At 41.3% G+C, this 284,014-nt stretch overlaps 2 protein-coding genes across 2 annotated transcripts; one reads left to right on the top strand and one right to left on the bottom strand.

The window, feature by feature from the left end:
* Positions 1 to 108,226: 108,226 nt before the first annotated feature.
* Positions 108,227 to 114,592, bottom strand: LOC311044038 (uncharacterized protein). The gene is made up of 6 exons (XM_084055460.1): positions 114,472 to 114,592; positions 112,151 to 112,394; positions 111,269 to 112,015; positions 110,715 to 110,777; positions 109,173 to 109,295; positions 108,227 to 108,516 (listed from the first exon to the last, which is right to left on the bottom strand). The coding sequence occupies exons 1-6, from the start codon at positions 114,472 to 114,474 to the stop codon at positions 108,233 to 108,235; spliced, it is 1,464 nt and encodes a 487-aa protein (XP_083911586.1). The 5' UTR covers positions 114,475 to 114,592; the 3' UTR covers positions 108,227 to 108,232.
* Positions 114,593 to 134,231: 19,639 nt separating this feature from the next.
* On the top strand, positions 134,232 to 243,297 carry tox3 (TOX high mobility group box family member 3). Its single transcript, XM_084053228.1, has 7 exons — positions 134,232 to 135,280; positions 198,412 to 198,480; positions 222,044 to 222,313; positions 235,930 to 236,193; positions 238,638 to 238,868; positions 239,589 to 239,669; positions 240,664 to 243,297. Exons 1-7 carry the CDS (start codon positions 135,176 to 135,178, stop codon positions 241,552 to 241,554), a joined length of 1,911 nt encoding a protein of 636 aa, XP_083909354.1. The 5' UTR covers positions 134,232 to 135,175; the 3' UTR covers positions 241,555 to 243,297.
* Positions 243,298 to 284,014: the final 40,717 nt, after the last annotated feature.

Genomic DNA, 284,014 nt, shown 5'->3' with positions numbered 1-284,014 from the left:
AGTGGACGTGGGCCTTAACAGTCAATTAGATTTTAGTTTGTGTCTGTTTGATAAGTGAAGTTGGAACAATAGTTTCATTAATATACTGTTGTATATCATTGCTAAAGATCTGCTACTGTCTGTTTAATGAAGATAGAACACATTATTTTGCATACAAATAATAAAGTGTATAAACAAGAAAGCCCAAACTTTCCCAATTGAATCGACTCAGGTGTTTCTCTGCTGAAGGCTTACATGGTTGGGAGTGATCCAGCTTTAATTTAATGGCACACACACAGTGACTATAAAGTGATGTTTACATACATTAGAGGGCAAAAAGTCTGCTTTCATCATATACTGTATAAACAATGTTTATGTTTATGTTTTATTATGTTTTCTGCATTCTGTTTCGCATTAGCCTGATTATCGCATGCTTTACCTAATGCTTACATCGTTAGAGAGATGGGAAACATAGGGAAAGGCGATGTACCACAGGGGCTGCTGTTCTGCAGAGATTACTTACTGTAGACTCTCTTTACTGGTGTGTGTTGTGTTGTTTACATTACTTGACGGTTGTAATGTAGTGAATGTGTGGGGTCAGCAAACCTACATGTGTATATATATATATAAGATCTGTCTGAAAATGGAGACTCTAGAACAGGGGTCTTCAACAGCGTGTCCTCAGAGTTACTGCAGGGGGCCGCCAAATCTTTGTGTGATAGGATATCTTTTTTTTACATGAACAACTTGCAACCCTAGCATCCCTATTCTGAGGGCCACAAATAGCAGATCTACAAGCTCACAACGCCTCGCGCTGCGAGGCGTTGTGAGCTTGTAGATCTGCTATTTTTGGGAAAGAGGTTTGGTGTAGAGGGCAAAAAAGTAGACTAAGTGCAGAGTGAAAGGTCAAGTTTACTAAGTATCGATGGTTTAAGTGGTTAAATGTCTGGAAATACACATTAACATGAATCCAACTCGACAGTGATGTCAAACAAGTCTATGAAGCTATCTACGGTGTATAATCTATAAAAAAAAGTTTAATCTGCGACACAATTTTATACAATATTACGTAGTGCTTCATCTCTCTCTCAGCTAAGGGGTCCTTGGCCTGAAAAACATTGAAGACCCATGATCTAGAACAATTCCTATAACACAATTAGAATGACTGTAATCATATCTGATATGTTATTTCTGTGTAGGTGGCAGCACAGAAAACCACACGGCGGTCCAGACTCCAGACAGGGTGACCTCGATCGGCCAGGACCCTCTGGTAAGCTACAGCTCAGCCCCTCCATTAGAGCCAACAACACTTCTCAGTACTCTGCTGAATCAAAATTGAATTTTCTCCACTCTAGTACTCTCCATATCAATGCATTAACCCCGCAAAGTCAACCAGGTCATGTACGGTAGCTCCAGCCTTACATCGATTCACGTCACAGTACCTCTGCGTTTGGCCGCGGTGATGGCTGACCACGCAGCCTGCTAAAGGCTAAGCATTAAATGCTATTAAACCCTTGTTAGTGGTAGATTTCTGCTTGTCCATCAGTATTTTCTTGACTTATTGGCTGGAGTATTTTGCTGAACGTGCGTTTTTTTGCTCCGCTAAACGGAACATTCAGACACTTATCGCTGTAGGACGTTTTGCACACATTACCACCGCCGCCTAATGCTTTTATGAAAGGTGCTATACTGTAGTTAGTTATAGCGTCTTCTCCTTTGCTCTGAGTAAAGGAAAATACAATTATTTCCCTCTCGAGTAGGTACATTGTGTTCGAACAAAGTAGTTTGCAGACTGCTGAACTGATTACGTGGCTTTATGAGTGTTGATTTTCCAACGAGGAGAGATCAATATCTGATGAGAAATGTAAAACCGTGAACTTACATTACCTTGTAATGGCTCTGAAAAAGTGGCATTGATTATGCAGTTGTGCTGTATATAATACTGACTATATTAACCACTGCAGTTTACAGTTTTTGTTTTGTTACTGTTTTAAGGATTTACATTTTAATCCATTAAGACCGGGAAGGCATCGGAGTCATCTTTAGATTTCTTTGGCTATTCAAAAATAGCAGATATACAAGCTCATAGCGCGGCACTCGGTGCCGCGCTATGGGCTTGTAGATGTGCTATTTTTGAAAAATCATGAATAATTTTGTAAATCTTTCAATATAAATATATTATCAAGCAAATATTTGTAACTCAAATCTTTGCTTCTGTGGGGGTCCCTGGAACAAAACATTTTTAGATGGGGGTCCGCGGCCAAATACATATCTAAAAGGTTTTTCTAAATCCTAACAGTATGTTGCAGTATGTATCAGTGGTACTCCAACTCCTCCATATCAAGGACCCCCAAAATTATATGTATTTGGTGGCGGACCCCCATCTCAAAATATGTTGTTCCAGGGACCCCCAGAAGCAAAGATCGCAGTTAAAATATTCGCTTTTAAACATTTATATATTCAACGATTTGCACACATTTTCCATGATTTTTCAAATAAAAATAGCAGCTCATAGCGCAGCACTCGGTGCCGTGCTATGAGCTTGTATATCTGTTATTTTTGAATAGCCCAAACACGGATGCGTTCCCGGTCTTAATGGATTAAGGATTTACATTTTAATGATCCACTTTATCAAATACAGTACAGTTTGTTTCAGTGTCACAGCACACAGTATAGTCTCTCTAGGTCGTCCTCAGACGAGCCCTCCATCGTCGACCTCCAGTCATCCCGGTTCTCTCTATACATCTGGCCAGCTCGTCGGTACTTTGCGCTCCTGTATCTTTCTTGAGTACACGTATGTTAATGTGGGACGTCCTCGCGACCGGAGCCCGTCGTGTGTTGGTTCCCACAGCGCCAATTGGCTGGCTGGCAGTTCTTGATGTCTTTGGCAGTGTCCTGCTAATAGTCTCATTCTCCTGGCTGCTATTTTCTCGCTCACCCTTGCTTGGTATTCCCTCATACCAGTGGTGTAAAGTAACTAAGTACATGTACTCAAGTACTGTGCTTAAGTCAAATTTTGAGGTATTTTTTACTTTACTGGAGTATTTCCAATCAGTACTTTTACTTCTACTCCACTACATCTCAGAGGCAAATATTGTTATTTTACACTACAATTATTATTATTTTTTCTAACAAATCTCTTTTATTGATTTTTTAAGCAGATACAAAGACAAAGTCCGAATAATACCACTACAATTATTTGAACACTTTAGTGTTGAACTGATACATTGTATTATATTCCCTCGAGGGAATAAAGTTTACTATGGAAAAGAAAACTGTGTGTATAGGGGCACAAACACAGTCCCACGCTTTCATTGTTGTGGGAGAGTTGCAAGCTTCATATTTGCAAACATAACATAATTTTTCAGTGTTTTTTTTGTGGCTTCAGCAGAGAGATGCCCATGCTGTGTGTATCGATTAGACTGCCCTTGGCCATAGAGATAGAGAACACATTCTTCCATTGAGTTTGTTTTGCCATTTAATCATTTAAGAGTTATACACAGTAGCAAAAAAAGCATCATATCTGCCACCTCTTCTGCTGTGTACAAAGTGCTTTTTATTTATCTTTTGCATTTATTTATTCATTTGTGGCTTGTTTTTTACACAACAATGATGATGCTTTCATTCCATATAATGTTTAATTTGATGTTGAGTAATTGCATTATTGTACGAGATCACTGCTAATTAAATAATAACAAACAAACAGAATGATAAATGGCGGTGCAATGGATTCCCTTGTGTGTGTGTGTGTGTGTGTGTGTGTGTGTGTGTGTGTGTGTGTGTGTGTGTGTGTGTGTGAGAGGTGGTGGTAATGGCAGTGGGAGGGGGGGGTCCTTTTCATGCTTGACCATGTGTTGACTGCGTGTCTTTAATTAGGGGAGGGTGGACTTCAACGATAATGGCCATGAGAGAGAGAGAGAGAGGGGGGGGGGGGGACATTGGTGTCATTAGGATAATCAGGGCCTCTAAATGAGCTTTTGATGCAGTGTGTCCGACAGGTGTAGTGGCAAGATAGGGAGGGAGGGGGGGGGGGGGAGAGGGGGGGTAACGGTTCCTCCAGCTAGCTCCAGCTGTGTTTACGCTCTTTGTTTGGAACAAAGGGGGGCCTTGTCATATCCGCCATGATTGATGCCGCCCGCAGAAGAATAGTTAGAAGCATATTTACATGAATCCCTGGTGGGAAGGGCCCGACCCCCCGAGCAGGCCCTGTCCCTGTCGGCGCTGCCCTACAGTGCCAGTGGTTCTCAACCTGTGGGTCGGGACCCCCAGAGGGGGGGGTCGCCACATGATTTTTGAGGGGCTCCCCAGATGACTGAGAAAAATGTAAAAATAAAAAAAATGTGTACCTAAAAAAAAAAAAAAGTTAAGAAGTGAAAAAAGACCAGAAAGAGGCAAACATTGTGAAAATAGCCGATCTACAAGCTCACAACGCCTCTCGCGAGGCGTTGTGAGCTTGTAGATCAGCTATTTTCACAATATTTATCTGTGGAACCGTGTTAGACTAAATGTAATGCCTCAACTCCAACAATTCCAAGTGCTTGTCAGGGTGGGGGGTCCCCAGTTAAAATATGATTATTTTTGGGGGCCGCGGCCTGAAACGGTTGAGAACCACTGACCCACCTGTATAGTGCACAGTCCAAGGCAAAAACGGCTTGTCAAGTGGGCAAGTTCCTGCATTTATTTACAATTAGGCCTGTGTCGGTAGCGGCGTTCCACTATTTCCTATTATGTACTTATTGCTTTTACATTATGTATACCTGATACTATATAGCCCAAGCGCAGAGGGCCAAGTCGTCTTTTACAGCGCTATCCTATTATAATTCATGCTACTCTATACTACTTATTCTGAACTTATTCTCTCTACCCGTACCTGTTTGATCCTTAGTGCGGCGCTGTTGTGACAGCTGATTTCCCCTTGGGATCATTAACTGTCTGTCTGTCTGTCTGTCTGTCTGTCTGTCTGTCTGTCTGTCTCTCCATCTCTCTTTTCATGTATTTTCCCTTTAAACTTGCATCAGTGCTGTACAGTGGTGCTGTCATGGTAAAATTACCATATCATATCTTCCGTAATTAAGGAGGAGTTCACCCAAAAATTATTTTCTATCAATTACACACCCCATGAAGCCTTGATTTCATGGATTTATTTTTGTTTTTGTGGCATTCCTAAGACAATAATTTGATGACCGTGTGTATTTCCGGTAGGAGACACAAATAATCTACTTTGTGTCTCCTACTGGATACATTAGTCGGTAGGAGACGGGAATCAAATTATTAGTTTAGGAATGCGACAAAAACAAAAAATAATCCATGGATTCAAGGCTTCATAGGGTGTGCAATTGATAGAAAATAAGTCCTTTTTTGGGTGAACTCCTCCTTTAATGGGCAGAAACCTACTGTAAACCAGTTACTTTACAGGAAATGGAAGGAAAAAAAAGAATGTAGCAAATATTATATAAAAGTGAAATAAGTATAAAATAGGGCATTAATTTGTTGACACTAAACAAAACATAAGAAGATCGAATGGAGATACAAGGCTTCTACCGGAAACTACTACCTAACTCTGTATATGCTTTCCCCTTCCTGCATTAGTAATAATATGTCATACTTTCTGAAAGGTAGGCTAAGTGATATTTTTTGGTTAAAACACAAATTCTCTATCCTGATTGGATACAATTGGTATCCCGACCTGAAAATGTTTAATAAAGAGCTGGAGAGACATGGAGACTCATGTTACTGAACAAACACTCTATATCAATGAGTACTATCAAAATATAGAGCTATTTAACACTTATTTTAACCAAAGAAAATCACTTACCCTACACCTTGAATTATCTGTCAACCACCTGTAAATCAGTCTCCTTGCTAAACTCGTTCCTCTTGGGACTGGAGCCGAGGTACAGCAGCAGTTTAGTAAATAGAAGTACTTTTACTTGAGTATGTCCATGTTTGGATACTTACTTGATGGATACTATACTTCTAGTTAGTTTTCAGATTTAGATTATTATTACAAAACATACATTAACCACTTCAGCCCTTTTTTATACAGCGTCTAGTTTCAAAAGATTTAGCAAATTCAGATTACTTTTACTTTGGTACTCCACGTATCTGTTGATGCCAATTCTTTTGTACTTTTACTCAAGTCAAGTTTTGAATACAGGCCCTTTACTTTTATATTGGGGTATTGCTACTTTGAAAAAAAAAGAGTACTTCTTCCACCACTGGTAAACATGCAGTAAAACGTGGGACGTCCACAATCACTCTGTGTGTGTGTGTTCTAGTGTGATGAAATCAGTTTACTTTTCTAGCAATGATTCACAGCGTGAATCATTAGCCTCTGCCTCAGAGTGAAGGAAATCACACATCAGTTCACATCGTTACAGTAAAACATGTCTCCCCTTTTATGCATACTACTCTCTCTGTCTCTCTCATCTGCTGTCATTTTGAATTGCTAATAACATTAAACCTTCTAAAGAGAAGATCATAATCAAACCTACTTGAGGATGAAGAGTACAAAGGGGGGGGGGGGGAGAAGGAGAGAGAGAGAGCAATAATGCACTCTCCACTGAGCATTTTTTAGATTCATTGATGGCACTGTTAAAGCGTGCTTTTAGAGGCAGGCTGTACTGACGACTGTGGAAGGAGAGCCTCATGCAGCCCGTTGTAAGGCTTGATTTGAAGAACAATGGGGCTGGATGTCGTCGGTGCTGTCGAGGCCGGAGGAAACCTCATATTATGTCCAAAACCATTTGACTTTTTCAGGAAAACGGAAACCAAAATATAGTTCAGAAATAGTGAAAATAGCAGATCTACAAGCTCACAACGCGTCGCATCGCGACGCGTTGTGAGCTTGAAGATCGGCTATTTTCACTACTTTTTGTGTGACACTCTTCTATGATGAAGTAGGGCATTAAATTACAAACAAATATGAAAAGTTGAAATATGGAGACATAAGGTTTCTTCCCGACAGCGTCGATGTGCTGTTCTATAGACAGAATAATGAGGTTGTGTGCTTCAGAGAGCAACCCTTTCCCTCCTCCTCCTCCTCCTCCTCACTCTCTCACAAAGATACCATCCCCCAATCCCTCCTCTTCATCTTTGATTCAGATGATGTATATACACTGTTTCCCAACGTCTGGTCCGAGGGCCCACCAGGGCTCCATATGGACCCTTAAAGGGTCTGTAACTCAGAGAGAGTTACAAATGGAACCATTTTTTATTATGATTTTTTATTTTTTTAATCTTTGGGACCCCCAATCTACATTGTAAAATCCTCAGTGTTTATTTACCCGTACGGATCCATTTGGTTCCATTCGTACACCCTTCAGAGTTACAGACTCGAGAGGGTCCATTTTGGACCACAGGTGGTCCCCGAAACCTGATGTTGAGAAACGGTGGCATAAGCCAGTGGTTCTCAACCTTTACAGGCTGCAGACCCCCAAAATAATCATATCTGAACTGGGGACCCCCCAAAATAATCATATCTGAACTGGGGACCCCCCAAAATAATCAAATCTGAACTGGGGACCCCCCAAAATAATCATATCTGAACTGGGGACCCCCCCCTCCCCCACCCTGACAAGCACTTGGAATTGTAGGAGTTGAGGCATTACAATACATTTTGTTTGACTATAGGTTCCACAGATACATATTGTCAAAATAGCACAACGCCTCGATTTGCAAGCTTGTAGATCTGCAATTTTGCCTCTTTCTCATATTATTTGACAATTTGGCCAATGTTTGACCAGTTTTTATTGTATCGTTTGTTGATTACTTTTAATGCAGTAATGGTGTTTTTTTCTTTTCTTATATAGGTATTAAGAAGGTCTTAAAAGTCCTTAAATTGTCACTTCACTGTCATCTGGTGGACCCCCCCCCCAAAAAAAAAAAACCCATCATGTCGGGGTTGAGAACCACACTTTCATGGCGTGCCAACACAGTATGACTGTGATTGATGTGTGTCCCTGTCTATGACTGATGATTACATTTACACCGTGTTATATCACCTGTTCTATCATGTTATTTCCACATGAAGTGGTGACAGCTTGCCTTTAATTCCTGGGGGATTCTGCCGCATAGATTCTAATAACTGCATTAACAAATGTGCACGTTTGTTAACCCATTAAAGGACGACTTCACCCATTTTCAACCTGTTTTCATATAATTGGTCCTCACTAATGCTCATGATAACATGGTACCATTTTTTCTACTTAGTCTGTGTCTCAGAGGAGGGCTGTGGACAGTTCAGAAACCCGTCTACCAGTGACGTCATTGATGGGGAACCCAAGATAATAGAAACTGCAGGCTTTCTATTCCTGGAAAGTTAGCATGCTATAATGGAGGCCACTGTTCTCGTGTTAATAAACACATTTATTGCCTAGATCGAGTTAACTCGTTTTTAGCAACAAAAAAAATAATTTTGACCCAAAGACCAAGGAGATAAGATTTTTCGAAGATCTAGACTCCTATCCACTTCCTTGTTAACTTAAAACTTAAAAATTCTGTATCTCGGCTCCTTAGTACTTTTTTTTTTTCAATGAAAAATCTCTTGGCATAAAACTGCAAAATAAATTGTACCATTTTATCATGAAAAATGAAGATGGGTTGAAAATGGGTGAAGTCGTCCTTTAAGACCTGAGGCCGATAAAAAAAATGACGAAATGATGAAAAACGTATGTATCAGTGGTGCTCAAACATTTTCATGTCAACGACCCCCAAAATTATATGTATTTGGTCGCAGACCCCATCTCAAAAATATTTTGCTCCAGGGACTCCCAGATTCAAGTAAAAAAAAAATGCTTTAAAAAAAGATATATATTCAAAGATTTGCACAAATTTTCACGATTTTTCAAAAAATAGCCTAAGTATAAAATAAAATCTAAAATGACACAGATGCTTTCCCGGTTTTAATGGGTTAACACAATGTTGTACTTATTTTGTATAATATCAGTATCACGTTCTGAATTTTACCATGTTTTTAGCGGTGCCAACCGCTCTAAGCTTGACTTTGTCCGTCCGTATGTCCGTCTGTCCGTTTGAGCACGGGCTTTAAACAGCTATAACTCCAGTTCGCAGCATGCCAGCAAGTCCAAATTTGGTATGTGGACTTAGACCACCAATAGGGACGAGCATTGACTGCTGAAGCCCCGCCCCGCCCTATTATAGCGCCACCAGGAGGCCACTGGCTTTAAACAGCTATAACTCCAGTTTGCAGCATGCCACCAAGTCCAAATTTGGTATGTGGACTTACACCACCAATAGGGACGAGCATTAATTGCTTAAGCCCCGCCCCGCCCTATTATAGCGCCACCAGGAGGCCACTCATCAAAGGCACCGCTTCCTTCACACAGGGTGTGATTTTAGATTGTATGTAGTGAATATTTTATGGACCCCACCCATGGAAGATGAACTGTCGCCTACAGTAGGCATCAGCTAATGGGGATCCATTTTATAAACAAATAAACTCATTTGTTTTCCCCTTAGTCCTAATTTTATGTACAGTACTGGCAGATAAAATATGTGAAAACGTAGAGTGCCTGATCACTTGACGGATGCAAAAAAAGCAATCCTTCACCTTTCTAGTACAACTATAGAGGTGCTCTAGCCTATGGCATCTTACTAGGAAAAGGGCATTCTCTCTCTGTTTTAATGGCTGCCAAGCCACACAGGGAATATGATTCATGTAGAGCAAAGAATAGTTAAAACAGAATGCAGTCTTCTCTTCTGCCCTGAAATACCATGGCCTTGACTAGATTCCCATGGCTATAATTAGATGTGGTGGTTCTGAACCCAAGGTGAATCAATGTCTTAACCCATTCAGTCTGGGAACGCATACATACCGTGTCATTTTAGATTTTTTAGCGGTAACCATAATTTTATACTTTGGGCTATTCAAAAATAGCAGATACGAGCTTGTAGATCTGCTATTTTTGAATAATCGTGAAAATTTGTGCAGATCTTTGAATATATATATAGTTTTTTAAGGTGAATATTTTTAACTCAAATCTTTGCTTGTGATGATTCTACAAATGTCTTCTTAATCCTAACAGTTTTAGGTTTTTTTAAAAACGTATGTTGCTGTAATATCAGTGGTTCTCAAACTTTTTCATGTCAAGGACCACCCAAAATTATATGTATTTGGCCGCGGACCCCCATCTCAAAATATGTTGTTCCAGGGACCCTCTCAGAAGCAAAGATTTGAGTAAAAAATTTTCGCTTGAAAAATATATTATACATTCAAAGTTTTGCACAAACTTTTTCAGAAATAGCAGATCTACAAGCTCATAGCGCGGCACTCGGTGGCACACTATTAGCTTGTAGATCTGCTATTTTCGAATAGCCAAAGTATAAAATAATGGTTAAAGTGGTTACACAGATGCGTTCCCGGTCTCAATGGGTTAAACAGCTTGCTCTCCTGTTGAATACCAAAAGGTTTCATTCTCTTTTTTTTCTCGTATTCCTTCTCTTCATTTTGCTCTGGATCAAAATGAGCAGCATTGTAGTCATGCTGTGTTGCTGTTGTACAGCTGTCTGAGGCTCGGGGTGGATGAATATTTTGCGGTCTTTATACTTGTCAGACCACATTGGGTTCACATCAGGCTCAAAAAATGTTCCTTTGTGATGGTGAGCTGGGGGAGCGAGCATCTCTTTGGCCTCTTAATCAAGCTAATGGCCGGGCCAATAATAATGAGGACTGTTTTTTTGTGCAAATCTATTTGTGCCAGTATCAATAAACTAGTGGACTTGTGTTGAACCGCGGCCAAATGTTCATTGTACAGTATTTGCCATTTTAATGTGCTTAGAAAGCGAGGTCAATGTCAAAGCCTCATTGCACACAAATGAGAACACCGTCATGCGTTCATGCTCTGCTGCTTATGAATAACATAAATAAGCAAAATGAATGTAAACAGAAATGCCTTTAATGGCCTTTGTGTTGATTTTGTCTTTAGCATGTGCACATTGTGTGTGTGTGTGTGTGTGTGTGTGTGTGTGTGTGTGTGTGTGTGTGTGTGTGTGTGTGTGTGTGTGTGTGTGTGTGTGTGTGTGTGTGTGTGTTTTTTGCATGCTACAGCTAAAAATGTTATAGTGCTGTCTGTTAAGGTGAATAATTCATATTCCAATAGCTTTCTATTGTAAATATTATACACTGCAGTGCACTATTAATCTTGACTGTATCAATGATCAGGGGAATAGCACCATTGTGTGGGAGAGAACAAGAGCATGCATTGTATATGAATAGCATAAGCCTACTTATTCAAGTGCTTGGAGATTGTAATAGGGGGTTATCATTTTGGTTTCTCTCCAGAGATGAAAATTGCTCCATTTTAAACAACACTCGGGTCAAACCTACAGAGGTAGGCATGCCTATAGTGTTGATCGGCTTTTAAGGTGCAGTTTATGGAGGCTTAAGATTCTTTAATTGACACTGTCTCCGCAGTCAAACAGCGGGGTCTCTCCAGAGTAATCAATATGCATTAAATCTCATCTGTCTTTGTTGAATATTAGCTTTGCAATGAAAGGCGCCACGCACATACAGACACGTTGTTCCCAGTTCCCACATCACAATTACTGTGATTAAAAACAGAAAATTGAAACAAGGGCCGCTCTATTTTCTTTTTCTATTCTCTTTTTTTTTTGCTGCTGCCACATTTACTTATGTTATGGCAAATAGCTATTGACTTCATACGCTCTGATTAATCCATATACTTCAGATTCTCTGACACGTCCAGTGTGCGTCTTCTTCACCAACAGGAAATATCATCCATAAATTAAACATTGCAGTTAGCCTAGCCAATTTCTTTTTTTTTCTCTTCTCTCTTCTTCGTCCTCCTTGTGTGCACATGAATACTGTATGAGTGAGTTTTACTTGAAGAGCGCATAGAGAACGAATCTGTGATTAATAGAAGAATAATGGAAGTGTAATAGAAATTACATTTTGAACATTCATAATCTGCTTCCTTCTCTTTGTTCAAATACAAATGCTCCAGGCTCCAATTTTCATTTTCACTTTGAATAATGAGACGGTAAATTGAAGTGCGGGGCAGGCAGAAAGAGCTGTGGGTGGGGGTGGGGGGGTGTTCAAGATCAGCTGAAATATATCCTGACCTTGTTTTTTTCCCCTCTCTCTCTCTCTCTCTCTCTCTCTCCTCCCATTTTCAACCGAAAATTCATCTGATGCAATCATAGATTGATTCAAATGTAAATCAGCATCACTGGTAAGATCAAAGCTAAATCTGACTGTTATAAAAGCCGTTGCGCCTCTTGTCGCTGAGGAAGGCGATGTAGGCCTACACGGTGCACACTGCAAGATAACACAAAATATGCACGATCCATCATCCTGCACACATAATAATCAGGTGTTCAGTGTTGACGCGGAGATAGAGGATGACTTTGAGGTGCATCTTCAAGAGGACAATTTCCATCCCATGGCTTTGTATGTCATTCATTAGATGGCGGAACAGCATGTCACTCATGGCTCGTAGTGTGTGTGTGCGTGTGCGTGTGTGTGTGTGTGTGTGTGTGTGTGTGTGTGTGTGTGTGTGTGTGTGTGTGTGCGTGCGTGCGTGTGCGTGTGTGTGTGTGTGTTACATCAATCAATGCTCTTTATCAAGGTTAACCCATTCAATCCAGGAACGCATCTACAAATGTCTTCTAAATCCTAATCCATATGTTGCAATAATCAGGGGTGCACATAACTGGTGCGCAGGTGCGCATGCGCACCCAAAATAAAAAATGCGCACCACATCAGGCGACGCGAGGCGCTTTTGCGCACCAACAGCTGGGACAGGAATTTCCAAGCTTTTATTTTTTAGCAAAACTAAAAAATAAAAGCCTGGAGATCGAGGCTAGGAATTTACTTCCTGAAGCCACACTAACACAATCACTCTAAAGCACCCGTCGGCCCCATGTACAGCCATTAGGCACAGGGGTAGAGATATGACTCGCGATCGCCTTGCATCGCCTCGCATTGCCTCGCTGTGTGCACGCAGCCAGCAGCGGCTGTTAGAGGCACTCGTCACCGATGATGAACGCACCGTAATGGTGCAAAATATGCCGTGAACGTCCCAATCTGCGTGAGAAAAAAAACGGCGAAAATCGGCGGAATGTAGAAGCAGAGGAGCGTCCTTTTTTTTCCTCGCCTCGCCCCCCCCCCCCCCCCCCCGTTGACAAAACTGTCCGGTGGGCACCGTGCTGAACCCCCCCCCCCCCCCCCGTTGACAAAACTGTCCGGGCTGAACCGCCCCCCCCCCCCCGTTGACAAAACGGGACGGGCGCCATGCGCACCAAGTCACATGTCCAGGTGCTCTTCTGCGTACCAGACCTAAAAAGTTATGTGCACCCCTGGCAATAATATCAGTGGTTCTCAAACTTTTTCATGTCAAGGACCCCCAATATTATTATGTATTTGACCACCGACCCCCATCCCAATATGTCGCATTGCGACGCATTGTGAGCTTGTTAGATCTGCTATTTTCATACATTTGAAAAATGGGACATTCTGCATAATAAGTACTTTCTACTTTTGGTACTTTAAGTACATTTTGATACCAATACTTTTGTACTTTTAATTTTGAATTCCGGACTTTTACTTTTAGAGTATTTCTACATTGCAGTATTGATACTTTTGAAGGTTTTCTTTTTACTTTTAAGTAAAACATACAGTATGGGTACTTTTCCCACCACTGGCTACATGTGGAGTGGTTCCTAAGCTGCACATAATTATAAGTCCCCTTTTTAAACTCATGAAAACAAAATGCATTTAATTCTACTCCACACACTATCCTACACTGCTTGATTAATATACAGTAGGCCTAATGTAGGTATAGTTTGCTTTGCTAGCTAACAATTTAGCCTTGTTTAGCCCTGTGGTTCTCAGAGTGGGGTCCGGGGATCCCCAGGGGTCCTTGAGGGGGTTCCTGGGGTTCCCCACTCAGCAAAATGAGTTAATACATCATCAAAATCAGTTTAACCACTTTAACCCTATTTTTTTTACTTCGGCTATTCGTTAATAGTAGATCTACGCTTTAGATCTACTATTTTCTTGTGAGAATTGTGAAACTCCAAAGATTTGTTTTTACAATACATCTTCTCTTACGGGGGTCCCTGACACAAGATCTTATTAGATGGGGGTCCGCGGCCAGTGGTGCAGTGGTCATTGCACGGGGTACAGGGACGTGCTGGCCACTGGGAAATTTGGGACAATTCCCGAATGGCCGCTCCATTCCAGGCAGAACTGGCCGTTTAAAGTAAATAAAGTAAATATAACTCATGTAATTGGCCCACTGGCTCGTCTCTCATCTGAAATGGCCAATCCTTGAGTAGCACCGTCCCACATTACCTCCAGTATTTTATCATTATTGTACATTTTTCATTGTATATTTTTATTGTAAATAAATGTGTATATTTTTGTTATAAATAAACGCGTTTTGCATCACTCTGCGCGTTTGTGCGTGGCATACGCACACAAACACACTCGCGCACGCACACAGTAACAGCCATACGTACAGTGCAGTAGCAGTGATACTAAAGTGGTGATGTGCATTGTCAACAGTATACATATGCTAGAGTCAGTAATCAGTAATCAATAGTGGACACGACAGTGTGGGTCTTAAGTCTTAGCCTTAGGTCAAGCTTCGCTGGTGGAGCTTGATGTCTGCTGGCACAAAGCATTGTCTCAAGAGATATACACGGAGACATAGAGACAGACGGAGACAGAGACGTAGAGACTTAGATTGAGTGGCTGATCGATTGATTTTGGCTTATTGGTTGCTGGTAATGTTGGGGCTTAAGTCTATAGTGGACAGCCACTTCAAGTTGCTGTGGACACAAGCACGTCAGCTGACTGCATAAAAGTTTAATGCAATATAAATGCCTGCCACACTTTTCATTGGGTCCCATCGCACATAATGTCTTTCAAGCCGCATTGCAGCACAGCTGCACAGCGACTGTATTTTAAACTCTCTTGATAATCAGTACTTTGCTATGCTGTCAAAACAAAGTCCTCTGAAACACCCAACGGTACCAGCCATACATGGTCAGCAATAATGTTTCAACACACTTTATTTGAGCAGTGAAATGTTATCATCTTCTTGTAGGTGTTACATAAGACGTACTGTAATCTAACAATGTTACAGGTTTTTCTCTATGTTTGTACTCTGTAGCCCTGGGCTGTATTCTAGCACCCCCCCCCCCCCACAGAACAGTATATATTCCCCACCAGTCCTTTTTCTTTTATTACTTTTCTGATGTACATTGTTTCTGCTGACATATTCATACCTTATTGTAAAATGTGTTTTTCAGATAAACTGAAACAAGCAACAAAAAAGGAGCCTTTCAGCCACCACCACACACTGGATTTAGTGGTCGGGTAATAGGACCCATAAATTCTGACTTCCATGTAGCAGTGACAAATGGTACATCAGATATGAAATTTCCTCTGGGACTTTTCATCCGTTTCCTGGAATGGTGTCTGCATGAAACAAATATCCACTCCGCTAAGTGAATAGCCAGGTGATGGTGAAAGATTAAAGACGCTGCGCTCTTTTATATATATAAAAAAGGCCATATTAACCCATTTAGACCGGGAACGCATCTGCGTATTTTTTTCAATTTCCCCCCCCCCCCCCCCCCCCCCCCCCCCCCATATTGAATATATGTTTTTTTAAAGCAAACATTTGTAACTCAAATCTTTGCTTCTGGGGATTCTACAAATGTCTTCTAATTTTCTTTTTGAAAAAAAAAATGTTCCTATAATATCAGTGGCTCTCAAACTTTTTTATGTCAAGGACCCCCCAAAATGATATGTATTTGGCCTCGGACCCTCATCTCAAAATATTTTGTTCCAGAGACCCCCAGAAGCAAAGATTTGAGTTAAAAAGGTTCGCTTTAAAAAATATGTATATTCAAAGATTTGCACAAATCTTCACGATTTTTCAAAAATAACAGATCTACAAGCTCATAGCGCGGCACTTGGTGCCGCGCTACGAGCTTGTAGATCTGCTATTTTTGAATAGGCCAAAGAAATCTAAAAATGACACTGATTCTTTCCCGGTCTAAATGGGTTAATAGAATCACAGGTGTGATTTTGGGTGGTGTTTGTAACCGGATACTAAAATCACACCGGAGGAGACGGGTAGCTGTCTGTGGTCTTTGAACGCAACCACGAAGCCAACTCTGTTCAGCTTGGCACTGCATGAAACGAAATGAATTAATTTGTTGCATTTACATTTTTTTGCTTCAAGCTTGATTCGTACGTTTGTCGCACAACGCCGGTGTCACATGCCGAAAATAGCGTATCTGCCATGAGGTTGTGAGCTTGTAGGTCTGCTATCTTCGGTGCACAACAACAACATACGGGGGGATGCATAAATTAGGCTCTAGTCTAGACATTTGCATTTCACATTTGGAGCATTTACTGTCGTTGTCTTATACGGTTCTAATGAGTGAGCAGGCTTTGGGATTCATTGTCTTGTTGGAGGAACGTGGCTGCTAGCAGGGAGTGACTCAGTGAACTTTCAGTATATTTACTAGACCACATAACGGCAAACTCATTTGATTAGTTATTGCAAACAGATGCTCCCTGTCATCGTAATTGCAGTGCTATTATGCTTACAGTATATATACCGTACAATCACAGCCACAACCATATCTATCTTTTTGTTCACTTGCGTGACTGTGTTTAGCCCACACAAACTCTGATCATTCTGGAGTTGCTTTGTCACTCTTATATGAGCCTGGGTGTGGGTATATCCATTTCAGCTTTTCTTCATTTGGTAAACCGACACAGTTGGCACTATAGTGTCTGCAGGCATGCAGCCTGCTCATATTGCTGTTACACTGCACTGATGAAATGGTGAGTGCAGCTCCGCATCTGTCACAGATACTGGGCTGTAACCCTCTACCAAGCCTTAACCTTACCCTAACGCAAACCGTAACCACCACTTAAACCCTACATACTTATACTTGTCTATTGCAGTCATACAGTAGGCTATACAAGGCAACATCAGGTTAACACAGAAATATACATCTATGAACATGAGAACACACAGCGAAAACCCCCAAAGTACTAGTTTGAGTCTTCATAGTCTGTGCAGTGCCGACGTTTGCCAATACTTACACCAAAACTAATATAGGCTTTTTAAAACGGGGTACATCCCGTGCCACCGTTCTTACCGTTTACGCTGAAATGTTTAGAGCTGTAGAAGCCTCGACGAGGACCCGGATGTAAACAAAAGGTGTGTGCGCGATGGTCGAGGGTCCCGACTAATGCCTGGAACAATAACATTACTAACGCGATCCGCCATTGCAGAGTGATCGCCCATCGAAAATGGCTCGTTTTCACCACGGTAAAAAGATATGGAGATAGGGACCTTTTTCTCAAGATCCTATCATTGGAGTGGACGGGAGGTACGTTTTTTGGACTGGATTCCCATCCGTCCATTCCATTTTACAGGGTCCGCGGATCATTCCTAAGTTGCTTTAGAGCGCCCCATGTGGAAGGAAAAAAAGTCTGTCTGTGTGCATCTGTGATTTTTGCATTGGCTATTCAAAGATAGCAGATACAAGCTTGTACATCTGCTATTTTTGAATGTGTGAGAACTACTGATTTAGAAGGCATTTGTAGAATCGGCCTCAGTCTTAACTCTTTCACTGCCAAGGACGACTTTTACAACTTTTTTCCCCAAAGGCTCAGACTGCCAAAGACAACTTTTTTTCCCGCTTTCACACGAGTGACCATTTTCATCCTCAAGTCACACAGATCCAGGAGATCACGTGATCGAAATATCTCCACCACCATTGACTTCCTGCTTAGCGTATTTGGGGAAAAGGCTTCTTTTTTTTTTGTCACCCTGCATTTGTGACGAGACAAGCTATATTCAACGGCTTGTAACAAGGGACCGGGGGGTGGCGTTGAATTTTTTCTTTTCTGTGCGGAAGCACAGTGAAACTTTCCGTGTTTAGCAACTGTCAGGGGATCGATCATACTCGAAATAAATATTCAGTTGAAAAGTTATGGAAAACCAAAAATCGTGAGAGTTAATGGGTTGATTTAGAGGCGTGTGCCCTGTTATCCAGGTATCTTTGGTGTCCAATAGTGACGGCGAGAACCGATTCCCACCCCACTGTATTTGATTGTAGAACTGGGACGGCAGCCTGCTCCTGCAGCATCTTGGCCACCTGTAATTGGGGACACACTGAGGAAGAAAACAAGGTTACCTTTGTACCAACACAACCTTTCAAGGGTACATGCATGGCCATCTGGTGAAAATGTGTCTCATGTGTCAGTTATGAGAGGAGACCGCTCTGTCATTCTTTATTTAGCAGAAGTGTTTCCATGATTGCACTTAACCCATTCAAACCGGGAACGCATGTCTGTCATTTGTAGATTTCTTTGGGCTATTAAAAAATAGCAGATATACAAGCCAATAGCACGGCACTATGAGCTTGTAGATCTGCTATTTTTGAAAAAGGTTCAATCTTTGAATACATATAAGATATGCTTTAAAAATATTATTTTTAAAGCGAACATTTGTAACTCAAATCTTTGCTTCTGGGTGGTCCCTGGAACAAAATATTTTGAGATGGGGGGTCCGTGGCCAAATACATATCATTTTGGGGGTCCTTGACATGGAAAAGTTGGATCACTACTGAGCAACAAACTGTTAGAAAACATTTTTAGATATGTATTTGGCCGCGGACCCCCATCCCAAAATATGTTGTTCCAGGGACCGCCAGAAGCATAGATCCAAGTTAAAAAATGTTTGCTTTAAAACATACAGTATATATATTCAAAGATTTGCACAAATTTTCCACGATTTTTCAAAACATAGCAGATCTACAACCTCATAGCGCGGCACTCTGCACCGTGCTATGAGCTTGTAGATCTGCTATTTTTGAATAGCCAAATAAATCTTAAAATGACACAGATGCGTTCCCGGTCTTAATGGGTTAATTACATATTTTGATCATGAAACTCTATCACCGACAATTTGATTTATTTATTTCAATACAAAAAATGCCATTTCAGAAATTCACCAACACGGTGAGACAATTCGATCTCACCCTAAACTGAGAGTGTTTGTGTGAGTTTTTAAAAGTCTATGTTTGGCTCCAAACACTCCAGGCGAACGCAGGGAAATACATTAATCAACATGCTCTCTATGGCATCGCCTTCTCCTCATAATGTTATTCCACATATATATATATTTTTATGAGATTGTTGACCTGGACATGGACTTTAGAGGAGAATGTGAAGCCTCCGGGGTGAGATCGCCTTGCATAAGCACGTTTCCCATTAGAACAGCACTGAAGGGCGACTGTGGCAATCTGAACGACTCCTCCTGTTTCACACACAACACATGTGTGTGTGCTTCTATTGAAGTCAAATGGAGGCTCGCAAACACAGGCATGGAGGTACCAATTACAATCCCCTCTACACCAGTGGTTCTCAAACCTTTTCCGGTCAAGGACCCCCAAATTGATATGTATTTGGCCGAGGACCCCCCCCCATCTGAACATTTTTTTGTGCCAGGGACCACCAGAAGAGAAGATTTGTGTAAAATAAAATGCAAAATGATTGCAAATTCCCCAAACATTTTCGATATTTTTGGAAAGTTTTCAAAAATAGCAGATGTACAAGCTTGTAGATCTGCTGTTTTTGAATAGCTAAGATATAAATGGATAAAGTGGTTAAAATGATTGTGATGCTATATTAACTACTTTTGCTGGGGACCCCACCAAGGACCCCTGGGGGTCCCCGGGCTTTGAGAACCAATGCAAGTCTACACCAAATCACTTCACTGAAAATAGCAGATCGACAAGGTCAGAACATGTCGCTTTGTGATGCCTTATGAGCGTGTCGATCTGCTATTTCCGGTGAAAGGTTGCTTATATTTTCACAGAATGTTCGGCTATTATGACATTCCTTAGAATAGGGACGCTACAGGGTTCATGTGGTTAATTCATATTGTAGCCTGCCCTACATATATAATAGTAAACAGGGGAAAATCCAGTATAGATACAGTACTTGCATCTGTCCATAGCAAAAGGAGCCAGGCAGGCTGCTGGCAGTCCAGGCGCCGGTGACAACGCGTCGTGGGTTCGAGTCCCGATCCCGACAGCCTTTGCTGCATGTCACCCCACCATCTCTGTCCCCATATCCTGTCAGCCTCCTATCCTATCCTATCAATAAAGGCATGAAAGCCAAAACATAAATCTTTTAAAAAGAAAAGGAGACAGACAATTGATAATTGTAACATACATTATTGCATGTGTCTGCGTTGGCTGTATAGAAATGGATAACAAATGAATGAAGTTGTTCTTAACCCCCCCCCACTCACACCCAACACCCCCCACGCCCCTTCCTTTCTCTCTCTTTATCTTACTCTCTATTTCTCTCCCTCTCTTTTCCATCCATTCCCTCATGCTTAATTGAACAGAATAGTTTAGTGTGCAATTAATTATGATGTGCTGAGATGATGTATGGACCTGACAGGGTATTGTGGGGTAATAATAGGAGAGATTTATTTACTGGCTGTGTGTAGGCTCCTCTCACCCTCTGCAAAATTAATACATTTTCTCAGATTCAAATTATGGAGGAAAATGGGGAGGAAATTGTGTCAGCCGCGAACATAATACACATGAGAACCCACACACCCACATAAATGCACACAGATATACACACACACGTACAAACCGGCTCACACACAGACACGCAAAAGCAAACAAAATGCACGCACACATGCACGTATGCACGCACACACGCATGCACACACACACGCGCGCGCGTGCACACACACACGCGCACACACTCGGAAAGGCAAACAAATACAAGCACGCACATACACGCAGGAAATCAATGTTGTTCTTGTAGGGAAATTGTAAATGTAAAACGCCAGAGATGAATCACGCTAATGGCATGGCTGACAGTTGTGTTCAATATTATGATTTCAAATCCCCAAAAGATTGATTACATAACCTGCTCTTTATTTATACGCAGTGGAGGAAAATATATTGCCCTGTGGCGTTCTGTTACTAATATAAAGTTAGGAAAAATAACAGTTCGGAAAAGAGCAGACTTGGTTTACTTAAACGCTGCTGCACACAGTGTTGGTGGGAAGACAATTACTTGCATATAATCATAATTAAAGTATTTTAGACTAAATTGCATCACATTTTCTAAGTGTGATGTGTAGGGATTGTGGTATATTTCTGTGTGTACCTACTGTGGCGTCTCTGGGGAGTATTAGGGTCGTGTGAAGGGGCCCCCAAACAAAGACGCTGTTCATATAAAATACATGTTTGTCATGACAATGATGTTATTGTTTGTTTGCAGTTGTCTTTGTTTTATAGGACCATGCTGGCTTCAATGCATGTCATGTTCAAAGATATCAGCCCTATATAAACATAGACTTTTCTTGTTAATGCCATTTTCTCCAAAGTCATTAAAACGTTACTGACCTTTCCTGAATAATAGAGTCAATGTTGGCTAAACATAATTGCGCAGTGGTGTAAAGTAACTAAGTACATTTACTCAAGTATTGTACTTAAGTACACTTTTGAGGATTTTTTACTCTACTGGAGTATATCCCATTTGCTGTACTTTTACTTCTACTCCACTACATCTCAGAGGCAAATATAATACTTTTACTCCCCTACAATTATTTGAAAACTTACTAGTTACTTTTAAGATATAAATTATAATGGTAAACAAATATACATTAACCACTTTAGCCCTATTTTATACATAGGCTATTTGAAACTAGCCGATCTACAAGCTCACAACACGTCGATTTGCGATGCGTTGTGAGCTTGTAGATCTGCTATTTTCAAACATTTTAGTACTTTTACTTTTGGTACTTTAAAGGGCAAGACCACTTTGGTAGAGGTTTGGGTTGTGTAGTTACCTTGCCATGATGTAACTCCAAAGGTGGGCAAGAAATAAAAAATAATTGCTCCATTGATTAGAAATTGATAATTCAAAATATGCTCCTCATTGACTTACATTGTACGGTAAAACAGCTCTCAAAGTCACTCTTTTAGCACATAAACGAACGCAAACAAAGTTGATTCAGACAATATAGAACATCACCAAACCCAGTACTGTTTTTTTTTTAAATAAAAATGTCAACTTCCTGTTGATTTTGCAATTTTTGATAAGTAGAAAACCTGGACTGGATCCGCGGATCCGGATCCAGATCTTCAAATAGTAAAATCAACAGGAAGTTAACATTTGTATTTAAAAAAAAAACAGTACTGGGTTTGGTGATGCTCTATATTGTCTGAATCAGCTATGTTTGGGTTCATTTATGTGCTAAAAGAGTGACTTTGAGAGCTGTTTTACCGTACAATGTAAGTCAATGAGGAGCATATTTTGAATTATCAATTTCTAATCAATGGAGCAATTATTTTTGATTTCTTGCCCACCTTTGGAGTTACATCATGGCAAGGTAACTACACAACCCAAACCTCTACCAAAGTGGTCTTACCCTTTAAGTACATTTTGATACCAATATTTTTGTACTTTTACTCAAGTAAATTTTGAATTCTGGACTTTTACTTGTAACAGAGTATTTCTATATTGCAGTATTGGTACTTTTACAGTAAATAATTTGAGTACTTTTTCCACCACTGTAATTAAGGAGTTAAGGAGTTATGGACATTTGAATTTAGTTTGTAAGGCAATCTCTTTTTTTTCTGCTAGAAGTTTTAAATCAATCAGTGTTTGTAGCTACTATATCCTTCCTTGTTGACTTTCTCGTGTTGGACTGCCAAAACACATGTAGCTTTGGAAAATGGTCTGCAGTAAAGTAATGTATACCGTGAGTCATAGTACATTTTAGTCAAATACATTTCAGATCCTCTTATCCTTTTTGATTTTAGTACTTTTACTTTTGGTAAGTACATTTTGATACCAATACTTTTGCACTTTTACTCAAGTAAATTTAGGATGACTTTTACTTGTAACAGAGTCTCATCTGCATTGCAGTATTGATACTTTTACTTAACCCATTGAGACCTGAGGCGATTCTACATGTCTCCTAAATCACAACAGTATTCTGAAAAACGTATGTTTCTATGTCAGTGGTGCTCAATCTTTTTCATGTCAAGGACCCCCAAAATTATATGTATTTGGCCGCGGACCCCCATCAAAATATCTTGTTCCAGGGACCCCCAGAAGCAAAGATTTGAGGTAAAAATGTTCGCTTTAAAAATATATATATTCAAAGATTTGCACACATTTTCACGATTTTTCAAAAATAGCAGATCTACAAGCTCGTAGCGCGGCACTCGGTGCCGCGCTATGAGCTTGTAGATCTGCTATTTTTGAATGGCCCAAAGTGTAAAATAATGCTTTTAGCTCAAATCTAAAAATGACACAGTTCCAGGTTAATTAATGGGTTAAGTAAAACATTTGAGTACTTTTTCCACCATTGCTGTTACATGAGAAACCTTCTTGAGGAACGTAATAATAATAATAATAATCCTGCATGATGACAACATGTTGTCAATTAGCCCAGTAACAGTATTTTTCCAGTTAAAGTTCAATTCAGTTCTTTCCCACAGCATAAGAATCAGCAGATTCTTTCACCAGTAATGATGGTCCATCGATGCAAGGGTGATCATTAAGATCATTAACGTCGAGAATTGTGAGTGATGACAGAATGTTGTTCCAGCAAGCCTGAAAATTGGAGAAAACTGTTTTCCTGACATTTCCATCAGAGGTTGTGGGTATAGTCCTTATATGGCAACAAAGGCATGCATTTTCGTGATATGTTTGCGACATACTTTAGCTAATGATAACAAGAGTGATTATTAAGCGTCACAAACGCAGACTATTTTGAATTTTGCCAGAATGCTGTTTCAACAAGCCTGATCGGTTGAAAATGAAGACTTCCAGATATTTGCATCTGAGGGTTTAGGTTATGAATGAATCGCTTAAAAACTATTAAATTGTGAAAATAGCCGATCGGTAAGATCACATTAGGTCGCGATGCGACGCAGCGCTATTTTCACTTTGACATTTTTTATGGATTTATTTTAAAATATCTGTTTGGGGAATATGTGTATATCTACTGTATATATTTGTAAATATTTTTTATAATTTTCAATAATAATGAATAAAATAATTGTAACGTAGTAACGTCTAGAGCCATTTAGGGTCATCAACCGATAAAAATGGTTCTGCGACCCAAAAATGGGTTCCGACCCAGTGTTTGGGAACCACTGATCTAGGTACTCATACTGTATGGAGACAAAGGCATGTACTGTAGTTTTAATGCGGTTTGATGTAGAGCAACATACCTTGGCTAATGCTAATGCTTTTGATCAATAGCCTTTTACTGTAGTGCTGACTGCCATTGCATTGCCCTGCATTAATATCATACAAGCTTGATTTACTTTTATTGTCTAAGCCAGGCTAAAGGCCGGAGACAGAGATTATGTTTTCACCCCTGTGTGTGCGTGTGCGTGTTCGTATCCAGAGATAATCTCGCAAGCCGTTGAACCAATCAGTGTCATACGTTTTGTGCACACTGCAAGAAGACACTCACAACAAAACTTTTGAAATCGGCCTCATGGTGGTGCTATACCAGCCTGCTTTACATGTTGGCCTATAACTGTTGAACCGTAGTTTGTGCGATAAAAACATATTTTGTGCTGGATTCCTTGGATCATGGCAACTCGACCATAGGCCGCCCTCATTTCTGCATAAATCCTCCAGATATTGACTTATGTATAGCCCTGGGTAGGCCACCCAGTCTGGCATAGATAAAGTACTGTATGCACTGCACGAAAACAGTTTGTTGTGCAAGTACTCTGTCAGTGAGGAGCTGTGTGGGTAACAGCTGCAAATACATAGAAAAGGCATTGGATTGCTATCCATTCTGCCCCAGGATTCTTCTTTGGTTAAAATATGTGTTAACTAGAAAATTTGCTCTTCGGAGCACAGGTCTCTGGCAGGTCAGGTAGGTTATTGTGGCCTCCTGGTGGTGCTATAATAGGGCAATGTGAAAAGGATGCCATTTCTTCTTAGGCCTTTCACAGCAAATGGACACTGCATTCATGATTTGAGGCATTTTGTTCCAATAATGTGTTTTGCTTAATTAGACCAGCTGGTGGCGCTATAACAGGCCAATGGGAAAAGGGGGGCATTTCTTTCTCGGCCTAGTGGGAATGTGCGTGCAAAATTTCACGGAAATTGCACACTGCGTTCATGATTTGAGGCATTTTGTTCAAAACGGACCTGTCCTGCAAAAGTTTGAAGCCAATGTTAGCCAATTAGGATGGAATATGAAATATGGGACGCATCCATCTTGATCACTTGGCTATAGAGATACTTTGTACCGATTTGCGTGATCTTTGGACAGAATCTGAAGGACTAATAGCATTGTTTTACAAAAGTCAGCCTCCTGGTGGCGCTCTACAAGGCAGAAGTGAAAAATGCAGGGCAAAGGTTTTTCCTTGGCCTCTAGGGAGTGTGCATTTTCAGGTCAGGATACCAATGTTATCCAATCAGGATAGAGAACTCAGTCACTCAGGATACAGATTAAACAAGTGATGACTCAAAGAAATGAGCAACCAAAATTGGAACTGGAACACTGCAAAAATGAAGCTGATAAATGGGTACTCGTTCCTGATTGGCTGAATTTTTGTCACCTACCTGAAAATGTATTTTCTGTTTATTAAAGAGCTGGAGAGACAGGGAGACCCCTGTGACTGAACAAACACTCAGTAATGATTACTAAAACAATATAGTGCTTTAAAGGTAGGGTAAGTGATTTTCTTTGGTTAAAATAAGTGTTAAATAGCTCTATTTTCTGATAGTACTCATTGCTATAGAGTGTTTGTTCAGTAAAATGAGTCTCCTTGTCTCTCCAGCTCTTTATTAAACACAAAATGCACTTTCGTTTCAGTTTCAGTTTCATTTCCAATTTTATCCAATAAGGATAGAGAACTCAATCAGGATATAGATTAAACAAGTGAAATTGGAAGTGATGACACAAAGAAATGAGCAGGCAAAATTGGAACTGGAACACTATAAAAATTAAGCTTAAAAATGGGTACTTTCTCCTGATTGGCTGAGATTTTGACACCTACCGGAAAATGTATTTTTTGTTTATTAAAGAGCTGGAGAGACAGGGAGACTCCTGTTACTGAATAAACACTCTATAGCAATGATTACTATCAGAATATAGTGCTTTAACCTTTTAACAAAATATTTTTTGTTTTAACCCAAAAATATCACTTACCCTACCTTTAACCCTTAAAAAAATATCACTTACCCTACCTTTTACCCTTAAAAAAATATCACTTACCCTACCTTTAAGTCCTAAATTATACTTTGTCGTAAGATTGTATTGCATACTGACAATAGCCAATCTAAAAGCTCCCAACATACTTTAGCTAATGATAACAAGAGTGATTATTAAGCATCATAAACGAAGAACACGTCAACAATCATGACACACTGGTATGATGGAGCATGAATTAAGCATTCCTCACATGCAAGCTGGTCTCTGGGTGCACCTTGCTGTTTGGCGTGGATGTTCCATTTAGCAACATGCCGGCACGCCGCCAGCTGCTTTCATTGTTACATAAATGAAAACAAATCCCCGCTGTGTTGGAAAATGATGTGGACATGGAAAAGGATGATATTACTTCTCCACCAGGAGTTGGTCCAAATACCAGGAAGCTCGTAAAGAGGCGGACGTTTGTTTGGAACCGTATGGAGGAGCTGTTCTCCAAGAGTGCCGGGGTGGAGGGAGGAAATTAAATCTAGTCGCCACTGGAGCCTAATAACAAGCTTCCTAATTTCTCACAATGGGAACTAGGCGGCAAAAGGATTATATAATTCTAATGCAACAGTAAACAACAGTTTATGAGAACAGTTTGCAGCAGTTTGCCATGGGGATTTTGTCAGTGACACAGTCCAAACCGGGCGCTATGTGTAAACAGATGTGGCTGAAATTGAAAACGCTTGGCTGACAAGTGTTTTTTGCTCCACTCCAGTGATTGAGGTCATTGTTAATATATTTTTTAAAAGGCTGTAGTGTTTATACCAGAGTATTACCTCACACAATTATATTTCACTTCATTGAAATGAGATTAGCATTGGGCTAGTGGCTGAACATGCTCACAACCTGTAAAATAATGTGTGTGTGTGTGTGTGTGTGTGTGTGTGTGTGTGTGTGTGTGTGTATGTGTATTTGTGTGTTCTCATGCTTGCACGTGGCTGTGTGCCTTTGTCTGTGTCAGTGGGTGCATGTGTGCACGAATATGAAATTGGTATATGTTTCTTCATTTCCGAGGTATGTCAACTGAGTAGGAAATAGATTACATTCTAAATGAGACCAGTGAACATGATGAGTGTTGCTGTCTGCCTTTTAATGCATAAAACATCTGCCGATTGATTGGCCCATGACGGGTGTATTGTATGTGGAGTGCGTTAGATTGGGGTGAGACTCTGGCCTGTCTTTAAGTAAGCTCATTTTGAAGCATACTCATTTCAGAGTATGAGATATGGTGTGTACTAGGAGCACTTTCCTTGCCATAGGCACCTCTGTATCAGCCCTCAATTAAGTGCGTGTGAAGAATCCAGTGAAGGGTAGTGAGAGCTAGCAGCGAAAATAGCTGACAATCACACTGGCTGTTTACTCATTTTAAAGTGAGTTTTGAATAATCCATTTGAAGTGCTGACATATTCGTCACATTTGGTTCCGGGTGAATGCAAGGCTGTGCATTAAATGTGTCTTTCTAACTTCCATTGTGTTGACTTTAGGCAAGTGGTTACACGTGGCAACCTTTTGGGGAACTTTTGGGCAACAATTCCGTAGGAAAATCCCGAAAACATTTTAATAGATTTTTTATCTCTCAAAAAGGAGACTGGGCAGCTTCTCCTCTTTCTATTTATTTATTTTCATAACCACTTAAAGGACGACTTGACCCATTTTCAGCCTATCTTCATAATTGGTCCTCACTAATGCTGATGATTATGGTAAAAAAAATCTACTCACTCTGTGTCTCATAGGAGGCCTGTGGGCAGTTCAGAAACCCACTTACAGTACCAGTGACATCATCATTAGGCAGTTTTTTTCCAATTACATTTTTATTTTTTATTTTTTATTAACGCGAGAACAATGGCTTCCATTATAGCATGCTAACTTTCCAGGAATAGAAAGTCTGCAGCTTCTATTAGCTTGGGTTTGCGATCGATGATGTCACTGGTAGCCGGGATTCTGAACTGCCCACAGCCCTCCACTGAGGCACAGACAGAGTAGACAGAAATGGTGCCATATTATCACCAATTATATGAAGATAAGTTGAAAATGGGTGAAGTCGTCCTTTAAGCCCGATATACTGTACTTGTCTGTATACTGTACATGTCACAATGCTGCACGTTGGGAGCAGCTGTTTTTGCGACTTAAATTTCTGAATTTATTTGAAAGAGTTTAGATGTTTCTGAAAATATTTGAAAATGTTTGGCCTATAATGACATGCCCAAACTAGGGATCATGGCATGGTTCATGTGGTTAATTGAGGAGAAGGAATGCTTAGAGGAAGATGATGTCAAACAAGAGAATGTCGCTGAGGAGATTGGATCCGAGGCCAGCAGGAGTTAGTGACAGTGTAGTTCCAAAAGTGTCTTAACCCTAACTAATGGGCGCTTGCAGCAAAGACTTGATTCTGTGTCTCACTCTCACCTCTTCTCCATTTACGCATGGCATTTGTCCACCCTGCACTTCAAGGGTATCAGCATCCTTAGTTGTGTAGTTGTTGCCAACCTGAGGGCAATAACGTTTGGCTTTTGGAGCCATTGTCCCTAGAAACAGTAGCCTGTGATGCAGTAGGAGCCAACTCCTCCATCAGATCGTCAGACTTTGAATAAGGCAGTGAATGACTCAATCATTGAGCAAAATATTAATGTAACTCTCCCTGCTTATGTTCATACAGTACGTCACGTTCAAGATCTTTTATTGTTACATCTTATAAAATAAAGTACATAAGAAGCAATAACAAATCAATAATAATAATGATAAAGAATAGCAGCAATAATAAACAATAACAAAGAAATAATAAAGTATAGCAGCAATAATTAGCAGTAAAAAATAAATGGCGGTACAGAATAGCTGCAATGGTGAGAAAGAGAATAACACAGTATGGGCTCTATCTTGGGCGGCGTCTTACCCCTTAGCACTACCCGCTACCCGTGAATTACGCACAAGGCAGCTGGCACTGTCCCTAAACGGTATCTTACGGCCGCACTACTCGCTGCACATTATGCCAACTCTGTTATTTGCACCTGGAGGTGTGGCCGTGGGCGTGTTGTTGCATTATCCCTAAAACTGCTATCTTGTCCACACACATTTGGGAAAGCGCATAGCGGATTCTAAAACCACCCGCTATGCCAAATCCGTTGGGTACAGCGCGCTTGCAATGGACATTCCTTGTGTCAATTGTGTTTATATAAGATGATAGTATATTCAAAGAAGACAATGATTTGTGTTGCGTATGGTGCACGATGCCATTCGCTCCGTTCAGTTTCATTAATCCATTACGCAGGAAATAAAGAACGAATGCATTCTCTATAATCAATAACATGTGGGTGATAATTTTGTTGATCAAATATGGTTTTATTCAAAGGCAATCAAAGGCTAGAGCTTATGAAGCAAACGTCGGGTGTATAGTGTCCAACGCTATTGGTGCCTCAGTGCGGCTGCAGAGTGAGTGGACACGGACGCACCGGCACTTCTGAATTAAGTGATTGTGAATGTGATTGGCATTGCAATTGTACTTTAATCCACACAAATGTGACTGTTAATTCCTTGTTTCAATAAATTGTGTTTTTATCAGCAGTTGCCAGTTAAGCTTATCAAAGACTAATACAATGTCGTTTGATCTGCGTTTACTATAACCACACCAGACCATTTTGTTTAATTCATCAAGAACACAATATTGCTGTAATTTAAAGTTCTCTATAATCAGCAATGTGTGTCTTCCATGGGCAGAGATGGAGAGACGTTAAGATTGCATTGGGGATAATGGCTTTACTTGCACAGTCTTCTCTTAAAGGCAATGGCATCTGGCACAGTGATTGGTTTTATTATTGTAACGCCCAAACCACACCTATGCATAATGTAACGGGTAGCGCTGGTGTTTTAGGGATAAGGCCGGTGTCCGAAGATAGCTAACTTTTGCACGGGAACACCCTTTTTCCCAATGCTAAATCCCCAAATAGTGGGTTTAGCCACTTCGGCCCAAGATAGAGCCCCATGTACATCGGCCATAGCACACTTTGAGCTGCTTGAAGCTGCTGTGTGCATGGTTCCTACTGCACACTGTGTATAAACACCTATTTACATGTATCTCTATTTCTATCTGCACATTTACATTGTGTTCCTAGGTTTGTGTGTGCAGCGTTGATATTCACAGTGTCATGTACCAGTGTGCATGGTGCATTTTTAAAACACATAGGGGGAATTGGGGTTTTCAGAGCTTGTTAGGAACTTTTAGGAAGTACAGTGAAGGCCAACAGCATTTTTAGGTCTTGATCCTGAACTCCATTTTTCCTTCAGTTTCATGGAAAATTAACGAGCTGCAGCCTTTGTGTGGCCAGCAGATATAGCCCTCCGCAATGGAATTTCACAACTAATCACAAAACATAAAAGGCGACTCATAGCCCTGTCATCGGGCGGAATTGATATACTCTCACGCCGGACTTTCCATTTCCGACTGATACAGATTAGGCTAATTGTGAATCAAGCCCGAAATGATTAACTCAAACACATTCTATAAGGTTCGGAGGCATTTCAATTAAGACGCAGGATGCCACTGAATGGACAGAGTTTTAATGAGATCCAATTGTACTGTTTGCCAAAGAAATATCATTAGTTGATTTATGTGTATTGATGATAAAGGTTTTATTCTTATTAAATGTGTCCGTCTCATTATTAATCACATGCAAATGGAAAACTGATACAGCACAGCGGTTAATGAAGCTGCTTATTAAACCAGTTCCTTGCCTTTTAACAATCACAGGATACAATTTAATTAACGTTTTCAGTTTTTTTCTCCCCCTCTTCCTTTCTTTTTGCGCCCTCACTCCAATTATATTTGATATTTTTCATCTTGAACACTTTTTGATGGCTATCTAATCTTAAAGGCACATAGCTGTGTCTTTCATTATGCCTTTGGAGATCAAAAAGAGCCATGTGCATGAGAATAGTTCACTCGTACGAGACAGAAAGATCAAAGGTAGAAGTGGAAGAACACTGTGATCACGATGCTCTGTTTTCACTGCAGTTTCTCTCTCTCTGGCTGGGCTGGGGCTTCAGTTCACATTATACCGCACCGTACACACCGAAATCCTCAGTGTTCATTTAACTCTGAGAGTATGTGTACAAATGTAACCAAATGGACCCGTAAAGGGTCCATTTGGTTACATTCTCTACACACACTCTCTGAGTTACAACTGGATTAATGAACACTGCGGTTTTGTACCGTGTATAAGACTAATGATCAACAGGATTGGAGAGGGCACCTTATGAATTCAGCCACGCTCGCCTGGCTGCATGTACATGTGCACATGTGTAGTCACGGCACGCAAGCCTTTGAATGCAAATGCACTGACACACACACGCGCACGCGCACGCGCACACACACACACACACACACACACACACACACACACACACACACACACACACACACACACACACACACACACACACACACACACACACACACACACACACACTCTGGACTGAGTTCCGATAAGCAGCCTTCCTCGTCATTGTTTTCCACATATTTTCCTGTGGACTTGACATTAGTTTGCCTCCTCAAGCCACAGCTAAACAGAAACCACCACTGTCTGTTAAAACCCTGCTGAACCTCATTATGTTGGTTTTTGTAATGTATTCCTTGTATCGTTTTTTATCACTTTTTCTTTCTTTTTTTACTTGTGTGACATGTATCATGTTACATGGTGTTTTATTGGACTAGTGGAACGGGTTATAAGCCCATCATTTCAACAACACATAATAATAATAATAATAATAAACAGGGTACCATAACTCCTTGTTTTTCTAGGTTACTCAGCTTTCATCTCACAATAACCTTAATGGTCCATTTGACCTAGAGTACAGTGTGTTTCTATTGACACTGATGAGCCCTCATCATGTCGTAAAAATACCAACTTTGTCAATCCTGAAAGGTCTTCTGCAATAACCACCAGAATGTCCTTTAACGACTCCATTATGACGTGTGTGTGATTGCAGTAGTAATTGGGCAGTGAAGCGCGAAAAGACAACAACACTGCGATGGTTTCCACCACCACCACCACACACACACACACACACACACACACACACACACACACACACACACGCACAAGGAACGACCACCACAAAAATGATGATGGAAGTACTGGGAATGATTTAGCTGCAGTTGTCACAGGTACAGCTGCTGGTCCTAATCACATTGCCCTTGTATTGTCGTTCTGATGGGCCCTGATGAGCTGCCATGAGCTTAGCCAAATTGTCATTAGATCCCCCTATTGTGATAAATGTTATTTATTGCTGTCAACCTGCATTAATGTTTAATTCAGTGGTGGAAAATGGGCATGGAGTCGATCGGGGACGGGACAGAATGGCTCCATTCATGTTCATCGTGTGACAAAGGAGGAGGGGGTGGGCGAGGGGGGGGGGTTTAAACACTAGCCAGATGAACTTCATTGCCCAGTGAGAATACAAAAAAAAAGGGGGGGTTGGTGTTACCAGGGAGGATAATGGCTCTAATTTGCATGTGTTTTAAAAGGGTAATGAAGTAATATGATGTTTATCTTTTCTGAAGAGTTTAATTTGTGCTGGCAGAGACCCAGAGCGCACCGTGACACTATATAATGAACGGCAACGTGAATGTGGGCCAGCGTGTGTAATGGTAGCAGATGTGCAGAGGTCCAAAGGGTAGGGAGATGGAGGGGGATTGCTTGTTGTGGTGAAAGTGTGTGCGTGTGTGCGCATGTGTGCACGCGCATGTGTGCACGCGTGTGTGTGTGTGTGTGTGTGTGTGTGTGTGTGTGTGTGCGTGTGCGTGTGCGTGTGCGTACGCACGGGTGTGTGTGTGTGCATGCATGCGTGTGTGAGTATGGGTGTACGTACACAGGTACATACATGTTGTGTGAGTGTGTATTTCTGTGTGCGTGCCTACAATACCGTATGTGTATCTTTGTTGCTGGTGTGTGTGGAAAAATGGGATGGGGTGGGGGGAAGGGGGGGCATGCTCAATGATTTATTCATTAAGTTCACTAACCAGAAGCCTACCTCTATTTGTGTGTTGACCCTCGATGTTAAACTGGTGAGACATTTACAATCTCCCCAGATCAATCCATCAAGGCCTTCTCTCCATTATCTCTCCAACAGAATTGATTTGGTTGGCTGCCAGCTTGATTTCAATTTTGTTCAAGAAGTACCTATACCTATCTACAGCCATGTACATAAACATAAATCTAATACATAGACAGCTAAAGAGATGCATGGCTGGCCTAATAGATACATGCTAGGCTGATAGATGGACGGACGGATAGATTGTTTTAACCAATTAAACCCTATATACTTAGTTGACCGGGGTCCCCCAGGGCTCTACAGTAAGCCCGCTCCTTCTTTCCCTCTACAACAAATGTCTTTGCCAAATATAACCGAACTACAAGCTCTCAACTTGTGCAGTATGAATGTTTTGAATGAATGTTTGCCACAGAATAGGGACACTATAGTTCATGTGGTTAAAGCTGTGATCCGTAACTTTTATGTCCTACCCAGGATTACAGCTGGGCTCCCACGCGAGCGCCAACATGTCTACTGTTGAGCTAATATAGCGTTTGGGCAGGCAATATGTTCTGCTTTTGCACTTCATGCAATACCTCCTGTCAACCAGTAGTGGTTGGTTCTACCCGGTCACAGGATATACATGTCTCAATAGAAGAGCTGATAGACCAACTGCGACCACCACAGTTGTGTTAGTTATATTGTATTAACATACTGTACTACAATATGTACTATGCAGATTGGTTAAAATAACAGTTTTATTCACTAAAACAAGTTATGGCTTACAGCTTTCTCTGGAAATCATCTAAGCACAATACACTCTGTGAAACACATTGTAATCATGTGAATCATAACTTTGAAACATCTTTGCTGACTGTGTACTACAGGGATGGCAAACTCATTTTAGCTCAGGGGCCACATGGAGGAGGGCCAGAGGGCCAGAGGGCCGGACCAGTACCGGACCGGTAAAATCATGGCATAATAACTAATAATAACAATAACAACAACTTCAGATAGTTTTCTTTGTTTACTTTACTTAGTCTTAGTTAGTACAAGCACATTCTGAAAATGTAAACTTCACAAATAGGGATGGCCAAATGGAGACATTTTATTAACCGTTTACCGTTAGGCCTTACCGATTAATTAATCGATTACCGTTAAGAAAAAATGTGTTTATAAAATACATTTTATTTCAAAGGGCCAAGTCTACACGGTTTGTTTTGTGTCTCTAGCAGAGTTTCTAGTGTCTATCTCTCTCTGGAAGAGGTTGCACATGAACTCTGCAGCCGCACTGAGGCGCTCCAACACAGACAATATCAATACAAAGACGAGGAAGAAGAAGAGGAAAGTGCAAGTTACGTGTGGTTGCAGGTGTAGACTTGGCCAAAAAGCAATTAAAGCAGTTTTGGCAAAAAAAAAAAAAAAAAAAAAAAAAATGTTTTTAATGCTTTGCAAAATCATCTCGCGGGACTAGTTAGCGGGCCTGATCCGGCCCGCGGGCCGTATGTTTGAAATCCCTGGTGTACTATAATTACATTTCTAATTTCTATTACTCTTTTTTTAAATGTCATTATGAAATGAATTAACCACTTAAACCCTAGCCTACAGTATACTTCTTTGACTGAGGTCCTCAGGACTCTACTTGGTCCCCTCCTTTTCCCCTCTAAACCAAATATCTTGGCAAAAATAGACAATTGTTTGCTGAATGTTTTCCCCCAGAATAGAGAGGGACGCTATGGTTCATGTGGTTAATTATAACATATGTAAGTATGTGCTTTGTTAAATGAACTACATTTCCCATATGCCTAAGCTTGAGTATTCTTAAAGTGAAGGCTGGCAAAAAAAAGAAAAGAAAAGAAAGAAATTGCTTTGCCCAAGAGGTTCTTGTTCCTGAAATAAGATGATGATGTAAAAAGGGGTCAGCTGCTAATCTTTATTCCCTCAGCAAAGCCCTCATTCATTATGTAACAGTTTGCATTTGTATTCAGGCCATGGGACCCTGGTGCAGAAACATTCACAGATCCACTCATAAAAAAACATCCATTTATTTTTATTTCTCTACAGTTCCCTCTTTTCTCCGCCTCTCTAATCTAATGAAAAAGAGAGAGGGGGGGGGGGGACAATAGAGGGGAAGCAGTCTTTATTACATATCCTTTACAAAGAAATGCAGAAATGAAAAAGATTGTCAAAATTGGATTATAACAATAATAAAATGCCTTTGTTCCCGGCGACCATCAAATATTTGCTTTGATAATGAACCGGGGATTCTTTACTTGCCTCAGTGTGCAAAGGATCTTTTTCTTCACTGTTGAAAGTAATTTCAATTTGAAATCCAATCTGGGGTGTAATTGTTAGAAGAATGCTGCCCTTAAGAAAGCCATTATAGAAAATCTTTCTTGGGCTGAAACTGACCTCAAAATTGTGTCTCCGGTGCAGCGTATGTCAGAACAGACTAGTTATTATGTCCAGTACCCACAACAAATTAAACTGTAATTTTTAAAAGTGCAATTTGCATTTGAATTGACCATCTGTGTATTTTGCTTACCTTCTTTAAAAGGACAAGTGTTGTTGTTTAACTTGTGTTCACATATGTTGATTGAAACCACAATCTTTACATCTTTGAGATCTATGCACGCAAAACTCCTCTTTAATTGTTGTTGTGTGTCAAAATCACAAACAATAATACACTGGAGAGGAGATTAAGCAAAGAAGTCAACAGATCACTATGTAAACAAAGAGGGGTGACAGAGGCCACATTTACACAGATCCCACAATAGTGCCATCAAGAAGATCCATCATCAACGACTGCTTCGTGTTTTTAGAACACAGAACAAAACTAAATGTGTGTGATTTTACATGGCATGCCGTCATTCCAGAGCCTGCGACGTGACGTGCAACATAACAGTGTCACGCGTCTGGTGTTACACACAACGCTGTTGTGACAGCAGTTGTCAGTAGATTCTGTACATGTTCAACTATAACCTACGCATTTATTTAATAAAATACACCAAAATGTAGCTGACTGCCAGAAAATGTCACAGGAGCTCCAGTTGCCTATTGAAGTGATTCTCCTTCACTGAGTGACATAAAGGCTGTTTTTTCTAAAGTTGTGTCACCCACTCAGTTGTTGTCGAAAAGATCATTCTAAAGTTACAACACTCACATGATTTCACTTTCTCTCCCTTTGTTTCAATCACTCAGTTGCTTGATTGTTTCGATGAACGTGTTTTGTGAACATAGAAATTAATATTGCCTCCAATCCGTGGTGGACAGTAACTAAGTGCATTTAGTTAGTATTTTTTACTTTACCGGAGTATTTCCATTTTTCAGTTCTTTTACTTCTACTCCACTACACCTCAGAGGCAAATATTGTACTTTTACTATTTGAATACTTTAGTCACTAGTTACTTTGTAGATTTTGATTATTACAAAACATACATTACCCACTTCAGCCCTATATGCATTTCGGCCATTTGAAAATAGCCGATCTACAAGCTCACAATGCGTCGATGCGACGCATTGTGAGCTTGTAGATCTGCTATTTTCAAAAGATAGTTATACATTTTATTTGAAAACTTGTGAAATGGGACATTCTGCATAATGACTGCTTTTACTTTTGGTACTGCAAGTACATTTTGATACCAATACTTTTGTAGTTTTGATCAAGTCAATGTTACATTGCAGTATTGATGATTTTACTTAAGTAAGAACTGTGAGTACTTTTTCCACCACTGCCTCCAATGAAGAGAAGCAGGGAAGCGGTTCAACTCTCGGCAGAAAGGCTCTCAGACATGTAGACGTCACAGCCCTGTCATGATGCCCCATGCCGGCTGTGCCTTTCATACAGAAATCCATTCAGCTCTGTGACTATACTTCGGTTGCAGGCTCAAAAGCGGCACAACAATGCCCCCCCCCCTCAATTTTGTGTCCATACCTTTTATACAGCGAGGCGTAAAAAAAACACAAATGTTGAATAATTTTATTCAGCATTTTCCAATACTTTCAAGATATTTCTTTTCCCCCGCCAAAATAGCAGATGTACAAGCTCGCTGTGTGGCACGAAGTGATGCGCTTTGAGCTTGTATATCTGCTATTTTTGATACTTTTGTACTTTCACTCAAGTAACACCAGGCTTTCACTTGAAACAGAGTACTTCTACATTGCAGTATTGATACTTTTACTTAAGTAAAAAAAATTTAGTACTTTTTTCCGCCACCACCATCCTCCCATATAGTGTATTTTCATCCCTGGATTGATAAAGGTGCCTGACATCATCTAAACAGCAGAGAGACAATTTGTAACCAGGTTACCAGCTTATCTCTCATCTGTAATTGAGAGCATGCAGCCGGAGTCAGAAGTGTATCAACAATATAAAATGTTGTTAGCCTTCCATCAAGCAGGCCTCAGAAGGGAATTAATAGCTATCATCTGAGTGGAAAAGAGGGCCGAGACGGACTGGAATGGAGGCTGCGGTGACAGTGAACGATGTTCCCCCGGAGTTATTGTTATTACGCTGCGAGGGAGAGGGGGAACAGACAGGGAGGGGGGAGAGAGGGAGGAAGGAAGGGGGGAGAGAGAGAGAGAGAGAGAGAGAGAGAGCGTGGATTAAAGTTCTCAGTTGCCACGACTGGTTTCAGTCATTGTGGATGCCATAGAGTCAACATGTCTTCAACAGGCGGTTGACCCCTAGGGCATTGGTTCTCAAAGTGGGGTCCGGGGACCCCCAGGGGTCCTTGGGGAGGTTCAAGGGGGTCCCCAGCAAAATGTGTTAATCTAGCATCACAATCATTTCATCCACTTTAACCTTTTATATTTTGGCTATTAAAAAATAGCAGATCTACAAGCTCACAGCGTGGCACGATCTGCTATTTTTCTAAAATCTTGAACACATTTTTTTAAGCAAACATTTACACAAATCTTTGCTTTTGGGGGTCCCTGGCACAACATATTTTCAGATGGGGGTCTGCGGCCAAATATATATCAATTTGGGGGTCCCTGACACGAAAAAGTTTGAGAAGCACTGCCCTAGGGGGTCCTCAGAGTAACTACAGGGGGTCCGCCAAATCTGTGTGATGGGGAACATTAGCCGAAAATAGCCGATCGAGGCGTTGTGAGCTTGTAGATCGGCTGTTTTCTGAGAGTTTGGTGTAGAGGGAAAAAGAGCAGACCAAGTACAGTACATATACGTATATGTATTGAAAGATTTGCACAAATGTTCTGGATTTTTCAAAAAATAGCAGATCTAGAGCGGCACTCGGCACAATTTTTTTAATAGCCAAAGAAATCTGTTGTTCAATCAGCTGTTAATTCATGTGCATGCATTAGGTTTGAAAATGCCTGTTTCGTTCCTTGAACAAACCATTACAACCACTCTGGTCAGTCAGTGATCAGAAACACACGTCACATGATGACCGCATGAAAGGAATGTTGAACGACAGCCAAGCAACATGAAGCTCTGCTCATAAAGCAGGGAATCGTTCACAGCTTTTTCATCACTGTTTTCTTTTACCATGATGACACCTTCTCCAACTCCCACTGCAGCGTGACACAAACATACCCGGGATGACCTCGGACGGCGATTCCATGATGTGTATTTGGCATGTGAGAGTAGATACGTAACGTACGTGATAGACACACATCTTCCCAGCTTGTCAGACCATTTGCTCCCCGTGCCCCCTGCCCCTGTCCGGTCCCTCGTACTCCAGATGGAGTGTGGGATTATAGTAGAGCGTTAGAGGTGAGAGAGCCTGTGACTCTGGTATAATTAAATCTCCTCCGAAGACTGTCTGAGTTGCTCACCCAGCGCATGGGCCGAAATCACCCCTTCTTCCGGGTTGGAAATGTGATGTGATGTGGTGCGCAAGCTCGTTCGCAAGCTCGTGAGTCGAGCCCTTTGGTCGAAAGTAACCGTTTTCGCTCGTTCATGTACCGTGGCCCCAGCTGCAGTTCCTATGAATGGCCACTATGTCCAATGCGCTTCAATGCAAACACTGGGTTCTGGGGGCTTGAATAAAGACCACATGCTTAGCTGTGGCACTTCCTTTTCCCGATTTGTAATTGACAGTTTACATTGTGATCTGTGTGTTTGGGTGAGTGTTGTGACTCTTGGGGAACACATAAAATATATATATAAACCCCACATATCTTGAGAACTGTCTGACCGATCGACTTCAAGTTTGCCGTGTGTATAGTCAAGGACCAGAGGGAGTGCAGTGCTGAGTGAGAAGTCCGATGGGCGGTTGTCCAAAAAAATCTCTCTGTGTCCCTTTTATGGCCACATATCTACAAGCTTGGGTTCATGTGCTCAAAGGCCCTGACACACCAAGTGGACGTGCAAGAACTGACGGCGACTAATGGTAATCATCTCCGTCAGGCCGAAAGGCATGGCGAGAGAGTATGTTTTGCACCCTGTCCGTCCGTCCGTGTGTCCGTCAGTCCGTGTGTCAGTCCGTGTGTCCTGTCCGTCAGTTAGCAGCTACTCTGCGGCACCGTTGGCCCGGTCGCTGCAAAACTGTGCACACACACTCCCTGGATGCCAATTCAGAACCTCTGCCCCAAATTATTCACATGGGCCTGTTATAGCGCCACCAGAAGGCCGATTTGTGCAAAACCATTTTTTAATATTACTCCTACAGATTTTATCCAAACGTCATGCAAACGCACATTATACATTATAGCGCCACCAGGAGGCCACAATAACCGACCTGACCTGGCGGAGACCTGTGCTCCGAGGAACACTTTATCTAGTTGATCATATTATGGCTTTGTGTCCCCTCACGCAGGAACACACACCGCCGAGACTATAGCTGACGGTCAGCTGATGGCTGTCTTGTTGTTTCGCCTATAATGACATGTCCCCACAACATCAGGCAATTACATTAAAGCTAAACAAAATGGATTAGAACAGTGGTTCACAATTATTTTAACCCCTTTATCCATATTTTATACGTTGGCTATTCAGAAATAGCAGATATACAAGCTTGTACATACACATACAAGCTTGTACATCTGCTATTCTTGAGCGTTTTTGAAAAACCTTGCAAGTGTATGGAAAATGTTGAATAATTTTGTATTTTCAAACACAAACCCTCTACTGGGGGTCCTTGGCACAAAACATTTTCAGATGGGGGTCCGTGGCCAAGTACATATCAATTTTGGGGGTCCTTGACATGAAATGGTTTCAGAACCAACCAGTGGATTAGAATGTATAAGGAAAGGTTTCACATTGAGCAGGCAGTGAGCGCATCACGTGTTGCCGGGAGGCATTCAGCAGTTTGATATAATAGGAATTTCAGTCTTGTCTTGTTTGCCTTGGAGCTGAACGACTCCAGTGCTCTGCTTGTGTGTGCTCTAATTACAGACAAGATTAGAGCGGGCAAATTAACCCACTCGATCCGGGAACGTGTCTGTGTCATTTTAAGAGTTCTTCGGCTGTTCTAAAATAGCAGATCTACAAGCTCGTAGATCTGCTATTTTTGAAAAATCGTGAAAATGTGTGCAAATCTTTAGATATATATATATGTTTAAAGCGAACATTTGTAACTCAAATCTTTGCTTTTGGAGCTCCCTGGAACAAAATATTTTACAAATGTTCGCTTTAAAAATATATATTCAAAAATAGCAGATCTACAAGCTCATAAAAAAATAGCGGCACTCGCTATGAGCTTGTATATCTGCTATTTTTGAATAGCCCAAAGAAATCTTAAAATGACACAGACCCGTTCCCGTATTTAATGTGTTAAACCGCTACCAGGCACTGTTTGTAATTGCTACAAGCAAATGTTTGTAATTATGAACAGATTGCTTTACTGTCAATAATTAAAATAACAACACAACTTATTTAATGACTGTCTGGAGATGGGGTTGAAAAAATGGACAAAGCAAAACTGCAGAAAATGATTTTGTACGCTGCATTATCTATGCCATTTGTACTCTGTCTCATGCCTCTTTTTTCAGTGATTTTCAATTGGAGATGGATTTAGGCAATTTTGCAAAATTGTGGCTGCTCTGTCTCTCAAGTCTTAGATTGCAGCCCATCACGTCCTGAGGAATCTGTGAAAAATGGCATTTCTCTGAGTTACGGTTGAGCTTTTCACATTTGTGATTCAGATTTATGGTCAACTGGACAATGCACTCATGATTTATGGCATTGTTTTGTAAAGTAGGCCCATCCCACAAAGATGATATTGAATATCAAATAGCGGTTTGATCATTTGTATTGCGTGACTCCAGAGACCATGTGTACCAAATTGTGTTCCGTTTGGACAAATCATGTAAGAGGAATAGCCAAAAGTGGGATTTGAAGACATTTTTAAAAAGGCAGAAAATGTAGTTAGGTGGAAATGGGTATGTAGAGGTACTGGTAGACGTATCATTAACTAAGGAATACAAGCAACATTACATTTTCATTTGAAGGGTTATGGTTCAAAACTTAACAGTGAAAATGTAAAGTGGGCTGTATACAACCAATTGGTGTAATCATGTTTTATGAATTAATTGATTGATTAATTAATTGATAATGAATTACCATACCATTACCAACAGTGGCTCAGGAGGTACAGCAGCCGCTTGGGAATCATATGGTTCCTGGTTCAAATCCCGGCTCCTCCCGGCTCTGTGTCTAAGTGTCCGTGAGCAAGGCACTTAACCCCCGGTGAGCAGGTTTGTGCCTGGCATGGTTGCCTCCACCGTCGGTATGAGAAAAGATTGATGAATGTACTTCACATTGTGAAGAGTTTTGGATAAAGGCGCTATATAAATGCACCATTTACCATACATTCTATTTACCAGAAAATATATCATTTACAAAGATACAAGCGCACAACTCCAGATGAACACGCTTAATGTGACATACTGTATTACACGTCTGTGTGGTGTGAAAACTGTGTGAGAAGTGGCCTGTCAAAATATGGGAGATTATAATATGACGTGTACTCTCACTGTATACTGTCGTTGGCTATCAGGCAATCCGTATCTATTTGAATAAAAGCATTACCTGAAGTTGATCATTCAATAACTCTGTAACACATAGGATTAATTTGGTTGATTGCATTACTCTATACTGTCTGGATGTGGATCTGATTATGGAATATCATTATCAAAAGCTTAAGATAGGATTTTCTCAGATTTGAACAACATCAGCTAAAGTCTATGTCGTTAACGTTAACTGTGGTCTTCTCAGTACTTAAAGCACTATTCCTCCCTTTGGCTGCGATTGTCCATTATGGGTGGGAAAATTGATACCCTGCGGCGCTTGGTATTATTAGTGGTGGAGCCAGGATCATAATCCCCCACCTGTTGTCAGCTATTTAGATACAGACATGTGATATCCACTGAAAGAGACTGCCTCTGTCACTCTGCTGTCTAATGATGAGGGAGACCGTACCCTGCAAGCTAAATACCGTAGCTTTTAATAATCAGGACCAGCTTAATACTACATTACTGTTAATAACTAACGTACAGTATGTGTTCATCTACATCGTTGTTCATGTCACAAAGTGTTCTTGAGCAAGACACTGAACACCTACAGTACCTCACTCACTGTAATTCTCTATAATTTTAATAGTAATCATATTTTAATCACAATCAAGTGATCACCAGTGGTGGAAAAAGTACTTTTTTAAATTAAGTAAAAGTATCAATACTGCGATATAGAAATACTCTGTTACAAGTAAAAGTCCTGTATTCAAAATGTACTTGAGTAAAAGTACAAAAGTATTGGTATCACAATGTATTTGAAGTACCAAAATCAGAAAGTACCCATTATGCAGAATGTCCCATTTCACATTTTCAAATGTATGTATCTTTTGAAAATAGCAGATCTACTGTACAAGTGATGTGACGCATTGTGAGCTTGTAGATCGGCTATTTTCAAATGGCCGAAATGTATATAGGGTTGAAGTGGTTAATGTATGTCAAAATCTACAGAGTAACTATAGTTTTCAAATAATTGTAGTGGAGTAAAAGTACAATATTTGCCTCTGAGATGTAGTGGAGTAGTAGTAAGTAGTAGTAAGTACAGTACTTGAGTACATGTACTTAGTTACTTTCCAACACAGGTGATCACTCATTATCAAGGTACTGTAGTAGATGTCACTTTCACAACGCAACTATTACAAACTAGAGTTATTGAATGATCAACTTCAGGTAATGCTTTTATTCAAATAGATACGGGTTGCCTGAAAGCCAAAGACAGTATGGTGAGAGTACACGTTATATTATAATCTCCCATATTTTGACAGGCCACTTCTCACACAGTTTTCGCACCACGCAGACGGGTAATACTGTATGTCAAATTGAGTGGGTTCATCTGGAATTGTGTGCTTGTATCTTTGTAAAGGATATATTTTCTGGTGAATAGAATAAATGGCAAATGGTGCATTTATATATAGGGCCTTTATTCAAAACTCTTAACAACGTGAAGTACACCTAAGTTGCAGTGCGTCGGTGGCTTTGTCAGAGTACCCGTTGTACACCTCTGTCTGTGTCACTTCTGTGCCCATATATGGAGACACCTGATGTCATTAGTATATGCCCATACCCTCTATAGTGGCATGCCCATATATGGACATATCGGTCGGATGGGCGGTTCGCAAATCTGAATGACTCGGCGGCGGGCACCGCACTCCCTCGAGTCCTTGCCGATGCGCAAGCCGAGTTTGAAGTCGGTCGGTCCAATGAATGCACATGACCATATAAGGGCATAGCGGTTGGATCCGTGGCTCTGGATAACCGGATCTCCTTATATGCCTATATATGGGCGTATCGGGTTTGTTTATGGTTATGTCTGAGTCATCATTATTAATTATTAAGGATTATGCTTAAAGGAATAATTTGTAGTTGTGGCCGTAGCTCAGTGGGTAGAGAGGCCGCCGGGTTATCAGAAGGTCACCAGTTCACCTCCCGAACTCTGTAGGCTGTGCGTCGAAAGTGTCCCTGAGCAAGTCATTGAACCCCTAACCCCCCCCCCCCCCCCCCTCAGCACTCCTAAATCTGATTAGCCATCAGATGGGTCCTGGGTGAAGCTGGAACTGAATCCCCCCCCACCACAGGATTATCATAAAAGAAATCCAAATAATAATGGGTGTGTTAGATCAGGGTGTGCCCCCCCAGAGCCATGGGTGTGTGTGCCATTGTGCAAACAATAGACAGCTGCCATTAGTAATCGTCAATGCACACTGATTTGACACACCAAAATTAATTAACACCCCTAATTCATTTGATTACGATGTCAGTATCTTATGTTAGCCTGCGATGTTTTTCCCTGCTGTAGTTTTTAACCTGAACCGGAAAACAAACGATGAAATCACCCAAGAGTTTCATTGCCCTTTAAAGGGATAGTTCACCCCATGTGTTGATTTTGACAGCAAATTTTGATTTCGTTTTAGTCATAGTCTATTGAATAAAATTCCATTTAGTTTTAGTCATATTTTAGTCATCTGAAATGTTTTAGTTTTTAGTTTTTAAATATCATAAGATTATATAGTCGACTAAATCTACAGTTGATTTAGTCAACAAAAATGTATTTTGCCGGGCCTTGATGCCGTCGTAATGGCTGATTTTACACTTTGTTGCATGCTGAAAATAGCCGATCTACAAGCTCACAGCACGTCGCGTTGCGACGCGTTGTGAGCTTGTAGATCTGCTATTTTCAGAGCGCAACACCCGAGCGCAACCAAGCATAAAACTACTTGTCTTAGTTCTAACTAACACACACTAACTAACATCACTAACATTTTAGTCTGGCTTTTATTTGTTGACGAAATTGTCAATATATTTAGTGTTCGTTTTAGTCACCATAGCTTAGTTTCTATTTAGTTTTCGTCAGTGAGAAAAGGTAGTCAACGAACATTTTTCGTCAATTTTTTTTTCCTATCGGTTAGTCACCCAATAGAGACTTGAATGAATGGATATTTTTTAGTTTTTGTCGCATTCCTACCCCAATAATTAGGCAGCGGAGACTCTTTGTGTCTCCTACCGGAACCACTGCCGGTCATTGAATTATCGGCTTAGGAATGCGACGAAAACTAGAAAAGATCCATAGTCTCCATGGGGTGACTAATCGATAGTAAAAAATGTCATTTTGGGGGTGAACTATCCCTTTAAATGAAGCTCTGTCGTACGGCGAACCATTAATAAGGCTTCAGTTGAACTGAACAGTAAATTCCCTGTGTGTGTGTGTGTTTGTGTGTGTGTGTGTGCGTGTCCCTCCACCATATGTGCTGTTATGTACTCTCTCTCAGTGCGTCAGCTGTCCATCTCTCTGCACCAATGCCGCCACAACAAATTCCATGTATTCCATGTATTCCATGTACTGTGCTCGGGCAAATCAAGTGACTCTGATTGTGATTTTGTGTACAGGAGGTACTGTAGGAAGGGATTGTATTTCACCTCTCAGTCCCGGCCGCCGCAGCATGCACTGATCGCATTCCATTACCTCTTGTATTCATTATCCTCGTTCACATACCCGGGGTGCGCGTTTGATTTTTCTAATAAGCTCTGTCTTGATGTGATAACAGATGGCGCTTCATTTTGCCAGGGCCGCCCCACAGCAGAAGTGCCAGGGAGTTTGTGTGTGATGTGTTTGATTTTATTAGAGATGAGATTTAACACATACATGCTACATTACTGCAACAGAACTCCCATTTCTCATCTGCAGGAGAAAATGAAACCGTGATGAAATGTAATATAGTCCCCCTCAGGCAGAACTGGAGGGACTGGGAATTGCAGCACAATAAATCTAATGGATATTACTGCACTCATCTCTCTCTCTCTCTCTCTCTCTCTCTCTCTCTCTCTCTCTCTCTCTCTCACCCTCTTTCACTCCTTCTTCCCTCTTCCAAAATGCTCTGTCTCTTCCCCCTTCCGTCACACTCGCGCACGCACGCACGCACGCACGCACGCACGCACGCACGCACGCACGCACGCACGCACGCACGCACGCACGCACACACACACACACACACACACACACACACTTGTATTATAACACTTGTGAGGACATCGACATTTTCAATTTCCCGAATGCCATTTTCCTTATTTTTGCCATTTATTCTGACCTTAACCGTAAAAGCCTCAAGTATATTTAGGTGCACGCCGGTGGTGTTGCGCACCAAAAATGCCAGATCTACAAGCTGACAGTGCGTCGCTGCCTGCTCACGTTGTGAGTTTGTAGATCTGTTATGTCTGGTGCCCAACACTGGAGCGCAACTAAGACGTATATAAATCAGGCATAACTGAAATCCCAACCCCTAAACATGACCTCTAAACGCCTAATCCTGACATCAACCCCAACCTGAATCTTATCCTACTTGTAAACCTAAATCTAAAAATATGTTTTTAACCATAAAACAACCTTGTAGATCGGCTATTTTCAGCATGCAACCAAGTGTAAAATCAGCCATGACGACGCCTTCAAGGCCCACCAAAATACATTTTATGTACTTGTGCTTGTAAATGTACTTTTGCTTGAAGAAGCTGATCCGCTTCCTAGAAATTGACTTATATTTACCATCAGGTATATTTCAGATCTTCCTAATGGATTTCAATTACCAGCTCTCAACCTGAAAGCTAATGAAGTAGATGTTTCTCTCTGCCCCCTCCCCCCTGTCACCGTCTAAAAAGCATGACAATTCACAGCAGAGAAGATGATATGGAAAAGCTAATTAAATAACAACTAAACACCAACAGCATAGCATACACACATGATTAATTAGACCTAGATTTTCACATCTTTGTTTGCATGCCATTTATTATTCCCGGTATATTAAAGACCTTTTCTGTTACTACAACATATCACACAATGTCAAAATCCCATCAAACCACTGCTGACTGTGTGTTTTTTTAATTATTATTTTGGTGGCATGTAGGATAAACTACAAAAGCGCGCTTCTCGGAGCGCAGATCTCTGCCAGGCCTGGTTGGCCTATCCAGGGCTCTGGATAGGTCTCCCCACCCCCCCTCTCCCAATATCCAAGGTATCACAACAGGTAGTTTGATAGACAATTTAGATCGATTACATCATTGGTTCTGGGGACCCCCAGGGGTCCTTGGGGAGGTACCAGGGGGTCTTTAGCGAAATCAGTTAATATAGCGTCAAAATCATTTTTAACCGCTTCACCTTCAACCATATTTTATACTTTGGCTATTCAAAAATAGCAGATCTACAAGCTCATAGCGCGACACTCGGTGCCGCGCTATGAGCTTGTAGATCTGCTATTTTTGAAAAATCCCGGCACAAAATATTTTTGAGATGGGGGGTCCACAGCCAAATACATATCATTTTTGGGGGTCCTTGACATGGAAAAGTTTGAGAACCGCTGGATTACAGTATGTCATGTCACATGTACTGTATTTAAGTCACGTTTCTCTTTTGTCTCACGATTCTTCTCCTCATATCCTGATCTCAACATTAACCGTCCTCTGAAATGCACATACATTGTTATACAGTAGGTAAAATTCATTTTGATGCAGTCTTAGCATCTTTGTACACTGTGAATGCATTGAATTTGATGACTATTATTATACACTATTGAGTGTTTTTTTTTGTATTATTGCTGCACGCCTGGCTCATACTCCAGATATACTGTACGTGTTAATCGTATTTCAGGTCAAAAGTGTGTTTTTTTTGTCATGTTTCAATCAAAGAGTTAGAGGAGAAGATTAAGTGTACACTGTGTACTTTATGGCGTTTAACTTCTCCTTTCATGAATAGAAACCTAGCAGAAGGTGGGTTCTGTGTGTTCCGTTCACAGATGGCGGAACACCTACGCCGCAGTCATCAATTGCGCTTTTGTTCTCTTGAGTATTTATAGCTTTGCTCATCCAACCTCACCGGCTCCCTGCTGCCATGTACAGAAAAAAACAGAACTCTAGAGAAAACTACAGTCGGGTTAAACTGCTAACTAATTGAGAAATACAGCCAAGGACAACAACAGCGAACAGAAGTCATGAAGTGTTATTTGCAGCAATTTGCAGTGCTTTCTATTTCCTAAAAGGTAGTGATGTGTCTTATAACGTGGTCAAATTGTAACTTGACATTCTAACGCATTGAAGTTGTCCATTGTATAATCAGGATAACACACCGCTAAACTACTAGTGCCGTACATGTGTCTGTTTCATGAATAAAAACCTAAAGTTACCTGTGAAAATAATGTTTTTGTTTAAAATTGTGGGTGAATATTTTTTTGGCTAATTGGTGGCAAATGGCAACCATGCAGTACTCGAGGCTGTGACAAATATACCAGAGATTGAACGTTTGGTCACCGGCTGCGATAGTTTTCACCTTGTGAAGTGTTTATATGTCCATGGACAGATGTAAGATTTTGTGACCACGAGATCAGGGGTGGATTAACCCTTTGTGGTGCCCGGTGCCCCCCCCCCCCAGATTGGTGCCCTGTGCTGCAGCACCTAAAGCCCTTCCGTTAAGCTTGCACTGCACGAGATCATAAGAATCGTGCAAGTTTCAATAAAAAAACTGCACAGCTGTATAGTTCAGATCATAATGAAGGCCAGTTTTAAGATGGATTCGGACCGAGCAAGAGCGCTGGAACATGGAGGGCCAATAGATACTGGCTATCTGATACCATTTGTTTCCATTAGAAACATGTTACAACATGCTACACATGGATTAAAGTTCTCTGTCACTATGACTGATTTCCGTCATTTAGATTCCATGCAAGGCAGCATATGGCACCGAAAATAGCCCGATGTTGTGAGCTTGTAGGTCCGTTATTTTCGGTTATTTGTTATTCTAAGATTGAAGACTTTTCAAAGTGGTCATACCAGCAATAGAATAGATCGTTTCTAAGAGTGTTTGAATCGATCACACTAGCAATTACCTGTGTCAGAGGCATCTTTAAATAAAACCCTAGCATAGGTTTAGAACGATAATACCTAAACATCATAATTCAACATATTGTCCTAATTATGGTGTGTGTGTGGGGGGGTGGTCTCCTTTCACGCTGTTTCACAAATCACAGATTAGGACCCACGATTTGGACCAAATCCAAGATTTGCTCTGGCATTGCATTAGCTAGTGCATGAAATTGGCTAACCAATCTATCATTTAATTCCTATTCCTAAGTGATAGATTGGAAATGTAACCGCTCAACTTTATGTGGGTGTACATTTGCACAATTTAAACATATGTTGCTTTTGCCAGTTTTCAGTCTAGGGAAAGAATTCCAAGTACTGTAATTAGCCTACATTATTAATCCATTAAAACCGGGAACGCATCTGTGTAGCAGATACGGCACTAGCTTGTAGATTTTTTTAATAGTGTAAAAAATATCATTTTTAACTCCGATCTGTAATTCTGGGGGTCCCTGGAACAACATATTTTGAGATGGGGGGTCCGCGGCCAAATACATATAATTTTGGAGGGTCCTTGACATGGAAAAGTTGGAGCACCACTGATATAGCAACATACTGTTAGGATTTAGAAATTATTAGATTATGTATTTGGCTGCGGAACCCCATCTCAAAATGTGTTGTTCCAGGGACCCCCCAGAAGCAAAGATTTGAGTTACAATTTATAAATGTTCGAAGATTTGCACAAAATGTTCAAGATTTTATTTTAAATAGCAGATCTACAAGCTCATAGCGCTGCACTTGGTGCCACGCTATGAGCTTGTAGATCTGCTATTTTTGAATCGCCAAAGAAATCTTAAAATGACACAGATGCGTTCCCGGATTGAATGGTTTAATGGAGTGAAGTGACACCTGTTATATAATATAATACAATAAAAAATAGATGCAGTGTTGCATAACTATTGTAGCTGTGAATCTCTGAGCTGGTCTCAAAAATGCTTCTTTTGAAGGCGGGTCGTGTGGCAGAGACAAAAAAGGCTCTAATTGATGCATCTCACTTATGGAATTGTTCACAACAAGTGGAATTGAATCACAGAGAGAGATTACTAATGGTGTTCGAGAAGATCAAGGTCTGCCCCGTTTTGGACAAGCAAAAAAAAAAAAAGAGTGGAAAATGGGGCTCTAATAATGGCACTGTCTGGCTGTAAATATGTCAGTCTAGCAGCTGTTTCAGATGACACAGTAAAATGGAGCTTTCACTGATAATGGTGCCTAAAGTACATACAGTGTGTTGCAGACTTTACCACTTAAACCCCAGCATCTGTATTGTGGGGAAGACTTCAGCAGAAAATAGCAGAACAACAAGCTTGTCCATCAACTATTTTCAGCCAAACTTTCCCCACAATAACAAAGAACAGTAAGGACACTAGTAGAGCCACGAGGGACTCCGCTCAACCATATAGGGTTTAAGTGGTCAAGTATAAAGCCATATTCATACTTCTTTGTATGACAGTGTACTGTAGAGCGGCGAAAATGCAGACCTAAAGCTCACAACGCGTTGTGGATGCAACGCTGTGTGAGCTTGTAGGTCTGCTATTTTGCGACATGCGACTCCCATCGCCTGAGTCTTTTAATTCATTGGATATCGTTGCCGTCGGGCAGAAACCTCCTATGTCCATATATTCTAACTCTTTGTGTTTTTTTGTAAATTAATGCCCTACTTGATCATACTACAACATCACACTAAAGTAGCAAAAGTAGAAAATCTACACTACAAGCTTCTTTTGCCATTTTTGAATTTGAATCCTGAAAAATTAACAGTTTTGGACATATGAGGTTTCCACCCGACAGAGACCATACGTATATGAAGGTAATACTTTTATTTCTAAAACAGCCATGTCAGTCTCACTGTGCCATACTTATTAGTTATGTAAAGCAGCTACGTATGTCATTTGAACCCTTGCTGTTCCCAGTGGTATTGTGTTAGTGAGCGTTTAGGTCATGTTAGTCTTTACATTTTAATCACTGAGCAGTATTTAATATCACATGGAAGGGAAGTAACCCACCCCATGACTTCACATTTGACATGATAAATGTGTATAAACCAAATAAAACAGGTTATATATAGTTTTTGTGACAACGTGAGATCACTAAATCTACATTATTCTTTAGTTAGTAATATATCTATCTTTGGTGACATGACCAAAATTGAGCTTTTTTATATATACACACTGAAGGAGCTGCAACATTAAGCTGCCGACAGGGAAAGGTGGAGGCACCTTTTTCCCAAGGCATTGAGGATTTTGCAACAGGCAAGAGCGGCATCAATCCAAGACGAGAGAGACCGCAGGAAACGTGGACCTCTCTCACCTCAACACACAGACAACACTCCCTGCAGTATCTGCGGAAGACTGTGTGTCCCAGGGGCAGTGTTACCAGATTCTGTGAGAGAAACAAGCAACCAGGTCTAGGAAAACCAGCCCAAAAGAAGCCACTATGGGCCACATGAGCACTTTAACATATACATCAGCTATTTGAAAATAGCAGATCTACAAGCTCACAACGCGTCGCGATGCGACGCGTTGTGAGCTTGTAGATCGGCTATTTTCAAATAAAATATTGGGATAGGGCTACGCTCCCACATGAGGAGCCTCGCTAAGAGGAAATAACTGCCTGTGTCTACTCATCCGTCGGATTGACCACCATATATATATATGTTTGATTGAGGAAGGACATGGTACAAAAGTGCCAATGTAAGCTATTGTACAATTAGAGCATGATTGTACTTCCATTTTTATTCCCCCCCCTATTTCCAGCATACCCACCTCCCCCTCACCGATCGCAGAATCCTTAAGACGTTGGTTCTTGAGCACCTTTGGTAAGGAATGCCTCTTCCAGACTGTGGTCGAATGTACATCCCACTCCTAAAAATGGTCACGTCTCTACTGTCCTCATCATCAGCAATATGTAACATCTGAAAAGGCATCATTTTCCATTATTGCACAGTTAGAACATGGCATTTAGAAACCCAAGAGTGCTTGCAGTACTGTACATAATACGTAATTTGCCATACACATGCATGAGCACCGTTCTTGTTTAGCATTGGAGCTGGCGTTTCCATAGCAACAGTGTTTGACAGCCCCCTGTCCAAAAAATAAATAAATAAAATCACAAGTGTTCAATATTTTCCTCTGTGTTGAAGGGCCTGGAGCTTTGATCGCTGAGCACACAAGGTCAATAGTTTATTCTAATGAGACCGAAAGAAAATGTTTCAACTAGAAAAAAAAAAACCTCTCCAGTAAATGTGTTGGCTTGAACAATGGCTCTCCATCCTACTGGGTGTTTTCCTCCTCTTAGCTGTCTTATTAACCACTTGAACCCCAGCATGGCCATTCTGTGGGGAACATAAGCGAAAATCAGCCGATCTACAAGCTCAAAACGTGTTGCAACATTTTTGGCAAAGAGATTTGGTGTAGCCGTAAAGAAGCGGCCCAAGTACTGTTGTAACTTCCATTTCACTGAGACTCAACTGTTTAAGTGGTTAAAAAAAACGAAATAAAAAAGATTCCATGTGAACATTGGTGGAAAAAGTACTCAAATGTGATGCTTAATTAAATGTATCAATACTGCGATGTAGAAATACTCTGTTACAAGTAAAAGTTCGGAATTCAATCTCTGCGAATGTCCCATTTAGCAGAATGTCCCATTTCACAAGTTTTCAAATATATAAAACTAGAGTTTCGGGGGGCTACGCCCCCCTCAACCCCAGCCGCGCACGGGGCCCAGCGTGGCCGCGTGTATATTGGGGGACCCAAATCGCCGGAGTAAAACTGTGGAAAAGTTTTTTTGAAAAAGGAAAAAATTAGAAGAAATAATATTTTTTATGTTTCAGGGGGTCCACAGGGGGTCCGCGGACCCCCTGCTGGTCCACTGACCCCCTGTGGAGTGTTGGGACGCGCGGGGACACCCCTGGAACATTGCGGACCCCTACGGTTTTGTTTTTTTTTGTCATGAAGGTGGTTGCTTGTTTCTGGCGCTTGTTTTTAGAGAACCTGGCATGCCTGGCAACCCGACTGACATCACTGACGTATCCTTGGTATTTGTACTTCCGGGTTGCATAATGATGACATCACTGTCGAGTCCTTTGGTGTCATGAACCTAGAACGGTTTGTTTACCACATTAGCCTGGGCAACGTGCTGTGCTGTGGCCGTCGCTGTTTGTTTGTGTGTTTGGGGTGAACATGGCACGTGAAGGACGGACATATTGTGATCGAGACATGAGTGAAGTGAAAGTAACGGCCTGGGTGGAACAAAGGAGGTACGTAAGAAGGGGGGGGGGGGTTGAAGCAAAGGAGCTGCGTGTGTGGTGTTGTGGAGGAGATGGGCAGAGTGCAATGGCGGCCGCTCGTGTTGTTTCGGCGAAACCTGTCGGCGTTCGGTGTCGGTGGTGTGCACGGTAAACGGTACGAAAGTGATTCACCTTCCGTTTTGTCCGACATTTGGTGAGTAGAATTAATTATGTTGCGCGGTGGAACAGGTGTAGTGAGCAATGAGATGTCCCCTACGCGACGCGTAAATTCAGCGCGGCCGCCGTGGCGAGTCAGTTGGCGACATGTGGTCTGGCGGTGCGTTGTTTATTCGATAACAGAGCTGTGGGGTGTCCTCACCGAGGGTGCGGAAGTCGGTCGCCATTTATATAGTTAGATCGGCTATTTTCAAATGACCGAAATGTATATAGCGCTGAAGTGGTTAATGTATGTTTTGTAATAATAATCTAAATCTACAAAGTAACTAGTAACTAACGTTTTCAAATAATTGTAGTGGAGTAAAAGTACAATATTTGCCTCTGAGATGTAGTGGAGTAGAAGTAAAAGTATGGGAAATTGGAAATACTCAAGTAAAGTACAAATACCTCAAAATTGTACTTAAGTGCAGTACTTGAGTAAATGTAATTAGTTACTTTACACCACTGCATGTGAACTTACTGTCATGCCACTGACTGCACTCATTTACATTGAACCACTTAAAACCCTGTATATATATACTTGGTTGATCAGGGCCCCACAGGGGTCTGTCTATACATGGTCCCACAAACCCCATGGCCCCTTGGCCGCCCTCTACAAGCCTCTATGAATGATAATGGCAGATCTACAAGCTCACAACGCCTCTTGTGAGCTTGTTTAGATCTGCTATTTTCGCCAAATGTCTGTCCCAAAACAGGGACTCTAGGGTTCATGTGGGTCTTAACAAGAGATCAAGCGCAAGTGGCAAGTACCTAATCTAATATCGCAACCATGTAATACATGGAATTGCTATATTTACACTATAATATGAGATTATCTATGATCACTGATACTACCTCATATATTAGAGCACATTTCATTCCACATAATCAGTGAATGATTTGATTATTGATCTGTGTAATGAATGTGCATTTAGAGGGGGAATAACTTTAAGTCGCTGCCTGATGAATTGCCTTTTCCAGCTGTTAACTTTAGAGGCCTTTTCAATCAAAGTCTAATGTGTTTTGTGGCATGATGAGGCAGTGTCTGGAAGGCAGTTTGGATCGATATGGAATGAGGAAAAGCCAAATAAAATAACATGTCATTTGGCAGATGCCTTTACCCAAAGCGCCTTGCTGTGACATGAGGACAATTAGTCCACATGTCTTAAGTAGTGTCACTGTCACCGATGGGAGACGAACGCCTAAACTGTGCCTGTTGAGCCGTGCAAGCGGAAGTTGCCTCCAACTCAAGTACGTGCAAACATCGAGTGGGTTAAAAAATGAATTTCAATAATAGTTGTTAAGTTATTTAGAGATTTGATTAAATAAGCGCTGATCCACATTAAGTCAACACCAGTTTGTCCAGTACAGAGGGAAAAAAACAATTAAATCAACATTTTACGGGTGGTGAAAAAGTTTAACAAATCTGAAAGTTGTTTTTTAAAGGCACTTAATCTAGCTAATCTATTTTTAATTACGTACAATATAACAACCTGTGTTTGGGGGGTTGGGGGGGTAGAAATGAAAATTAACCCTCAATAACAGAGGATCAGCACCATGGACAGCACACCATCTTCTATGTGTGAATAAAAAGCAATAGATCACAATACATAACGTTACCATATGTGCAGAAACCTACTATATCCGTGTTTCAACTTTTATTTTTTTCCCGTAAATGAATGCAATACTTCGTCATACGGCAGTGTCGCACAAAATTTGCAAAAACAGTTGATCTACAAGCTGACAACGTTGTGACCTTGTAGTATAGCGACTATTTTCGCTATTCTTGAATAAAAAAAAAAGTTAAAGTGGTTAAGTGCATCTGTGGCTTTTATTAATAGTTGACCAATGAAAAGTAAATGATAACTAGATTGGATCCATTGGAATGCAGGTTATTTTTTTTTACATTTCCTGAAAAGTAACGGTTTTGGACATACAAGGTTTCTACCGGACAGCGACGATGAATATATCGATCTGATCAATCTGCAGCTAATCTCTCAAGAACAGATTCTGAGCTGCGCTTGAATCTGTCGGGAGCCGTGTTGAGAACCTATGCACATTGGCTACAAGTGGGCTGGCCTTCAGATCAGGAAGCAGGCCGCGCTTTACCCAATCAAATGTGGTAGGCGGGATTTACATCTGTGCTCTCGCTTCCCACTGGAAACAAACCGAAAATCATTTAACATTAGCGTCCGCGGAGCCGACGAAACCACGGAAAGATATTCACATTTTAACTTGTTCTTTCATCATGGAAACAAGTGGGCTTATAACCAAAACCATCCATGTTCTTTGGGAGAAATGGTGTTAGTGTTCCGTGGAGAAATATTGTTAGTGGGAATTAAAACATAGGCGCACCACCGGAAGTGGAGGGCTGAAGGCATGTCCAAACCCCGGTTTCCAGTGAGCATGCGTCTAGTTAACTCCTCCCCCCCCCCAGAGCCAAATGCAAAAGTGAAAAACAGCAGAGGGCGCTGTTTTTCCTTTTTATTTGACGATTTGTTCCCAGATTGATCTGCAGCTAATGATCCAGGAAGACGCCATCCTCAATCATTCACTCAGATTTCAAATGATCTGCCTCACTTCAGCATAATACACCGCCAGCAATGAAATCAATCAAATTCTTATTATTTAATAGGCCTATTATACTGGTGTGCCCAGTGTTGCCCAATAAGACATGCATAAATTGGCAATGTTAAAGGGATACGTTTGCTTAATACAGACGGCTGCACAAATGTGCACCGGTGACATGTAGACTGGATTCATTAGAAGGGTGTGCCTGTTCCCATTCGCAGTCAATCATCATTGTGAAAGAAATAATTGCAGTATACACACTACAGTATATCAAACACCTGTACTAATATTCAGACTGAAAATATCTCTATTAGTTTTTAGTCCGTTTTTTTCCCAGGTGCCTCTGTCTGCTCCTCTAACTCACAGGTCATTTTGTAACTGCTTATTAGCCATTAATATTCATTAGCTGACTGTTGATTGGCTAAGTAGGAGAAAGCCTGGAAACTAGGTTAATCCACAATCCATGTACAATATAGAAATGAACCCTGAAGCTAACGTTGATAGATGATAGCTGTATGTCACTTCTTGCCTGTTCCCATTAACGCGTTACAAAAGTAACATGTTAGAGTAAGTAAGATAACACATAGGATTTCAGTAATGTGTTACACTTAATATGTCAAGTAAGCCATTATCTCCGCCAGGCCGGAACGGCCAGGGGGGCCGGGGATTATATTTTTGCTCCGTCTCTCTGTCTGTCTGTCCGTCCGTCACAGGCTGCTTCACGTTTTGGCCTATAAATCGTTAACCCTATAGGTCATAATCTAATCTATCCCTGGATTCCTTGGATCGTGATGCAGCTCAGGCCATGGCCCTTTCCGCCTGACGTAATTTTCCACCATTTTGCGTTTGAAAGAATGCCACAAATCATGGACACAGCATCAGATCTGGGCCAAATTTGAATTGCATATTGAGGGGGCTCTAAACAACACAGGGCCAACAAGCGATTTTACTTCCACCCATAGGAGATGCCACAAATGCTACAAATGTCAAGGTTTGTTGCAGAAACATGATGTTTTTCACCAAATTAGGTACAAAAGTGAGGGATGTGACAATGACCCTCAAACAGGGTTTTCATATTCTATACAATTTGCCTCAAAACTTCACAACGTTGTGGCCTATTTATACAATGAACACAACCAATTATACCCAAATTGGAATCACATGTTGAGGGGCCTCTTCAGAGCAAACCTCCAAAGCTACTGTACTTTCACTTCTGCCCATAAGCGGTGCCACAAATGTGAACAGTTTCACCGTTTGTCGCGCAAACTATATTTACCCCTGTATCCTGACGTATCCCCGCTCGTGTCCTGACGGCTGCATCCCACGACTGATGCAGCCCTATGGGTAGGCAGCCAGGCCTGGCGGAGATCTGCACCCTGAGGAGCGCACTTATCTAGTTATGATCTGCTTTAGCACTTACCACCCACAAATTCAGTAAAACAACATTGGCATGTACTGTACCTTCGTTACGGAGTTGAAGTTGGCTCTGGCCGGCTCAAAAAACAGCTCTGTCTTTCCCACACAAGTTCCTATTTAGCCAAAAATGGGCTTGTACCTGTTACTGTGGCTGCAAACGTTCAAGTAAAACGGTTACTTATGTGATTCCAGTTACTTAGTGTTTGCTGCAGGGTCCCGGATTGATGCTATTGATCCTTTTTTTAATAAATTAGTTTTGACTCATCTCCAGCATTGTATGCAATTTGATGTGAAATGTGCTGTGCAGTGTTGACCACGTGGATTTAGGAGAAAATGAGTAAAATTACCAAAAAAAGACATCTATTTATAATAGCCTTTTCTTTTGAGAGGCTGTGCAGTGTCCGGTTGGCAGCCAGGAACAATACATTGTATACAATGTAATATACTGCAGACAAAGTGCAGTCAAATGAATGTAGCCTACTCCAAGCTTTCTTCAACACTGAACTCACTATACTGTTGCTTCTATTTTACCTTCAACTTCAACTGAGTTCTAACTTGCTCTGGGCACACCTATACCACAATTCTATTAACCTTGTTCCTGGGGAGTTTTTTTTTGTGCAGCTGAACTGGGAAAAATAAGTTAGATATTTCACATTTTCACAGTGTTAAAGCACCCAGTCTGAGTGAAAAAAATATGTAAAAATACATTTTGATAATATGACACCTTTAATCTGTGATTGTGCACAGAGCACATTATCTACTGTAGCAGGCTACTGCCAGTAGGAGCAACTCTGCAAAGACATTTTTTCCTTTCTCCTTCCCTTCTCGGATTCAGGTAACAATCTGCAGATTCTAATAACCACACCATGGTGTGAGGATTTATACTGTACTTAGTTGCGCGCCAGTGTCACAGACCGAAATTGGCAGATCTCGAAGCTCAGAATGCAGATGTGTTGTGAGCATCGTGAGCATCCATGTATAAATCAGGCTTTTACACTGGAGTAAGAGCCTGAAAATAGTGGCCATTATCTATTCCAGTTAGTAGTACTGAGATATCATGCTTGTTAACGTTTTAGCCTGGTTCTGTAAACCATACAGAACGTACGTGATATTTGTGTCAATGTTTGTCTGTTACTCGCTGTTTCATTAAAAGCCGCCTTCAAGCTAAAATTCAAGTTTGAAATGCAGCACATGTAAGGAACTACAGTGTTGTTCCAGGTGTATATGCCAATGCATTCATTCGAATCGTTTGTATCGGAGTAATGTAGTAATTTTAGATCAAATAGTGATTATATAGCATCTTTAAAAAAGAGTAAAGTAGGCTACCTAGCAACTTTAAAGTCTCTTAGAGTGTTTACACATTTCAACATGCATGGAAGTGAATTACGTCTAGAAATATAGCCAGAGATCTACTATTAGTATACTTGTATACATGGCATACAACTTGCATACACAAAAACATTTTGTAAATCTTCTTGCTAATGGCAAGAAGTCCTAATTAGACCAGTTGTATCGTCCTTTAAACACAGATCTGTCAGCCAGAGATAGATCATCTGATCCGGGGAGATAAGAGCAGCTCCTCTTCCTATTTGGATGGAACCTCATTTTGATTCTATTGCTGCATTGTTAGATATTCTGAGTCACACCACACTCCACACGTACAACGCCAGAACAGAATACAAATCTTCAAATTGGATTTTGTTGGATTATTATTGGCTACAGTACATCTGCCATTTCCTTGTTGTATTCTAAGCATGTGATACCTAATTTTCTAGTTCTTATCTTCTAGTTTAAATGGAAAAACTAAAATGGAAAAATGTTCAGTGATACACCACTTACTGCGTTCACTCAAGTAATAAATACAATTTCTGTCGCATGCGACAAATAAGAAAGAGTAAGGACAGTGTATAGCATGAAACTATGGGCCTAATAATCTTTATAGAACATTATGTACCTGCAACAGCTGTTGAAATAAAGTGGAGGCACAGACCAGATGTACATGCATAAAACATTTAGATGTATACATTTTTAGGCAGCGGTTAGTGCACAGACCATGTGCTCATTATTGTCAAAGACTCTTAAGGCCAGTCTTTATGGTTTCATAAGAGTTTTAACCCAACTTAACAACTGCTCTCGACTCACTAGTGACACATTTATATTTACAGTATATTAAAACTGCCTTAAGGGAGGACGGGCGGACCACGTCGTCACGCTCATGACACCATGACTCAGCCATAATCATCATTTCCCAAGGCAGCTACGTATGGTAAATGGTGCATTTATATTGCACCTTTATCCAAAGCGCTGTACAATGTGCAATACAGTATATATTTCAGCCATTTGAAAATAGCTGATCTACAAGCTCACAATGCATCGCGATGCGACGCATTGTGAGCTTGTAGATCGTCTATTTTCAAAAGATTTCTATACATTTGAAAACTTGACATGTGACATTCTGCATGATGAGTACTTTTACTTTTGGTGATACATTTTGATGCCATTGCTACTTACTTTTACTCAAGGACATTTTGAATTCCGGACTTCTAACAGAGTATTTCTATATTGCAGTATTGATACTTTTACTTAAGTAATAAATGTGAGTACTTTCTCCACCACTGACATTACCATTCACAAAAACCATGCAAGGCATATACTTTGACAATAACTCTAGGAGAGCCAGTGGCTTGCTTACAATTGACTCCTGCTGTAAAGAGCATTATTTAAAAAAACTAAACGATCTTTATAATGCCCCAGCTTTCTTTTAGAGGACAGAATCTTTAAAACCCCAGCACCCACTCCCTTTTCCGATAGGTAAAGTATAAAGCCCCCCCTTTTTAAAGCACAATGCAGATCTGCTGTTTAAGGCGAATTTTCCCCCCGGAAAATAAGGATGCTAGGGTTGAAGCGGTTCAGAGCTACCACTGTGAGAGCCTTCCACTCAAATACATGCAAAATAATGCATATACACAGCTATGTACATGAGCAAATATATGCACATATGATTTATAAATGGCCATCCTTCACAACACATAATGTATGTACACAAATGCACACGCACGCACACACACACACACACACACACACACACACACACACACACACACACACACACACACACACACACACACACAGCACTCATGTAAATACACGTACCGTAGGCCACGGTGTTACACGTTATCTATCTTGTGCGAGGTCATTTCTTTTGTCCTCGTTTCATATCTAATTTGCGCCTTATTTTCCACAACACTTGAGATGTTGGTTTTTGAGGGCAGGTTTGGATCCTTTCAAGCAGGCGATCCCATCTGCAGCTGAAATGAGAAGCATTGCCGCCAACCTGTCAGCGTTGTTGACAGCTGCAGCACTAATTAGCCCAGAGGTCTTTGCACTTAATTTCTCAATAACCTACCGGCAAGTGATGGAGGGCAGACCATCAAAAAGAGATGTATGAAAAGGAAACGTCTGTCTAGACATCACCATCTAGATTGCAGTGGTGTAAAGTAACTAAGTACATTTACTCAAGTACTGTACTTAAGTACACTTTGGGGTGTAATTTTACATCTTAGAGGCAAATATTGTGCTTTACTCCATTACAATTATTTGATAACTTTAGTTACTAGTTGCTTTGTAGATTTTGATTATTATTACAAAACATGCATTAACTACTTCAGCCCTATATACATTTTGGCCATTTGAAAACCTTTGAAATGGGACATTCTGCATAATGAGATACTTTCTACTTTTGGTACTTTAAGTAGTACTTAAGTAATATTTGGATACCAATACTTTTGTTCTTTTACCCAAGTCAATTTTGAATTCCGGACTTTTACTTGTAACAGTGTTTTTACATTGCAGTATTATACTTTTACTTAAGTGAAAAACGAAAGCACTTTTTCCACCACTGCTAGATTTGACTTTTTGATGACATCGGTATCAGTATTTATGCAGCCAAGCCAATGTGTCCAATGTTATTATTCCACAGTGAATATGTGAAGTAATAAAGGTATAGTAACAAATTAAATGGCAAGAAAGCTAACTTCACGTTTTATAGAGCAGCAGTGTGAAACTACGTAATGTTAGTGTAACGTTCCTACAGAGTTCCAAAGGGGGATCCTCTGCTGGATCTGCCAGGCGGATGGATGTTAGAACATATTAGTCTGTATTGGCCCTGCTGTCCTCTGTATCATCATGTCGTATTGGCAGTGTGCCCCCGAGACCAAATAAAATGATGTGTTTGAGCAAGCAGTGCTTGCTGCTGGTGTTGCATGTTAACATGATTAACATGGAGCAGCTCGTTTCAACTGTGGTGTAGCTAGTTTACCTCAGATGCCTTTTCAAAGAAGATAATTTGTTTAAATAATAAATTATAAACAGTCTCGACTCCTGTTATATTAATGGCTGGCATTTATGAGTAATGACTATTATAAATATCCAGGTGATGTTGAGGAATTGTTGATGAAGTCTGAGTGTTTCTGAGTGTGTGGTTTTTAAATGTCAGTAAGTATAAAAAAGACACAATAAAATGCAGAACAACAAAAGAGAACATGAGAGAGATTGTAAAACTGCCTGTGAGAAAACAGAATAAAAGAAAACATATTTTGCCAAAAGATGGACCAATACTTGTGCCAAGTGTGTTAGGAGAAGCGGCACACACAATCCGCCCCTTTTCTAATTAGTGTAAGATGAGTGAATGAATGAATGAAACCATTGCTCCTTTTTTGTCTAGCATACAAATGCTGAGATTTAACCGCAATGTTTATTTAATCCATTAAGACCTGAAGCCGATTCTACAAATGTTTTCTAAATCCCAACAGTATTCTGAAAAACGTATGTTTCTACATCAGTGGTGCTCAACCTTTTTCATGTCAAGGACCCCCCAAACTATATGTATTTGGCCGCGGAACCCCATCAAAATATTTTGTTCCAGGGACACCCAGAGCAAAGATTTGAGTTAAAAATGTTCTCTTTTTAATATTTATATATTCAAAGATTTGCACACATTTTCACGATTTTTCAAAAATAGCAGATCTACAAGCTCGTAGCGCGGCACTCTGTGCCGCGCTATGAGCTTGTATATCTGCTATTTTTGAATAGCCCAAAGTGTAAAATAATGCTTTTTAGCTCAAATCTAAAAATGACACAGCTCCAGGTTTTAATGGGTTAAAAGACAGTAACAAGCAGAAGAAGTGAAAGTGCAGAGAAAAAAATAAAATAAACATATTAACAATACATTCCTTTCACTATTGAGCTACATTATTTACACTCCACAGAGTCAAGGCTGTGTATATTAATGTTGAAGCTCTTCAGTTACAAGCCCCATAGTTCTTCATGGTGCCCTTGGAGATTGTGCGACTCCAAGAAGATGTTTGCTCTTGAAATGCGAGAATAGTATTAAACCGCTTGCTGAACACATTTTAAGCTGGCTATTGCTTCCATCATATCTGTTGTGTGGTTGACCTCTCATCTACTCGCCATTTTGTGCAAATCCCCCCATGGCAATGCTGTATGGTTCAATCTTTGTTATTTTTCATATGTAATTTGATTTGAGTGGGTTTCAGTGTTCTGGGTCAGTTATGTATAAATGCTCTCAATATCGCTGTTGTCAGGCAGAAACCTCATATCTCCAGTTTTTTTTTGTTGTAAATTAATACCTGACTTCATCACACAAGAGTGTTGCACAAAAGTAGTAGAAATAGAAGCACACAGCGCCGATAGCCGATGTGAGCTTGTGCATCGGCTATTTATTATAATTTTCTTTTTTAAATATATATATTTATATATATTCTAATAATAATAAAAAAAGGAACCGTTTTGAACATACAAGGTTTCTACCCGACAGCAACGATATAGAACATGTGCTGTAGACAGAGAATACAATAGTAAATACACACTAAAGCCTGCATTCGCTCCATTTTAACCCATTTAGACTGGGAACGCATCTGTGTAACCACTTTAACCATCATTTAATTCTTTTTTTTGCTTGCTTTTTGCTCAAATCTTTGCTTCTGGGGATTCTACAAATGTCTTCTAAATCCTAACAGTTCAAATGTATGTTGATATCAGTGGTTCTCAAACTTTTTCATGTCAAGAACCCCCAAAATGAGACCCCCCCCCCCCCCCCCCCCCCCCCCATTCAAAGATTTGAACACATATTCAGATAGCAGATCTACAAGCTCATAGCGCGGCACTCGGTGCCGCGCTATGAGCTTGTAGATCTGCTGTTTTTGAATAGCCAAAGAAATCTAAAATGACACGGTCCGCTTTCCCGGATTGAACGGGTTAAACACAAATACTATCTATTTTGTGGAAGGAACATGGAAACGCAACGAGGCTTGGACAAATTACCCCTGTATGATCTGTGTCAGCCGCTCGGGCCCGTCCAGACTAAATATAACAAATGAGAGGCAATTTATTTTCTATCTAACAGATATCTGATGTGGCGTGCCACGTGCCCTCTCAGTTGGAATGGATAATGAAACCAGTATCCCAGTTATACAGTATGTGTGGGCGTAGAGATTTACACTAGCATGAAAACAAACAACACTCCAGCCTGGACATTTACATACAGATGGCTGGATCTAACGGTAGCCATGTGTGTGTGTGTGTGTGTGTGTCTGTCTTCATGAACCTACCAGTACAGTAACTGTACTAACCGTTGGTTGAAGCTTTGAATGGTTTAATGGGGGGGTTTAATGTTTTATACTTTGGATATTCAAAAATAGCAGATCTACAAGCTCGTAGCGCGGCACCGAGTGCCGCGCTACGAGCTTGTAGATCTGCTATTTTTGAAAAATCGTGGAATGTTTTTGTGCAAATCTTTGAACATGTATATTTTTGTTCGATTCAAATCTTTGCTTCTGGGGGGTCTCTGGAACAAACATATTTTGAGATGGGGGTCCGCGGCCGAACACATATCATTTTGGGGGTCCTTCACATGAAAAAGTTTGAGAACCACTGGTTTAGGGCCAAAAAAAGAGATCATGTCTGATCTTGTGCGATTTCATCATGAACCATCCAGACCTCTCAGGTTATCTGGGAAATAAGGTGTGCTTTCTGTGCCTAAAACCATAAATAAACGTGGGGAAGCAGCATTTAGTTATTATGCACCACATATATGGAACAAACTCCCTGGAAACAACATGTCTGCTGCCACTCTTATTCATTTTAAAACACAACTAAAGACCTTTATGTTTGCCGCTGCCGTCGATTGAGTTACTTTTCTTTTTCTTTCTCTTCTGCACTGCAACTGTATCTATTATTTTTTACTTCTTTTGTTTTATGCATCCTAATGTCATTGTATAATTGTGTTTCCTTTCCTTGATGCTCTCCGTAAAGTACATTGAATAATTGCCTTGTTGTTGAAATCTGCTATAGAAATAATACTGCCTTGCCTCAGCAGTAAAAAAAACCAAAACCCCACAGCAGTCGATGATCATCGATGCTGTGTTTGACATGTCTTTGGATGCGGGGACAGAAAATCACAGACTTATTAACCCATTAAGACCGGGAACGCATCTGTGTCATTTTAACATTCCTTTGGGCTATTCAAAAATAGCAGATCTACAAGCTCATGAGTGCCGCGCTATGAGCTTGTAGATCTGCTATTTTTGAAAAATCGTGAAAATGTGTGCAAATCTTTGAATATATATATTTATTTATTTTTGAACATTTTTAACTCTGTTACAACTTCTGGGGGTTCCTGGAACAAAATATTTTGAGATGGGGGGTCCACGGCTAAATACAAAAAAAAATAAGTAGAATCCCCCAGAACCAAAGATTTGAGTTACAAATGTTCGCTTAAAAGTATATATATTCAGAGATGTGCACACAAAATGTTTCACATTCCTTTTCAAAAATAGCAGATCTACACGCTCATAGTATTGTAGATCTGCTATTTTTGAATAGCCAAAGAAATCTAAAGAAGACACAGATTCTTTCCCGGTCTTAATGTGTTAAGAGGCACAAATGACACAAATTGTGTTTATGGACGTCGAGTGTGTAAAAATGGCTTGTCTGTGTTTTGAATGGTTTGTCATTCTGTCTGTCAGAGTCTGTCATGTCTGTCAATGCAGACATTGTGTAAAGTCAAATTATAGTTCGAAATTGCTAGCCGACAGACCCTTGATTCTTTTGATTGGCTGTAATGGGGAGTTATTTTGTCTGAATCCTCTACTCAAGAAAAACACATTTAATGACAGTCTTGGTACATTTTCTTAGTGCTCGAACAATAGAAATAAAATAGATTTGAAGATAAGCTTTAAGTGCTACCCCAAAGGCTGAAAGAATGGCAGTTATATCAGACAAACCATTTCAATAAAGACCCAACAAAAGCCAATCATCCTGGGCAACCTACCTGTGATTATAGGGAAGTGTTATACTTGGCCAGATGCATTGGAGTTGAGAGGCTCAGGCTGGTACAACCATTTAATACCATAAACCATAAACCCTACACACTTCCCCTTATTTTTTCCCCCTCTACACCAGGGGTTCCCAACCTGTGGGTCAGGATTTTCATTTGGGGGGGGGGTCCCCAGATGACAGTGAAGTGACAATTTAAGGACTTTTAAGACCTTTTTAAAGGTTTCATGACATTCAGTTTTACCACACATTAAAAGTCTTTAATGTGTTTTAACAAAAAAATCCACTCCAGTGATCCATGGCAGGTGTTTTTCTCTTACATTTCTAAAGCGTTTTCAACTGCAATGAAAAAAAAAATCTTTGCCTGTGAGTGTCGCTGTTGAGGGATTTTGCCTGTCAATCATCGCCTCTGCTCCGCCCCCCCCCCCCCCCCCCCCCCCCCAAAGGAAAGGATAGGGGAGGGGAGGGGCTTGGAGAAGAGTGGGCGGGATTAATGGTCTGTGACTTCACTGCCGAAGGGCCAAGCTCAGATTACTTTTCAGCCTAATTATTCAGAAAACCCCAGACCACAGAAAATCCACTGAATGTTCAAAGTTCAGATTTTTTGGGTGTAATTGAGGTCATAAAACCCCCCAAAAAACATAAAAAATAAAAAAAGTGAAATTGAATGTCATAGAACCTTTAACACCTCAAAAAAAGAAAAGAGAAAAGAAAAAGACCATTACTGCATCAAAAGTAATCAACAAACTATACTATAAACTAGCTGGTCAAACATTGGCCAAATTGTCAAATAATATGAGAAAGAGGAAAAAAATAAGAAAAAGGCAGATCTACAATCTCACAAGGCCTGAGCTTGTAGATCTGCTATTTTCAAATGTATCTGTGGAACCGAGTCAAACTAAATGTAATGCATTCCAAGTGCTTGTCAGGGTGGGGGTAGGGGGAGGGGGGATCCCCCAGTTCAAATATGATTATTTTGTGGGGTCCCCAGTTCAAATATGATTATTTTGTGGGGTCCCCAGTTCAAATATGATTATTTTGTGGGGTCCCCAGTTCAAATATGATTATTTTGTGGGGTCCCCAGTTCAAATATGATTATTTTGTGGGGTCCCCAGTTCAAATAGGATTATTTTGGGGGGTCACGGCCTCAAAAGCTTGAGAACCACTGCTCTACAGCAACACATCTCTTTGTCTCGTTGTGACGTGTTGTGAGCTTGTATTGATCAGCTATTTCCACCAAATGTCCGGCTCTTATGACACGCCCAGAATAAGGACTCTAGCCAGGTTTCATGTGGTTAAAAAGAGGAAGTGAGGTAAATTAACGACTCCAAAATATATCGACTGAAAACAACTCCCTGGCTCCACTATTATCGCTCAATCATGCGTGTGTAGACTTTGTATATTCAATTATAACAATTCATTAAGTTGCGTTATTAGAGATAATCAAAACTGAACAGAATTGTTCCCCGTCAACGTTAGCTGAGCAACAAAAAAACAAAACTTTGAACAAACAAAGGCCATTATCTGACTAAACCTGACAGCTGCAGGTTCCAGAACTTCCAGGGGTTTGAATTGACACGAGGGAGTAAATCTCCACGGTGGAAAAAAAGAAAGGCGGTTAACCTACAAACAAAAGCCGTTCAAAGCCTTCCCTTTCATATGTTTTCCATTGCCAATTTGGTGAATATTCTGTCACTGCGGCTTTTGAAGTGATTGCTGAGCGTTGCAGTTCAGAGAACCCCCCCCCCCATAGTCTTTATTGTTGTCTTCATTGTTGCTTTAGCTGACCCTGTGTTTTTCTAAAGAGCAACAACCCACACCTCCGATTAATGCCTCATTAGGCCTGAGACTGGCTGTGTGAGCAGGGGGCGGTCAGCTCGTCTCACGTCTCTTTAGGCACCACTCCCACCATCCACAGCTTCTGCCACAGCGTTGCCAAGTCTGCTTGTTATAAGCAGTGGTGTAAAGTAACTAAGTACGTTTACTCAAGTGCTGTACTTAAGTACACTCTTGAGGTACTTTCACTTTACTGGAGTATTTCCAATTGTCTATACTTTTACTTCTACTCCACTGCATCTCGGAGGCAAATATTGTACTTTTACTCCACTACAATTATTTGAGAACGTTAGTTACTAGTTACTTTGCAGATATACATTATAACATTATAAAACATACATTAACCACTTTAGCCCTATTTTATACATAGGCTATTTGAAAATAGCAGATCTACAAGCTCACAACGCGTCGCGATGCGACGCGTTGTGAGCTTGTAGATCGGCTATTTTCAAACATTTGAGCACTTTTACATTTGGTACTTTAAGTACATTTTGATACCAATACTTTTGCACTTTTACTCAAGTAAATTTTGAATTCCGGACTTTTACTTGTAACAGAGTACTTCTACATTGCAGTATTGATACTTTTACTTAAGTAAAACATTTGAGTACTTTTTCCACCACTGATTATAATTGACTTTGGGCTAGTTTTATTTTCTGGAAAGTCACTTGTAAATATTGGTACAGTAGTTGCGGGATTACATTTTTGGGGGGTGCTACAGTACAGTTGCTTATTTGGGCTTCCTAATATTGTATAAACCAGTGTTTCTCAAACATTTTCATGTCAATGAAGGACCCCCTTCTGAAAATATTTTGTGCCAGGGACCCCCATGGCACAACATTTTGTGAAAATAGCAGATATATAAGCTCACAACGCGTCACATCGGATATTTTCAAATAGCCAGTGCATAGGGTTCAAGTGGTAAATCTGATTTTAATGCTACAGTATATTAACTAATTTAGCTGAGGATTCATTGATTGATTGAATAGCCTACTTTATCAACAGTTTGCAAAAAGTACAGAGGTACTGTTATACAATAATGCTAAAAGGATAACACACAAAGCCCTGAGAGCTTGCTTGTTTCCGTTGTGGTCCTGTGTATTCAATTCATCAAGGACCCCCTCTGTGTGTGTGTGTGTGTGTGTGTGTGTGTGTGTGTGTGTGTGCGTGTGTGCGTGTGCGTGTGTGTGTGATCATGCGGCCATAGTCGTTTCTTTTGGGATTGTTTTCCTAAGACCTGGCCGCTTGTTTCTCTCGCCAAAATCTGGCAACATTGTTCCTACCACGGAGGAGAGATGGACTGGACCATGTCCGCTAATTATAAGTGACTTTGGGCTTGTTTTTTCTGTAAAGTCGCTTGTAAATATTGGTGGTTATATCGAGCTCGAGCTTGCAGATCTGCTATTTTCAAATGGCCGATGTATACAGGTTCAAAGTGCTCACGAGGCCTATAGTCGCTCCTTTTGGGCTTGTTTTCGTAGACCTGGCTGCTTATTTCTCTCGCAAAATCTGGCAACACTGACCAAAGCCTGAGCACTGTTTAACTCGCCTGTTCTCACACCCCTCCACTTTGTTGCGGGGGCCAGAGGGCACAGGTCTTTTTCTCCCATTTTGTCCAGGATTAAACTCCCTCATTTAAAGTCTCTGCATGCGATTGTCCGAAAGCTTCTATTTTGCCTTCAATCATATTCCCCCCTTTATAAAACATCCAAACCTGACTCTCACGCGACGAGTTAATCAGAGGTTATGTTTTCGGTGGTCAATGAAAACCGTGCAAACACAACAGAACAAAGTACACCGCAGTCACTATTGTGTGTGAGCCACACCACACCGCATTTTAGCTTGAATAGTTCTTATTGTTGTATAATTAATTTCTTGGAAGATGCTCAATGCAAGGCAAACGTTTATTTGCACAGCACGTTTCACGCACAAAGAAGGCACATGTAAAGCGCTTTACATAAGGCATAGAAAAGGCTATTAAAAAGGCGTTTAAACGGATAATGGAAGAAGTAAAATAGAGAAGTAAAAATACTCAATGCGGCGTGCTTGTCAGCTATAGTGCACTTTGGGTTTCAATTGTGGCATGCTTGCACGGTATGATACTCTAGACCAGTAAGTAGCTTTGTATACAGTGCTTGTGCTGCCTCCAATATGGAAAAGAGGGAACATCGCTCTCTCGTTTGTTCAACAACAATGGTTTGAAGAATATGACATGTTGCATATATAGCAGCTGTTGAATGTGAAAGTGAATTTCTGATTCTCCTTCACAGTAAAAAGCCTCAGTGTTAATCTACTGAGTTACAAATGGATACATGAACACTGCAGGGTTTTACTGTGTGGTGCGTTCAGCTAGTTGACAGGGGGGAAGCTCCAGACATCAATTACCTTCCATTTCCATGGATACCATGGGCTTGTGTATTGTTATTACTGCTGCAGAACTGCGTGCCTCAGTTTCATCTTTTTTTTTTAATATACCAAAATAAAGTTCTCATTTATTCCTCTGCCTTGCTCCAATGCTGACTTAATCATTCGGATATCATTTGGATACACCGCTGTGTGAATGGCTCCGAGGCGTTGCAACCGCAAACCGAAAATCTCCCTTTCTCTCTCTCTCTTCAAATCATGCTATCAGGATTCTCATTTGACGGCATTACAAGTTACCACAGCCCAATACTTTCTGATCTCTGAGAGAAAATGAGCGTGGCCGCGGAGGTTGTGTCTCTGTAGCCACCGAAAGCATAGGGGTATATATATATATGCAGTTATGAAAAAGCGAGAGAGTACTCAAGTATATTGACGCCTTCAAAGGGGAGAATAACATGGAAAATTGCCAGTGTGATAACCGAAATTCTTGCTCGGCTGAAACCCACACGATTGCATTGTATGTGATTGTAATACCGACATTTAACCCATTAAGACCTGGAACTGTGTCATTTTTAGATTTGAGCTAAAAAGCATTATTTTACACTTTGGGCTATTCAAAAATAGCAGATATACAAGCTCATAGCGCGGCACCGAGTGCCGCGCTATGAGCTTGCAGATCTGCTATTTTTGAAAAATCGTGAAAATGTGTGCAAATCTTTGAATATATATATTTTTAAAGCGAACATTTTCAACTCAAATCTTTGCTTCTGGGGGGGTCCCTGAAGCAAGATATTTTGATGGGGGTCCGCGGCCAAATACATATAATTTTGGGGGTCCTTGACATGAAAAAGTTTGAGCACCACTGATATAGAAACATACGTTTTTCAGAATTCTGTTGAGATTTAGGAGACATGTAGAATCGGCTTCAGGTCTCAATGCCAACTGATTAATCTGTTACTTTATAACAACAAATAGAAAAACTGCTAAATGTGTCGCGGGATTAGGTGCCTGTCCATTCAATTTAGAGCCAGGAGGGAGTACATCTAACAGAAATGAGTGTGAATTGACAACAACACAGATTTATACGCTGTTCGATATCATATATTATCCCAGCTGATGTATATTGATTGGACTGTGGCAGTTGATTGGTTGGAGAGTTTTTCCCCCCACTGAAGGGACTGTGTTGAGAGAGATGGCTGTTGGTCTGTCTGTACAGGCTTCCAACTGTCCTCAGGAGGACAATCTGCACCTTATACACCAACTGTCTATTTGCCATATTATGTGCATTACTGTAGGACAGGGGTCTTCAACGTTTTTCAGGCCAAGGACCCCTTAGCTGAGAGAGAGATGAAGCAGGGACCCCCGGCATAAATTGTGCTGCAGATTAAACATTTTCATAGATAGACTTGTGTTGTGTAGCGTTGCTGGATTCACGTTAATGTGTATTTTCAGACAGTTAACCACTTAAACCCTCAAAACTTGTACTTGGCCTGCTCTTTTTTCCCCCTACACCAAACCTCTCCGCCGAAAATAGCCGATCTACAAGCTCACAACGCTGAGCTGCGAAGCGGTGTGAGCTGTAGACCGGCTATTTTTAAGTTCCTATCACACAGAGATTTGGCTGCCCCCCTGTATTAACTCTGAGGACCACCTAAGGGGTCCCGGACCCCCTGTTGAAGACCCTCGCTGTAGGAGAATGGCTGTCGCCACACAGTTTGTAATGAGAATGGTGTGTGTCGCATCATGGAAGCATTTTCAGCTGCTGGCTGTGTTTGTGAATTGTTGTTGAGCATTCTTGTCCAACTTTCATATATTTTTCTATAAATTGTGGTGTGTCTGTTCCATGAAGGGATATTGAGTTTCCCTTTGTGTGAGATGTGCTGTACAAACACTACTTAACTTTACTTGGCACGGGCTCTTGGCTTTAAGTGGGTTTCATTTGTAGGGGTGAAGCTGTATATATGAAGCTAAACCGCTGAATTCCCTGAGTAATGTGGCATTGCATAAATGCATAAATGCATGTGCATAAATTCAAATATAAATTGTAGAAGTACTGTAATAGTATTTATTGGCAGTACTAGAAGCAAGTGAAACAGCACGGTAGGATTGCATAGCTGGCGTACGCCTTGCTAATGAGCTGAATATTAACCAGGGTTCATAGTGGTGTCAGGTTCTCCGTGAATGAATGAATGATAACGCATTAATGTTCTGCCAAGCTGGTTTCTGGTGTTCGTCGTATGCCGAAGTATAGTATACGGGGCTTAAGTGGTTAAACATATAAACAGTGCAGCGCTATTCGCAGGGGAAATACTTGAGCGCTGCCAATCAACAGCAACACCAGACCCATGTTGGAGAACAGTACAGGAGTCAAATGGCCTTTTTTTCCTCCTCCATTGTGACTGTTAAACCAATCTTGACAGCCAGTCATATAGGCGTTTGGGGGCTCCTTGCAGGCTCGCCTCTCGCCGCCCACCAAATCTATCACATAAAGCAAAGAAAATCTTTGAGGTGTCGATATGAAAGAAGTGGCCTTGAATTTCTCTCTAATCCCCCTTCCCACCCCATTGAAAAGAATCATAGAAGCCCCACTTGCATTCCTCTTGTCCTTTTTTCTTTCTTTTTTTTTTGGGTGGTGGTCATTTGTCGTGCGATTAGCGCTGAAAAAGCTGGGGAAAAAATGGAAAAAAAGGAACGTTACCGAATGTGAATTAAAGAGGAATAACAGCGGCGTGAATGACCTGGATGTCAGATGGAGGTGCAGGCAGAGGGGAGAGAGAGGGGGGGGGGGGGGGCAGACCCCATGCTCTCCAGGACCCAGACAATGGCCCCCGTCCGCCCTGATGCGGCTTGACAAGTGAATGACATGCTGAATGGCTGCCATGGCAACAAATGTGTTGAATTTTATGCATGCATATTCTGTTGTGAACCTCCCCCCACCACGCACGCACGCACGCACGCACGCACACACACACACACACACACACACACACACACACACACACACACACACACACACACACACACACACACACACACACACACACACACACACACACACACACACACACACACACACACACACACGTTATGTATTATACTATACACTATACTTGTGAGGACGTCAACATTTTAGGACTGTGTGTTTATCAATGCCATTTTAAAAAAATGGCTATTTATAATCCTAACCCTAAAGCCAAAAATAGCAGAGTTACAAGCTCACAACGTGTCGCGCTGTGACGTGTTGTGTGAGCTTATACGTCAGCTAATTTTGGGTGCGTAACACCAGTGCACAACTAAGTATAATTAGGTATAACTCCAACTAAATGTCTAATCTTTAAACCTACTGTAACTCCAACCAGAGTTTTTTTCCCCTAATTCTAACACTATAACCATAAAACAAGCATTTCTTTAGTGAGGTTCAGGAGAATGGTTCCTTAAATTCTACTATAACTGGTGGGGAATTATGGCCCTCACAAGTATAGTAAAGCACACACACACACACACACACACACACACACACACACACACACACACACACACACACACACACACACACACACACACACGGGGGGGCGCGGAGCCCCCTTCATGGCTGAGAAGATTTGACTAATGTTGTGCTGGTGACTCCAGAACAGCATGCTGTAACGTGCGGCGCAGGGAGCCTCCTCTTTCTCCAGACTCACCGCTGGACATTGTAGCTCTGCTTCATGTGAACGCCTCACAGGGTATTAGCTTAGTACAACTGAAGCCCAGGAGGAAATGCTCTCCGTCTGTGTGTGTGAATGCACAGCAGTGCGTTGGCTCTTAAAAGGGAGGAGGAGGAGGAGGGGGTAGTCCAGTTACTAATGATCTAATGACACACTCTGTGCTTTTCATTGTTGGACCCTCTTTAGTGGAGATGGACCGCAATGACTTGTTTGGTTATTTCATAGAACACAAGCTGTAGTGTTGACGTTCTCTCTCTCTCTCTCTCTCTCTCTCTCTCTCTCTCTCTCTCTCTCTCTCTCTCTCTCTCTCTCTCTCTCTCTCTGGTTGGAAGGTCTGTTTTTTAAACACTTGAAGCCTGGCATCCCTACTCTATGCATGTCATAATAGGTGAACATTGGACGAAAATAGGCAAACATTTGGCGAAAATAGCACATCTACATGTAGAGCAGCTACAGTATACAGACTCCTGGGGGACCCCGTCAATGAAGAATATACAGGTTCAAGTAGTTGAACACCTCCACCTGTTAATCTAACCCTGCAAGTCTACAATTGTAACATTTGAACACTCACAGAGTTACAAGTGGATACATTAAAACATTGAGAATGTTACTGTCGTTTGAGACGGCAAAAGAGTTGCATTTTAACCAGACATTTTCCATCAGTATTAATTATTATTTGCAGCACATGGTTGTTGACAACTATCCCCGGATGTGTGCTTTGTTCCCAAACTAGATACTATATTACCCACGTAGGCTACTGACAATAAATGACCCCACGGTACATTTTACAAGCAAGCATGCGTGAAAAAAATCTTTGCCAAGTGTTTGAATCACTGGTTTGCAAATGGCTGGTTAATGTGTAACAAGAGACAAGTAGTCCATTATCACCGGCTAGATAACCTTATCTTCCTGCTGGGATATTTTTAGCCCCCGGAGCCAGCTGTAGTTTCCATTTGGGAGTGAATGTCCCCATGCGACTGGGACGGTGTCCGTCCGTCTGAGCTTGAGTTTATTCAAACCGGGAGCTGGCATTCATAGAACCACAGGTCCCCCCCCCCCACTGTTCTGTGCTAGCCCAGTCCCATAAGAACACCTGGATTCAAGTTCTGAGTCGCCACAACTGATTTCTGTCCTTTGGATTCCACAGACGTCTGAAATGGAATCATGTCGTGCACCGAAAATAGCCGATCTACAAGCTCACAACGCGTTGTGAGCTTGTAGATCGGCTGTTTTCGCTTATTTGTTATTTTAAGATGAAAGAGTAATTGAAGTGTTCAAACTAGCAATAGAATAGATTAGACTAAAGAGTGTTTGAATTGGTCAAACTAGCTATGGAATTAATGTTCGGAAGCGTCTTCCAAAAACCCTAATGATCTCAGATATTTCATAAAAGCAAAGGTTTTAAGCCTTAATCTATACAATTTCTTCAACTGGAATGTGGAGCATAGGGGTTTATATGATAAGATTTCTAGAATAGATATTGTGCCAATTGTTTAGGACTCACTCAGTTTCACAAATCACAGATTGGGACTTGGCCTATAGCAAAAGTTTTCAGTCATGAGATCATATTTTGCTTTAAACCATGAGAACAGATCACACACACACACACACTCACACACACACACACACACACACACACACACACTCACACTCACTCACACACACACACACACACACACACACACACACACACACACACACACACACACACACACACACACACACACACACACACACACACACACACACCTGGCCAACCTGCTGATGCGAGGGGGGGGGGGGGGGTCGTCACACAATCTCCCTACAATATTCACACCAGACAACGTAACACATTGAAAGTGAGCTTGTGTGCAAAATAGCCCCGCCATGAAAGTGACATCTGAAAGATGTCGTGCCCCCCCCCCCCCCCCCCCCCCCCCCCCCCCCCCTTCCTCAGGGCCAATTTATCATTTTCATTCACAGATAATAGAAAGCAATCTTCCAACCCATGATTACACTCCTCAGGAGATCATATTTCATGTAACGCGGCGGTGACATGCTACCGTGGACGGGACGGATATCCAAAGTGCCAATCATCCCGAGGTTGCGTACGTACACTCCAACCAGCCAATAATGGTAAAGGATACATGACAATACATCCACCGCTATCTCCACTCAGAGGAGGAATGAATATACACACACACCCCGAGAATTCACATACGGTTAGCGACGACGACCGTGCGGAAAAATACATTTGTACTGAAGCATGTATGAGGCGTTTACATTCACTCGCCACTTTAATGCTCTTCGTCCGTTCAGCCTGATAAGGTTAGAAGAACATGGCCGTTGCAGCATATATACGTACATCGGCAGGAGCGGAGACGTGTATATTTTCCCTAACTAATACCGCGGTCAAATTGAGATGTCCATTTGAACAACGTCCACAAGCCATTTCAAACACAGTGGTGAAGCGCTTTGGCTTTCATGAGAACACTTTTGTTTTGAGCCGTTGTGACCTCACTTTTTACAAGATAATATTTGAAAGGATTTGAATCTTGCCTTTTTTTGATAATTTATTTTTATCATGTTTACGAATGAGGATCAGGTATCATTTTCTACGGCACTTTTTTTTAGTTGAAAACTGTCAATTGTAGATAGGTCCTACAGCATAATAAGTAAAGTATTATCCAAATCCATTCCTGTCAATTTCAGGTCTGCTTAACCTTTGAAACGGGTCAGCTGCTATTTTACAAATAAACCAACGAGCCTCCCGCCATCATCTATTAATGATGTCCCTGGCATATTTGATTTCTCATGGTCAGTCGGGTCATGGCTCTCATCAATTCTCTGTGCCTTTGGTACATTTGTCCACTGCACATAATTGTACGACAGTGTACACTGACTTTGAATTTGGTTGTGATAGGCCATTAATAACCTTATTAGTTAAGAGAGAGTGTTGTGTTTACACATACTGAATGAGCTCACAAACACGGGGGGAGAGAGAGAGAGAGAGAGATGGAAAGAGGAGTGGGGGGAGGGGTAGAACAAGAACACGCCACTGAATGTCCCAAGCCATTAGAACAAGGGATATTTCTGGTTGACTGAGCAATTCATTCTCGACATGTCACATTGAATTTCTTCCATTATAAAACACTGCTGCCTTCTCCACTCCAAAGGCAGATTGCCTGCACCTATTTCACCCAGTGAAATATCGTCTCTCTCCCCTTCAAACCATCTTTTTTTTCCCCCCTCATCCCCAAGTTATGATTTCTGTTTCTTTTTATATTTATATTCACAGTGTACCCTGTATTCTTTTATAGTTTCATGATTTTGCCGACCGCATGTATAGACTCATGCTCTTGATAGCATTTGAACAAGAGAATTTTAATAGTTATCTGAATCTGATTCCTTGAAAGGTTTCGTGGCATCAAATTTCTTCATTCTTTTTTTGATTTGATTTTCTGACCTCAATTACACCCCCCAAAAAAATAACTTTGAATATTCAGTTGATTTTCTGTGGTCTGGGGTTTTATGAATAATTAGGCTTAGTAAAGCGCTGTGATTGGCCCGTGGACTTTGATGTCACAGTCCATTAATCCCGCCCCTCCCCTCTCCTATCCTTCTCCTTTTGGGGGGGGGGGGGGGGGGGGGGGAGCAGAGGCGATGATTGACAGGCAAAATCCCTCAACAGCGACACCCGCAGGCAAATAGTTTTTTTTTTCATTACAGCTGAATAGGCCTCAGAACACAGAGAGCCATGGCTCACTGGAGTGGATTTTTCAGTTAAAACCTTTTAATACATGTTTGAAGGACCATGATAAAGACTTTTACTGTTTTGTAAACCAGCACGTCATGACACCTTTAAACATTAACGTCTCTGTCGGGTGGAAACTGTCCAAAACTGCTACTTTTCAGGATTCAAATATTTTTTTGTAGCAAAAACAGCAGATCTACAAGCTAAAGCTTGTGGATCTGCTACTTTTGTGTGACGCTGTAGTATGATCAAGTATGATGTAGTACACAAACAGTTAAAATATGGAGATAAGAGGTTTCTGGCCGACAGCAACGATATTATACTTTATGAAATACACCATCAATTCCAATGTGACCTATATTCGCGCACGCACGCACGCACGCATACGCACACACACACACACACACACACACACACACACACACACACACATATAATCAACACAACAATCAATCTGTTACTGTCAGCCTATATATGGGGACCTGGTGCTTAAGGTTTTACAGTAAACAGGTGACACACGGTGTAAAGAGAAGGATTGAGTCTTTTTTTTTGTTGCCAGAACCAGTTTATGTGATTCTCCTCCTCCTCCTCATGGCATCTTGTGGTTAGCTCCACCACTTGACAAGGCCTGATACCAGAAGCCTGGCTTTGCACTGTTGTGCTGTGAGACAGATCTGACAGCCCTGCAACACAGATTGATGTAGCCCAGATAGAAGAGAGAGGAAGAATGGCAATTATGTCAAGCTAGGACATAAGCGTGTGTGTGTGTGTGTGTGTGTGTGTGTGTGTGTGTGTGTGTGTGTGTGTGTGTGTGTGTGTGTGTGTGTGTGTGTGTGTGTGTGTGTGTGTGTGTGTGTGTGTGTGTGTGTGTGTGTGTGTGTGTGTGTGTGTGTGTGTGTGTGTGTGTTTGTGTGCACGCTGTGATACAAAAGGCCCACACTGTATTGTTATCGTCCTCAATAAGCCAAAGTGTGTTTAAGTAAATGGATTGTCTATTAAGATCTTCTCTTCTCTTCTCTTCTCTTCTCTTCTCTTCTCTTCTCTTCTCTTCTCTTCTCTTCTCTTCTCTTGTTCTCATTGTTTTGTCCTGCAGCTATTTTCTCCCTTTTGCTATTGTAAATCCTTAATTACTATTTCAGATTGAACAAATTGCAGCATTTTTCTAATCGTAATGGCTTCTTTTGATGAAATAATTAATTATTTATTTATTTTTCAAAACCGGTCCACTTTGCCAGAAACACGTGCCAATTCATGCTGCTTAGATTGACGTCTGTTTGTGCCACGGATGCCAAGAAGCGTGCATGTTACAAGGCAGCACGTGTACCACACCACACATTTGAACCCTACAGCGTCTATAGGGTTTGGATCCGGAACCGGAGGAATCGTGAGGAATCGGATCCAACATTGAGGAATCCGAATCGGTTCCGTCACATTTTGGAACTGTTTTTGGAACCGTTTTTTCAATCACACTGTGAGAGCTGGTATGTGGACTTCGCGTCTGCTGTGCAATTACAATACCGGTGGTTCTCAAACTTTTTAATTTCAAGGACCACAATAACACAGTTACAGACCTGTTTGTCTCAGAGGTGTGCCGTCTCAAGCGAACTTGAGCCACGAGAGGCACCACCGAGCGAGCTAAAGCGAGTGAGTTGCCGTGCCGAACGTTGCAAAGTTTGCTTGTGCTGACTCGAGTATATGTACCGATAGGCACAGAATCGTAAATCATATTTTGGGGTGAGCGTAAACTCGCCCCAACTGCCACTCAAAGTGGCTACTGGCCAATCACAGCGCGTCCCTGCACAAGTGGTATAGGTTTTGGGATGACGCGTAAGGGTCCATTTGGATAGGCCTATAGGAATCGTTAAAGGGAACCGTTAAAGGAATTGTTAGGGAAGGGAAGAAACCGAAAGGATCCCAACCCTGCTAGCGTCATATTAGGAGAACGTTCAGCAGAAATAGCAGATGTCTGCTATTTTCGGCGAAGAGATGTGGTGTGTAGAGGGAAAAAAGGAGATGGCCAAGTACAGTATAGACCAGTAGTTATCAACCTTTTCTGGATCAGGGCCAGGGTCTGAAAACAAAGTGTTGCCTATACCGTGTGTGTAACGTAGTTCTTGTTTATTGGTATCACCTTTTTGAGTGCCATTAACGTGTTTCACATGTTTTTACCGCTATGGCGCTGGGTGCCAATGACGTGTTTGACCTGTTTTTTTAAAAACATGTTCCGAACCCAAGATATCATCATCTGAAGATGTGCAGCTCCATCCACTCCTTGTTTAACTTAGAACTGAAAAAGGCTGTATCTCGCTTCCTAAGCACTTTTTGTTTTCTTTGAAAAAAAAACTCTGGCACCTTTCAGAATTAATTCTGAAATAATTCTGGCAATCCTGGCACTCAATGAGTTAAATATGAATCATCAAAATCTTTGTGTTTTGCCAATTATTTGGAGCCCATTTGCAATAACCTGCGTGGCCCCACCAGTGAGCCCTGGCCCACAGGTTGAGAAACACTGGTATAGATCCCTGTGGGATGCCAATCAGTGGAGTCATATATCGTTGCTGTTGTGCAGAAACCTCTTATCTCCACATTTGAACTTTTTGTGTTTTTTTCTTAAATTAACGCCAACTACTGTACTTAGATCATACTACAGCGTCACACAAAAGCAACAAAAGTAGCAAATCCACAAGCTCGAAACGCGGCGTGAAGCGACGCATTTAGAGCTTGTAGATCTGCTACTTCTGCTATTTTGAATTTGAATCCTGAAAAGTAACAGTTTTGGACATATGAGGAGTCCATCCGACAGAGACGATATATAGGGTTTTAAGTGCTTTAAAACTCTTTATGGTGGGTCAGTTTCACCATATGTGGACCTTATGTGCACATGTGCTCAGACACAGGGAACTGTCTAAAAACCTATCATTATTGCAAATCCAAATTCCATCACTCAAGACCACATGTTGGACAGGGTCCAGGTGGCAGCCAGTATAAAGCCCTTTCTGTAAAACCTTCATTCCAATACCGATGTACAGTAGGATACGGCATAATAACGTTTCTGTCGGGGCGGAAACCTCCATATTCTAACGTTTTGTGTTTTTTCCGTAAATTCCCGCCCTACTTGATCATACACAAAAGCATCAAAAGTAGCAGATCTGCAAGCTGCAAGAAGAGATGCGTTTCGAGCTTGTAGATCTGCTACTTTTTGCTATTTTTGCATTTGGATCCTGTAAAGAAACAGTTTTGGGACATGTGAGGTTTTACACCCGACAGAGACGATAAGAAACTTGTGCATTGGGGTCAAATGCACCAAATGAGATTTACAAGCAGGAACTAGGCCTGTCCCCGACTAAGGATTTCTGTAGTCGAATCTGATTGGCCAAATGTTGCCTATAGTCGACTAATAGTCGACTATAGGCATTTTTGCATGATTTCACTGAGAGATTGGCAGTCAAATCTGTCTGATTCGACAGCCAATCTCAGTCGAATCATGCAAAAAAAAGATGTTATGCAACAGAGGAACATTCCATTTGGGCTGTAGGGGTGCTTAATGGCTGATTTAACATATACTTGCTTGGTTTCTCCCAATAAATCATGATATATACGCTTTTTTTTGGCAAACTATTAGTTAATTAATATAACAAATTAGGCCTATCTCTCAGTCGAATAATGAAAAAATATATCTTTTTTTTCTCTTTTTTTTTCATAATTCATGAAAAGAGATTGGCAGTTGACTCAGACTCCCCTTGACTGATTAGTCGACTATTCGAATAATCGAGGTCAGGTCTAGCAGGAACAAAGGGCTTCCACAGCACCTCAATCCAAATTCGGGCTGGTCCGGTGCATCTCAGGAGAGGGACTGGTATGTATAGAGGAAGGAAGGCACTGGAGCCGACTCGGACAATTAAAGCCTTTTTAATTACAGGGTGCAGGCAAATAAGGTCACAACGTTTCGATGTCAATACATCTCCATCAGGTCATGTCCTGATGAAGATATATTGAACGAAACGTTGACACGTTATTTGCCTGCACCCTGTAATTAAAAAGGCTTTAATTGTCAGAGTTTTCTCCATTTACAAGCACTTTTTGTAAAAAAAAAAAAAAAAAAAAAGATATATATATATATATAAAGGAACTAGAAAAAGTGCTCCTCGGAGCACAGGTCTCCGCCAGGTCAGGTTGGTTATTGTGGGCCAGCAATGTTCAGAATTTGGAATCAGGATGGAATATGAAAAATTGGACTGAACCGCCTTGATCACTTGACTATAGAGATAGTGTGTACCGATTTGTATGATATTTGGACAAAATTTGTAGGAGTAATAATACATTTATTTATTAGAGATTAACCTCCTGGTGGCGCTATAATATGGCAATGTTAAAAGGGTGGCATTTGTTCCTCAACGTAGTGCGAATGTGCATGCAAAGTTTCACCGCAATCAGACCCTACGTTCATCATTTTCTGCATTTTGTTCAAAACGGGCCACTCCTGCAAACTTCAGATGTCATTCTTAGCCAATCAGGATGGAATATGAAAAATCTGAAAGTCCCATTTCGTTTAATGACTATTGAGATACTGTGTGGCGATTTGCGTGATGTTTGGACAAGATATGTAGGAGTACTGTAAACAAATAGCCTATGTATAAAATAGGGCTAAAGTGGTTCATGTATGTTTCATAATATCATAATTTATATCTTAAAAGTAACTAGTAACTAGTTTTCAAATAATTGTAGTGGAGTAAAAGTATTATATTTGCCTCTGAGATGTAGTGGAGTAGAAGTAAAAGTACAGAGTACAGAGAGAAAAGTAAAAAAATACCTCAACATTGTACTTAAGTGCGGTACTTGAGTAAATGTACTTAGTTACTTTACACCCCTGGGACAGAGGAGAGACATTGTCAGGGCCCAGTGGGTCTATCTATGCTAATAGAAATGACAGTTTGTCCTGGGGTCATGACCTCTGTTCCAGAGACATGCCTCTCTGTTTGTCCTCCGATCCAGCGTTGCTGCCCTCTTCTGTGTCACTGTCTCACACTGTTTTAATACAGTGCTTCTCCAACTGTTTCATGTCAAGGACCCCCAAATTGATATATGCATATGGCCGTGGACCCCCATCTCAAAAGGTTTTGTGCCAGGGGACCCCCCCAGAAGAGAAGATTTATGTTTAACCAATTCAATACGGGAATGCATCTGTGTCATTTTAGATTTCTTTGGCTATTCAAAAATAGCAGATCTACAAGCTCATAGCGCGGCACCGAGTGCCACGCTATGAGCTTGTAGATCTGCTTTTTTTTTTTTTTTTAACCGTGAATATTTGTGCAAATCTTTAAATGTATATATTTTTAAAGCGAATATTTGTAAAATATTTAGCTCCAGGGACCTACAGAAGCAAAGATTTGAATTACAAATGTTTGCTTAAAAAAAAAAAAAAAAAAAAAAAAAAAAATATATATATATATATATATATATATATATATATATATATATATATATATATATATATATATATATATATTCAAAGATTTTCACGATTAAAAAAAATAGCAGATCTGCTATTTTTTAATAGCCAAAGAAATAAAAAATGACAGAGATGTCATTTGTGTGTGTTCCACTTCCACTAGTGCGGTCCATGGCACAATTATAGGTGTTCCTTGGAGAAAAGAAAAAGTATATTGTGCCTTTGTGTATCAAAAATACGCTTGAATAATATTTCATACTTTAAGTCCACGACATTTTAGAAAGTTCTAAGCTAATAGGCTTGTGTCGGGGAAAAAAGCTTGAAATAAATGATTGACTGTAAAGGACTTGATGTAGTTGCACCAGCGTGCAATTATAAATCCGGCTTTAAAGTCGTTGTGTTAAATATTAATTCAAAATAGAAATGGCTGTGTTAAGCCTTCTTATATATAGTAAATACACTGTTTTCCTGTAGGGTGGTCCTTGAGGATTGTTCAAAATATGCTAGCTGGTGCCGTGGTTCTCAACCTGTGGGCCGGGGTCCACTGGTTTAGAGGATATGGGCTGTGAGGATATTGCAAGTGGGTCCCCATCCCAAATAATTGGCAAAACAATGAAGATTTGAATGATAAAATAACATTAATATTTAAAAAATAAATACATGTTAAAACAATGCCATGGTATTTTCTTTTTCTTTTTTTCTTTTTCTTAAAAAAATAGTTTTCATAGAATACTATGTTAGTTCAATTGATCCAAGCCGGAACACAATCGATTGATTAACAAGGCTGCCGCTTTTGAGATTTTCAAGTGGGCCCTGATCCAGAAAAGGTTGAGAACCTCTGTGCTAGTGGTCCGGTCGGAGCTCAAAACAGGTTAACTGTTTTTTATGACTCTCCACCAGTCCAGTAGAGACGGGGGGTGGGGTCCATTGAAAACACTGCAGTTGTTCTGATGTAATTACTCTGTGGGAATCAATTACATTGCACCAAAATTGCTAGTGGAAATTGAGTGAAGTGGGTGTCACTGAGCTGCAAAAGCAATTTGTCTGACTAGTTAGCTGACCGAAAGCTCATATCTGTCTGAATGGCACTTTGACATTTTTTGCAGCGTATATACTTGCAGTGTATTACAAAGCCAGCCCAGTCAATCATTTTGACATTAGCCATTTGTATTATTCATTACATTCATTCACCTTTTTTTTCACTGACAAAAACAAAACAAAAATGAAATAAAAACTAAGCCATGATGATTAAAATTATGACTAAATACTGACAATTTAGTCAACAAATACAAATTAGTCAAACTACTTCAAAAACTCCAGGGAGCTCCACAAATCACGTTCAACCCAGATTCGGCTCAAACAAGGGGTGACATTTGTTCTACTGCTATGCCACCAAAATGTGCAATGCCCTACCAACAGTCATAAAAAAAGTGTGACTCATTTACTCTCCTTCAAAACCGCTCTAAAAGAGTGCTTACAGGTGACTGCAATTCGTAACTGGCCCCTGTAAAAAGTCTAAGCTTATCACCAGAAATGCCTTTTTGACTACTACTTGTTTATATGATGTTTTTACATATTTTGTATATTATTGTTTGTATTTAAATGTTTTTAATCCTTTTAGCATCCTTTTGTATAGAACTGTACCTCTGTGCCTTTTTTGCAAACAAAAATGGCAGGGAGGGACCAGTGGAGAAGGGATCCAGTAGAACTAAAATAAGTTATTTTATGTTTGGCTGCGTGTGTGGGTGTGTCATGCTCTGAAAATAGCTCTCAATAGCAGATCTGCAAGCTCACAACGCATCGCGATGCGACGCGTTGTAAGCTTGTAGATTAGCTATTTTCACTATACTTTAGCGTGACACTCTTGTATGGTGAAGGGGCCCCATCAATTTAGGAAAAAAAGACAAACATAAAAAGTTGAAATATGGAGATACAAGGTTTCTGCCCGGACAGCAACAGCTTTCTCCATCTCAGCAGCAGTGTCCTCAAGCTCCTCAGCCATGACACTAACATGTCAAGAGTGGCCGGCTGGCGAGGAAGTTGAGGAAAAAATTACAGCGTGGAGGATTTGGATTGAAATTAACTACCGCCACAAATCAGAGACTTGTCACTCAAACACGGACAGGCCCCCCAGTTAATTTACGAGCGCGGAGATTGAGCCTCTCTCTTCTCCTCCCAGACTCATCTGTATCGGGGCAAACGACACATTTATATTCAACGAGAATACGAGGCTACATTCTGTTTTACACCTGTGTTGACATTTAATTCAAAGACAACGGCCGCCAGAGAGGGCAACAACAACACCGTCCTGTAGTCTGTATATTATTATTATTATTATCATCATTCTTTTTATGTATTTGAGACATTCAAAGCCATCGTAAAGATGGCGTCTGATTTTTTTATTGTGATAATGGAAGAGTAGACTGGAAAAGTGGATTTGGAATTGGTTTGCACATAATATCTGGCGCCGTAAAATGAGATTTGAAGCCATGGGGGAAAACAAATCAAGATCCCTTTCTTCAGTTATTGGACCATGTAAGAGAAAATGCAGTTATTTTAATGTCGCTGTAAAATGATTGTGCGTTCATGGTTTGGTGACACCCCCCCCCCCCCCCCCCCCCCGTTGCAGTCAGTGTATCATCTGTTTGCACTCAAGAGAGCAGCACACCCACATTGGGGCGAACAACAACCTACCCATCAAAACATCATCAGCAAAGTACAGTACCTAGTAATTAACCACTTAAACCTTACATCGTTGCTGTCGGGCAGAAACCTCTTATCTCCATATTCTAAAAAAAATCATAACTAACGGCCTACTTGATCATACCACAGTGTCACACAAAAAAGCATCAAAAGCATTCAGAAGCATCAAAAGTAGCTGATCTACAAGCTCGAAACGCGGCGCGAAGCGTCGCGTTTCGAGCTTGTAGATCAGCTACTTTTGATGCTTCTGAATTTGAATCCTGAAAAGAAACAGTTTTGGACGTATGAGGTTTCCCCTCCGACGGAGACGATACAGTACTTCATTGACCCGGGTGGTGCCCCATGGAATCTATACATGGTCGCCTCCTTTTTCTTCCCCTCCCCCCTCTACACCAAATCTCTTAGCTGAAAATAGATACAGTAGCTGATCTACAAGTTCACAACGTGTCACGTTGCAACCGTGTTGTGAGCTTGTAGATCTGCTATTAGGGAAGCTTGGGTTCGCGTGGTTAGACATAACTACTTAGTACTTATTATATTTTTGTATCAATATTAGTGTGTGTGTGTGTGTGTGTGTGTGTGTGTGTGTGTGTGTGTGTGTGTGTGTGTGTGTGTGTGTGTGTGTATACTGTATATATTTTAAATATTTTTAAAAACATTTTCTTTGGGGGGCTTTTTATGTCTTTATTGATAGGATAGTGGGTTGACAGGAAATGGCGAGAGAGGGGGGTGACATGCAGCAAAGGCCGTCGGGATCGGGACTCGAACTCGCAACGCGCTGTCAGGCTACTTTGGAGCCTAGGTGCCCGGACCGCTACGGCAGCGGTACGGGCCCCATTTATGATTTTAATAGCACAATGTTTTTTCTTGCAGTCCTCATGGACCCAATAGTCACGCATCTCACTCAAGTGCCACAGACCAAGTAAAACTTTCATTTCAAAAGTTAAACAAGTTTTCCCTATATATAGGGACCAAAATGAGGATTTTACCCGGACAATGTGCCTTTTCTGTGCCCACTTCAGCCTCTACCTTTGACAGAAAAGGTCTTCATTACGTTTTGAAGCGATGTTTGTATTAATAGTATAGGCTCAAGCCCCGCAGCGCTTGTAGTTACAGTATATGCGAGGGGGCAATATGTTGATCTAGAATTGAGTCTCAAGGCAAACAAGCCCTCAAGCAGTGCGGCGCATTTATTTCCAGGCCTGAGCATTGCCGGGGTCATCCATATTTATGAGGATTCCTCTCTCTCTAAACTCATGATATAAACATAAGAATATAGCCAGTGACAGCCATTAGAGAGAGTGGTCAGACTGGATCAAATGGAATAGCTCCTCTTTGATGCCACAAAGGTATCCCGTATTATTACTGTCATTAGCAGACACATGTGAGGAAGAGGAGGCCTTTGCGAAGATGAATCCCGTCTGTCGCTCTTTCTTCGGGTTCACTGTTTACCATGAGCAAAACACCCTTTCATAATGTGGTAGGACATTTATAGAGTGGTCCATGGTGACCCTCGCAGAGCAGGCCAATGTTAATTGGCCTTTAACCACATGAACCCCAGCGAACCTTTCTCTGGGCATGTCATAAAAATCGATGAAAATGAGACAAAAATGGATGAACAACTGGCAAACTAAATAGGCCAACATTCTGCAAAAATGGATGAACGTTCAAAGCAGAAATAGGAGATCTAGACGCTCACAAAGCTATTGTATTGAGGATGTGTTGTAAGCTTGTACATCTGCTATTTTTGGAATTTGATGTACAACAAATTATAGGGTTTATAGTGGTTAAAGGGCAACTACTTCTTTTTTAATTCTGAGAAAAGCTTCCTTTCCTTTGGAGTGTTTTTTTCTTTTTTACAGTATATTACTGTAAGTGTCCTCATTCTTGTCTTCACCACAAGCCTCTGTCCTGGATATCATGTGTTGAATCTTATACACTAGATTCCAATCAATAAGAATGTTGTGACCCAAAATGCCAGTGCCTCTTGTCACATGTAAAAGTACCGTATCGACGCCCATAGTCATTGTACTCATAAGATATTCCACATATCTACACTTAGCAAAAACCCTGCTTTGCTTTAAATAGTTTTCTAAGTCACATTTAGTGTATTAACCCATTAGGGGATGAGGCCGATTCTACAAAATGTCTTCTAAATCCTAACAGTTGTTTGTTTCTATATATAGTGATTCTCAAACCTTTTTATATCAAGGACCTCTAAAATGATATATACTTGGCCGCGGATCCCCATCTCAAAATATGTTGTTCCAGGGACCCCCAGAAGCAACGATTTGAGTTGGCCTATATTCAAAGATTTGCAAAAACTTTAACTATTTTTCAAAAATAGCAGATCTACAAGCTCATAGCGCGGCCCTCGGTGCCGCGCTATGAGCTTGTATATCTGCTATTTTTGAATAGCCAAATAAATCTAAAATGACACAGATGCGTTCCAGGTCTCAATGGCCTCACACATAATTGGGTTTACCCTCAATTTCTTTGGCTAGAATCACGTCTTTTTGATCCACTGTCACTGCTCTGTATAATAGAGCAGGTGACAATGAACCTTTTCTTTTGTGTGATAAGGTGACAATTACCCTGTGAACAGTTTCTCCTCTTCCCAGAGTATTGGACAAACACAAAGATGTGGTTAGAGAGCATTAGCATGACATGTTATCGCTGAGTAACTGATTGCATTTTGCAAAAGGCAAGTTTAGAACTATTAATCATTACCCCTGGGACGTGGGTACAACAAACAACTCATTACACCACCATTTACAAAATACGCCATGCTCTGGGAGAAATGTATAGTGTTTGTTTTCTCAAGTCAAAACTTTTCTGGCATAATCAATGTTCTGACAAAAAGCTAATAGATGCTTTTACAAGGCATAATCTTTGCACGGTAGTAAATAGGCTACCTTTAACCCATTAAGACCGGGAACGCATCTTTGCGTCATTTTTAGATTTCTTTGGCTATTCAAAAATAGCAGATATACAAGCTCATAGCGCGGCACCGAGTGCCGCGCTATGAGCTTGTAGATCTGCTATTTATTTAGAAAAATCGTGAAAATGCGTGCAAATCTTTGAATATATATATATTTTTCAAAGCGGACATTTTTTACTCAAATCTTTGCTTCTGGGGGATTCTACAAATGTCTTCTAAATCCTAACAGTTTTTTGAAAAAAATTTAGGTTGCTATAATCAGTGGTTCTCAAACTGTTTCATGTCAAGGACCCCCAAAATGATATGTATTTGGCCGCGGACCCCCATCTCAAAATATGTTGTTCCAGGGACCCCCAGAAGCAAAGATGCGATGCAAAAAAAATTAGCTTTCAAAAATAATATACATTCAAAGACTTGCACACATTTCCACGATTTTTCAAAAATAGCAGATCTACAAGCTCATAGCGCGGCACTATGAGCTTGTAGATTTGCCCCGATGCGTTCCCGGTCTTAATGGGTTAAAGAGTGCCGTGCGTGAAAACACTGAATGCATGTGTTTTCGTTTAGCACGACTGGCTGTGAGTGATGATTAATGCGTTTAGTTACGCATTTTTGTTCTTTCACAGGGAGGGGGGAAAAAAATAGACACAGTGAAAATCAATGCATCAACGCCCTTGATGATTGGACGAGTGCACTGTATTTTTATTAGTCTATGCTTATGAAACAACAACAAAAAAAACATAAAAATGTCATTTCCCCACATTTCATAACGGAACATAAAGATATCTCTACAGTGTGATGGCTATTTTATGTTCTACTGAGTCATCTGTGCCTTTTCGTTGCGTAATATACTCTAGTAAAATAATTCATAATATACTGTACTATCAAACAACTGTTGGCCTAATCACAAAAGTTGTACTCATGAAGTAGGCCTACATAGTGCATAGGTAGCCTACAGCAGTGGTTCTAAAAGTGAGATCCCCGGGGACCCCCAGGGGCAGGGCCGGACTTACCGTTGGGCTAGGGTGGGCTGCAGCCCAGGGGCCCCGAACTAGGGGGGCCTCCTTGATTTTTTTATGATCAAATTGTAAAGTAACCTTACCGAATTCACCGAATTAAAGTTAAAAAAAAATAAAAGTAAACGAAAAAAAACGCCCAAAAAAAGAGAATTTTTGCACGCGTGCATGTGTGCCAGGGGGGCCTCAAAAATCACTCTAGCCCAGGGGCCTCAACTCCTATAAATCCCCAGCAAAAGTAGTTAATATCATCACAATCACTTTGACTACTTTATCCATTTATACGTTGACTATTCAAAATTAGCTGATCTACAAGCTCACAGCATGTCACTTACATCAAGTTTTAGAAAAATATCGAAAATGTTGGAAAATTTGAATTTTGTTTTAACTTAGATCTTCTCTTCTGGGGGTCCCTGACTCAACTCAGATGGGGGTCCACGGTCAAATACATATCAATTTGGGGGCCCTTGGCAGGAAAACGTTTAAGAACTACTGCTGTAGTAAAAATTCATAATGTACTACTATCAAACAACTGTTGGACCTAATCACAAAAGTTGAACTCATAAAAGTGCATGGTGCGGTAGGTAGCCTACAGTGAAGCTGCGTGAGCCTAGTTGTTGCTCTTTGATTTGCACAATAATGTGCGTAACAGCAGTCCTGGCGAGAAAAGAGATGATTTACACACATAAACTGCTGAAAAAAGCCTTGTGAAATAATAAGAAATTATTAAGAGAGAAACTGAAGCATATAATGTAATTACTTCCCGGGTGTAAGAGAGCGTCAATCAAGGGCATATCTCTGAATCGCTTAACCCGTTCAGACCGGGAAAGCATCTGTGTGTCATTTTCAGATTTCTTTGGCTATTCAAAAAATAGCAGATCTACAAGCTCATAGCGTGCCCCGCTATGAGCTTGTATATCTGCTATTTTTGAAACAATCATAAAAATGTGTGCAAATCTTTGAATATATTTTTAACTCAAATCTTTGCTTCTGGGGGTCCCTGGATCAAAATATTTTGAGATGGGGTTCCGTATGGCCAAATACATATAATTGACATGAAAAGGTTTTGAGAACCACTGATATTATAGCAATAAATTGTATTTAACACTGTAAAGTATTTTTGTTTTGTTTTTAGTTTTCTGTATCTTTGCTCACATGTACTTTTAGCTTCATTGTGTGTTGAGTACTGACATTTAATAATTTTGTATATGCAACTGAAATAATTGTTTTTGTATGTTTTTTGTGTGGACCCCAGGAAGACTAGCTGGTTGCTATGGCACCAGCGAATGGGGATCCTTAATAAAAATCAAATCAAATCAAATAGCAACATATATATATTTTTTTTCAAACTGTTAGAGATTTAGAAGACATTTGTAGAATCCCCAGAAGCAAAGATTTGAGTTACAAATGTTCGCTTTAAAAAATATATATATATATTCAAAGATTTGCAAAAAATATTACGATAAAAAAAAAAAAAAAGAATAGCCAAAGATATCAAAAAATGACACAGATGTGTTCCCGGTCTTAATGGATTAATGGGATATTGAAATTCCAGCATGAAGCACCGAAGGCGAGTGCTAATTAGTATGAATGACGAGCGCTAAGATGACTAATGCTGCTGAGGACAGGTTTTAATTGAGAGCAATATAATGAAGTATCCTGTAGATTTGTCAGTATGCAGCCTGTTTTTCTTTCTTTCTTTCCATTAGCTTGCACAAGGCTGCAAAGAAAAGAGACATGCATTATCTTGATTACATATAGCCTCTACTATAAACGGCAACAAAAGCATTTTTGTTTGTTTCTTATAGGGTCACTTAATTGGTACAAGACAACACAAGCAAGTCCTTCAAAATGTATCCAGTATGTATAACTCACAACCAAGGCCAAGCTTATACTTTAATCAGTGGTGGAAAGTAACTAAGTACATTTACTCAAGTACTGTACTTATGTCCAATTTTGAGGTACTTTTACTTTACTGTAAAATACTTACAGTATTTCCAATTTTCAATACTTGTACTTTTACTCCGCTACAATTATTTAAAAACTTTAGTTACTTTGTAAAACATACATGAACCACTTCAGCCATGACTACTTGAAAATAATTTGCAAAAGATTATACATTTTGGGATATTGTGCACAATGAGTACTTTTAGTACTCAAGTATATTTTGACGCCAATACTTTTGCACTTTTACTCAAGTGCATTTTTAATACTAGACTTTTACTTGAGTATTTCTACATGGTGGTATTGATACTTGTACTTGAGTAAAAAAGGTGAGTACTTTTTCCACCACTGGATGTCATCCCCTCTGTCTCTCCTACCTTTCCTGTCTCTCTCTCGCACTCTCACTGTTACGGTCAGAAATAAAGCAGAAATGCAATGTTATCTGTAAATAAATAAAAAAGGAAAGGAAAGAGTATGCCTAATGATTTTTGTCCATGCATTTGTTAAAGAAAAAACAACTCCACAGACACTTGACACTTTCAGAAAAGGTGGGCAATGGTCCCTGCATTTCCAGATTAAATGTTGGGTGTGATCAAAGTATACATGTTTTGTATATTTTAACCCATCTTCGTCAGCTGTCATTATTCATCAATCAATCCCCGAAGAAGACCGTTCCAGGTCGAAACGTTGGTTTTCAATATTTTATCCTGCATCGTATTGCTCCTATGAGTGTGTGCGGCCTTTTCTTCCCTTGTAGCATGTCATTAATTCAAACAGCATGCAATGCACCAAATAACATATTTTCCCACTTCAAACATCGCGTTCATTTGATGCAATGCTTGTTTCAACCAGCCAAACACACATAACGGTTTACAGCATATAGATGGTCTAGTTGATAGTGCTGTCGTCAGAGAGAATGCACGTCTGTTGTTTCTACAGCTGTTTGTTTGGACGTGCCTGCCTTGATGACGGATCATATGTGTACAGTACAGGCAGCCTGACGCTCACACAGCACCAGTGGTGTAGTAATATCTGAACAGGGTGTGAGCAGACATGATGAACGTGGTGGTGTAGCAGAACAAGCCATGTGCCAGATTGAAATTCACATTTTGGCCAGTGGTGGAAAGTAACTAAGTACATTTACTTAACCCATTGAGACCTGAAGCCAATTCTACATGTCTCCAAAATCTCAACAGTTTTCTGAAAAACCTATGTTTCTATATCAGTGGTGCTCAATCTTTTTCATGTCAAGGACCCCCAAAATGATATGTATTTGACCACGGACCCCCATCAAAATATTTTGTTCCAGGGACCCCCAGAAGCAAAGATTTGAGTTAAAAATGTTCGCTTTAAAAATATATATATTCAAAGATTTGCACACATTTTCACGAATTTTCAAAAATAGCAGATCTACAAGCTCGTAGCGCGGCACTCGGTGCCGCGCTATGAGCTTGTATATCTGCTATTTTTGAATAGCCCAATAATGCTTTTTAGCTCGAATCTAAAAATGACACAGTTCCAGGTCTTGTACTGTACTTAAGTACAATTTTGCATTTGTACTTTACTGGAGCATTTCCAATTTTCAATACTTTTACTTCTACTCAACTACATCTCAGAGGCAAATGTTGTACTTTTACTCCACTACTATTATTTGACCACCTTAGTTACTAGTTGCTTTGTAGATTTAGCTAAAAACTAAACATACACACTTCAGCCCTTAAACTTTGGCTATTTGAAAATAGCCGACCTATTGTATCGATTGTAGATCGGTTATTTTCTAAAGACTTGTATACATTTTATACTCTTGAAAACTTGTGAAATGGGACCTTCTGCATAATGAGTACTTTTACTTTTGGTACTTTAAGTACATTTTGATACCAATACTTTTGCACTTTTACTCAAGTATTTTTTTTATTCTGGACTTTTACTTGTAACAGGGAGGGTATTTCTAAATTGCAGTATTGATAAAACAAATGTAATACTTTTTTCACCACTGGTGAGCAGACATGAACGTGGTGCTGTTGCAGAACAAGCCATGCCAGATTGAAATTCACATTTTGGCTGATCTAGCGATAGAAAATTAAAGCAGTCAAGCAGCCACTAATGTCTGCAATGCAAAGGGCGTCCAATAACTAAAATTCCTCTAATATACTTGGGAGTAGCACCTTTATTATGCAGGAAGGTGTTAAAGATCAGATTGGGACTCGGTATCAGCAGATACTATAATATAATATATTAAAAAGGGTTAGTTAAGAAGTTTATATTTAGGTTTGATATCACACTTCCCAAGGTAGGCTACTAGTCAAATAGTTGAACGTGTGGTTAGTGAGAAATGTACGCTGAAATGTCCACTGGAAGCTTACGTTGTGGCAATGCTAATGGAAACAAATGATAACAGCCTGACAGTAATCTTGTTTTTTTGATCAGCTAGCCAGTGTTTGGCTGATAATGCTGTGAATTGTATCAGCTAGCCAGTATCTGGGGTTTGATCCCATTAATTTCCTTTAGCACGGCTATAACAGACTAACAAGCTTCCAGTGGACATTTCTCAGTAAGCAGTAGCATGTAGCGGCTATTAACCCATTAAGACCTGAGGCCCATTCTATAAAATGTCTTCTAAATCCCAACAGTTTTTAGAAAAAAACGTATGTTGCAGTGGTGCTCAAAGTTTTTCATGTCAAGGACCCCCAAATTGATATGTATTTGCCCACGGACCCCCATCTCAAAAATACGTTGTTCCAGGAACCCCCAGTAGCAAAGATTTGAGTAAAAAATGTTCGCAAATTTTCAAGATTTTTCAAAAATAGCAGATATACAAGCTCGCTTGTCTTGTCTCGTAGCGCGGCAAAAAATTGCCGCGCTACGAGACATTTGGTAGAATCGGAACCTCAGGCCTTATTGGGTGAAGAGAGATGTGTGTAATGACTCTGAGCTGGACACACAGGAGGTGGTGTTTACGTTACCTCTGTGTCTAGCAGCTCTATGAGCTGGTGATAACACACTTACATTTGTCACCGACTGTGTGTGTGTGTGTGTGTGTGTGTGTGTGTGTGTGTGTGTGTGTGTGTGTGTGTGTGTGTGTGTGTGTGTGTGTGTGTGTGTGTGTGTGTGTGTGTGTGTGTGTGTGTGTGTGTGTGTGTGTGTGTGTGTGCGTGCGTGCGTGCGTGCGTGCGTGCGTGCGGCATAATGGGATGTGTAGACCTGAGAGTTACCACCCACAGCAGAACCTCCCAGCTGTCTCGGCATCACGGGCAGCCATGTTGATTTTACTCCTCTGCAGTGTAATCGCTGTAGACCAGTAGTTCTCAAACTTTTTCGTGCCATGGACCCCAGAAGAGAAGATTTATGTAAAAAATATATATATTATTACATTATTCAAAATTCAAATTATTCAAAAGCTTCTAAACCTTTTCAAACAAGACTGACATTTACATGTTATTTATGACATGTAAATGTCATGTAAAATGACGTAAAATTCTCTCGCCATGTCTCTCTCTCTCTCTCTCTCTCTCTCTCTCGCTCTCTCTCTCTCGCTCTCTCTCTCTCTCTGATTCTCTCTCTCGCACCGGTAAGTGAAATCTGACACCGCTGTGCTGTGCCGTGTGTCCAGATCCCATCGTCTGAGAGGATGGCGCGCCCTCAATGGCCGATAGGCCAACCAATGAGGAAGAAGTATCAAGAAACGTCAGGAAGTGGCGACTAGGTACAGATCTGTTTGTAAACAGGCTGGCTTTTCAAGCCACCCTGTAAAAAAATCAAAAAGAGCAGATGTACGAGCTTGTAGATCTGCTATTTTTGCAGCATGCACACCAAACGTTATCCTGACTACCGACTATAATAACAAGTCTGATCAGAAAGGTGTGAAAAAAGCTGCTGAGCACAAGCTCTCTGCACACTTAATTGAGGCTGTTACGTTATGGTGCTAAAATTAGAGCTTGAGGTTCACTTAACAACATGAACAAACACATGAACACGCGTCATGCTTAACTGCTTCATAACATTTGAAAGATCATAGCAAAACACAAAAGATGAGCACTGATGGAGCTGTTTTTTCATTATCACCCACACAAAGTACCAGACACATAAAGGCGACAAAGAAAAAACAGACTCAGAACACAGGCAGCCATTGGATGTAGTGAAATATATTCGGACAGAGAGACTGGGAAGGTTACAGTATCACAGGTACATGTATGGTAGGCATCATCGGTCGTGTCTCTCTCAAGTTGAACAGAGAAAGCACTGGATTTAACAGCGTCCGTTAACATAAACATATGACATCATGGAAGACAGATCAAGCGTCCAGCCGTCGGAGGTGTAATCCTGCCATTGGTGGAGAGTGATGATGCTAGTTGTCGTCAGATGAAGATGATGAAGATGAGGATGGATGGTAGATGATGAAGATGATGATGATGATGATGGTGTGACAGTTTATCTTTGGACAAACAGCGTCCAAATGTCTGGGTCAACACTTTGACATCGGCTCTGACCGGTCACTGGTCAGTGGTGACTTCGTGACACTGAAAGAAGGGTTAGCGTAGAGAAGATACAGTGCTCTCAAAACATCCTATATTGACATAACTTGAGGATCCAACATATAGCCACAAAAAGCCTGTAGCCAGCTGCTTGGCCTTGAGAGACAGGAGAAATAGGAGAATAGACTAGAGTACATGACTGGATTAGGCCAATATAACACCTATTATATTAATTTGACATTTAAAGCAGGTTTAGGACACTAGACAAATTATGATAACAAGATTAACTCTATCAAGCACTATACTGCCCTACAAAGCCAAAGTGCAGTAACTACGTTTTTGGACACACTGACTTATTTGTGTATCCCAAAGGTCAAATAGGCCTTCGTGGGGACTCCCTGGAACCCCCTCAACGACCCCTGGGGGTCCCCGGACCCCAGTTTGAGAACCAATAGTCACTGAACCAATAGACACTGCACAGTGCACAAACTACAGCAGATTTGTGTCCACCTTCGCGTATCGACACGTATCGATGCCAACATCGAGGCAGTGTGTGGGGCCCTTAACATGATGAGAGAACTCACTTGTTTGTTTTTTAATGCTTTATTTAGATAGATAGTTACAGTGAGAGAGAGACAGGATACAAAGAGAGAGAGAGATGGGGAAGGACATGCAGCAAAGAGCCTCGGCTCGGATTCTAACCATGGGCCGGCTGCCGCAAGGACACGTCCATGAGAGAGAACGCCCACTTTGAGTCGGATCTCAAATGTTTCCTTGGCCTTAAAGCTCTTCATCTATGTACAATAATTAATTCATTTCTCGCTTAACCCATTCAATCCGGGAACGCATCTACAAATGTCTTCTAGATCCTAACCGAAAAGAAAAACGTATGTTGCTATATCAGTGGTTCTCAAACTGTTTCATGTCAAGGACCCCCAAAATTATATGTATTTGGCCGCGGACCCCCATCTGAAAATATGTTGTTCCAGTGACCCCCAGAAGCAAAGGTTTGCGTCAAAAATGTTCCCTTTAAAATATATGTTCATAGATTTGCACAATTCTTTTTCGAGATTTTTCAAAAATTGCAGATCTACAAGCTCATAGCGCGGCACTCGGTGCCCCGCTATGAGCTTGTAGATCTGCTATTTTTGAATAGCCAAAGTATAAAATAATTAGCAGTTAGCTCAAATCTAAGATGATCCAGTAAGCGTTCCCGGATTTAATGGGTTAACTAAACAAAAAATGAACACACATCACAAGGTAAAGATAAGAACAAGAGAGATTGCTATGGAATGAAAAGTGCAAAATTGTCAGTGGCTGAATAGAAAGTTAATTAAACGGTATGCATGGCTGAGTGAATAGCAAAAAAAAAAAAGGGGACAGCAACTCTCCAGTCAAGGTTAAGACGGAGCTCTTTGTGTTGAGAACACTTTTCAGCTTTACAGACCCTGAAATACAGACCACTAAAACTTAACCCATTCAATGCGGGAACGCATCTGTGTCACTTTCTTTGGCTAGATTTCTTTGGCTATTAAAAAATAGCAGATCTACAAGCTCATAGCGTGGCACCGAGTGCCGCGCTATGAGCTTGTAGATCTGCTATTTTTAAAAAAAATCGTTGTTTGCTTTATCAGTGGTGCTCCAACTTTTCCATGTCAAGGAACCCCAAAATGTATTTGGCCGTGAACCCCCAAATCTCAAAATATGTTGTTCCAGGGACCCCCCAGAAGCACAGATCAGATTTAAAAACGTTTGCTTTAAAACATATATATTCAAAGATTTGCACACATTTTTAAGATTTTTCAAAAATAGCAGATCTACAAGCTCGTAGCGCGGCACTCGGTGCCGCGCTACGAGCTTGTAGATCTGCTATTTTTGAATAGCCCAAAGAAATCTTAAAATTACACAAGATGCGTTCCCGGTCTTAAAGGGTTAAAACCTTGCCTTGGATGCAGGTGAAGTGTTCCTGTAATTGAGATAAACAACCGAGTATTGAAATGTGTTAACCTGGAGGAGGTAGCCGCTGCTCTTTCGGTATATACGACAAATTGAGAGTTCTGTAGGCTACGTTGTACTCACACTGTAAATAGAATTCATACGGCATACTGTACCGTGCGAGCGCAATAAACTAAATAATACAAAAAACTGCATTCAATATGCAAGAATCCTGAGCAGCTGCTCAAAATGTTACTTTAAATTGAGTATTGTGTGTGTGTGTATGTATGCCTTCTGCAAACTCCCCGTTGTTGCAATAGATTATTGGCATACCTGCCTTAAAGGAGTAGTTCACCCAAAAAATTACTTATTTTATATCAATTACACACCCCATGAAGCCTTGAATTTATGATTTATTTATTTTTTTTGTCGCATTCCTGAGACAATAATTTGATGACTGGCAGAGAGATGCTAATGTCTCCGGTAGGAGACAGACCCGCAGCAAGTCATCAAAATTATTGGCTTAGGAATGCGACAAAAACAAAACAATCTCCATGAATTCAAGGCTTCATGGAATGTGTAATTGATAGAAAATAAGTACTTTTTTGGGGTGAATTACTCCTTTAAAAGGTTTATCATTCAGTTCTTCCTGTACCTTTAACTAACTCTAGAATTGTGTATAAATAGTGTTATTTGTTTTTAATTTTTACTTCATCCAGTATTTAAAAAAAATACTGTTCCTTGCAGAAAAATGTTCCTGGCAGAACATATCCCACCAATGTTTTGCTGACAAACAAACCCCTCTTGATTCTTGATTATTGAAGTAAAATAATTTTAAAAACAAACGATCAGAAGAATAAAACAGTCTGAGAGCTCACAGTGAAAGCTCTGACTCAATACAACACCCAGTTCATGATGTTTACGAGTACTTGTTTATGAGTTGACTGATTGTATGAGTATACAATGACATGCCGCAGGCTGTGTACTCTATAGCCACCCATATCTTCTTTAGTTTGTTACACAGTATAACATTTGATCAACACCTGTCAATGCACAAGTCCCCCCCCGGTAAATTTATACACCCAATTTAGCTGCAGCTCGCACATTTTCTCCATGGGTGACTGCGGCGGCAATCACAATAACTCTGAGCATGACAAGTACCTGAGCTTGCATCTGAACATGCCTTATTATGACAAGATTGAGATAAAAAGAAATAAATAAGAATGACAACAAACATTCCATGTATCCAACACAGGGGTGTTAGTCAGTGACACTTTGGTGACAAATATACCACAGCAGTTATTTGCCACGTTGTCAGAGTCACATACTTAATACAGGGAGGGGAAGTGGGGGGATAAATAAAGATTACTAGGTTAATTAATTTTTTTTCACGTTTATTACTCTTTTGTACCTCGATATAATTACTCTGCGTGTGGATTTAATTGAATTTGAACGCGGGCCAACACAAGATAATTTGTTTTCAGGTTAGCGAAAGGTTCCTTGCGTCGCCAGGCGAGAGGAAATGACACGTGATGTGAGGCATAATTCACCCGGCTGAGACACTGATACACAGCCATCAGAAAGGAAATTAATTCCGCTCCCTCCAGCTGCACAGCCAAACAACATTAAAGATAGAAATAAATAACAACAGCAAGCCCCAAATAATACACACAGCTCTCTCTCTCTCGCTCTCTCTCTCTCTCTCTCTCTCTCTCTCTCTCTCTCTCTCTCTCTCTCTCTCTCTCTCTCTCTCTCTCTCTCTCTCTCGCCAAAACCAAACATCCAATACACCACCATGAATAAGAAACATAGAAACAGTGCTGCTCGCTTCATCTGATTTAAGGTGTGTGTGTGTGTGTGTGTGTGTGTGTGTGTGTGTGTGTGTGTGTGTGTGTGTGTGTGTGTGTGTGTGTGTGTGTGTGTGTGTGTGTGTGTGTTTGTGTGCGTGTGCGTGCGTGCGTGCGTGCATTTCTCTGTCTGTATGTGCAGGACTGAATGACATTCGATTGGATGGGCGTATCACTATAGTATTAATAATGATAATAATAATAATACATCCAATTTATATAGCGCTTCTCTTGGTACTCAAGATACAAGTACAAGGTGCTTTACACAACAGAACAAATCAAAGAAACAACTTTATTGAGAGAATTTTTGTACATAATAGTGTTTTATATTTCTTGATGACATGTATTACATGTATGTATTATTGTTATTTTGTATGCTATGTTGATGAATTGAATACATTGGACCACAATGGAAACAAGTCCACATGGACTTTTTTTGTGTTATCCTTTTAGCCTAAATGTCTGGCTGTACCACTGTGTTTCTGACTAATAAAGTATTCAATCAATCAATCAAAATAATAACTCATTAAAAGGCTAAACACTAAGCAGAGATTGTAGTTCGGCTATTTTCACAATATTTATCAGTGGAACCGAGTCAAACTAAATGTAATGCCTCAACTTCTACAATTCCAAGTTCTTGTCAGGGTGGGGGGTCTCCAGTTCAAAAAATATATTTTTTTGGGGGGGCCACGGCCTGAAAAAGTTGAGAACCACTGTGTTAGTGTACTATAATGCTTTGTTTGGAGTGTGCTGTGCACAGTAGATTGTTCTTCTCTCCACCCAGTATTACTGTACTGTACATGCAGGGCTTCGCCAGGCTGGGTGGGTGGCCTACCTAGGGGGCTGTGTCAGCCGTGGGTTGCAGCTGGCAGGACATGAGCATGAATTTGTGGCAACGCCCTGTATGGGCATGAAGAGCATGCACTTTTGGAGGTGCACTCTATAAGGCCCTATGGTAGCCTCGCTCCCAGGAGTGGGGACTATTCTGTTCTACCTATTTCTCATCGCCGAGGAGAAAAGGCCTGGTTACAATCTAATGCAGTGCGTGTCTATGTCCGTTGTACATGTCCTCCCGGCCTGACAAAGACGATACATTTTGTTGAAGGCAAAACAACAACCTTGTGTTTGAATTGGACTCATGCAGCAAACGCAGCATATTTCTCTCTCTGTATACACACTGCGCCAAGTGATAACTTAAAACGTAGCTTCGGCTTCACAGCTGAGAGAGGCTGCTGTGTTCAAAGGACCCAGAGCTTTTGTTGTCTTAATACTTTCAGCACCCAGGGTGGCATGCAAGGTTGGGTGACACTGACAGGTTGGCAGGTCATTCCTCAATGCAGTCATGACTTGCTTAAGTGGATATACACTGGGGTCATGATCCGTACACTTTTTGTGTCTGCGATACTTAAAACCTGATTCTCATTTTTTTGTGTTGGGTGGAGACGGACAAAACTCATTTTGACATTCGTACTGCATGGATAGTAGTATTGGTCGAGTGGGCAGGGCTTTGTAGCTGTATGCACAATGCAGGTTATACGTTCATGGACAAATTCTGTACACTCATCATTACTAAGTTAACATTCATGCAGAGTTAGCTGAGGAGGCTACATTCTGAGCATGGTAAATGGTCTGCTTGTATCCAAAGAGATTTACGATGCAGGTTACACTCACCCATGCACATATGGTACAGTGTGTGTGTGTGTGTGTGTGTGTGTGTGTGTGTGTGTGTGTGTGTGTGTGTGTGTGTGTGTGTGTGTGTGTGTGTGTGTGTGTGTGTGTGTGTGTGTGTGTGTGTGTGTGTGTGTGTGTACTGTATACATTGTATATTAACTCTTTAACTGCCAGAGTAATAGTGTAATAGTGTTACGCTGCTGCCAGCGAAAAAAATATTTTCTGTGAATGCTATCCGCACGGTGATCCCCTCATTACACACACAGGGGTCTCGTAGAATGGGGGGGGGGGGAATGTATCCGATAGCGGTAATCCGTTCCATAGTTGTGGCAAGTTGAAAATAGCATGTTTTGCCAAAAATAGTGTAAAAAAAAAAGTACTCAGGAGCCGAGATGGAGCATTTTTAAGCAATAAGTTAACCAGGGCAGTTAATGAGTTAAAATTGCCTTGTGGGTGGACGTTGGGTTAATGGACGTTACAAACGTAACATGCTCATATATGGAGACTATTCTGGCACGCGTGCAGTTACTGTATATCACACGCCGATCACTGACATTGTGAGCTGATAGATCTGCTACTTACTTACACTGAATGTTCACATATTATGACATGCTCAGAATAGGGACGTTAGGTTGCAAATGTGCTATTGTGTGTCTATTTAGGGGTCCTCCTTAGAATGGAAAGGTTTGGGAGCCACTGTTCTTCTAGTTGTTACACTGTTGTGTGGAGTGATTTATGTATTTGCTTTTGGTTTTTGTATATAACATTTAGTGAAAGGTTTTCATTCAGTGCACATACCCTAGTAATTGCCGTACACAATAGTTTGACTGTTTGAATCGTGTGTCTGTTTTTCCATACATTTTCAGTATATGTGGCCCTGGAGATAATTGAGCCCCTAACAAGCAGTAATATTACACCATGATCTACCTGTTGAGTTATATACCCTAAAACCACAATAAAACATATTATTCTTTGGACGATATTCTGAACAAAAAGAAATGGTCCAGCGACTTGGGCCTCCCTCCATTGTTCTGTTTTCAATTAAATATTAAATATGACACCCCACCATGAGACTGTCGGACTGCAATGAATTAATATCCAGCTTAAAAGGGGGATTTTAACCCATTAAGACCGGGAACGCATCTGTTTGTCATTTTTAGATTTCTTTGGCTACTCAAATATAGCAGATCTACAAGCTCATAGCGCGGCACATGAGCTTGTAGATCTGCTATTTTTTTTAAATCGTGAAAATTTGTGCAAATCTTTGAATATATATATTTTTCAAAGCGAACATTTATAACTCAAATCTTTGCTTCTCGGGGATTCTACAAATGTCTTCTAAATCCTAACATTTTTTAATTCATTTTAATTTATTTTTTACTTATGTTGCTATAATATCAGTGGTTCTCAAACATTTTTCATGTCAAGGACCCCCAAAATTATATGTATTTGTCCGCGGACCTCCATCTCAAAATATTTTGTTCCGGGGACCCCCAGAAGCAAAGATTTGAGTTAAAATGTATATATACGTATATTCAAAAATTCGCCAAAATGTTCACGATTTTTCAAAAATAGCAGATCTACAAGCTCAAAGCGCGGCACTCGGTGCCGTGCTATGAGCTTGTATATCTGCTATTTTCGAATAACCCAAAGAAATCTTAAAAATGACACACAGATGCATTCCCGGTCTAAAACGGTTAAAGAGCCATTCATTTGCTCACGTTATACATAATGATAATGACCAGTATAATCTGTGGCCTCTCTGTGGACAAGAGTAACTTTCTCTGCCAGCTATAATAAACCACGACTCTTATCTGAGGACTTGATTTGCTCACAGGGCCTGGAGCTGCTCCAGTTGACAATGGCTCTGATAAAGACCACAAAACCTATACATCCAAATTAGCTGCATGTTTATAGCAGTGATATCACACAGACTGGAAGATATACTCTCTGTCGGTTACGGCGCCCCAAACTGTGTGTGAACGATCTTCCACCCAATGTTAGAGCGTCTCAAATATTACCTGTGTTTAATCCATTAAGAGACCGGGAACGCATCTGTGTCATTTTTTAGATTTCTTTCGGGCTATTTAAAAATAGCTGATCTACAAGCTCATAGCGCATGAGCTTGTATCAGCTGTTTATTTTTGTGAAAATGTGTGCAAATCTTTGAATATGTCCCTGGAACAACATATTTTGAGATGGGGCTCCGAGGCCCAATTCATATCATTCTGGGTGGTCCTTGACATAAAAACATTTGAGAATATTACAGCAACATAAGATTTTTTTTTTTTAAACTGTTTGTATTTAGAAGACATTTGTAGAATCCCCAGAAGCAAAGATTTTAGTTAAAAATGTTCACTTAACAAAACATGTATATTAAAAGATTTGCACAAATTTTCACAGAAAAGAAGATAGCAGATCTACAATCTCGTAGCCGTGCTACGAGCTTGTAGATCTGCTATTTTTGAGTAGCCCAATGTATAAAATAATTGTTATAGCTAAAAAAAAAAACAGTATGCGTTCCCGGATTGAATGGCTTAAATCACATTTGAAAACTCACTTGTTTACTGAGTGTACAGCACTTTGCTTCAACGCTGTTGTTTTAAAGGTGCTCTATAAATGAAGTGGATTGGATTGGAAACCGAACTGTTACTTTTCAAGATTAAAAGCATGAAAAGTAGCAGGTCCACAAGCTCAAAGCTCGAGCTTGTGGATCTGCTACTTTTGCTTTTTGTGTGTGTGTGATGCTGTAGTATGATCAAGTAGGGCATTCATTTATGAAAAAACCCTCAAAAAGGTAGGCCCGGACGGCTGGCTGGCGTAGCGGTCCGGGCACCTAGGCTTAATGTAGCCTGACAGCACATTGCGGGTTCGAGTCCCGATCCCGACAGCCTTTGCTGCATGTCACTCACCATCTTTCTCTCCCCATTTCCTGTCATTCTACTGTCCTGTCAATAAAGGCATAAAAAGCCCAAAAATATATCTTAAAAAATGTTTTGAAAAAAACCCTCAAAAGGTTAGAATTTGGATATAGGAGGTTTCTTCTGCTCGACACTATAATACTCTTTCCCCAGAGAATCACCCTGGGTATTTTTTACAGTGTGTAGGGTGGGTATTTCCCACCCATACACCCTACATTTCACCCTATCTTTAAGCTTCGGGGGAAACAGTATAGTGAACATAAAGTAGACAGAACATGTCACTGCTGCCAGGTCAAAACTTTGCATCTCCACAATGTTACTTATTCAGGAATAAGAAAATGAAAAAATGAAGCTATTTCACCTTTGGTGACCATGATTTATTTTTAACAGCATGGTGCCAAAAGGGGCCTACGGGGCACTCTATGTCCCCACGAACGTAGACCAATCACAGCTCAGGTCGTTCTGCCATGTGCATATACAGTGAAGCACACACTGCTCCACCAATCACAGGTCAGTTCACGCTCAGGGATGGAGCAGGGACTTAACCACTTAAACCCCAGTATCAGTATTGTGACGAAAGCTTTCGCTGAAAATAGCAGATCGACTTGTCGATCTGCTATTTTCAGCGAAAGCTTTCCCCACAATAACAGAGAATACACTAGTAATGAGCCTTGAGAGACTCCGGTTACCCATATGGGGTTTAAGTGGTTAAAAAGATGTTGATGGTGCTGGAGGGGGGTGGTGGTACATGAGCACCGAAACATAGTTTGTGTGTCCGCAATATTACTGAGCATTTTCTTTCTACCGTATGCCTTAATTTATTTCGCACACCAAGAGAGCTTCATCTCTCTTATTAGTTCACGGAACCTCTGTGTGTTTGTCTGTCTGTCTGTCTGTCTGTCTGTCTGTCTGTCTGTCTGTCTGTCTGTCTGTCTGTCCAGGGTGTAACTCGGAAAGCGTCCGACCAAACAAACAGTCTCAGTCTCAAACCTTCAAACCTGTGTGTGTGTGTGTGTGTGTGTGTGTGTGTGTGTGTGTGTGTGTGTGTGTGTGTGTGTGTGTGTGTGTGTGTGTGTGTGTGTGTGTGTGTGTGTGTGTGTGTGTGTGTGTGTGTGTGTGTGTGTGTGTGTGTGTGTGTGTGTGTGTGTGTGTGTGTGTGTGTGTGTGCGTGCGTGCGTGCGTGCGTGCGTGCGTGCGCGTGTCATATGACAGAAGTGTAACCCGCCGAATGGCAATTTGATCGGACCAATGTTTTCAGTGAACAAAAAATCCCAAATATCTGCATCTGTCTTTGCTACTACTGTCTGTGTAGTAGCAAAAAGATGCTATAAAAAGAATTGCAGTCTCTGGCAATTTCTCATCATGCCAGTGGAAAAACAAAGCGTGCTGATTGCTGATACCGTATCATACTGCGTGCCAAGCCATACCTTGGCTGTTAGCACTTTCAGTAAATGTTTGAAGTGACATTTTAGTGTGTGTGTGTGTGCGCCCACTTGTGAAGCTGACACTTTGTTCACAAACTGCACACCTAGTAACTTGCTATCCATAGCTACAGAATTCACAGCCATGTGTTACTAGACTCATAACACACAAGACTTTAAATTCTAGCAATAAAACTTGAAAATCACCAAACTTCCACTTAAAAGGATCCCTGGCTAATAAGCCAAATATGCCTTAGGGACAGGTCGATTTTTAAAGAAGGGCACCCCTGGAGAAAATGTATGTGCCCTTATCTAAAATGCCATGACCCTCCCTTTGACTAAAAAAAAATCAATGACCCTCCCCAAGTGATTAAAAAAAAAAGACTAACCCTCCCCGCCTATTAGAGTTATATACGATATATTGTCCAACGATATAGCCTATCGTGGTATTAAAATGTGACGATAGGTATTGTCAAGATGTCATACTGTATCGTAATATTTTTTAAATTATTTTTATTTTCTTTATTTTTTTTGCCGGTGAAAGTTATAGGAGTTCTTACTGTATGGTGTATGACTACGAAATGTAAAGCTTATCATAATCACAGTAATTATTAATCATGTCTTCCATCATATTCAAGATATTTTGGAGAGAATGAAACAGACTCCAGTCACTTTCAGTTTAAAGCACTGCAGAGGGGAGGTGTTAATTGTGTGTCAGCTGATGCTCGTTGACGCTCGTTAATGTGACATGCGTCAAAGCAGTTATGCCAGTCTGCACTCTCAAATAGGCCTACATCTAATCTAAGATTGTTTACATGGCATTATACTGTATCTGGTATTATAGATTTGTTTTTAGCTGTTGTAAATAACTAGTCTGCACTTGGTTCGTAAAGTCTAGATGACAAAAATATGAGGTTTGTGGAATTTATAGTTATGCAGTGTTATATTATTTATATTTGTTATATTAGTGCCTATCTGTCCTCTGAAACAATGGGTTTATAGTTAGTGAGAACTTCACTTCTCCCTTAAGCTTGCATAAATGTATTTATTTGTGTGTACAAAGCACTTTGTAGTTGTTTTTTTTAAAGTGCTTTATAATTGTTATTTTAAACTAAAGATGATGGCCAATGTTGATGATACATGAGAAAAGAACATTAATAATGTATCATATGCCCAACATCATGTATGTGTCGTGAAATTAGTGTTATCTTGACACCCCTAACCCTCCCCATCAAATACAACAACATGACATTTAAAACTGATAATATGTCCGATGTTTTTCTTTCCACATTGATTAGAGTTAGAACATTACTGTAGTCAGTCTTGCTAAATGCACAGTGTAGTGTCTGTAGTGGTAGCAGAATGGACAGTGTTCTAAACTTACATGTGGGAAACCCATTGAATCCCATAATTATTAACTACAGTGACTACACTGTTGCCTACATCATGGGTTTTTAACTGGTGGTCCGTGGAGGTATTGCATGTTGCCCCTGACCATGCATTTAGTAATGTAGGAAAGTGAAGATTTGTATTATATTTTGTTTTATCGCTGGTGGATACTGTTAATGTGCATGACAACAGAAAGGAACTTCAACTCAAGGATGACTTTAAAGGGTCTGTAAATGTGAGAGTGTACAAATGGATCTATGGACCCTTAAAGGGTTAATTTTTTAGATCACTCTCAGACTGACATAAATAAAGAATAGATTGGATCCCGGAGATGAAACAAAAGGAGGTCTAATGCATATTCAATTAAAAATATATGAATAAAGTTAAGAATCACCGTTATGGTTATTCTGATTGTATTGAATTAGTATTCTACACAGTAGCTCCATAAAAAGAATATAGCTCCAGCAGACCGCAGGATGTATTCTATTAAAAATGATCAGAAACACATAAAAATAGACGCTGACAACAGTGTTTAAGTTTTAATATGAGTTTATTGAGAGGCTGAATATGAACATTATGGGACTTTATGGGACTTTTACAAGTCAAGGACCCCTACATTAATATGTATGTGGTTGAGGACCCCCATCTGTAAATGTGTTGTGCCAGGGACCCCCAGAAGAGAAGATTTTTTGTTTTTAAAAAAATCTAAAAATATTCAAAATGTTTCAATGCTTTAAAGATTTTTACAAAATGTTAAAAAAATAGCAGATCTACAAGCTTGCAGTGCGCCACAAAGTGACGCTTGTATATCTGCTATTTATGAATAGCCAACGTATAAAATATGGATAAAGTGGTTAAAATGATTGTTATTTTTGCTGAAGACCCCCTGAACGCCCCTGAACGCCCCCCCCCCCCCCCCCCCTCAGTCCCAGTGTTACATAGAATAGAGCAGAACACCACTGAATGTGGTGTCGTTGGATGAGGAGTCACCATAGAGCCTGTAGGAACCACCATGTAAACGCATGGTAACTCTGTCTCCCTGCTCCAGCTCAAGGATCATTCCATTAGACATGTATAAATAATTGTTACCATTATTCTTTGAAAGGTTATGAATGAGTTTCTGCTTATTTTTATACATGTTGACGCACACAGGCAGACAATGGCCACATGCAGTAAATCTGAACTGATAGACTCCTTTCAATGGTGCTGAGAAGATACCTGAGACAGAACAAACGCAGAACACACACACACACACACACACACACACACACACACACACACACACACACACACACACACACACACACACACACACACACATTATGTATACTCCGTTAATTCAATATTAAATTCTTTGGATTCCTGATGACACATTTTAAATGTATTTAGATCATTGGTTTTCAAAGTGGGGTCCGGGGACCCCAAGGGTCCTTGGGGAGGTTCCAGGGGGTCCCCAGCAAAATTACTTACTATAGCGTCACAATCATTTTAACCACTTTAACATTTTATACTTTGGCTATTCAAAAATAGCAGATCTACAAGCTCATAGCGCGGCACCAAGTGCTATTTAGATCTGCTATTTCAAAAAAATCTTGAACGTATAAGGGAAAGTTTTTGAATACTTATTTTTTAAGCAAACATTTGTAACATAAATCTTATCTTCTGGGGGTCCCTGGCACAATATATTTACAGATGGGGGTCTGTGACCAAATATATATCAATGTGGGGGTCCTTGACATGAAAAAGTGTGAGAACCACTGATTTAGATTATACTGTAATGTATTTATGTCTGATAGTCTGTTATATAAGTTGTGTAATTAGTTGGTGGTAATTGATAGTGTAAAGTTAAGTAACATAATGTAATCTCCACCTACCTGTAGATGAATTGTATGCGTTGCTGATGTTAGTGTGAACGTTCTTGTAGATCACAGTGGTTTCAGAACAAAATGGTCCAAATGTTCCATCCAAACCCACAGAAAAGGCCACCTTTGGTTTGTCTGTCAACACATCAACATTATCATATTGTTTCATATTAAAGTATATTGTTGTTATCAGGAGGAAACCTTGTATGTCCAAAACTATTCCTTTTTCTTTTATTATTATTAACAAACATTTTAAAATAGTGAAAATAGCAGATTTACAAGCTCACAATGCATCACGATGTGTTGTGAGCTCTTGTATGATGAAGTACGGCATTCATTTACGGGAAGAAGAAAAAGTTGAAATATGGATATAAAAGGTTTCTGCCTGACAGCGACGATATATTATACCAACTGTGTGTGTGTGTGTGTGTGTGTGTGTGTGTGTGTGTGTGTGTGTGTGTGTGTGTGTGTGTGTGTGTGTGTGTGTGTGTGTGTGTGTGTGTGTGTGTGTGTGTGTGTGTGTGTGTGTGTGTGTGTGTGTGTGTGTGTGTGTGTGTAGGCGCGCAGTGGTGGAAAAAGTTCTCACCATTTTTTATTTAAGTAAAAGTATCAATATCACAATGTAGATATACTCTGTTACATGTAAAAGTCTGGTATTCAAAATTTACTTGAGTAAAAGTACAAAAGTATTGGCATCAAAATGTACTTAAAGTACCGAAAGTAAAAGTACTCATTATGCAGAATGTCCCTTTTCAAGTTTTCAAAATGTATAAAACTCTTTTGAAAATATCTACAAGCTCACAACGCGTTACAATGTGACATGTTGTGAGCTTGTAGATCTGATATTTTCAAATGGCTGAAATATATATTGAGCTTAAGTGGTTAAGTGATAATAATCTATATCTGAAAGTAACTAGTCACTAAAGCTGTCAAATAATTATAGTGGAGTGAAAAGTACAATATTTGCCTCTGAGATGTAGAAGTAAAAGTATTTCAAATTGGAAATACTGAAGAAAGTAAAAGAAAGTTCTCACTTTGAGGGGGTCCCACACTCAGAATAAGGTCTGTGTCTAAATGAATGCAAACTAATGTACTTTATGTCAGAGCTACAGCAGAGCTGGCCTAATGTGATGAATAACATGTTAAAATCTATTCTAAAAGAGATTGACAGACATACAGGATCACAGAAATGTGGTCCATTGTTCTGTAGCCAGTAAAGTCAGGCTGATGCATTCTGTACAACATTCAGATGATGGAGAGACTCATGAGTAAGTGTACAGAGAGTTACAGTAGTCAAGGAGAAATAAAAGCATAAACTACTTTTTTCAGATGTGTATAGAATATATTCGATTTTGGAAAATCTAAACAGACACTACATTACTCATTAGAAAGTGTCAAATACAGATCAGGATATTGCATTGCATTGCAAGCATAGTAAAGTATGGGGGGGGCACTAGTGGTATAATCATGAAAATTATTTGTGAAAATTCAATAAATCTTATCTCCAAAGAGGTTTTTGAATGTTTGTATGTTTACTTTGCTAAACATACTTACTCCACAGTTTCGGCACTTTGTCCTCAGCAGTAGTCAGCTTGGTGGACAGCTGAGCATGGTGGGCTGAAATCAGATAAAACACTCATGCAGTTTTCACATGTAGAAAGCTTAGCCACTCAAACATACAGTATAATATATCAAAACAGCATCTATTCTCTGAGCTCAACTAAAGTAATTAACACCAGCCTATTTAGTTTTTCAACACTGACCTCTCCTAGCTGTATCACTGATCATCTCCTGTTCAAATTACCTTCAATTTCTTCCTTCAAGTCATGACCTCACTGGTAGTCTGGTCGCTAGTTTGTGCTGTTTTGTTTTTGTTTAATTGTATGAAGTGTTACATGGCTAATGACCAAAAGAAACAATTTCTACTACTACTACTACAGTAAATGACATGAGTCCAGAGTAGGTGTCAGCTAGTCACATTGCTCATCAAATCACATAATCAAAACAGCAAGTAAAAAATCAAGTAAACAACCCCAAATAACTATTTTTTTCCAAAACTACCCTCTCCTACATGCATTTACTACTAACGCTTTTGTTGTTCAAATTACCTTCACTGTCTTTCTTCAAGTCCTTCACCTTGGTCTCACTGGTACTCATTCTGGTCTCAAGGACATTCACTTTGGTCTCACTAGCAGTGAGTCTGGTCTTCAGGTCGTCCACGTTGTCCTCACTAGCAGTGAGTCTGGTCTTCAGGTCGTCCACGTTGTTCTCACTAGCAGTGAGTCTGGTCTTCAGGTCGTCCACGTTGTCCTCACTAGCAGTGAGTCTGGTCTTCAGGTCGTCCACGTTGTCCTCACTAGCAGTGAGTCTGGTCTTCAGGTCGTCCACGTTGTTCTCACTAGCAGTGAGTCTGGTCTTCAGGTCGTCCACGTTGTTCTCACTAGCAGTGAGTCTGGTCTTCAGGTCGTCCACATTGTCCTCACTAGCAGTGAGTCTGGTCTTCAGGTCGTCCACATTGTCCTCGCTAGCAGTGAGTCTGGTCTTCGGGTTGTCCACGTTGTTCTCACTAGCAGTGAGTCTGGTCTTCAGGTCGTCCACATTGTCCTCGCTAGCAGTGAGTCTGGTCTTCGGGTTGTCCACGTTGTTCTCACTAGCAGTGAGTCTGGTCTTCAGGTCGTCCACATTGTCCTCGCTAGCAGTGAGTCTGGTCTTCAGGTCGTCCACGTTGTCCTCACTAGCAGTGAGTCTGGTCTTCACCTTGGTCAAACTGGTATACATTCTGACCTTAAGGTCGTCCACGTTGTCCTCACTGGCAGTGAGTCTGGTCTTAAAGTTACTCAATTTGCAGGCCATTTCTGAAACATATCACAGAGAAAGTTACATGTTAAACTATGAAACATTTTAAACATAGACAGTATCAGTCTGTACCAATACAACTTATTTTAACTTATTGTTGCACAATAAGCATATAGCATCTTGACCGTCCTAACCTGAACCCTGGACCCGGAGTTCAGTCACTAAGTTCCTCTGCTCCTTGGCTTCTGCCTCGCTGGCTGCCACCTTTTTCTCCATGAACTCCAGCATCGCTCCCTGTTTTGACACGGTGTCTCCCAGGCTTCGCACCATGTCTAACAGCTGTCTCAGCACAGTCCAGTTGTCAGGCATTGGGGGGGAACCTGGTCCAGCATTGCTCTCCCTCTCCGTAGCCGATTCACTCTTTCCTTGAGCCGCAGCCTAATTTAATAGATTCAAAAGGATAAAACACAATAAAGCTAGAGAGCCTAATGCCATTGTGTTGCTTTGAGTGTAAGTGTGTGTAAACTGAGTGCCACGTGTTGTGGGGTAGAGGCTGGGAGGTTAGTAGAGAGAAGTATTGATTATATTCTATAATATCCAAAGTACAAGACAATAGAAATAAGAATAACAACATGGGTACAGTATGGAGCGTGCTAGAACTCAACTAATCTCTGGATATAATTTGGCCAAGCTGCTATTCAACCAGCCCTATATGGGTGACTTCATTTCGTAATTACCTACAAGCAACATATATAATACATACTGTACAGAAGCTATATAATAACAACTAGAAAAGTGTGCTCCGCGGGGCACAGGTCTCCGCCAGGCCGGGTTGCCTACCCAGGGACCGCAAACTTTGGAAGTCAGTCATAGCCACTTGGAATGTGATCGGAAAAAAATATAAGTCATACATCTTCAACACATTATCCTAGAGATAATGTGTAACAATTTGTGTGAGTTTTGGATAATATCTGTAGTTATAGTAGCAAAAATGTGTTTTGAAGAAAATGCCGGAAAATGTAACCTTGCACAATCTGGCCCATATGAAGAGTTGATCCATGGAAAAAACACTTTTATTGTACGACCAATAGGAGTTATTGGCCAAAACGCTAAGTGGGCTGTTGTAGCGCCACCATGAGGCCGATGTGAAATAATTTAGGGTGGAGGCTCTTCCTTGGCCTTCTGTGAGTGTGCATGCAAAGTTTCACAGTAATCAGGCGCTGCATTGATGATTTGTGGCATTTTGTGCAACATGGGCCACTCCTCCAAGCTTTTGAAGCCAATCGTAGCCAATCAGAATGGAATAGAAGAAATGTGACAGATATGTCTTGATCACACGACTACAGAGATAAGGTGTACCGAATTGCTTGAAGTTTGGCAACATACATGTTACAGCCTTGAGCCCTTCACCATGCTCCTACAGCTTACCATACACGTTGCATACAGACTTGAGCCCTTCACCATGCTCCTACAGCACACATGGGCAACATACGACCGAAGGGCCAGACCCGGCCTGTAATGTAGGATAATTGATTTAGCTGGTTGGGAAGTGGTGACCACTGTGGTGCACATGGGTAAGAATGCAGAGAGGCTTATTCTCATCTTCGAGGGTTACAGAAAGTACTGTTCAACACAGTCCCATGTTGCAAATAAAACAATAAAGTCTCTTCACTGATATAGTCCAAAACACGATCAAAACAAGTAATAATATGTTAGGCAAAAAAAGTAGCTCTTCACTCCTCAAAGGCTCCAAACATACTGACCAGCCTGCCTAAAGCCCAAACTGATTTCACGGAGCTAAAATTAAGATCCGGCCCTGGAGGTCGGGGTTCAACCCCCAGCCACTAGGCCGCTCGCCGTCACATCGTGACTCGCTGTGAGCTTGTAGATCTGCTATTTTCAAAAGATCTTGAAAAATAATCTTTGAACAATTTTGATTTTTTTTTTAACAGCACCAATCTTGTACGAGGCACACAATAATTTCAGATGGGGGTCCGCGGCCAAATGCACATTAATATGGGGGTCCATGACATGAAAGATTCTGAGTAACACTGGTCTAGAGAATAGGTTCTCTACGACATAACTTCATGCTGCTGATGTTAAACTGTCTGTCCTGGTGATATTATAACTACTAGACCATTATACCCGGTCGACGCATCCGTGGGGGGATATGCGCACAGGATCTGGCAACCCGGGAGGCGACGTTCTTTGACACATAAACGCTACTAAGAAAATGAGATTTGATGAAATCGGGCTTCACAGTTGCGTTCAGATGGTAATGGTCAATGGCTGTGTGCAAAATCAGAGCAATTGCTCCAGCCACTGAGGAGAACCGGGTTGTGACACCACTACACTCACCACTACAGAGGTTACTAGAATTATAGAATAGAATAATGCCACGACAAGAAAGTTACTGTAAACAATATAGTCTGGTAACACATGAGAGAAAGATGATCATCTTACCATAAGAAACAATATAGTCTGGTAACAAATGAGAGAAAGATGATCATCTTACCATAAGAGCTTCAAGTTGAACCTGTTGATGATCAACTAACGTCTGGAGAGAAAATCACGCGACAGGAAACCGCTGAAAGGAAGGACCTTTGAACCTTTCTCTGTTCGTCAATGACACTGGTCCCACTAACTAACACTTCTAGGCCAATAGGTAATAAAACCTAGGAAAGGAAACACAAGCAACGCAACAACAAATTACATTACTACTAAACAAGACCTTTTATACTGTTTCAGCGGTTTCACCACGTTAGGGAGGAGTGACATACATTTCCCACAAGGCATTTGGGTTCTATGACCTTCCAGGTTACAGTGAGTCATCTTTTACAAGACCCTCTAATCTTCTGCTCGTTAATCTTTTGTCTTTAGAGTGGCGACACAGTACCCTAGCTTTGTGCTGTGATAGTGACCATTGTTCAGCTCCTCTATCTGACCTAATCAATTGACACTCATCCTCTGCTTTGGATCTGAGTCCATAGGTCAACGCTTGAGGCCCTTACAATTGGTCATATTTCAGATTTAAACTTCAGTTGATACAATTTTAACTAATGCAGGAAATACACACACATAATATGGAATAATTATACGCAGACTTCCCTTGCTGGAAGGCCCGGACAATTCTACAACCTTTAAGGGTCCATTTGTTTCCATTTGTACACTCTAAGAGTTAAATGAACACTGGGGATTTGACAGTGTAGAGTGGGGGTCCAAATGGGGCTCCATGGTGTAATGCATGTCAAACTAGGGGTCCTTGAAACTAAAAACAGGTTGAGAATAACTAAACTAAAGTGGAAACCCAGTCTACACTGTAAAATCATCACGGGTCCATTTGGTTCCATGTGTACACTCTCAGAGTTACAGACCCTTAAGGGTCCATTTGGTTCCATGTGTACACTCTCAGAGTTACAGACCCTCAAGGGTCCATTTGGTTCCATGTGTATACTCTCAGAGTTACAGACCCTTAAGGGTCCATTTGGTTCCATGTGTATACTCTCAGAGTTACAGACCCTTAAGGGTCCATTTGGACCACTGGCTTTTATCACTCTTTTTATCATTAATTATGACTGTGAAGCGCTCAAGAAGTTGAAAGTATTGGTTATCTTTTGTCACAAAAGTGTATGGAATTGCTGCCATGCAGTTTAAGGGAGGTTTTAGTACATCAAGGTAAATACAGGCTTTTATTTGAGCCTGTATTTAGTTACAGGCTCAAATAAAGCCTGTCTCAGGTTGCATTGATGCGTTAAGACGCATCAATGTTGTCAGTTACTTGGAAGTCGGATGTCAAGAACTTCCACAGAAATGGGAGTTAGAATTTCAAGGGAAACTGTACCGGTTTACCTGGTTGAGTCATCATTAGTAGGAAATGTGCCCATATCAATCACATGTGCTTGCTTGTACTTTTGCAATTCGAAAATGGCCCCTGTCTAAGTCTTAACCCCCCCCCACTCCCCCCTCCCTGATTTTTTCTTCTCTTGTACATAGTTTTCACTCTTCATACCAGTAACCTGTAAGCTGATTGTATGACGTTCTGTATAATATATCTGTCTGTCTCTTATATGTCATCATGATTTGTGTGCATGTGGATCTCATTTTAAACAAGCTTAGTGCTTTATGAGTCTTCCAGTTTAGTAGACCTTGTATTATGAATATCCAGTTATAAATTGGTCATTGTAACCTACCCGGTGTATGTAATTCTATGAGTAACAAAAACACACTTAAAAGAGGATATCTCTGTGTTGGAAATTGGGATAATGCATCTCCCTAATATGCCTAACACCTGTTGAAGTGTTGCTTAATTGTTCAACCACCATCATTAAGACTCTGAATAGATTTGACTGGGTCGTTCACACTTGCTGTGCGTTGATGGCTTGTTAAGGACCGTCATTGATTCTAAATAGACCAAGGTGTTACTGGATTTGAATCCGTTGTATCATTTGAAAAAAACTTTGTATGCAATCCAAAATTGCATGACCCTCCCTTGGATTCAAAGTAAAATTAGCTGACCCTCCCTTGTACTACAATTAGAAAGGCATGACCCTCCCCTATTTTCCTCCAGGGACCCCCTTCTGTAAATTTCGACTGGTCCCTTAATACGTACATTATAATTGTCCACTATAACTAAAATGTCAAATTAAAAACACCTTTTTGGACACACCATAGACTTATGAGCATGCGCACTAGTGTCCTTTTTGCGTCCTACGGCAGCCCGGTATGTCAAGGAATGAACGCGAGATATTTATTAAATACACTCGAGATCAGTGGCGTCGTTAGGGGTGGGCTTCGGTGGCTATAGCCACCAATGTTTTGTCCAAAGCCACCAATAAAAAAATTAAAAAATTAAAAAATTAAAAGTTTTTTTTTTTTTTTTGAATTATATATCTATCACCCTAACCTACCCCTAACCCTAAAACCGAAATAGAGTAACAAAAAACGGGGGAAAAAGCACCCTAATCCGCGAAATCTGCGCGCGCGTGCATGTGCCCGTTGCCTGCGGGGCTAAGCCCCCGACCTAGTAGAGACCTAGCGACGCGTCTGCTCGAGATGCATATATATATGTAAATGCATATATATAATGTATAATATGTTTACATATTTATATGTATATATATAAATATCTCTCAGTATGTTTTGCTCGTGCATGTATTTCTCCCCGCCTGCAGTTCCAGCTTTGGCCACTGGGGTGGCGGCTTCAATGTTTCTCAGCAACTCTGGGGGCTTGCCACACTTGGACAAATTACAATGACATCATCAACTTGCGACGGGCATTGCCCCTCTTGGGTAAGAGATGAACTGTGCTGTGAATGTGCTATAAGCTAGTAGATCTGCTATTTCAGATTTTTTTTTAAAAATGTGTGCAAATCTTTGAATATATATATATATATTTTTAAAACGAACATTTTGAACTCAGATCTTTGCTTCTGGGGGTCCCTGGCACAAAGTGTTTTTGAGATGGGGGTCCGCGTCCAAATACATATCATTTTGGGGGTCCTTGACATGAAAACGTTTGTCAACCACTGATGTATATAGACATGTTGGTGCGGCAGGGGCTTTAAAAAAAGGGCACTCACCCCACTGCACTATTCCTGCTCTGTTGTTGCCACAGCGCCCCCATCCGTAATCACACACTATGTTCATGGTATGGTACCCGTTTAAACGCTTATACTTTCAAAAGTTTTGCAAAAATAGCTGCTCTACAAGCTCACAACGTTTTGTGAAAATGTGTGATGATTTGTGAACATTTTCAACTATTATGACATTCTCATAATAGGAATGCCAGGTTGAAAGTGCCTAAAGTCTACCGAAACCAGTCGTGGACGAAGTACTCACATTTTTAAAGTAAAAGTATCAATACCACAATGTATACTGTTTTACAAGTAAAGGTCCGGTATTAAAAATGTACTTGAGTAAAAATACAAAAGTATTGGCATCAAAATATACTTAAAGTATCAAAAGTAAAAGTACTCATTATGCAGAATGTCCGAATTGTGCTCAAAATGTATAAAAATCTTTTGAAAATGCGATGCGATGCGTTGTGAGCCTGTAGATATGCTATTTTCAAATAGCCAAAGTATTATATAGGGTTGAAGTGATTAATGTATGTTTTGTACAAAGTAACTAGTAACTATAGTTTTCAAATAATTGTAGTGAGTACAATATTTGCCTTCTGAGATGTTGTGGATTGGAAGTAAACGTCTTGAAAATTGGAAATACTCCAGTAAAGTAAAAAAAATCCTCAAATTAGTACAGTACTTGAGTAAATGTATTTAGTTACTTTACACCACTGGCTGAAACATATTTCTCTGATCTGTTATTACCCTAGACCTGTTATAGCCGAGTGAAGCTACAGTAACAGTCCTTTCTTGTGTGCCTCGCTTATTATAAGGGAAGCTGTGTAAATCAAAACGTAGTTAATCCTCCTTTTCCATTCATGTTTTAGTGTTTACTTTTAATTTACTCTCATCCTCTCTAAGCTGCTTTGTATATTTGTGATTATTTATGATTGGAATTACCTCAAGCAGCGTCAACAACAGGAGTCTAAGTGATGTAACATGATATTGATATTGTTTATTAAGTGTAAATTACACTGTAATTTCACAATTCACTAGTTAGCATGGCCAAGGGCCCAGCCATCTAGAACAGGGTTTGTTTGTACTGTACAGTACTGTATGTTTGCATGACAGAAAAAGTCATAGCAAAGAGAAAAGTACATTTAGAGTGTCTACAGCCATAATGCTGTATCTTATGGGTGTTACATACATTTAACCACATGAACCCTAGCGTCCTTATTCAGGGCATGTCATAATAAGCTAACATTTGGCCAAAACTAAGCAAACATTCGGTGAAAATAAGCTTAAGACGATGCGCTGTGAGCTTGGAAAGCTATTTTCAACAATTGTAAGTTGGAATTGTAAGGAGATGAGGCATTACATTTAGTTTGACTCAGTTCCACATATAAATATTGTGAAAATAGCCGATCGACAAGCTCACAACACCTCCGTGTTGCGAGGCGTTGTGAGCATGTAGATCGGCTATTTTCAAAACATTTGCCTCTTTCTTATATTATTTGACAATTGTTTGACCAGTTTTTATAGTATAGTTTGTTGATACTTTTGATGCAGTAAATTGTATTTTTTGTTATTTTCTGTCTTTCCTTTTTGAGGTATTAAAAATGTCTTAAAAGTTCTTAAATTGTCACTTCACTGTCATCTGGGGACCCCCCCCCCCCAAAAGAATCATGTGGGGACCCACAGGTTGAGAACCACTGTTTTAAATGGTTAAAAACTATCCCCCATGCTTCTGGCCCAGCCAGAAGAAAAGAGCTTTGTAACTTAGTACCTGTTGCATCGTTACTTGGTGTTCCAGTGTTTCGCCATCAACATAAACATCAAAAGAGGCCATTGACTATTGTACCCATCTTATCCCCAGTAATTGGCTCAGCCAGCATGAAATTGGCTCAATTCTCAGTTTATCTTTGCCAACCATTAAAAACTCTCTCTCTCTCCATAACTCACTAAACAGCTTACTTGTACACTGAGCTTGTCATCGTTCTTGCCAAAATGCTGTGCTCACAATATTCTTCAAATGTCCATGAATTTAATTATGCTACACATTAGGCTATGGAGGTTGCACCGCGCTAGTTACTTTCAGCGTATTCATGAACACACTCCCTCCTTCCAAACCGCCATGAAAGAGCACCTGTCTGCAATTTGTAGCTGGTCCTAGAAAGGTCATCTTACTCAGATATTTTACTTAAGTGAAAGTAGCAATACCACAATATAAAAAAGTGTTGTCATCAAAATATACTTAAAGTACCAAAAGTAAAAGTGCAAAAATGTTTGAAAATAGCAGATCTAATAGCTCACAACGCGTTGCGATGCGACGTGTTGTGAGCTTGTAGATCGGCTATTTTCAAATAGCCTATGTATAAAATAGGGCTGAAGTGGTTAATGTGTGTTTTGTAATATAATAATTTATATCTGCAAAGTAACAAGTAACTAAAGTTTTTAAATAATTGTAGTGGAGTAAAAGTACAATATTTGCATCTGAGATGTAGTGAAGTAGAAGTAAAAGTGTCGAAAATTTGAAATACTCCAGTAAAGTAAAAATACCTCACAATTGTACTTAAGTATAGTACTTGAGTAAATGTACTTAGTTGCTTTACACCACTGCTTAGCTTGACACCAGAAATGCCCCCCCCCCCCCCAACTGTTTACTGTACATATACGTTTATTGCTACTAGTGTTGATGATGTCTTGTATATTATTGTATGTCTTTAAATGTCTCGATGAATTGAATACAGGACTACAACGGAAACAAGCCCCCTAGGGCTTTTGTGTCCTTTTAGCATCATTGTAAAATCGTACCACTGTACTATTTGCATGCTGTTAATAAAGTATTCAATCCATCAAAAAAACGCCTTTTTTGTTGTTCTATTTTGGCCATCAAACTCACTTCCAAAACTATGTACAGGTAATGATAAACACATGTTTGCGTGATGCAATGTGCTGCACTGCTGTGTGTTAGGCATTACATTATTCAGTGTGATTATTATGTTATCCAGAAATAAACGCATGTTATCTTTGCAGGAGTGCCTGCATCAAGTATTAATGTGTCTTCCTGACTAACTGTATTCACATGTTATCATTAGTAGCCTGCAGTTAGTACATTCAATGTTCTTTAGGCCATTCACAGACAATACGCCCCAAAGTATGCCTTTTCATTCCTATCCAGTGTTTTCTTTTTTCATGAGCGCCACATATTATTCTGAAAAACGATCCTTGTTTGTGCGCATGCCATGTGTGCATCCTATTATCAATATACTACAGGCAGTATCAGAGTGATGATAATACATCACCATTAAATTTGATTCAAACACTACTTCCAATCTGTGACAGCTGTGTCCCTACATGGGGCCGTATGATGTATGTTTGACATTGCATAATTCAGTGTGATCATTATGTTGTTCAGGAAGAAATAATCCTTGTTCTCGTCGCAGGAGTGCTTGAAACAGGTATTAATTAGGCATAGTGACTGCATCGCGTTCACATTGATCATTACAGTAGCTTACATTGAAGTTGCAAGAAAAATGAAGTGTGCCTGCACTATTTGGCAAAACAAATCAATGAAATGTCGGGTAAGCATCAAAAATAATTAACAAACAACCGGGAGAAGAAACAGAATCCGTACGTCAGGAAAAATGAGAATGTCCCCTTAATGCTCTCCTTAGGAAATAACTTGAATCCATCAAGTGAATACAGGAGGGTAGTCACAAAGCAAGTACTCTTCGCCTCATGAAATCAAAATCAATCTTTAAGTTTTGTTTATCCCATGTCTTGCATTGAATTTAACCTATAGTTACTAGTTACTTAGTAGATTTTGATTACTCTTACAAAACACACATTAACCACAGCACTTTGTGAGCTTGTAGATCTGCTATTTTCAAAAGCTTTTTATACATTTGAAAACTAGAGGTTACGTAGGTAACCCCGGTTCTTTTAGTTTAGGAGTGAGTCACTCACTATGGGAAACAGCGCCATCTGGCGATGCAACAGAGCTACACAATACGCTCCCGGGGCCCATTTCATTGGGCTAGAGGGTATGTCACGTGACCGGCTGTCCCTTCCCCTTTCCGGAAGGACATATAAGGCCTGGTCGTGACGTAGTACTTCCTCTTACCACAGGTCCTCTGTTCGCAGTGGCGAAACAAAGGGGTGTTTGGTGAGTGCCTCACTCCTAAACTAAAAGAACCGGGGTTACCTACGTAACCTCTAGTTCTTTGTCGTTTTGAGTCGTGAGGCACTCACTATGGGATCTATAAACCCCCCGGAAGCGTTAAAAACATTGTATCCCCAGAAAAAACGCACGTCCCCTACTGGCTCAGGGACCCGCACACGGCGGGCCCCTGCTTCAGGGACGCCCAGGCCCACCGGGCCTGGACACGGCACAAGGGATGAGATAAACGAAAACCCTGACAGACCGAAGTCTTCCCCATTCAGCTAATAGAAGACAAGGCTCGTCACCTACTAACCTCCTTGTAAGGGAACAGGGCCCCCCTGCTCCCTAGGACCCAACAGATTGTTAGCCCCACGGGATCACATCAGGGGGAGAAAAGGCACCTCAAGTAGATGAGGCTGCCACGCCAAGGACTGCGTGTGTCACCGAGGAAGCCGCCATGTCCAGGCTGTAGAAAGCTGCAACGGTCGAAGGAGACGACCAGTTAGCAGCCCTGCAAATCTCCTGGACCGAAACCTCTCTAGAGAGGGCCCAGGAAGCAGCCAACCTCCTAGTCGAGTGCGCCCTCAGTCCAACAGGTACTGGGGCCCCACTACTAGTATAGGCGAGCCTTACGGCCTCAACTATCCACCTGGAAAGCGTTGACTTGGCCATCGCCTTCCGCTGGTCACCCCGGCCGTAGGAGACAAACAATCGTGTTTACGACCTACCAGGCGCCGTCACCTGACAGTAGAGCTTCAAAGCCCTCACTGGACAGAGACAATGTGACCGCTCATCCACCACCGAAGCAAAAGGAGGTGGACGAAACGCAACCAACTCGACCGGAGCCGGTGCCACCACCCCGGTCTTGGTAACGAACGACAAGTTTGGTGTCAGCAGAACCCGTCTGCTATCCCCAGAGCACCTCAAGCACTCCGAACTCACCGAGAGTGCATGCAGGTCACCGACCCTCTTGGCCATAGCCAGGGCCACCAAAAAGACTGTTTTCAGACTCAACACCTTGAGGCTCACAGTCTCGAGGGGTTCAAACGGGGGGAAGGCAGAGTGCATTCAGCACCACCGCCAGATCCCAGGCCGGAAACAGAGGCCTGTTACCCGGCCTGGTCCGTCTGGCCCCGCCCAAGAACCGCCGTACCAGGTGACGATCGCCAACCGTCCCGCCTTCGAAAACCTTCGTGGCAGACGGAGATGGCATCCAAGTACACCATGACCGTCGAGAAGGTCAAACCCTGATTCAGCTTGCTCTGCAAGAGAAAAAGGAAGCCGCGTACCGGGGCCCAAAAAGCCACCACCACTGGTGACTGCCCCTGGCACCATGTCACGAAAATATTCCATTTGACGTCATAGGCAGCCCTAGTAGAAAACGGACCTCGCCCCCTGGATGGTAACCACCACGTCAGGGGGCAGACCACACGAATCTAGGTTGGCCCTCACACAGGCCAGACCCACAGGTCTAGGTCCCAGGGGCCTAGACCTGTGGGTTGGGGCTGGGGTGGTTCGGCGTAGAGCAGAGAAGTTATCTCCGATCCCCACACGCCCGAACCTGGAGCAACCGGCAGTACAGTCAGGCCCTGGGGCTGGCGTCCGTCGTGACAGCCGTCCGTCATGACAGCCGTCCGTGAGATCACAGCGCCTCCCCTGACGCCTTCTGACAGAAAGGGTGCGCATGAGCACAGCCTAAGTGAATCCACGCAAGTGGAGACACCAGACCTTGTCGAGGGTCCACGGTAGGTGGGATCCTGAGAGCCCGCATCCACCTCTGAAAGGTCCCAAAATAGCCTACTTAGGCAGGTCAGGTGTATGGCTGAAGTCATGAGACCCGCCACCTGCACGCACAGCCTGTAAGTGACTGTCTTTCCTACGTGGAAAGGCCTCACACAGGACAGGAAGCCGTCTAACCACTCCTGAGACAGACGTGCTGCGAGCGTGGTCGAGTCCAGTGAGAACCCTATAAGGGAGGACTGCTGGGACGGAACCAAAACGCTCCTTCTAGAAACCGACAGTGAAAAACCGACAGTAATCGCGCCTCAGGGCTACGTTGGTCCACCTGTCCCCCTGACCGAACGTGCGCAGGAGCGCCACGGTCATCAGCATACGAAACCTGAATTTCGTAAGAGACTTGATGAGACCCCTTCATCCAGAAAGGGTCACAAAGCCTCCCCCCTCCTTCTTTGGCCAGAAAACACACGAAAACCAGTTGTACCAAAAACTGGGAAAAAAAAAAAACGGGGTTACCTAAGTAACCTCTAGGTTCCAATTCGTAGACGGTTTTCTGAAGATGCCCTTGCTCAGTAGAGAGAGTCCCTCTCTCTCAGAGACATGGCTGCATTACCTCTCCGCATGAGAGGAACATCCTGTGTCTGACATAGGAGGCATGTAAAGGTACGTGGAAAATCACGTTGTTGTCCAGGGGAGCTGACCGGTACAACCACAGTGTGTTACTGCTGTACTGAGCCTGACCAGTACAGAAAACCAGTGTAACACTGACGTACCTGCTGCATTAAGCAACACAGTGTTGTCGTAAGCGAGGCTAGGTAGCCGCTAGGTGAAAACAACAGCAGAAATTTCCTGTGCACCGGGTAGACGGGAATGTGGAAACACGCATCCTTTAAGTCTATGCTGGTCCATCCGTCGCCCTGACGCACCGTGCGTAGTAACGCTGCGTTCGTCAGCATGCGAAAAATTGAATTTCGTTAGAAATGTATTGAGACCTCTCAGGTCCAGTATGGGACGTACACCCCCCCCCCCCCTTTTTCTTAACCAGGAAAAACTTTGAAAATCCAGGCGTTTCCGATCTGGGGAGAACTCTCCTATTGCGCCATTGTTTAGGAGAGAGAGAGAACCTCCTCTCGTAACGTAACTGCCGCTGCGCCCGTCGCGCTGGAGAAAATCACTTTGTCTGACATCGGGGGTTTCATGCAAAACTGTAACTTGTAACCCTTCTGTATGGTGCGCAGCACCCAATGAGACGGGTCGCAAGCTTTCCATTTCGCTAGACAGCGAGCTAGTGGGTTGAGGCGAGTTAAAGAAACTGCTCGCCCCACCGGCTGTCTGCCCGTTGTCATGGAGACCAGTGACGCGCTCGCACGCTCTGGCGTTGCCAAACGTATGACGCTCGATAGAGGCAGTACGGGTGTTACCTGATTGACAGAAGGATTCGGGAAAGTCACGTGACCCCGCACGCGGTGCCTCCCCAACATTGGTATCCGGTCGGAGAAGCCCCTTGTCCGTCTCCGGTCGGAAACGGAAACAGTTGGATTCGGGGAGGTCACGTGAGACAGTACGCGGTACCTCCCCGACGTCAACATCCGGTGGGGGACGCTCGACGTCCGTCTCCGGTCGGACACGGAAGTATGTAACTTGTTTACCTTCCGTTCGGCCATCTTGGGAGGGCCCTGTGATGCAGAAGCGTTTTGGCGCCCTCTCCAAGATGGTGGAATCGGTTGTAAAAACGGGCGTGACCCCTGTGCCAAGGTGCAAAGGCGCCCTCTGGCGGACAGGGGTGGTACCGTTCTTACAATTGATTTTACAACTGGTTTTATTGTTACCTTCAATGGAGTCAGTACATGCAGTGTTTCTGTCCCACACGTATTTGGAAAAACGAGAACCGGCTTTACCAAATACTGTGGGCTCATGGGGGGGGTCAGATTGCTCGTCCCACACGTATCTGAAAAACCGACGAGGGGTTTTTCGGATACTGTGGGCCCAAAGGCAGACCATCGAGAACGGTCCTCGTTCTCCCTGGCACACAGGCGGAGTTGGAATAAGACAAGGTTTTGTACTTTTCAACGCATGTAAAACCACAATCACAGGGTATTTCTTCACAGATCTTACAGTAAGTGCGACATGCTCCTCTGTTTGGCTGTGGAGGCTGGAGACTGGTTTTCCCATCTGCACTGGAGTTATTCAATTCAGTGTAGCAAACACATTGGCATAATGGCGAACATTATATAAAAATAATGGAGAAACGCATTATACTTCGTATCCCGTCAGTGTTTGGAAGGCCGAGAAACCGGTTCCGTCCAATCATTAAGGGCTTAGTTCAGAGTTATTCAATTCAGTGTAGCAAACACATTGGCATAATGGCGAACATTATATAAAAATAATGGATAAACGCATTATACTTCGCATCCCGTCAGTGTTTGGAAGGCCGAGAAACCGGTTCCGTCCAATCACTATGGGTTTATTTCAGATAGTGTCTGAACCATGCAGGGTGTGGTGAAAGAACAACCATAATAGCACAAACACAGGCAATAAAAACAATATATTGACATGAAGGCATTATATCGTATCCCAGCCGCATTTGGAAATGCAATATGTGACAAGTGTGACAGACATATTGGCACAGTGATAAGCATTAAGTACCACAATATACTGACGTTGATATGCATAACATGTTGTATCCGACAGTGTAGGAGGACGAGCACCGACCATTTTCCTAGCATTGTGGACTCATGTCGACATGGTTTGAATAATGCAAAGGTTTGGTTCTTTGTAACAAATTTTATTGGCACAAAAAACAGGCATTATATTTTGTACTGACCTCACAGAATGCAAAAAACTACCCTGCTTCTGCTCTGTAGACACTGGGAGGAACAGGGCGGTCAACGTCGCGTACTCCGCTCACGAAGGGGGTCGGGCTAGCTTACCGCGGGCCACCACTTGTGGCAGCTGGAGTTGGGGTAGGGAGGCGGGAGTGTCGCGGTGGTGCTGGGCGAGCACCGCTAGCACCTTCGGCGTTCCCCGTACAGGCCCTGGCCTGACCGTAGCGAGCCATCGCGTGGTGAAAGAAGCAGCTGCGGCTGTAGCCGAAACAGTTAAGCTGGTTAAAGGTTAAGCTAACCGCTCCATCAGGGGGGTTAGCGCCGCGGATGTAGCCTAACGGCCAAGTTAGTAGCAGCTAGGCTAAGAAGCAGCTAAAGGCTAATGCCGGCTCACCAAAGCTAGGCTAACGGCCCTATTCGGGGAGTTAGCTCAACGGGAAAGGGGTTTAGCGCTGTGGATGCGGGAGGGTTTCGGGGGGACATAGCGAGAGCCGCCGGTGTCCACTAAAACTACCGGTACAGGCCGTAGCCAGGCCGTATCTGTGACGAAGCAGCCTCACCGAGAGCCGGACGAGACAAGCAACACAGTTCGAGTATCGCGGGAGGGTTTCGGGGGGACAGAGCGAGAGCCGCCAGTGTCCACTAAAACTACCGGCACATACCGTAGCCAGGCCGTATCTGTGACGAAGCAGCCTCACCGAGAGCCGGGCAAGACACGCAACACAGTTCGAGTATCGCGGGAGGGTTTCGGGGGGACAGAGCGAGAGCCGCTGGTGTCCACTAAAACTACCGGCACAGGCCGTATCTGTGACGAAGCAGCCTCACCGAGAGCCGGACGAGACAAGCAACACAGTTCGAGTATCGTGGAAAAGAACAGCTTTAAGCTAACGTCGGCTCACAAAAAGCTAGGCTAACAGCTCTGTTCGGGGAGTTAGCTCAGCGGGAAAGGGGGTTAGCGCTGTGGAGGTAGCCGAAGCTAGTAACAGCTAGCGGCTAGGCTCAGAGGCAGCTAAGGGCTAACACCGGCTCACCACGAGGTAGAATAAAGTTAGTTTCCTGGAGTTTAGTCGAGCGAGAAAACCCGTGGGTGACTTATCCTAGCCTCCGCTTTTAGGGCTAAAGCTGGTTTCTCACTTTGGGTCCTGAAGAGTAGTAATAGTCGAATAAATGTAGAATTCAGTTTTTAACAAGCGTGTAGCCATGTTATCATCTGCGAACAGAGGAACTGAAGAGGAAGTACTACGTCATGACCAGGCCTTATATGTCCTTCCGGAAAGGGGAAGGGACAGCCGGTCACGTGACATACCCTCTAGCCCAATGAAATGGGCCCCGGGAGCGTATTGTGTAGCTCTGTTGCATCGCCAGATGGCGCTGTTTCCCATAGTGAGTGCCTCACGACTCAAAACGACAAAGAACTTGAAATAGGACATTCTGCCTAATGAGTACTTTTACTTTTGGCACTTTAAGTACATGTTGGTACCAATACTTTAGTACTTTTACTCAAGTAAATTCTGAATGTCTGACTTTTACTTGTAACAGAGTATTTCTACATTGCAGTATTTTTACTTTTACTTGAGAAAAAAAATGCGTAAAAAGTGCTTTTTCCACCACTTATTGCAGTCGCTGTACCGCACTGTTGTCCCGAAAAGAGAGCTGAGCCAGAAGGCAAAGCTCTCGATATACAGACAGAGCAATCCTCGTTCCTATACTCTCACCTATGGTCACTAAGTGTGGGTAATGACCGAAAGATCCCGGATACAAACGGCCAAAAGAGTTTTCTCATACGGGTGGCTGGCCTCTCCCTTAGAGATAGGGTGAGAAGTACAATTATCACAAGGGATTCAGAGTAGAGCCACTGCTCCTTCACTTGGAAAGGAGCCAGCATCCCAGTTTTAAAATGAAGCCAATAAGGAAGTGCCGAATTCCCTGCAGTTCTCATTAATGGCCTAGCAGGTGTCGCTATTTCCCTTCCTGCTGGCTGCATAACAATTACCAAGCCATTGATTACAATGGGGATTTGACCGGACTTCACACTTGATTTTATTACCTTAGTAATCATTGTCCTAAATAGCCTACTTTATATATGCTTTCAGTCGCTAGTTTAAAAAAAAAGCATGATATGCGTTTTTGTAAATGTATGATAAAGTAGGCTTCTAGGGCTTCTACTGGCTCTATTGAGACCCGCCCCTCGCTGCCCTTCCAGCCAATAGCATTCGTTTATGGTTGTTTTTCGGGACCGGAAATTCCAAGATGGTGGATTTGAATTCACCGGAAAAGTGACTTCAAAACAGGTCTGTAGAAACCAATGGGTTTAGTTTAGTTTAGTTTAGTTTATTTCAGTCAGTCAATTTGTGGTAACATTACAGTAGGTAATAAAATAAAAAATGTTATCATGAAAAGATACCCACATTTCTGACCAAAAAGGTATGGGCTGAAGCATTGCTTATTACGCCTACCCTTTTACAAAACAAAGAAAGTCAAAAATGGACAGAGAAAAAGAAACAAAAAACAAAAAACAACCAAAAGAAAAAAAGGAAACAAGGTACAAGGACAAGATACTTTTCTGTACATGTACGTGTTTGCTGTACTGTACAAGTATTTGTATATGCTATGATAAATAAAGTCATACAGAAGGCACATGCCATTTATGTTTTTTTTTATAATTATCTATCATCTTATTTTTAAGTAATCTTTTGAATATTTTTAATGAGCTACACAATTTCAGATCTTTATCAAGGCTGTTCCACAGAGTTACTCCTTTGAATGTTGTACATCTTTGTTTTGCATTTGTTCTTGCTTTTTCTTTTGAGTAAATGCATGTACCCCTGAGACTTTGTTTGTCTTTTATGAAACATCTTTTGGGTGACGTCACCGCTCCCTTAGTCCATATTCTTTTACCGTCTATTAGTACAGTGGGTTAGCAAAAAATTGTGCACTTTTTGAGAAAAGCATGAAACTTTTACCATAGTTAGATGATACCATGAGGTGTATTTTCAGATGTGGAGTCAAGTCTGATTTGACCTCTGAGGCCCGGGAGAGGTCAAATTCTAAATGGCTGCCTAAAATATTGAAAAATGCTTAACTTTGGAACCAAACACAGTAGAAGAACATTTAAGGTGTCATTTCCCACTCATTTTAAGTGCCCAGTCAGTTGGTGATACTTGAGATCAATAGAATTCAAGAAAATACCTTCAGATCAATGTCAAGGTCAAATTATACGGACAAAGGGAAGCGAAAGGTGCAAAAAGGTGGTTTATTTCCCAAATAATGAAAGTACCAAGTGATTTAAAAAAAATAAATGATGATGACAATAATAATTGTGATAATAACTTATATTAATACAGCACCTGTAATTGAGCCAAAGGTTGCTTAACAAAACAAAAAAAACAATCAGAAACAATCAGTGGATGGAGATACGGCGAACAGACCATGCTTAGTGTCCTTTCATATCAGGATCACGTAATGGAAATACCGTACTGAAATTTCTTAACCGTCTATCTGTCTAGTATAGTATTGGGTGGCGCCCCCTGGCTGACTCCCCTCCCCAGATCCTCGCCTTAGGGGGTTCTCGGATGAGAACTAAACCCTAACACAGTCTCCCGCACAAAAACACAGATGCAAGTGCACATGCAAGTGCAGCTTTGACACACGTGCACCGTCCAGTGCACCCTTTCTGGCAGTTACACCGGATCAGCTCATGGCAAGATTTAGCTGCTTCAGGGAGAGCTGTCCAGAATGGCTGCCAGCCAGTGGATTCTTTTGTCCAACCCCAGTCAGATGGCTCTGGTATCTTTGAATCCAAGACCAGAGACTGGTTCCACAGGTTGGCCTGAAAGCAAGTCCGCTTGATGTGCTCTTTAAGGGCTGCCTGGGTTGGAGGGATGTTCTCCAAAGTCCTGGACTTCTGTGAGAAAAGGTGTTTCCTAGCATCATTTACCTCCATACAGTCACTGGTTCGGTCGTACATCAGCACCACAAATCGCTCTATCAGTAACCTTGATCCTTCACTGACCTCACTTGGCATGGCCAGGAGTTCCTGCAGAGCACCAGTTACCTCTGGGAAAGACTTCCAAGTCTCACAGGCTGTCTTCTTCCCTCGGCCAGCAAATGCAGACACAGTGTCACACCCAGTGAAAGCGTGGAAGACAGGGAGAGTCAGGCACTTGGCAGGAGTCATTGTGGTCTTTTTTCAAGGCTGTACATCTCGTGTCAAACAAGAGATGGAGACATCGACCATTTCTTTTCCAATGAAAACCAGGCAGCACCCCCAGCTCTGTCAAGTGGAGGAAAACTTCGGTTTGGGGTTAAAGCTGATCTGCTTCGCTGCCTGGAGTCAAATCTGCCCGAAAACAAGAGTGTTCCAATGGCTGATGCAGTTATTCTAGATGGTGCAGCTGTGGTTCAAATGCTGAAACCAAATACATCAAGAACATTCCAAGAGTATGGAGAAACTGTTTTTGCACCTTACATCTCTGCTCAACTTGATGTAAGCTCCCGTGTTGACCTCGTCTGAGATGTATACCTGATGGAAACAAAACAGAGTTGTTTTCTTTCCTGTCACGAGAAGCCATTCGTCAGCCTGTCGCACAAGGCAAGGAACTGTATGCAACAGATGGAAGTGGAGTCCTCTGCTCTCCTGCTGACTCATGTGTGGCCTGCCTTGTCTGCAAGAGGAGGCTGACACTCGGCTACTTCTGCATGTGGCAGATGCTGTGCAGAAGGGTTGTAAGAAGGTCACCATACGTACAGTTGATACAGATGTGGTTGTATTGGCAGTGGCTTCTTTTAGCAAAATGGCTCCTGATCAGCTCTGGGTTGCCTTTGGTGTTGGGCCAAGCTTACGATACATTGCTATTCACCAAATCGTTGCCACAATGACTCCTACCAAGTGCCTGACTCTCCCTGTCTTCCACGCTTTCACTGGGTGTGACACTGTGTCTGCATTTGCTGGCCGAGGGAAGAAGACAGCCTGGGAGACTTGAAAGTCTTTCCCAAAGGTCACTGGTGCTCTGCAGGAACTCCTGGCCATGCCAAGTGAGGTCAGTGAAGGATCAAGGTTACTGATAGAGCGATTTGTGGTGCTGATGTACGACCGAACCAGTGACTGTATGGAGGTAAATGATGCTAGGAAACACCTTTTCTCACAGAAGTCCAGGACTTTGGAGAACATCCCTCCAACCCAGGCAGCCCTTAAAGAGCACATCAAGCGGACTTGCTTTCAGGCCAACCTGTGGAACCAGTCTCTGGTCTTGGATTCAAAGATACCAGAGCCATCTGACTGGGGTTGGACAAAAGAATCCACTGGCTGGCAGCCATTCTGGACAGCTCTCCCTGAAGCAGCTAAATCTTGCCATGAGCTGATCCGGTGTAACTGCCAGAAAGGGTGCACTGGACGGTGCACGTGTGTCAAAGCTGCACTTGCATGTGCACTTGCATCTGTGTTTTTGTGCGGGAGACTGTGTTAGGGTTTAGTTCTCATCCGAGAACCCCCTAAGGCGAGGATCTGGGGAGGGGAGTCAGCCAGGGGGCGCCACCCAATACTATACTAGACAGATAGACGGTTAAGAAATTTCAGTACGGTATTTCCATTACGTGATCCTGATATGAAAGGACACTAAGCATGGTCTGTTTGCCGTATCTCCATCCACTGATTGTTTCTGATTGTTTTTTTTTTTTTTTTGTTAAGCAACCTTTGGCTCAATTACAGGTGCAGTATTAATATAAGTTATTATCACAATTATTATTGTCCAAAAAAAAAAAAAACCTTGTTACTTTCATTATTTGGGAAATAAACCACCTTTTTGCACCTTTCGCTTCCCTTTTTCCGTATAATTTGACCTTGACATTGATCTGAAGGTATTTTCTTGAATTCTATTGATCTCAAAAGTATCACCAGCTGACTTGGCACCCAAAAATTAGTGGGAAATGACACCTTAAATGTTTTTCTACAGCGTTTGGTTCCAAAGTTAAGCATTTTTCAATATTTTCGGCGGCCATTTAGAATTTGACCTCTACCGGGCCTCAGGGGTCAAATCAGACTTGACTCCACATCTGAAAATACACCTCATGATATCATCTAACTATGGTAGAAGTTTCATGCTTTTCTCAAAAAGTGCACAATACCTCTTGTATTGGGCTATATGCCGCTGTACTATATGGTTTTGATGCGACTGTGTGTTTCCTACCGGGTCTCAGTAGATGGCCCCGCCCACACTGGGCAAGCGCAGTCAGCGCACAGAAGTGAAGGCGCAGACAGCTGTGTTGTTGAAGGACAACGGACGCGTGCTCTGCGCTGCTCTGCACTGCCTACGGGGGGAGGGGGGGGGGCAATAACTTACGATTCTGTCCCTATCGGTACTTAACTCGAACGGCGCTGAGTTGGCTCTAGCGGCCGTCACAACGTTCGGCACGGCGACTCGCTCGCCCAGCGGCTCGCTCGGCGGTGCCTCTCGTTGCTCAAGCACGCCAGAGACAGCGCTCCTCCGACGTGGTCATAGAACAGGTCGTCACCAAGTTACTGAGACTAGGTAGGAAAGACCTGTGTGGGGTTTTGATACCCTATAACGCCATACTGTTTGCCTGCAATTGCCTTCAGAAATGTGTGGGTGGGGCCTATTTCTTATAAATAAAAACACCATATTTCACGAACGCAACATCCAATCATCTCCAAATTGTAATCGCATGTTGAGGGGCCTCTAATGGCCTAGAGCGTACCTCCAAAGGCGCTTTCGCTTCTACCCCCCCACACACACACACACAGCTTCCACATATCCTGCAAGCTGCACCTCAAGCTGCACCTCACACCTCACAACACCCCGTGTAGGCAACCTAGCCTGGCGGAGATCTGCGCTCGGAGGAACACACTTTTCTGGTCATGTATTTTGAACAGTTCAACAATTGATTAAAGTGGAGGAAGGTGGATTTCATGCCGTGATGGTGATATTGACTGAAGTGCAACAAAGGCAAAAAATATTCATCATTAACACAGACGAATGTTGTGTATTTCCTGGAGGGAATGAAAACTTTGTTCCATTACTTAACTACACCAATTAAAAGCCAAATGGGAAAAAAATAAATATAGGTCAACAGATAAAGGACTGAGTCAAATGCTGATATTTATACTTATCCCATTAAAACAACCGGGAAAGCATCTGTGTCATTTTAGATCTTAGCGTTGGCTCTTCAAAAATAGCAGATATACAAGCTCACAGCGTGTCACTTCGTACCAGCCACCCTGCGAGCTTGTACATCTGCAATTTTTAAAAAAAATCATTTTTGAAAAGTCTTGAAAGTGTGATAACTATAAGACTTAGAAGCATTGTAGACTGCAGGTCTTAATGAGTTATATACCATCAAAACATTCACTAACCACTTCAGCCCTATATATAATTCGTCCAGATCTACAAGCTCACAATGCGTCGCGATGTGACACATTGTTGTGCGCTTGTAGATCTGCTATTTTCAAAGTTTTTTTTTTACATTTTGAACTTGTGAAATGGGACATTGTACACAATGAGTACTTTTACTTTTGGTACTTTAAGTACATTTTGATACCAATAATTCTGTACTTTTACTCAAGTACATTTTGATCTCTGGACTTTTACTTGTAACAGAGTATTTCTGCATTGCAGTATTGATACTTTTACTAAAGTAAAACAATTGAGTACTTTTTCCCACCTCTGGTTAAGATATATCGTACTGTAACTTAATGCAATGTATTGCCATCATGTCAATCAATCACCAGTTAGCATGTCACCCCCCCCCCCCACACTCAGACAGCTGCGGTCAAAGTGGGAGTGGCTTGGTGTGTTTGGGGGGCGTGGCCTGCTTGTTCACACATTCCGCCTTGTTCATCATCACCGCGACGAGACAGACAGACAGCAGAGCCACAGGCTGAGCTGATAGTCGGTGCATCATCTCTAATTGTTTACCATCTCTGGAGGCTTGTTGTTGTTATTATGCCCTGTTGTAACGAACACAAGTCTGTTTAGCTTTAGGTACATAGTCTTTGCGTTAAGAAGTGACGAGGAGGAGGCGTACAGTGTGAACTCTCTACTCTCACTTACAAACGCTGAATATTTAAACTGAAAGACAACTACTTTTATGAGTTGAGAGAGAGAGAGAGAGCGAGAGAGAGAGAGGGAGCGACGGTACTAACTTCTGACTGACTGACACGGGGAGAACACGGACGCGCACGTTCATTGCAGAGACACAGAGACAGAGCTCTCACACATACATGGACAGTGGCTGCTGTTTCACGTGTGGGGTGAACTTAATTATTATTATCGCGCGGTCTATTCCCACTTAATTGCAATTGTGTTCGTTCTTTCTCCATCGGAACGGTGGTGACCAGGAGGAGAACAGGAGGTGGAGGAGGAGGAACCATCCGAACCGAATGAACCACGCATGGCTTTCTCCTTTGTACACAGCAGCTGCTGCTTGTTGTAGATGCATGGGCACTACACTGCGCGTCCTGGCGCACACACACGCACATTAATAGCTTAATAGCTTTAACTATTATACTACTAAAGCTTTATTATAGCCTGGTGGTGGTGGTAGTGCTGGTGCATGCATGGCTCCTCAGACATGAAGCGAATCATCGCGGTGTAAAGAAGAGAAGAGAGGAGGATCATCACAACTTCTCCTTGGCTTTATTATAGCAGCCGAACCCTGTTCTTTTTCTGTCTCGTTGTGTGTCCTAAACAAAGCTTCGGACAGCAGCACCACCGCCTCTCTCTCTCTCTGTGTCTCTCTCTCTCCATCCAAGTGCGCGTTGGATAAGGATTGTACACCACACGGTAGAGAGAGGTTGGATTTGTACACCGTACGGTTCAAGAGAGAGAGACACTACATTGCGCTCTGTATAATATTATACAGCTGTCTGAATACAGCTCGTTCCCCCCATCAACCCCAATACAACACAAGACCATCATGGATGTAAGATTTTATCCCACTGCCGGTGGAAATTCTATTCCAGGAGAACCGCCGACAAACCTGGATTTTGCCCACTGTTTGGGCTACTACAACTTCAATAAGGTGAGGGATTACTGACTGGAGCCTAATAGCTGTTGTCCTGTTAGTTTGTGTGTGGTTGTGTTGGTACCCCTACCCCTGAAAACATGTGCACACTGTAGTCTGTCTGTAGGGCTGATCTGTGCTTTTATTGTATGATCTGAGCTTTACACATCGGACACAATATTCTGCTGATCATAAACTAATATTATATTACAATGTGCATTAATTTCTCTCTGGTATTTAGTGCTGCTTTGCTCTCCCTCCTCAACACATCGTTATTGTTCACAGAAGTGCCTCTCTCTGACTGCCAGTGGTGTAAAGTAACTAAGTACATTTACTCAAGTACTGTACTTAAGTACAATTTTGAGGTATTGTCTTTAATTTACTGGAGTATTTTTCAGTACTTTTGCTTCTACTCCACTACATCTCTACTTTTACTCCACTACAATTATTTGAAAACTTTAGTTACTAGTTACTTTGTAGATTTTGATTATTATTACAAAACATACCACTTCAGTCCTGTATGCATTTTCGGCCATTTGCAAATCGCAGATCTACAAGCTCACAATGCGTCTCGATGCGACGCATTGTGAGCTTGTAGATCTGCCAATTTCCAAATATTGTTTATACATTTGAAAACTTGTGCAATTCTGCATAATGACTACTTTATACTTTTGGTACTTTTAAGTGCATTTTGATGCCAATACTTTTGTACTTTTACTCAAGTACATTTCGAATTCCCGACTTTTACTTGTACCAGAGTACTTCTACATTGCAGTATTGATACTTTTACTTAAGTAAGAGTGCCTGTCTCACTGTCATGTCACTGTCCTCCTCTGCTTCACTTCTTGCAACTTTGTTGCGAACGGGAGAGAGAATGGCCACATTGTAGCCAGGTTGGGGTGTGTGTGTGTGTGTGTGTGTGTGTGTGTGTGTGTGTGTGTGTGTGTGTGTGTGTGTGTGTGTGTGTGTGTGTGTGTGTGTGTGTGTGTGTGTGTGTGTGTGTGTGCGCGTGTGCGTGCGCGCGACGTGTGTGTACAGTACAACTCGAACCATCCTCATTACATTACCTTACATTGCTAAACTCTCAGCCAGCGTGATGTTGTGTTGTGTGAGCCACTATATCCAGGGCGCTGTTGGCTATAGGATTTCATGTTGTTAAAAAGATCAGTGGTGGGTCACTGAAACAGCACCCTATAAATGTTTGAATGTGTGAAAGGCATGGGCATATCCAGTGTCAAATCAACTACTAGGTTAGACACTATGCTCCAGTGTTTTATTACAGGTCACACAAGCCCCATTGACCTATTGCTACTTTGTTGTGAGAAAAGCACCCACACGCCCTTCGGGATGTAATATATGTTGTCTTGTTTTAATGCGATTGCATAATAACCTCTAAAATATATATATATATATATATATATATATATATATATATATATATATATATATATATATATATATATATATATAACTTCTACGCAGCCATAACTCAGTTGCTACTAAAATGTAACCTAATTTCAAACCTGATCACAGCAGTTGTTATGGCATGACGCATGAGACTACAGCGGTCTCTTAAGGTCAGTGGTTCTCAACCTTTTCAGGCCGTGACCCCCAGAATAATCATATTTGAACTGCCCCCCCCACCTGACAACAAGCACTTGGAATGTAGGAGTTGAGGCATTACATTCGGTTTGACTCGGGTCTCACAGATACATAATATTGTGAAAATAGCAGATCTACAAGCTCGCAACGCCTCGTGTCATGTGGGGGACCTCCCCCTGGGGGGGGGTCCTGACCCACAGTCTTAGAACCACTGTCTTAGGTTACTTAGACGTGGTTTTTGATCCTGCCTGTTCTTGAGCCGTCTTCGTTCTGATCTTAAAGTACATAGAATCATGTGTTATCCAAGTATTGTGCAGGAACAACTTCTCACACAGCTATCTCCTATACACTCCACGACACAGCACTTTTCTTAATCCATCATTGTACTCTCGTTGACTCATGATTTTCTTAATCTTATGAATATGTCATGCATGCATTTCAAACATGGCACGACATGCAGCAATGGCCCTGTAGTGCATCTTCAAAGTATCACAACATAACAACAACAACAACATAGGACATACGTGAAGAGAAGGCTTCCCCTAGAGTTACGTTTGTGCTGTCTTTTTACACACTTCACCAAAATGCAACCATTTTTATTTTTTGTGTAAAGCAATTTTTTATTTAATTATAAATGAAAAGTGTTGGTTCCATGCATAACTTTGCTGAGTGTTGTGCTACTGTGGGAATTATGTCAGATTTGTTGTGTACTTACTACACAACCCCCACGATGCACCAGGATGCATTCTGAACCCCATGGTCCTTGGCTAGAACAGAAAATAATACTAAAACGTTTTTTCTTAATTTGGATCAATGGTGACACCCCCCCCCCCCCCCCCTCCACACACACACCCCCAACATCCTCCTCCACCAAATGATTTACCCCTAAAAAAATAAAGTACGGCTCAATTTGCCTTCACTTCACTGTGTAATGGCCTCTTCAGCAGTTACCAGGTCTGTGTCTACTGTTTCATCATGCTTCCTCTTGTCATATGGCCAACCCAAGGTGTCATGAGTAACCCCCATAGTTTCATCATTCATCATGTGTGCCCCGGCCTATAGAAGCCTAAACATATTGCCTTATATTACAGTAGAAACATGGCTTCTTACATTTTGCTCGGCGAGTTGCGCCAACCAAAGGAAATCTATAACTGTAATTGGCAACAAAAAAAAAAGTAGTAGGGAGTATGGGGGGGGGGGGGGGGGGGGTAATCCAACTTCTCAGTGAATTTCTAGAGAGACACGCTTGAACCACATGCTCATTAGAGCATCTTTCTACACATGGACTCCAGCAAATGATTACACAGTAATTATTTATTTGAATCAGCTGAATGAGAGGTGACCTGACAGAGCAGTTAGTAACTGCAAGGATGTGTCATGTTTACACATTGCAGAGATGTTGACAGTTGTTTCTTTAACCGTGTTAACTCTGGTGACCCTATTTTGGGTTCATGAAAACATATATTACCCCCCCCCCCCCCAAAAAAAGACAAAAACAGATCTGCAAGCTCATAACGTGTCTCAATGTGACACATTGTGAGCTTGTAGAAGATCATGCATTTGTTCTAGTATTTGTCATATATAGGCTTAAGTGGTTAATCTATTTATAAGCCACCTTTTAGTAGCTTTGAAAAAGTGAGAGAGAAACTTTTAACCGTGCTTTCAACAGTCATCGGATCAGATTAGCAGTTTTCATGTGAAACCAGCAATAGCCTCTCAAAATATTGGCACAGGAAATATAACATTTTATGAAAGGCAGCAGAGACAGAAGAGGCCCGGAGGAACTTAAAAAGCATCAGAGATTCTTTTAAAATCTACAGAAATATCCAAATGCGTATTATAGCACAAACCCTAATTAGGTGCTGCAGTTGGGACTAATGAACCTGTCTACTTTCTTTTTTTTGTAGCACTGGAATTAAGCAGAAATGGCAGCGTGAGAAGAAAAACAAGTGCAACTGCACTCGACTGAATAATGTTAACCAAATATGTTTAATAAGGAAAAGGAGCTGTTGTAATTATGAAACTGAAATGAAACCCTTTCATGGAGGATTATGTGAAGCTCATTTAATGGTTCCCAGGTTATATTTGTTTATTATTTATTTATATATACTGAATACATAGCGGCATGGGTTATGTTCACAAGTCCAAGGCCCTTCTTTTTTTTTTGTGTCACTTGATTGGCTGGTACTTCAAAACACTGCGAGGGAGTTTTTTTTACATTGCATTTAATTTATCTGGTATAATGACTTCAGTTTTGACTGGCTCTTTGGCTCGTGTTGAGAGCACATGTGGTTGTAGTCAGGGACATTTACAAGACCTGCTTCACGTTGGAAGTTTAAATGAATACATGTCCACGTATATGTATGTATTTGGGTTCTCATTTTGGTTGTTTGAAAACACACCAAGGCCCGGTGATATGTGGGATATGGTTAAAGTTATGTGGCTTTTTTTCTGGGCGAGCTCTGCTGCCATGCACGCACAGCGTGACGCCTGATTTATATACTTAAGTTGCAGTGGTGTAAAGTAACTAAGTCCATGTACTCAAGTACTGTACTTAGGTACGATTTTGAGGTATTTTTTTTACTTTACTGGAGTATTTCCAATTTTCAGTACTTTTACTTCTACTCCACTACATCTCAGAGTCAAATATTATGCTGGTACTCCACTACAATTATTTGAAAACTGTAGTTACTAGTTCCTTTGTAGATTTAAATTATTATTATAAAATATACACTAACCACTTCAGCCCTGTATACATTTCCGCCATTTGAAAATAGCCGATCTACAAGCTCACAATGCGTCGCTATGCGACGCATTGTGAGCTTGTAGATCTGCTATTTTCAAAAGACTTTTATGCATTTTATACATTTGAAAGGTAATGGGACATTCTGCATAATGAGTACTTTATACTTTTGGTTCTTTTAAGTATATTTTGATACCAATACTTTTGTAGTTTTACTCAAGTACATTTTGAATTCTGGACTTTCACTTGTAACGGAGAGTACTTCTACATTGCAGTATAGATACTTTTACTTAATTCAAAAATGTGAGTACTTTTCCCACCAAGACTGCTTAGTTGCGAGCCGAAAACGCCGGATCTGCAAGCTCACACAATGAGTCAAGAGTGTAGAAAGCTCTGCAAGCTTGTAGATCTGCTATTTTCGGGGTGCGCGACACGGCAACGCAATCGGGTATAAATCGAGCATCAGTCCTTTTGGCTTCAGCTGGTTTGAGTGTTCCTTAAAGTCATGTGTGATGGACTGAATGGGTTTCATGAGACGGGCCCAGTGTTATTGGCATATTTATGGTCCTATGTACCATTTTTCCTGAAGTTTTAACAGTTTCTGAGATACAATATCCATTTAATGTAACATTTTATTAGCTACACGACTAGAGGGGATGAAATTGCCAACAGATGTGAAAGAGATCCATAGCAGCCTGAACGCATTAACCCATTAAGACCGGGAACGCATCTGTGTGTCATTTGGGCTATTGAAAAAATAGCAGATCTACAAGCTCATAGCTATGAGCTTGTAGATCTGCTATTTTTTGGGGGGGGAAAAAAGGTGAAAATGTGTTCAAATCTTTGAATGTGTATATAGATTTGAAGTCTTTGCTTCTGGGGCGGTCCCTGGAACAAAACATTTTCAGATGGGGGACCGCGGACAAATTCCTATCATTTTGGGGGGTCCTTGAAATTAAAAAGTTTAATAACCACTGATTATAGCAACATACGTTTTAAAAAAACCTGTTAGGATTTAGAAGACATTTGTAGAATCCCCCCAGAAGCAATGAGATTTGAGTTACAAATGTTCGCTTTAAAAATAATATATATATATTCAAAGATTCGAACAAAACTTTCACGATTTTTCAAAAATAGCAGATCTACAAGCTCATAGCGCGGCACTCGGTGCCGCGCTATGAGCTTGTAGATCTGCTATTTTTGAATAGCCCAAAAGTATAAAATAATGGTTTATAGTCTATAGCTAAAAATCTAAAATGACTCACAGATGCGTTCCCGGTCTTTAAAGGGTTAAATTAGTCAAACTGTTTCTGGCAGCACTCATACATCATAGTGCATGGCATAGGGGGGAGGGGGGGGTTAGTTTACACATTTAAACTGGTCAGTTTGTTCACCAAATACTATATAAGCCTACTGTGTATACGCAGGGCAGGCATTTGCCTTGATGGCATTGGTGCAAGGACATATGCATTATACAATGTATAAAGTCGCAACATAATGACAAACGGTACAAGGACAAGGGTACATGGAACATAATAATGTATAAGGATCAGTGGTGGAAAAAGGACTTAAGTACAAGTATCAATACTGCAATGCAGAAATACTCTGTTGCAAGAAAAAGTCTGGAATTAAACATTTACTTGAGTAAAAGTACAAAAGGATTCGCATCAACATGTACTTAAAGTACCAAAAGTAAAAGTACTCATTATGCAGAAATGTCCCATTTCAATTTTTCAAAATGTATCGACATCTTTTGGAAATAGCCGAAATGTATATAGGGCTGAAGTGGTTACTGTATATATTTTGTAGTAATAATAAAAATCGCCAAAGTAACTAGTAAATAAAGTTTTCATATAATTGTAGTTGAGTAAAAGTACAATATTTGCCTCTGAGATGTACTGTCGTGGAGTAGAAGTAAAAGTACTGAAAATTGGAAATACTCTATTAAAGTAAAACATACCTCAATATTTTATTTAAGTACAGTACTTGAGTAAATGTACCTAGTTACACCACTGATGAGGATGTTTTCATTTTTTCTATTGTATGTAACACATGGTAAGAAATGTGCATGTTATGTTTCTGGATCGTGTTAATATCTCGTCAAGTGTGTCATCAAGCAAGGATCGTTCATTGTGGGGGGAAAGACGTATCTATCCATTGACATGGTCTTTTGACTTTGTAGTAAGAAATGGGCCTTGTCGAGGGAATTCTAACTAACGTCGGTGCAGATGATGGCTCCTCCTTTGATGCTGCTCAGCAGCAGCAGCAGACGTTTTTTTCTCTCCCTGTCACACTGAACAAATATGAAGTGCCCTTGAGAATTTATTTAACATCTACTTTGAATTTGATTGGCCACTCATCTGCTATATGAAAGCCCTAAAGTGTGTTGTAAAAGCAACAATTAGAAAGTTGTCCACCCTGCAATGCGTGGAGTGATGATGCAAGTGCGTCGCAGCTGCAATTATCCACGGTCTTTACTGAGGCCATAAAAATTAATGTGCTTTAGGTGAAACAGAAGTTTAATTGTGAGTGACTCGGGGGGCTGGGGGGGGGGTCTCTGTTGCTGTTGCCCCATGCATATTCAGGGGAACCAAAATCTAAAAGGAATTCAGGTGGACAAAGGAGATGCAGAAATTACTGTACCTTCACAAATCCTCGGGGAAATAGCCTGCTATTGTGCACTGCATGGCTGGAGTGCAGACTAGGCGTCCTTTGTCTTTACCATCCTAGCTGAATGGGAGAGAAGGGGTTAAGTCACTGTTCAAACCAGGGGGGGGGGTGTGTGTGTGTGTGTGTGTGTGCGTGTGTGTGTGTGCGTGTGTGTGTGTGTGTGTGTGTGTGTGTGTGTGTGTGTGTGTGTGTGTGTGTGTGTGTGTGTGTGTGTGTGTGTGTCTGCAGTGTACACAGCTGGTGCCATTTCATCACACACACATTCTAAACATATCCAAACAGAACTTTAAATGGTGTGGGGTAACTTTAGAGACTGTCTTCTTTGTCAAAGCCTACAAGTTGATGGATATGACCCTAAGCTAACATGTTCAGCGTTTAGTGCACCGGGACGTGCACGCACGGGCCCATGTGTTTCGCTGAGTCTTTTTAATTGTGCCTTGTCAGAGATCTGGTTCACCACCATTTATTAAACACCTAATTTTCCCTCAGAGATTAGAGACTTTGTTATTTTTAGCTCGCCAGCTTGGAGGCGTATACTGTACTCGGAGTCCCTAACCCCTGAAGAATGACTTCTCTGTCTGAGTGTGCACAAATTCAGGCCATGGCAGATCCAGCGGCTAGATGAAGAAGAAGAAGATGTTAACATTAGATCAAACATGTGTTAGTCTTTCCCCTAAACAAATACCTGATTTATTATTATACAATGATGGTTTTGTTGTGGGAGGGGGGGTCATGGATTCGGGAATGATCGTCATAGAGGTGATTATAATAATGCAGGATTAAGAGGTAAACGTTAATGGAAGGTAGAATTACAAAGGCGGTAGAGTTACAAATTGTGGTCTGAGTAGAGGGGACCGAAAAGCAGGGTTGTAATAATAACCCTATAATATATGAACCTGATGATTTCTGATTCCTCTGGCAACCAGATTATCACGGCTGTCACACACTCCTCATTTTATCGATCACATTGACATGTGGCTGCATGCATGCATGAGCGCACACATAAAACGGACACATATATGCAACAAAAAACGTACAGACACGCACAGTCACACACGCACACACACACACAAGCAATAATGAGCATTCCCTTTCGATTTGCTTCAAACTTGGCGTTTTTTACTGCAATGATTCGTCTTCATGCCGAACCTGTGTGCCATGACATTGGTAGCACATTGCCTGTTTAGTTTTTATGAGTTGGGGTTTGAAAAAAAGCCTGTGAATATGGCCTCTTAGCTTACCCACAATCATGCTGGGGCCATAACGAGGCCGCGCGCCATGCCGCATGGCGCCGTGGCATCCGGCGAAGTAGCTGCGAAGCTTACACCAAAAAAACTTAACACGAGACCACGATGCCTCTGAGATTCTAATAGCAGACAGCATCCTGAGTGGCCGTGCCAGATTTGAAAATAACATGTTTTGGGTGATTTAGTGATTTGTTTTGGTGGCATATTGCCCCGCTATAACACATTGTAGCCGGTTACCGGGTTTATATGTACAGTAGAGGTTGTCGACACTTCAGACCCGAGGCATTTGATGTAGATTTTGGTCAGAGAACGATCGCTGAGGTCGGAAAATTAGGTCGAATTTGTCTGCTATTCCCTAAAGCTCTCCCGCTGGCAACGCCTCAGCCGCGTCGAGCACCCTTATCAAACCAGCCCCGAAAAATCCAGGAATAGGCCCAGTTCCCAACCGTTCCGATGGAAATGGTGCACAAATGGAAATGCCATTGGAACAGTTTGACTTTCTTAGTTGGGAACCCGTCGTGCGGGCCCTGTTGTGGTGGGCGTATAAGGGCTATGTAAATCTTCAAGACTTGACAGGCCATTAGCCAGATCAGCCCCTCAACAAGACCATCTTTAATCCCTCCGTTCCCCAAATCATAAATCCACCGCCGGTTACACATCTCACCCCAAACATCAGTCAGCATGGAGCGCACTCTCATTATTATACCAGTGGGTTGTGTGGTCCAAGACATGGGTCTTGAGAGGGGATAACAACCAAATTGTTAACCACCACTTTCAAGCTGGTGTCCCTATTTTAGGCACGTCAATAAAGGTGTAAAATAAAATAAAAAAAAATGGCCTTATCTACAAGCCCACAGCGCCTCACCATTTCTTTCGCTCGGCACCGTTGTACGACAAAGTATTAAGATTTAAAGGGATAGTTGACCCCCAAAAATACTTTTTTTCCCCTATCGATTAGTTACTTGAATTCATGGATATCTTTTTTGTTTTTGTCTCATTCCTAAGCCAATAATTTGATGACCGGCAGCGGTTCCTGTATAGGAGAAACTAAGAGTCTCCTTTGTGTATCCTACCGTAACCGCTGCCTACCGGTCCGCTGGTCATCAAATTATTGGCTTAGGAATGTGACAAAAACAAAAAAATATAAAATATAAAAGTCTCCATGGGGTGACTAATCGATAGAAAAAAAGAAAAAAAGGTTTTTGGGGTGAACTATCCCTTTAAGTTTAAAGTAAACAGAAAAGTGTTGTTTTGGATCCCAACCATTATGCATGTGGTGTGTGTGTGTGTGTGTGTGTGTGTGTGTGTGCACATTTATCCAGTGTGTGTGTGTGAAAGTTAACTAGCACAGGGGACCACAGTGGGAATTACATACTGTACATACTGTAACTAATGTTAATGCCGCTCATGACCCATTGAGCTTTACAGGGAATAGATAGATCCCCTGACACTGGTACAGTAGTAGTGCCGTTATATAAAACAACCCAGTGCTGTTGTAGAAAAATTCCCAGCAACACCTGACGGGAACGTCATAATAATAATAGGAGGATTATTATGCGCGCGAGTGTCATAGTACGTGGGTGGTTAGATTACAGTATGTGAGCATTTATCATTGTACAACATCAGTAGTCAGTACCACCATGCGCCAGTGACACCTGTGTAAACTGTCTCGTAAATGCAAGTCTGTCAATCTGTCGTCGTTATCCCATTCAATCCGGTGGACGCATCTGTGTCATTTTAAGATTTCTTTGGCTATTCAAAAATAGCAGATCTACAAGCTCATAGCGCGGCACCGAGTGCCGCGCTATGAGCTTGTATATCTGCTATTTTTGAAAAATCGTGACAATGTGTGCAAATCTTTGAAGGTATGTATTTTTTAAAGCCAACATTTGTAACTCAAATCTTTGCTTCTGGGGGGTCCCTGGAACAAAATATTTTACAAATTATATTTTCAAAGATTTGCACACATTTTCAAGATTTAAAAAAATATATGTCTACAAGCTCGTAGCACGGCACACGGTGCCGTGCTACGAGCTTGTAGATCTGCTATTTTTGGATAGCCAAAGATGGTATAAACTAAAGTAATGGTTACAGCTCAACTTTTGGTTAGAGCTACTTTAATAGCTCAAATATTTTAATCTAAAATGACACGGATGCGTTCCCGGATTGAATGGGTTAATTTGTACACTCTCATTTCCCAATTCGGAGGCAAAAAAGTGAAAATAGCCGATCTACAAGTTCACAACAACTCATCGCGACACGTTGCGAGCTTGTAGATTAGTTATTTTTGCAATGAACACTGCCATGCCTCGACTTAATTGCCTTGTAACAAAAGGATGCAAAAACCAATAGGGAAAAACAAAAAGCTTCCGAGCAGACATGTAAATAATCACAGGCTGTAATTCCACGACGCTAACAGCCAACATTGTTAAAACTTTACACGCCTTGTTTTCCTTTTAAGTGAACAATACAGAGGGAAACTATAATCTCCTTGTGGCTGCACTGGGGGAGCTAACCAAATAGATGTTTTAGACAGCAGTGGTTCAAGTGGTTTCCAGAGTTGACAATTGAATGACACTGACACAATTGAGTGGATGCATCTCGCAGCCATCAGTGTCTCCAATTGTGTTTGTATTCCACAAAATGACACGTTCACATTAATCATGTATACAGTAGGTGTGGTGTCTGTCTGGTGGGTGAGTCATACTCAAACTGTCAACTTTCCTTATATGATGGCATTACATTATATCAACACGGCAAAATCCAAACACCAAGTTTTATTTACCCCCATTATTTTAAGCTCCTGCCCACTGTGTCTGAATGGTGTTTGCACACCTGCGTTTTACCGTCCGGTCCTTATAAGGACCACCTGGTGGCTGGTGTAGCTATAGAGCCAGTCGCACAAAAGCTATGGAACAATCGCATTGTCTATGTCCCCCTGAATAACATGAAATATTATTAGACACACTCTTTGAGTTTCTTGGAACCCCGTGCCACTAATGAAGAGGAAATTCACATTCAGCAGAGCCCACGAAAACACATTGTTGAAAGAGTGACGTGTTCTGTGAAAAGCAAAAAAAAGGCAGAATTTCCTTGAAGGCTAGCAACACAATCACAGCCCAAAAACACTCTTGTTAAAACAAACCCAGAAGACCATATTTATTTTGTTCCGTTGACAGGGCTGATCTGTGAGTCTTGAGTGAATGGTCAGTAATTGTAAAAGACCTGATGTTATTTCATCTGCTCAATATACTGGCCAGGAATTAGGGGCATAGCTTGAAAGGGGGGAAAAATATATATAGACAGGACTGCTGAGTATGAGAGGTCCAGACTGTGATAACAGCATAGATGGATTCAACTTGTCCAGCGTAGAAAATATTACCAAGAACCGAGCGAGACGGAGGACATTCGTCAAAAGGCCCCTATACTCGTTAAAAAGAGCCAAAGGGCTTTAAGTCACACAAGTCCATTTGGAAAGAATATTAAGACAGAACAGCTGCATGTTCCGATACAGATTTTGAGCCCATTAAGAGAATTAGGCATTGGGTCTGTGAGACGTGAAAACATGCATGCAGTGGTTTTAAAAAATAAATGTCTTCTTGCCGAACCCTGTTCCTGCAGGACCCAATACTTATTGAATCAGCCAACCGAGAGAATGATTGAGTGGTCCTTTTTGAAAAGTGTTTAATTCACCGTTGATGCTGTCAAAGATGTAGCGAGCCAAGACCAGATTGAAGCGGTTTATCATGCTGGAAAAATATATCTTGTGGGGGGACTGGTCTGATTCATGGGGGCTCAATGGTGGCAGCGAGATTCCATCACACAGCAATAGACCTTGGCGGTCACATGATAATTCTGAGACCCTTGTCAGTTCCGGAAGGCTTTGCCTAGAGATGCTCTCTCTACAAAAGACTTAGGTTTTACAGAGAGATCAGAGTTGAATGTAATTAAACCCTTATAACCACGTGAACCCCAGCGAACCTATTCCGGGCAGGCATACTGTACCATAATAGACGGACATTCTGCAGAAATTACAGCTCTACTAGCTCATCACCACGTCTTGACACGTTGTGAGCTTGTAGATTGGCTAGAGTTCCGTCGAGCATTTGGTGTAGAGGGGAAAATGAAGACGGCCCTGGGGGACTATATTGGTGAGCAGTGGTGGAAAGTAACTAAGTACCTTTACTTAAGTACAATTTTGAGGTATTTGTACTTTACTTTAGTATTTCCAATTTCCAATACTTTTACTTCTACTCCACTACATCTCAGAGGCAAATATTGTACTTTTACTCCACTACAATTACTTGAAAAATTGAGTTACTAGTTACTTTTCAGATGTAAATTATGATATTACGAAACATACATTAACCACTTTAAACCTATTTTATACCTAGGCTATTTGAAAATAGCAGATCTACAAGCTCACAACGCGTCGCTTTGCGACGCGCTGTGAGCTTGTAGATCTGCTATTTTAAAACATCTTTGTACTTTTGGTACTTTAAGTACATTTTGATGCCAATACTTCTGTACTTTTACTCAAGTAAATTTAGAATTCCGGACTTTCACTTGTAACAGAGTACTTCTACAGTGCAGTATTGATACTTTTACTTAAGTAAAACATTTGAGTACTTTTTCCACCACTGCTGGTGAGCTTGTAGAGAAGCAATATTCGCCAAATATGTTCACCTATATAATAATCATTATTATTATTATTATTATCATCACGTGTGGTTGTGTCACAGCACAACAGCACACATGCTCACTAGAACACCTCATTAGGCACTCTGCTCTGCCGGTTTAAACTAAATAAATTACAGATGGGTCGTACCACCACCACTGTTTTAACTTTCATTTGCACTGTAATGATGTGAAAAAGGTCACTGGAAAAAATGAGGAAAAATAATTACAACGCCGGAACACTATAGCGAGCGATTTGAGGAGACAAATAGAGAGGCAAGAAGAGGCAATTTTCAGTCAATCTCAGCCGGTGGATTGCATTTTGCAGATCCATTATGTTTGTCACTGGTCTGATGTGAAGTGTAATAATCAGGAGAGGAATCTTCATTAGCCTCATTGAGAGAAGAACGTGCGCTTCTATTCATGGCTTCAGACGTGAACGATCAGCTTAATCACGTGCAACGTCATCCATGACATCCTACTGTACTTCCTTGTCGTCCTTCTTCACACAGATCATTCTTTTGCGGTGTGTGTGAGTGTGTGAACACTACAAAATGTCCGCCACTCCACGTTTTTGACAGTTAACCCATTCAATCCGGGAACGCATATTTTTTTTCGGTGGCCAAAAAAATATAATTTTGGGGGTCCTTGACCTGAAAAGGTTTGAGAACCACTGATATAACAACGTAAGGTGTTTAAAAAAATAACTTGTCTCAGGGGCACACCAGCGTGCCTGCACACCTATTTTGAAACCGCTGTTCTTATTGTACAGTTTGCTTGAGCTACTCCCCTTACAGTATAATTCCAAGCAGGGTTTCAGAGTTCTTATGTTAATCTATTATATATATATACATCATAATTAATGATGGCCACTAGTTCACTTTGCCCAAACATTATGGATGCTTGTGGCAGTGTGTTAATGTTAATATCTATCTGAATCCAATTTAACTTTTAGCACCAACACTGCAGCATATAAAATCCACTTCACCCAATAAATACAGTTTAATACTCTCCTCATTTTTGGAGACATGCCACCGCACTCTGCCACACTTTGATTGGATCTTTTTTTATGGACTATGCATTAGACTGATAAGAATGTTCTGTTGCAGATGCATACTTTTTTTTTGTTGTGTGTTCCTGGAATAATTCATGTCAGATATCAGCGGCAGTGAGATGTGAAGGCGCTCCGCTCTCTTCTTACTATAGATCTACTCTTATCCTTCTAGAGGGGGAATTAAACAGATGTCCTTGGAACAGTATGTTTTCCTTTCATGGTCTCCTATAGATGGTTTTAATGGAAATTCTTTTGAATCCATTTTTGGGAAAAAAAAGGATTCCTACAATTTTCAAGGACCCTTTTTGCTTGCTTGTGTGGTTTAGGGTTACAGTACCTTTCTAACCACATTATCCCTAGTCCCTACAATTTGGCGAAATTAGCAGATCTACAACGCGTTGCGTGCTTGTACATCCTCTGTTTTCGGCGAAGAGATTTGGTGTAGAGGGAAAGGGGGAAGGGGGCCTGCCAAGTAGAGAACCTTGGGGGCCAGTCAACAAAGTATAAAGGGTTTCAAGGAGAAAAGGCATTTAATTGTCCTTTTTGCATTGTCTTTATTGGGACAGATACATTGAAACTTAAATGAATACAGCATGCACATAAAGGACTGATTGTTTAGGTCAGCCAGGGTCAAGTAAGTCCAGACATATAAGACTCATCAAGAGGTTGAAGAGTTTATGACGATTTGTAGAGTTAGATATATAAGATAACAACGCTGCACATTGCAGCATGTTTTTAGCTGGTAGATCGATAATATAAACAAAGAGTGTAGAGAAACCAAGAGATGAAACTCTGGTGCTTTGACCCAAATGAAATGTAACGAACGCAGACACGTGAGGTAATGAGGTTTTTTATGAGGTTTTATGAGGCATTCAGTGGTTGCCCAGCAATTCAACTGCTCAAGTCAACCTTTCTGCTCACAGAGCAAAACGTCCGCACCGACGACATGTTGTTATTAGCCCATTCAATCCATCTACAAGCTCATAGCGCGGCACCGAGTGCCGCGCTATGAGCTTGTAGATCTGCTATTTAAAAATATATATATTCAAAGATTTGCACACATTTTCAAGATTTTTCAAAGCGGACATTTTTAACTCAAATCTTTGCTTCTTGGGGTCCCTGGACCCCCATCTCAAAATATGATGTTCCAGGGACCCCCAGAAGCCCAGATTGGATAAAAATGTTCGCTTTAACACATTAATATATATATTTTTAAAGATCTGCACACATTTTCCAAGGTTTTTCAAAAAATAGCAGATCTACAAGCTCATTGCGCGGTACTCGTTGCCGTGCTATGAGCTTGTATATCTGCTATTTTTGAATAGCCAAAGAAATCTTGACACAGATGCCTTCCCGGTCTTAATGGATTAGACTAACTGTGCTGCTGTGTGCCCACTCGTAGGCGTGCATGTGTGTACATTTTACCTATACTGAAATGGATTCATCATGAGACTGATCATGGCCTAGCAGAACTTGTAGAACTTTACTCCTGTAATGAAATTGTTATCAAAACCATTTTAATCAGGAATTGTCTATGACTTTAATATTTTCCATAATTTGTAACCGTTTTGTAAAGGATTGTGTCAGGCCAGTCAACATCCTTTAGCTGTGATACGACGACGATACCTTTTTCTTCTTCCCAGATTTTGAACATGTCTTTTCTTTTAGGATACAGTTATAAATGCCCAATTAGTGAAGGATGTGGAATCAAGATCTGCTAACATCTCATTACTGAATGCAGTTTTTGATGTGGGACTTTGTTGTTCCTCCAATGTTACCTAAGAGAATTGCTCACATTTTCAATTGTCCTCCTGACGTCTGAAAACCCCGGTGTTCGGTATAACATGCAGGGGTCACATGATCCTGGCTTTTTAGTAATAATCATCTAACTACTATAGCGCACACACAGACAGATTTTCCGCTATTGAGAGTGAGTTTTATGTAACTGTAATACCTACGATTTGAAATGCTTCAAACTTCTGGTTGAGAGAAAAAAATATAAATCGCTCCATGTCTGCATAACTGAAAGATTAACTAGACTACTGAGATGTAGCTCAAATGAAAGGAACAGTTCGTTGTTTTTCATGTTGGTTGAGCACCTCCAGACTATTTGAAGATGGAGTCTTGTGCAGATTCATGTTTTTAGAAGTTGGAGCATACTGTTTTCTAGCGTCTCTGCATAATGTCCATAGTATGCTTGCCTGCGGCGTTGCCATGTCTGCTTGTTATAAGTGACTTTGGGGCTTGTTTTTCTGTAAAGTAGCAAAGTAAATATCGGTGGTTGTGGGGGGTTTTTGGGCTTGTTTCTAAAGTGTAGTTGCTTATTTGGGCTTGTTTCCTGATGTCGTTTTAAACCAGTGGTTCTCAAACATTTTTATGTCAAGGAGCCCCAAGTTAATATGTGTTTAATTCCCCTATAAATTAATACCTCCCCCCACCCCCTCCCCCATCTAAAAATATTTTGTTCCAGGGACCCCGTAACAGATTTGTGTTGTTAAAATGTTTAAAAAATATATTCAAAATGTTTCAAAATGTTCAAAATGTTTGGTGAGACAGGTTAGTTTTACCCTACTGATGATGTGTTGTTGCAATGTTAATCCCGCTCAGTACGAGAGGAACTGCAGGTTCAGACATTTCTGAAGTCTTTTAATATATAATATATATTTTAAAGTGAACATCTTTAACACAAATCTTGGCTTCTGGGGGTCCCTGGAACAACATATTTTGAGTTGGGGGTCCACAGCCAAATAAATACAGTATCTGTATCTAAAAATGTTTTCTAAATCCTAACAGTATGTTGCTATATCAATGGTGCTCCTACTTTTCCAGGTCAAGGACCACCCAGAATGATATGTATTTGGCCGCGGACCCCCCATCTATCTCAAAATACGTTGTTCCAGGGACCCCCCCCCCAGAAGCAAAGATTTGAGTAAAAAATGTTCACTTAAAAAGTATACATACATGTATATTGAAAGATTTGCAAGAATGTCCTCCATTTTTCAAAAATAGCAGATCGACAAGCTCATGAGCTTGTATATCTGCTATTTTTGAATAGCCAAAGTATAAAACTAGAAAAAGTGCTCCTCGGAGCACAGGTCTCCGCCAGGTCAGGTAGGTTATTGTGGCCTCCTGGTGGCGCTATAATAGGCCAATGTGAAAAGGGTGGCATTTCTTCTTAGGCCTTTCAATGGGACACTGCATTCATGAGTTGAGGCATTTTGTTCCAAAAATGTGTTTTGCTAAATTAGACCTGCTGGTGGCGCTATAAAGGCCAATGTGAATGTGAAAAGGGGGGCATTTCTTCCTCGGCCTAGTGGGAATCTGCATACAAACTTTCACGGAAATTGCACATTGCATTCATGTTTTGAGGCATTTTGTTTAAAACTGACCAATCCTGCAAACTTTGGAAGCCACTGTAAGCCAAATAGGATGGAATATGAAATATCGGACAGATCCATCAGAATCACATGACTATGGAGATACTGTGTACCAATATGCGTGATTTTTGGACAGAATCTGAATGAATAATATCCAAACATGTATTGTACATAAGTCGGCCTCCTGGTGGCACTGTAAATGGCAGATGTGAAAAATGCAGTGCAGATGTTTTTCCTTGGTCTCTAGGGAGTGTGCGTGCAAAGTTTCACGCAGATCGGTGCAGTTATAGTTAAAAATGCAAATCGGCGTGTTATAGCGCCACCATGAGGCTGATTTGAAACATGTCAAGTGGCATTTCTTCCTCGGCCTAGTGAGAATGTGTGTGTGCAAGTTTATGGAAATGGCAAGCTGCGTTCATGATTTGAGGCAGTTTGTTCAAAACGGACCAATCCTGGAAACTTTGGAAGCCAACCTTAGCCAATGAGGATGGAATATGGGAAATCGGACAGATCAGGGTTGATCACATGACTATAGAGATACTGTGTACCGATTTGCATGACGTTTGGTTGAAAACTGTAGGAGTAATGGGGAAAAAGAGGTTTTGCACAAATCGGCCTCCTGGTGGCGCTATAAATGGCCCATGTGAAAAATGTGGGGCAGAGGTTCTGAATTGGCATCCAGGGAGTGGGTGTGCACAGTTTCGCAGCGACCGGGTCAACGGTGCCGGAGATTAGCTGGTAACACACAGACAGGACACACGCACGCACACACACACGGACGGACGGACGGACGGAGGGTAAAACATACTCTCTCGCCATGCCTTCGGCCTGGCGGAGACAATAATGGTGAAAGTAGTTACACAGATGCCGTTCCCAGTCTTAATGGGTTAAGAAATGGTATACGTGGTCTAACAACGTGTTAGCCCCGCCAAAAGGCCAATGTCACATAGGTCCCACAAATCTTGAATTAACCCTATAATATACGTCTTGCCTGCGTTGCTACATAGAAATGAAAGCGGTCGAGCCGTCTCAATGTCACGAGGACCATGTTCCTGAGCCGGTAGTATGTATGTAAGGTCTCTGGCTCTCACCTAGATGAGTATCACAATCTAATGGAGTCTCGAAACTGCAGGGGTGCCACGGGATCGCCCGTGATTAGCTCGTGGAACCCGATGAAGGTCACCGCCGCTGAGCTGAGCAGAGCCACACACACACACACACACACACACACACACACACGCCTTCATAAAACCATGCGGCGTATCATTATTTTCAAAGTGTTTCATTAGGGACGGTTAACCTTGGCTAACTCTGAGCTAACAGTTTAATCAGCCGCTCTGTAATGTCTTTGATACAAGCGTAATCATTCCGCTTTCTCCTCTCGTTTATCAGTGAGGAGAGAGATGTACTCATGGCTCTAATGCGAGGAGCAAAGAGCTCTCCTTTTCCAAAAGGTTACGCAGGTGTGTGAAAAGGTACACCGTGAGTAAGAGCCTCTCTCTCTCTCTCTCCGACGATGAGGAACTGGATCAGTTTCCCCCTGGAAGGAATGTGGATTCATGCGCCAGACCTCAGCAGACCTCCTTCCTTTGGTCCATGCTTCTTCTTCTTCTTCTTCTACCGGCACCGCAGCACGGCACAGAAATCACAGGCGAGCACTGTTGTTGTTGACCGGATTTTTGCGAGAGAAACAAGAAAACGAGGTCTACGAAAACAAGCCCAAAAGAAACGACTAGGCCACATGAGCATTTTAAACCTGTATACATCGGGTATTTGAAAATAGCCGATCCACAAGCTCACAACGCGTCGCGATGGCACTCGGTGCCGCGCTATGAGCTTGTAGATCTGCTATTTTTTGAATAGCCCAAAGACATCTCAAAATGACACCGACGCTTTCCCGGTCTCAATGGGTTAATGTGAGCTCCAATTAATCTGATCAAAGACGCGCTATTCTGCGGACATGTCAAAATGTGCTCTTATGTCATCGGACACAATGCCATATCAGTTGTCAGTTGCCTTTATATCGCAGGGCAGATTGCTTATTAACCCATTGATACCTGGAACGCATCTGTGTCACTTTAGATTTCATTGGCTATTCAAAAATAGCAGATATACAAGCTCATAGCGCGGCACCGAGTGCCGCGCTATGAGCTTGTAGATCTGCTATTTTTGAGAAATCGTGAACAAATATTTTTTATATTTTTTTTCAAAAAACTGTTAGGATTTAGATTTTTTTTAAAGAATCGCCTCAGGTCTTAATGGGTTAAAATCAGCAGCATATTTGCTCATTTGCTCAGAACTCCGATCGTTTTCCTCTCAGGGCCTTGTAGAGTTTCATATTGAGAGAACTGGAGCGGCTGCCTTGCTACACTAAAGCTATACACTTACAGAATAAGTAATACTTCACTAGGCACAGAAACACTAATATTAGCTTTGGCCAACAGGTTTATTACCCCAAAGGATGTTATATGTGAACACACTGTCTGCAATTTATTTTAGTCTTCTTTGCCGAGGATTTAGCCCTGTAATATAACTAGAGGGGTGAGAGAGTCTTAAGATGTTTTTCTGCTGATTCAGAAACCCGAGAGCAAAAACAAATACCGTTAAAGCCTTGATTTATACTGTGTTGTGTGCCCGGTGTGTCACTCGCCCCCAAAGATAGCTGATGTATATAAGCTCACAACATACGCGTCGCGTCGTTGCGAGATTATAGATCTATTCTTGGCATGAGACACAGCTGTATGTACAACAGTACATGTTATACGCATAATGTAAAGACGCTTCCCCCCTCAGTGCCACGGCTCGCTGTTTATTTAAAGTCATTCATCATCCAGCTCTCTTGTAAATCTCGTTCAGCTGTAATCATAGGTGCTGCTGTGTCATTACTTTGATTCTGGTGATACACTGGTATGCTATTCATGTCTAGGGTGATGGTTCTGGGCAGTGGTGGAAAGTAACGAGTACTTGTACTCAAGTACTGTACTTAAGTACAATTTTGAGTTTTTTTTTTTTTTTACTTTACTTGAGTATTTCAAATTTTCAATACTTTTGCTTTTACTCCACTACATCTCAGAGGCAAATATTGTGCTTTTGCTCCACTGCAATTACTTGAAATCTTGACTTACCTAGTTACTTTGTAGTTTGGATTATTAGAAAACATGCATTAACTACTTCAGCTCTATATATATACTTTGGCTATGTGAAAATAACCCATCTACAAGCTCACAACGCGTTGCCTCGCGAGGCGTTGTGAGCTTGTAGATCTGCTATTTTCAAAATACTTGTATGCATTTTTAAATGGGACATTCTGCGTAGTGAGTACTTTAACTTTGTGTACTTTAAGTACGTTTTGATGCCAATACTTTTACTTTTTACTTTTACTCAAGTACATTCTGAATACCATACTTTTTTTTAAAAACTTGTAACAGAGTATTTCTACATTGTGGAATTGATATTTTTACTTTAGAAAAACATCTCAGTGCTTCTTCCACCACTGGTTCTGGGTGCCATGATGTATTGAGCACATGCTTAAGTATGCCCATGCATAGCGAAATCCACAATGTTGATTTAACTCTGTACTAAATTACACAGGCCGTTTCTTTTTTTTTTACACTTAGAATTAGAGTTAGTCTAAAATGAACACTTCAGATGCCATTGTATGCTGCATACAATATTCTAGTTCCACCACTTCTCTTTCACTTGCTGTCGTATCGTATATACAGGGGTTTCAAATACTCTTGTGTGCTCAAAACCTTTGCATGTCAAGGTCCCCCACAATGATATGTATTTGACCGCGGACCCCCATCTCAAAATAGTTAGTTCCAGGGACCCCCAGAAGCAAAGTTTTGAGTTAAAAATGTATAAATGCAAAGATTTGCAAACATTTTCATGATTTTTCAAAAATAGCCAAAGTGTAAAATAATGCTTTTTTTTTTGCTAAAATCTAAAAGTGACACAGATGCGTTCCAGGTCTTAATGGGTTAATTGAATATTATGGGCTATTTATGAAGAACAATGCTACCTTTTTACAACTAGCAGTTGCACTGGATTGGATTTAAAATGTATTTGTTCTACAAGTGGATTGGGATTTAAAATGTATGTGTTCTGCAAGTGCACATTGGACCTATCATTTTACAATGGAAAATGTTGTTTTCGGGCAAGTGAGCATGACCTTTGGGCAAGTAGAACATGACCTGTTCTTGCCCCGACGGGCAAGTGCCTCTGAGACCCTAGTGTCAGCCCCTGATATAGAATGTCATATTAATGCGTCATATTGATCATAGTGAACAAACACCCCTCCCCCATTGCAAGCAAGTCTTGTCTAACACCAACATTCCTTTTGACACGATGCAGTGGTGCGTGGCGCTGAAAATAGCTGACCTATAAGCCCACGACACGTGGAAAGGCGGGCGCATTGTGAGCTTGTAAATCGACTATTTCCCATGCATACACAGTGCGAGCTGTGTTGACGTCACGTTAGGCTTGAGAGACATTGTTATTGCGGCTAATTCAACGTGTGTGTGCTCTTGCATTATTGGACGGACACAGTTGCAAGGTTCACAGTTAATTAGTGTTTTTAAAGCCACTATGTAAATACTGTAGCTGCTAGTGAACTAAATGGCCTTCTGCTCTGAGTCTCCGCACATAAGGTTATTAACCAGTTTTGCCATGCAGCCTAATCTGTTTATTTCATTACCATTATATATCGGGATGGGAATTTGCGTCCGGGGGCCGGGGTGCCAGGCTAGTATGTTACAGCTGGTGCATCTCAGTGGTGGAAAGTAACTAAGTACATTTACTTAAGTACTGTACTTAAGTCAAGTTTTGAGGTATCTGTACTTTACTTGAGTATTTCCATTTTCCAATACTTTTTCTTCTAATCTACATGTCGGATCCAAATATTATACTTTTACTCCACTACAATTATTTAAAAATTTTAGTTACCAGTTACTTTGCAGATAGAAATGATTACATTATAATGCATACGTTAACCACTTCAGCCCTCTTTTATACCTAGGCTATTTGAAAATAGCAGATCTACAAGCTCACAACGCGTCGCATCGCGACGCGTTGTGAGCTTGTAGATCGGCTATTTCAAACATTTTAGTACTTTACTTTTGGTACTTTTAAGTACATTTTGATACCAATACTTTTGTACTTTTACTCAAGTAAATTTAGAATTCCGGACTTTTACTCTACATTGCAGTATTGATACTTTTACTTAAGTAAAACATTTGAGTACGTTTCCCACCACTGATGCATCTGAATGTATATTATCACCGTGTTTTTAATGTTCCTATGTTGAGCACAGAGACACTTCCCGGCTTATTTTGTTATTTGTGTTGATATGTAATAAATGATTGCTGAGCAGAACGAGCTGTTTACGCGCCGGTATGGGTTCAGTCGGTCGGCCCAGTCACAGCAGGACCGTCTGTTGTCTGTCTGTTCTGGGTGGAGAGACAGCAGATGAAATCACAGGCCTGATTTGTCTTCACCCAATCCTTTCATTGCATCGGTTCCTGGGGGTCCCCAGCTAAATCTGTTACCTTGGCTATTCAAAAAAAATAGCAGATCTACAAGCTCGCAGCGCGGCACACTTTGTGCCGCGCTGTGAGCTTGTACATCTGCTATTTTTTAAATTGTTTTAACACAAATATTCTCTTCTGGGGGTCCTTGGCACACACCAGATTTCAGATGGGGGTCCGCGGCCAAATACATATCAATTTGGGGGCTTTCCCATATATGGGCATATATACTGATGACATCAGCGATCTCCTTATATGGGCATGAAAGGAAAAAGGCAGTGACAGATACAGAGATCTCCATACAGGTATATTATGGGCATAAAAGCGACACAGGTAGACGGACAGAAACAGACGTTCTCCATATATGGGCGCAAAAGGACACAGACAGAGGGTACAGCGGGTACTCTGACAAAGCCCCCCAACACTATGATCAGACATATTGGTCGGATCGGTTGTGTGACGTAGGCAGGGTTGCCAGATCTGCTTATTATAATTTCCCCGCAATATTTGATATGAAAATAGGCGATCTACAAGCTCACAACGCGTCGCATCGCGACGCGTTGTGAGCTTGTAGATCTGCTATTTTCAAATAGCTGATGTGTATGTTAAAGTGCTCATGTGGCCCATAGCCGCTTCTTTTGGGCTGGTTTTCCTAGACCTGGTTGCTTGTTTCTCTCACAGAATCTGGCAACACTGGACGTAGGCGTGAGGGCCGCGTAAGCGGCGTCACGGACCGAAAAACATCCGATCTGTAAGTTCACTTAACGTTTGGTCCGTGACGCTGTCGTACGGAGCACAGATTAGGCTTATAAAAAACATCCAATCTGGATCTCATCCAGCCTCCTAGAAGCAAAGTAAGCCTTCTGGAACTCAAGTCACATCATTCAACACAGGTCTGTTTTACTCCAGTGGGGGGGGGGGGGGAAGCATTGCAAATGTAATCATGATTTGTGTGTGTCATCATTATACATTCACAATTCATATGAACAAAGGCGGTAGTGGGGGAGGAGGAGGGGGGGCAAAGTATTTTATAAGAAAGGGCGCCACACCATAATTACCAACTGGTTGTTTTAAGTGAAGATAGAAGAGAGAAAGACAATGAGACAGACTGAGGGAAATAATTCCCTCCTGTCAGTCTCTGTCATCGGCCAATTTACCTGCCGGCCGGGTGGAGGGGGGGGGGGGGGGGGGGGGGGAGATTCAACTGGACACACGTAGGGGGAGATAATCTCTGCATTCATCTCCACTAAGGAGACCGGGCCCAATTAGCTTGTTGCCACATTGAGTGGCAGCGCCCTCAATTTCTCTGTTTGCTTTTCTTTTTGCTTTTTTTAATCCATTAAGACCGGGAACGCATCTGTGTCATTTTGTAAGATTTCTTTGGCTATTCAAAAATAGCAGATCTACAAGCTCATCGGTGCTGCGGTACGAGCTTGTAGATCTGCTATTTTTTAAAAATGTTTTGAAAATGTTTGCAAATCTTTGAATGTGTATATATATATATATATTTGTTTTAAAGTGAACATTTTTAACTCAAATCTTTGCTTCTCGGGGGGGGGGGGGGGGTCCCTGAAACTATATATTTTGAGAGTGGGGTCCCCGGCCAATTACATATCATTCTGGGGGTGCTTGACATGGAGAAGTTGGAGCACCACTGATATAGCAAAATATCGTTAGGATTTAGAAAACATTTTTAGATATGTATTTGGCCTCGGACCCCCATCTAAAAATATTTTGTTCCCAGGGACCCCCCCCCCCCCCCCCCCCACACAAAATGACACATTTGCGTTCCCGGTCCTAATTGATTAATCAGTAGCAGCGAACAGTTCATGCTGGCTCCAAAATACAAAAAAAAGGACCCCATCAAAATGTATTCAGGGGCTACCAAGCAACAGTGAAATCATCATCATAATAATAATAATAATCATGTCTTTATTAAAATCTGCCAAGTCTAAAAAAAAATCCACCGCTGCAATTTGCTGTGACTGATTGGCCACTGGGACTGGGCTGCTTTGCTTTGGGGGATATCTCTCCAGAGCTCATGTAATTGAGCAGATTTAACTTGGGGAGACGGTTGCTGATAACAAGTGCGCTTTTGCTTCCAACATCCTACTCCCTTTTCTTTTTTTTCTTCCCTTGCCTTTCCAAAGGGCACGTGCACATCACAATTATGATGCTTGCAGAGAAACAGGAGTAATGTAGGACAGTTTATTCGATGCATGGTTCGATTTGCTTTGGGGGGGGGATGGGTGTACAGTGGAACATCCGTGGGCCTCTGATTTTTTGATATATCGCCCCCTCTGGTCATTCAGTTTCACGCATGCTGTCTGGTCAGGCTTTCCTTTTGGGGGGAAATGTAGGACGTGTCTGATCTATTTGATATGAATGCGTGATAATGTCAGTGTAGAATGTAATTACAAAAATTATGTTAACCAGATTAAAGGAGCAGTTCACTCAAAAATGTCTTATCACCCCATGAAGCCTTGAATTCACGGAGATTTTTTTGTTTTTGTCGCATTCACTCCTAAGCCAATAATTTGATGACCAGCAGAGACTCAAAGAGTCTCCTCTTGACCAATGACCCGGTCATCAAATTATTGGCTCGGGAATGCGACATCTCCATGAATTCAAGGCTCCATGGGGTGTGTAATTGATAGAAAAATACGATTTTTGGGGGGTGAACTACTCCTTTAACCCTGGCATCCCTAATTTGGGCAAATGCATTGTGAACTCATAGATCATCTACAGTATATATATATATATATATATATATATATATATATATATATATATATATATATATATATATATATATATATATATATATATATATATATATATATATATATATATATATATATATATATATATATAGTATACAGGGGCTTAAGTGGTAAAGAAGATTGCTTCCCCCTCCCTTCCGTTCTGAATGGTACCCTGCGTGTACATCATTCTTTAATGGGATGATTTGCTACACTAACCCGTCTCTCTCTCTTGGCCCAGAGACCAGTCAGAGAGCTGCTTGGCCTGGTCAGTGAGTGCACATGTTGTCAGATCCAGAAACTCAAAGAGCCAGGACAACAATAGCCTCCGGGGGCAAACAGCCCCAGCCATTGTAGCCTTCTCTGACATCCTAGTAACAATACCGAGTATACTGGATGTAAGAGAGTGTGTGTGTGTGTGTGTGTGTGTGTGTGTGTGTGTGTGTGTGTGTGTGTGTGTGTGTGTGTGTGTGTGTGTGTGTGTGTGTGTGTGTGTGTGTGTGTGTGTGTGTGTGTGTGTGTGTGTGTGTGTGTGTGTGTGTGTGTGTGTGTGTGTGTGTGTGTGTGTGTGTGTGTGTGTGTGTGTGTGTGTGTGTGTGTGTGTGTGTGTGTGTGTGCGTGCGTGCGTGCGTGCGTGCGTGCGTGTGCGTATGCCACTGTTAATACTGTGCTGCTGCGCAGTTAACCCATTAAGACCGGGAACGCATCTGTGTCATTTTAAGTTTTCTTTGGCTGATATACAATAGCAGATATACAAGCTCGTACGAGCTCATAGACCTGCTATTTTTGAAAAACAACATTTGTGCAAATCTTTGAATAAATATATTTTTTTTTAAGCGAAAATGTTTCACTAAAATCTTTGCTTCTGGGGATTCTACAAATGTCTTCTAAATTCTAACAGTTAAAAATAAAATAAAACTAATTTTGCTATAATCAGTGGTGCTCAAACTTTTTCATGTCAAGGACCCCCAAAATTATATGTATTTGGCCGCGGACCCCCATCTCAAAATATTTTTTTCCAGGGACCCCCAGAAGCAAAGATTTGAGTTACAAATGTTCGCTTTAAAAATCTATATTCAAAGATTTTCACAGATTTTCACAATTTTTCAAAAATAGCAGATCTACAAGCTCGAGTGCCGCGCTACGAGCTTGTAGATATGCTATATTTGAATAGCCAAAGCCTAACCTTAATGGGTTAATTTCCTAAAATGCCTTGTACCCGCATTCTGGCATAACAAAAGCAAAGATCAATAATCTTAAGTGAATCGTTCCATATCTGTAGAAAAACACAGGACTCAATCTTGTATCTTCGGTGTCATCTGATGTGCCGTCCAAAAACAACAACAACAACAACTGGCACTCGTTTCCCCCCCCAGCTCTGCTTTGTGTGCCATCAATCACTACGCCGTACGTATAGTGTCATATTTTATCTAATGCTAGATGTCTCACTTTGAAGGTTCATATCTTCAAATGAAAGGCACTACAGTCTTTCCCCTTAGACAAACTACATACTGTGTGTGTGTGTGTGTGTGTGTGTGTGTGTGTGTGTGTGTGTGTGTGTGTGTGTGTGTGTGTGTGTGTGTGTGTGTGTGTGTGTGTGTGTGTGTGTGTGTGTGTGTGTGTGTGTGTGAGAAGCTTGGGCTATATAACCGTGTTCTCTCAACTCCTACTACTGAGGAAATGACTGATGATCTATGACACTTTATATAAACAGCCTGCTTATACTGCCTCGTTGGCAAGCACTCTCTGTGTGACAGATTGTCTGGCTTAAAAAGGAGCACAAACAGTCGAGTAAAAAGACTAAGCCATCACATAATGTCTAATAAAGAGCTGCATTAATTCTAATCCCATATGGGTAATTATGAGATTAATATGCCAATCCCCGGGTTTTGGAGGGGGTTACGGTCGCCAGAACTAACGCCAAGTGGGAGCTCTATTGACTGCTGCTGTCCATGAGCAACATAACGCTTTATTATAACAAGTGTGTCAGATTACGCCTCGCTCATTTTATTTTTTCAAGAAACAAAAAACAAAAAAAACGTTGTAGTGTTGTTTCAGTTCCATAACACACACACACACACACACACACACACACACACACACACACACACACACCACTAATGCTCTGGGGCATGATTTGTCATTGTTATTCAGTGCTCGCTCACCTACACTTAAAACATGATCCTTCTGGATTTTAATTAAGCACCGAGGTACCTCCCAGGGGGTTCTGCCTTGGCAAAGAAAGACACTTTGATTTATGCACAACTTTGTTGTTCACTGCTCGGAGCTCACACGTCTTACAAGGGAACTCTGGTGATGAATATGCAAACGTGGCGATTATTCTTATTTGTTAATTAGTTCATGTTAATATTTATAATATATAAAGAATTCCTGTCGTCAAAATACAAGTGAACATGGTCTAACTCCTTGAACACCTTGATAGTAGAATCCTTCGCCCCCCTCCCCTCCCTTCTCTGTAAATATACATTATGATTCCACTGAGCTTTATTCTAACTAGAGGTTCGGGCCATTGTACGACAAAGTGTAAATCGGCCTTAAGTTCTCCTGTATGTCCACTTGACATCTGGCTCTGACTCTTGAGGGCAAATTAGCAGATAACAGGTTGACAGTTGTGAAGTCTTCCCTTTTGTCAGAACAGCTGTGCTTTTCAGACGCTCTCTTTCCAGGTGTTTCGCCCAGGTGGGCGTGGTTTTGAGGTTAGGTTGAGGCATAATTTCGGTTAGGGTTAGGCATAGTGTTTGTGAGGTTAGGGTTAGGTTTAGGCATAGTGTTTGTGAGGTTAGGGTTAGGGTTAAGCATAGTGTTTGTGAGGTTAGGGTTAGGCATAGTGTTTGTGAGGTTAGGGTTAGGGTTAAGCATAGTGTTTGTGAGGTTAGGGTTAGGTTTAGGCATAGTGTTTGTGAGGTTAGGGTTAGGGTTAAGCATAGTGTTTGTGAGGTTAGGGTTAGGCATAGTGTTGGTGAGGTTAGGGTTAAGCATAGTGTTTGTGAGGTTAGGGTTAGGGTTAAGCATAGTGTTTGTGAGGTTAGGGTTAGGGTTAAGCATAGTGTTTGTGAGGTTAGGGTTAGGGTTAGGCATAGTGTTTGTGAGGTTAGGGTTAGGGTTAGGCATGGTGTTTGTGAGGTTAGGGTTAGGGTTAGGCATAGTGTTTGTGAGGTTAGGGTTAAGCATAGTGTTTGTGAGGTTAGGGTTAGGCATAGTGTTGGTGAGGTTAGGGTTAAGCATAGTGTTTGTGAGGTTAGGGTTAAGCATAGTGTTTGTGAGGTTAGGGTTAGGGTTAGGCATAATGTTGGTGAGATTAGGGTTAGGGCAATCTGGGAACCCATCGTCAAATAAAAAGGAAAAACAGCGCCCCCAGCGTTTTTGCACTTCTGCATTTGGTTCTGGGGGGAGTGATTAAATAGACAGACGCTGACTGGAAACCGACGTTTTGGTCTGCCCTCAGCCCTCCACTTCCGGTGGTGCGCCTATGTTTTCATTCCCACTAACAATATTTCTCCACGGAACACTAACACCATTTCTCCCAAAGAACATGGATCGTTTTGGTTATAAGCCCACTTGGTGATGAAATATGATGAAAGAACAAGTTAAAATGTTACTAACTTTCCGTGGTTTTGTTTGGCTCCGAGGACGCTATTGTTAAATGAGTTTGGGTTTGTTTCCAGTGGGAAGCGAGCCGCACAGATGTAAATCCCGGCCACTACATTTGATTGGGCAAAGCGAGGTCTGCTTCCTGATCTGAAGGCACGGCCACTTGTAGGCCAACTCTCACACGTTCTGAAGAGATTAGGGTTAGTGTTAGGGTTAGTGTTAGGCCACGGGGGGGGGGGGGTGTGGCATAGTATAGCTGCAGATATACTGGTGGGGGTCAATGTTAAGTCCATCTGTTTATCCCCAACCAAGATGTCCGCCGCTCCAAATGACACTTGTTGACGACCCCCTTCAGGATTTTTTGCTATGCACTTAAAGGCAAGTGACATCATCGAGCGACCAAGTATACAAGAGGCATACAGTAAAGTGCCGGCCCACACTACAGTGGTGTTGCACTTCCCATGCTTCTGCAAGCAAACACACACACACACACACACACACACACACACACACACAATAAACAAGATGCCCCATTAACCCTTTAAGACCTGACCTGGCCGCTTCTAAAAAAAATCTAAATCCTAACAGTTTTTTTTTTTTAAATATAAAAAATATTTTTTCACGATTTTTCAAAAATAGCAGATCTACAAGCTCATAGCGCGGCACTCGGTGCCGCGCTATGAGCTTGTAGATCTGATATTTTTGAATAGCCAAAGAAATCGAAAGTGACACAGATGCGTTCCAGGTATCAATGGGTTAAAGACAGCGTACCCATCTGGGGTTGCCACCTCCCCAGCCTCCCCTGTCTCCCTGCAGACTGTATGTTCGCGGAGATTTGAAGAAGCAGGTCAAACGCGAGCCTAATGAAGACGAATGAAGAGCGACAGAGGGAACATGTGTGTGTGTGTGTGTGTGTGTGTGTGTGTGTGTGTGTGTGTGCCGGTGGAAGGCACAGCGAGCGGAGAGCAGAGCAGAGCTGGCAGTGCTGGACCCGCTCTCATTTATTTTCGGTGAGAGAGAGAAAAAACGCACAGCTCAGTCCTAAAATAGAGGTCAAGGCTCAAATACGGAAAATGTCAGTGACCCCTTTTTTTAAGCTTTGTGGACACGAGAAATGGGATAAAAGTGCTCCGAGGGAGCTGTGGTCAAAGGGGGAAATCAATACAGCCGTTAAGGGGGGAGGGGGGTGGGGGGGCGGGGCTGTACAAATAAAAAACACGGTAGACGATTATTTTCAATTGTAAAAAGAGACAAAAGTTCAGAGTTGCTTTCTTGTTCGCCGTTTCATATTGAATAGGCTAATCAAGTGGGATAAACATCGATGTACCTTTTTAGTGCACAAGGGCATTCTCTCGTCATGTTCCTGCACAGCTAGAAAATGAGCTGGATTAGGATATATGGATTTGTTGTAGGTCCAAAACCCTGTGCAGTGGGTAGTGAGAGAACCTAATAGTGGCGTTGCCATTATCAGCGTTTGGTTCCAGTAATAGTACGTGACTGACTTTATGACATGCAGTGGTGGAAAAGGTACTCACATGTTTTACTTAAGTAAAAGTATCAATACTGAATGTAGAAGTACTCTTTTACAAGTAAAAGTATGGGATTCAAAATATACTTGAGTAAAAGTACACTACCAAAGTATTGGTATCAAAATGTACTGAAAGTACCAAAAGTTAATGTACTGAAATGTTTGAAAATAGCCGCTCTACAAGCTCACAACACGTCGCGATGCGACGCGTTGTGAGCTTGTAGAGCGGCTATTTTCAAAGAGCCTATATACAAAATGGGGCTAAAGTGGTTAATGTATGTTTTATAATGTAATAATTTATATCTGAAAAGTAACTAGTGACTAAAGTTTTCAAATAAATGTAGTGGAGTAAAAGTACAATATTTGGATCCGAAATGTAGTGGAGTAGAAGTAAAAGTATTGGAAATTGGAAATACTCAAGTAAAGTACAAATACCTCAACGTTGTACTGAAGTACAGTACTTAAGTACATGTACTTAGTTACTTTCTACCACTGATGACATGTACTGTATGTTTGGCTCAAACACTTGAGTCACGACAGCCTGACGTTGACTGTAGGAAAATGTACACTTTGGGGCAAATGTCTGCGTTTGCTCAGTCACTCACAGACCGTTAAGGCGTGCGACTGAACAAACGCAGCGTTGCCGATGCCTACTACTACTATAGCTCGCTTTGCTTTCATCCCTTTCTGAACACTTTGCTAGCTTAACGTATCTCTCTTCCTCCTGTAAAAAAAAAAGGAACACTTCAAAAACATGACAAACAAACATGGCATTCCTCCATTTAATTCCATAGCCTGCCATTTACAGGTTGCCTTTTGAACCCATAGTCCTGTCATATTTACACAGAGGAATGGAGTTTTCTCTTTGCATTTACAACTAAACAGATCTGTTCGTACTAGGCCTTTTGTTCCCGGACCCTCTTTAAATGTCAGCGCAGTGATATGGAATGAATGGTGAAGCTTAATGTTTGTAATTACTCCAGGACGACTTAATCTCACACAGCTTTTGAAGTAAAAATGTCATTTTGAGTTTAAACATTGTAAAAAAGACACACACACACACACACACGCACACATGTGCAAAAACACACAAGTGAAGCACTTGGCTTTGACTGTCCGTCTCGCAAAGAAAACAATGTCTGGAGCTCAGCAGACGTCAAGTTTGCTAACGACGTCCTGGTGTGTGCTGTCAATCTAGCAGACACATGGACAATGGCACGCCAGAGAGTAGATGCTTGAAATAGCTAATTGCTTCTAAGATGTTGCTCAAGTTGAGCATCATCTAGCCATTGTTGAGCCTGCTTCATATTATTCACAGCTGTCTTTTCCAGCTGCCATGATGAAACTTAAAAAAGGTATTACATTAGCAGGTCCCTGGCTTTCTTTACCCGAGTTTTGTGTCCATGTAGCTACACCAAGACTTAATGACTTACAGCGAGATTTGCAACAACTGCTGGTGAAGAGAGTGAAAAAAGAAGAAACAGGCACGTGCTGGAATGACGCAAAGCAAGCCATCCTTAACCCATTAAGACCGGGAACGCATCTGTGTAACCACTTTAACCATTATTTTATACTTTGGCTATTCAAAAATGGCAGATGTACAAGCTCGCTATGAGCTTGTAGGTCTGCTATTTCTTTTTAAACGTGAAAATATGTGAAAATCTTTGAATATATATATATATACATCTTTTAAAGTTTTTTAACTGAAATCTTTGCTTCTGGAGGGTCCCTGGAACAAAACTTAAACAGCCAAACTGTGTCAAGGACCCCCAAAATTATATGTATTTGGCCGCAGACCCCAATCTCAAAACATTTTGTTCCAGGGACCCCCATTAAAAATATTTGCTTTAAAAAAATATGTATAGCCTTTTTTCAAAGAGTTCAAATTTTCACGATTGTTTTCAAAAATAGCCAAAGAAATCTAAAATGACAGACACGCATTCCCGGATTCAATGGGTTAAGCCGTTTTTTTTACTCTGTTGCATGAAATAGCTGATCTGCAAGCTCACAACGCGTCAACGCCGTGAACTTGCAGATCGGACCATTTCCGGGCACGCGACTCCCTCCGGCCGTACGACTAGAGGTCTAAATCCAGCATTATCCGTGCATTTTGGTAATTTCAGCTAATTTGCCCCAGTCATGGGCGTTAATCTCTGCCAACCTGTTGATCGTCAGTTTTCCAGACACATTTCTGGAGAGAAGCCCAAGAGTATTTGCAGCCCTGGACCTCTGTCAGTAGCGCCAAGCAACACAGCCACAAATTGGAATGTGGTACAGCTCTGGGAAGGCAGCCAAGATTTAAATTAGACAATAACCTCTGACTCTCTCTCTATACTGCCTCTCTTTTCCAGCTGCAGGCCCAGCCATTTGTTTAATACAGTCAGCCCTGTAGTGTATAATAGACTGATATATGAGTCACCGCTCAGCAGTTTGTGTTTTTTCAGATTTATAGAGATTGAACAACTGGTCGGTTTGTACTTACTGTGGGCTTATCGGGGAGAATAAAATGGAACAGGACGGCAGGCAGCCTGGTGCTGGATACACCCATGCTAGCTTTGAAAGGGACGTGTTACAATAGGATGCATGGAGGTATTAGAATACATTACTAGGCAGATAGTTGTGATTACCAAGTAAGAGCAATGGCTCAGAAACTCAGTTCAACAACAAAACACTACAGATTGCACTGTTTGCAGTATATAGTGAGTATTATTTGCATAAAATTGTTGGAGTTAAACTTAGAAAGACCTCATTACACACACACACAAAACAACAACTTTATGCAGCCTTCATTACTCCTCTTGTATCAAAATATAGATCTGTTCCGCCTCAGTGTTTTTCAAAACAAGCTTTTTAGGATGCAAATGAGTTTGCATTTGCATCCTCAAAATATTATTTGAGGAAATTCATATTTGTCCTTCACACGCTGGCAGTTCCAAGTATTGACATATTGGTCAGTCATGTTCAGTAAGAAAACATACCTTAAATCCTAAGACAAATAAACAGATGCTTTTAGGTTAAGACTGCCGTTATATAGCCAGACAGCATGCTTGCATTGTAAGGATTGTGGCCTTGTTTTTGACATCGGTGAACACGACTCACTTTTCCATGAGTTTCGATGCTTTGCGCTTTTTATACCTGGGGTACCTTATATCACATATTATTTTCTTCTCTTACAGTAGGTTAACCCATTGAGGCCTGAGGTAACGATTCTGCAAAATGTCTTCTAAATCCTAGCGGTTTTCTTGTCAGTGGTTTTCAAACTTTTTCATGTCAAGGACCCCCAAAATGATATGAATTTGGCCGCGGACCCCCATCTCAAAATATTTTGTTCCAGGGACCCCCAGAAGCAAAGATTTGAGTTAAAAATATTCACTTTAAAAGAATTTCAAAGATTTGCACACATTGTCACGATTTCTCAAAAATAGCAGATCTACAAGCTCGCAGCGCGGCACTCGGTGCCGCGCTATGAGCTTGTAGATCTGCTATTTTTGAATAGCCAAAGTGTAAAATAATGCTTTTTTAGCTCATCAAAAATTGACACAGATGCGTTCCAGGTCTTAATGGATTAAATAGTTTTTTCCCCCGCAATTACTCTGTAAGAAAGAAATGGCGGATTGCATTGAGATCTCTCTAAAAGCTCTTGACTGTGCACATTTCCCAAAGCCAGTTATAATGAGTGTATTAGCCAGTAATGGTGCCCGGGGAATAGAGAAATGTGTCGGTGCTGCTGGAGCAATAAGGGAGAGGAGAGAGGACTCCTCCACTCCACTCCCAGCAGCTTTCAATAGAGCCTTATGTGGATCCAAGTCCCTGAGCTCATAGCCCTAGACTCACTCTGACAAACCAACAGTAGAGAGGCACGACCATCGCCATTACTGCCAACCTGAAAAACAAAGCCATTTTCGGTGGCACGTATAACCGTCCTGTATGACATTTAACTGTGTGTTTTCAGAAAATAAACACCCTTAATGTCACTTAACCCATTAAGGCCTGAGGTTCATCCGATTCTACAAAATGTCTTTATATATATATATATAATGTTGCTATATCAGTGGTTCTCAAACTGTTTCATGACAAAATTATATGTATTTGGCAGCCGACCCCATCTCTAAATTGTAGTTCCAGGGACCCCCACCACCCCCATAATCAAAGATTTGAGTTACAAATATTCGCTTTATTCACCTGTTTCCTAGGCTGTGTGTTTTCCACTTCCTGTCGATTTCATTGGATATCATTGGTCATCTGACCAGTTTCATTGGATTTCATTGGATCAAATCGACAGGATCGGCAGGATATAAAACAATCAATTTAATGGGTTGTGGACATTATGCGTATCAGTACTTAAATAGTGTACCTTTTTATTAGAAGGATAAACTCCTTGAGATGCATCATCTCATTTCCGAGGGCGAAGGGGTCCTCAGCTTTACTTGAATGTAGGAATGTTTGGATCCTACTCATGCCACAAATATTGTACTTTTGACTCCGTTTTAAGACCCATTTCAAATAATAGTGAAAATTGTAGATCTACAAGCTCACAGCTTGGTAGAGCTGCTATTCTCTCTTTTTTTTTGTGTGTGAACATTTCTGGAAAATAATTAATACAGCAATGCATCGATATTGAAAATAAAATGTACTTTGTAATATGTTTGTAGTTTATTGTTCTCCACTATGTATGTGTTTTATATGCTGTTATCAGGGCGTCCTTGAAAAAGAGAGCTTGCTCTCAATGGGCTTCCCTGAATAAATAAAGGAAAGTTTGTACTTTTGAATACTTGTACTTTGCGTACTCCAGTAGCAACTTTCACTTGGCCTAGGAGTATCTATTACTTTGACTCAAGTACCCGGGGGTTGAGTACTTTGTCCCCGCGATGTGCCGGGGCGGCAACAGGGGAAACGGGCCTGAGAGAGGGAAGCTTTTTGAAACCCTATCTGGGATCTGAATCAAGCTGATGACAGCCGTTTGAGAAGATAATCAGGGAACACAGTCCTGATTATCTCCTCTTTTACACTGTGCGCTCTCTGGCTGTGTTGTGTGTGTGTGTGTGTGTGTGTGTGTGTGTGTGTGTGTGTGTGTGTGTGTGTGTGTGTGGCTTGGCTTAGCGTCATCGCAGATCTGTTTACTTTAGCAAATCTAGGAACCTGGAGGACGGGGCATTACAAACCCCTCGCTGGGGGTGTCAACATGGCAATATAAAAGACCACCTGTTTTCCTGGAACTGTACCAGTGGGCTGGGTGTTTGATCAGAGGGCTGTATTAATTACCGGCGCTAACGTCCCATGTGGAGCATAGGCTCGCCGACCATGGTGAGAATGACATTCAGGCCATGTTGTTGTTCAGTCGTTTAGCGTTCTGTAATATGAGCGTAAGGGAATTACAGATCCTTGGTCTGACTCTTGTGAGTCGAGAGTTAACCCATTAAGACCGGGAACGCATCTCTGTGTCATTTTTAGATTTCTTTGGCTATTCAAAAATAGCAGATGTACAAGCTCGTAGCGCGGCACCGAGTGCCGCGCTACGAGCTTGTAGATCTGCTTATTTTTTAATTTATCGTGCAACTCAAATAACTCAAATCTTTGCTTCTGGGGATTCTACAAATGTCTTCTAAATCCTAGCTGTTTTTATTTTTTATTATGTTGCTATAATATTAGTGGTTCTCAAACTTTTTTCATGTCAAGGACCACCCGAAAAGTTGTTCCAGGGACCCCCCAGATGCAAAGATTTGGGTTAAAAATGTTCGCTTTAAAAATATATATAAATTCAAAGATTTGCACACATTTTCATGATTAAAAAAAATAAATAGCCAAAGTATAAACTAATGGTTAAAGTGGTTACACAGATGCGTTCCCGGTTTGAATGGGTTAAACCCAACGGCCTTTGGGTTTAACTGGGTCCCGTGGAAACAGGAACGTTATAATTCTCTGTTTTTTTTATGGGAGGTGGAAGTACAGTCTGCCCACTGACAAGCTTAACCATGAAAATAAAGGGAACAAGTTGAGTGATTTCACAGTTCGGCAAATACTGCGCCGTGTTGTTTCAAATGTCCCAGTCATTACGGCAGCGTTGAAAGATACAGTAAAAGTACAGCCATGGGTTGAGTTGAGTGAGTGAGAGCACTTTTTTTGGCAAACGTTCTCAGTCAGGAGGTAAATCGACATTTAACCACTTGAACCCTAGCGTCAATATTCTTGAGGGGCAAACACTCGGTGAAAATAGCACATCTAGCAGCTCACGGTGAGCTTGTAGATCGGCTATTTGGAGCCATCAGAGATTTCGTTTAGCCCTGGAACGCATCTGTGTCACGTTTATATTTGAGCTAAAAAGCATTATTTTACACTTTGGGCTATTCAAAAATAGCAGATCTACAAGCTCGTAGCGCGGCACCGAGTGCCGCGCTACGAGCTTGTAGATCTGCTATTTTTGAAAACTCTTGACAATCTGAGCAAATCTTTGAATATATACATGTTTTAAAGAAAAAAAAGAACTACAATCTTGTCTTCTGGGGGTCCCAACAGAAGAACAGAATATTTTGAGATGGGGGTCCGCGGCCAAATGCATTTAATTTCGGGGGTCCTTGATGATTATGAAAAAGTGTGAGAACCACTGATATAGCAACACAAGTGTTTTAGAAAACTGTTGGGATTTAGAAGACATTTCGCTTCAGGTCTTAATGGGTTAGGGGGTGGGCAAAAAAGTAGGGGGCCTAGTATAGTATAGTGCCCTTTCTGTGGTCAATGAAGTATATAGGGGTTTAAAGTGGTTAAAGCACAGATGCAGAATAACATGGAGGAGATGTAAGCCCCATGCGTGAGTATATACAGCTCACTGCTGTATGAGAACCAGACCCCGGGTCCTACTAATCATTTGCAAACAGCTCTCAGAGGTTTGTTTTAACATACTTGGCGTGCCCAATGGGTGGGGTCCACGGCATCGGGAGATTTCAGATAGTGTCAGATAAGTTGTGAATCACCAGGAGCTTATTTTGACTGTCAAATAGTCTCAACATCCTGCCATTCTGTGTTGCCTGCCCTGTATGAGCAAACCCCACCCCACCCCCAGTATTCCAGGAGGGTTCAAACAAATGTTGACTGAGAATGATTTGAATATTGTCTTTGACCCGCAGGTCTGACAAAAACAACAAAATCATGTACGTTTGCTGGTGAAGTTTTCGTTTTCAGCAAAGGGAACCGCAGGGCGCATTTTAGCTCCCAAGATGTGTAAACCACCATATGAGATCATCGTTATTCAACATTACTGTGATATTCAATGATGTAGTGGGTATTGTATGGTAACTTTGGGAGCTTTGAACAGTTTTTTTCTGACAAAAATTCAAAGCACTGGTTAAACACACAAAAAGACAAATTGCTTTGCAGTACAAAAACATATTAAATTCAACCTCACAGAAACAAGAAGACAATTAGTCTATTTAGTGCTAATTTCAGTCTGCACAATCAGTGCTTTGAATTCTTAAATGATTATTTTATGGTGCCCAGCGCCCATTGAAATGCACCCTTGAGCACAGCATCCTGATGATAGCACACTAATGGAAACGATTCCGTTGCCCAGAAATATTTTTGGCAACTTATTTTTTTTTTGTACATTATTGTCATGTAACAGAATGAGCCACTAAGCTTCACCAGACCTACTGTTTATTAAATCCCCTAAAGGGTTAAGACCTGCCAAACTGCAAAACCAATGTTGCATGTGTCTCATAATGGACCCCATGTTGTGGGCACAATTTAACTTTAACTAGCCCTAGTACTACCATGGCACTGTAGATCGCCATCCAGCATCCAAATTGTCCTAGGAGTCTGCTCTCTTTCCTCTCCAGAACGAAATCCCCCAAAGAAAGCACGGAATAGCCAAACGGGGTTCCATCTTTGATCTAGTGGGGTGCAGAACCGTTGGCCCACAGCCACAAAGGGGAGCTTATAGGCGATGGAGAACGCCTCAGACAGAAACACGGTGTAGCTTTCACCATAATGTCCGCGGCAACACCCGACATAACATGTTGATCATGAACCCTAGCGTCTGTCCCTATTCCCCGGGGGTCGAACAGTGAGTGAAAATAGCAGATATACAAGCTCTGTGACACATTGTGAGCAACTTGTTTTTGTTCTGCGTCGTCAGGCATTGAGGCAGCACAAGTAATCCTATGAAAGAAAACACAAAAACGGCAGTAGGCTAATAAGGGGGAAAAATATATAATATTATAATATATAAAACCCCACAGGGTTTATAAAGTCACCTGCACAATCCACTACTGTGTTGTTGTTGCTTACTGTGTTGTTAATTGTGCAAATAAACAATATAAAGGATATAGATCCCTGGAAAATAGAGTCCCCATGGGCATTGGTTCTCAAAGTTGGGTACGGGGACCCCCAGGGGTTTGGGGGGGGTGGCTACCAGGGGGTCCCCAGCAAAAATAGTTAATATAGCGTCACAATCATTTGAACCACTTAGACATATTTTATACTTTGGCTATTCAAAAATAGCAGATCTACAAGCTCTGCTATATTTGAAAAAATCCCTGGCACAAAATAATTTTTAGATGGGGGGGTCCGCAGCCGTGTACATATCATTTTGGGGGTCCTTGACATGAAAAGGTTTGAGAACCACAGCCCTGGGGGACCGTAGGATACAACAACACAAGAACGGGGCCGGCTCAATGCTGATGTCTTGCCCTCAATGCCATGTCATGCTGTATCTCGACGACGAGGCCGTCTGCTAGATTGGAAGTAACATTGAAGTAATAGGACTTGAACTTGAAATAGAACTTGAACTTGAAGTAATAGAATAGGTGTCTGGAGCCTGAGGTGTGAATTTAGCCAGGCTTTATCCTGAACACGCCACTCGAACGTTCTTACAGCACATGGCCATGGGACTGCTGTGCCTTAACCAATTCAAACCAGGAACGCATCTGTGTGACCACTTAAACCATTATTTTTATACTTTAGATATTCAAAAATGGCAGATCTACAAATTCATAGCGCGGCACCGAGTGCTGCGCTACGAGCTTGTAGATCTGTTATTTTTGAAAAATCTTGAAAATATGTGCAAATCTTTGAATATATATATATTTTTAAGCGAACATTTTGAACTCCTATTTGCTTCATGGGGGGTCCCTGGAACAACATATTTTGAGATGTGGGTCGGCGGCCAAATGCATATCATTTTGAGGGTCCTTGACATGAAAAAGTTTGAGAACAACTGATTATAACAACATGAGTTTTTCAGAAAACTTTTAAGATTAAGAAGACATTTGTAGAATCCCCCAGAAAGATTTTCATGATTTAAAAAAAAAATAGCAGATCTACAAGCTCATAGCGCGGCACTCGGTGCCGCTCTGTACGAGTGTATTTTCTGTTTTCTGTTATTGTAGGGAAAAGCTTTTGGCAGAAAATAGCAGATTCGACAACAACAGCAGTGCTTGTCGATCTGCTATTTTCCTGCGAAAGCTTTCCCCACAACACAGATGCTGGGGTCTAAGTGGCTTTAAGTCAAGTAAATATACTTCGAATGGATTCAAGTTCTCAGTCGCCGCGATTTATTTCAGTTCATTTGGATTCCACAGAAGTCTTCACTGGAATCACGCCATGCACCGAAAGTAGCCGATCTACAAGCTCACAACGCGTCGCAGACGCGTTGTGAGCTTGTAGATCTGCTACTTTCAGTAATTATTAAGTTATTACACTAATAAGATGAGAGAGTAATTCAAGTGTTCCAACTAGCAATAGATTAGATTAAAGAGTGTTTGATTTGGTCAGATTAGCTATTATCTATAGAAGCATTCTGAAGCATCTTCCAAGGGAAAAAAAGGGTCTCAGATATTTAAGCAAAAGGTTTAAAGCCCCAATCTGCGATTCCTTCAACTGGAATGTAAGAACATAGGTTTAGAAAAATATGAACAAAAAACAGTCATTCTACATAATTTGTGCCAATTTGTTTAGGAAACACTCAAGTTTCACAGATCACAGATTGTGTGACGTGGCCTAACAAAAGATGTCAGTCATGAGATTTTATTTCGCTTTAACCCGTGCAATCCGGGAACGCATCTCTGTCATTTTAGATTTTAGCTATAAGCATTATTTTTTTTAATACTTTTTGCTATTCAAAAATAGCAGATATACAAGCTCATGGCGCGGCACTGGGGGGGGGGATGAGATGGGGGTCGGTGGCCAAATACATATAATTGTGGGTGGTACTTGACATGAAAAGGTTTGAGCACCACTGATATCATAGCAACAGAAACGTGTGTTTCAGAAAACTGTTCTGATTCAGAAGACATTTGTAGACGCGTTCCCCGATTGAATGGGTTAAAACATGACTTGGTTACTATACCGTCCACCACTGTGCCGCTACATGGGGTTCTTCTTCTCACACCCAGAAGCAGAAGCGGAAGAAGTAAAGAGGCAAAACGCTGCCTCCTCCGCTGAGAGAGAAGAACTTCCCCTGGACACACTGCTGCCTTGTGTTTAGCCGTGTTACCAATGGTCCTCATGAGACACAGAGAGACAGTGCTGCTGATGCTGCTGCTGGGGCCGGGTGGAACTAATGATTTTCAGCTTTAACCCACTGATACCTGGAACGCATCTGAGTCACTTTAGATGTCTTTGGCTATTCAAAAATAGCAGTTCTACAAGCTCGTAGCGCGGCACCGAGTGCCGCGCTACGAGCTTGTAGATCTGCTATTTTTGAAAAATCGTGAAAAAATATTTTTTATATTTTTTTCAAAAAACTGTTAGGATTTAGATTTTTTTTAAAGAATCGCCTCAGGTCTTAATGGGTTAAACTGAATTGCCAATCGATCGGGGCCCACAGATCAGAACACGGCTCGGAAGCCAGCCGTCCGCCAGTGTGGACGGACGAACAGACAGACAGACAGACAGACAGACAGACAGAGCCCCGCAGAGTCTCTTTGCAAATTGACTCCTGCACACATAGGGAAACATACAGTGTCTGTACGTCGTCTTTGTCGGGTGGAAACCTCATAATTAGGCCTGTCACAATTATTACATAATCGCAATTATTTGAGATAATCACAATTATTTTTGCATAATCGTCATAATCGTTTCAACGTTGAAAAATGTTCATATATTTTCAAACATATTTTTTTTTTTGTTGTTGACTATAGCAGATCTACAAGCTTGTAGATCGGCTATTTCCACTACATATATTTTTTGAAAATATAAAGTTATTAAATATGTCAGTCAATTCTTTGTATATATATACTGTAGGTTATTTTGTCATATCTGCACCTGTGCAACTTCCTGAAACCTAAAAGCCAAACAGAAATGTCATTTTTATTCATAATGTTCCAGTGTTTCAACGACAAAAACACAATTATTTGTGTGACAATTAATGGTGAAGTAAAATGTCATAATTGTGACAGCCCTACTCATGTCATAATGTCCAAAACAAGCTCACGCCAAAAATAAGCCAAAAATAGCAGATCTACAAGCTCACAACGCCTCGCGCTGCGAGGCGTTGTGAGCTTGTAGATCTGCTATTTTTGGCTAAAGTTCTCCTCAGAAAAGGGATGCTAGGGTTCAAGTGGTTAATGTATAAACAAGAAAGAATGACATAGATGTCATGGTGGACGGCGCAGCGCCCCCCCCCCCCCCCCCCAAAAAAAAGAAAAAAGTGTTTGGGGGTACAAAAGCATGAAATAAAAAAAATAAAATAAAAAAGGAGGTCTGCGGTTACTTTAGTAGTTACTTACACCAAAAAGTAATGCGTTACTGTGAAAAGTAACTTTTAAGTTCACGTTTTGGCCAAAACATGAATCTGCCTGTTACAGCGCCACCATGAGGCCAGCAGGAGGCTGCGTTAATGACTATTTACCAATGGACCGAATGCCCCCGCCCTCCCCCAGGTAAAAATCACTAAATAACGATAGAAAGCAATACATGATTTTTAGCGGTGCCAACCGCTCTAAGCTTGACTTTGTCCGTTTGCGCGTCCGTCCGTATGTTATGAGCACGGGATGAGCACGGCAAAGAAGCAAACAGCTATAACTTCAGTTTGCAGCATGCCACCACGTCCAAATTTGGTATGTGGACTTAGACCACCAATAGGGACGAGCATGAATTGATGACGTTATCAAAGAGGGGTCCAGGGACCCCCGGCGCCCGTATGAGCACGGGATGAGCACGGGATTTTAAACAGCTATAACTCCAGTTTGCAGCATGCCACCAAGTCCACATTTGGTATGTGGACTTAGACCACCAATAGGGACCAGCATGAATTGATGAAGCTATCAAAGAGGGGTCCAGGGACCCCCAGCGCCCGTATGAGCACGGGATGAGCACGGGATTTTAAACAGCTATAACTCCAGTGTGCAGCATGCCACCAAGTCCACATTTGGTATGTGGACTTAGACCACCAATAGGGACCAGCATGAATTGCTGAAGCCCCGCCCCCTCTGTCTTCCCATTGGCTGGCCTTCAAACAGCCATAACTCAAGTTCGCAGCATGCTATGGAGTACAAATTTTGTACATGGACTAAAGCCAGCAATAGGGACTAACTGTCATTACTTAAACCCCGCCCCCTCTGTCTGCCCATTGGCTGGTCTTTAAACAGCCATCATTCCAGTTTGCAGCATGCTACCAAGTACAAATTTGGTAAGTGGACTCAGACCACCAATAGGGACGAACTGAAATGAGTTAAGGCCCGCCCCAAAGGCACCGCTTCCTTCACACAGGGTGTGATTTTTTTTTAACACTCATATTTTAATTATTATCATTACAAACTAATAAAATAACCCTTGTTGTGAAAAAAAACAAAGTAGTCCTTTAAAGTATCAAAAGTACAGGCCTACTACAATTTCTGCAATTATCAGATTAACAAGCTCACAGTTATTTTCAAATAGCCTATGTATAAAATGAAAATTAGATACATGTTTCATAATATCATAATTTCTATCTGAAAAGTAACTAGTAAGAAAGCTTTCAAGTAGTTGTAGTGGAGTAGTATTATTGGAAGTGGGAAATACTCAAGTAAAGTACAACAACCTGAAAATTGTACTTGTACAGTAAATGTATTTAGTTACTTTCCAATTCCACCACTGTATTTTAGCATACTTCAGTGGTGGAAAATGTACTCACATGTGTAAAAGTATCAGTACTACATGGTAGAAGTACTCTGTTACTAGTAAAAGTCTGGTATTATAAATTCATGAAAAGTACAAAAGCATTGGTATCAAAATGTACTTTAAGTACCAAAAGTAAAAGTACAAAAATGTTTGAAAGTAGTTGTGAGCTTAGATCGGCTATGTTCAAATAGCCTACATATAAAATAGGGCTTTGAAATGTGTAAAATAGGACCATTAGTGGCTAATGTATTTTATATAATGTCATAATTCATATCTGAAAAGTAAGTGGTAGAAAGTTATTTATTTTAGTTTGTTTTGTTTTATTTCGTTTGCATTTATCATTGTTATTATGGCTTATTATCAGATGTGGACAGTAACTGATGAATTTGTAAATTTACTTGAGTAGCCTACTGTGTGTGTGTGTGTGTGTGTGTGTGTGTGTGTGTGTGTGTGTGTGTGTGTGTGTGTGTGTGTGTGTGTGTGTGTGTGTGTGTGTGTGTAATTTGTGTGTGTGTAATTTGTAGATAGGGACAACACTAGTTGTCGATGCAAACATAACACTTCAGGTCCCTTTTAGTTAGCGCATAGCAGTGACATATGGTGCCTTTTTGCCTTGAATATTCATGAAAGGCAGAGTGACATGGTTTGTTTTTCGCCTTGAAAACAATGAAAGGCATCCAATGTTGCTATAGTCGTCAGTATGCCTAAATTGTATGTCTTTCATCCACGTTTCCCCATTCAGACAGTATGGCATGAATACAGTCTCAAAAGGGAAACGTTTTTATTGTATTAGGACTCGTATATATTATATATACATGTTTTTAGTGTTTTAGTGGTTATTTTGTGCTGCACCACTATAGGCTATAAAGATATCCATTTAGTTTACTCGTTTTGAATCAAACCTGCACTAATTTGACTTAAAAAAAAAAAAAAGCCATATAAAAAAATACAGCAATTCATTGGTGTGAAAAATAAGTAATGTACTTTTACGTGTACTTAAGTATTTTTAAAAGTATTTACTCTTGATTACTTAAGTATATTTAAAAGCAAGTACTTTTTTACTCTTACTTGAGTAACATTTTGACTGAGCTACTTTTACTTGTAGTGGAGTAAATTTAAGCAGGAAGTATCTGTACTCTTACTCAAGTACTGGGAAAGACTCTACTCTGTCCACCTCTGCTTATTATGCAGGGGCGTCGAATGAAATAACGGCTCTATTGTTAAGTAGTTAATGTGTGAATTACTTTGAAACTAATGGCCAGTGGTCAGTATCACCTCAAGACAATAGGGAGTAGTATCAACACCAGTCCACAACATATAAATACTAGATCTGTAAGTAAAAGTATTATTGTCATTATTACAATTGTTGTATGACTATTACCTGCTTATGTAGGGCTTCTAGCGCCACCCAGTGGGTGTTCGTATTGAGCGCAGGACTGTGTGATTTGATGTGGACTGCGCATGCGTCTGTGTGACGACTTCCGGTTTAGTTCCGGTGTAGTTGTAACTGCGACATGCATTTGGCCTTCAATATTTTTTGTCAGTTCCTTATTGTCAGTCCGTTTAACACAATGTTACAATATACGTTTACACGATATAGTTATGTATAGGTCTTGGATTGACTAGTGTCATTTGGTGAGTCTGTGATCGATTGCTGTGGTCCTCAAGCCAGAACACTTTACGTCACATTTGATCTTGCGCGTGCGTACATAGTTGTTTTCGTCGACGACAGACAACGCAACAGTTAGCGTAGCGTAGATGGTTGGTATGATGAATATGCATGAATAATGGTTATTACTCAATGGGATAAACTCTTTCATTGTATTCGTATATGTTGCTTATATATCTATGTATGTTGTCGTATGATTGACGTTATTTTCTTTTCGAGTGTTTCTGTGTATTATGCAGTTCATCTACATCTAATGTGGAGACCCAAAGCTAAGCTAATGTGTGTACTGGTATTTCAAGGCCTGGCAGAGAATAACGCTTCGTTTGTCGTAGTTTAGATTTGCGTTGTGAGCTGCACGTCTGCTATTTGCAAACATTTTTGTACTTTGGGTACTGTAAGCACATTTTAATACTAATAGTTTTACTGAAGCACATTAATTCCGGATCCTTTCTCATAATACAGTACTTCTACATCGCAGTATTGATACTTTTACTTAAGTAAAACATTCGATCACTTCTTTCCACCATGCCATTTCATTTATATTTGAATCACGTCAGTTTGCAATGCAATTCATAGCTAAAGATGTATAAACCTGTGTGATATAGTGATGTTATAGAGTACTTCTAACTGGAGTACTGCTAACTGGGAAAGCAGTCAGTCCACACCATGCCATTTAATTTCTATTTGAATCACCTCAGTTTGCAATGCAATTCATAGCTAAAGGTGTATAAACCTGTGTGACGTTTTATAGAGTACTGCTAACTATTGTACTGCTAACTGGGAAAGCAGCCAGTCCAGCAGGGGCCATTCACACACTCTCTATGTTGTCTTGACAATGACGTTGACTCTAGTACCCCAGATACGATGTTACAAGCAGTTGACCTGAACGTTGTGGTTGTCCTATGCTTATGCTATGCTAAACAACACATATACAGTAACGTAAAAAGGAATACATAGGACAAGAAATTAATGTATATACTATTGCTATAAAACAACAAATGTAGCCTACATGTTTAAGCATACAGATGCATTAACTATGTCCATGTGTATGATGCGACAGATTGAATAGCATATTATTGACTTCATTGATGCGTTATTGTTGTTGTAATGTGTGAACATGATGGCGCTCAAATATTGTGCATTTACATTGAAGAATGTCAGCTTGTATGTAATTGTAATTGTGCTGAGACAGAGTGATTCACTCACACGAAGGTTATTGTTATTTACCATGCTCGAGCTGTATACAGCCTTCAACTCCAGTCTGCAAATCGGCCCAGTGATCTACAGGAACCACATCTCGTGGCCCACTGTCAACATTACCCAGGACCTGCGCCCCAGACCTTCACTTCAGTTCAACATTGGGCATACATTTAGCAATATTGACCATGATTTCATAAGAGTGCGTGGCTCACACTGAAATGTACAAATTAGCTCAGCTCTTATAGCATGGCTACACGCTATACAGTAGTTGTGTGGGGGTACTGCGTCGTTGGTTTGAGTCATTAGATGACATTGTTATGTTTGTCATATGTTTTGCTCCATGTAAATTTGATTCGTATTATGACTGTTTTCATTGCCCACATTCCATATCCTAAAGCCAATTTACAAGCTCTGATCTATCGCGTTTAGGAGTTCTCCTAACGCTGCCATGACCAATGACTAAATTAGTACAACAAGCTAACAAACATGTATCTGTTTTATTTAGATTAATTATGTGTGGCAATGTTTAAAATAAATGACGCACTATTTGAAAAGTAATGTGTACATGTGTCTGAAAAAGGTGAGTCAGTAATGAATTACAGCAACAATGTTAAAAGGCAACTGCAAAAACAAACTTCCAAATGTGTAAAATGTATAATCATTTGAAAATAGCAGATGTACAAGCTCACAATGCTTGTAGATCGGCTATTTTCAAATGGCCGAAATGTATGGGGCTGAAGTGGTTACTGTATGTTTTGTAATGAAAATCTACAAAGTAACCACTGTCAACGTCACATGAAGATGTGTGTTTTTAAAAACAAGGTACATTTACAGGTTACTATGTGTATAAAAAAGGAAACTCATCAGGCTCAAAGAGGAGTAAAATGATCGCTGCCCATCCATATTGTAATGTGATCATTAACATGTGAGGCAACTGGTGACCTGAGCCATCATCAGGATTCGGTTATATTTGCATTTAATGAAAGCACACTGCATAATGATAGAATGGCCTATGCATTTTAGCCATGTGAAACAATGCGGTTCTATTTGCATGTAATCATTTTATGTAGAAAGACTATGTATTTTATTTGAAAACATGTACAGGTTAATATGTACATAAAAAGGGAACAGATAATGTATCTACAGAGCATCACCTCATGTCTGCTTTTACTACGCAAAAGGGTACTATGAAAACATTTTTCAGAACCACGCTGCTGCCCAAAGCAGAAAGCACAATACAACAATACAACCAAAACAAAAAATATGTACATGTGAAAGTCAGAATCTAAAATAGATCAATTTCTATGTACAAAGATCACTGTGCAGGAATATACACAATGCTTAGTCTTTAGGGTGGTTGTGTTCCGTTTGATATCCTTCTCTTATCACACCAACTCACGAATCTTGCTGCTGTGTTTGCACATTGTTGTACTTCGCCCAGCAGATATTATGGGAGTTTTTTGACATTGGTCATGTTTTCAAAATCTCCGTATGTGGTTGTAACCAAAAATGAAATCGGGGCTTCATTGTGGCGTAAATAGATTCAACTCGACACTTATTAATGTTTTGGTGCATTCTATAATTTAATACAAAATTCTGATGCCTCCATAGTCTGTCTACCTCTCTGCAGAGTGTGACGGCATGAAGAGCTCAGTGTGTAGAGGGGTGGGCGGGGCTTTAGGCTGCGTGGACACTTCACGGACCTGCTGCTTTTATGAACAAAATGTGCGCACAAGATCAGCTAAAACTATGCTAAATAAAGGTCCGACTTTATGTTTGATAATTTTTGGGGGTTTATCGTAAGTACCTTATATTTATTGGACACTTAAATGTTTTAGGTACATTCTGTAATGGATGGGAAGTTATAAGGTGACATTTCAATGCTGTTAAATGGACACAGGATCAAGCCACAGGATCAAGCCAGGGAGCAACGGTGCAGGAATGCCAAGAATGTTCAGATCTGAGAGGGGGCATGTTCAGACCTGAGAGGGGGCGTGAGAGGGGGCGTCTCCCTGCATGAAGCCAAGTTGCAGCAACCAATCGGTGGCAACGAAGCAATGACGACGCGTTCCAGAGCCTTTTTTAGCAAGGCCGCCCCCTTTTTCCCACAAACAGAGAGTCCCTGACCAAATCACGCCCCGTTACGCCCCTTTTTCGCCTAAGCCACCTCCCCTCTTTATATACCTCGAGAGGTTAACTCCCACATACCTCATATGCCTTTGATCTCTCTGTATAGAGGACGGCTCGCTTCGCTTGAGCCGTCCTAAAAAGAATCATATCACACAAAGATTTGGCGGCCCCCCTGTAGTAACTCTGAGGACCCCCTAGGGGTCCCGGACCCCCTGTTGAATACCCCTGAATTAGGGCATTATTTTTACAAAAAAAAACACCAAAAGTTAGAATATGGAGATAAGAGGTTTCTACCCCAGACAGCGAGGATATGTCAGCTTGGCACTGCATGTCCGTTGGCCTGCTGGGTGTGAATGGAGCCCAGTGATCACCACAGAGGTGCAGCTGCACCAAGTGTTTACACTGAACGGGGTTGTAAATGAGCGTGTATTTGGTCAGGAGCAAAACCACGGAAACAAGAAGGTAACCTTCCCCTGGAGGTTTTGTGTGCACACACAACATGCAGTTAAAATTCAGAGTGTTCATTTAACTCTGGAGAAAGTACAAATGCATCGCTATCGGGTGGAAAAACCTCACATCGTTGCTGTCGGAGGAGAAACCTCCTATCTGCCATTTCTTAACTTTTTGTGTTTTTTCGTAAATGAACGCACTACAGCTTCACACAAAGAATATCAAAAGTAGCAGATCTACAAGCTCGAAACGCGACGCGAAGCGGCGCGTTTTGAGCTTGTAGATCTGCTACTTTTGATATTTTTGAATTTGAATTAACAGTTTTTGACATAGAGGTTTCCACCTGTCAGAGACAATTTTGGCCAAAACTATTTTCTGTCAAATTACAAAATAGCATTACAAAAATAGCAGATTGTAGATCTGCAAATTCTTTTGCTACTTTTTGTATGACAAAAGTAGGGCATTAATTATGAAAATACATGAGTTAAAATATGGAGGTACAAGGTTTCTGCCTGTCTTTACATGATCTGTACTCTCTCTCAGAGTTACAAATGCAACTCCAGCTCATCCACGCACACACAGGAGTTTTAATTTAACTGAGAATGTCAAATGTCTTTTATCCAAATGGAGCTGGGTGCTTTTTTTTTAACATACTTAGTAGTGATGAGCGGGTCGTCGGTTAACCCGCGGGACCCGCGGGTTAACCCGCAGCGCGGGTGGGTCGAGTCAGGATTTCAGAGGCAATTATGCGGGCTGTGGGTGAGCGGGTCAGCCGCTCTCACACGCAAAAAAAAATAAAAATCACATGCTCTTGTTTTGTCTTTATTCCTAATAAGAATAAGAATAATAACAATAAAACAGTTTGAATACACTTGGGGTGTATACTTGAAGATTATTTTCCTTCATGATTTGGGCGGGTTGAGCCATAGATTTATAAATGGGTTCGCGGGGCGGGTTGAGGCGGGTTGGGTTCCGTGGCGGGGCGGGGCGGGTCATGAAAAAACCCGACCCGCACATCACTAATACTTAGTTAAAGCAGCACTATATAGTTTAGGGGGGTATCAGTGGCCACTTTGGACACAAATAACATGACAACCAACATCTTTGACTTCATTACCCAAGAGTCTTCGCAAGCATGTCCGGCGAGGACGCGCTGTGATTGGCCAGTCTTCGCTTTGACTGGCAGTTCTGCCTTGGTGTCTTGGCAAATGTCAGGATGAAACTCATTGTCTCCCCTATACCTAACAGGGACCCCCCCCCCCCCCCCCCCAAATAGGTTTATGGAAGGATGATTGTTATTGCTTAAACATGTAACTTTATACTTGTGTGGGACATAATATGCTATATAGTTGTTAGAAAGTTACATAGTGCTGCTTTAAAGTTACACAGAGGTGTTTCCCATGCAGGGATGTGAAGGAGAGGAAAGGGTGCTTGCTGCCTTGTTTGGGCATGATGTGGGTCTCTTATCCCCCTTGTGTTAAATAAGAGGCTCTTTGTTGGCGTTGGACCAAGCCTAAAAGGAAATTGCCCCATACCCCAAAAATTATAATAGTACAAAGCAAATTACTTGAGGTTTGTCTGGATTGGACCTTTTAACTGTGGTGTTTTATTTTAGTTTTTTTTTTATAGCTCCTACTGGTGAACATATTAGCACAGGCATCCTGTTGAAGAGAACAGTGGCTAGGCTGTGATTATTGAGCTCAGGCGGTGGTGTAAAGTACATTTACTCAAGTACTGTTTTTTGTGGTATTTTTTTTACTTTACTGGAGTATTTCCAACTTTCTATACTTTTGCTTCTACTCCACTGCATCTCGGAGGCAAATATTGTACTTTTACTCCACTACAATTATTTGTTACATTTTTTATTTGTATTACTAAACATACATTAACCACCTAAGCTCTATATTTCGGCTATTTGAAAATAGCCGATCTACAAGCTCACAGCCTGTCACATCGCAACGCGTTGTGAAATTTTAGATTTAGATCTGCTTTTTTTTCAAAATATTTTAATACATTTTTTAAACTTGAAATGGGACATTCTGCATAATGAGTGCTTTTACTTTTGGTATTTTTAAGTATAATGGTTTTGTACTTTAACTAAAGTAAATTCTGAATACCAGACTTTTACTTTTTTTTTTTTTACTATTTTTACATTGTGCTATTGATACTTTTACTCAAGTAAAAAAAATTGAGTACTTCTTCCACCACTGGCGGTAGCTGTAAAATCACTTGTCAGCAGTTGATACGTTTCTGGAAAAGAACTACGTTTTTGATTAAATTAGTTCTGGGGGTTTTCGGCAGGATGGAGGAGGAATGTGACCACGTTTTCTTACCTGCTGAGAGACAGACAGAGACAGACAGACAGACCCTGACACCGCAACTCTGGGTGTTTAAAAGGTGTAATTCAGACCGCTGCTGCCATTTTTCTCTCCAACTTTATAAAAGCTGAGTTCATGCTCGGCCATGCGACGGTGTACTGTACTCTGTTGAAAAATAGCAGATCTGCAAGCTCACAACGCTTTGCGGATGCAGTGACACCATCGGAAAACAAGTAAAAGATTGGGCTTAAATGTTTTTTTCCTCTGTTTTTTTTTCAACTAGGCTTTATTGTGTATCGGAGGTTCAGGCTGCCGAGAGCAGTTTTCTGTTGATGCAATAAATTGGTGTTGCCTTTGTAACATTTTGCATGAAACCCCCCCACGCCCCCCACCCCCCCCAACACACCCCCCTCACACACACACACACACACACTCTGTTACCTCGGGGGGATTCTGGGAGATTTATTCATGAGAGCCATCTTCTGCATCAAATTGGTTAACTTGAAGCAGTAGCAGAATGCAGACATATAGAATACACATGTGCATATACTGTACCTGAGATCTCTTTTTACCAAAGAGACATTCCAGACACAAAGGGTTTCTTAAGGGAGTTGTGTATCGTTTGTGCAGTTACTCCATTTCTGGTTCTCATTCCACACCCACTGAACCACTGAAGTGTGTATTTTAAACACGTAACCCACTTGGATCCCCCAGCGTCCCCCTATTCAAGACATGTCATATTAGGTGAACATTCAGCGAATAAGATAGCAGATCTACAATCTCGTTTCGACGCGCTTTGAGCTTGTAGATTGAAGAGATTTCGTTTAACCCATTAAAACCAGGACAAGCATCCGTGTCATTTTCTATTTTAGCGTTGGCTATTCAAAAATAGCAGATCTACAAGCTCACAGAGCGTCACTTCATGCCGCGCTGTGAGCTTGTACATCTGCTATTTTTGAACATTTTTGAAAGATCTTGAAAGTGTGAGATTACTGGTTTAGAAGACATTTTGTAGAATCGGCCTCAGGTCTTAAAAAAGCATAGAGCCCTGTTGACCCTGGTCAACAGAAGTATATAGGCTTTAAGTATAATATGTATTTGGCCCCCCTCATCTCAACATATTTTGTTCCAGGGACCCCCAGAAGCAAAGATTTGAGTTAAAAATGTTCGCTTTAAAAATATATACGTATATATTCAAAGATTTGCAAACATTTTCACGATTTTCCAGTACGCGCTATGAGCTTGTATATCTAGTGTATATACATGGTGTAGCTTGTATATTCAAAGTATAAAATATAGATAGAGTAGCTTATATATCTTCTTTTTTTATATTATAATCTTTATCCCTCGATTTTGTAACCCATTTTTTCACCCAGTGCCAATTACCTATGTAATCCTGGGCGCTACTCTCCCTCTGCCAGCCCAGGGAGAGCCCAGAACTGAGCTCATGCCTCCTTCAATGCATGAGGAGCTAGCAAGCCGCTTCTTTACACCTGACAGGTGGGGGAGTTTCCCCGGTAGGACGTAGCGTGTGGAAGGAACGCGTTATTCCAACCACTTCCTTTCCCCTCCATCAGGCGCCCTGGCTGACCAGGGGGAGGCAGTATAGAGACTACTGAGACTACTTTATGAGGGTACCTACCCTAGGGGACACGGGGAGAACATGCAAACTCCACACAGAAAAGGCCCTTTCGCCAACCCCACCTAGGGTATGGGCGCTGATGACGCGGAGGAGGGGACATGCCCACAGCGTCCCCGGCGGGAATCGAACCCAGGACCTTATAGCTGTGAGGCGACGGCGCTACCGATTGCACCACCGTGCCTCCGTAGCTTGTATACCTAAATTATACATTAATGGCTAAAGTGGTTGAAATGATTGTGATCATGTAAAATGACATGATACTTTCCCGGTTTTAATGGGTTAAGTTATATAGTGCTTTTACTTGTACTTAACTTTGACCAAAATCATATCAAGTCAAGTGTTGAAGCCCTGTTTTTTTGCACACACGCTTTGTGAGCTTGTTGATCACCTATTTTCACTATTTCTTAAAGTATTCTCCTATAATGACATGCCCAAAATGCCACGTTGAAAGTGGTTAAAACGACGAGGTACAGCATGAGAAGAAGACAGAGTACAGTGAATGTTTTCCATCTGTATGCCCATATACTGATGGTGATAATCTTGGGCTGGTGACTCTTCTTCACATCGGGTCCAGTCCATGTTTACTGATAGGATTTGTGCGGTTACTCCATCACACTGGAGGTGAGATGGGGTCACGTTGGTGTAATATTGCGTATTGCCCTGAGGTTGAAATAATTTCGTTTGCCATAATAGCTGTATAAAACTGCTCATTTCCCACTGGAAATACTTTTTTTGGGGGGGGGGGGGGGGGTAAGAATCATTCCTAGACTCACTGGGGGTTAACAAGAGTGAAATAAATCTATCGCTGTAACAGCATAGGTTTTATTCGGGGTGGAAATGAAGTAAACGAGCCCTATAGTGCATGTACTCTGTGAATTCAAATGCTTCCATGTAAAAGTTGACTTACTGACTTGTTGCAGTTTGCCTGGCTTAATAAAGCTACCGACCTCTCCAAATAAAGCATGGGAACATTTTCGAAAACACAAAGTATACCAGTATCCTGGAAATATTATCAGCACCGAGAGAGAGTGGGGAAAGAAAAGTGAGGGGAGGGGGGGGGGGGTTCATAATACTGTGCATTCATAGAAACACGGTGGCTTTCATAATGTCTTAGTCATTTTATTAACTCTTGAGTTATTTCTGGCTGCGTGCAAACACTGCCAGCAATAACGATTTTCTTACCTTTTGAAGTAGTCACAGAATATGTATCTCCAGTATGATCTGATAGTGATAGTTGGTAACAACGGGGGGGGTTTCACTGTGCTTCCGCTACAAAAAAAAAAAATGTCATCACGAATCGATCAGCCAATGAGGACAAAGTCACTACTAGCTGGAGTGTATCTATACACCAGGTCTGCAACCTGGTAAAAGAAAGTTGTCATTTAAACAGTATGGTCTTTTCACAGCGGCATCGGCATCCACTGTAAGCTCTTCATTCTACTCTGTTTAACAGTTATTGGAGGGGGGGGGGGAGAAAATGCGCTGGGCTGCACACGGCAGGAAGAAAAAACAGTGGATGGAACGGTGTGTGTTTTCTCTGCCGTTTAGCCATGTCTGTCTGGCCTGTGCTACTCGTATTACAGAGTACACCTTTAGCCATGCGATTCACTGTTAATAAAAGACTCCTATCCCATGGCTATTTTAAAGCGGCCCCCTCTTTTTTTTTCTCTCCTCCTGTTCCGTTTGTTCCCGTCTGCCAGAGCCCCTCTAGCAGGATAAAAGAAGAGTGAGAGCAAGGATGACCTGATCTCAGGGAGAAAACATGCAGAGCTTAGATGTGCTGGCTTCTTTTAAAGCTTCGCCTCTCTGTTGCCTGAGCTGTTGCCTCTGTTGTTGCTGCTGTTGATGTTTCTGTCCAGTCCCTTTGGTTCAAGTACAGAGCGGGGAAAAAAACATCACACTGACTAAAAGTTTGTCCCAAAGTGCAATTCATGTTCACTACTTTGTTTAAAGTGACTGATGATCATGATGCAGAGATCTATTGACAGGTTTCACTTTCCATCCAGGGACTCGTTTGATGCAAGGACGACGGGACCTACACTTAGAGTACAAAGTGATAGAGATAGAAAAGCAGACACTCATTCTCTGGTGTCCATTCTGATGGACACCAGTGGTGTAAAGTAACTAAACACATTTAGTCAAGGACTGTACTTAAGTACAATTTTGGTAGGTACTTTTACTTTACTGGAGTATTTCCAATTTCCAATGCTTTTACTTCTTACTCCACTACATCTCGGATCCAAACATTGTACTTTTACTCCACTACATTTATTTGAAAACGTTAGTTACTAGTTACTTTGTTGATTTTGATTATCATTACAAAACATACATTAACCACTTCAGCCCTCTATAAATTTCGGCCATATGAAAATAGCCGATCTACAAGCTCACATTGCGACGCATTGTGAGCTTGTAGATTTGCTATTTTCAAAAGATTTTTATACATATGAAAACTTGTGAAATGGGACATTCTTTATAATGAGTACTTTCTACTTTTGGTACTTTAAGTACATTTTGATGCCAATACTTTTGTACTTTTACTCAAGTACATTTTGAGTTTTACTTGTAACAGAGTACATTGCAGTATTGATACTTTTACTTAAGTAAAACATTTGAGTACTTTTTCCACCACTGCCTTTTGGCTAGCGTGTCTGTCTGTCAGCGTGTCTGTCTGTCAGGGGCATTATATATTATATATATTTTATATCCTGCCTGCCATGCATCCCCACAATCTCTCAGCCTTTTTTCCGTCCATGTTTAACGGCTATGCTCCCCCCCAAAAAAAAAAAGACATGTCATGCACACACACAGCGGCAATGTTTGGCCCCCCTAACGAGTCTTTAAAAAAAATCAAATTTGTATCGCTCATCCAGCTCCCACTCATCATTTTAATTACAGAACGTTCATTGTCTAGATGCTGACCCATTTTGGTGTGGGCCCTCTTTACAGTCAGCTGCGCGATTGCTCCAATCACACTTAATTTCATCTGGCATTTGACTCAATCGGCACGGCCATGAACATGAGCATTATGCACCCCCCCTGCCCCTCTCTCTCTCTCTCTCTCTCTCTCTCTCTCTCTCTCTCTTTCTCTTTCTCTTTCTCTCTCTCTCTCTCACAAAATGAATAGGCTCTATGCACAGCAGCCATTTTGGAGAAAAATTGGGCCTCCTCTGACTTCCTTCACAGGTGTTACCAATGATACTAATGAAGGCTCTGTTCCATTCTGGTCAAACAGAGTCAGGGTGCTGATATTGTGCATGCTGGCTCACTAGAAATACTAGTGGGTCTCAAAGTGTGGTCCAGGGACCCTCATGGTTCCTTGAGAGGGTGTAACTCTGAGAGTGTACAAATGGAACCAAATGGACCCTCCCGGGTCCATTTGGTTCCATTTGTACACTCTCAGAGTTATGGAGGTCCTTGAAATTAAAAAAGTTTGAGAACCACTGTGCTACACTAAATGGAACAGAGCCTTCATTAGTGTCATTGGTAACACCTGTGAAGGAAGCGAGGAAGGGGCCCAATTTCTGTCCAATATGGCTGCTGTGCATAGAGCCTATTGAGAATAACAAGACCCGGCGCTCCCTCCTCCCTTGCTCTGGTTGTCCTCTCTCTCTCTCTCTCTCCGCTGAGGCTGTTGGCCCAGGCTCTGCACCACCATGGTGGCGGCGATGCGTTGCATGGCTTTTAACGGCCAAGATTGATGCGGGTGTCTTGGGGACATTTCCTGGGGTGTTAGTCACAGTCTCTCTGAGGAGATGTGGTGCTGCTCTTAACCCTTCAAGACCTGGCCGAGGCCCATTCCACAAAATGCCTGCTAAGTCAGTAGTTCTCAAACTCGTTCTCAAAGCTCGTGCATCTGCTATTTGTACAATAGCCAACGAAAAAATCTAAAATGACACGGATATGCTTTAACGGGTTTAAAGGGCCCCGGACGCACAATAAAACATGCCCTGTAGAGACCAGCGAGCCCACAGAATCCCACACCGCTAATTAGCGCTGCTTGGCCCCTCACTTCATTGTGTATCTGCTAATGAAGGTAGTGAGGAGATCAGGTCGTCAGCATACGCAGTTACTGTGTGTGTATATAGAGACAGTATACAGTATATATATTAAAGAAATATATTCTTATAATTTTATTTTTTTAAGGTTTCATGTTTTGGCTTATATGCCTTTATTGATAGGATAGTAGGCTGACAGGAAATGGGGAGAGAGATGGGGAGTGACATGCAGCAAAGGCCGTCGGGATCGGGACTCAAGCCCTTGACGCACTGTTAGGCTACTTTAGAGCCTATAGGTGTCTGGACCGCTAAGCCAGCGGTCCAGACCATTATTAAAAAAATGTTATGCCACTTTCAATCCCTGATTCTGACGTATTCAGCAGTGTTTTGGCAACACAAGCCTGATGTGTAACATGACGGTTAATTGAGTTGCAAACTTGTGAATATTGTTGGTGTTGATGATGAGGAATTGTAACAAAACTGGCGATGGGCCCACTTCTCGGAGGGAAACCCTACCCCCCCCCCCATATTTTTCCTCCCAACAATATTTATGACAGTCCCCCTGCCCCTAGACCTGTGGTGTAAAGTAACTAAGTACTCAAGTAGCCTACTGTACTAAGTAGAATTTCTAAGGTACTTTATACTTTTACGTCTACTCCACTACATCTCAGAGGCAAACATTGTACTTATTTATTCCACTAATCTTCAGTTACTAGTTACTATGTAGATTTAGATTTATTATTACAAAACATAAATCAACCACCTCAGCCCTATACTGTATATACTTTGGCTTTTTGAAAATAGCTCACAACGTTGTGAGCTTGTAGATTTATACGTTTATACGTTTGAAAACTTGTGAAATGGGACATTCTGCATAATGTGTACTTTTAAGTATATTTCGATGCCAATACTTTTGTTTGTTTGAATACCGAACTTGTACTTGTAACAGACTATATTTCTACAATAGGGTATTGATACTTTTACTTAAGTAAAAATGTGAGTACTTCTTTCCACCACTGCCCTAGACAACCATGTCTCTTCCAACACACATGGCGTCGTCATACCTCTTCTTCACCAAGAGAGTGTTAAAGCATGCAGAGGAACACGCTACCCCCCCCCCCCCCCCCCCCCCAACCAACCAACCTGTAAGAGTCACTGCTGCAGCCAACAGAGATCGCCCTCTGACCCCTAGCCCCTTCCCACACGGACACGGCCAACTAGTGATGCTCGGGGCCGACCCGTTAGCACGCAGGTCCCGCGGGTTGAACGGCGGGGCAGGTGGACGGGTTAGAGATTACGACGCAATTATCGCGGGGCGGGTGGAGCGGGTCAACCCAAGGAAGAAAAAAACCCACCACAACACACATCTCTCGCGCGCTCGCTCTCTCTCCCTCCCTCTGTCCCCCTCTCTCTCTCTCTCTCTCTGGAAAGCAATAGGCTCTATGCACAGCAGCCATTTTGGAGAGAAATTGGGCCTCTTCTTACTTCCTTCACAGGTGTTACCAATGATACTAATGAAGGCTCTGTTCCATTCTGGTCAAACAGAGTCAGGGTGCTGATATTGTGCATGTTGGCTCACTAGAAATACTAGTGGGTCTCAAAGTGTGGTCCAGGGACCCTCATGGTTCCTTGAGAGGGTGTAACTCTGAGAGTGTACAAATGGAACCAAATGGACCCGGGAGGGTCCATTTGGTTCCATTTGTACACTCTCAGAGTTATGGGGGTCCTTGAAATTAAAAGGTTTGAGAACCACTGTGCTACACTAAATGGAACGGAGCCTTCATTAGTGTCATTGGTAACACCAGTGAAGGAAGCAAGGAAGGGGCCCAATTTCTGTCCAATATGGCTGCTGTGCATAGAGCCTATTGAATGGACTTGCTTGTGTGGGTTTTTTTGTTTTTTTGTTTTATTTTGTGGGTTGCGAGACGGGTCGGGCCGTTGATTTAAATGAATTTTTGCGGGACGGGTTGGGGCGGGTTGGGCTCCCGTGCGGGGCCGGTTATTAAAAAACCTGACCCGCACATCACTACGGCCAACTATGGTCGTTTGGAGCACGGTCCGCTCCAAACCAGAGAAACCATGGAGGATTCGAACCCCACTCTCTACAGTGGTCTGGGCAGGAACTTTTAACCCCGTGCCACCCCCCCCCGTGCAACCCTGAGAAGCCTATTAAGGTATCTGAATGTTCAACTATAACCGCAGTATTCCCATTTAAAACCAGCGTGAAGCTCACAGATCCATACCGTGTGTTCTCTCTGGACCTTCCCAGAATTCCCATTAGAACTCCCTCAACGTCCACAATGAGGAGCTATTGTTTTCTCTCACCCTTCTGTGAAAAGTCTTACTGTCGTCCCCGAAGAAACGCAGGGGTGGAGGAAACGGAGACGGCCACGGCACAGAGCACTTTATCTCCCCACACAATCGGTACAATGTTCCCTGTGTTTGAGCAGAGGGCGGATATCTCTGGGACTTCAATTTGTTATCAAAGAGACGAAGAAGGGGACAGGGTAACACTTCCCTGATAAGCCCTGGCGTAAGGTTAATTACCAGCGAGTGTCTGACGTAACCCGGCCATGTCGGGTCTCACAGTTGCTCTATAGCGAGGAGAGTGTGAGGGAGTGCTTCTTATTGACAGACGCGTCCCACTTGCCTGTGTGTGCTTCTGCATTAGTGGCGTGCATGTGTTCCAATTGTTCATGTTGCTTGGGTGTGTTAACTTAGGGCACAGTCAGTCACACACGTTGCACAAATTGAATATTCACCCACCTGTTCACTTCACTGTCTTTGCGTTCCGATGGCAAAAAGGAAATTTTTCTTCTTCGCTTGTCCGTCACATTTGGTGAACTTTGACCTCAACCAATAGCAGTGGTGGAAAAAGTACTACGTATTTTTTTTACTTAAGTAAAAATACTGCAATGTAGAAATACTGTTATAAGTAGAAGTCCGGAATTCAAAATGTACTTGAGTAAAAGTACAAAAGTGCGCTCGGGCGGCGCAGTGGTAAAGTCACTGCCCACCACCACCACGGAGGTTGTGGGTTCAAATCCACCGTGTGGTGCATCCGGCTTTGTCGAGCGTCTACACAAACACACTTGGCCCGTGTTTCAGGGGAGGGAAGCCGGGCGGGGGAGGGAGGGTGATATCGGTCATTGCACGTATACTCCTACGGGCGGCACCTGTCAGCGGGGAGTGTTGGGCGGGAGGAGTAGGACGAAGGCTCTACGTCCTCCTGGTGGGGGCTCCTCACTGGCAGTTGTGAATTTTTGGCTCTGAACTAGGATTTTAGATGTAGTTCAGTAGGACAGCTCCAGGTAAGACCGGCACTATAGGAACTGTGAAGGCCCTCCCTCACCCCCCCCCCCCCCCTCCCAAAAAAACACCTGCTTTGCCAACTGCTAGCAAAGCTTGTGGCTTTCTCCCCCTCCTCCCTCCTCATTGGTGCGTAACGCTGTTAACATTGCTGCTGATTCTCTCTTGTCTCTCTCCAGGGCATAGACTAATTAATGGATACCATTCGTAGTTGATTAGCGGCAGTTCTTTCAGTAATTACATTCGCATACTAACCAGTCGGAAAAGAAAAGGAGGAGAGAAAAAAGCCCCACAAAGGAGTGGGAAGTATATTAATGCACTTCTCAGTTCGTTCTGATCTTAATTTGTTTCTGCTATTGTTTGGCCCTTTTTCTAAGATAAGAAACCATTTTTCTCTCTCTCTCTCTCTCTCTCTCTCTCTCTCTCTCTCTCTCTCTCTCTCTCTCACTGAAGTTATTCAGAATTCATCATATTTGAAAAGAGAGGAGACTTTTTGTAATCAACACACAAAGGAGATTACTCCTGTGCTTTTGTGGAGGAATAACAGAAAGTGTTCTCAGTGGAAACTTCATGAAGACACAACTCCTGTGTGTGTGTGTGTGTGTGTGTGTGATTCTCTTTCTCCTGCAGGCCGTGTAGGCACAGGGGCTGCTCCTCAGCTCCTCCTCGGCTCACAGAGAGGTGCATTGTGCTCCAGGGCCCAGCTGCTAGCCCATAATTCTTCATTCTATGTCCCATTGTTCCTACCTGTCAGCATGCTTGTGTCTCAGAAGAAAGGAAGTGGCTGCCATTTTGCCAGCAGGCTGTGTGTGTGTGTGTGTGTGTGTGTGTGTGGGTTGGGGGGGGGGGGGGAGTATTGAAGGTGGGGAGGTGGTGGGGAGGGGGGACAGAAAAAAAAAACATATTTCTTAACCAAAGCACCATTTTTTTCCTTTATTGCTTACCTACATTTTAATAGCCCCAATCTGTGATTACAATGTTGTGGCCTCTGTATGTCACCAACCACTGCCTTTGTTGTCGTCGTTGTCGTTGTAATTCATTGGATTTGTGTATGTTTTCTGGCACTTGAATTTGATGCGTGAGCCTTATATGCAAAGACCTGACAGCCTTGTGACTGCAAAAGATATGATTTACATGGATTCAGAGGGTGTAAAAAAACGTTATTTACCTTTGTAACATTGGGTAAACAGTGGAGTATAAAAGGCAGGGATGGGGGTTTAGAAGAACGTTTTAAAAGGTCATGTTTTTCCGTTTACAAGTCCAGAACACAGACGAACATAACCAACAAACCAACCTCATCGACGCACTGAGCCGCGCCTACACCATCATTGCTCTACAGATGCTCTCCACTATCTGTTTTCTCTCAGCCCCCCTACCCACCCAAACAGGTTACTTGAAGTTAATAACCTGCCACTGAATCTCGATGCTTTTCTTTGTGATGCAAACACATCCTTAATTGCCATCCCATAAGAACCTGAATAGCCAGGGCCAGATTCTCATTACCTCCGCTCTTGAATCGGGGGGGGCCTGCATCGGGGCCTCTCACGGACCCCCGCTCTCTCTCTCTCTCTCTCTCTTCACGTCACAATAACAGCAACAAAAAAAGTGGCAGAACTGAACTCACATGTGTAAGGAGCGCGAGGGGTTAACTCAATGTGTAAACATTCAAAGCAAAGTGTGTGACATGGCCGTTTGAATGGATGTTGCCGTCCTTTGTGAAAGGCAAGCCGTCTCTGTACAACTATATAACACCACCAGGCTGATGTTATCTTCAGGTCAGCAGGGGTTGAATGATCATGGTGTTTTGTTTTTTTCTCTCTTTCGCTTGCAGTTCCAGAACAACAACGACTGCATGAATATGGCCAAAGGAGTAGTTCAACCAAAACATGACTTATTTTCTATCATTAACACCAGTGGTTCTCAAACTTTTTCATTTCAAGGACCCCCAAATTAGATATTTGTCCGCGGACCCCCATCTGAAAATATGTTGAGCCAGGGACCCCCAGAAGAGAAGATTTGTGTTTAAAAAATGCTAAATGTTCAAAAAGAATTTCACGATTTTTCTAAAATAGCAGATCTACAAGCTTGCAGCGCGGCACGATGTGACGCGCTATGAGCTTGTAGATCTGCTATTTTTGAATAGCCAACTTATAAATGGATAAAGTGGTTAACTACTTTTGCTGGGGACCCCCTGGAACCACCCCGATGACCCCTGGGGGTCCCCGGACCCCACTTTGAGAACCGACACACCCCACATGTTATCTTGAGGTCAGCAGGGGTTGATCATGGTGTTTTGTTTTTACCAGGTTGCCAAACCTGGTCTATATCTACACTCGCTAGTGGTCACTTTTTCCCCATTGGCTGGTCCTTTTGCGTGACTTTTTCCTCATTGGCTGGTCATTTAGCCAATGAGGGCTCAATGTCCTCTGAGAATATTGGATCTAAAGACGACCCGCAATACTGTGTTCGGCCACTGTATGTATCTGCAACCTGGTAAAATATGACTGTATCATATTTCTCTTGTTTTCTCTCTTTCGCTTGCAGTTCCAGAACAACAACAACTACATGAACATGGCAGAGGCCAATGGTGGCCTACTTGGAGCTGCTGGTGATGTGAGTAAAATAAATCATTTACTTTGTTTTTTTTCCTTTTTTTCCCCCCTCCGTCCACAACATTCCAATACCAGTGGTGGGTAAAGTACTCAAATGTTTTACTTAAAAGTAAAAGTACCAATACGGCAATATAGAAATACCCCGTTACAAGTAAAAGTCCGGAATTCAACATTTACTCTAGTAAAAGTACAAGAGTATTGGTATCAGAATATACTAGTACCAAAAGTAAAAGTACTAAAATGTTTGAAAATAACATAGATCTACAAGCTCACAACGCAACGCGTTGTAGACAGCATAAAACAGGGCTAAAGTGGTTAATGTTTGTTTCATAATATCACAATTTATATATGCAAAGTACCTAGTAACTAATATTTTTAAATAATTGTTGTGGAGTAAAAGTACAACATCTGTCTCTGAGATGTAGTGGAGTAAAAGTAAAAGTACTGAAAATTTGGTGATGTGTGTAAATAAATCATTTACTACTTTTTTTCCTTTTTTTCTCCCTCCGTCCACAACATTCCAATACCCCCCCTCTATTTGATTATGGGAAAAGGCAGGTGATGAAGACGTATCGCCCACTACAGGTGTAGCCAATTAAAATGATGTAGCACGCCGGAGTGGATGTTGTAGAACGGGTTAGACAGGTTTCCTGGCAGTTTTTCAGAAAGGCATTGAGGCCTGATGGCATTATCAGTCAGCTTGGACTGCATGGAAATGCATCATACTGTATCTTGAGCAATTTAAATGGCTGCAGCTGTTGCATTACAATAGCTGACAGTGAGCTATTTCTTTTCATTGGTGGCTTTATTGTTTCCCCCCCCCCCCCCCCCCCCCCGATCTACGTGCTGTGATACATGAGTAGCAGACATTATAGATGGGTCATTTTACCCCAGTTACCACAGTACCCATTATATACTTGCTTTACTTATATGTTTTTTTATCCACTGCTATACCATTCAGCATTTTTACAACTTGACAACCACCGCTGACTTAGGGCGGATTCAGACTATGGTCCCGGGTGCGCACCCCGGACCACTTGGCAGATGTTGTGATAGTGTGAACGTTGCGTACCGTTCCCCGGGAACGGATCACCGTATAGCGTACCCGGGACCGCCTGGGGAGGTATTCTCGGATCCGGATCATGCGTACTCGAGTACGGAACGCTGCAATGTGAATCCATCCGTACCAACAGAAGGAAGTGGACTGCTAATCATATATCATTTAGATATTTTTATAATGACACATTATTTTACCTGGGTTGTACCTTCTCATAGTTCCACTTGAATGTTGACACGAAATAATAATCCCGCTAGTGTTTGAGTAGCGCGAGCCGTGAAAAAACAAACAAAAAACACATGTGTAGCGAGCGCTGCCGCTAGGATAAATTTACCAAGGATTAGTCCGTGACGTCACTGCTCAGAAATGTTTTGCCAGCTCATCATGACCCAAAGATCTGCTATAGAAAACATTTTCAGGTTCACCTCCTCCTGAGCCTGTAGCTGAAGTAACAACGTACGTTTTTTTGAGAACCAGGGTTGTTGTGACTGTATACTGACAGCGCTCCTCCACAAGCCAAGGTGACACGCCCCTGAAAAAACACCTGTTTTCCCCCCATGATGCCTCTCTTTGGAAGACAAAACCAAGGAGCACCGAGAAGATTCAGCAGCTTGGTGTCACTCACAGTACCACTACCTTTCTTCACTGACAGCTGTGAAATCTTAAAGCCAGATTCCTACTCTGGTATAATATAACGCACTGAAAATAGCCGATCTACAAGCTCACAACGCGTCGTGAGCTTGCAGATCGGCTATTTTCTGTGCGCGACAGACAGCCTCACTATGCTTTAGCTGTGGTGGAAAGTGTACTCAGGTACTGTACTTAAGAAACTTTTTGAGGTATTTTTACTTTACTGGAGTATTTCCAATTTTCGGTACTTTTACTTCTACTCCACTACATCTCAGAGGCAAATATTGTACTACAATTATTTTAAAACTTACTAGTTACTTTGTAGATTTTGCTTATTATTATGAAACATACATTAACCACTTCAACCCTTTATACATTTTGGCCATTTGAAAATAGCCGATCTACAAGCTCACAATGCAAGCTTGTAGATCTGCAATTTTCTAAAGATTTGTATGCATTTTAGACATTTGAAAACTTGTCAAATGGGACATTCTGCATAATGAGTACTTTCTACTTTTGGTACTTAAGTCCATTTTGATACCTATACTTTTGTGCTTTTACTCAATTACATTTTTAATTCCAGACTTCTACTTGTAACAGAGTATTTCTGCATTGCAGTATTGATACTTTTACTTAAGTACTTTTTCCACCACTGATCATTAGGCTGCTGAGATGGCTTATTTATGCCGTGTGTGTGTACTGTATGTAACAAGAAAGTAAAGAATAGTACTGCTTCTCTGAAGCTACACACAGGGGCAGCAATTGTTGAAGCCCCGCCCCCTTTGCATCAATACTGCATTAGTCTCGCGTAGCCAGACCCCACAGAAAATGAAAAACAGCGACCTCTGCTGTTTGTGATCATTGTCTGTGGGGTCTGGCCGGAGGCAAATGGAAGCCTAGTGCGCAGGGAAACACCGGTTTCATGTCTGCCTATAGCGCATCACTTCCGGTTGGTGCGACCATGTTTTCATTCCCACTAACAATATTTCTACACGGAACACTAACACCACTTCTCCCAGAGAACATGGATGGTTTTGGTTATAAGCCCACTTGTTTCTATGATGAAAGAGTAATTTAAAATGTGAATATCTTTCCGTGGTTTTGTCCGCTCCGAGGACGCTATTGTTAAATTAGTTTCGGCTAGTTTCGAGGGGGGGAGGGTGGATCATAGTGGATGGACACGTGAATCCCGCCCACTACATTTGATTGGGTAAAGCGCGGCCCACTTCCTGATCTGAAGGCACGCCCACTTTTAGCCAATGCGCACTGGTTAGGACGAACCGCTCCGACAGATTCCACCGCAGGTCGGAATCTGTTCTTGAGAGATTAATACTGCATTAGTTCCACGGCACACAATTCATTTCAACGTTATAGCTTAAAGGAGTAGTTCACCCAAAACATTACTTATTTTCCATCAGGGTTTCTCAAACGTTTTCATGTCAAGGACCCCCAAATTGATATATATGTGTCCGCGGACCCCCATCTGAAAATATGTTGAGCCAGGGACCCCCAGAAGAGAAGATTTGTTTTAAAAAAAATGTAAAATGTTCAAAAGATGTATTTAAAGTGCTACCAAAGAGGGTATCAATATTTTTCAATATTTTTCAATATTTTTCAATATTTTTCAAAAATGTTAAAAAATAGCAGATCTACAACTCGTGCCGCACTGCGAGCTTGTAGATCTGCTAGTTTTGAATAGCCAACTTATAAATGGATAAAGTGGTTAACTACTTTTGCTGGGGACCCCCTGGAACCACCCCAAGGACCCCTGTGGGTCCTCGGACCCCACTTTGAGAACCAACACACCCCATTTCTTTTTTTCTTTTTTCGCGTTCCTCAGCCAATGATTTGATGACCGGTTCATCGGTCAGTAGGAGACTCTTTCAGTAGGTCAGGAGCACTAAGGTCAGGTGCAACATTAATTCAGCAAGTAAGTAAAACGTGGCTATAGTTTAACTGTCGTCCCTGAGAGCCATAGTGGAAACAACGAGCCTTTAACAGTGTGCTAAATATACGCACTGGTGATTCCCCCCTCCACCCTTTGCACTGCCCTGTCATTAGAGACATGTGCACCAAAAATACCCATCATCCTCTATGGTTCTGATGGGGCCAATCTCCAGTTTAGCAGAGCGAAATTGATCTTTTGCTTCATAGCCTCCTTATGGCGCTCCAAAAAGAGTCAAATAGAGTGTCACTGTTATGTTTGTTTTAACCACTTAAACCTTCTAGACTTGTAGAAAACTGGACCTCAGTTCATTGGCTCTGTACTTTGAAAATAGCAGATCTACAAGCTCACAACGCGTTGCGTTGTGAGCTTGTAGATCGTCTATTTTCAAATAGCCTATATATAAAATAGGGCGAAAGTGGTTAATGTATGTTTTATAATATTATCATTTATATCTGCAAAGCAACTAGTACGTTTTCAAATAATTGTAGTGGAGTAAAAGATTTACAATATATTTTGGATCCGAGATGTAGTGGAGTAGAAGTAAAAGTATTGGGAATTGGAAATACTCAAGTATTGTACTTAGGTACAGTACTTAAGTAAATGTACTTAGTTATTTTACACCACTGGAATATGGATGCCTGGGGTTCCAAGTGGTTTAAGAAAAGCTATTGTTTGTGGTCTCATTATTTGCTCGGTGATAGACAGGTGGGTGATCGTGATGTTCAAGCAGAGGTAGACACAGCAGAGCTTTGAACTCAACAGAATCCAGGTACTACTACAAGTTTCCAAGTTCAAATTTTCATCCACATTTTGCTCCGAGTGGGTGCATCCTCTGCACCCGGGGGGGGGGGGGCTGTGGTGGTGGCAGGGCCCACGCCAACACAAGCTGTTCAGAGAGCGTTCGAACCCCCAGCTGTGAGGGTCCAATGTGTGTGCAGGCAGCGTAGGGGGGCACAGGGGCCGCGGGACACTTGATAAAACGGCCCCCAGCTCATTTACATTTAATCAAAAGGAACAACAGTTTCCAGTGTTACGGTGCAGATGGCATTGTGCTTGGAGAGAGAGAGAGAGAGGGGGAGTAAAAGGGCGAGCGACAGAGAAACACGAGGAGTGTCTTAAAAGTGTTTCATGCAGATTTTTTTATGACCTCCACCGGGGAAGTTATGTTTTTGACCCCTGTCTGTCTGTCTGCCTTCATGTATGTTTGTGAACAAAATATCTTAAGACGTAGTGCCTGGCTTACCAGCTTAGTGTGACAGAAGTTAGCATACCATATGGAATACATTATTGGATTTTGATGGTAATTCGTGCGAAGCGAAGAGAGTTTATTTGATTTATTTACTATTATTATTTTCAGTTCTTTATTTACCCAGGATAGTGACTGAGCTTAAGTGCTCATTTTCAGCCACCCCCTGCACATAGACACACACACAGACAGACACACATTAAAACCTGGGAGCCACTGAGCAGCTCCACTGGAGCAGCTCAGTGCCTTGCTCAAGGGCACTTCAGCGGTGTTGTGGGAGGGGTGACCATTTCACTTCCCCACTCAGATTTATCCTGCCGGGTTAAGGGAATCGAACCGGCAACAAGTGCGCTCCTTTAACCTTTAGGCCACCACTGCCCCAACCTTTATGCAAATGGTCTCTGTGTTCATCTGAGGACTCTATTGTATGGCCTCTATTTAGTTGTTTTTAGCTTTTTTGTTGTTGGTATTTCTTCAATTGAACTCTCTGTGTCTTGTTTTTTGTTTTTCTTTCCCCACACTGTTTGTTGTGGTCTGTGTTGTGAAGCACTCTGTGAATTTGTTTTTGAAAGGTTCTATACAAATAAAGATTATTATTATTATGCGGTAAAGGTTCACATCCAGACTATTTTATTTACTTTTACATAGTGGACGTAGTGATGCAGTGACGTAGTCCCTCTGGAAGCAGTTTGAAAACTTTTCCTATTTTGCTCTGTCCTCCACTGCTCACCCAAACATTGCTATGTACCATTGGTGAGCGCAACACAAACCCCGTTCTGTCTTGTCTAACATATAAGCTTTTATATTAGTCTTATTTAGGCCTACAGTAAATGGATTTACTGTAAAAAAAAAAAAAGATGTCTTTGAGATTGACATGTGTCACAGATCACAATGGCCCTGTGGACCACCTCCAGGCAAAACACTTATTAAGATGGATCCTCCAATTGTTTATTTCCGTTTGATGTAACGCTTCATTTATAGCAGCATTCGTTAGCGGCGTTGCTTGCTTGACAAAAAGAACAATTCTACAAGGTAATCAACATCGACACGATGATAGCTTGAAGATCTGTTCTCGTTGGGATGCAGTCTATTGAGGGAAGTTGCAGGACTCGTTTTGCTAATCCTGATCAGTGTTGGTTTGCTTCAATGTTGACATCTACCCAGTGCATGTTTTAATTTGATTTAATATGCTGAGATGATCAGGTGAGCGCACAATTAATTGACCTTAATATGAAGTGATACACGTCGTTCTGTATAGTAGCGCAAATAGACAGATCCCCAGGGAAGAGAGAGAGAGAGAGAGGCCACGACACTCCCCTTGACTTACGTTGTAAACATAGAATATTAACATAATAATATTCAAACAGTTATTGCCAAAACTAACTTGCAGTTGATTTGGAATGAGGGGTGCGCTGATCGCCAAGTGGTTAAGGCGTACCATAGAGGCTTTGATAGCTGACAGTGTGTCCCGGGTTCGATTCCCGGCAGACTTGCTGCATGTCACTCCTCAACTCTCTACCCGCTATCGAATAAAGGCAGAAAATCCCAAGAATATATAAAAGAACTAATAAAAAAAACAGTTGATTTGCGAAAAGAGTGTTTTCTGTGCTCACACTCAGAGATAACAAGAACAAGAAGAATGAATAAGTAACGTCATGTTGAGATCAAAGAAAGACACTGGATAGAGCCCTCTGTTTCTCTCTGTCTATGTCTGTCTCACAAGTGTGCAACTTGCAATGATAGAAGAAGTACTCCATTTGTTTTACAAGAATCAATACCACAATGTGAAAATAAGATACTCAAGGAAATGTTCGGTATAAAAAATGTACTTGAGTAAAAGTACAAAAGTATTGGCATCAAAATGTACTTAACGTACCAAAATGTCCCATTTCAAGTTTTCAAAATGTATAAAAATATTTTGAAAATAGCAGACCTATAGCTCACAATGCGTCGCAATGGGTCATTGATCATTACTTACATATATTCAAGGCAAGAAATAGAAATAAATAATAAACCTCTCCAATTTAACAGTTTTTTAAATTATTATTTTAATAGCGCGGCACCGTAGCGCGGCACCGAGTGCCACGCTACGAGCTTGCATATCTGCTATTTTTGAATAGCCCAAGGTATAATATAATGGTTATAGCTAAAAAATCTAAAATGACACAGTATGCATTCCCGGATTGAATGGGTGGACACAGCTGTTGCTGTGCACAAACGCTGTGTCATCTACGTTATTAGCACAAACGCTGTGTCATCTACGTTATTAGCAGCAAACGCTGTGTCATCTACGTTATTAGCAGCAAACGCTGTGTCATCTACGTTATTAGCACAAACGCTGTGTCATCTACGTTATTAGCACAAACGCTGTGTCATCTACGTTATTAGCACAAACGCTGTGTCATCTACGTTATTAGCACAAACGCTGTGTCATCTACGTTATTAGGACAAACGCTGTGTCATCTACGTTATTAGCAGCAAACGCTGTGTCATCTACGTTATTAGCAGCAAACGCTGTGTCATCTACGCTATTAGCAGCAAACGCTGTCATCTACGTTATTAGCACAAACGCTGTCATCTACGTTATTAGCACAAACGCTGTGTCATCTACGTTATTAGCACAAACGCTGTGTCATCTACGTTATTAGCACAAACGCTGTGTCATCTACGTTATTAGCACAAACGCTGTGTCATCTACGTTATTAGCACAAACGCTGTGTCATCTACGTTATTAGCACAAACGCTGTGTCATCTACGTTATTAGCACAAACGCTGTGTCATCTACGTTATTAGCACAAATAGCCTAGCTGGAACGACGGCGGTCGTAAATGACCGGGTTGTCAGACCCAGCCAGGGGGATCAAACGCGAGATTGGCGAGCAGCGCTCCTCTCCAAAAGATTGGATGATTTTAACGAGTCCCCACTTGACGTTAGTGAGGGAGGCAAATGTGAATGGATTGTTTTCAGACCTGGGCAGCCCATAACCAACTGACTGGCTGGCTTGTCTTATTTCACACTTTGTGTTTTAATAGACACAACAGAGATACAAATGTATGTAGCACAAGCACAGAAAAGCTGAACTTAACCACTTAAGTCCATATTCTGCGAGGAACATTAGCCAACAAGTTGCGACACATTGTGAACTTGTAGATCGGCTATTTTTGGCAAAGGGATTTGGTGTAGAGGGGGGAAAAGGGGTCCAAATACAGAGCCAACTCAGGTCCCTTTTACTAGGTATAGAGGGTTTAAATGGTTAATGTAATATGGGACCTTTAATTTTGTCTATTCTTTTGAATTGATCATTACTTACATATATTCAAGTCAAGACATGCATATTTACTTACACCAGTTATTTAATAAACCTCTACAATTTAACAGTTTTTTAATTATTATTATATTGAAAATGATTGACAGATTTCAGAACGCCTTTGTGCTGCCTTGGTGGAGATCTTCACTCTACTGAGTGCTTTGTTTTGTAATATTTTTATATAAGTGTGCAGAACAGAGATTTAAGTGACTTTCAGTTTCACAACATGATGGGTTTCCTTACCATTGCAGTGCTATATTAATCTACTTCATGTGTCTGTCAGCCTTGGGCTCCGGGTGCAGGTGAAGAGGAAAGCCAAAAACGAGTGAAAAATGTTCGCTTAAAATAAAATACATATTCAAAGATTTGCACAAATGTTCACGATTTTTCAAAAATAGCATATTATCTACATATCTCCGCCAAAATACATCTTAGTTAGATTTAGTCGACTAAAACTAGACAACAACTAAAACAATTCAGGTTGACTAAAATATGACTAAAACTAAATCAAAACGTGCTGTCAGATGTTATCAGAGAGATCAAAGCAGAGAACAGTGTCCCAGCCAGGAGCAATATGGAGCTCATTGTCGTGTCACTTTGGTGTTGTCGTTGAGAGGCAGAGATGTGGTACTGTACCTGCCACCCTCTGGTCACCAGCTCACATTAGGACAGGCTGTGGTGTTGGCACACAGGATAAAACAGGGCAACCTTCTAGGTATTAGTTGTTGGCCTCTCTCTCTAGTCTCTACCTCCAGGTCAATTTGCCTCACAACTCTTCAAACAGAAGGTCCCCGCCGGTTTGCGTCCCGGCCCCTCCGGTCTATGTTTCGAAGTGTCCCTGAGCAAGGACACCTAACCTCCTAACTTACACCCAACCCTGGGTGCACTGCTGGCCCCTGCAAACATTTTCGTGCTTTTACTTTTCGTACTTTAAGTACATTTTGATACCAATACTTTGTACTTTTACTCAAGTAAAATTTGAATTCCGGACTTGTAACAGAGTACCTCTACATTGCAGTATTGATACTTTTACTTAAGTAAAACATTTGAGTACTTTTTCCACCACTGCACATTTCACCGTATGTGCAAATATACAGTGACAACTGCCCCAAAGGAGTGGGGACCAAAATATATTTTTAATTGGATCTATTGTTGTCTTTTATGTTGCTGCTTTGACTACTTTCTAGACTATTATTATTCCAGTACTAGCATCATCTAAATGGCCATAATGTTAGATGTTAAGTCATCTCTAAACGGCCATTATCGCTCTTACACGTCTCATATCATTTCAGTTTACGGTGGCACCGTGGAAAAGGCAAAAACGCTCAGCAGCGGACGACGTGTACCAGGCTCTTTAGAATGGCTGCTCTGTTGTATCGTTTACCTTATGCACTTAGGGAATGAGATAAGATGACCTTGGTGTGCTTGGTAAAGCACACATCCTTAACCCATTCAGGCCGGGAACGCATCTGTGTGTCATTTTTTAAGATTTCTTTGGCTATTCAAAAATAGCAGATCTACAAGCTCATAGATCTGCTATTTTTGAAAAACCGTGAACATTTTTGTGCAAATCTTTGAAATATATATTTTTTTTATTTTTTAAGTGAACATTTTTAACTCTGTTATAACTTCTGGGGGTCCCTGGAACAAAATATTTTGAGATGGGTGGGGTCCATGGGCAAATACATAATTTTGGATGGTCCTTGACACAAAAAGGTTTGGGAACCAGTGATATTGTAGCAGCATAAGTTTTTTTGTTTTTTTCAAAAAACTTTTAGGATATAGAAGACATTTGTAGAATCCCCAGAAGCAAGGTCCCCCAGGTGCCGCGCTACAAGCTTGTAGATCTGCTATTTTTGAATAGCCAAAGAAATCTAGAAAAATGACACACGGATGCGTTTCCGGTCTTAATGCGTTAACAGGGAAAAGCTCCACTGCTTCCCTAAGGGAAAAGGATACTGTAACGCCACGATTGAGTTGCACTCAGAACGTATCCCTTTACCCTCTCAATCAAATTAGAGAGGTGTAATGAACTATAAATATGTAGCAATGGACTTCAGATGATCCAAATTTGAAATAATGTTGATTAGGTGGCGCTACAGTTGCTGCTGTCATTTGAGTGTCTGTGCACTCTGGGCTGTCTGGATATTGGAAACTGGAGCCTCAATTCTGCCTCTATTGATTCCGGGGCCTATTATATGCCGTAATTGCATGGTGCTGCCTTTAACCCTTTAAGACCGGGAACGCATCTGTGTCATTGTCAAGATGTCTTTGGGCTATTCAAAAATAGCAGATCTACAAGCTCATAGCGCGGCACCGAGTGCCGCGCTATGAGCTTGTAGATCTGCTATTTTGGAAAGATCTTGAAAATTTGACCATTTGTAATATTTGCTTCTGTGGGATTCTACAATGTATTTTAAATCCTAATGTGTTTTTTTTTAAACTTATGTCGCTGTAATATCAGTGGTGCTCAAACTTTTTCATGTCAAGGACCCCCAAAATGATATGTATTTGGACCGTGGACCCCCATCTCAAAATATTTTGTTCCAGGGACCCCCAGAAGTTGTAACATGAGTTAAAAATGTTCGCTTAGAAAAAGAATATTCAAAAATGTGCACACATTTTCACGATTTTTGTAAAATAGCAGATCTACAAGCTCATAGTGCGGCACTCGTTGCCGCGCTATGAGCTTTTATATCTGCTATTTTTGAATAGCCAAAGAAATCTAAAAATGACGCACAGGTGCGTTCCCGGTCTTAATGGGTTAACAAGTCTTTGTTATTGCATCAGCGAATTGGATTACAAAGTTTATTGAAAGGCTGGAGATATTGCCCTGAAAAAAAGCTTTTTTTTCTGGCTCTTGTCTCCCTCGTATTGGATGAGCACCATGCCAGTTCTTGTGAATATAAAAGTGGAGACCCCGTGATTATTCACTAGTGTAATTACTTATTCATGTCCTTGACAGTATTCTTGTGAATTTACATTATCATTATCCTTGAATTCAACACTTGTATTTATTGTGTCAGCGCCGTGGGTGAGGTGCTCTCAGTTCTGTACCGATTATCAACACGTGCTGTGCAGCTGTGTAAGGTGCCAATATGTTTCTGCTAATGCCACGAGACACAAACCTTGTACATTTAACCACTTAAATCCAGTGGTGTAAAGTAACTAAGTACATTTACTTCAGTACTGTGCTTAGGTAAAAACTTAAAAGTACTATTACTTTTCTGGAGTATTTCCAAATTTCAATACTTACTCCACTACATCTACTCCACTACATCTGAGAGGCAAATGTTCTACTTGTACTCCACTACAATTATTTGAAAACTTTAGTTACTAGTTACTTTGTAGATTTTGATTATTATTACAAAACATATATTAACCACTTCAGCCCTATTTAAACTTTGGCTATTTTCTTAAAAAAAAACAACATTTTAGACATAATGATAACTTGTGAAACAGGACATTCTGCATATCGAGTACTTTTACTCTTGGTACTTAACCGGGGGCGGCAGTGGCTCAGGGGTGGCCGGTAGAGCCGCCGGATGGGAACCACAAGGTTTCCAGTTCGATCCCAGGCTCCCCCAGAGTTAGTGTTGAAGTGTCCTTGAGCAAGACACTGAACCCCTAATTGTTCCTGATGAGCAGGTTGGTGCCTTGCATGGTTTCCTCCACCATCGGTGTATGAGTGTAAATGGGTGAATGTAATGCACATTGCACAATCTATGTATAGCGCTTTGGATAAAAGCGCTATATAAATGCACCATTTACCATTTGAAGTATATTTTGATGCCAATACTTTTTTACTTTTACACAAGTAAATTTTGATTACCGGACTTTTACTTTCCTGTATTGCAATATTGATACTTTTACTTAATTAAAAGTACTTAGTAATTAAGAGTGCTTTTTCCACCACTGCTTAAATCCTATATATGTGTACGTTGTGGACTGGTGTCTGCCAGGGCTCCATAGTTAGGCCCCCTACTTTTTATCCCTCTACCAAATCCCTTCACCGAATATAGCCGATCTGCAAGCTTGTAGATCTGCTATTTTCGCCGAAAGTTCGCCCCCCAGAATATAGGGATGCGAGGGTTCATATAGTTATTCATTAATGATAAATAAGGTGGGCATGGTTCTGAGTCTCATAAAACCTAGTGGGTTTACTGTACCGGGCCAATGACGTAATGAAAGTGCATTCTCCTACTAACTACAGGATAGTTTAGATCAGCAGGTCGAGACGGTCTTTTGAATTGTGTTTTTAAATGTCACGCACAATTGACCTGACCCAACATGAAATGTCCTGAAGCAGGTAAATCCCGCCCATGTGGTACTCCCTCCCTGTAGACAAAAAGAACGAACGCTGAAAATTATTTTGTAATAAAGCTAGACTTGGGGGTCTGTCTCCTGCAGTACATCAGGCACTGAGTCTCAGAGATTCCTCACATCTGCTTGGCCATGTTAGATGGATCGGGCTTCTCATTTACAAGCCCAGTGCTGCCCTTGTGCCACTGGGCATGGTGTCTGCCAACAGACAGACGCACACACACACACACACACACACACACACACACACACACACACACACACGTGTCTCTGTGTGTGTTTTTCTCTCTCCTGTTGCTCTCCGTGTCTAGTCTCCCTCTCTCCCTTAACCCGTTAAGACCTGAGACCGATTCTACAAACAGTTTCCTGAAAATACTTTCCTGAAACGTATTTCTATATCAGTGGTGCTCAAACTTTTTCATGTCAAGGACCCCCAAAAGGATATGTATTTGGCCGCGGACCCCCATCTCAAAATATATTGTTCCAGGGACCCCCCAGAAGCAAAGATTTGAGTTACAAATGTCCTAACATAATGTAAAAACATTATTATATTCACAATTGTTCACGATTTTTCAAAAAATAGCAGATCTACAAGCTTGTAGCGCGGCACTCGGTGCCGCGCTACAAGCTTGTAGATCTGCTATTTTTTGAATAGCCTAAAGAGATCACCAAAACGACACGGACGCGTTGTCCCGGGCCTTAACGGGTTAACCATACATGCCCACACATCCCCAGCCAGCATCTGGCTTTGGCACTTGGCTCGACGGTAGGCTTTCAGAACAATTTAAATGGATAATCAGGCTGGTGATGTGAAGAAAGTGGATTGTGCATCTCTTAATCTGAGATCAGAGCCCCCCCCTAAGCTGCTCCCAGTGCAGAATTAGCCGGGCTTTATGTGAAGTGACACCAGACAGTGTAGTGTGTGGAACGCACTGACTGTAACACACTCTGCTGGGGCCTCCAACCAGACTTCTTCTAGTCTGGCACCTCACCCCCCCGGGGGAGAGAGCCCTTCACTTTACAGCTGACACCTTTTGCGTATAGCTCTGCTACCGGATGAGACGCAAAAAAAAAAACAACTCCACGTCTCCATTATCAACTCCCCCTTGTGCCTGATGTTAATTTGGATCATCATTAAGCCATTAAGACCTGGAACGCATCTGTGTCATTTTTGGATTTGAGCTAAAAAAAACATTATTTTATACTTTGGCTATTCAAAAATAGCAGATATACAAGCTCATAGCGCGGCACCGAGTGCCGCGCTACGAGCTTGTAGATCTGCTATTTTTGAAAAATCGTGAAAATGTGTGCAAATCTTTGAATATATATATTCTTTTAAAGCGAACATTTTTTAACTCAAATCTTTGCTTTTGGGGGTTCCTGGAACAAAATGTTTGGAGATGGGGGGTCGGCGGCCAAATACATATCGTTTTGGGGGTCCATGACATGAAAAAGTTTGAGCACCGCTGACATAGTAGCATACGTTTTTCAGAATACTGTTGGGATTTAGAAGACATTTTGTAGAATCGGCTTCAGGCTTCAATGGGTTAACAATGGGAGGGAAATGTACACAAAAGGCGGGCTTTAGAGACCGATCTACCTGCTCTCGCTCTCCACTAGTGCCCCTCCCCCCACTCATTTATTGTCCCCACCGTCCACTCCTCCAGTACTGTACTGTGTGCGCAGTTTGGCAGAAACTAGAAAGCTCTGGTTCTCGACGCCGGGTTCGCGGACCGCCGAGGGGGTCCAAATGTATAGCCTGGAAACCAGACGAGTCTGCCGTTTGCAAAGAGAAATTTGGTCTGACAGCACTCAGTTGTGATTGGATTTCACTCTCTCCAAAATAGTGAGGGGCCAATCAGGGCCCAGTATGCAAATATGGGACAGGTTTATTTTTTGAATTTGCCCCTCGGAAATGCAGGTTCCACACAGAGATTCCAGACTAATATCTACGCAGTGATATTAGTCTGGCCATGCCAGGCTACCCTTTAATACGGGTCTGTAACTCTTGAGAGTGTACAAATGGAACCAGGTGGACCCTTACAGGTACATTCGGTTTCATTTGTACACTCTCAGAGTTTAATTAACACTGACAATTTACAGTGTGGATAAGGGTCCCAAAAGGATCCATTTGTACACACTCAGAGTTACAGACCCGTTAAAGGGTCCATTTGGACCCCTTGGTGGGCCCACGGACCAGACATTGAGAAACGGTGAATGGTGAACGTCTAGCATTTACTGCCCTCATTCAAGTACACATCTGTTTATCTTAACCCATTAAGACCTGAGGCAGATTCTACAAAAAGTCTTCTAAATCCTAACAGTTTTTCTGAAAAAACGTATGTTGCTATATCAGTGGTGCTCCACCTTTTTCATGTCAAGCACCCCCAAAATTATGTGTTTGCCCCCGCCCCCCCCCCCCCCCCGCCCCGATTATATATTTTTATAATAATTCAAAGATTTGCCCACATTTTCACGATTTTTCCAAAATAGCAGATCTACAAGCTCATAGCGCAGCACGAAGTGTCGCGCTGTGAGCTTGTATATCTGGTATTTTTGAATCGCCAAAAGTATAAAATGACACGGACGCTTTCCCGGTTTCAATGGGTTAAAGGTCAGCCATGTTTGCTCTGGGTTTTTCCTATAAAAACCTCGTCCACCTCGACTCACCTTCCTCCCTGAAGGTTGTTTCAAATCTCTCCCGGTCGGTGCTCAGTAATTCAGGACACAATGCACCAGTCTATAGGGTCCAACTGGCCTATATAATCCTGTCCTCGATTTAAACTTAACTTACACAATGTGATACCACAAGAAAAACCTACTTACATCAGCAAATAGTATCCATATGAGAAAGCCGGGTAATGGAAGTGATGGATTTCCCTCCTCAAAACCATCCTTTTGAGGGCCATAAACATGGCTGAACAAACAGGTTTTATTTTTGGTACACATCATTCATTCTAACTCAGAATTGGGGCCGCAGTCCCGAAAAAGTGCGATCGAGAACCAGTGCGGAGCCCAAACCAAAACCAGAATGAGTCAGTCGTTTTGCAGTGCCAAGAATAGAATATAGCCACAAAGAGGCGATTCGGAGGGATTCGAGCCATAACTCGGCCTGTTGGAAGTTGAGAAGTTGCTAGCGGTTTTATGATGATCAGACAAGACGCTCATTCATTTATGGCCAAATCTGTGCCGGGCCATGCCCCCTTTTTTGGGGGGGGGACATGTTATCAACATATCCACCTAGATTTGTGATGTTTTTCGACAAACTGTTATTGAACTAGCATATTTGCTCCAGGGCCATTCATATGTTTGGAACCACTGTTTCCCAAACTTGATTGCCGGATACATTTTTATGGGTCGTGAGTGAATACACCTTTATTTTTTGTATCCTACATTTATTATTATTTTTAAAAGATTAAAAAACGAATCCTCCAAAATTCATATGTTAATGTATTTTTCAAAAGAATTCCATGAACGTTTGGGAACCGCTGTTTGGAACTGATGCCGCCCCTTTTGGGCAATTTCAAAATCATTTTACACACATGGTTCAACAGTGTTGCGAAACATCATGTGAGTTTTTGTAGTGATTGGAGAAACCATATGGAATCCATCCATCCATTTCTTTGTCCTACAAGGTTTGTGATGATTTTCCCAATGGTTGTTGACTATGTCAGTACATGTTGTTCATCATTTTTTCCATTCACCATCTCATGTGAATTTGGAGAAAAATAAGCACAAAAACAGTAGGATTTCAGCCCCTCAATAGTGTGTCTTTAAGCTTTCTTGGTCATGTCTTTGCATTCAGGCTGATCATTGCATTTTAGGGAACAGATAGGAGGTTGGTGCCTTGCTTAAGGAAACCGGACACATGGTTAGATACCATGGACAGTTTTGTGTCACCCTTTTCACCAGGGCAATGCTAATACATTGTGTTGTGATAAGTACCCATTAAAATGGCTCTGCGACCCCAAAAATGGGTCCCTCCCCACTGCTCGGTAACGCTACACTACTCTAGAGCCGTGGTTTTCAACCCTATTCATATCAAGGTCCATTATTTATTCAGCATTTGAGCCACCGACCACCATTTGATGAGACATAGCCTCTTGGACCCAAAACTTAGAATATTTTGTCATCGTTGGATACGATTTTGTCCACAATTCCATGCTGTATTGATGTTGGTACCATAGGAGAGATAACAGGCAAACGTTGATCAAAATAACAATTCTTTAATTAAGTAATGCAGATGTTTAACAATAGTTTTACTCTTGAGAGCGTAAAATGAAACCAAATGGACCCGTAAGGGTCCATTTGGTTTCATTTTACGCTCTCAAGAGTTAAAGATCTATAAGGCTCCATTTGGTTACCAACTCTCCATCATTTAGCTGGGGACCACCTGGAACCCCCTCAAGGACCACTGGTGGTCCTCAGACCACTGGTTGAGAACCATTGCTCTAGAGTGTAAAAATGGATGTCCGTTTTTTCCAGACTCCCTCAGAGTTAAGCAAGGGGTCCATTTGGACCCCTTGGTGGGCCCACGGACCAGACATTGAGAAACGGTGAATGGTGAACGTCTAGCATTTACTGCCCTCATTCAAGTACACATCTGTTTATCTTAACCCATTAAGACCTGAGGCAGATTCTACAAAAAGTCTTCTAAATCCTAACAGTTTTTCTGAAAAAACGTATGTTGCTATATCAGTGGTGCTCCACCTTTTTCATGTCAAGCACCCCCAAAATTATGTGTTTGCCCCCGCCCCCCCCCCCCCCCGCCCCGATTATATATTTTTATAATAATTCAAAGATTTGCCCACATTTTCACGATTTTTCCAAAATAGCAGATCTACAAGCTCATAGCGCAGCACGAAGTGTCGCGCTGTGAGCTTGTATATCTGGTATTTTTGAATCGCCAAAAGTATAAAATGACACGGACGCTTTCCCGGTTTCAATGGGTTAAAGGTCAGCCATGTTTGCTCTGGGTTTTTCCTATAAAAACCTCGTCCACCTCGACTCACCTTCCTCCCTGAAGGTTGTTTCAAATCTCTCCCGGTCGGTGCTCAGTAATTCAGGACACAATGCACCAGTCTATAGGGTCCAACTGGCCTATATAATCCTGTCCTCGATTTAAACTTAACTTACACAATGTGATACCACAAGAAAAACCTACTTACATCAGCAAATAGTATCCATATGAGAAAGCCGGGTAATGGAAGTGATGGATTTCCCTCCTCAAAACCATCCTTTTGAGGGCCATAAACATGGCTGAACAAACAGGTTTTATTTTTGGTACACATCATTCATTCTAACTCAGAATTGGGGCCGCAGTCCCGAAAAAGTGCGATCGAGAACCAGTGCGGAGCCCAAACCAAAACCAGAATGAGTCAGTCGTTTTGCAGTGCCAAGAATAGAATATAGCCACAAAGAGGCGATTCGGAGGGATTCGAGCCATAACTCGGCCTGTTGGAAGTTGAGAAGTTGCTAGCGGTTTTATGATGATCAGACAAGACGCTCATTCATTTATGGCCAAATCTGTGCCGGGCCATGCCCCCTTTTTTGGGGGGGGGACATGTTATCAACATATCCACCTAGATTTGTGATGTTTTTCGACAAACTGTTATTGAACTAGCATATTTGCTCCAGGGCCATTCATATGTTTGGAACCACTGTTTCCCAAACTTGATTGCCGGATACATTTTTATGGGTCGTGAGTGAATACACCTTTATTTTTTGTATCCTACATTTATTATTATTTTTAAAAGATTAAAAAACGAATCCTCCAAAATTCATATGTTAATGTATTTTTCAAAAGAATTCCATGAACGTTTGGGAACCGCTGTTTGGAACTGATGCCGCCCCTTTTGGGCAATTTCAAAATCATTTTACACACATGGTTCAACAGTGTTGCGAAACATCATGTGAGTTTTTGTAGTGATTGGAGAAACCATATGGAATCCATCCATCCATTTCTTTGTCCTACAAGGTTTGTGATGATTTTCCCAATGGTTGTTGACTATGTCAGTACATGTTGTTCATCATTTTTTCCATTCACCATCTCATGTGAATTTGGAGAAAAATAAGCACAAAAACAGTAGGATTTCAGCCCCTCAATAGTGTGTCTTTAAGCTTTCTTGGTCATGTCTTTGCATTCAGGCTGATCATTGCATTTTAGGGAACAGATAGGAGGTTGGTGCCTTGCTTAAGGAAACCGGACACATGGTTAGATACCATGGACAGTTTTGTGTCACCCTTTTCACCAGGGCAATGCTAATACATTGTGTTGTGATAAGTACCCATTAAAATGGCTCTGCGACCCCAAAAATGGGTCCCTCCCCACTGCTCGGTAACGCTACACTACTCTAGAGCCGTGGTTTTCAACCCTATTCATATCAAGGTCCATTATTTATTCAGCATTTGAGCCACCGACCACCATTTGATGAGACATAGCCTCTTGGACCCAAAACTTAGAATATTTTGTCATCGTTGGATACGATTTTGTCCACAATTCCATGCTGTATTGATGTTGGTACCATAGGAGAGATAACAGGCAAACGTTGATCAAAATAACAATTCTTTAATTAAGTAATGCAGATGTTTAACAATAGTTTTACTCTTGAGAGCGTAAAATGAAACCAAATGGACCCGTAAGGGTCCATTTGGTTTCATTTTACGCTCTCAAGAGTTAAAGATCTATAAGGCTCCATTTGGTTACCAACTCTCCATCATTTAGCTGGGGACCACCTGGAACCCCCTCAAGGACCACTGGTGGTCCTCAGACCACTGGTTGAGAACCATTGCTCTAGAGTGTAAAAATGGATGTCCGTTTTTTCCAGACTCCCTCAGAGTTAAGCATTTGTTCAGGGTTTTTGCTGCACACCACTCTGAACACAGACAGGGTGAGACTGAAGGACACAGTCTGTGATAGCGTTCTTCTCCCTGATCACTTCCATGTGTTACTGTCTGGAAACACTCAGCGCTGACTCGAGACAGTCCCTTTTTATTTATGTTATAGACACTTATGGTTTGATTAGTTAGCTCTCGGCTGGCATGAAGGTGGACAAAGGTCCAGACATTTTCCACTGAACTCCAGGATAACATGACAGTAACAGACCCGATGCTAAATCAATCTGCTACTGTCAAATAAAGTTGCACGTTGTGGCTGTCACGGTGGAAACCTTGTATGTCCAAAACTGTTAAAGTAATGGAAAACAATGAATCTGTGGATGTTATTATTTAGTCCCAAGCTCTTGCTTTTCATTGTTAGATCGGGGCTCGATTTTTATTTATCTTATTTTCACCGGCCAAATGAAGTCCTTGTCATGTCTGTCTGTCTATCAGTTCCTCCTGGTACACACAACACCACTGACCACTTTCTTAACACGCTGAGGAAAGCTTGATGTCACAACGCTATTAACCCATTGAGACCTGGAACTGTCTCATTTTTAGATTTGAGCTAAAAAGCATTATTTTACACTTTGGGTTTTCAAAAATAGCAGATATGCAAGCTGATATGCAATAGCGCGGCACCGAGTGCCGCGCTATGAGCTTGTAGATCTGCTATTTTTGAAAAATCGTGAAAATGTGTCCAAATCTTTGAATATATATATTTTTAAAGCGAACATTTTTAACTCAAATCTTTGCTTCTGGGGGGTCCCTGGAACAAAATATTTTGATGGGGGTCCGCGGCCAAATACATATAATTTTGGGGGTCCTTGACATGAAAAAGATTGAGCACCACTGATATAGAAACAAACGTTTTTCAGAAAACTGTTGGGATTCAGGAGACATGTAGAGTCGGCTTCAGGTCTCAATGGGTTAACACGCTGAGGAAAGCTTGACATCACAACGCTATTAATTAAAAAGTACCAGAAGGTTATTTTTTTTAACTAGCAGTCTTGACTTAGGGGGCAAGATGGTCTGGTTGAGGGGGGGCGTCGCCAGGCCTGAGCTGTAGTGTGATCAAGTAGGCCGTTCAATTTACGAAAAAACACAAACAGTTAGAATATAGGATATAGGAGGTTTCTTTCCCGACAGCAACAATATGATATACTATTCTCTATAAGCCAGAAGAAGTGAGCTGCTCTGATCCTGTTTGACTTTTAGGTCGCTCAGAAAGAAGGGGGAAAAAAAAGAAAACCATGAACAGCTGTGAAACGAGCATGGGAAAAGTGAAACAGCAGCAGGTTATGGAGCAGCCAGCGAGAGCGAGAAAGGGGAATGAGAACTCTATTAGCTACCTCTGCTGCCACTGGAATTCATCAATGCCTGTCAAGACAGCTGCCCTGAGTAGGCAATGAATTAGTTTCAAGTGTCTGTGTGCTCTAAAGCAAGCACGGGGAACATTAACACTCCCTAATCAAGAGCTGTGTCTGCATATTCCCTCCACTGTCTGCCTGTGGTTTCATTTCTGAGGAGGCAAGAACGAAAGAGACAGAACGAAAGAACAGGAGCTGCCTGGCTTGAAAATGGAATAAAGAAACGGGATTGTCATAGAGTAGGGTTCAAGCCCCACGCTGGGCTCATGGCAGGGCTGGCCAAATATATCGGTAATATAATAATATATTGATATCATGAATACAGTAAGACATGATATCTTCTACTATTTGGGATATTGGGATATTCAAGCCGTATGCTGGTTTTAGTCGTTTAAACTTTAAGCCCTATTTTATCCTGATATTAAAATTGGCTAATGGGAGGACTGGCTGGCTATGTCACTATGAGTCAGCCATAACCATATAAGGAGTTCCAAATGCAGCTACGCCCAAATATGGAGTGTGTTGTCTAACCTCAATGTGTTGTCATGGCACCAGGCATAAACAAATCAGTCAGTTCCATATATTGGCACAAAAGCATGGGACAAGGATTGACAGGTACAGAGATTTCCATATATAGGCATGTTGGTCGGATCAGCGGTGTAAGTGTGAGGGCCGCGTAGCTATTTGAAAATCTTTAAACTATATATTTTATTATCACAAAACCACATTATCGTCACAATATCAATATCGAGGTATTTGTTAAAAAACTGCACAGCCCTAGCTCATGGTTTGGCCTGCATCATGGAGTGCTACTGTATGGTACTATCACTGCCAGGCAGTGGTGGAAAGTAACTAAGTACATGTACTGTACTTAAGTAAAATTTTGAGGTATTTGTACTTTACTTGAGTATTTGCAATTTCCAATACTTTTACTTCTACTCCAATACATCTCGGATCCAAATATTGTACTTTGACTCCACTACATTTATTTGAAAACTTTAGTAGCTAGTTACTTTGTAGATTTGGACTATTACAAAACACACATTAACCACTTCAGCCCTATATACATTTTGGCCATTTGAAAATCTGCTATTTTCAAAAGATCTTTATACATTTTATATGCAAACTTGTGAAATGGGACATTCTGCATAAGGAGTACTTTAAGTACATTTTGACATTTTGATACCAATAATACTTTTACTTGAGTAAAAAATGTGAGTACTTTTTCCACCACTGGTACTATCACTGCCAGGGTGCCATGTGCCAATGTGTTCATGGTACTGTAAAATAGATGTCTGCTCAAAGCCATGTGGCTTACTTGGTAACGTGAGGTTGCCATTGTGTTGCAACCTAACGGTTGCCATCCCTCATCACAATAAGTGATGAGGGATTATCTCTGCTAGTTAAGATCCCAGTCAAAAATGAGGCTCAGCTGTGTAAGAAGGGGAAGTGGGAGAAGGCAGTCATCAGTCCCTTTTTATTGTCCTGCAAACCAATGGTTTTCATGCAGTGGCTGTTTGAATAAGGCAAGGCGGACATTAAGCAATTTCAACCTGGAGTTCTGGGCATGTCATCATAGGTGAAAATGTAAAAAGATATATAATAAAATAATAATTAATTATATATAGTTAAATGCACTCAAATAGAAAATATGCGTTTTTCAAATTGATTAGAATTGATTTAGCACTCGTTGACAAATTACAAAAAAACAAAAAACATTGGCAATCGGTGGTCTAGGGCCTCTCCAAAATCGGATGGGCATCAGACCCAGAAATCTGGCATCGTTCGGGCTCCAGAACAGTCCCGTCATCTCCAAGAAGCAAATAAGTAAATTAAGTGTGACCGAAAGCTTTAATTCTGGAGGCAGAAGGATTAGACTGTTTGATGAGCAGATTTACGGGTGCAGGCGTGGGGAACACAAAGGAACACTTCTGGCCAAGTGTAATAATATCTGAAAATATTTCTGAAAAACCCATATTCCTGTGACATGTATTTTCCCTGCACTTCAACCCAACATCTCTCATCCCCAAGATTAAATGCTTTTATCGTGTGTGTGTGTGTGTGTGTGTGTGTGTGTGTGTGTGTGTGTGTGTGTGTGTGTGTGTGTGTGTGTGTGTGTGTGTGTGTGTGTGTGTGTGTGTGTGTGTGTGTGTGTGTGTGTGTGTGTGTGTGTGTGTGTGTGCGCGCGCGCGGATTTGACATGTTCCATTTTCACTTGCCGGTTGTTCTCCCTCTTTGCTCAAAGTGGATCTTTTAATAGATCTAGGAAATGTTACATCTCTGTGCACTTATAGACAAGTGTGTCGCCACTCAAGCTAAAAGACTCTCTTCTTAAACAAAGTTGTTAGTCCCCTACAACATTGGTTCTCCCCTTGGGGGGGTTCCGGGGGGTCCCCAGCAAAATGTGTTAATATAGCATCACAATATTTTTAACCACTTTAACCTTTTATTCTCATTGGCTATTCAAAAATAGCAGATCTACAAGCTCATAGCACGGCACCGAGTGCCGCGCTATGAGCTTGTAGATCTGCTATTTTTGAAACATCGTGAACATTTGTGCAAATCTTTGAATATATATTTTTGAAAGCGAACATTTGTAACTCAAATCTTTGCTTCTGGGGGTCCCTGGAACAAAATATTTTGAGATGGGGGGTCCGTGGCCAAATACATATCATTTTGGGGGTCCTTGACATGAAAAAGTTTGAGAACCACTGCCCTACAAGGACATCCTGACACTTTTCAAGATAGGACTTACGGCCTTTCATTAAAACGTTTTATATTCGTATGCGTCCTCTCCTTAACAGACATTCCACACGCCCAGCTTGGGAGACGAGGAGTTCGAGATTCCGCCCATCACGCCTCCGCCGGAGATCGAGTCCGGGCTCGGCGGGCTGTCCGACGTGGACTCGCCCTTCCCGGGCGGCGTCCCGGAGCTGCCGGGGGGCCAGCAGCACCCGCACAGGGGGCCCCTGACCCCACAGTTCCCCCCGCAGAGCCTGGAGCTCCCCTCCATCACCATTTCGCGGAACATGATGGACCAGGAGCGCCTGCCCATCAACAACGGCTTACCTGTGGTGAGTGTGCCATCTGCACAACATAATACTCCATCAGCACTTTAGCCCATTAAGAGCTGGAACGCATCGGTGTCATTTTTAGATTTTTAGCTAAAAAAGCATTATTTTACACTTTGGCTATTCAAAAATAGCAGATATACAAGCTCGTAGCGCGGCACCGAGTGCCGCGCTACGAGCTTGTGATCTGCTATTTTTGAAAAATCGAGAAAATGTGTGCAAATCTTTGAAAATATATATTTTTAAAGCAACAACATTTGTAACTCAAATCGTTGCTTCTGGCGGTCCCTGGAGCAAAATATTTTGAGACGGGGGTCCACGGCCAAATACATATAATTTGGGGGGTCCTTGACATGAAAAAGTTTGAGAACCACTGACAGCAACATAGGTTTTTTTCAAAAAACTTTTAGGATTTAGAAGACATTTTGTAGAATAGGTCTCAGGTCTTAATGGGTTAGGGGAAAGGGAACGTCTCTTTTTATTTTTGCCGCACCAGATGTTGCTCTCTCTGCCATCCTCGTTTGTCTGCGTGGCGGACGTTGGCGGTTAGCTGACTGCCCGCCCGCCCGCCCGCCCGTCCATCAGCGGCCAATCATCCGCTAGCATTGTTGTTGCCCCCGTGTTGATGTATTATTGCCTTACACAAGACTGGGGTTTGTGTGTGTGTGTGTGTGTGTGTGTGTGTGTGTGTGTGTGTGTGTGTGTGTGTGTGTGTGTGTGTGTGTGTGTGTGTGTGTGTGTGTGTGTGTGTGTGTGTGTGTGTGTGTGTGTGTGTGTGTGAACACAAGAGAGAGAGAGAGAAGAGGTGTTGTTGAGGAGGAGGACGTTACAATGTGAAGTTGTATCAGAAAAAGAAAAAAAACGTACAGTTTCCCGACGCATCGTGGTGTCACCTTCACAGTTTTTGGGTTGGCCTCCTGTTGTCAATGCATCTGGCAGAGCATCTGGCCCTGTTTACAACACAGGAGGCACGTGATCACATCGAGGAGATGTCATGATATTATGTTACTTTACTGTGTGAGGATTCTTTCCTTCTTTAAAGCACCGAACTGACTGTGAATGATCCTCTGTAAGGTGAGCAGATGTGAACAGATCACAGGTAAAGCAAAGCAAAGCAAAGTTTGTTGTTTACCCAGGGTGTCGGACTAAGTACGAACCTTGTTTCCAGCCGGACCCTGCATGGAAGCCTTGCTCAAGGGCTATTCAGCGGTGATTCATGATCGATGTGATGAATTGGGGAATCGAACTAGGGACCTTCCGGTATCAAGGCCGCCCCTCTAACCACTAGGCCACCGCTGCCACTTGTTAAGAGTACAAAGCCCCCCCCCCCCCCCCCCCCCCCCCCCCCCCCCACAGAAGGACAGTGAAAATGGGACTCAAAAGTGCCACTGTCAGTGAGTGTTGCCATGTCTGCCTATTATAAGTAGAGTTGTTTCCGATACCAATACCAGTATCGGAAAAGCTGACGATACTGCTTAAAATGCTAGTATAGGTATTGGTATCGTCTATGCCATTCCGATACCACGTCATTTATTACAAATGAATGTTTATTTTTCCGCGGACCCCGACCATCTGCAAATATTTTGTGCCCGGGACCCCCGCACTTGGTGTTGTTAAAATGTTAAAAAAAAGATTCCAAATATTTCCCCCCAGGATTTCTTTTGAAAATAGCAGATCTACAAGCTCACAACGCGTCGCATGGCGACGCGTTGTGAGCTTGTAGATCTGCTATTTTCAAATAGCCGATGTGTATATACTGTTGGTTTAAAAATGGCTCATTTGGGTTTCTTTTGGGCTTGTGTTCATAGACCCGGGTTGCTTGTTTCTCTCGCAGAATCGGGCTACACTGGCCCCACTGTGTTTCCAGGGGCTCATATATAATTCATGTTGCTTCCAGAGGCCTCCCACCCACCACTATACTGTAAATGCTGATGCAGGATTCTGTCCCAATGTCACATGAGGTCTTCACAACCTTTTATCTGATGCTGTTCTGAATCCTGAACGTTCTGAATATTCACTTTGCTTTGGTTTTAGGAGTTCGGAGTTCAGCTTTGTCTGTATGCATGGAAAACACAGTGGTTCATAGACGGGACTGAATATAATTCCAAAGAATTGCATAACATAGAAGATCTGCAAGCTCACAATGCATCATGATTATGCGAGGCATTTTGATTTCGCAAATCGGCTATTTCTGCTTTTTTTTTTTTTTACATGACCACGATTGTACGCCGAAGTGTTAAAACGTGGGTTTAAGTTGTTAAGACTCCACCTTAGCCCACAGCACTTGCCCTAGCCTCGACAACCTTGCAGGCTCATGCAAAGGCTAAAAATGTAATTTAGATAGCATGTTATGTGTAGACAGATGCCAGGTCATTTGTAGACCTGGCATCCTATAGTGTGCATAGTTTCAATGTACAGATTAATGATTTTTTTGGGGGATATTCTACTGTTTAGACTGATGATAGGTTCTTGGTTTACCTATGATCCTAGATTTCTATTTCTTTGCATTTGATGTATTACCTCGTGTTTTCCTTGATTACTGTAAATCACTCTGGATTAAGAGCGTCTGCTAAATGCCTAAATTGTAAATTAATCAGAATCAATTATTTTGTTAAATTATTCCATTAGTTTTTTTTTGTGTCAATCCAGGCAATTCAAGATTATTCGATTAATTTAGAAAAAGTAATCGATGGAACAATCAATAAGAAAATAATGGACAGTTGCTGACCTACAGAGGAAGCCCGTTGTTTCTTTAATGAGAACTGGCACGCACAATCCTGGTGTCCATTGATACGGATGGTCAAGCCCAGAGAACACTGCACACAGTTAATGGCTGTCTTTATGCTGATAATGCTGTGTGCTATAGATTTTAAGATTGTTGTCTGGGAGGGGGGGTTCTCAAATGCCACAGTCGTAGGAGCATTGAGGAGGAAAAAATGGAAATGTCACTGGACTGACTAGTTGTCTTCCAGCCCCCCTATTACAGGAATGGAAAGATTCATTTAGGGGGAACAGGAATGAAGGCACACTATATAGTAGGCATGAGCACACAGATGATGGCCGTATTGATGCTGCATTTGCTTTGTGAACCACGTCAAAAGGTATTACATTGTGTCGAGGGAGAGCCGTGATCATTCTAACTGTATGAATACATGAAATGGCTTTTTAGCCCCCCCACCAAACACACATTAGTCGAATTGGAACCAACGCTACAGATATTTATTTACATTCCATATGGGACAGGGCGGCTGTAAACATTATTTTTTTTTAACGGCTTTTTTCCCTGCTTTCCAAACTGCTGGCATGTAAAAATAATTGCGGCTTTTAAAATATCCTCCACCACATACAGTATAAGTGAGCCCCAGCAGGCTTCTTTTTTTTTTTTGCCTAAAGAATTTTCATTTCATGGTCAGTTAAGCTTTCTACATCTGGAAGAAACGGGGAACCATGACACAATTACATTCCTGACTGTTCTCACGACTTGCTGGTGGATTAGATTTGATGCTCAAACATTATTCCTCTTTAACACCATTTGCATGGCTCATGTCTCTGATTGTGCGGGGACTCTATTAAAAAGTGAAGGGAGAATGTGGGGTTTCTGCTCCCATGCCTCGTGGCATTGTCACCGCCGCACACTGCTTCCCCCCCCCCCCCCCCCCCCCCCCTTATCACTCATCACACATTGTACCACGAGGAAGGCTTACGGTGGTCCTTCATTTTCCTCCACAAATGGGATTGATCCCCAAAAGTCTTAGAGACAATGCCGGCGCAGAAATCCCATTCATTTCCGTCTTTGTCTTTGCCCGGTGGAGGGAGACATAACTTTTTAGGTGGAAAATGTAACCGGGTGCCAATCCCTGTGTATTGCCGTGAATGCCATTACACAGTAATATTAATATGTGGAGGAGGAGGGCCCTTTTTTAGAAAGTTTTTTGGGTCATTTTGTCAGCATGCTGATAATGGAATTACATCCTTATGTACTGTACATGACCATAATCCGTGTGATTTTCTATGGCTGCAGGGGCAAAGGAATAAACCAATGCGATCTAGCAGTTATATAGCAGTTATATAGCAGTTATTTCTTTCATTGCGCTACCGCAAGCTGCTGCTTCCCAAGCAGTTGCTTTGGGTTTTCATCTACATGCTGGCGAATATTTGGCATCTGTGATAGCTCAGCTTAACCCGTTAAGACTGGGAACGCATCAATGTCATTTTTTGGGGCTATTCAAAAATAGCATCTACAAGCTCCTAGTGCGGCACCGTGTGCCACACGCTGAGCTTGTAGATCTGCTATTTTTTTTTTTTATCGTGAAAATGTTTGCAAATCTTTGAATATGTATATTTTTAAAGTGAACATTTTTAACTCAAATCTTTGCTTCTGGGGATTCTACAGAATGTCTTCTAAATCCTAACAGTTCTTTTGAAAAAAACTTATGTTGCTATAATATCAGTGGTTCTCAAACCTTTTTCATGTCAAGGATCCCCAAAATGATGTATTTGTCCCCCTCTCCCCATCTCAAACTATGTTGTGCCAGGGACCCCCAGAAGCAAATATTTGAGTTTAATACATTTAAATACATATATATTCAAAGATTTGCACAAATGTCCACGATTTCTCAAAAATAGCATATCTACAAACTCATAGCGCAGCATTTTTGAATAGCCAAAGAAATGACACAGATGCTTTCCCGGTCTTAATGGGTTAATCAGAAACCCAATCACAGAGCATACCTGGGTATATTTTCAGAGCCCCCCCCTCATCCCCCTCCTTTCCCATGTCACAGCTTTGCCAAGAAGCCTCACCAAGTCGTCTCCCCCTGATGTTCGGCGTATGTCTTGCAAATTGGCCACAGATGCCGGGTTCTCTACAAAGAGAAATACATTTTCTCTCTCTCTCTCTCTCGGCTTGCTTGGGAGAAGAAAACGCCTGGCAAGCCCTGAATCCGAAGTCATTATTTATTTAATCTGCTCCCCTAACAAGCTTCTGACTCTCATTTTTTGTCTCCCAGCATGTGTTCTGCTGATTTGTGATTGGGTCTCAATAGTGCCAAAGTAGCGGGCGCCGGAGCTGCCAGTATTGCTTTATTCACCGTTTCTCCCTCGCATCGCTCCTCCTCTCTCCCTGCCACACCGAGAGTCAAAAAAAAAAAGTCTGGTTTGCTATTTCACAAAAACACCTGGTGCCTTCAACCAACCGTCTGTGTGTGTGTGTGTGTGTGTGTGTGTGTGTGTGTGTGTGCGTGTGTGTGTGTGTGTGTGTGTGTGTGTGTGTGCGCGCGCGTGTGTTTTACTTCTTGACAGGTGTAAGCGGGTGCTGAAATGGACTCCATGTCCACACTTATTGTTTTTGAAAGATGCAGTAGTGGATAAGCTAGTAGCGGTGTGTACACAGTAAAATAAAATCCTGAGTGTCCATTTAACCACCATCGCCTTTGGAGTTCATGTTGGCATGCCATTGTTGTCAAAATGTTTTCGGAATAAAATCAAATATAAAAGCAGATCTACACGCTCACAACGCCCCCGTGTAGCGACGTAGACTTGTAGATCGAGCATTTTTCGAATAGCTGAAGTATAACGGGGCTTAAATGGTTAATATTCGGTCTATTTGGTTACATTTGGACACTCAGAGTTAAATTAACACCATGGGACTTGACTGTGTATAATGCTAAGCCATTACTGAGTGAGGACATCTCCGCCAAGTTATTTTATTATGTTTACCACTAAGAGGTTGTGTGGTGTTGTATTTCTTTGGTGGAAAAACCCTGTAAGTTCAAAACCATTCCTTTCTAAAGTAGTGAAAATAGCCGATCTACAAGCTCACATCGCGACGCGTTGTGAGCTTGTAGATCGGCTATTTTCACTACTTTTCTGTGACACTTCTCCTATGGTGAAGTGGGCATTAATTTTCCCAAAAAAACAAACGAGACAAAAAAAACGTTGAAATATGGAGATACGAGGTTTCTGCCCGACGGCGGCGATTTGTTTCATATTTATGACCCACTTTGCTGTTCTAGCGAGCAGTCCAACAAACACACGAGACGACCAGTCCACCGTACAAGGTCCACACACATCTCCTAGCAACTCCGTACTCGTGAAACCGAAGCAAATAAGCTGATTTATGTTATTACAACGTCATATACAGTACCGACCGTACATATACCATGGTTATGTGTACATTAGGGTATTAGATTACATGGGAATCTAGTAATAACCTACATTTTGACTGGTCACAAGATTAATAAAATTGAAGATGTGGTGGTGGCTACTGTGGCAAAAAAAAAACCATCTTTTTCTATTTGATGTTATCCCTTCCAAACCAGGTAGCACTGACATCAGTTGTACATCAATTTCAGAGTGTTCTTTTTTTACTCCCACCCCCCCCCCCCCCCACCCCATCTCTTTTTTCCCCCCTCTTTCAGCAGCAGACAGCTATTGTGACATATTGGGTCAGTCAGAAATGAAAGATATTCATGCAGGCATGCAATACTTGTAATGAAGTCTCGACTTGACCTTCTGCGTGATTGATTCTGTAATTTAGTTTTCTCAGGCAGTGCTCGAAATGAAATGATGTCATGTTGAACAAGTTTTAAATACCCATAGTGCATCGGGAGAAATGGCGGAAGGGGGTATGGGTCACTGGCTGTTGCACGACCGAGGGGGGGGGACACACACGACACAGCCCCCCCCCCCCTCCCTTGCCCTCGTGGTCTGAGCAAGGGAGAGGAGGAAGTGAAGAGAAATTTGTTTTGGAGTGGGGGTTGTGGGGGAGATGGACTGTGTTTGCAGAGAGAGAGAGAGAGAGAGAGAGAGAGAGAGAGAGGTGTGTTTGACAGAGACAGGGGAAAGCAGAGAAAAACAATTTATCTTCATGCTATTATAGCCTTTGCTGGCATTCAGAATTCCATTTTTCTCATTTGGCTTAAGCACGGACTTCAGCAGGTTGACGAAAACGGAGGAAGGGAGGGAGAGAGAGAGGGGGGGAGAGAGAGAGAGAGCGGGGGAGAGAGAGAGAGAGAAAAATAAAATGATGTACCCGTTTAGAAGGCGAGTAAAGGAATATGTGCAGAGGACTGATAAACTATCTTTAATAGGACTGACCTTTCACGCTGGCAAAAGTTACTGGCGGATTCATCCTTATAATTACCATATAGATGATTTTACCCCTCTCCTGCAATGGAGCATTTCCAAGAGCTCTGCGCTGATTGAATGGAAATTGAACTTGTTAACATTCTTTTCAGCCTGTTACAGCTTGCACTGTTCATAAACTCAAAACCACCGCACCCAAAAATTCTGATTCCCAGCATCTTAAAGAACAAGTCGCCAGTCCTGTTTTCATTGACATCTACTGTTGAGATTTGTATCCGCACACTTAGGAGCGAATGAATATTACATTTTCTGTTGTGTTTAAAGTCCTCCCTGTGTGTGTGTGTGTGTGTGTGTGTGTGTGTGTGTGTGTGTGTGTGTGTGTGTGTGTGTGTGTGTGTGTGTGTGTGTGTGTGTGTGTGTGTGTGTGTGTGTGTGTGTGTGTGTGCGTGTGTGTGTGTGTTTACATCTCCTAGTTGTTGTACTAGAATGCTTTTACGCAGCAGAGTGTGTTAACTGCTAAGTGCGGAGGAGGCCAACAGCGACCTGCCAAACAAGCCATTTATTTTTTGACAACACACTGCTGGCAGTATCTGATGCCGTTTGTGTACCGACTTCAACTTTGGCATTTAAACAGACACACACCGGGCAAAGTTCCAATCTGAATTTCCATCGAGAAGCTTTATTGATTGGCGAGTAGATTGTGCAGAGGCCACTAAGCTTAGTTATGTTTGACACACGCAAATTGCATTCATGTCCACCCGTGTGCAGACATAAGAAACACAAAACACACACGTCACACACACGTCTAGTGGCAAACCTAACAAAGGAGGGCACATCTGGCCACTGTGCACTCAAGATAAGGACTTATTTGCAGATTTACGACAACTATCAAAATATCTATTTAGATGCTCGCTGTGACTGCAGACAATATTGCAATCAAAATGCAAATGAGATGAAGCAGAGGGACATAAAAAAAACAACATCCTTGTTGTGAATTCATATTCATAATCAAGGGCAGTGTTAGTTAAGATGATTTCTTTGCCTAGTCGTGCTATTGGCTGTCATTTGTTGTAACATTTTGTCCAAATCAGACAGTGCAATGTGCTTATTTCCCTGATATAGCCTATTGTCTCAGTTTGATATCATCAAATGGAGATCTAAAAATGACTGCCACTCCAGTTGTTGTGATTATACAAGACCAAATTATGGCTTTAATGTGTTTAGCATGCTGATGAGCAGGATATGATGACGTGTAACCGTTAGCCATCAGCGAGTGAACGACATCTAAAAAGGCCATTTTCGTGGGGAAATCACCGTATTCCAAAAAACAAATGGCAGAATTCTCTTATCGCTCTAAGTCAGAATTGCATCATTGGGACAGAACAGAAGTGCTATCATACAGATGGCCACGACTAATGAGCTCAGTGTGCGTGTTGCTTTGATGTTCTCCACGAGCAGAGCAAACAAAAAAACAGAGCTGTCAACCTCAACAGCTTGCTAGGCAATGGACAGTCGTTGGGGCTGTCGGGTGGAAACCTCATATGTGCAAAACGGTTACTTTACACGTTTCAAATTCCAACATAATAACGTCTTTAATAATGTCTTCATTGTCCCCTCAGGTATATTCATCTTCACAGTCTGTTCCAACAGAACAACACATAACCATACAGCGCAGAACATCATAACAACATAACACCGAGACAACACATGTCCCCGGTAAACACAGAAAACGTCCCATTTGCCCAAATTTTCGGGGGTTTTCAAAAATAGCACTCGGTGCCGTGCTATGAGCTTTTATATCTGCAATTTTTTAATAGCCAAAGAAATCTAAAATGACACAGATGCTTTCCCCAGTTAAGTCTTAATGTGTTAATGCCGCAAGGGCTGAAGGGACAAAACGATCTAACTAACTTTTTCCCCATTTCAAAGTGCTGTATCTTGGTCCAGATGGCGTAAGTAGGAAGTGACGATGTAAGGGATGATCAGTGTCACATGACATTGTGTGAGTGCTACGCGTGTGATGATGGCCTTATGATTCCTATCAGGAAGTGTTGGGTGTGGGAAGTCCGATAACCTTTGGAGGCAGATCTACAAGCTCAAAATGCATTGATTTTGAGCTTGTAGATCGGCTATTTTTATTTTTTATATCTATCTGTCTATCTATCTATCTATCTATCTATCTACACACACACGTATATACATACATACATACATACATACACACATACCTATGTTGAATGCACTTATTGTAAGTCGCTTTGTATAAAAGCGTCTGCTAAATGACCGTAATGTAATACACACATTTCTATAATACAGCACACTTGTTAACATTCCCTCTCTCATCATCCAGCCCAGATTCTCAACCTTATTTTAAATTCAAAGCACCCCCCAGTTTGATATGCATTAGGCCACGGACCCCCATGCATTTGATAGGATTTTCATGTCTTGGGACCACAATCCACACGCCATAATCCCCAGTGTCAACTCAACACGGGTCCATGTGGTTCCATTTGTACACGTTCTGAGTTACAGACCTGTAAGGGTCCATTGGCTTCCTAACTATCATTAATTTAGCTGGAACTCCCTCAAGCCCCCACAAGACCCCACATTGAGAACCAGTTATCTAGCCTATGTTGCAGAATTTTACACACATGTAAATATACGGGAAGTGTATCCGCCCTGGCCTCATGCTGTATATTGCAGTCAAGATAAGCAGCCCAGCCAGCATAGCATATGAGGAAAAACAAATGGATTGCACATCCAATATGTTCCTGCCTGAAACAGTGTTACAATATTGTTGTTGTTTTTTTAACCCATTCAATCCGGCGGACGCATCTGTGTCATTTTATGATTTCTTTGGCTATTCAAAAATAGCAGATCTACAATCTTGTAGCGTGGTACAAGATTTTACCTATAGCTATCTGCTATTTTTGAAGAAAATGTGTGCAAATCTTCTAATATACAGTACAGTATATATACATTTTAATACAAATCTTTGCTTCTGGGGGTCCCTGGAACAAAATATTTTGAGATGGGGGGGCGGGGGGGGGTCCGCGGACAAATACTGTACATATCATTTTGGGTGGTCCTTGACATGAAAAAAGTTTGAGAACCACTGATAGCAACATAAGTTAAAAATTATAGACTGTTAGGATTTAGAAGACATTTGTAGAATCCCCAGAAGCAAAGATTTTGGTATATATATATTCAAAGATTTGCACACATTTTCACGATTTTTCAAAAACAAGCTTGTGAGCTTGTAGATCTGCTGTTTTTTGAATAGCCCAAAGAAATCTTAAAAATGACACAGATGCGTTCCCGGGTCTGAATGGGTTAAGACGGGAGCCGCTCATGAGGTTCTTTCAATAAAGCCAGGTGCGTGGGTTTTTATGATGTGTTGATGTTGGGAGAGATTGAGTTTGCGCCGCTGAATACAGATGGATGCACCTATAGGGAGAACAAATCAACCTACTTCTTTTTTTTTTGCTTCTGTGTTCACTTCTCTCTCTTTCTCTTCTCTCTCAGTTCCATGTCAGCTCTGTTGGCTTTCTGATCAGTCTCCCCCCCTCCGGGGAGCTGGCAGTCCTTGTAATTTCATCCTCACTGCAATCAATGCAAACCCCCCCCAAACATACCCAACCACCCACCCACCCGTCTAAACTCTCTCAAGAACCAAATGTTTTACCAGGAAGAAAAGAAAAAAAACCTGTATGCGAGATTTTGAAGAGGTTATTGTATTATATACCCTGGATGGTAAGAGAGGGAGAGAGAGAGTCTGTCCCAGACAGTAAAATTTTATCCCCTCAGCTGGTTGATTTATGGAGTTGATTATATAGAAGCATTTTTTCCCACTCTTTGGCAGTCAAAGTATGATCTATGAAAGCTGCCAACAGACGGAATTTCATCTCTGAATGGAGTGGAGGTATCTTTTTTTTCCTTTCTTTTTTGTAACCTCTGTCACAGAACCAGGGGGGAGAAAGTTACTATAACCTTAAAAAGTGGCATTTCACTGAAATGTGTAGGGCGTTTTTTTTTTGTCTCTTTCATGTTGCTGTGTGTGCAGCCTCCATGCAGACAGAGTGCTACATGCATACAGATCATGACTTATGAACAGTGTCTTTGTGGAGACGTTCAGGGTAGGGATGGGACGATGATCGTTATTATCGTTTATCGTGATTTAAAAAAATCATCATTGTATCGCAGAGATTTTAATTTATCGTGAAATTGTCCTCCGTCACACACTCAGATGAATTAGCTTTTGTTGAGCTGCAAATCCAGTACCACTTAAACCCCTCTATACTTAAAGAGACAAAAAAAAGCAACGCGTTGTGAGCTTGTAGATCGGCTATTTTTGGCGAACGTCCCCGACAGAATAGGGATGCTGGGGGCTGAAGTGGTTTAACAAAAGTGCCATTTAAAATCTTAAGGATATTTTGATTATCGCGATAATATCGTTAATCTCAATTATTTTCCCCCCCAATAATCGTGACATGTAGTTTTCATATGGTCTCCATCCCTAGCTCAGGGTTATGTACTTAACTGAGAGAGGAACTGGCTCTACTGTCAACTACTACTGCACTGATGATGATGATGATGATGCCCTCCGGGGACTGGCCAGAGTCACAACTTGCCCTTTCACAGATTTCCATACAATGAATGCACTTTGGAAACTAATCAATCAAAGCCCTGTAGCCATCTACTGCTGGCTTATGAAGCAGGCTGCTCAGACAGGATAGAGTGACATGCACTCTGATTCATTTTGTTTTGACATCTTGATTGACAACGCATGTAAAAAAAAAAAAGAAAACACACACACACACACGCACACACAAAAAAAAAACATATACAGATTGCACACCACAGTCAAAAGGATAAATACACAAGAAATCTAAAACCTTGTTTCCATTGCGGTCCTCTGTCATGATTGATTGATTGATTGAATATTTTATTAGGCAAAAGAATGTAAAACAACACATTTACATTTAAAATACTTTGTCTAACAGGTCCGTTCATAAAAGTCCTTGCGGACTTGTTTCCAATGAGGGCCTTGGTATTCAATTCATAGACATACTGTATATAGTGGCACCACAGTTCGAATATCATTACACAAAGAAAATAAAAATAAAACAGCAAAAAGATGATATATATATATATATAACACTATGTACAACAAAAGGAATAAAAAAGGGGGTAAAGATATGTACAAGAACAGGGGGGGGGGGGTCGGCTGTCTAACGGGAAAATGGTACTACCTCCTCTTTTGGCCTCCTGAAAGGGGGATGGGGTTGGGGTTAGACCATTCCAATCCTGGGTGGCAGTGCTGTAGAAGGAGAATTTGCCCATGTTTGTTTTATGGGTGGGTGGTACCAAATTGTTGTTAACGCTCCCTCTGGTATTGTGACTGTGGGTGTCACTAACCTTTTGGAGGTATTTACTCAGATATGCGGGAATAGGGGGCATATCGGGCAAATTTTCATTTACAATTTTGAAGGCCAGTCCCATTTTTAGTTGTTTAACCCTGTCTTCCACCCTGAGCCAGCCTAGGCTGGCAAAATGGGTGGGAGAAAGGTGGGTCATGGGCCCCAATCCGAGGAGTAGTCGAATCAGTTTGTTTTGGGAGGTTTGAAGCTTAGTCTTCAGTGACACTGAGGTGTTGGAGTACCAGGAGGTGCTAGTCATGGCATGGCATATAATAATCTAGGAAAATAGATAATCTACAAGCTCACAAGTTTTGAGATGTGTTGTGAGATTGTTGATCGTCTATTTTCGCCGAATAGTTGCCTGTAACAACACACGCAGAATAGAGAGACACAAGGGTTCATGTGGTTAATGAATTCAATGACCCAAATTACTTTATTGGTTTGACGATATGGATCATAGTTTCACACTTTCACACGGCTTTTTGTTTCTGCAGAACATTGGAGAGATGGACAGTGGTGGAAAAATAACTCAATTATTTTTGTTTTACTTAAGTGAAAGTGTAGATCTGCTATTTTCAAAACCGAAGTTTTCAAATAATTGTAGTAGAATAGAAGTAAAAGTATTGTAAATTGGAAATACTCCAGTAAAGTAAAAGTACCTCAAAAATGTACTTAAGTACATTACTTGAGTACTTGTAGTACTTTAGTACCTTTCCACCACTGGATATTGACCATAGGTTGTTACACTGCTTTGTGTTTCTGTAGAACATTGAAGATACGGACCATAGGTTTCACACTGTTACACTGCTTTGTATTCCCACAGAACATTGAAGATACGGACCATAGGTTTCACACTGTTACACTGCTTTGTGTTACTTTAGAACATTGAAGATATGGACCATAGGTTTCAAACTGTTACACTGCTTCGTGTTCCTGCAGAACATTGAAGATACGGACCATAGGTTTCACACTGTTACACTGCTTTGTGTTTCTGTAGAACATTGAAGATATGGACCATAGGTTTCACACTGTTACACTGCTTTGTGTTCCTGCAGAACATTGAAGATATGGACCATAGGTTTCACACTGTTACACTGCTTTGTGTTTCTGCAGAACATAGGAGCGGGTCATCTTCGCCAGTACCCGCCGAACCCGGCCATGGTGATGAGGTCCATCATCAACATGAACAACCCCAACGGAATGATGTCGCGGAACCAGCTGACCACCATCAACCAATCACAGCTCAACGCTCAATTGGGGCTGAACATGACCGGGCCCAACATCGCCCACACGTCGCCCTCGCCGCCCGCCAGCAAGTCGGCCACGCCCTCGCCCTCCAGCTCCATCAACGAGGACGACCAGGACGAAGGCAACAGGGTGAGGACAGAGCTTGAGATGATGTTGTGTGTACAGCAGGGGTCCTCAATGTTTTTTTCAGCCCAAGGACCCCTTAGCTGAGAGAGAGAGATGAAGCAGGGATGAAAAGGTTTAATCTGCAACACAATTCTACTTGTGTTTGCAGATTAAACATAGATGGCTTCATAGACTTGTTTGACAGCACTATCATTAATGCTGTGTACATTAATATTTTGGGTATTTTTTACATTATTACCACTATTATTAACTAATTGTAATAACTATATTATTACAATTATTTACAACTTAAAGGGATATTTCACTTTCAAAAAAACTTTTGCTCATTTTATTGTCTACTCAGGTTTTTGTGTGCCGTTTTTGACAGTTTTTAAGTTGCTCGATTCAGTATTTAGATATTTGATATTCATTTGATCAGACACGCCCCCTTCCTATACAAACCCATTATAACTTCAAACTCAATTTTAACCATGATAGATTCATCAAAAACACCCGTCCTTGGTTCTGGTGACTTATACCGCCCCGCTAATACGCGAGGGGCCGTGTTTTTTCTATTACTTTTTTCATTTATTTTTTATATTTTTTGAAAAAAATAAATAAAATACAATAAAAACATTTTTTTAAATAAATGAAAAAAATGTATCGGAAAAACACGGCCCCCTCACGCATTAGGAGGGCAGGGTGAGTCACCAGAACCAAGGACGGGTGTTTTCGATGAATCTAACATGGTTAAAATGGAGTTTGAAGTTACAATGGGTTTGTATAGGAAGGGGGCGTGTCTGATAAAATGAATACCAAATATCTAAATATTGAATAAAGCATCTTAAAAACTGTCTGGGGGGCTGACAAAGGCCTGAGTAGACGATAAAATGACCAAAAGTTTTTTTGAAAGTGAAATATCCCTTTAAACCCCCAATACTTAGTAAACTTGACCTTTGGCTCTGTACTTGGTCCGCTCTTTTTTCCATCTACACCAAACCTCTTTGCTGAAAATAGCATCGCGAGACGTTGTGAGCTTGTAGATCTGCTATTTTTGGCTAATGTTCTGCGTTCTGATGCTAGGGTTGAAGTGATTCATGTAAAAGAAAAAAGAAAGTTCCTATCACACAAAGATTCGGCGCCCCTCCTGTAGTAACTTTGAGGACCCCATAGGGGTCCCGGACCCCCTGTTGAAGACCCCATGGGTGGCTTTGGTAGGAATGACACCCAGTTCTTACGCTGGCTCTGCCTGCACAAGAGCCAAAAATCAAACACAAGAAGTGGTGAACAGAGGTGGTGTATTGTTTACGCACTAGAACCATCTGTATTCCTGCTAACCTTGATCTGACCCCTGGCCTTGCCACTAAAAATATGTGACAGTGGCATCTAAATAATTACCAAAGTTGACTTGAAACATCTTCCCTCAGCTTTTTTTAAATGTTCCTGAGATTGTAAATGCTAGAGAACCTCACACTTTATAATATATCTGTGCAAACTCATACGCTATGATTAAATACCTTTTTTTTTTTTGAAAGACCAATATCTCCTACAACATAAGTCCTATTTAGACAAAACTTAGCACACGTTTGGCATCATCCAACATATTCTATGCATAACATTTAGAATTAGAAAGTACTGTTCCTGAAGAAACAGTGTGGGATCGCTAAGAATGTTGAGCTGGTATTGAGTATTGATATAGTGTTAGTAGTGTTATAGTAGGGTCATAATACAATGTATTATGACGTCACTAGAATGGCATTACCGTTCACTAGAATGGCATTATGCATTATGACGTCACTAAATGGCATTTCTCCATTGAAATGACCCAAAGAACAGGGGGAATAATAATAATAAATAGTGAAGATAACATTAGTGTGATCGCTAAAGCGATCCCACAATTATTTGTACACACACACATTTTTAACAACTCCTCCTTCCCTGTTTGTGTGATTACCATATTATTATTATTATTATTAGTGTTGCCATTATTATTATATCGTTGCTGTCTGGCAGAAACCAGCTAACTAATTTTTTTTCCATAAATCAGGGCCATTGAACACCCTTCACGTCTGTGTGTTGGTAAAAACAATATTGAACCAATGAAAAGCATTAAAAAACGCTTCTGACAAAACCAGCTAAATCCATTGGATCCTCAAACTTTCTGCTAAACCAGCTAAGTCCACCGGAGTTAGCTGGTTTTGCTGACTCCAACCTCCACAACCTTTTGACCTCCAACCTCATTGTGAGCTCAGAGGTCCATTCAGCTGTTCTTATCAATGATGAACAAAACCTCCTAACTCCACTTTTTTTCATTTCCTGAAAAATTAACATTTTGGAGTCAGCTGGTTTCTGCCAGACAGCAGAGATATTTCATTATTACTACTATTATTATATTTATATAGATTTCATTTTGTGATATTTCTACAATCAGGTGTTCTAAAATGAGATCACATATAATGGTATTGCAGGTGATTGGAGAAAAGCGGCCGGCCCCGGTAGACCCCGCCAAGAAGCCCAAGACGCCCAAGAAGAAGAAGAAGAAGGACCCCAACGAGCCCTCCAAGCCGGTGTCGGCCTACGCTCTGTTCTTCAGAGACACCCAGGCCGCCATCAAGGGCCAGAACCCCAACGCCACCTTTGGAGAGGTGTCCAAGATCGTGGCCTCCATGTGGGACGGCCTGGGAGAGGAGCAGAAGCAGGTGCAGTACAACCAGAAACCTCTTATCTCCATGTTTTAACTTTTGGTGTTTTTTTTTCCGTAAATGAACGCCCTACGTGATCACACTACAGTGTCACACAAAATCATCATGAGTAGCAGATCTGCAAGATCGAAACGTGGCATGAAGCGACACGTTTTGAGCTTGTAGATCTGCTACTTTTTGCTATTTTTGATAATCCTGGCACACCTGGACTTGTCTCGTACCACACAGGTGTGCCTCGGCACAACATTAGGGAAAGGCTGGACTAGAACCTCATCTAAGACCGGGGACGCATCTGTGTCATTATAGATTTTAGCTGTAACCATTATTTTATACTTTGGCTATTAAAAAATAGCAGATCTACAAGCTCGTAGCGCGGCACCGAGTGCCGCGCTACGAGCTTGTAGATCTGCTATCGTTCAATATCCAAATTAGAGCGATGGTGCTAAATGAAAAATGTTTTCGTTCGATTTCAATCAGGTTTAAACACCTTTTCTCAATCATGTTGTACTGCAGCTGTAGAGTGAGCAAAGGAAACAATGTGACTAATGAAGTAGACTCAGCCAGGAAGCCGGTTGCATTTAGAATTACTAGAATACTGTGTTCGAAAAAACTTTGCCTCCAGGTAACTGGGAGTAAGTAATGTTTGTTTAGGAAGATTGCTTTTCACACCTGTCAGCTGCCTTTAACATCTTTTTCTTTTTTCTCTCGCCATTGCAGGTTTATAAAAGCAAAACAGAGGCTGCCAAAAAGGAGTATTTAAAAGCACTTGCTGCATACCGTGCTAGCCTGGTTTCCAAGGTGAGAATGATGTTTTCCATTTTGTACAGCAAATGTGTGAAATTGATAAACATTCAAGTCAATTAAATTATTCATTTTTTCCCCTGCATCACATTTTGTGTTTCCCCGAGACGGTCGTGGCTGTTTTGTTAGTATTAAAAAAACATTAACCACGACTCGCAGCAAGCTTGTAGATCGGCAATAAAAATAAAAAGCCTATAATAATACACCCCAAAAAAGGGACACATTTGTAATATTCTTAGTATTATGCACATGTGAACTAGGTATGCAAACGGTTCTGTTTGCCCACGGCTCAGTTCAAACCTCAATTTTTGGGTCACGGTTTCGGTTTTGTTAAAAAGAAAAGAAAAAAAATATTTTGCTTAGTAGCAATAAAAAAAAAAGTTTTTCTATTCAGACACAATCCAGTATTGTGTGCCTTTCATTATTTCAAGAAAGAAATTAACCATATATCGCTGACTGTACTTGGGGATGTACTGTCGCAAAGAAACACATCACTCCAAAGTTTAGTTTATGGCAATGAAAGTCCGGCTTTAATAAAGATTTAAGGATGTCATGCTTGCAACGATTACAAGTAGAGTCCCTATCTGCAGTCATGGAGTACTTTGTTGGAACTGGTCTGATGGAAATAACGTTTAATGAGCTCCTGCTACGAGTGCAGAGGACAACAACAATGCTTGTCATTATGCTCATTTATTAATCCGATGGTGTCGCCCGCCGAATATAGACGATCTACAGGCTCACAACGTGTCGTGATGCTTGTAGATCGGCTGATTTTGGCGAGCAACACCAGCTGGATTCAGTCACGGGGAGGGGATATCTTCAGGACACAGACATTAATGCATAACGCTAAATTGAATTGCTAAACCGAAAATCTGCGGTTCATAAGGGCGTGTTGATCCCTGCGTGGCGAACCGTACGGTTCCATTTTAAACCGAGAACGTGTTAATGTGAACGCTGGCTTTTTGTGGCTAAACCCCTCATGTCCATCCAGGCTGCAGCAGAGTCCGCTGAAGCCCAGACCATCCGCTCGGTACAGCAGACCCTGGCGTGCACCAGTCTCTCCCCGGGCCTGGTGATGCCGTCGCCTCTCAGTCTCAACCAACACCAATCCATGTCAGCGGCCGCGGCCGCCGCCCAGGCCCAGGCCCTCCAGCAGGGACTGCCGCGAGCCATCGCCCCGAAACCCCTACAGATGCGGCTGGGGGGGGGCAATCAGATTGTGACCTCCGTTTCCGTCGCCCACCAGAACATGCCCTCCGGGGTGCCAACGCAGCTATTGGGCCAGATGGGCAGCGGAGGAGGGGCCATGGTGGCGGGCGCCCAGTCCACGGCCGTGGCTCAAATGAGCCCGCCGCCCATGGGCCAACCGGGGCAGCAGCACGCCATTCAGCAACTTCAACAGCAGCAGCAGCAACAACAGAACCAGCAGCAGCAGATGCAACACCATCTCCAGCACCATCAGCTGCAGCAGCAGCAGATGCACCACCAGCACATCCAGCAGCAGATGCAGCATCAGCATTTCCAACACCACCTCCAGCAGCAGCTGCAGCAACACCACATGCAGCAGCAACAGCAGCAGCAGCAGCAACAACAGCAACAACAACATCAGCAGCAGCATCAACAACAACATCAAATGCAGCTGCAACACATGCAGATGCATCAGATGCATCAGCAGCAAATTCAGCATCTACAACAGCAGCAACAACAACAACAACAGCAGCAGCATCCGTCCCAGTGCTCCCCTCCCCAGCACTCCCCCGGCACGCCCCACTCAGTGGGGGGCTCCGCGTCCCTTGGCAGCCCCCAGCCCACTGCCCAGCAGCAACAACCCCACCCCTCCCAAATCCAGGCCCACGCCCTGTCACAGGTCAGCATCTACTGAGCCAAATGAAAAAGGCCTCCTATCTCAAAGAAGAGGCTTATTAATAATAATAAAAAGCATCATTCCACGTTGCTTTTTCTACGTTGCACTTAAGAAGTGTGTGAGAATTTTAGAATGTTATACAAAGAACTAGTCCATTGGTACAGACGGATATGCACACGTGTGTAAAAGTGGAGCAAACTTGTTAAGCTGGGAGTTTTTTGTCTATGAAATAGGCGGAGCTATAAGGGAAGTCTGCGGGGCACGTGTCCCACTGATTGTTTTCGTTTTGTTATGTTTGTTGGGTCCTCTCAATCCTCAATTTAAAACTGACTCTGGGCACATATTGTGTGTGAAAGGACAGGTGTGTCTTTCACTGTTTTATTTAACAATGAAGCTTTATTTATAAGGTCAAAATTGTCAGTTCAGCCCAGCGAATGGACATTTTGAATGCATTTCAACAAAAAGCATTTTTGGCAGGTCCTCTCTCGCCTGTCACAGAAAGCAACCCCGAACGGAATGACTCACAGAGGCCCCTGTACTGGAAACCAATAAACTCAACACATCAACATGTCTGTTTTTCCTCACACTGGCCAGTTATTATTGTGAGAACCTCAATCTTTCTCTTTTTCCACCCCATCATTCCTCCTGCAACATTAACTTTGGCCTAAAAGAAAATGTAAAAAAAACGTTGATCCCATCATCACACTGTTAAAGACGAGGCGGTGTTTGAAAACATTCACGTCTGTCTTTCTTTAGGAATAAGACAGAATAAAGACAAAAACGGGGGTTCTTGGGGTGTGGTTCTCTGGATGAAGACCTGAACAGACTGAAAGAGACATAAACTGCCATATTATGTCCTCTATGTCACTGCGTCATCAAGTTGTAGCTGTATTCTGCTGTATATGTTCCGTAGAGTGTGTGGGTTTGGGGTCAGGCTTCCTGTATCCAGTGATAATGCCCCTCCCACATTGTTTTGCTCAAGAGTAACTGGCACTCCAAAAAAAAAAGGGAAAAAAAGAAGAGAAAATCCTCCTTTTATGTATTTGCTTTTAACTTCAGATGTTTAACAATTAAATTATGCTTTTATTTTGTGTAACAAATGGGGATATTTTATGGTAAATACAAATTTCTGGATCAAGGCAGATGGTTTCACGATTGATGTATTTTTACACTGCTCCTTGATACCGTATTCGTTTGAAAAAAATGGAAAAAAATACAAGAAAAAGTGGACGCTGTAAATCTAAACAGAGCCAGTTTGTTGCACTGTCTAAAGCCAACTGAAAAAGGGCACGGGGGGATTTTTGCCAGCTGTAAAAAAAAAAACATGAAAAAAAAAGAAAAGAAATGTTGTACATTTTTCATATCACCTGTTGTAAAGTTTTCATAATGTGAGGCTTTAATTAAAATATTGGTTAACGACCTGTGGATTGCTATATCACATAGTGCATTTCTTGCTCTTTTCTACTTTTTTATGAGTTACAATAGCAGCAATTAATTTTGTTTGAATTTGCTTACAAACCAACTGCTTTTTGAAACCTGTCCATAGAATAAATGCATAACATTATAAATTACAGTTTTTGTTTTTCACCTCTTGGTAGGATAATTTAATTTAAATTTTTGATTTTATTTTTTTTTGCCCAGCCATGAACGCAAAGTATAGAGGCATTCCATCACTAATATGATAGTAGCCATAATTTTGTATGAAGTATTATATATTTCTTTGTGTCGCTTTGTTCAAAATTAAAATAACAATCACAAATATTTATTTGAAGGAATCAGTTCATTTCAAAGATTATATTTGCCATACAGTACGTTTTATGAAGTATTTCTTCATGTCTCCTTGTTAGCTATTGAAAATAAAAAATAAAAAAAAATCAATAAATACATTGGAAAATATTGAAAGTACTCGGTTATTTTATGAGTTATAAAAAATCAAATAAATCTGTATGTTTTCTATGGAGGAATTCTATGAAAGAGAAGAAATATTTGCAGGGAAATAGGCCTACATCATGACCATTCACGTTGGCATTATTCAAGAGTATGAGCCGTTTCTCAGCGATCTGAATGGAAGTCCATTGTTACCATGTGTAAAATACAGTGTTCACAAATTGGACAAGGTCAGCATGTAACTGGTACTTGTCTCAATAACAGTCCCCTTCTCACACACCAGTGCTTTGGCTTCTGCCTCTCTTTCTTACTCCTTTCAAAATCCCTTCATTTCCAATACATCACCGGGGGGGGGGGGTCGGTGGCTCGGGGGGGGTGTCTCATCTCCCCTGAATAATATGGTGAGCGGGGGGAGGGAAGAAGGCATGGCAAACAATAATTATCATATCTCCACAATAGGCTGTGAAGTCACTGGCCAAGGCTATTTTCCCCCCTCCTTTTTTATATTTTTTCTCCAAGGCCGTTGAGGTATTTAAACCTGGGCTCAAAATATCGCATCCAAATCAAGTCGGCGCCCCATCTGTGATAGTGACTTGATAGAATTTTTCCAAATTCTTGTTTTTCTTTTTTTTTTCAATTCAATGAGTTAGTTTTGATGGAATTGTTTGTAATTTGGGTTGAAGCGCTATAACTGCCGCTGGGGGTGCTGTGGCTGCCGTGATTGGCTCTTCAAGCTCAGGATGGAAAAGCTGCCTGTTTCTCCCGCCGTGATTAATTGCAGCATCTGTCCTGTCAGAAGCCGCACGAGTGAAGAGGTCTGCAAAGAAAGAGAGAGAGAGAGAGAGGGGGGGGAACTGCAAATAAGTGCTGGCAACAGTCTTAAAGGGCTTATGATGAAATGAAAATTAAAAACAGCAAGTGGCGTGCATGACCTGAATCGCAATTGAGGGGTGGAGAAATGGGGAGAGAGAGAGAGAGGGAGAGAGAGGGAGAAGAGGAAGATAATGTAGGAGTGAGTGGGGTGTCCATGGCTACCAAACACATGCTTTAAAAACACACAGTAATGAGGCTCTGGGAAATGGCTGTTATTATTCTGAACAGATTCACAGCAGAGCCCATTAATAATGCATGCGGCTTCTTGTTATTCCGTAACCCCTCAGAGCTGCGGTCACTGTGTGTACAAATATCTCACAGCCGGGGTTGGAGATACGCGACTTTGCAATAAAAAGGTTACAGATATTTTCAAAACACAGCTACACACACACACACACACACACACACACACACACACACACACACACACACACACACACACACACACACACACACACAGCACATCATTTCCCAATGATAATGTACTGTTCCTCATTGTAATGGGGATTGGATCGGGTTTGTCTCGTTGAATAAATATCTTGCACGTGTGCTTTATTGCAGTATAGGCTTCTTTTTTTTCTCTTCATTTCTCTCCCCTCCCTTCTTCCTTCCCACTGTGGCATCTGCTTGATAAACGATTTGCAAAGAGTAAGTGTGTGTGTGCTGCTGTATTATTATTATGATACAAGCATGAAACAATCAATAGCATGCATGCTATCCTTCAGCGTTATCTTGTCCTCGCCATTAAGTAATGCTGCAGAAGCGCATGAAGGGATGCATTGACAGTAATATGTAATTTGAGCAACACAATCACAAAGTGACCTAATTTGTCTCCCCCCCCCCCAACACCCCCCCACCCCCTCAACACCCCCCCACCCCCTCCCTCCCCTCCGGGGTCAGGGGCTCGGCAGCATGTCAACGATGACTAAGGGAGTCACATGTGGAAAGCTGAGGGGGATCCTATATTTTAATTATTTATTTTTTGGTCTCCCTTTTGTTGTTTTCCTGTTCGATGCACAGATACAATGTGGGCACAAACAAAAGAGTCCTGCTGGCAACTGGCCGTCTGACCATTCAGAGCCACGCCGCGGTAGCCTTACCCTGGAGTCTGGAGGCCACTTCACAGAGACACAGACGCAGGGACCTGCCACTTCCACAGGGGAAAAAAGGCTTTTTCTAAACACAAACCAGTGGTGGAAAAATTACGTTTGTTTTTTTAAAGTATCGATACTGCAATGTAGAAACACTCTGTTACAAGTAAAAGTCTGGTAATCAAAATGTACTTGAGTAAAAGTACAAAAGAATTGGCATCACAATATACTTAAAGTGCCAAAAGTAAAAGTGCTCATTTTGCAGAATGTCCTGTTTCACAAGGTATGTATAAAACAGGGGTATAGGCAACCTTAGGCATGGATGCCAACATTGGCAGAGGGGAGGGTGATCACTGGCACACTGGCATCAGTGTGAAAGAGAGGTTTTTTCTTTTCAAATTAAATATTCAAAAAAAGTTTAGTCTGTTAAATGAAGTCCACTCACAGCTATAAACCAATTACATCCTGCACATACTTCTACATTCATTCAAACTGATAACTCTGACTGGGGAGGGAGTCTTGAGAGATAGGTGGGGTTATTGCTTTGAGTCTAATGATCGTTACATCCTGATGGGAAAGAAAATATTACAAAAATAAAGGTTGTTATGTATAGCCTATGGGCAATCAAAATCAGTTGGAAATATTACCTGTTGATGTGGTGTCACAATTAAACTTAATGTTGATATGGCACACTGACTATCAAGAAAATGAAAACATGGCACTTCATGTGAAAAAGGTTGCTAACCCCTGGTATAAAAGCATTAAAATCTACAGAAAATAGACGATCTACAAGCTCACAACATTTATAATAGATCGGCTATTTTCAAATAGCCAGAGTTTAATTAGGGCTGAAGTAGTTCATGTATGTTTTGTTAAAAGATTATTAGACTCTAAGTAACTTGTAACTAAAGTTTTCAAATAATTGTAGTGGAGTAAAAGTACATTTGCCTCTGAGATGTAGTGGAATGGAAGTAAAAGTATTGAACATTTGTAAATACTCCAGTAAAGTAAAAGTACCTAAAAATTATACTTAAGTACAGTACTTGTAGCAAATGTACTTAGTTACTTTCCACCACTGACACACACACACACACACACACACACACACACACACACACACACACACACACACACACACACACACACACACACACACACACACACACACACACACACACACAAACAAAACGTGACCACTGCTTGACTGCCAACACATGGTAGGAGAGAAGACAAAGAGTGTGGACCCCGACAAGTCCACCGATAAGCTTTGTTTAGACTAGGGATGCGCGGGGAGGGGGCCCAGACCAAATTTAAGAAATTCTTGACCTTGCGGTCCAGCGGTGAAGCTTCGAGAGAACTATTGACCTCTTGACCTAAGCAGTGAACCACGTCTAAAAGGCTGCTGGTGGTCGGCCCCGCCAGACACCAACAAACAGTCACCTTTCCTTTTTAGACAACTTTTTGACCTATCAGATGCTCTGGAGCATTGGTTCTCAAAGTGGGGTCCAGGGGGTCCCCAGCAAAATGTGTTAATATAGCGTCACAATAATTTTAACCTTTTTATACTTTGGCTATTCAAAAATAGCAGATATACAAGCTCATAGCGCAGCACCGAGTGCCGCGCTATGAGCTTGTAGATCTGCTACTTTTGAAAAATCGTGAAAATGCGTGCAGAGCTTTGAATATATATATCTTTATGCGAAAATGTTTAACTCAAATCTGTGCTTCTGCGGGGGCCTGGAACGAAATATTTTGAGATGTGAGTCCGCGGCCAAATACATATCATTTTGGGGGTCCTTGGCATGAAAAAGTTTGAGAACCACTACTCTGGAGAACAAGGTCCATGGTGATATAGTCGGGCTGGGGGAAAAGATTTTGATGACCTTGTACAAACCTTGTAATAATCCCATCTGTAAATTCCTCGGTACGGTGGCTGATATTTGCGACGCCATCGCTGATTTAATCACTTGTCTTGGTGTGTGTTAATAAGATCTAAAGATTAACCTCTTACCTCTCTGATCATTAAGATAAATGTCATTTTAAGATACTATCGCCTGATAGCATCAGCCCCAAAAGATAGCTGAAAGTGCCACAATATAGATAAATGTCTGCCTAATATGTCCTTGAAAATGATATGAGGACAAACACATACAAGCACGTGTACTGTACATGTGTATGCATTCTATCTATCTCTGTGTGTGTGTGTGTGTGTGTGTGTGTGTGTGTGTGTGTGTGTGTGTGTGTGTGTGTGTGTGTGTGTGTGTGTGTGTGTGTGTGTGTGTGTGTGTGTGTGTGTGTGTGCGCGCACGCGTGTGTGTGCATGCGCGCGCGTGCGTGCGTGTGTGTGTGTCTGTGGTTTACTCTGAGATGATGTTACCTTGGTGACACGGTCGGTCAGCCTTCAAATTCAAATGATTGAACTCCTACAGTAGCTTCTTCAGTGATGTGGATAAAACACAGACACACAGATTGTTGCAAAGGCCCTCAAGAGCACAGTGGAGTGCCAATTGATGCCTTCAACTAGTTATGTACCAGCTGAGATTCATGATAATCAACTGATTAGAACAGGTGTACTGCCTCAGAGGCTAAGAATTCTTAGTCTGACTGTCCACACAGAGAAGAAGGAAGCCTAAACTGACTTTTCACCTACTCCAGACCCAAACCTGGTCGTTTTTGTGTGCGTCAATGACGATAAGTGAGTGTTCAGTGCTATATTTGTCTGGTTTAATGCTGGTCAGCAGAGATGTGCTTTATGTTAAAGTCAAGTCATAAGTCATGTTTGTGTTGAGTCTAATTGTTTGGTTAATGGGAAACAGCCCATGTGCTACTGCATTTATCTCTGCTATGTTTGGGATATGGATGTTTCCTTCCATGTTATTCCATACCTCTGAATGTTCTGTAATTAGATGAGAGCAGTACATGTTACAGGCCACAGGAGATGTTATTTGATGACGATTATTACTTAACTTACCTTAGTTATAGGAACCATGCTAATGCAGATATTTCCTTGTGTGATGATGAATGTATTATTTTCCTCTATAATTATGGTATGGTATAATTACTGTATGCATTCATTTCCTTTCTTTAGACCACACATACCCCTACTATTGTTCCTGTGCTGTTACTGTGCTGCTGCATACTAAGTAAAGTTTAAACTGAAGACTGCATCCAAGTGTTTTGTGTGGACACAAGGCGAACACTGCCAACTATGAACCATTACATACAGTCCTTTCCTTCCCTTCACTATCCCTATTTTACAAATAAAAAAATAGCAAAACACAAAATAATAGAAACGGAATCTGGACAAAGTGTAAATCTATATACTGTAGTATCTATCTCTTTCTAAAACTTGGGGCTGAACACAAACAAGAACAATTACATGGCTGACTATGAATAAATATTTCATTACCATCACAAAGGTCACGGGACATAGACTTTAACCACATGAACCTTGCATCCCCAAAATACCCCAACATTCGACTAAAATAGCCCGTCCTGCAAGCACACAAGCCGAGCTTGTATAGATTGACTATTTGATTTTGGGTACAGGAGGAAAAAAAGGAGGGGGCCCAGTATAGACCCCTGAGGGCCCCCGGTCAACAAAGTATAGGGTTTAAGTGGTTAAACTAAATAAAGGTTTAAGACAGTAAAACTAGTATGATCTTGTAACAATAACATGGCTGCACTTATGAGGCACTTGTTTGCTTCAGATGATTATGTTGATATTTACAATTGTCTATACTTTTACTTCTACTACACTACATCTCAGAGGCAAATATTACTCCACTACAATTATTTGAAAACTTTAGTTACTTTTCAGATATAAATGATTACATTATAAAACACTAACTAGCCTGACACTCAGCCTGAATTTTCATTTAGTTTCACTCCATTAATCACTCTGAAAGCCCTCTCAGTGCAGCCGTTTTCTGAGATGGGGGGCGTGGCCAAAGTTGGACTCTTTGGCGTTTGGTTCATACTGGATTATCCCGATTCGTCGTACAGATTTTCAACCGAGAAAACCCCGCCTTCGACAGCGTCACCAGACCCTGAATGCGAGGCTAGCGATTCAGAGGGTGGAGCCAGGCTACACATTAACCACTTTAGCCCTATTTTATACCTAGGCTATTTGAAAATAGACGATCTACAAGCTCACAACGCGTCGCAACGCATTGTGAGCTTGTAGATCTGCTATTTTCAAACATTTTAGTACTTTTACTTTTGGTACTTTAACCCATTTAGACCTGAGGCCGGTTCTAAAAACGCCTTCTAAATCCTAACTTAAGTTTTCTGAATATTTATTCAAAAATGACAACACATGTATGTTGCTATATCCTGTACATAGCAACAAGAACCCAAAAAGGGGTTCCCGTCCTGAAATTAATTCCGGACTTTTAATTGTAACAGAGTACTTCTACATTTCAGTATTGATACTTTTACCTAAGTAAAACATTCGAGAACCTTTTCCACCACTGCCGAAGGCACCTGGAGTATTTATGTTTCTGTGACGAACTCTTGTTTTATTTTATTGGATCTTGTTTATTCAATACACTTATTTGTTATAGCTCTTGCTCATTTGATTTTCCTATTTTGTCTCATCTGTTTATGAAAGTAAGTAGCTGTATATATTGCACTTTTACTTTAGCGCTAGGTATACTCTTAGTTGCTTGTTTTAGAAGAGAATGCACTTAATCATTCTGGTGGTTAGTAGTTTCGTTCCCTACCTATGTTGAATGCACTCTATTGTATGCACTCTATTGTAAGTCGCTTTGGATGAAAGTGTCTGCTAAATGACCGTAATGTAATGTGAGTTATATGCAGACAGTCCAAAAAAACAACAACTACGCAGTCCACAAGTTGCAAGGCAAGCTGTCAGCGATTTGAGAGAGCTTGCTTTTATTGTGAGAGATTATCATCATCATGGGACAGAGGTTGACAGATGTCTGGGCATCTCACCTGACCGATAGCAGCACTTACTTTCCTTTTATCATTTTGGATTGGTCTGATTCCAGCATATAAAAAGAATCCTGCTTCGGCCCCGCTCTCCCCCTATCACCACTGTCCTATTTATTTTATCACTACCATGCAGCCCTTTGTGTTCAGCCGAGGAACCCTGACTCCAAAATGGCCTTTTATTGCAACTTACTTAGCCCATTAATGTAGGCTATTACATAGCCAACATGGTTTCTATGGCAACAAAACTGATAAAGTGTACTGGGAGACGGGAGTGATAGATTGCATGTGCATGCTGTGTCACATCCAATTAACTCAGGCTGACTGTACAACACATTATGCCACGCCTCGGAGGAAAATCAATAAATATGGACGGTGCCCAACAAGGTGCCTCGCTCTTGTTCCTATTCTCTCGTCCTCTCCCACCACTTGAACAGTGGTGGGAAAAAAGTACTCACATTTTTTTTACTTAAGTTAAAGTATTGATACTGCAATGTAGAAATACTCTGTTACAAGTAAAAGTGTGTGATTAAAAATGTACTTGAGTGAAAGCACAAGTATTGGTATCAAAATATATTTAAGGTACAAAAGTAAAAGTACCCGTTATGCAGAATGTCCTATTTCACAAGTTTTCAAATATGTAAAATGTATAAAAAATATTTTGAAAATAGCAGATCTACAAGCTCACAATGCGTCACATTGTGAGCTTGTAGATCTGCTATTTTCAAATGGCTGAAATGTAATTGTCATGTATGTTTTGTAATTATAATAAATCTACAAAGTAACTATAACAAAAGTTTTTAAATGATTGTTGTGAAGTAAAAGCATACTATTTGCCTCTCAGATGTAGTGGAGTAGAGGTAAAGGTATTGAAAATTGGAAATACTCCACTAAAGTAAAAACACCAAAACACCTACAAATTTTACTTAAAGGACGACTTCACCACTTTTCAACATATCTTCATATAATAGGTCCTCACTAATGCTCATGATAAAATGGTAAAAAAAAAAATCTAATCAGTCTGTCTCAGAGGAGGGCTGTAGACAGTTCAGAAACTCGTCTACCAGTGACATCATCGATGGGGAATCCAAGCTAATAGAAACTGCAGGCTTTGTATTCCTGGAAAGTTGCAATGCAATAATAGATCCCATTGTTCTCGCCTTAATAAAAATCGGAATAATGTTTTTAAATCTTTTTTGAAAAAAAAAATCCTGCCTAACGATGATGTCACTGGTAGACGGGTTTCTGGACTGTCCACAGCCCTCCTATGAGACACAGACCAAGTAGGATTTTTTTTTTAAATAATTTTATCATGAGCATTAGTGAGGACCTATGAAGATATGTTAAAAAGTGGTGAAGTCGTCCTTTAAGTACAGTACATGTACTTAGTTACTTTACACCACTGCACTTGAACTATAGCATCCCTATTCTGGTGGGAAACATTCAGTCGGCAAAAATCGCAGATCTAGCACTTTGAGCTTGTAGATCAGCTATTATTCAGATTCAGAGATTTGGTTTCGGGGGGGTGACAAGTACAGTGCCAACTCAGGTCTGTTTTGCAAAGTACAGAGGGTCTAAGTGGTTGAAGATGGCAGAGGAGAGCCTAAGATACATCTTTGCCACTATATAGGATGTATCTTGCCTCTGCAAGAGGGCAGGTGCTGTGTAGACACCATTCAAAACTTGGCCTATTCAGCCCAAACTCCTCTAACGCTCCATTCATGCATAGCAAAACACCATCTGCTCCTGTTTTGCCCAGAGCAATCACAGCTGACCAGAAAGAAAAAAAAAAGACACGATAACAGCTGTTGGCAAACAAAAAGCCAAACAAAAGGGGGGCTAGGAAAAGGTTATACAGACAAGTTCGATGATGAAAATTACTCTTTAGCAAGAGGAGGGGTGAGGCAAAACGCCTGGCTCTGTTATGGAAGAATCTGTGGAGAAAAAACAGGCAGATGTGCTCCAGTGGTGAAGAGGAGGTGGAGGAACGGGTTAAAATGTGAGAGATGTAATCTGTAGGTCTGACAGGGAGCTGCAAACAGCACTGACTGTATATCTGCTAAAAATAGATGCAAGCTGATCCATTCATGCAGTCAATTTTCTCCGGGAATTAGAGACGAGACAAAGACGCCACACAGTAACTTCACAATATGTATGATTACTGGCCCACTGTGTGGTGTAGATATCGATGGTATATACTTACTATAGGCTGCTATATACACAATGCAATGCTGGTACTTGTGGAGTATACGGCTAACACAATGGTGATGCTACAGGTGGCTTTTTCCTTTTTCCATTCTTACCATTGTACAGTCTGTCAACAGCAGCATACAGTGTGTCAGAGCCAGTGGTGGAAAAATTACTCAAACTTTTTACTTAAGTAAAAGTATCACTACTGCAATGCAGAAAATAAATGCTCTGTCACAAGTCAAAGTCCGGTATTAAAAATGTGCTTGAGTAAAAGTACAAAAGTATTGGTATCAAAATATACTTAAACTACAAAAGTAGTAATGCAGAATGTCCCATTTCACAAGTTTTCAATGTAGGCTGATAATCTTTTGAAAATAGCAGATCTACAAGCTCACAATGCGTTCGCATCGCGTCGCATTGTGATCTTGTCGATTGGCTATTTTCAAATGGCCGAAATGTATATATGGCTGAAATGGTTAAGGTATGTTTTGTAATAATAATCAAAATCTATAAAGTAACTAATTTTTTCAAATAATTGTTGTGCAGTAAAAGTACAACATTTTCCTCTGAGATGCAGTGGAGTAGAAGTGAAAGTATTGGAAATTGGAAATACCCAAGTAAAGTACAAATACCTCAGAATTGTACTTAAGTACAGTACGTACTAAAGTAAATGTACTAGTAACTTTCCACCACTGACCATTGTACAGTCTGTCAACAGCAGCATACAGTGTGCCTGTCAGAGCCAACCAACTGGCTTACGTCATGACAAGCTAAAAACAACATGAAGGAGTTAAGAATTGATTGACCATCTAAAAATAAGTGAGTCGGATTTGGAAACTGAGCAAAGGGTGGGCTGGGGAGTGAGTGTGCACTGTAGAATACCTTTTCTTTCTCTTTTTTTCCCCCACTAAGCCTTATAGGCTGGGTCTCCAAAAAGTTGTGAATCGAACAGAATAGCACAGAGGAGGGAAATACAGAATCATTAAGATTTGGGGTTGAAAGCACAGACGCTCATTAGCCAGTAATATCTTCTCTTAGCAGTCCATGAAAAACTAATAAAAAACCAAATCAAACCTGGATTAGGTAATCAGTCAGACAGACTGAATAGAGTGCTAAAATAAGTGTGCCTCATTGCTTTCAACCCCGGAGCCCAGTTCAGGCCCACCCCCACTATACTGCGGCATTGTTGCCGTGATTGGCACCGCTTTTCTCGACCCCGAGAGGCCCAGCTTGATCTAATGTATGGCCGCTGACCCCCAGGGGGTGGGGCAGCAGCAGTAGGTGAAAGACGGAACAGCTTGCATGCCTCCAGACCTCAGCTATACCCATGCACTGCACTGCAAACTGTAGAAACCACCATTTGAACCATGACATGTCTAAAAAGGTCCGTCCTTGCGGTCTTGTTTCCATTGGGGTCTTTGGTATTCAATTCATAGATATATAGTAGAAACCAATACAGATCAAAATCAACACAATAATACAGACAAAAAAATAACACTATGTACAAACAAAAAATGCAGAGAAAAAATAAAAAAAACATATGTACAAAAGGGGGGGGGGGGGTCCTTTTACTTTACTGGAGTATTTCCCAACTCGCATCGCGACGCGTTTTGAGCTTGTAGATCTGCTATTTTCAAACATTTTAGTACTTTTACTTTTGGTACTTTACGTACATTTTGATAGCAATACTTTTGTACTTTTACTCAAGTACATTTTCTATTCTGGACTTTTGCTTGCAACAGAGTAGGCTACTTCTACATTGCAGTATCGATGCTTTTACTTAAGTAAAACATTTGAGTACTTTTTCCACCACTGTGACAGGAAGACCACATACTGTTACAAAGCAGATTCAGTGTCGCTCTACAAAGGTATACCTAATACTGATACTCAAAACAATGTTTATACCACATACCACAGCTCTGGCCCTCAGAGAGAGACATAAGGGTCAGTAAGTTGTGAAAAGTGGGTGAGAGAGCATGGAATATAATGATGTGATGTGAACCATGAACACACCTGGACCTAATAGTATTTGTGAATCATTCTTTAGTGCTTATTTATCTACATGTCAGATATGGGACAAATCATATTACATAATTCAATAACTCCTATACAGTGGTGGATAGTAACTAAGTACATTTACTCAAGTACTGTACTTATGTCAAGTTCAATACTTTTACTTTTACTCCACCAGTAGATTATGATTGATATTACAAAACATGTACATTAACCACTTCAGCCCTATATACTTTGGCTATTTGAAAATAGCCAATCTACAAGTTAACAACGTGTCGCTTCGCAAGCTTGTAGATCTGCTATTTTCAAAAGATTTTTACACAATTTGGACACTTGTGAAATGGGACATTCTGTGTAATGAGTACTTTTACTTTGGGTACTTAAGTATATATTGATGCCAAAACATTTTTACTTTCACTCAAGTGACATATTTTGAATAGAGGCCTTTTACTTGTAACAGAGTATCTCTACATTGTGGTATTGATACTTTTACTTAAATAAAACCACCACTTTTTTTTTTTTTTCCACCACTGGTACTACAGCAGTTTTTTAAAAGTATTTAAAATGTACTGTTCTGTGATTGACAACATGCCTGCAGCTATGTGTCTGTCCCCAGGCAGTTGACCCCACCCATCAGCCACTCTCCAAGCACTTCAATACAAAACAAAAACAATTTAAACCTCGGTCTGGGTATGACATGCAAATATGATCTCTGTTGCTACTTGGTGCAGTGAATGAGGTATCTATTGCTGGAACTTGATGATTCAGAAGTTTCCAGTGGCAGTTGATCAGTCAATTTGCCTAACAAATGTGTTTTCTCCATTACATTTTCAACGGCTGCTCTTATGCTGCAGCCTATTAGGCTGTTCTGCAACATACAGTGGTAGTCATGTGTAGTCGTGAGCTACAACACAAGTGAACAATGTGAAATAACTGAAGCATATTATTGTGAAGTTAAGATAACTTTAATCTCATCAAACATTTTATAATTCTTAAACAAAACAAAAAAAAAGAGAGAAAAAGAATAGAAAGCTTTCTTTTCAGGGAATCGTCCATTAAATCTACAGTCAGAACAGGAGAAGGTTGCACGTTATGTTGAGTAACATATGAATGCCATGGACATTGTACAGCAGTGATGTTAAGTAACTCAGTACATTTACTCAAGTAATGTGCTTAAGTACAATTTTGAGGTACTTTTTTACTTAACTGGAGTATTAACAATTTTCAATATTTTTACTTCTATTCCACTATATCTCAAAGGCAAATATTGTACTTGTATTACTCCGCTATAATTAATTTGATTATTATTACAAAACCACTTCTGACCTATATATATATATAGAGGCTACTTTAGCAATTTGAAAAAGCAATTTGTGAGCTTGTAGATCGGATTTCAAAGGATCAAAAGGATTTCTTTTACATTTTGTACATTTGAAAACTTGTGAAATGGGACCTTCTGCATAATAATGATAATGATAAACATTTTTATGCCAATACATTTGTACTTTTACTCAAGTAAATTTTGAATACCAAACAGAATAAGTCCACAATAGGGTATTGATACTTTTACTTAAGTAAAAAACCACTGCACATATGAATGCCTGGACAGTGTACAGTAGAGTTGAAGTGATAGGGGTTATAGACAGGCCAGAGGACAGGCTCCAGCCTGTTGCCATTAGAGGTGATTTGTCTGCCGTACTGATCCCAGTCCCATGTAGTTTTATCAGTTTAATGCCCAGGCAGCGTTCATTATGTCTTGGCCGGGAGGGTCGGCCTCTCTTCAGCAGAACAAGTGTGGGTTGTGTTTCTGTCAAAGGGGAGGGGGCTTAGTGCTTGACCCGCACAGCCATTCAGCCTCTCAGAGTGATCCATTGTTTGGATGCTTTCTTTGTTAGGTCTTTATACAGAGAGAGAGAGGGGGGGGGGGGCAAGTAGGGGGAAGGTAGGAGCAGTGGTGTAAAGTAACTAAGTACATTTACTCAAGTACTGTACACTTTTTCTTTACTACAGTAATTCCCATTTTCAATACTTTTACTTTTACTCCACTACATCTCAGATGCAAATATTGTACTTTTACTCCACTACAATTACTTGGAAACTTTAGTTACTAGTTACTTTTCAGATATAAATCATTATTTTCTAAAACATACATTAACCACTTTATCCCTATAGGCTATATGAAAATAGCCGATCTACAAGCTCACAACGCGTCGCATCGCGACGCGTTGTGAGCTTGTAGATCTGCTATTTTCAAACATTTTTGTACTTTTACTTTTGGTATTTTAAGTATATTTTGCTGCCAATACTTTTGTATTGCTGCCAATACTTTTGTACTTTTACTCAAGTAACATTTTGAACACGGGTCTTAGAGAGAGAGCGAGAGAGAGCGAGACAGAGAGAGAGAGAGAGAGAGGGAAGGGGGCCCGCGTAGGGGGAGGGTAGGAAGGTAGGAAGAGAGAGAGAAGAGTCTCTGGTCTCAGTGCCAGAGGTTAGCGCTCATCCTAAACACATTCTGACTGAACCTGCCAGGCCTTTCTGTCACAACCTGGACATTCTCAATCAACAGCGTATGGTTACTGTGCAGTGGGTGGAAAAAAAGTACTCAAATGTTTTACTGAAGTAAAAGTATCAATACAAAGTTGTAAAAAATACTCTGTTACAAGTAAAAGTCTGTTATTCAAAATTCACTTGAGTAAAAGTACAAAAGTTTTGGCATCAAAATACACTTAAAGTACCAAATGTGAAAGTATTCTGGTAAAAAAAAATATATATACCAGCCTTGTCTAATGTGACCCATTAAAATACCATTTGAGTAAAGTCTTAAAGTAGCCTATGCGATAACGGTACTTAAGAATGAAAAGTAATTATCTGATATTAAATGCACAAGTATTGAAGTAAAAGTGAATACTATCCAAACAATTGATCTCTCATTCTGAGCTGTATTAAGTATATTGTTTATTTTACCACCTTAAGGATGAAAGTGCTCAAATTAACAAAATGCAGTTAGGACTAGCCATTAGCCTCACATGTATTATCCCTCCCTCTGCCATCAATCATCATCATTCCATCATCCCTCAACTCCGCCTCACCTTCCCATTGGTCCTCTAATCATCAGTCCACCAATCAGCTCCTATCACCTGCAATAAATACACCTGTGCACCTGATTTCAGACCATTTTGCTTTTTGATGTCCTGAGAGACAGCCATTGTTTTGTGCTCAGACCTACAGTTTTTGTTGTCTTTAGTTCAGGCTTGTTTGTGTGTTTGTTCTCGCGGTTAGAGCACACGCCTTTTGTGCAGAAGGTCATGGGTTTGGACCCTGCCTGGGGTCGACGTCAGCAAGGGCATGCGGTCACAACGGCCAATGAAATGGGTTCAGATCTGAGCCAAGTTTCCGCTGCACCTGAAGCCTGTACTGGATGGGAATCTCCAGATGAAAAAACTGATGAACAGCCTTATGTTCAGTCTTTTTCTATCAGGGAAACATGGGTAAGATTTGGGGAACCCTTTACATTTCATCACATAGTTATTTTATGTTAAACACACTAGGTTAGATGTGAGAGCTACCCCTGTAGGCTACTTTTGATTGTTAGTGTAGTAGGTTTATTTTTTGTTTTGAGAAGTTGTTTTGTTAAATTAATGGGTTTTGGTTTTGTTGCATTTTTAATTTGCCACTCATTTATTTTCTTTATCGACTTTTGTTGAGCACCTAGACAACATATGGTAAATAAAACACTGAATTCACTTCATCCATCAGTTTTCCTCCTCTCATTTCCATTGGATATTATGTTGTCCCATAACCCCCTATAGACCACTAGTTGGATACGTAGGCCAACGCCTAACTTCAATGAATTTGAACATACTGTATGCCTACATAGTGCCACGGCTGATGATGACTGTTACTGGTGAGGAGATCTGCATCTGCCTGCATCTTTCTAGGTAGCAGTGATGCTGAACAGGCTGAATGTTGGCAGCATCAAGAGCTGGCACATCATTTTCTTTTTCATTGGCTTAGAATGGCAATGTTGCGAGTATCCTACTTGGAGAGGGCATGGGGAATTGTAAAGGAGTACAATTTTAAAACATCCTTTAACATGGGAGCGTACATAATATGTTCCCTCAGCCCTATGTTCCCTCAAAACCCCTAGCCTAATCCTAAACTGAGGGAACATAGGGCTGAGGAAACATGGGCATGACCCGTAACAGGTAGTTTAAATCTTCTGTTGCTACTGTACTTGCATGGCCATGGTCGACTACTGTATTTCAACCCTTGGTTCTAGTCAGCCTGGATGATCTATTAAACTGGCAAGACCAAACTCTTCCATCGACTGCAAATTAATATCATGCGACTATTCAAATCAACTGTAACGAAGCAATTGCTAATTTGGCCAACAGAAACACATTTTCTGCCTGTTTGATTGTGCTCAAGAAAGGGGCATTAGTCTGCCAAGCCAGCCTATCTCTCCCACAATCTTCAAATGCTCCAGAGACGGTCTGTAATTAAGCCCATCAAAATCTGAGAAGAGAAAGATGTCATCTTCCACCAGAAATACTCTTCAGACCAGAAGGTATTCGACCAATCCCTAGCCTACATCACAGTTCAGACATTTTTCTTTTTGAATTTCCATTTCTGCTCACTAACTACCTTCAACTACTTTGTTTCCCAGTTGGTGTTATTTAAGTGGTTGCACAGTAGATGCAGACACACGGAAATTTACTATTTATTCAGAATTACAGATGGTAGCTGAAAACGTCGGCATTCAAAAACGTCTTGAGAGATTGGAACAGTCAAAACAAATTATTTCAGCTTCACATCAAAAAACAACAACATATTTGCAAAACAATAAAACTTAATTTAAATTAATATAATTGGACTGGATCTTTTTTTTGTTTTGAATTTTTTTTGGCGGGGGCTTTTGTGCCTTTTATTGATAGGAAAGGATAGTAGGCTGACATGAAATGGGGGGTGACATGCTGCAAAGGCCGTCGGGATCGGGACTCGAACCCGCAATCTTTAAACAATATTTGGCACTTGAATAAAATATTACATTAATTCAGGAAATATAATTTATAATCTTTGCTGCACATAGTACGGATTGGTAACATTGGCTTGACATTGACATTTAATTTTTTTATTATTACAAGTAAAAGTCCGGTGTTCAAAATGTACTTGAGTACAAAAGTATTGGCATCAAAATATACTTAAAGTACAAAAAGTAAAAGTACTTATTATTACTTAGTACTTATATATTTCACAAGTGTGTCATGTACTGTATGAAAATGTTTTGAAAATGGCAGATCTACAAACTCACAATGCGTCGCTTTGCGATGTGTTGTGAGCTTGTTAGCCTCAATACCCAGGCTTTTTTATGAGCTTGTAGATCGGCTATTTTCAAATAGCCAAAGGCCTACATAGTATTGAAGTGGTTAATGCATGTTTTGTAATAATCAAAATCTACAACATAACTAGTTTTCAAATACTTGTAGTGTAGTAAAAAGTACAATATATGCCTTTGAGATGTAGTGGAGTAAAAGTATTGAAAATTGGAAACACCCCAGTAAAATAAAAAATCCTCAAGCGTACTTAAGTATGGTACTTGAGTACATATTCTTAGTTACTATTCTAATTATGTCATAATTTGCATGACATACAGCACATCTACAAGCTCATAAACCTAACAATTCTTTGTGAGCTTGTAGATCTGCTATGTTCTGATTATAACATTAGTCACTGGTTTCTTTCAAAACTGTCCTGAAGAATCATCTATCGGGAGACCACAAGGGGAGATAAATGTAATTTCCCATAGAGAGGAGGTCTCATTCACTGTACTAGTCCATACCCGGTCGCCGCATCCGTGGGGGGATATGCGCACATGATCTGGCAACCCGGGAGGCAGTTCGGCCCCATAGCTGGGCAGCCCCGTAACCATGACGACATTCTTTTACACAAAAACGCTAATAAAAAGCTGAGATTTTGTGAAATCGAAAAGGGGGCTTTGCTGTTCCGTGCACAATGGTCAATGTCTGTGTGCAAATTCAGATCAATTGCTCCAGCCACTGAGAACAGAACAGTTTTTGGCCTCACCATGCGATACAGAGCTTTGTAGGATATAGTAGGATACTGTCATTTTTAGTCCCCAGGACTTTTTTTTTGTTCAAAATGTATGTCTTTACAGTTAATGTCTGACTGTACCAAGTGCTGTTTACATTTTTGACTAATCATGTATTCAATCAATCAATCAATCAATCAATCAAGTTCTTAGCCTGTGTGAATGTATCTGGTCTTGGTCTTCAGCAGTGTTTGGTGGGAAGACCAGATCAGTGAGATGGAGTGCAACATTTGAAATGAGAAGGTCTACCATACCAAACCATACCTTAGCATTTGTTGGATGGAGATCCAGCCATCGGCCAAATGGTGCATGGAAAGATTATAAAACCTATAATGGACTTGATCCTGGAAGGGGGTAGTTCTGTATTTGGATGGTTCTTGTTCCGTAGTGTAAAACGCCATGGAAACGTTTGGAACTAAGCTGAGGGCTAGATCGTATCCTGGGTCTCTTATGTTTCCAGTACTCATTGATGACTGCACATATTAATGTATTCACTGCCAATAGATGTATATATTCATTCATATATTCACTGTACTGATTTATTGATAGACTGTACACTTAATCAGAGATCCAGTGCAGATATCTAGAGACATCATCTCAGTATTTTTCTCAGTTTCTTTCTCATTGCTGTAGCTTGACACCTGATTTTCTCTTGTAGAATAAATAATCATCATCATCTTATCTTATCTTTAGCCAATAGCCATAGAGACCAACGGACCAGCTAATTCCAATTTTAACAAGTTTACATACATTTTAGTGGCATTCAATACAAAGTCTACATTGTATACGTATAAGTAAAAGATAATAAAGCCAAGTGTCTTAATTCCTTAATTCTTCCATACCAAGGTCTCAAATGACCTCAGAAATCAATATATTAAGACTCCACAGCCAATTATCTTCATGTGACATTGTGGTGAGATCGATCTTCATCCTACATATGCTCCAAAAACCCTTGAATGTCAACTAATTGGACACTGGACAGTGGCACCGTGATGTCATGGGTTGCATGTTTGATGCAAATACACGGGCTGTAGCTGACTGAAATCAACCTAATATGTGGGTATACAGTCAATTTGTCTGGCTGCTCTTTGAGGTGATTCGGGGACCGGGTGGCAATGTGAGTCTATTTATCATACAAGTCCTAATGTGCTAATTCTGTGTTCATAATCTGAAGCAGCGTCATCTATCAGCGTCGGCTTGACAGGCCCTGCCCCCACCCCACCCCTTGGAGGCTGTCCACATGCATAAGGGGGTCATTTCTTCACAATGTCCTAAATTCAGATTTTCACTCCATAACAATACAAATGAGCTTGCTCTGCCATCATTGATTAATGGAATATCACAGTCCCCCTTTCTTTTCTTTTTCCCCCCCTCTCTTCTGGTTATTAAATGAATGTCTGTGTTTAGGATGAATGGGCCTTGTAGAAGAGATATATCGCTCCACAATGCTATTAGGTCTGTTTTTGTCCTGCCTTTTATTCACAGAAATGTAGAGTAGCACAGAATGATTATCTGCATGTTGGTGGTGCACTCACTTTGAACATTTCTCTCTCCTTCAGGGTGTTTGTTATGTGCGCATATTTGTGGGTGTATTTGCGTATGTGCGTGCGTGCGTGCACGCTTGTGTGCATGCATGCGTGCGTGCGTGCGTGCGTGTGTGCGTGCGTGCTGCTTGTGTGCGTGCGTGCTGCTTGTGTGCGTGCTGCTTGTGTGTGTGCTAGACCTGCTGCCATAATTTATTTTAAAGCTAAATGTCATATAAATACTGAAGTTTAGCAGTTTTAATTACATTTTCGAAGTTTGTATCATATGATTCTTTTGTATTCATATACAATGCATGCAGCAGGATTGTTACTTGCATTTTGAAACGATTGCCTACTGTAGTAGTCAAATGGACAGGAATGGCTGAGGCCTGATTCCGGGAAAGATTGAAGGTGACACAGCTAATTCAGCGAGCGGACGTCAGACATGAGTGCTTGCTTTGACCTTTTCTGTGACTATGAGCGCCAGCTCCCTCACAAGCGCAACTGCATTAGAAAATAAATGGAAGGTCTTGGTTGGAAAGGTCAGGACACATGTTTCTGTGATGTGGTTTGGAGGCCTTGGTCTATGGCTGACTGCAGGTGTGACTGAACTGCATAACCATAATATGAAGAATGATAAACAAATGTGTAGGTGTAGTGTTGTTGACACACACTGCACAGAGTACACATATGGATATTATTTAGATGAACCATGATGCACACAGCACCTCAGCGACCTAGTTAATAAAGTATTCAATCAATCAATCAATCAATCAAAAGTATGCTACAGTATGACTAATGAACATACTTGGGCTATTTTTAGGGCCTGAGCACTGCACCAGTGCAAAGCCCTATTGAAATGCAAAGGACTATTATTATTATTCTTTGCTCAAATTAATCGCATTTTTGAGGGCCTAAACGTACTAAAAAGGTTGCGCAACCTTGCATACATCACAAGTGGCAATAATGTATTCCTCTCAAAAAGGGGCGTGGCCTAATGGCTCAATAACACCCCCTACAACATTTTTAAGTTGAAGCCCCACAATACGATTTCACCTACATGTATGAAAATTGGTACACACCTGTATCATGTCCCGACTTACAATAAAGTCTCTTGGACCATGACCTAAACCTAACAGGAAGTCGGGCATTTTTAATTTATTGTGGTGCTTTAGTGCAGTTTATGCCATTTTCACGGGTTTTACTATAACAAACTCGGTTGAGAGTCCTTGTCCTTTATTAGAGTTACTTAGCTCTGCTCCCTGTTCTGATTGGTTGATATTTGCCCCTAACGTGGACAGAGGAGCGAGGGTCAAAGCTGCTTGCAGCTTTAATTTTACTATTGTTGCTATTACAGTACAGTATGTATTATTTCTCTGTTATTGTTATTGCCGCTACAATTTTGAGTTGCCAAAACTAAATAATTGTACTTGTGTATAAGATGTAACAATTAAAAACCCTGAATCTTGAATTAGTTTCTGCACTGTGAACACTGATTGCTTTAGAGTGTAACATTTCACTCGCTCTTACAGGCCTATACGAAGGTGATGGAAGCGTTTTGTACTGGAAATCCCTACAAGATTACAGTGAGACTGGAGGAGGACTAGTGTAGTGGACCATCTCAGACCAGATGCAATGTGGCTAATGTGAATAGAACTGCTGCTTTGCTCCATTAGGTCTGTGGTACAGACACAGCAGTTGGAGGAAATGCAGTGAAATACAGTATGCAAAAGGAATACTAAAACAGTCAATGGTGAAACCACATACTGTACGTACGTATGTATGTATGTATCAGTGGTGTAAAGTAACTAAGTACATTTACTCAAGTACTGTACTTGTACTTATGAGCTTGTGGATCTGCTGTTTTCAAACATTTGAGTACTTTTACTTTTGGTATTCTAAGTACATTTTGATGCCAATACTTTTGTACTTTTACGCAAGTACATTTTGAATTCTGGACTTACTTGTAGATAGAGTATTTATTTATTGCAGTATTGGTAATTTTACTTAAGTAAAGAATTGGAGTACTTTTTCCAACCACTGGTATGTATGCTGCATAGCGGCTTTGACCTTTGCACTCTGTATTATTTGACTGCAATGGGAATTCAACTATTATACAAGTATTGTGTTGTATCCCAGTCTAAATTGAAGTGGATAGGACCGGCAGCTATAATACCTAAATAATAACAGTATGATTTTACCGTTTACTGTATCTGTTATTTTGTCTCAGATACGTAAATATAATTCCTAGGTATAGATTTGAGGGAGATGCTCTCAGACATCATTTCCTCTTCCAGTGAGCAGTGGGAGGAAAGCAGAGCCAGTGTGGAGCAACATTCAGTGGGATCATTGATGTAACTGTTGCACTCGTTTGCACCAGTATGACAGACATGTTGTGGTTCTCTGAAGGAAACTGGAGCCCTTTGTTGTTATTTCATATACTGCGAATTAGGGAGGAGAGAGAAAAGACCATAGTCTGTGGTCTTTTTGTCTAGAATTCGTTCCTCGGATCATGTTTTTGTGTATATGGCTCAAATGAAAGCGCTTCCTCTTTGAGCAGGCGTAAAATGAGGAATTTAACCACTTAAATCCTATATGGTTGACAGGAGTCCCTCTGGGCTCTTAGGCTACTAGGGTCTTTTCTGTTTTCTGTTACTGTGGGGAAAGCTTTTGATGAAAATAGCCGATCGACAAGAGTTATTGCGACATGTTGTGAGCTTGTCGATCTGCTATTTTCTGAGAATGCTTTCCCCACAATACCGATGCTGGAGGTGGTTAAACAATTGCAATCTATTCCAATACTCATCAAAATCATCATCATCATAACCTTTATTTCAACTCGGAGTACAGTTGAGGGCAAGCCCTCATTTTCAATGTAGCCAAGATACAACATAATCAGCATAATCAACAGGAATACATTTAGATACATCAATTAATTAATAATCAGAGAATAGAAATACTCAGTATTTCAAAGAAAGAACAGGAACATTAGATAAAACAGTTACAGTCTGGTACAAAGGTGCTGGAAACCATTGCTCTATATTGACCCAATGAGGGCAGTAGTCTGATTGTTAGGGACTTCTGAAGCTCATTCCAGGCAGATGGTGCACTAACAGAGAATGCTGCCTTGCCTAGCTCTGAATTCGCAAATGGAACCTTGAGCGTCAGGAAGTCACTCGAACGGGTCTGGTGGGTACTAGGCTTCTGATCCAACATATTACAAATATATGGGGGGAGCATTCCTGAGATAGCTTTAAAAATAAACAGATACCAGTGCTTATCACGCCTCACAGAGAGTATAAATGTATACAGTATGTTTCTCTTCAATCTAGGGGTGAGTTTAAATAAACAGAAATCAATGTTAACCGAGTTAAGAGCTAGATTCACCGACAATTTAGTTTTACAGTATAATTTACCTATTCCCATGTAAAAAAAAGAGTAAAACAACGAAAAAAACATGATGGAAACTACACAGCAGAGAATCTCAGAGGAAGAAAAGGTCATTTGGGACGAAGATTCATCGTCTCAGTAAAAAATGAGATGGATTCCTACAATTGTAGTTTTCTTTTGTATTATCTCTCTCTCTCTCTCTCTCTCTCTCTCTCTCTCTCTCTCTCTCTCTCTCACTCTCTCTCTCTACTCCTGCTCTGTGTCATAAATAGTGATTCACAGCTCTGATTCGGACCAGGCTGATGATTTTAATTTTCCGTTTTCAGTGTAATAAACATTGACATGAGAATGGGCCTGCAGGCACAGACTTTCTAATGAGAAAATGAAATTAGTTTTTCAGCTGACTGATCAGAAACATTTCATACATTATAATCAAGCATTTATTTGACGTGATTTGTTTTTGCGTGCATCATACACACATTGGTGTGTGTGTGTGTGTGTGTGTGTGTGTGTGTGTGTGTGTGTGTGTGTGTGTGTGTGTGTGTGTGTGTGTGTGTGTGTGTGTGTGTGTGTGTGTGTGTGTGTGTACACACCAATGTACTGTACTGCACGTGCACACGATGCATGTTAGGACATTATTTATGTTTGTGTTTGCTGCTGCTGCTGCTTCATGCTGCTCGTTATCCCTACAACCCAGATGTAACTGGTGACATTTTCCAACCTTTTGTAGCAGAATTAGCTGTCTGGATACGCCAGCAGGGAGAAGTGTTTCTCTCTCGTCTCTGTCTCATCTATCCATCACTGTCCATCACCAATAGGTAATGACAGTTATAAACAATTACTGTGGTTTTCCTCTCGGAAGGATTAGTGTTAGGGGTTAGATGGGGGGGGGGGGTACAGATTTACTATGAAATTATATTTAGTACAGTGAAATGCCGAATCTTGGCATGATGTCAATAATACACTGTTGTGGGGAAGTGTATCTGAATAACCAGGGTTCGATTTATATAAAAAAAAACTGTGTGTGCGCTCTCTTCACCAAAGCCAAATATAATTATTTGTACTACTAAAATAGACGGTCTACAAGCTCTAGAACCCTATAGCATCAAGCTGACAATGTGTTTAGCTTGATGCTAGGGTTCATGTGCAAAGACTATAAGTAGCTTGACTTGTATATTCAGATATACATTTAATTAGGATTATAGTTAACAGACCACATAGTGGTGTTCTGTCAATTTGTTCTTTGAAAAATAGAAATAGGTCATGAAAAGACAGCTTGGAGATGTGAAAGGCCTTGCACCTCATTTAGTAATTGACCCCATTGATTGTGCAACTAAGCATAACCAATCATAATATTACTGTTCTGAGGGCTATTATTTCAGCTTTTAAAAATGGGGTTAAAGGTAGGGTAAGTGATTTGCTTTGGTTAAAATAAGTGTTAAATAGCTCTATATTCTGATAGTACTCATTGCTATAGAGTGTTTGTTCAGTATTAGGAGTCTCCTTGTCTCTCCACTCTTTATTAAACAGAAAATGCATTTTCGTTTCAGTTTCATTTCCAATTTTATCCAACCAGGACAGAGAACTCAATCAGGATATAGATTAAACAAGTGAAATTGGAAGTGATGACATTAAGAAATGAGCAGACAAAATTGGAACTGGAGCACTATACAAATTAAGCTTAAAAATGGGTACTTTCTCCTGATTGGCTGAGATTTTGACACCTACCGAAAAATGTATTTTCTGTTTATTAAAGAGCTGGAGAGACAGGGAGACATCTGTTACTGAAAAAACACTCTATAGCAATGATTACTATCAGAATATAGTATTTTAACCTTTTAACAAAATACTTTTTGTTTTAACCCAAAAATATCACTTACCCTACCTTTAAGTGAAAGAATTAAGCCTCTATGAGCCAATGAATATTGCAGTTTTATGAGAATTATTCTTCTGCCCCTAACTACATATATGCAGAGTCAGATTGTTATGAAACTTTGCACTTTGTTCAGTGGGAAATATTTGTTTAGTCATTATTAGCCTAAATATTGTAGCTGTCGCAGTATTTTATAATTTTCTTTATTTTGTATTTGAATACATTTTTCTTGTTGGGTGTATTTTTTTTTTCATTGTTGGCGTAATGTAGCGATATCTACTGTTCAGCTCATTGAATTGTAGCCAATGGGTCGCCATGGCTGTTTATTATAAGCGACTTTGGGCTTGTTCTATTGGTAGTTGTGGGTTGCGTTTTTTGCTTATTTTTCAAAGAAATGGCAGATCTACAAGATCACAACGCGTTGCTTCACGACACGACGCGTTGTGAGCTCGTGGAGTGGCTATTTTTGAATAGCCGATGTACATGTACCTGTATAGTATATATTATATAGGTTTAAAAGTGTGCCCCAGTCGCTCCTTTTGGGCTTGCTTGTTTGGTTGCTTGTTTTTATTGAAAAACCTGGCAACACTGCCTCTGCGTTGTGCAGGCAGATATTACGTCATGCTATGCTAATCGGAGGACGATTGAGTACACCTGTTGTTGTTATGAGCTTCGTTGCAGACAGTGGCAACAATGTAGCAACATGCCTTGTTGTCAGAAGAATTAGTGACATTCAAGCGGGAAATGAGCTCTTTCATAACGTCAAAACAAAGGGTCTCTGTAAAATGAAATGAAAACATAAGAACAACTCCTGAATGTTCTGGGCAGAAGGCGCACATGGTAGGCCTACACTATGCTACTTGTTATTTTGTTTTCTTAGTTTGTGTTATGAAGACATTTATGCAACATGTCCTGACATTGTGAATAGGGATGGGCCTATAGACATTAATGAATATGATATTTCATGGACACAAAAAGATGACAGGAAAATGGCTGCCAACAAGGACGTTTATAATGAATGTGTTAAAAAATATTATTTTGATGTTACAATGTGTCTTCATGGGTAAATAGAATCAAAACACTTGTGAAACAGCAGTTAGACTCTTAACTGCTGTTCCACAAGGGATTTGATTCTATTTACCCATGCTGTAACTGTTCGGCATGCCATGTAATGGTCTATTCCAGTGGTTCTCAAACCTTTTCATGTCAAGGACCCCCAAAATTATGTATTTGGCCGCGGACCCCCCTCTCACAATATGTTGTTCCAGGGACCCTCAGAAGCAAAGATTTGAGTTACAAATGTTCGCTGCACAAATCTTCACGATATTTCAAAAATAGCAGATATACAAGCTTGTAGATCTGCTATTTTTGAATAGCCAAAGTATAAAAGGTGAAAGTCACTAAAGTGGTTAAACTAATTGTGATGCTATATTAACACATTTTGCTGGGGACCCCCTGGAACCCCCCCAAGGACCCCTGGGGGTCCCCGAACCCCACTTTGAGAACCAATGGTCTATTCTGCCTTAAAACATGTACTGTAGATGCCGTTACACATGTATTGCAAGGCAGTCACCTGACTTTAGGTCAGCCGTCAGATGTTCGTTGCACTGATGCACAACTTACTTTGAGAGATTTGTAGGCTATAGGCTAATATTAAAATCAGCAATTACAACGATTAACAACTCATTTGACACAGTAGCAGTAGGGTTGTGAAATGTGATTGTGTTGTTTTCCAGTTTTTTTTTTTTTATAACTTTGTGTTTATTGAGGATACATCAAATCAGTTACATTTATCACTTTTTCAAATAAAATAAAACAAAACAAATCATAGAACAGACATTTACATGAACTTTAGACAAACAAAAAAACGAAAAACAAAACAAAAAACATATTTACATATTACCTTTTTAGACCTTTGTGGGGGTGCACATTAACCACATTTTCTTACGTCATCACATCCCTTCTCTTAAAATGATATATATTATCCATTTTTCCCATCGTTTTTCATAGAGATCTTCCCTTATTTTCAGTTTGAATGTTAATTTTTCCATGTCTTGAATATTGTCCACTATATTTCTCCACTATTTATAGTCCGGTGTGTCAGTCTTGAGCCAGTTCCTGGTGATAGCCTTTTTCCCAGCCGCTAGGAGGATTTTGACTAGATAACAGTCTCCTGGATGTACAGTTATTGTTTTCCAGTTTTATTTGTCCCATCTATATAGTCTACATAGTCATTGTAATTGTAATGTTTTCTCTTGCAAAGATCCTGTATTTTGCTGTTTGCATCGCGATAAATATTTTATTAAATCGATTTAATTTGTCACCAGTTTGAATCGATTTTAATCCATTTATGATAAATTGTTACATGCCTACAACACACTAAAATACAACATATGTACATGTACAGTACAACATACACATCCACAATATAAACATTAAGAAAGACAGAGCCTTCATTAGTATCATAAGAAAGACAGAGCCTTCATTAGTATCATTAGTAACACCTGTGAAGGAAGTAAGGAAGAGGCCCAATTTCTTTCCAATATGGCTGCTGTGCATAGAGTTTATTGACTTTAGTAATGCAATTGCCAATAGGGTGTTTAACTATGCTTTATGCTGTTTAGAATGATCATTTACAGCAGGGGTCTTCAACCGGGGGTCCTTAACCCTTAGGGGGTCCTCAGAGCTACTACAGGAGGTCCGCCAAATCTTTGTGTGATAGGATTTTAGTTTTTACATTAACCACTTAACCCATTAAGACCGGGGACGCATCTGCGTCTCATTTTAAGATTTCTTTGGGCTATTCAAAAATAGCAGATCTACAAGCTCATATTTTTTAAAGAATCGCCTCAGGTCTTAATGGGTTAACTCCAGCATCCCTATTCTGAAGAGAACTTGGAACTAAAAATAGCAGATCTACAAGCTCACAACACAACGCCTCGCGCTGCGAGTTGTGAGCTTGTACATCGGCTATTTTCAGCAAAGAGGTTTGGTGTAGAGTCCAAGTCAGGTTTACTAAGTATTGAAGGTTTAAGTAGTTAAATGTCTGAAAATACACATTTATCAATCCTACACTGCTTCATAGACTTGTTTGACAGCACTATCACCAATCTATTGAAACCTATGAAAAAGTTGAATCTGCAACACACTTTTATACACTATGTATGTCATCTCTCTCTCAGCTAAGGGGTCCTTCCTTGGGCTGAAAAACGTTGAAGACCCCCAGAGGAACCACTGCTTCCATGTCACAAGGATAGACGGGATTTGATGAGAGCTTGAGAGAAGAGCGTCTTTGGATAGTGAGGTGGGTACCAGCCATTATTACACTTACAGATGTTTCATGTTACCCGCGTTGTTCTGGTGGTTTCAATGTAGCCTCATATATCTGACATCAGTGTGCATGTTGGCTGTCTGATGTAAATGGTGTTTAAAGTCCTAAGCTGTTAATTGAACAATGATACATTAGTGTTATAATTAGATTTGTACAGTAGATTGAAAATGCTGTATGCCTTTTGAAACTCATCATGAATAGGTCAGTGTATGGAAGACACAGTTTAGACAAGAGTTTATTTCAAAAACCCCAGTAAAAGGCTGGGCCGGCTTGTGCAGAATCCTTATCCTACAATTAGGAAAGGGTGGATTTTGTATGCGGGTCCAGAATGGTTCTCCTAGCATACCAGTAGTCCAATTGCCCCCAAACCTTGCACAAATATCGGTCTGGCCTTTGAACCGCCTACTTTTGGTACGTTCAGTTCTGCCAGCAGTTGATCAGTTTTCATTATTCCATATTTGCCCCATATTTTGGCTACTAGGGCACCCAGAGCCATTGACATAGAAAGAGTTGTGCCATCTGCGTTCACTCCAACGGCCCTCATTGCCACAACTCTGCTCTCAATGGCTTTGGAATCGTACCTGTATACATAACTTGCCTGGATGCAGCCCATCCTTATGATCTTTGGTGGTGGGGGCTACCCGTTTGTTAATGTTTTGTATCACTGTTTGTGCCTTTAACGTCAATGGCTGTTTCATGTGACCCAATGGAACTGTCAAGTTTGATAACTGACAGTTGAGCATGGATTATGAGGAAAGTTACAAACCTGATAAATGGCGACCCATGCATTGCAAATGCAAAGGGCATTGTGTTTAAGTGAGGTAATAATCATATCCATGAGGAGGGAAAAACAAAAGAAAATGTGTGAATATTATTCAGTAACAGATGGTTGAATGGTGGATGGATGAAATAAGTGGGTTTTATTGAGCTGGGGGTTGCGGTGAACTCGATTAATGACGAACAGCCGATGTTTTTTGCCGGGGAAACAAACTGAGCCATTGTTCCAGCGACAGAGAGAGGCTCTTAGGTAAAATGCTGAAAGAGCAAGGCTGCAACATCTGGAGTGAAGAGAACGGCAGCAGCTCAGACTCTCAACCTGAGAGCCCTCGCTGCCGCTCCGTTCTCAACGTGGGGTCCGAGGACCCCCAGGGGGTCCTTGAGGCGGTTCCAGGGGGTCCCCAGCTTAAATGACGATTGATAGTTCGGAACCAATTGGACCCTTACAAGTCTGTAACTCTGAGCGGGTCCATTCGGTTTCATTTGTACACGCTCAGAGTGAGCGGATTTTACTGTGTAGATTGTATCATATCAAACTGGGGGTCTTTGAAATGAAAGAGGTTGAGAATCACTGCTCTAGCCCTCTCTTCCTTTCCTCCTCTTTCTCCTGCCCCACATACATTAATAGGGATTCCTTCCTCTAGGTCTGAGCAATATGACTTCAAATCCATATCATGCTTGCTTCTTTTGCCTCGATTATGATTAACGGACGGTTATCTTTTTTCATAATCTTTTTCTCAAATACTGAAAATAGCAGAACTACAAGCTCACAACGCGTCGACTTGCGATGCGACCCTTGGTAAGCTTGTAGATCAGTTATTTTCGCTAGGTTTGTACCGACGTCACAATCGTACAATGAAGTATAACACAGGGTGAAGTGGTTAATCAGACCAAGCGATTAAAAAAAATATTGATTGATTCGTTCGTTGATATATAAGAAATAAAATATAACACTCGACTATTCGGTTCTTGGTTCTTAAATATATGTTTCGATAATATTCGCGGTTAATTGCCCAGCCCTACGTTCCTCTGTCTATTATTCTGTCTAGCTCGGTCACACACACACTCTCTCTCTGCTCTACCCCACCCACTCCACCCTTCTCTGGCTCCATGGGACTATGCTCCACCAGCAGCACTTACTGTACAGTGTGGGCCTGCAGTGCCTGCACGCCTCACTGCCTCCGACTGGAGCTCACTGTCCATCTGCTATAGGGACCAGGCATGAACAGAGGAGTGAGGAGAGGCTACTACAGTAACACTGAAACATCCCACAGTGTTCATTTCACCCTCGCGGGTACATTTGGTACACTCTCAGAGTTTAACCCATTAAGACCGGGAACGCATCTGTGTCATTTTAAGATTTCTTTGGCTATATAAAAATAGCAGATCTACAAGCTCATAGCGCGGCACCGAGTGCCGCGCTATGAGCTTGTAGATCTGCAATTTTTTTTGAAACATTGTGAAAATGTGTGTAAAATCTTTGAATATATTTGTATTTTTTATAAAGCGAAACATTTTAGCTCAAGTCTTTGCTTCTGGGGATTCTACAAATGTCTTCTAAATCCGAACAAAAATCCTGGAAAAAATGATGTTGCTATATATCAGTGGTTCTCAAACTTTTTCATGTCAAGGACCACCAAAATTATATGTATTTGACCGTAGACCCCCATCTCAAAATATGTTGTTCCAGGGACCCCCCAGAAGCAAAGATTTGAGTTAAAAATGTTCGCTTTAAAAAGATAATATATTCAAGGATTTGCAAAAAAAAATCACGATTTGAAAATAAATTGCAGATCTACAAGCTCATAGCGCGGCACTCGGTGCCGCGCTATGAGCTTGTATATCTGCTATTTTTGAATAGCCCAAAATGTATAAAATAATGGTTAAAGTGGTTAGGCCTACACTAGATGCGGTTTCAATGGGTTAAACTAAACACCCAGGATATGGCAGTGTATCTTTAGCAGGGGACGAGGGCAGCCAGGAGGACACTGGGAAAGTGACAGACAGTATGAGGAGGGATCATACCCTTCCGTGTTACTACATGTTGATTACATCCCCCCATACCCTACTTCCAATGCTCTGGTGAGCTGTGATTTTTGGCTCCATTGAAGCTCTGTGTGTGTGGGGGTGGGTGTGGGTGTGTGATAGCTGATGCATAGTCCTGTTTAGAATATTTTTTGTAGGTTTTATTTTTTTAGGTAAAGTGTGGGCTATTGTGTGTGTAATACACAGGCAAATGGTTCCCACAACTCTTTCTCTAGACATTTAGAAATGCCCACTTCCCTTCTCTATATGCCTTTGGAATATACAGTACACTGTGGGATTCTGTGGTACCAGCATACACCTCTCCTCAGCAGTACCATTATATCTTCAGCTCCATTACGACACAACCAGTAATGCCATACATTACAAGCCTTACATTAGATTTGTGTATTGCACGTTATAAAGAGAAAGAATGCTATTTTACACTAGCTTGTTGGCTTACAGTATATACAGTATGTTGACGTCATTCAGTGCAGTGCAACTATATTCAGAATCAGAATCATTGTCTATTTTATTACATTTTTGGTGTGTGTGTGTGTGTGTGTGTGCGCACATGGAATGTACTGTAAATCTGTAGTGACCTTTTCCCACTGGCCCGTGGCCGTGGGCCATTGTTGCTGCTGGCCCATGTATTGTCTAACTGAAGTTGTGGTATCATTGTTCTGCTGCTTTAACTACAGTTTACCCAGGACAGCATACAGTAGCTGTAGTTACTGTATAGCAACAAAACTGGAATGAAATTTAACGTATCATGCTGCCTTTTAAAAAGTGACACAATGCCCAGTGATGCACAACAGTAATCCCGTAACAGCCAAGTTATATAAACACATTGGCCAACTCCAGCAGCTTGTATTGAAGTGTCAGAATAAGAATGGAGGCATCATCCAAATGAACGATGTCGATCTAGATCTTTTTCTTAATAGTACTTTACACCTGTACTTTGTCCTACGAGCGAATATCTTTCAAACACTGTGTTTACTTTTCCTTCATTTCATTAACATTACATGATGATGTAGGCTTTTGAGTTTACATTCTTTGCTACGTGTATTTATTCATCCGTCAGACTGAATTTACCATCTGGCTCCTGCCATAGTGTCTGCTGCACTTGGTGTTAATGGTGTAGAGATCATTACTCATGATTCTTCCTCTCTTCTCCCCCTTTCTCTCTGGACGTCAATGGGATTTTTCTCCCGGAGAACGAATCCCATGGTATAAAATGTAGACCCGCTCCGCTGGGTTGGACCTATTCAGGCCTGTAGTTGCTATGCAACTATAAAGAAATGTTGGCGTAATAATTTGACTTTTACTTAATTTATACCTCCGTCATTCGACAACGACGTCACACGGCAAAACATTATAGCTGATCTACATGTTCGCAGAGCTTGGAGATCTGCTATTTTTGGTGTGCATCACCGTCCTAAGATAGAGAGTATGAATGAAGCATTAGGTCAGCTTTAACAACAAAGAGTGTCTATAGAAGCACCATGTGGACTAACTGTTTGATGTTTTAGTTTCAAAGAGCCTACAGTAATGTAAGGCAGAGGACTGTAATGTTAGATTCCTGGGCCTATTTTTAGTCATGAGCTCTTAAACACAATTGCACTCCTAAGAATTCCTCGGGCGCTGACCGTAATCAGTGTAATAATATTACAATGATTACATACAGTATTGTGTAGTGTATTACACTGGATACGATGGTGGTACTATCATCAATTGAAGTTCTTCTGGCCAATAGAAAATGGTAGTATTCATAATTTCACTTTTAACGTTTTTGTGTTTCCAGTTCTAACAAGCAAGTGTGTGTGCTTTACTGAAACAAAGGAAACGTAACGATAAACATAAGAACAAGATACGGTAGGATGAGTATCTCACCCCAAGGACCGTGACCAGAGCTAAACCATGTGGTGGTGTTTTTTGTTTAGTGTTTTGGCCAAAATAAATGTAGTATAAAAGTACTGTATTTTAAGCAAGTGCAGGGAAGAATTAGAACACTGGATTAAACCACACCACTTGACCCACAGACGAAACCCCAAGAGTCTAACCTAAGTACATGACCTTGACTCATTGATATCCTCTAATGTTTTCAGGTCAATTCTGGTTTACATAATATGGCGCTGCCGCATGCATATTTATGTAGGCAAAACCGGATCGAGTGAACCTTCCCTGAACTTCAGCTTAGCTATCTGCAGTCTGACAGTAAAAACAAATATTGTGTTGCCTGAGGTGTCAACAGGGAGATGAGCACATTACTGTACATACCACCCTATTTACCAGCTAGACAGTACTTTATGCAGGCTGCAGTATATTGCACTTGACTTGTGGAGCAGCAGAATATTGAGGACATTAGGGGCCATCGTGATAGCTGATGTTAAACCCTACCCCCGTATTACGATGCTCTGTATGGGAGGACTCTGCTGTAAATCAATGGCTCACAACTGTATTAGCTCACACTCCCTGAGGATATATATTATTTTTTTTACATGCATTGGTTATTGATGTAAGTTTCACATTCTCTAACCGTAGATGCAGCATATTAAGACATGGTGGACAGAGTGACATACTGTATACATGCACAGACTTGCACTCGCTTTGCATATTGACAAAAACAAATGGACCAGCAAAAAAATACATGATAAAGTCAGTAATTTTCAAAGCGCAAAGAGAGTATCAGTGCAGGAGCTATTTCAAGTCATTCCTCTCAATAGCCACTGAGACAATGGAAGTCTACATCTCTTTGTTTTTCTAGGCACACTTAATCCATTAAGACCGGGAAAGAATCTGTGTCATTTTAGAGTTCTTTGGCTATTCAAAAATAGCAGATGTACAAGCTCATAGCATGGCACCGAGTGCTGTGCTTTATATATATATATATATATATATATATATATATATATATATATATATATATATATATATATATATATATATATATATATATATATATATATATATATACGATTTTTCAAAAATAGCAGATCTACAAGCTCATAGCGCGGCACTCGGTGGTGCGCTGTGAGCTTGTAGATCTGCTATTTTTGAATAGCCAAAGAAATCAAAAAATGACACGGATGTGTTTCCGGATTGAATGGGTTAACAATAGTCCACGGACAGCACCTGTGTTCACATACCATCGGTAGGGAATAGTCAGGACAGAACAGGAATGTTACGAGCTAGCCTTCCTAACAACCTGTTTGTCGGGGCTTTTCTGGCAGTTTGGGGGCCTTGTGGTTAGAGAGACAATGTCCCATAAAGGTGACCACACACTGCATGATAGCGGTGTATGATGTATGCATCTTGGGTCATTCAGTGTGACAGGGTGGAGCATGGCCGTCGAAGAGCTGATCCCAGCGAGACAGACACACACACACACACACACACACACACACACACACACACACACACACACACACACACACACACACGCTTGATATATGGGAACTTAAGACCTGCACTGTACAGTACATTACATGACTTTCTGACCAGAGGTGAAAAAAGTACACACACAGTACAGATACTTGGTAAAAAGACGTACTGATTCAACACCATTACTTAATCAGAAGTGGCAGTGGCAGTCCAAAAGCTAACTGAACCTCACCTCATAGTAATATATAAATCACAACTATTAACTAAACCATTCTAATTTCAAATAAAATAAGCAATATAGCTGTTGTACCCCTAATGTAATGAAACGCATAGGACGGCCAAAATCGTGCAGTGTGCAAGCACCTTAATCCATTAAGACCGGGAACGCATCTGTGTCATTTTAAGATTTCTTTGGCTATTTTTTATAATGGCAGATTAATAGCAGATCTACAAGCTCGTAGCGCTACACCGAGTGCTGCGCTATGAGCTTGTATATCTGCTATTTTTTAATAGCCAAAGAAATCTAAAAATGACACAGATACGTTCCCGGTCTTAATGGCTTAACAGGAAGGTCACAGGCATAACTCCTATAGGAGCAAGCGTACTGTAATAGCAAGCGTTGAAGTCTTCATGTACACCTGCTCCCAGGGCCCTTCACCTAACTGCCCCTGCTCTTTGACTTCTCTGGTGCAACGTAGCCTCGTTCCCAGCCTTTGCTCATCTGCGAGGAGAAAAGCCTGGTCACAACCTAATGCAGAGAGAGCGTCTATAGGGGCTTCCATCGTACGTATTTCCTTGCCCAGCGCCGGTGCAATGTGGTATATACTTGAGTAAATGTCTGAGGAACCGAAGAACACTGTGTGAGTATCCCCAATGTCAAAACATTTTGTTCCAGGGCCCTCCAGTTCACTTTAAAATAATATATATATGCAAACTAAAGATTTGCACACATTTTCAAAAAATCTTGAAAAATAGCAGATCTACAAGCTCATAGAGCGGCACTCGGTGCCGCTCTATGAGCTTGTATATCTGCTATTTTTCAATAGCCAAAGTATAAAACAATGCTTTTTAGCTCAAATCTAACTGACACAGATGCGTTAACAGTCATCTTGAGATTTACCATACCAGGTCATGATACAAAAGTTTTAAAACAGAGTTGATATCAATTTGATGAAATAGGGTTGTTTCCACAACATTGACTGGAATGCCTCAGGCATTCAGAGACCTTCCTCTTCCTTTTGGATTTATCCATTTCAAGTTTTGACGTACTATTGTGTGGGGCAGACTTGATGTACAACTGCACTCTTAGACAGTTGTGAAGCATTGCCCAACGGGCAACTTACTTACGTGTGTGTATGTGTGTGTGTGTGTGTGTGTGTGTGTGTGTGTGTGTGTGTGTGTGTGTGTGTGTGTGTGTGTTCGCTTCAAACATCACTCTGCCCAAAAGTATAAATTCCAGTTTATAGGAGGGAGACAATCACATTAATAACCCTCAACACCTTTTTATGCCCACGGACACACACAGGCAGGCTGAAGTTACAATCAAATGCATTGGGAAAATGCTGCTTGGGTGTAAAAAAGGTGTCTCTCTGGTGCTCTTCAGTTTGGGCATCCTAGTCGTTCAAACGTACAAAAAAAAACATCTGAGGCACTCAAGACTGCAATAGATTTTAAAGATCCTTTAATACTTCATGACTTGAACAAAGTTAAAAACACCCCCATGCGTTTCAGCAAATAAATGTAACTTTCTTCTTCTATCCTGGATTTGAACCCGGTTTCCTGCGCAAGTGCTGCTGACATTTTTCCATTGAGCTAATCAAGCCTGCCTGCTTGCTCCAGGGGATAAATTGAATCTGGTTTCAGATCCTGTGTCTATAGGTGAGACATGACCTTTGACATGATCTAGGAGGATCTCTAGAGGAGCAGGGAGACAAAATACAACCACCCCAATTGTATACGTTATATTGTATTAACATACTCTACTGTACAGATTGGACAAAATTACATTTTATTAGTAAAAAAAAAGTTATATAGGCTAGTGCTGCTTTAAAAAAAAAATCCTTTCACAAAATGTATCTCTTTTTCACAAAATGCATCTCTCTATATGCAGTTTATATTATACTGTAAATATGTACTGTTTATATTATAAACATAAACTGTATAAATATAGAATGTGTTTTTCAGTATAAACATTTATATTTGAGTTGAAACTGCCCAGTTTTGAAAACGGCACAGTGCTTTGACGTCATTTCTGGCGGCAATGTAGAGATTAGAAAGATGGTTTAAGGCAATGTAGTAGAAAGTAAGCATGCTCAATACAAACGTTAAGTATTTGTGCTTCATAAGAGTTCTTTAAAAAAAAAGAGAAACTGCATCTATGGATATGTTAATCGACACATTTACATAATCGGTGTAATCGATTACTCGCAGCCGTCCTTAATAGTCAATAGGGTTTTGGGAGTGGGACGATGGTGAATCTTTGACCTTGGACTCCAGCAGGCCAATGTCATTGGCAGGCACACAGAATGTTGTGCCTCTCTGCCTACCCCCTTAGAAATATTAATTAACAATTATTCCTTTTGTGCACAGAATAGATGGCTCAGCAAAAAGTAATTGTATCCATATATTTTCCCAGCCTTTTTATGCAGGCGATTTAACACGCTCCCTGAGCACTTTATTGGTTTTTGGGGTTGATGGACAGTGATGTAGGACAAATGACACCGGAGAGAAATGAATGGCTCGGCTTTGAGCCCATGACATCTACACGCCCAAGAACCTGCAGTTTCGGTTCCAGCTGGCACCTTCAGTCATGCCATAGATTGAAGAACCATTTTTGGTTCCCGAAAGGATCTTCCTAGAACCAAAAAGGGTTATTATTTTAATAGTTCTAAAGAACCCTTAACCACTTACACCCTATATACTGTGCTTCATTGACCGGCGTCTCCCGGGGGCCTATACGTGGTATTCTCCAAATCTCTTCGCCACAACACATTGCGTTCAAAATGGCGGCGTCCATGGATTATTATTAGTTCTATCGTCTTTCTAAGACGATTTCTACGTGGATTTTATTATTTATAAAGTAGGATGTGGCCATGCAAAATGGTGGTGTCCCGTGGATTTGTAAAATATTCGCGGTAAAAAAAATGTTTTTATCGCGAATATATATATATTTTTTCTGTTGTTGGTGACAACTATAGTGCGTCCCATGGACGCCACGACGGTGGCATGAATGCGTCCTTTCTCAATAATGTGCGTCAGAGACGCAGGACGCAGGCCTATGAGCATCTCTGCTATAATATAGATTACATAAATTAAAAACTAATATGAGCAAACAAGAAATCTTACAAAAAAAACATTTAAAAACAAGATTGTCATTGCAAACCATCAAAAGGTCTGTTGATTGTTTCGTGGCTCAAACATAGGCTAGTTAAGACGCATCGCCCAGTAAATACTGGCCTGTTGTAGCCGGGTGACACCGTTCTTCCTTTCAAATTATATCCATGGCGTTTGAAGCTCCTCTCCTCCCAGCGGCGTAAACCAGGGTGGACAGATTGATTTTCGTCCTGTCTTTTTGGTGGTGGCAGCGGGGGTTCAGAATAAGAGATCTGCAGCACTAGCGGAGGGTATAAAAGCTGTGAATGACAATGCATAATGGCACTTAAAAGAGAAACCCGAATCATTAATCATCCATTTCTTTCACAGTCCTGACACCTGAGACAAGGAAATCTATGTTTATCTTGAAGCTCGGAGAATAAATATGAATGACTCCTGGATTAGTCCCAAAAGAACGTTAGCGCCCCCCCCCCTTTCAGGATGCATTTTCCAGTCATCATTCTGCAGACCGAAATGAGCCAATTATTTCTTATACAACAGAATGGCCAATTAGAGAAATCTCTGCTCAGCTCGGCACCAATCGCCTCCATGGTACTGCTGTGTGTGTGTGTGTGGCTCGTTTTAGGCCCCTGCCAGACGATATCTTTTCCAGTCCAAAGCAATTTATATCGAGAATTGGAGAGAAGAGAGAGCAACTGGGAGAATTGTCTGTCATTGTTTGACACCGATGGCCTGGAGAAGAAGGACTTGCAATCGTTTGAACCTGTCCGTTTTATGTGAACTCTCTGCTGCAATGTGTTGAGTGGAGGTGCGCTGTAGGAATGTGTTGGAGGAAAGGAGAGTGTTTTGTGTAAGGACAAATGGCCGATTCCCTGCTTATACTGTTGTTAATAACGCCTTTAAATTTGATGAGGAAGAGGCAGGCTTCATTTGTCATGTTGTATTATGGTTTTTCATAGATACAATTCTGTGTGTATGTATTTATGTGTGTATGGTTCTTATGCATGTGTGTATGATATTTAAGGCAATATATACACTGTGCGTGTGTGTGTGTGTGTGTGTGTGTGTGTGTGTGTGTGTGTGTGTGTGTGTGTGTGTGTGTGTGTGTGTGTGTGTGTGTGTGTGTGTGTGTGTGTGTGTGTGTGTGTGTGTGTGTGTATGAATTTGGTATCGGGGGAATGGGTTTTTCAACAGTTTTCTTTCTCCTTTCATAATAATGGTGAAGTGATACAACAGCGGTTTTCTCTATATAGTTTGCTAAATGTTTTTCAGCCAGCAGTGCAACTCTAGCTTATTCATGAGGGCAGCAGCTGCTGAATTTTCTCTTTTCATCCTGACTCAGCATGGGCATAATTACCCGGGCCCATTTCCTTATCTGAGGCTCTCCTGTAACTAAGACACTATTTGCCATCTTTAAAAAAAAAAACACTTGTTCCTACTTCTATTCTGAGCAAAGTGGGAATAGCAAAAAAGATTCTTAGCTGGCTTGGTTACGTTTTCTTATAAAGACTCCTTTGTTTTGTTTCTATGGTGCAGTGCTGAATGGCTTTCTCACACTAACGTTTGGTTCACAAAGAATTATGTGAGCAGGTTCCATGTTCCTTTGATAAAAAATGTGTACGCGGGCATGTTATTGAATTACAATGTACTGTAGGTTTATACACCGAGGACCTGTCTTAAAGGTTTTCATTTACACACACGATATAACATTTTTATTTGATTTATTCCCCAAACTTTGTTCATAATGTCTCGGTAAACTACTATAGAATCTATCTTCACTAATTAGTTTGTTTGTTTTAGTCACTGAGTGGGCCAACTGAATTAAATGGAAATGCTTGCATTTGTGTAACATTTGGATTTGCATTTGTGTAACACTTGACCAACTTGTGCCTGAAAGCAGAGGTGGCTTGAGAGAAAGCATATTTGAATCCAGCCCCAATTTAATGTGTCTTGGTTGCGTTTACACTTGGATTTTTAGCTAACCAATAGCTCAGTAGATAAGATCAGCTCAAGATGGATTGTGGCTCATTTCTAAGGATGGGTTTGGTGAAAAATAAGTCATTTTGCACACCTACTTGATAGGACGGGTGCGTAGTAGACGGCAAAAGCGTGAGAAGACAAAAAAAGAATCCCGCACACCGTCTTGGCTTTTCAAACATCAATTAAATGCAGAAAATCTAACGTTTCAGGTTGCACTGACCTTCATCAGGTATGAGATAACCTGATGGATGTCAGTGCGACCGAAGCGTTGTAAGGATGGGTTTGAAAATAATCAGGGACTGCTCTCACCTTGCCAATGCACTACTATACAGTGCATTAAGACCAGAACTACTGGTTTCTGTAACAGCACATATCCTGGGACAGTGATGGTTCCCTATCTCCTCATCTGTTAAAAACATCTGAATTTGTATCCCCTAGATCAGTGGTTCTCAACCAGTGGTCCTTGGGGCGGTACCAGGGGGTCCCCAGCGAAATTAGTTAATATAGCGTCACAATCATTTTCACCACTTAGCTTTGGCTATTCAAAAATAGCAGATATACAAGCTCATAGCGCGGCACCGAGTGCCGCACTATGAGCTTGTAGATCTGCTATTTATGAAAAATCTTGAAAATGTGTACATATCTTTGAATATATATAAAAAAAGAAATTTAAATCGAACATTCTCAAATCTTTGCTTTTTGGGGTCCATGGCACAAAACATTTTCAGATGGGGGTCCACAGCTTAATTATCAATTTAGGGGTCCTTGGCATGAAAAAGGTTGAAAACCACTGCCCTAGATGGGTTTTATTTTTAATTCGCTAGTCATTCGTCTAATTTAAGTTGGATTTGTTTTGTTTTGTTTTTATTTATTTTAAAGGTTTTGTGTGAGCTTACGCCTACCCAAATTACGATCGATGTCTCATCAAGATGGTAATAAATATTGAAGTTTAAGTTGAATTGTAAATGGGCTATGCTATTAGCAGTGGTTCTCAAACTTGACACTTATTAGCCCGCGGACCCCCATTTGAAAAGATATGCCAGGCAGGGACCCCCATAAGAGAGGATTTTTACGGCTCTAGCAGTGATTCTCAACCATTTTAATTTCAAGGACCCCCAGTTTGACATGCATTACGCTATGGACCCCCATTTAATGGCAATTTTATCTCTGGGACCCCAATTTATGTTGTAAAATCAATATTAATTTAACTCAGAGTGCACTCAGAGTGCACTCTCTGAGTTACAGACCCATAAGGGTCCATTTGGTTCCTATCCATCATTTAGCTGGAGACCCCCTGGAACTCCCTCAAGGACCCCTGGGGGTCCCCAGACCCCACTTTGAGAACCAATGCTATACAGTATAGGCACTCTGGCAAAAAGTATGAAACATGCATAAGTGCCCTAACAGGTAGGCGTGGGTGCATATTTACATAATCTAGACGTTATCTGTAGGGTATATTGCAGTGACACTGCCATATTTCAAGATAAGAATCTGCGTGAAGGATATAAGCATATAATGCAGTGAAATCCACAGAATTTGCAGATATTGCACTTTGTGCGTGTAAACAGCCACAAAGGGGATAGATGGAGAGATTGGGGACAATCTGAAACAGATGTGGCATAGTTGTATAGAGGGGGCGGTCGTAGCCGAATGTGTAGAGAGGCCGTCTGGGAATCAGAACCTAAGTTTCCTCGTTTGCCCCCCTCCCCCTGTCAGCCCAGTCTGTGTCGCAGTGTCCCTGAGAAAGCC

This window comes from Gymnoscopelus microlampas (assembly GCF_963454915.1).
Source record: "Gymnoscopelus microlampas genome assembly, chromosome: 1".
Classification (NCBI taxonomy): domain Eukaryota; kingdom Metazoa; phylum Chordata; class Actinopteri; order Myctophiformes; family Myctophidae; genus Gymnoscopelus; species Gymnoscopelus microlampas.
The sequence above is the reverse complement of the archived record's forward strand: the minus strand, read 5'-3'. Positions and strand labels throughout refer to the sequence as shown.

Bases quoted from the DNA above. Each gene is read 5' to 3' on its own strand.
- LOC311044038 (XM_084055460.1), bottom strand. The intron at 112,016-112,150 runs GTTAGGACGGTC...GATATGTTTCAG, and splicing joins ACTCCGGGTCCAGGGTTCAG to AAATGGCCTGCAAATTGAGT. The intron at 110,778-111,268 runs GTAATTTGAACA...ATCTGATTTCAG, and splicing joins CTTGAAGAAAGACAGTGAAG to CCCACCATGCTCAGCTGTCC.
- tox3 (XM_084053228.1), top strand. From the start codon at position 135,176: ATGGATGTAAGATTTTATCCCACTGCCGGTGGAAATTCTATTCCAGGA. The intron at 222,314-235,929 runs GTGAGTGTGCCA...GTGTTTCTGCAG, and splicing joins TCAACAACGGCTTACCTGTG to AACATAGGAGCGGGTCATCT. The intron at 239,670-240,663 runs GTGAGAATGATG...ATGTCCATCCAG, and splicing joins GTGCTAGCCTGGTTTCCAAG to GCTGCAGCAGAGTCCGCTGA.